This window comes from Labrus mixtus, chromosome 19 (assembly GCF_963584025.1).
Source record: "Labrus mixtus chromosome 19, fLabMix1.1, whole genome shotgun sequence".
NCBI classification, from domain to species: domain Eukaryota; kingdom Metazoa; phylum Chordata; class Actinopteri; order Labriformes; family Labridae; genus Labrus; species Labrus mixtus.
This window is the reverse complement of record NC_083630.1, coordinates 11,007,161-11,295,518: the sequence shown is the minus strand read 5'-3', so window position 1 is coordinate 11,295,518 and position 288,358 is coordinate 11,007,161. Positions and strand designations below refer to the sequence as shown.

Below are 288,358 nucleotides of genomic sequence, written 5' to 3'. Positions count from 1 at the left end.
CTCTGAACTTTAAAACAGCTGGGAAAACCAGCAAGACATTTAGTATCACTCAGTTTTGTAGATACAATTGAAATTCAAAAATCTTACAAAAAATACACAATTGAAACAAGGACTAAACTCGTCATACACTTTTGTACTCGACATTGTTGCATTATTACAGAATGCTTTCCAGTGTCAGTAAGTGATGTCTTCGTTCGGCTAACATTGGTTTAGGACAACAAGCCAAACATTGATAGATGCAATGAAGTTTCTTGAAATTAGGCGTTTTTGTGCACAAGTAGATGGGTTGGTCAAGCTTTTACAAGAACTTACATTTCTTTGTATCAACAGGACTTCATTTGTGTTACTGAGTTTGGTAGCACAGTGAGTTTTATGTTATTTTAAAATCCTTAATAATCTAAGTCAGTGTAGTTCAAAGATCTTTGCTAGCAGTATGTTTTGGGTCTGGGTGTGGACATGTTGGAGCAGCAGACAGATGCTGTTTGGTTTGGGAGTCTGGGCCTGCTCTTTAGAAACCACACTGGGCCACCACAGCCTTTTCTAAAGCTGTGTCAGCACATTTCCAAAGCCAGCAGCCTCATTCACAGACTACACCCTGAAAGAGCTGGCTTTTGTGTGTGTGTGTGTGTGTGTGTGTGTGTGTGTGTGTGTGTGTGTGTGTGTGTGTGTGTGTGTGTGTGTGTGTGAGTGTGTGTGTGTGTGTTTGTGTCCAAGCCAGAGGTGATGGCCCTGAACGGTTACATTTACTGTAAAGAAGCAGCCTAATGGATGCAGTATTTGCCTTAGGGACGTTACAGACTTAAAGCCAAGCTGCAGCAGAGAACCTCACAGCTCTCTGCACCAGCTGTTCACAGGTTCACCACAGCCTAGTTTAAGTAAAGATTTATGCATCACAGATTTAAAATGGGTTGCCCTATCAAACTAGTAATTAGTCAGAACTTTGACTGCATAATGATAATGCACAGAGATTTTTTCCACTCATATTTTTAAGGTTTAAACTCTGGTTTGATTTTGTGCAATTGTGCTGAAATACACTACAGTGACTGCTCAAAGGGTATTGATGATATTCATGCTGCTACATGGCTGAATGGCCGATTATTTGCCATGACCTCTGTGTTGGGACGTTCAAATTACAGATTATAACAAAAGTTTATGTTGCAGTAAATTACATTAGTTTTAAGTCTATTTAGGTTAGCTGTGTTCGTTGGCTTTTGGAACCCCCCTTTCTTCTCTTCATTTTGATGGACAAACTAAGTGTCCAATGAGCTGGATAAGTGCTTCAGCCCATATCAAATTGGCCATCAGTTCTTTAACTACTAAGGTGATGTCAGGTTTGTCTGTGCGGGCTGTTTGCAGTCTCATGGTTGGGCTGTTTTAGAGGCTGTCAGGCAACCCTGGATTCATTTAATGAAATAAAGATTTCCACTGGCTTATGGCCAAACTCTTCCAACGACATCAACGGATTCCCCCTGTGCACACCAGGGTTTGGCTCCAAGCCACAGGCACATAGCTAGGATGACCCAAACTGAAATGCATTTCTGATAGAAAAAAATTGATCAACTGATGACCCCATTTTTCCAACTCTCGACTGGCTATTACAGGGATGAGGTCAGCCAGTAAATAATGTAGGTTAGACTTATCAGTTAGAATGGATTCCACCACAGTATACAAGAGAGGCAGAATCTGATAACTCCATTGAACTAAAAGGACTGTGGAATATACAACATCCACATATTCCCACAGACCACGATGTAATAAGAAGTAATCAAAAATATAATCCAATCTATATATTTTGCTCATGCATAGATAAATTAATTTAAGATCACTTTCAAACCACCATTATTTTAGCGTTGGAACATGTAATTCAAACAGGTTCACAACAAATATCTGACAACTTGAGGTGAAAAGCTAATGAAGTAACTGATTAAAGGAATCAGAAAACAATTCTACAATGAGTGATTTTTAGGATTTTCAAGACACGTACCATGCAGAATGACTTAAGGCCCTGACACACTGAGCAGACGGCCAAGAACTGGTGGCGACGAAGGCCAGCTGTGACGCCGTTTGTCTTGGCCAAAAAGTTTCACTAGAACACACCACAAAGACTACAGCCGACGGCCAACCAACACGTACGTTCTGCGCATGCATGAAAGGAAATAACTCTACATGCCAGCAGGTGGCGGTAGTCTGTAATCGTCATTCCAAAAAGGGGAAACCAGAAGATAAATAAACCTTTGTTGTGATACGAGAAGACAATTTTCTCACCGCTGTCGCTCAACACTCGTAATATAGGAACTTTTAATGGAGAATAATGTCTGATAAAAAGTAGAAAATGGTGCTGGCGTTGTCAGCCCTTGGTCTTTTATTTGTGGAACAAGAAGAGAAGAGGCGCTTCCGCATTTCTTCTTGTGCAGTGGCTCTTCTGTTTCGCTTAGCTGAACAGCCAATCAGAGAGATTCCTACCCCCAACCGTGCCGGCGACGGCTCCTCAGATTCTACATGTAGAGTCTGACAAAAAAAGGCCAACTGGAGCGACTAGGGGGGCGACCTCTCACTGACAGACAGACGGCCGACAGTCTCCTTGGTGTGTCAGGGCCTTTACAGCAAAGATATCAATTACCAAAGTAGTCTATCTTAGAAGAATATAATTTGAGTCAGAAAAAAATACATGTATTAGTGACTCTTAAAATCTTTATTAGAATAAGTAAGATTTTGAAAATGTCAACAACAACCCCTGCTATCAGAAAAAAAAGACTAAAAGTCTCCTAGTGCTAAATCCTAGCTCAAGGACCAGGCTGGTTATATGCAATCACCAAAGAGCTCTGACCAGGACCATAAGGACTCTGACCAGGACCATAAGGACTAATAAGAGAGTGGCCATTTCTGTCACTAAGACCCCCCATGGAAAAAGCTTTTGGCCTTAACCATATGGATACAATGACTGTTGCACCATTGTCGTAGTTACTAAAGGAGCTTGGCTTCAAGCCATCTGGGACTCCCACTGCAGGGACGCATTGGAGGGTAATACTTTAAACCCCCCCATCCTCTATCTCTATCCCTCGAAAAGTAGCCAGTTAATGGAGGTCAAACACTGACAGTTTCAATACAAATACAAATGTATATCCTTTTTAACAATGTCAAGTTTCTAAATTGGTTCTACTTAGCAACAGTTTGAGAACATTCTGTAGCTTTTTAATGGATTGTATTCTGCTGCAAACTCAGACATCTCTGTTAAAAGCCTGACTCAACCACCCTGCAATAAGTTAATCTGATGACAATGGTGATGGTTCCTCAGTAAATTTTGTTGAAATGCAAATTACCCAAAGCATTGTGTTCCCATATCAGACAAACTGTAGGGGGCTTCAATTTGAGTGGTGCTTGTGAAGCAAAGTTGATCTTCTTAACTATGTACATCCTGAATTCAACTGTATAGCTGATGCTCTTTGATATCTATGATATGGTGTTCAACCATTCAACTATGGCATCATATTATCATACTAAGTGTGTTATTTTACATTTTAAAAAATGCCCAATTAAATTAGGTACCAATATAAAACAGCTGATGGAAGCATTCAATCATGTTAACAATATTAAATTTCATCTAACAGTTGTGTTTGGGGTATAGGAATCAATGCCTTCTCAACTGTGTTGTGTAACAATATTATATACTGATGTTGGTTAGGATTAGGAAGTGGAAAAATGCTAATACCATAAAGCTAATTGGTATTAAATATGTTCCTTGACCTTGAAGTCTGGCACAATTTTTCTTTGGATCTTCATTATGCAATGCCTATCAATCTGCAAAAAATAATTAGTGGTGTGACTTCTAAAGGTTTAAAAGCTAAACATTTAGAAAAATAGTAAATGTTTAGTAAAATCGCTAACCGTTTAAAAGTTAGTTGTTTTTTTAAAAAAAACATTTGGTATGGTGCGCATGTCACAGCACAAAGCACAGAGCATCAGCTGTTAAGCGAAGCATCCGTCACGAGCTGCACAGTGCGCAGGTGGTGACTTTCTTCTCCACCCCTCCCTCTCACCGCTGTTGTTCTGAAGAAGTGTAGAGTGCTACAGTGAACTCACAATCCAATTATAGTTATTAATGCAACGTGCAGATAATGTTTTAACTGAACAAAGATTAAAACATCAGAATAGCCTATTGTTTAACATTCAGAATGTAATATAATGTTAACGTCACGAGGTGGTGTCCCTGTGTATACCTGTTGAAGGAAATACTTTTTTAAATACTTTTTTAATAAGCTGGCCGACGCCCAACGTGTACACGTACAAAGCTGATCGCTTGCTCTTACTGACATTGTTCCCTTTTTTTCTAGATCCTTGCTTGTGTTGTACTTACTCTCTGATGTACGTCGCTTTGGATAAAAGCGTCTGCTAAGTGAATTGTAGAATTGTAGAATTGTAGTTGTAGAATTGTACACTTTCAGCAATTTGGTCAGTGTTGCACACCACTAGTCTTAATTTCCTTTTATCATAACTGGGCTTAATATTCCCACTCTGAGTGTGATCTCAGAAAAACTGTCATCGTGCAAACATGAATTATCTAATTAAAGCCAAACAAATACCCTGCACAGACTTTATGCTTCCAGGGAGAAGGCACCTTGAATGAAGCTGTAGAGTATTTCTTATGACATTGCTCCATCTGAAAATCTCTGAAATATAGCCAGTGAATAATTGGACACAAACATGATTGAACAAAACCATGATCACATTCAGCCAATCCTTAACGTTTATTTATGGATATGTAATCTGAGTGGCTCTGGCGCTGGATCAACAAAAAAGTTGTCCTCTCATTTTTAGTTCTGTGTAGGTCTAGGCTGGTTTCCAGGCTGCTATTTAAAACTGGTTTGGCCACACTGATATCTGTCATCATAGCCTTAAAAACATATAGGTCAACCAGTCGTTGAGAATTGCACTAGATTCTGCACCATTATTTACAATTTGAATTTACAGACTTTCATGTTATCATAGTGCTATTCTACAACAGCGCCATAACGAAGCTTTGCCCTCATTACACCTTAAGACATTCATATTGATTTCACAATGGCATAATATTGGTGACCCAGTCTGTAAATGTATCGTTGCAGAAGCGCTAGAGAGCACGGTACTGCCTGAGTGGGAGCTCCACACATACACACGGTCAGACATGCATTGGACACAAACACACAGCGCTGCGTTCCCCCACCGGCTCCGCAGATCCCGGCTCAGCCATGTTACTAGCTCCGAGGGCTGCACAGAGGGGGATCACTTCATCCCCTCATTACCCGCCATGACATTGAGATTGAAGGCTAAAGGTCACAGGGATGTAAATTTTGCACTTTGAAACAACAGTCTTGACTTAAAATGTATTTTAATAGTCATAGTGAAAATAGAACAGTATAACATCTATTTTAAGTTAAGTTTAAAAATGTTAAATATTGGACACCATTTCTGTACTGTGCAAGTTTTTCCCCCAGAGAAATCTGTATTTATCATTCAAAATAAAGTGTATCAAACAGTAGAGAAGTACAACAAGTTTGATCCAGTATAATGCTTTGATGATGAACTTGAACACATGACCTTATGTCGACTGATCTGCTGAGTACAACATTAAAGATCAGGAACATATGCAGATTAAAGTAACCTTTCATGTTGTTCTGTGGCAGCTAATCTCAGTCACAATGTCATGAGAAACCATACACACACGTATACACACAGCTTTTACTGTGTGGCCTTTACTTAGACTTAACACACATAGCTAACATCGCTATTTAACAGGTCACTGTTGGCTGAAAGAATTTTGATTTTCATTCAAAGCAGAACTGAGCTCCTAAAACCTGGGTCACTCACACAGCTACAACCTAGTTACAGTTTTGTCAAAAAGTGGTGTGATTAATCCGAGTAGGCTAAATGCATATTCTAATAACAAAAAGTGGATTTGCTTTGTTACTATGTAAGGCCTATACTATTCTTCTGCTGAGTCTAGCCAGCAGGGTCGAGGGCACTTCCTCAAATAGTTAAGCTTTTAAAAAAAAAATCCTGTGAAACATTAATAGTCTAAAAAGTACATCTCTCCCAAATCCTTCCCTCCCTAGATTGGACTCCAATCAAAGATCAATCCGATAATGTGTATTTTGATCTGGGGATGATTTCTTTTTCTTTCTTTCGTTCTAATGTACTGAATATAAAAGGATACTGGTATGGCTATTCAATGCTTTAAACTGATTACACATTTAAATGCATGTTTTAGTCGATATAAGAGCCGGGGGAAAATGTAATACAGACATGTAAAGACAAACAACATAAGAGCGAGGGAATCACTGAATGCTGTTATAACTGAGCTGGAAGTGCAAAAGGACTTCAGGCATCAATAAGGAAATTTCAAAAACACTCAGAAAGCTGCTTAATGAAAATGTTGAAGAGGGAAAGTTATGCAAATATAAATTGAACAGTGATTTTAACAACATAATAACAGCCTACCTATAAAAACCAGTCTGGCTCTGGCAGAGAAACATTGGAAGTCTGAGCAGTTAATAATTCACTTTTAAAACTGATTTGACAAAATGTAATGAAAGAGGAAACAAAAATACTCATAAATTGTTGAATTAAATAAATTAATATTTAATTAATTAATGGAATAACATGTTTTTCTAGTTGTAAGCTATGTTAATGCAGTCCTCTTAGTTTACCACGCCAACCTTAACAAACTAATCAAGGTTAACTCTAGTCAACTTTATTTCACTTCTACAAATAAACCCCTTCCTCTGAACAAACGTGAAGGTCGACTTACCTTCCCAGTTCCTTGCCGGGGATGATGGTGTAGTGGTCGGTGAAAGGTTCGTTCTTGACGGTGGTTTTAATTTCTGACAACAACCCGCTGACTCCGCGGGTCTGGTTCGGTTCGGCAGCATTGTTGTGCTGGAAGCGGGTCCGGCTTCTCGGGTCCCCGGACCGGGGGCATTCGGGGATCATGGCGACGTTTATTTGGAGCGGTTCGTTGGCAAAAAATAAAAACTTGAACGAAAAAGTAACAGACTGCTTCTAAACAAAACAGCTGACTACACGTTGCGAAACAAATTCAGAAAAAAACATTCGTGTGGCAAAAATGTATCACTGATAGGCCGTATACGATTTAAATGCATCCGCATCGGAATATATTTTGCCAAATAACGCGGTTGACAAGCTCATTTTGATGAAGTCCCTCGGTCGTGCTTGGCTTTTCGGTTGTGAGAGGTCCTCAGTCTGCTCCCCACTGGCAACCCGGACTGGCGCTGTGCTTTCAGTAACCATGGGAGACTGTGTTGATTGACAGGCAGACTGACCAATTGGATTGGAAAGGGAGGAAACACACAGCGTCACTGCCATCTCGTGCATTCAATCGGTAAAAAAAAAAGAAAGATGAAGAGGTTAAAACTTTTCAACTTCCTAATAGGCTACTATAAAATAAATTAAACTCTATTACTGCTAAGTGCTTCTTTGAAGGGGAATAAATTTGTGCCTTTGTCCTTTGCATATTCTGATAATTTCAAAACTTAATGAAGTGTACATTTGCCAACTCTGTTTTTCTTTTTTATTAAAGAACAGTTATTAATTTACAAAGAAAACCTCATGTAGTCATTTAATCATTCCCTTTTATTCATTATGATTGAGCACATATTTTCAATAATTAAATAAAGTAAAAAACGTAAAATGAACAGGGAAAAATGGTTAAATGTAACATGAATCAAGCACCAGAGGCAGTTTGTAACCCTGTATAAACCAGCTCTCTCAGAACGCTCCGGTTTGGTGTGTGTGTCTCTTTAAATGCAATGAGCCCCCCCCCCTGAGTTTTCCCGGTAGACATCACTCTTACATGTAGCGAGAACTTTTACCAGAATCTCACACTTTTCACTGTGTTGTAAGACTTATGCAGACCACAAACAAAGGACTGGATGGGTTTATTTCACATTTTGTGGGTTGGTTTTCATAATATTTTCCTAATTTTCCTAACATGTCCCCTAAAGTGTGAAAAGAAAAGGGTCACAGATCACAATTTCAACCAAACTCTGGAGAAAATGACCAACCCTGCCGGATGCTCAAAAATTATCAATGTCACAAAACTTTCAATATTTCAGTAAAAGAAAAATCATAAATTAGTTTTAATCAATTGTTTGGACAAAAATACTATTTTGTTTTTGTTTTCATTGAAGTTTGAATCCAAGCAGTTTTTTTAGCCTGTCGAATTTCATAATGACATTTCCCCAAAAATTTCACAATGTTACTGTCTTATTAAAGTAGAATCACGATCGCCTAAAAATTCAGCCAATCACATGCCTCTCAGCCACAAGTTCAGTATTACCGATCTCCTGGTTTGCAATAACTACTGGTTTCAAATCGTGTCTTTTTTAGGTCTTACATATCCACACAATGACAACAAAGTAACAAAGTGACCTTTTTATTGATATCCATAAACAGTTGTATTGTGTGATGGAGCGGTAGCACAGCCTGAGTATTTCACAACCTGTTCTCAGACAATTCAGAACTGTACCTTTTAACAGTATTTACACATGTGTGTCATCTGTACACACAGAACAGAAACAAAACATACAACAAAAAAAGCATGCTTCAGTGAGTGTTGCCACATTCAATCCAGTTATTCACATAGTCCCTTTGTTAAATTCCATTTTAAAAATGAGAATAAATAAATTAATAAATTAATTTAAAAAAAACATAAATATAAAACAGCTGCTACAGTTTCCCACCACCGTAACTTTCTGTGGATATTCAATGATTCCTAAGTTCTTCAAAAGAGTATTTCAATATTTTTTAAATAGCTGCTGTCAACCCACTTTAAACATCACTTATATAGAAGTGTTTTTCTCCATTCTTTCTAGGATGAATATCAGCCTTCATAATGGACGATGTATTTATTTAACATATCAACCTAACATAAACAAGACATTCGTACATTTTCTACACATCATCAGGAACAACATACAAAAGTATCGTGTTTTTGTACTCCATTGTTGTAATAAACTGCCCAAAGCACAGATTACTTGGATACATGCAGCTCTGAAATGTCTAACATGGTGAAGATATTTGCGACATGAAAGAAAAAAAAACCTTGCGAACTTTAAATGCTGCAGACTTTTCATGATGAACCGTGCATAGCCACCTTAAAGGTGAATAGACAAAAAGATGTTCTGTTAGCCGGATGGAAATAAAAACAAACACCCTCGTGGAACATTTCCTGCACTGACAGATAGCTAGCTAGCTTAATTGATCATAGAAAAAAGACACGCATATCAAAACGCAAAGGCTCCAAAAGTGAAGGCAAACTCTCTGACTGATGCTTCTCACAACATAAAAAAAAATGCAAACAAACAAAACATTCAGGGAAAGCTCCAGAACCTCCCTTTACCTATGAATACAATATATATAAATAACAGTACAAAAGATTGTAGATAAAAAAGAGAGGGAAGATGCAACATAATCACAGCCTTGTTTTCTTGTGAGCTGAAAAGGCCTCGCCACTGTCAAGGATGAGCGCAGTTCTAATGACCTGACTGCTTTGAGTTTACCCGGAGAGGTCGTTATCTGATTGTAAACAAATTAATTCCTAAATATTTTCACGAAAAAAAAAACGTTTTTTCTGTTGCTTTGGTTACACCCTATTACCCAATTTTTTAGCATATCTGTAGCAAGCACATAATAATAAAGCACCATCAAGGTGAAATTACATAAAAGTTTAGCATTTATTTTTAGAAGTCTTTTAAATTAACAAAGTTTAAAAAAAAAGTTCTGAATGAGTGTACAGAAGTGTAAATTGAGAAAACAGGATCAAAGTCTCTCACATGAGAGACATGGACGAGTCTAAATATCTGCTCCTTATTATATTACTATCATATTATCCCATGGCTCGACAAGGCTGTAGATGATGGATTTTTCTATGAAACCCAAGTTAACATTTTATTACGGGTTCTTTTTTCTTTTACATAGAATGCTATCATTGAAGAAGTATTCGCTCATGCCAAAGTAATGTTATGTTAGACTACTGTTAAAACCAATAACCTGTGGATACAGTTATAACTATGGCAACAAAATGCCTCTGATACTTAGGTGAAATGAATGTGAATAAATGTGTTAAATAATATATCTTATACTCCACTTTTCTGTTGTTGATAGTGTGCGGCATTTTGCTAACAGGAGCTTAGCTCTGCCTTCACAGTCATGGGAGTCTTGAGCTGTCATTGTGTTGCTGTTCGTACAGTTTTGCATGTTAAAACATCTGTGTTTCATCTGACTTAAAACAAAAAATCAGGTAAAACAGAAATCGCTCAGTAAAAAAAATAGCAATCAGTAAGAAAAAGCCTTGATCCACACCTGTATGAATCTTTGACAATGGCTTGAGACTTTAAAAGTATAAATTGAAGAAGTTGCCCTTGAAAATGATGATCTACATTTGCAATGACAAATAATATTACACACAGGCACAGTCCAGTCAATGCATGTGGCCTTAAGAGATAACAGCCTTCTTATCATTTCAGCTTTAAAACATGTAGGACTACAATATCTAGGTTGTATTTATACTTGGCTTTGAAATCAAATAGCTATCTGCCTGAGATGCACAAGTTGGCTTTGTGTGGGGTAAAACCAAAGACTTTCCTTCTGTCAGGCTGATATACAAACCACTTGGCATCACAAACCCACATGCCACACATGAGGCAGTAAGTAACTGAGACACAGTTTCATTACTGGACTCGAGATGTAGACAAGAGGCTGGGAATGCATGAGTGTACACTGCAGTCGCTCATGGTCTGAGACAACATTGTAGACTGTGGAAGAGATTGTAGTACAAGGTCTTAACTATTGCATATATTACACTGGTTCATCCAAGGGCCCCAGGTCATATTTTGAGTTTGTACCAGTATGTTGGGATTGGTTCAAGTGGCTGATCCAATGATCCACTGCCCTTGGACATCTACATGCTACTATGCACCAGTCATGTTGTTTGTAAAGGTTGTTGGACTGTAAAGGTTCAGATGTTGGAGTACCTGCTCCATGCAAAGAACAACACCGTGGAAAAGGAACACAGTCTGAGAGTTCGGTAGAAGACTTCAATTAGACTACAGGCAGCTCTAGTTCAAATTGAAGGACCAACAATTCTGAAAGGGAAGTACCACTCCTGATAGGAGGGTTTATCGAAAGTCCTACTTAGCCAGTTGAAGATACAATGTCCACATGAGTATTCTTTGATTGTAAGTCATCATGTACATCCTGTTTGCATTGTCGACGTGATCACCCTCGGTCTCGACAGACAGAATCCCAGGAGCCCTTGTGTTGGAATTGATGGCTACTTTGAGAGAGGAGACGTGACATCATTGTCCCTGCTTTTGAATATTGTTCAGAGCAAGTAATATTAATGACGATCTGAAGAGTTTTTCCAGTAACATTGCAGTCCATTCAGAGGAGAGTATGAAGTATCTGATCACAGCAGCCGTCCTCACTTTGGACTGAACCGAAGGAGGCCAGGGAATGTGAAGTCAGAACAACGCTCTTCTCTGTGTGATATTTTCTTTCTTCTTTGGGAAAGGCAAAAACCTAGCCTACCTCTGATTGGATAACTATGATATTCTTATCATAACCATAACCAATCTCTTGCCTTAAACCAACCAACCCAACCAACAGGGGCAACAAATATTTGTGAATCAAGGTAGGACAAGAGTAAGCCACGTGTTCTTAGTTTTTTAGTTCTGCATCATGGACCAATCCAATAGTTCTTGAGTTTCAGACTTAAATAGAATATTATCGTTATTGTTGAGTTTACACTTATTTAAGTGGTTTACCGTAGTCTGAATCTTGCTATTTTGCCACTGTACTTTAAAATGTTTAAGAGGTCTTCCAATATTTCTCACATTGCTTCCATTTAGCTGAACCACTCCAGTTTGTCGGGAATATTTTCATTTTTTCCAAGACTTTTGTGATTTTCTTGAGTTTCTGCTCATAACTGAAAAGTTTGTTGAATGTTTCAGCAGAATTCACTTTTTAAAATGATCAACATTACTTAGAAAATGTGTATGGATGGCTTATCTATTATAGACCTATTCCTTTAGGTACCACTTTCCAAGTGGGAATTGTTTGGGCCATTATTGAGGTCTTCAACAGTCCCTCAGGGATCAGATTAGACATATTTAAAGCTATTGATAGCTCTGAGTGGAGCAAACAGACAGGATCTATGACACATAAGCATCTTTACATTGCTTATGGTTTTAGATTAGTTTCAAGTTTTTTACTGATTGACCCAAAGGCCTTGAAAGGTTTGGTATCTGGCACCAAGCTCTATCATATTCCTTTCATTCTTTGTATTCAAGATCCCTGACATGGATCCTTTGGCAGGTTCCTCCTGGCTAGTCACAGCCCAGATAAAATATATATATTGATTCTTGTCAACACTCCAGAATAAAAAAAAACACTCTACATGATTGTTCCTTTGGCATTAGATCTACCAGCCTTTGCATCCTTCTGATGAGCTCGTTTAAAACTGCTTTTTACACACATTTATACATCTATCTTGAGATAGACAAATGAGAATTTGTATGCCTTCATTTGCACACTTTCTCATCTGTGTTTGAATTCACAGAGTTGATGCACAAGTATATATGAAATATTATAATTTTGTTCCATGAAAATCTGTCACATGATAAATACATTTACTGAACAGTTAGATTTGTTCAAGTATACCTTTTACTTTTTGATAATTTCTTTTTTAAATATAATTCTTAATTTTTGTTATTCAATACTTTGAATTTAAATCTAGATTGTGATTTCAAATTCTCATCCCAGGTGTAAGGATTAATTGAAAGGATAATTCTGACAATTTATCTAATATTAAGATTTGATAAAAATTTCTTAGATGCTATGTAATGTTCTTGTATTCAGTGCTATTATGTAACATTATTATGATGTATTATTATTGTTTGTCATTTTAAGGTATTTAAATTTTTGGATTAGACATGATGCTTTCTGCTACATGCAATTATGCAATTTTAAATGAACTTGATTGCATTTAACATTGCCTTATTTAGACAAACATATAATTAAATATTATTTTAAAATGCTGTTGCAGTGTTCCAGATCCCTCTGTCTTTGAGATAACTAAAAACATATCTGTTGTTCCGCAGTGGCCCAGTCATCAAGAACCTCATAGAAAGGTGAGAGACACACAGTACCAGGACAGTGACGTACGTGTATCTACAGGACAAAAATCTAAGTTGAGTACAATCCAGGTATCTTTAGAGAGATGCAGTGTTGATTTAATTGTCCCGTCTTTCTCATTCCAGGCCAAACGTGCTGGTTTCCTCCACTGCAATCAGCAGTTTCTCATACAGCATGGTGTATGAAGGGTATGGAGGCAAGTCCAGGCGGTTAAAACAGGTGTGAGCCCTGAGAGAGAGAGAGAGAGTGAGAGAGAGAGAGAGAGAGAGAGAGAGAGAGAGAGAGGGAGAGAGAGAGAGAGAGAGAGAGAGAGAGGGAGAGAGAGAGAGGGAGAGAGGGAGAGAGAGAGAGAGAGAGAGAGAGATAAAGATAGAGTTAGTCGCTGTTTCCTAAAAAATAAAATGTAGACTTAGATAAAGGTTATGCAGTTCAATAATCAATAATGGGCCTCCATACATGTGTGGTGGTGACTGTGTCGGCAGAAACCCTGTCATCTGTCTGGATTTTGATGTTTTGGTTTGTTTTGGTTGACTCAAGGCGGGGAGCTGGTGTATTTCCCAGCACACAAGTAAGTTTAGGAGTGGATACAAATCAGCGATTGGACGCGATTCAAACTGGCGAATATGAAGGACGTGGACATAGCGGCGGTTAGCTTGTGCTACCATGCGGTATCTTGCAGTGAGTGTAGGTACACACTTCGCCCTCCAGTGAGTGTGTGCTTCTGGTGGAGATTTGCCCAGGAAGAGGGGCCCACTTTGAATGTTGTTTTTAGAAGTTGCAACGAACAATGCTACTGACTCTACCTTTAAGTCACTTTGACAAACGTTTATTGAGGATCAATGACACCAGCACAAAGATGGATCTATTCAAGAAGTTCAAATCTATTCTGTTATTCTATTCTATTCTATTCTGTTCTGGTAATGTGTAATCATTTCTTTGGGCACCATGATTTGGCGATGTTTTTACATTAAGGTTCTTTTTTTCTCTCTCCTGGTTTAGAGTCTTGTACTTTCAGCACTGACCTCGTAGTTTCCTGTACCTGCCTGAGGTACAACAGCAGGGAAGCTTTCTCTATCTTATCAAGTAACTCTCAATCTACTTGTAAAAGTACTGGGTAATGGTAAAAGCATAAATGCCAGTATAGTAGTAGCAGAAGTAGAAAAACTGACCTTTAAATGTTAAGTACACAGCAATATGTGGGTAAAGATTACTTATGTGTGCCCTTAGGAGCCTGTGGTCACATCAGACCTAGACAAGATGTAGCTAAAAATCTGAATTTATTTCAATGAGAATGTGTCAAGTTAGATTATGAAGTTCATTAGTTGACCAAAAGAGCAAAGAGTTTTACTTCATATTCATTATTATTATTAATATATTTTATTAATCCTGCAACGGAAAATTCAGTTTTACACTCTGTTTGGCCTGGAGCGATAAGAGTGCAGGCCAGCGGGGGAATCGGGAGGAGGGAGGGGCAATTGTGCTTTGTCATGGTATGGGGCAATTGGGCCTTGTGTGAGTGTGCACTAAGAGCGATAGAGCGAAACTTCCTTAAATCGTGCCATTGGTTTTAAGTAACAAGCTAACAAAAGCAGGAGAGGTTGAAGAAGGCTTTTTAGGAAACAAACGGTCAGATACCTGGGAAGAGATGTGACTTTGCCCCACTTCTCAATGCAGAAGCGCCGGAGTCCGTTGGATCCACGCAGTGCAGCGAAGCCTTCGTAGGGCACGCTGGATGTCCCTGTGACAAACTGCAGCAGGCGGAGTCGCTGCTCGTTGTTGAAGCGCTCCACAGCAGCCCAGAACCAGCGCATCACTATGTGACCATCATGGTAACCTGGTGTTTGTGACATGTGACATCAGGTCAGCTCAGGTTACAGGGTTATAACAAAACTAGTATTGACTGATTCATTACTTACTGTATTTGATGTAAATGTACATCTCCAGCATTAGTAACATTTTCATTGTAATAAAAACCTAATTTTTAGCATATGTACAGTAGATATACGCCACAGTTTATTCCAAAAACCTATTCCATGGGACACTGCTGATGCTCTTTTTCAGACTCAGATGATCATCTTAAATGTGTCCAAGCATTTAAGTACTGATTTTGTAGACACACACCCCCTCTATACTCTGTGTTGGTCCTCCAGTCACCGAGGTCGATCTCTACTGTACCAGCGATAACCAGCTCCAGCTCCCGGGCATCAAACACTGACACCAGCCGGGAGTCTACCACCTGTGAAGTAACAACACACAAATGTTTCATTAGCCTGTCTGTGTGTATTACGATGTATTCACACCAGCTAGGCCCACCGCTAAACAAACTGCTAAAGTGTTAAACTTTTGATCATGGCTACAGACTTAAAATCTTTATGCTAGCTATTATTCAGAAAGAAATCCCTACAGAGGGGCTTTATGACCTTATTGAACATCGTCCTAAACATGCTGCTAAAGTCAAATTTGATGTGTCATGTTCTGTCTGAATGCTGAAACAGCTTGGTTTACCTCATAGAAGCCTCTGACTAGCGCCTCTGTCTGCTGCACCACTCCTCTCTCCACCCTCCACTTGGCCATTCGCTCAATATAATCCTTTTTGTTCTTTTCTGTAACCTGAAGGTGGGAGCCCCCGGACTTTAGCTCCCGCTCCGTCACCTAGCAATACAGGAATGTATTGGGTCCAGTTCAGAAAAGTATCTTAAAAGCTTTTGAAAAGACATATTTAAGTAAAACAACACTATGTGAATCACGACAACAACACAGATTCAGAAGGTTCACATGTGATTTAAATGATAAATATATGGCTTGTTCTGTTATGCATCAGGCTGAACATAGGCAGACACACGCGCCTACCTGGCCAAAGACCTCCTCGTTGACAGTGAAGGTGAGGTCCAGGATGTCAGTGATGTCGTTGTCCTTCATCCACTGCAGAGACTGGTGGAACTCCTCATCCAGGTACTCCAGATCAGACAGGTCTGTCGCCCTGAAGGACAAAAAGAGCTCACATAGTAATCCTCAAACCCACACATAGTCTGCAAAATCCGGAGGATATTTTCATTTCAGCTAAGATGAAATTTAAATAAATGGACTAAAAAGCCCAGAATAATCGAGAGAATATTGTGAGGGGTTATCTGTCATGCGTGATTTGTTATGGCTTTCCTTCAGCTAAACACTTCGAAAACAAAGGACATGATTATTGATTTTAGGAAGACTCAATCTAGTCCTGTGCCAACCATAGTAAAGGGTGATGGTATTGATATAGTGAACAGCTATAAATATCTGGGCACTGTGCTGGACAACAAACTGTCCTTTGAGCAACATGCTACGACAAAGAAGGTCCAACAGAGGTTGTATTTCTGAAGAAAAATACATTATTTTAACGTATCCTCTGAGATGATGACCCTCTTTTCTAAAAGTTTCATTGAATCGGTTTTAATGTTTTGTATTATTGCCTGGTATGGTAATCTGGCTTAAGCCAATAAAAACAGACTTGGTAGCCTGGTTAAAGTGGCGAGCAAGATTGCAGGGAGGAGTCAAGTCCAGGTGAGCGACCTCTACAGCAGACAGGTGGTCAGAAAGGCGACTTCTCTCCTGCAGAGGCCAGATCACCCTCTCTATGCAGAGTTTAGTCTTCTCCCCTCAGGCAGACGTTACAGACTGCCTGTGGTGAAGACTAAAAGGCATCGGGTCTCATTTGTACCTGCTGCTATCTGTCTGTTGAATAGCAGTTGAATTCTAATTCCTTGCTCATTGCACGCTGCACTTTTATCATTTCTATCTGGATGCTGGAGCACCTCTGCTGGGTTTCATGTTTCATGTTGTATGTACTTATGCACTTGATGTTTGGATGATTTATTAGTGTTGTTTATGTATTTGTATGTCTCCAGCTGCAAACAAATTTCCCTGTGGGGACAATAAAGATACCTTTGACCTTTGACCTTTACAAGCTTTACTCACTCAGTACTTTTGATTGTGCTTTGGATGTTGAATGTGATTTGTGTTTTTTCCCCCATATACTGTGCTGTAATTTGAGTTAACTGTATACACACTGATGCTTTTACACAACTGAAGTGCCTAACTGATAAATCAAGTTATATGAAGTCTGGAGTGTTTTCTTGATTGTTTTAATTTCTGATAGAACAGAAAACATTGTTGAAAGTGGTTGAATGTGTGAGTGTGTACTGACAGCCTCAATAGGGCCTTGTAGAAGGGTCTGGTGAAGAAAGCATCCAGCAGGTACTGATGGATCAGTGCCAGGCCCAGGATACGACCGCTGAAACGGAACCTGGACACACACACACACCCACACACACACACACACACACACACACACACACGTACAGAGATCATAAGAGCCAAGAATAAAAGCAGTGAAACTAAAATAAGACACTGTCACACATGTTCATGAGTGAATGGACTTATCATAAAAAGTTTGGTGCTTATCAAATATGTGATTATCAGTCGCACTATTCCAGTTTTTTTCAACAAATGGATGAACTGTACAGTACACATTGATAATAAACACTTAGCACCAAAGTTTCACATCACATCATATTAAAAAAAAAACACTCAGATCTTAAGGATCACCTCTGGCGCACAGGTTTTCACATCAACACAATCAGTAATTAGATCGTCTTCATGTTGTGTGTTGTGATTGCAAAGCTTACCATTCCAGATGGTTCTCAACAAACGCAGACATAGGGCTGATTTGAACAGTGTACGTATCGTTTGCAGAGTATTCAAAGAGCCCGTAGTACGGATTAAACAACTCCTGAGACAAGAGGAAGAAGAACTCTCTGGACGGACCACTGTAGTCCAATCTAAGAAGATAAAAAGAGAGAGGAGGGATGAGAGGAAAGATGACGTATCTTTCACATTAGGGTCGCTTGCTTTACCCTCACAGTAGAACTAATGTCATAGCCTTCTTCAGTCAATGTTTTAAAACATGTCTCAACTCTTTATAAGTAATTTTTCAGAAAGGTGAAAAACCCCAATATCACCTCATATTGACACACTAAGTTGAGAGCAGATTTATTGATATTATTTTTGGTCAGTATGAGGTGCCAGAAAAGATGTAACACAAAAACAATATTTTGTTGTATTGGTGATTTGGCAAATCATCATCCTCACATTTTCAAGACAGAAATGACCATGATTTGGAGCGATGCTTGTGTCAATCTTACGACTGTAATTTTAGCATTCAATCTCTGTTGGTCTTGCTCCACGTTTGCAGAAAAATAATTGGCAAATCTCTACTAAATGCCACCTTATGTTTGGCTGTGACTGTGTGGAGCCGGTCAGGGATTGTGCAGATTTGTGGGGTGATCAATAAAACAAGCTGCCTGCTGTTTCTGGAAAGCCCTGGTTATGGGAGTAACGGAACCAAAACAATGTGCATTCAGAGGCTGAAATGCTCTGTAGAGATGAGAGCAACTACAGAATTAGATGTTGTGCGGGTCCATTGGTTAGAATTATTACATTACACTTTTTCATTGCATCTATTATTTTTTATATATAGCTACTAGTTAGGGAAGCATTTATAATTATATACCAATTTTGAGAAAAAACTTGTAAGATATGCAAAAAATGGAATGTGAGCTACAAAATAACACTGGTGGTGTGTGTGTGTGTGTGTGTGTGTGTGTGTGTGTGTGTGTGTGTCTTACCCCTCCTCTCCCAGGAAGGTGACATAGAGTTTGTTTCTCTGCAGCTCTTTGCGAGAGTACGCCATCACCTGGTTAAAGGTTCCCTCCAGCAAGTGTTCTCTTCTGATCAGCAGCCTACAGCAGCCAGGATGAGATTTGTTTTACAACATGGAAGTCTAAATTACATTTCGTAGCCTTGTCTGTGAAGCAGAAAGACAAATCTGCAGGAAATTGGCGCGTTCCTAAAAGTAGTTCAGTTAAGTTTAGGGTACAACATTAAAAATCTATCAAAAACAAATGAGAACGATATAACTTTATAAACAGTATATCCCATGACAATTATACCACCATTAAATAATAGATAAAACATAATTCATTAAATTATTGAAGATCAGAATGTGACTATGATTTTTAAGCACTTTTAACTCTGATGGTCACTTTATACTGGTTCGTTCTGAACAAAATCAAACAGCCACTCTTTATACTGGTGTACTGTATATATATATATATATAATATGTGTCTCTGTCTACTAATGTACAGTATATGTTGTTCTTTTGTCATTACTTGTATTAGTTTTTGCTTGTCATTGTGAGTTTAATGTAACTTGTTTTCCTGTTTACCACCAACCTGCCAAGGGACTACTGATGAAACTTAGCCTGTGGCTATAATCTGGCATATTTACATTTTTATGTTCATTAATGTGCACTGTCCCTATTTTGAATAAATAAATGATCTAAGTCACAAAGAGAGAGAACTGGGAGCTGTTTATTTAACCAGAAAGCTTTCACTTGATGGTAGAATAAGCGTAATATCTGTGATTTGTCTTACTTGATCTTGCCTGGTCCCTGTCCGTAACCCTTTGCTTCTAATTTCCTGTAGAAGTTTCTTAGTTTGGCTTCAAAGTCTCTTCGGTAAGGTGCGGGAGCCCTGGCCCTCTGCAAGCCTGCAAATACATGAACAAACATGCAGAATCGGTCAGAATAGAAGGAAACATAAAAACTAAATAGTTCAATACATAATACTGCAAAAAGCCTTCAACTGAAAAAAAAAAAACCAAACAAAAACAAGTTGATTTAAAAAGTCAAGACTGATTTTGAGGGTTTAAAATTGAATTGTAGAGAGTTTCACAGCTCATTGATGAGTTCAGTTGTTGTTATGGAATGATGTTTAATTGCCCCATCCCATTCAATAACAGGGACATTCAATGCAATCATTATTTTGCTGTTAGTAAAACAACATGATTCAACAGAAAGATTTAAAAAATTAATAAATTGAGCTTACAGAGTGGATATGAAGTGGACTCTGAAAGATTTCATACAGTGAGGCTGTATTTCACATCATTTGTTTTCAGTCCAACTTTTCTCAACAAAAACACAACAAATGAACAGCACAATTACAATTCAGGCTTCTCTGCTGTGACCCAGTTTCAATTCATAGAACCTCCAAAAACATGCATACCCAAATACAAGAGCTGGGTATTGTCCACAACCTCACAATTCAATTCGATTTCAATTCTTTGGGTCACGATTCGATTCAATATCGATTCGATATTGATCAATATGCTTCGATATCAATTTAATAAGACATACAGATGACAGGAATACCCAGATAACTCGTCACAGTACTGTGTTCTGATATTTGTTAAATAATTATGTGTGCATTGTTTGTATAGGTTTAGAACAAACTGACTCAGAAATGTATTTTATCGTTGCATTATTCTTTAATAATAATAATAATAATAATTCCTCAAATAATAAAACATTAAAGTACAGTATGATCTAAAGGGCACAATTGTGCCTGACCTGAATTCACAGCACCCACAGTGGAGAGGGGAATCACTACAACGGGAAAAATCAATCTCAGGATTTCCCTGAATCGATATTGAATTGGGAAAATAATAATTGCAATGCATTGATGAATACATTTTTTAACCAGCCCTACCAAATACACACTCTTGCGGCTGGCTTGAGGATTTCTGCGCTCATTAAGATAACACCGCACCCAAACAGGGCACAGCAGGCTCCGTCAAACACTAATGATCATCGTTGTGAGGTTTCTGTGTGTGTGTGTGTGTGTGTGTGTGCGTGTGTGTATGCCTGTTTTGTGTGTGGTGATTGCATGCTATATAAGTGTGCATCTTTACTGTAAACAGGGCTCCAGAGTTTTTCCACCTTACTTTCAAGTAACTTTTTTCCCCATATAGAAATCTCATTACACATCTCATGATTGGACAGTCGGCTGTTTTGGTATTACTTTGTTACTATAAGAACGAGTTGCGATCTTAAGAAAAGCTCACCTCTACATCTTCTTAAAAGAGTGAGGTGGGAAAGACATGCAGGAAAGGAGCTGCTGGTCAGACTTGATCCAGGGCCACCCGCTTGTAGGGCAACAGCCTTGGTACATGGGCCACAACCTAACCACAAGGCCACTGGCACCCCACAACACTGAAATGTTGAACACTTCTTCAATGTTTTTTTTCTATTTTGTCATAAAACTGAAAAACATTGAACTAAATATGTTGTATTTCCACGTATTCTTTTTCTTTTTAGGTAGGGGAGAACACTGCAGGGCTTCCAGTGCTGGGAGAAGAGAGCCTATGTAAGAGATTTCAACAGCTTCTTTGTTTCATATTGGGGGCGTATACTTTTACCACTGTTAAGTGTGAACAACCAGCATTTTAACACTGTAAGTGAGAATCTGCACATTCATAAAGATTACAAGATCATTATCAAGATCAGAAATGTCAATAAGAAGCTCCAATCATGTGTGATTATCAGGCTTGACGACTTACCAGGAGAGTTCTGTGGTGAGGAGACGGGGGAACAGCGGGGAGAGAAGCTGAAGCCCGGGTGGATCGGGTGGGGTGGAACATAGGACATGATTTCCTCTTCATATAAGCTATAGAAGCAGGACACAGAAATGTAAAGAAAGGAAACAGATTTTATTTTTTTTGTCCAAGCAGAAGGAATGTGCATGACTTCAGTTATTTGAGCAGATGCTGGTAAAGGGAATAGAAGATGTTAGTGATACATTTGGTTCTTTACCTTAACAGGATGACAAGGTCTGCATCACACGACAGCTTCTCCACCCCCTGAGTACCTTCTGTCCGGATGTAGTGGATCTTCTCCCTGAACAGTCAACAAAAAAACAGTCCTCATCAGTCTTTCTATGTATGAACATACATTCTCTTTTTATTCATGCTTACTTCTTTGGCTCTGTTGTCCAAAAAAATTCTAGTGACAGGCTGAGAGCTGGAGCTGAGGCGGGTTGTAAGCCTCCTGACAAACAGTTACACCTTGCACACCTGTCAATCAGGTCAGCTACACACCTTATTGTGAATAACACTTATCCTTTAAATAATCTGAACTGATGAGTTATCAAACAAGAACCCTCTGTACAGTGTGTACCTGTGACAATAACTAATCAGAACTATTTGGTTTTTTGAACCAGGCTGTAACCATGTTTATTTCTGCTGTGAAAACAGCATCAGCTTCTGTAGTCAGCCTCAAGCGAACACTCGATCAACTGCAGAATTTTGCCCGTCTGCATCTGCATAATTCTTTTTTTTTAAGATTTATTTTTGGGCTTTTGTGCCTTTATTGGAGAGATAGGAAAGTGGATAGAGTTGGAAAACAGGGAGAGAGAGTGGGGAATGACATGCAGGAAAGGAGCCACAGGCTGGATTTGAACTCCATACACTGGACAGGCGCACTATCCACCGCGCCACCAGCACTTAATTTTTAAACACAGGAGGCTACAGCTTGACCAAAACCTGTATGGACAGTATTGGCTTCTGCATCTGAAGCTATGAGAGAAGCATACCTCAGTGCATGGTTTCTGCTAAGGCTGGGCTGTCGTTCCTGCAACATGTCGAATATGTTCGGCTGTCGAAGGAATGCCACTATCTTGTCATTGTAAGCTTAGGAGAGAAAGACAAGACAGAAGCCATCAGGCATTAACACAGGACTATCAGAAAGAATAATGAAAAGCGGGAAAAGAAAGAAAGAACAGTATTAGCTGACTAAATGAAGGGTGAGATATTATGAGTGCCTACATGGAGCGCTCAGTTGTTGGGGATCGGTGTGATGCTGGCTTCGTATGGCTGCTACCAGGCTGTTTCCAGGCCTGGCCATCAGAGAAGCCCCCCGACTCCTGGACACATCGGAGGCCTGGGAACAACAGGACACACAAAAGACACTGAGGAACAAGAAAAGTATACACTATATGCTGCCCTTATCACCATGTTTACACGCCATGCAGAATATCTAAACAGGAAGTTCAGTGTTTCCATGGATTCAGTGAGTTACAATTGTTCTACAACATGAGCCCCATTGTTATAAAGCCTGTGTAAGTATACTCTCATATAGCCCCACAGTCAGACAACATGACAGTAATGTGAAGGCTACAACATCATTGATATGTTACATAAATGCACACTGGATTTAGTATTTTGATTACATGCACACAGTGTAGAAATGTGTAGTGGAAGTGAATTGCACTGTAAATCATGCACATACCAGCAAAACTGTACAGCTACTACCTTACACCTTTTGTACATTTTGTGTTCTTTCTATTCTATCACATATTCTGTATTGCTTTTGATATCTTGATCTTATTCTGAAAAAGATACCTGTCAGCGGGGGCACTGCCGTTTTATAGCTTCTTAATATTATCAGAATCAGAATCGGGGTTTATTGCCAAGTACATTTATTATTATATTATATTATTTATTGTTCTATTTCTTCACTAATTGTTCTGAACCATAACACCAAGTCAAATTCTATGTATGTGTAAATGTACTGGGAAATGAAAACATGGTTCTGATTCTGATCGGAATTATACTTTGAAGTTGTTTTTTTCTAAGGTTTCTTAGCAAAAGTATTAATGTCTGAAACTGAAATCCTACAAAGTGACACTCCCAGCAGTGTTGATATGTTGAAACATAGAGCGAACACACGTGTTGATAGTTGTTGAACTTTGGCATTATGTCAAATCTGGTGTTTTGTCTTCTTCCATCAAGTCCCATGTGTGCATCTAAAACAACAATGAATACACTTGCTTATTTGTATTGTGTGTGTATCCAAAGACTGAGAAATCCATGTTACTCTGTACCCTACTGTTGTCCAAATACTATTAAAACATATCAATAAGCCACACACTATTGTTTTAAAACTGTCCCACATACACTCTTCTTCTTCCCTCTATACTCTCCAATGGCTCAATGCAGTAAAACACTGAAAATATTCCCCAACAAATTAACCGTTTTCTTGTTTTTCAGTAACATTTGATAAAATCTACAGTTTATTTTTAAGAAATGCTGACTATGTTGGTTAGAATAAATATTTTTTTTAGATGTACTCTATGCTCAGCTGGTGCCACATGAGCATTACGAAGAGAATTTGAACTACATGCAGCTCTTCTGCGTTACTTTGACACTGCAAAATGTGAAGGATCACGAGACGATAGCAGACATAAGTCGTTCTAGAGTTGTCTAGTAAGACATCCATGTGGATGTCAAATGTAGCTATCCCATTACTCTTGAAACAATACAGACACTTGTGTGTACCTCTCCTGCGCTGTAGCTGCGTAATCTCTGCAGATGTTGTCTGTGAGCGAGGTGTCCGGGCAGCCGGCCGTTCTGCAGAGGGATGCGTGGGTCGATGAAGGTTGTGGCTCGACTGTTGTGGTCTACAAAGAAAGACTGGGAGACAGAAAACAGTGGGCTGAACTTTGCAGTACTTGAGTGTAATCCTTATTTCAAATCATCTTCAAGTTTTAAGCTCATGGGTATTTTCTTTTTATAAATAGAAGTTTTGTTCATTCCATTTATTTATAATCTTCCTCTTATTGATCTTCACACAGGTAAGAATATTAAAGCCTTCGTTTCAATCAGTCTGGACCTGAAATGCAATACCAAATACCTAAATTATAATAAACGTAAAGTAAATTAACTGCTGTGTATCAGATCATTTTCATCATTGCTTGAAAGTTCACTGAGTTCTTTCGGGTATTATTATTATGATTGGCACTAAGAGACTCATTTAAGTAGTCGTCAGTAAAGTCCCTTTCTCTTCCAGCTGACCGATGGTCTCTCTCCAAGTTTCTGTCCAATATCAACCTCTGTTGTACCGTCAGTGTACCTTCAACCTGCTGTAGTCAATAACACTCTTATTTAATGACTCAGGGGCTGCCCGTCTCTGGGTATCTGGTCATATTTTAATGTCACATAGAGACGGATTTACTAAGATCACATGTAAAGAGTACTGAATTGCGTTGACTCTAACAAATTGCACATTTAGTTAGTGTGGGCTTTCAGGTGCAAGGCTTCTGGAGGCGGTAGTATTTCAATTAGGGTTTTGTGTGTTTTGCAAAATTGTAGTAAATTAGGCCCATGCTGTTTAAACGATGCATTTGCAAGAGTGTGTGTTTTTGTTAGTTTACTACTCTGGTATGTTTTAAACATGGTATGTAATGAAAAAAACAACTAATGAGGTCCCCACTGGTTCAAACTACACAGTTAAACAGCTGACCATGATAATCAGTCCAGTGTTTGTCCTTGGATCATTTCGCTGGGTTAGCATTTCATAGTATGACGTAGTGCTGACCGTCAGTTCTAACGTCGACCGCCTCGGGTCCATTGGAGGGTCATTCTAAACGCAGTATGTAAGATACCTTGCCCTGGGGGTCAGTCTTGATCTCCCAGCCGCGGGGCAGCTCCAGCTGAGTGTCGGAAAACTTGTTGAGGAAAACCACCAGGTCTCTGTTATGTTGATAACGTTCAAAGTTCCTGGCATCACGCCGCACCTTCAGGATCATGTGTTTCACACAACTGCTGCTGGTGAACATCCGGTAAGCTGCCTGGAAAGACAAAATAATAATATTAATTAATTAATAATAATTAATAATCAGGTTATTAACTGTCACATTTGTGAAAGTTAAATGGACATAGTGTCAGTGGCTTGTGCAGCGTGATATACTGATACAGTGCTTCCAAATCTTATTATAGACTTTTTTTTAAAAAATTGCTCAAGTAACGACCAAGGCCGCCTATAAGGGGGGAGAAAGGGGAACGTTCTCTATGGCCCAGTCACATGGTGGGGGCCCATGGAGGTTAGCAAAAAAAAACAAAACATGGCCCATCCTACTTTCAAGCAACACTGACCAAATGTTATTTTACACCTACATACTCACCATTACCTCTTAAAGCAAAATGCAAACCCCCTCTTCTTAAATTAATATGATTTTTTTGTAATGTTACCAACGTCAGTGAGTCTAGTTAACTTAACAGTCATGCCAGTTATATCACAATTAGTATAGTCATTCCAGAACCAGCACAAAGTTAGATTGCCAGAAAAGAAAGAAGAAGAAAAAGATAGCTGGATAGGGCATTCGACCCAGCCAAGAACATGTTAACAAACTTATTTCAATCAGCTGAAATCCATTAGCTGTTGTTAGCATGGAGGCTAGTGCTAACAGTACTGATCGCATGTGCATACGTTGATTGAAATCATCCATGTCCTGCAAGCGCCCATTCACTGGGTCCCTGCCTTCTCTGCAGGCGGGGCTGGCAATAACTATCAAGTCCTAATTCACCTCTGAATACTTTAGAGTACATGGGAAATGTCCTCGGTGCGTGCTCGTGTGTGAAGTACTTACATAGTTACTGTGCAACACAGTGAAGAACTCTGGGTGTGTGATGAACTTGACGGCAGGTGATTGAAGGAGATTGCTGATTTTTTGATGATTGACAGGAGAGGCGGGGCCTGCAGGCAGAAAACAGGTGGATTTATTGTGTACAATATTTCCTTTAGTTGGGGGGGGTGAGGGAGGGTTTGCCTTTGTTGGATAGGACAGCTAAGGAGAGACAGGAAATGTTGGGAGGAAAGAGTACAGGACGACATGCAGCAAAGGGCGGAGGTCGGATTCAAACCCACAGCTGCCGTGACAAGGACAGTAGCCTCTGTACATAGGGCAAGCAATATAACCGCTAGACTATCGGCACTCTTTCGTACAATATTTCTAAGCTACTTACAGAGGATTATATGTTCGATTAATACATCAAATTTGATAATAAGAGGGTGTAAAAATCACGACTGAAAATGATTTACACAGAATATAACCAGTGAGTGTTAATGCCAATAAAGTAGGTCGGTTGTGTCATTCATGAGAATGATAAACACCAGAATGATCTCATTTGTCCTAAAAAGGAACTAGCTTGTATCTGTGATGAGCCTCAGTTACCTATGCATGATTATGATTACGTCTGGGTTCATCTCTTGTAACTAGCGAGTGCATATTTCTTGATGTGTTTGTCCTTTTTCCTGTTTGACAGAGCAGCCTCTTTTGTGTTAAAAAAAAACCTTGAGTGGTCAAGACTTCCTGTACATAAGGGGCATTCCCACTCAGTCTGCAACGCTGATGAAAGCTGCTTGCTGAAACCCGTCCGTTGGTGATCTGCATGCTGCTGCTCTGCCCAGATTATAAAACGACGGGGGACACTGAGTGTGCTGACTTTCCTGTTTTCTTGTAAGTATTTTTGTGGTTGTGCACCTGAAGATTTGTTACTGTTTAAGAGTGTGCTCCTTTTTCTGCTGTTCCAGGCTCAGTTCTGTACCTGTCTGAGGAGAATCTGTTTCCGTCTCTGTGCTGCTGCTCCGCTCTAACCTCGGACCCCCGCCATCTTCCTCTGTGGCCATTGTCCTCTGGATGTTCTGGTACCTGGGGAAAAAAAAAAAAAAAAAGTTGTCTTCAAATAGGAGTGTGAAGATAGAGACACTAAAACATTATCAGGGTCTGTCTGTCATGAGCTGAACATCTTTGCATTTTGTGCCACACAAATACATTTGGAGGTTTGAGTTTCCTTTTCAGTCACCAGATGTCAGACTAACCTTACTGTAGACTCTGTATCCAGCTCACCACTCTAAGCACTAACACTTTCTCCTTCCTCTCGATCCTTTCTGAACATTGATCCTGAGGACTGTGTATTCTCTGGTTACGATGAAATGGATGACATTTCTATCTTTCTTACCACGAAAGAAAAATCTTTGTTTTAAATCCCAAGAAATGTATACACAACACTTTACTGTTTGTATCATGTGTACCAATTCTATGAATTTTATATTTGATTTTATTGCTACCAACAAATCAAAATGTTACTGTTTTTCTAAGAAAGATGTAACTCTAAAAAACAGAACATTCTAATAAACAGTAAAAAAAAAAAAATTTCATGATATGACGCCATATTTTTCTTGATCCCCGTCCCCTGCTGCCACATGTCAATGTGCTCTTGGGTAAGTTGCCCCCGCTGATTTGTCAGCAGCATGCAAATGTATCAGTTAATGCTGATGGTCACTTTAGCATAGCAGCTTCTGCTGCCAGTGTGTGACTGTGGTGTGACTGTGTATGTGTGACGAGCGATGTAAAAGCGCTTTGAGTAGTTAGAAGACTAGAAAACCATTTTACAAGCTCAAGTCCATTTACCAATTTACAACTGTTTAACTTGAAACCTCTCATACCCTTTCATCTTGTCATGTTATAAAACTTTCTCACTAGAACACAACGCCTTACAACCATTACAAGGCTTCTTCTTATCACATGATAAACTGTAATGTTTATAATACTTAAAAAAACAAACGTTGTAAGACCAAGATCATTTTACGCTACGTTTTAAAGGAGGTGTTAACACATCTGGCTATGTCATGAGGTCGGTGCGTAGGACGTAAAACTATAGTCTTTAAAAGAGAAAATCCTGCACACTAGGGTTAGGGTCACCATTTATAACTCAACTACTTAAGATCTTGGTGGTGGAAAATGTGGTGGAAAAGAGCACACTTTAAACGTTGAGGATGCTGAGCAAGAGTAGTGCGCAGGATTTTCTCTTTTCAGGGCTAACATTAATTAATTAACTCAATTAACCTTTATTTATACTCGAGAGATCATTGAGGGGCAACCCTCATTTACAAATGACTTCGAGTCATAACAGAATTGATAAATAGACGGACAACAAATCATTAAAAGAGAAACACATAAGCAATATGAGTTATAAAGATGACAAACAAGGGTCATGTGAATGTGACCTGATCTCTTTTGATCATATAAAAGTGCCTGAGACAAACCATGCAGGAGAAGATAACTGAAGAGAAATGTTTCTCCTTCATGTAGTTTCAACTGAAGGCTGTTTGACAACATTGATGGATACACGAGTGCGGCCTGAGTATCTCTTTCTCTCTTTGTGAATTTCAGTCTGACCTCCTGTTGAGCTGCTCCATCTGCTGCGTGGATCCCGAGCGGGGGATGCTGTGGTTACACTTGCCGCCCTGGCTCGGTCTCTGCCAGGTTGTGGTCCGGTTGACGTGGTCCACATAAAAAACTCTGCCATGGCTGTCGATTCGAGCTTCCCAGTCTGTGTCAACAGAGAGTTGGTGAGAATTAAAGAAAGAGTGTTTCAATTAAGTACTGCCCAAACTCGCAGTAGATTAGTAAGGTACACACATAACTCAAAAGTGTCACTATTGTGACCACAATTTTCAAACATTTCTGCTCTGAACATCATCCACTCACAGAGATTGAGTTTCTACTTTAGAGAAGTTGGTTCTTTTCCCACTGCTTTGATGCTGTACATCATAAAAACAAAACTCTGAGGAGAACTAATCCCTTCATGCATGGTCGGATGCCTGCCTCAGAGATCACTCCGACTTTCAGATGTTTTCTGACAAGCCGATTGGATATAAGCTTATCTCTCTACTCTGTAGAATAAAAATATAAGAAATGTGAATAAACTGTGAAAATACAGCAACTAATAGCCAGTGAGGGAATGCTTGCTTGTCTTCATATCTGCTGAACAGTGCAAATCAGGGAAAGGGTTCAATTTAGGATCAACTCGAGGCTTGTACAACAGAGCTTTCAAGAAAATCTTTCTGAGATCCCAGGAGGAAGTTTCATTAGAGTACAAAAATATCTCAATCAATCTGTCATCTTGTTGTGTCGAACCTGTTTGGCAAGTTCGACTAACATCTTCAGTAAATTAAATTTAACATGACAATCTACCTGATGAGAGTCAAGTACTCACTTTTGTTTGCAGTAAATTCACTAAAGGGAACTACACTGTTGGGCATAATTCTCTGGGGATTTGTTAAAAGGAGCTTTGATTTCCATGATCATCTGACTGCAGCTGTCAGTCGTGCAACAGGAATAGTTTAAACTAGGTCCTCAAAGGAAGAATGTGCAACATCAACAGCTCGAGACAAGGACGATTTTGTCCGCCGCTTGCGCTAAGTGCTTGATTATGGAGCATTCCAATTGAATAAATGCTTTGAGGGGAGAGCGGTTGGACGTGTGTTCCTGTAGCAGAGCGGAGGCTTCAGAATAGCAGAGGTGACGCCAAACAACAGTTTGTTTTGGTTTCATGCTGGTGCTCAAGGGCGACATCCCCTGGATCAAAAAGTGGCACATTCTTCCTTCTAACAGGTAAACTCTACTCCATCTTTGACTGAACATTGTCATGTAAATTATTGTGGTGGGGAGAATGTTGAAAAGATTGTAGAACTTCCCTAACAAGCACACCGTGTTTCTAACTCTAAATAATGCACAATATTGTCAGCACTTTTTTTCACGGCTGATTTGTTCAAATTAATTTTAAGAAGAAAATAATTTGAGATGCTGAACTCCAATTTTAACCTCATAATTGAATTTTGATAATACTTTTCATACAGCTATCATAATGTATGGTATTTCATATAAAGTGGTTTACACAGTTTGCAAACAGTGATTGAAAAGATTACAAATTGTTACTGTTACACTGTTACCAAAGTATTTCTGCCATCCTGTAGTTCTGCTCTCTGTTGTCAAAAGAGTAGAACTACAGGTATCGGGATATCCCCCCCCCCCCCCCCCCCCCCCCCCACTCACCCCATCATCCCCTCAGCGAAGAAATCATGCTCCTATCTTTGTGAACCCTCTTACCCAATAATTTCATACAGAACCTCTACCAAAAATGGATTCAAGGAAGATACTATGAGGACATATTTACCTACATAATTATGAATGACACGTTTGCAATTTACCACCCAACAGTACTGCTCAATCTGGCAGCTCTAATAGTTACAGAGCTGTCATGATTAAGTGTGAGTAGAAATACAACTACAGCTGTACCCATAGTTTGTGTGAAGTGTTAGACAACTAGTGTCACAGCTTTTCTCCAGTCTGACTAACTGCTAAAGGAGGAGGTAGCAGATGAAGGCTGCCCCCTCAGGAAGGAAAAACCCTCTGTTGGTCGTCACGACTCCTCTGCCTACACAAACACACACACACACATACAGGACAGCGTCTTTTTGCCGATACCCACCATAATTTGTGAAGAAGTTTTCCCACTTTGGTTTTGTAGCCATGCTTCTCATGTTCTCCTCTCTAACAGAGGGAACCCACGCATGCACAGGGAGAACATGCAGACTCCATAAAGCCCGGCCCTACAGGGGATTGGAACTATGAGCCGACAGTGCTAACCACTGCACCCCCGTGCAACTCACCCTCTGACATACAGCCCCATAATAACACTGTTTTTTAATTTCTTTGAATTAACACAACCAAAGAATACAGGGTATAGAATGCAGCTGGGGGCAGCAGTAGCTCAGTCTGTAGGGACTTGGGTTGGAAATTGGAGGGTCGCCAGTTCAAGGCAAGGTGCGGACCAAGTCTGGCCAAGTCTGGCAATTGGTGTGTGAGCTGGAGAGGTGCCAATTCAATTCCTTTCCTTGGGTGTGCCAGTGAATTCCCACCAGCTCAGGAGTGCCCGCTGTGGGTACCCCCCCTCACTCTGACATCTCTCCATTAATGCATGTCCATAGGATCCTGTTTGTGCATGTGTGTATTTCAGCCTATGTGTGTGTAACATGTTCAACAACAGTGTGTAAAATTGAATTTCCCCTCGAGGGATTAATTAGGGATATCTTCTTCTTAGCCATTATATGCATTTAAAATTGTAGTTCAAATAATGGAAATAATAATTTAAATAATTAATGCATCGATTGAGAACACTGAAAATGAATTGACAAGATTGGTACAAGGCTTATATGTATTATTTTCTAAACTGGTATGAAGCTATTGATGTTGGTGGTTATTCACAGGAAAGCAGCAAGGCTGGCTTTGTCTCATTCAAAAAAACTACCAATCAACATCTCAAGAGCCTAATTATTCACTTAATTAACTTTGTGTTTTCGTAGTTAAATTTGAACACCAACATAAAACCTCAAATTTATCATTTGTTGTTCCACAATGAGTTAGGGTCAGGCTCTATATCAGGATGTAAGCTCTGTGTGAACAGGTTTTGGCCTAATGTTATCTTACCAGTTCATCTCTCTGTGATGGCGAGGTGACAAGAAGCTGCACAAACTCTGCCTGACTGTATATTTGCCAAGAAACAAGTCAAGCATGAAGACCTCCTTTAAACTCCAATATTTTCTTGATGCCTTTGTGCATTGATTTAACAAACATATTGGCATATTTCTGAGGATCATAAACTGTTGATGTAAAAAAAAAAGTTTTCACATTTAATGCAATGCATGCATTTTAAGAAAATGCATTAAAAGGACATAGTCCCGATTAAGGGATTCTCAGTTCGATGATGAAGTGGAGTACAGGTCCCCTGGCAGCTGACTTTCCTATTTTGACCTTTCAAATACCAGCGACCCTTCCAACATCCAATACTGAGTGCAGATCCCATTGTAAAGCAAATAAAAAAGTGCAGTACATCAGCCTAAAGAAGTGGACACACACAGGGGGGAAGGATGAGATGATGATGGCAGACACAGAGGAGATGGGAAATGTTAAAAAAGCAGAGATATTCATTGCTGCATGCAACTGAGTGAAACAGACAAAAAGCCACAGAAAACCAAAGGGGCAGGGATGTTACTCCAGAGTAAGACTTGGGTGTGTTGGATCTTACTTGGAGGTAAGGCTGGGTCAGTGGCTGCAGGAAAATGGTTTAGGTCATGGCTGGGTCGCAGGACTGGAAGATGGCCGACAGGAGGGGAGAGGTCTGAGCCTACAGGACATTAGAGAGACAGTTGGATGTGAATGATCTGGGGATATACTCTACCATCTTTGGAATGGACATCTGACATTTGGGATTTTGAAACTCCATCATTTTTACATCACCAATTCCTTGAAATATCCTTGGAATGTCATGTCCATACTTGGATGTATTGCAGAAAATGATTTTTGTCCTGTAGGCAATGCTGATAGTGAGTGCATGATGTGGAATCCCCTTTTGGTGTCAAAGGAAGTTGCCATGGTTCTCTTATTTCTTCTTTACACATGCTCCATATAGATGGAGAACATTATTTCCATCGCTATGCTGATGACACACAGCTGTATATTTCTTCGGACCATTTAACAACTTGTTTTGCTGCCATGAGCTGCTGAATGAAGACACTAATGCTTGAATGAAGTTATGAGAAATCACAGATGTTATTACTGGCTCCATGAACAAAAGGAGAATTAGCTTCCACCAAACATGGCAGTTTCGCCTTAAAGGTTTAATTAGGAGTCACAAGCCAGTGTTTCATGGTAAACACAGACTTAATAGAGAAGATGACTGAAGTAGCTCTTTTTTAACCTATGGATTTTTGCAAAAGATTTGCTCTCCCAATTTCAACAAGATGAATTCCTTAATTTCTAAAAAATTAAGACCACTGAAGTAAATCAACTAACCGCAATAAATTCAGAACTCTGCAGGCTTGTAGGAAGAACAAGAAAGAAAGATTCATCTAATCTGTACTTGGATTGATTCTAAGTTTTGTTAATTGTCCAAAAGGATCTTAAGTGTTGGTACTAGTCTACATAACTTTGTTTTCTGATCGTGTTACACAGCCTCTAAGATGTTGATTTACTTTTTGTGGAAGAAAAGACAAACAAACAAACAAACAACAACAGGTTAGCCATCTTATTCTGTTTCAACAGAATCTTGTGTTCTTAAGGAAGGGACAGGTATTATACGTTTTCTTTTTCCTGCTTTTGTTTGCTCACGGACAGTGTATTAGTACTATGAGAAAATATGTTGTGTGTTATTGTGTTGGAACCATACACTGACATGAGCAAATAAGTCAAATATTAAATGAAATGAAAGATCCTCTGCAGCTGTTTTTCAAATTAGAAAGTAAAACACAAATGAGAATATTTGGAGTGACCCAAAGATAAGTATTAACGATAATCAGTGGTCTCCTGACACAAAGCTTTGACATTTTTCTCTTAAAGCTTCTCCATCTTCTATTAAGACACATATTGTGAGTGCATATAGGACTCTGCCTGCCAGCCACGCTCCAACCTAATCAGCCAACTCAACTCACCTGTGCACGCAGCTGCCGCTCATCTGCAATCATTCCAGTATATAAACCTCTCCTGTTCACTCAGACACTGCCAGAGCCTTCTTCTTCTCAATGCAAGACTTTCTAGCACTCTCACTTGGACTGATTACCTGTTTCCGACCCCGGTTGCCTCTGACCAGCCAGCCTTGTCATATCCTGAAAGTAGCCCCCGCCTTCTGTCCCCAACGATGAGTTCTGTCTCTGCCCTCCTGGTTCCTGTCTGCCGTTCCTCTGGCTTTTCCCTGAATCAGCTCCTACAGCGCGACTGTTTTCCTGTCTGGATCTCTGGATTCTACCTGCTGACCTGCTGGCTCCCCGACAAGCATTACTTTTCTTCCTGAGTCAGCTCAAGGACTCAAAAGCTCTTGCAGATTTTTATTACTGAAATCTGTTACCTGCCAGTTGAACCTTGAAGGTATAAGTAAAGGTTTTAATCAAAGATCTTTTTCTCCCCATGCGCTGCATTTGGGTCCAAACAGAACCCATAACAAATGGCATAAAATGATTATCTGTCAAATACAGTACGTACATCAACTTCAGTTGAGGACCTCAGGGTTGTATATTTGAAAATTCCAGCTGAGAAGTCACACAGGATAAGCCAAATCTGTGATTGAAAGAACATGAGTTACAGAGAGAGTCTTTTTCAGGACTTGACAAGGCTCTGTTTTATACAACCTTATTGTTACTGTAAGTACTGTACATCACCAATCTCGTAACCCTTCTGCATTCATCGTCTATCGCCGCCTGATAGATGTTGATGATAGATGTTAAGCCTCAGGGAACAGATGTTAATTTCTCTGTAATTCTGATGAAGCCCGGGGTAATGTTGAACGACCTCCAGGCAAGACTTCCTTTTCCATGCAGCGGTTACTTCTGCAACATAAGCGCCATGATTTCTTTGTCTATAACATCCCAAGGGAGCACCCGTTCATCTGTTGAGTCTCAGTTCAACAACGAAATACTGATTCCCACAGGCCTTATATCATCACATAAACATTATGTTTAGTATTTGTAGTTAAATATGTTTGTACAAATTACAGACACGGCCAATTCACATGGTATAGTGATCACAGATGACCACTGCTGTGTTACAAATTAATTTAATCCCTCTAACTTGTGAAGTCCAGCATAGACTTCTAAAATCACTCCTGGTTTCTAGCAGAGCTGTCCAGCAAGAACCCACAGAGCCAAACACACAACCTCAGCAAATTAAGCCAAAAATAACACTCACAATGACTCTCTGCAAATATCTTTCTAAAGCCACTACTCTACACTACCCACAGCATTACTCACCCACTTCCTTGTTCCTGCTGCTTTTTGGTCTTCCACCGTGTTAACGTCATGCTAGGGGAAAAGGAAAACCCTTTTCTTGTCTTCCTTGCACCACGTCAAAAATAATTAGCTTTTACAATTTAAAACAAACTCTTTCACTGAGCTCAACTTTTAACATCTCAAAGGAGATATTTATGATCGTGACAATGCATCTTACCTGTGTTACTGTAAATATGTAACGTAATGACTTACGGAGAGTGAGATCCATCATCTCAGAGTAAAAACTTCTGGACTTAATCTTGATTAAAGTCCAAAGGTAGCTTTGAAGTGTGAGTACATTCTGGGAGATAGCATAACAGGGGTTGACATTAAGCTAAATTTGGCCTCCGGGCCACTGGTTTTCAAAGATCACTGGCCCGACTATTGTAGGAACGTTACTTTTGATTCGAAGAATAACAGTCACCAATTTACTCTTGAACCATTCTGATGCAAAAGTAAATTACAACTTTTATTTAATTAATTGAGCTCTAATTGTATCAAATATTGTGTATTTTTCTTATATTTATGTGCTCATGTTTATTCCATGTTGGTCACTGTAAGAGTCTACTTAATCTGATATTAATGAGATTTGAACTGGGCCGAGCGGGCCAGCTGAACGTGCAATCAGCTCAGGACTCAGCCCTGCATAACATTATTTTAAAAACAACAAAAAAAACCTTTAGGTGGAGCATGTTCTGGTGCATTTTGAAAGGACCAGGAGGTGGGAAAGGAAATAAAGTCATTAGAAAAAACAAACCTGGCAGGGAGTCTGGCAGTGTGCTGATTGCATTTCAGAGGATGGAATTTCATTTTGTTTCTTGAATACTCTGTGTGTGTGTGTGTGTGACCTACTTTTCTAAGTCCAACAGTCGTCATGTAAAATGTACAAATAACAATACTAACCTTCTTTGATTGTTGACAGAGCAGAAAGAAAAAGAAAGTGATATTTATTTACTTGTTGTGTACTGTGATTGTGCTGCCCATAATGTTTGTTGTGTGCATGAATTGACCAGGTGGCAAATATGTTTCCCTTGCTGGGGATCAATAAAGTGTTCTAATCTAAGATCCATGGCTGGAGTCCCACTGAGGATGTTACGCGTGTCGTAACTACTAGACCAGTGGTTCCCAAACTTTTTACCTTCAGCCCCATTAACGGTATCTGAAAAAAAAGCTAAAGCCTCTCCAGGACTTTCATGAAAAAAGGTAATAGACTGTTGGCTGTCAGCCAGTTCCCATGGAGAGAGAGAGCCACCCTCTTCCATGCCCATGTATTTAATTACAGGGTGTCGCCAGGAGATGGCGCTTCCCTCACAAGAACACATCAACCTACTAACAGTATACCTTATTTATTATATCAATTTATATTATATATATATATAACAGCTTTAGGTACTAAATGACTGAGATCAGCCTTATATGAATACTGGACCTCCTATAAAAATCTTAAAGCCTAACTGAATGAACTTAGCTGTCATTCTAACTCAGAACTTTATTAATGAATCCTGAATCACATCAGCTGCTGTTCACAAAGTCAAATTCAATATATTCTATGATTTTCTTCATGAAATTAAACTTGTTCATTATTTATATACTCTAGTCTACAGTAACTTGAATCTTAATGTACAAACACTTTACATATTTTGTTCTTTATTTTAGTGAGCAGTGCTTTCAGGTTGTTGTTAAAATAGGTTAAGATAACAGTGAAAGACTTCCTCTTAATGAGCTCACTAAACACTAAGACAAGTTATCGGGTTGTTTTTGGGTCAAACCGTGAATATACCTTTGACTAACGTGCGGATCGGTCGACTCACAGTCAACACAGGCAGCATAATCTCCAGCTCTCGCACATTATGACATTTGTCACAGCGGTGTCCTCAGTGTGATTTCTGTTGTACTTTCTCCGCACTAGGCACTGCTTACTCATGGCGCGTGCACCATCAGCGGTGCAGCGATCATGGAAGAGTGTCTTTTCACCATACTTAATGCATTTGTAGAAATTTGTATTCTGTTTGCGGTTTTCTTTCATGGCGCAGGTCTGTCTTCTGCACGATTCTGCATCTGCAGGCACTTCATCGCGCTGAGGCTGTTTTGGATATTCTGTCAGTCTGAAACTAAATGCGCCCCCTTTTTCTGGCCTGTGCTCATTGTAATTGTCTCTAGTGTTGTTTTATTAAGTTTATTGTCCCTTGTCTTGCAATAAAAGAAAGAAGAAACTAAATGCACCATACTGCATTTACCAAAATGTGCAGATCTAATATTGACAATCTGCGGGCAGACAAAGCCTTGGACCCCCCCTGAGTTCTTTGGCCTAAGGGGTCGCAGACCCCAGGTTGGGAAACAATGTACACGGCAACCAGTACAGCCTTCAAAGTTGTTTAAAAAAATCATATTCAATGTAAATGTTTATATCTGCCTATCCTAATTATTTCAATGTATTTATGGCAACCATGGTGCTGCATTCTTGTCTGCACCTCAGTTACAAAACAAGACATGAACAGGGACTGAAAGTGTCCAGCATCAGAAAGAAGGAATCAAAGCCTCTACTCCGACTTTTACAACGTCTACCCTCTAGTAGGTGCTAGAGAGCTCTGTAAACCAGCTGATGCAACAACAGTGTCTTCCTCACTCATTTTCTTATTAACATATAATGTCAGACAGTATCAGGGTCATCTCTATGTCTCTATCACAGACACAATTATTTAGAAGAGGGGGAAGAAAAGAAAGCAGGGACATCATTTACAAACATAAGGAAGAAATAAACCATGAAGACATTTTCAATAACTTACAACAGAAGTAGCCGGCTTATCAGCATTCAAATTAAACCGCCCTTTTGTTTTGTTGTATTCAGTGCAACAAAAGGTAGGATTTTGTAACATATATCATTTTAAAGACACCCTTAACTTCTCATAATTCGGATCATTTTGAGGATATTTAGGAATCATGTGATATCATCCCTTGTTTTCTTTTATGTTTGCCAACTTTAAGGACATGAGCAAGGATTTTTGTTCTTGCCTGTGAAATGACAGACCTCTAACTCCTTGTTTAGTTGGTCCTGATTCTAAATATGAGTCTGGAATAGTACACCTTGTAATTTTGTAAAAGATAGCTCTCGATTTAGTTATGTACCACCTAAAAATTAAATGTAATGCAACCTACAGACTCACCGGAATTGTTCCTGTCGCTGGGCCCTGCCACCACTGGCTCTCCCTGCTCTCCTCTCCTGGACTCCTTCCACCTCCCCGTCCTCCTTTCTCCTCCCGCTCCACCTGACTCCTGGCCCTCTGGCGCGGGGTTGCTGTCAGGTACAGACTCGAAGGCGCTCTCTTCGTCCTCATCCTCGTCCTGGGATGAGAACACCGTGCTGCCGGAGAGTCTGTTGCTGTCCACTGAGGAGAGGCGGGTGTGGCTGCAGTAGCGGCTCCTCCCCTCGTAGCCTGAGTTGCTGTAACATGACGTGCTGTAACAGGAAGTGCTGTAGCAGGAGGTGCTGTAGCAGGAGGTGTCACAGAACTCACACTCGTTCTCACCCGGAGGTCTGTGGGTGCTACCCCCAACTCTTCTTCCTCCCCCGTTGCTGGAATCTCCCTCCTCACTCTCCAGACAGGAGGGCGAGATCCTCCTGATTGCTGTATGTAGTCCCACTCCCTCACCTTCTAGGAGTTGGTTCAGCTCAGAGAGGCGTTCGATGGAGAGGCTGCGAGGTAGGGAGCGACGGCAGCAGGGGCCGGGACACTCTGGGACCTACAGGAACACACAAATAAAAACTTTTTTTAAAGATATTTTTGGGGCCATTTTCGCCCTTTATTCATAGCTTTCAGTGACGTCACCAGCGTGGAGGGCTGGAGGGAAAAACACGCTCAGGAAAGTAACGGCTACCGTTGAAAACCCTGTAGAACTGCAGCACAGACTTAATTTAACATCTCCTATAAACGACATGTTTACATCACCTGACAACCATAGCAAAACTAAGATATTAAGATGAACTTTGAGTTTGGGCCACACAGAACACTATTTATATCGCTGGAAACGGCAAAGTCCGTGCCGGTGTAACGTTTAAAAGAGTTACCATGTTAACTGGTGACTGTCAGCCGACTGAGTCTGGTTGTCGTACGGTACGTGTCCGAACGAAAGCCTTTTTGTTTGGCTTTAATTAAAACATATCTCATAAGTAATTTTGACATTATGATAATACAAAAACGGAACAAAGAGGCATTTGTTAGGACACTTTCAGTCGCGTTTGTCTGAAAGTCATCAGTTAACATGGTCACTCTTTTCACCGTAACACCAGAACGTCACTTCAGTGATATTGCTGATATTTAGAGGAGAATCCCTCTCCTTACATCGCTGTAGGATGAAAGTCTACAAACATACAGGCAGCTTTATGTATTATTGATCGGTCTGGGTCGATAATGCTGCTGTTTGATCCCCCTTGGGTATTTAAAAAGTATGTCTACTTCCCTTTATAATAAGAAGACTTGTAAATCTTTGCAAGGCCACACGAGAGAGGAAATATGTGAACACTGTTATTTCCGTGACATAACCTATTTGTTTTGCAAAAAACACATTTTACTGCAATCTTGCTACTTTGTCAAAGTCTACAGAATGACGCAGACCAGCTGAGATTGTAATGTAAACGATGCTAAGTTTATATTTGTCATTTCATTAGTGTAGCACAGGTCTGGTGACAGTTATTCTGGTGGATTGTTTAGTTCTGAGTTACCAGCTAATTAATCTAGGCAAAGTTTGTTTGGTGTAAAGTGTAATTAGTTTTGTGGTGTTTGTCGACAGTATTCAGAACAATTGAGGTAAAGTCATTCACTGTATAATCTGTGTCAGAACTTGGGGGGGGGCTTTTTAGTCCAATCTTTCCGAACCCATCTCTGCAATTTGACTGCGACATGAGTCATACCTGAGAAGGAGACAGGGTTGTATCATCATCATCCTCATCCTCCAGTCCCTCCTCGTCTTTGGAGGTTTTAAGGGTGGGTGATGTGGTATTGTCAGTGTTGTTTGTGTTTTCTCCCTCCCCAGTCTCCTCCTCTTCCTGGCTGGGAGCTCTGAGTTGAGCAGAGGGCAGACTGTGGAGGAGGTGGTGAATGCGGATGTAATGGGATCTGGGGGTCTCTGGTTCACCGCAGGCTGATGCAATCACCGTCTCCAGTTCAGACACGGGAAGGGAGCAGGGGCGGTTTTTGCGGCGGGATGGGGCATGGTTGTTGCAGGTTGAGAAAATAGATTGGCAGGTGCAGGGGACGCAGCTACTCTCTCCTCCCCCTGTCACCTCCTGAGGGGCCTCTTTAGCCGGTTCCACAGGGGCCTCCTGGGCTGCCTCTGTCTGGGCCTCGGCAATAGCAGCATCACTGTTTGTTGTTGATGCTTCAGGATTGTCTGAATCTGGCTTTGGCTGTGTTTCCTTACCAACCTCATCGTCTCCTACAGTGACGTCTTCCTCAGCAGGTGGTAAAGACGCTGCTTCCTGCACCTCCTCATTTTCCACCTGCAGGCTCTCTTCCCTTCCGTCCTCTCCCGCCGCTCCACTGCTCTCCTCCTGCTGTTCAGCCAAGAGTCCTTCCTCATGCTCCAACTGGGGCTCTTCCGGCGACGGGGGATCCTCCCTTACTGTGCTCTCCTCCTCCACAGCTCCTTGCTCCACCTCTGGTGTCACCTCAGCCTCCTCCTCATCAGCAGGTACTACCTCCTCAGGAGAGGCGGAGACTTCTTCTATCGATGCTGGTGCCGCCGAGGTTTCAGTTTCAGGAGGGGCATCCAGGGGAAGGTCAGGCATGTCAGGTCCCACACTTAGCGTGTCATCATCATGTGCATCAACAACATGGTTTTCATTTGCTGCATTTTCCACCTCGGGACAGGCTGCCTCAATGACCAGGGAGACCTCCTCATCGTCTAAAAAAAAAAAAACACAGGTAGATGCGAGAAATCAGCCCTTCCTCACTTTATTTAAAAAGTTTTTTTTTAAAACATGGCCTGAAAAAAATATCACTAGCCAGTGCTATTGAATCGCAGACATGGACATTTATACAGCACAGAGACCCATGCATTACATCATGCAAGACGAAACAAAAATCCATATTACACAAACCCTTGATTATAGGACATTAAAGTCTTTCATGTTCTGAAATACATATTTTTGAAAGTAGCCAATCCAAGGGAGGCTAGAAGACAGCCATAGTAGGGGGGTGATGAGAGAAGTTACTCGATATGATGATGATGTCATTGAACAAATTCACATTTAATTTGTTCATTTAAATGTTTAGAATAATTCAAATTTAGAGTAATTACAGCAGCTCATAGTGGTTTTAGATCATTTGACACATTTTAGCGACCAATCAACTTAACACCGAACGTTTTACATTCAATGCATGTTGGAGCTGTTTCCTCCTGCATCAGTCTGTTAACAGAGAATGTAGTCTGCATTGTTGTTCACACCCTTCATTTGTAATCTGAGTAACATTAGGACAGATGATCAAATTAAGTTTGTATTTCTTGTCTTTCAGTATAATGGCACGCTCCTTCACTGATCCATCCATAGGAGCTCTCTCTGTCCCTCCCTCTCTCAGAAATTGTGTTAAAGTCATTAAAAGAAAAAACTAATACATCTAGAGAAATATAAAGTTATGTTGTTCCGTCAGACTGGATGATCAGATGTTTGTGATAACATTGATTACGAGAAAAAAACCTCTCCAAAACCTAACTGCATAACGCTGAGATCTACTGTGAGTTTTATCACTGTGTAGGAAGTTCAAACAAGTTACTGAAAACTGGTGTAAAGATAATAAATTAAACATCTATACATCCCAATGTTTATTACATCTACATATGTGTACACCATCTACACATGTATACTACATCTAAATATGTATACTACATCTACACATGTTTACATCTACACATGTATACTACATCTAAATATGTATACTACATCTACACATGTATACTACATCTACACATGTGTACACCATCTACACATGTGTACACCATCTACACATGTATACTACATCTAAATATGTATACTACATATACACATGTATACTACATCTACACATGTGTACACCATCTACACATGTGTACACCAAATTTGCCAAATATCTGATAAAGTTCCCTCACCCATCTACACATTCCAGTTAAAGTGGTTAACATAAGTTACATGATTTTCAGAGCTAATGGGGACAGGGATGCTGCAGCACACTTAGAACCCCTACCTCTCATGCATATGAGCAGATCACACATCACCTTTGTCATTCCATTTAAGAGTAAGACATTTCTAACACTGCTTCCCTTTGTATTCATCAGTAATAGCAATAAGATATCCTTGAAAGCATGCATAATGGAACCATTTCTACTTGAAAGGATAAGATTTTAACAGTTTCCTCCCATATTTAAAAAAAAATGATTATGGAAAACAATTGGAGGGACTAACTGTCTATTTTCCGTTTGAAACACAGGGGAGAGAAGTTAGCATCAAACTTATGCTGTTGAGAATGTTAATCTGCATGTTAAAATATGTGTAAATGCATTAGCGGTATAGCTTTTGTTCTGTTACAAATGCATAGAGTCCTCTTAATCTCTACTGCATCATCAACACTTGTTATTTTTCTTTTTGAAGTTCCTCACTGTTTAACCACACTTCTTCTTCAGACTATTTCAAAATATTTCACTTATTTCCACAGGGCCAAGGGATGATAGCAGGATTGAGAGTGTATCTGTCAGCTCTACAAATTGCACGAGGCAGCGTGTACCTGGGTGAATAGAAGAGGTCAGCTCAAAGCGGAACTGCAGCTGTCCACAGACATGATCTGTCGGCAACCTGCGACCCAGCGTATAACTCACTACCCGATCCCTTTGGAAAAAAGATGGAGAGAGACAGAGAACGAGAGAAAAGAGTGAGTAGAATCAAAGTGCAGGGAGGAACAGGGAGAAAAAAGGAGATGAAAATGCAAAATTTCGCTAGATTATAGCATCACTTAACAAGCATACTGTATATATTATATTTGTAGTAAATTATATACAGCTTCTCTGTCCAGAAATCCTGTCATATTATAGTTAAAATCAGATGGTCCCATGAGATTTAAAAAGGCAACAACCGCCCACATGCTTATCGACTGTCAGTGTGGGTTTGTGGGAAATCTTCCACAGCTACACTGACTTGAATCATCGAGCACTGAAGTAATATTTGGAGAGAGGACAAACACAGTCCCTCTGCACTCAACCTCCTGTTTGAGTGTGTATGTGTAAGGAAGTAAGTGCTTCACCCAATGGCGTGTTTCTCCAGCAGTCTCTGGACGGGGACAGAGAGCTTCCCCAGGAAGCGTTTGATGATTGGCCGACTCTTGGCAAACTTGTCTTTCACCTCGATCTCCAGGACGTCAGTGGGCAGAGACACAAAGTTAAACCTCTGGAGAAAAAGATGAGCACAAAAGAGAGAGAAATGTAAAGATTAGAGCACAAACATTGTGTATGCACTACAGCTAGAACTTAAGGTCCCCTATAATGCCTTTTCTGGTTTTATATGCTCTTTACTGTGTTTTCCAAGTGTCCTGTGCATGTTTAGGCACATCTATGTGCAAAAATTCAAAGTCCGCGGAAACGCGGCTTCTCCTACCTCCTCCTGTTAGCTGTAGCATTAGCTGCATGTAACGCTCAGTTCTAGCCCCCCTCGATAAAAATGTGTCAGTCCAACGTCATTGTCAGTGTGAGATCACTGATCTAAGCCCATTGGCAGCTCATTTTGAAATTTCCGAGACGCGTGCTGAGCAACTGACCAATAACGACAGAGCGGATCGGCAGACCAATCAGAGCAGACTTGGCCCACGTGGGGTCTAACAGTGGGGGCTCAACAGAGCGTAGCTGACGGACTCAGAGCGGAGAGGGAGCAAGGAGGAGCTGTACATGAAAACAGACACTTTTTGTCGAACTTTAGCTATTGTGAACGTACAAAAGTAGGTACATAGATTAAATATACGAACCTCAAAAAGGGCATAATATGGGCTCTTTAATATCAGTATGCCAGTACTCATTTTATTTTTGAAAGAGGAAAGACAAAGAATTATCAAAACCAGACAAATATACTGTAGCATACATTTGTAGGAGAAGTCAATGCAGCCTGGCATTGACCTTTTAAGGCACAGGACTGATTTCAAGGACAGATAGTTTGATTAGCCAAGTTATTGATGTATTTGTTAATGCTCAGTCTGTAGGGAATCGGGTTGGGAATTGGAGGGTCACCGGTTCAAGTCCCAATGGCTGGTAGCTGGAGAAGTGCCAGATCACTTCCTGAGCACTGCTGAGGCGCCCTTGAGCAAGGCACCGAACCCCCCACTACTCAGGCATTCTGTCACGTGCAGCCCCCTCACTCTGACAACTCTCCATTAGTGCATTTCCATAGGATCCTGTTTTCTGTATTTCATGTTTGTGTAGCATGTCTGAATAACAGTGTAAAAGTCATTTTAACTCACAGGATTGAGAAAGTATGTAAAATAAAAATTAGTAAATTTCATCCCACGGGGGCGCTGGTGGTGCAGTGGTTAGTGTGCGCGCCCCATGCATGGAGACTACGGTCCTCCAAGCGGGCAGACCGGGTTCGAGTCCCACCTGTGGCTCCTTTCCCGCATGTCATTCCCTACTCTCTCTCCCTGATTTCCAACTCTATCCACTGCCCTATCTCTCCTTTGAAGGCACAAAAAATAAATCTTACAAAAAGAAAATTCATCCCACTAGAGTCTGTATTTCAATGCTCAACATACTTATTCAGGCAGGGATTTGTCTCCTTGACACTTTAACACTTTTTTATTTTTAAGTTAAAAATAAAAGATCAAGAGTCTACAGCATTGCTACTTACTATGTAAAGCCTTGCCTTGATACAGCAGTGCTTTGAAATTCTGTAAATGCTAATGTTGGCATGCTAACCAATGATAATGCAAAGATATTGACTGTAAGCAGGTACAGTTTTTACATCTTGGTGTGGTTCTGCTCTGCGGCTGACAAGAACATGAGAGCTCCGTGTTGTTTGACAGTAATTGTCTGACTCGTTTTTATCGTGTTTTGTCCTGTCTGGTTGTTGCTGTCGTTTTAGTTATGTTTTTATTTGCGCTCATTGTGCAAGACAAATCTTTGTGGTAATAAAGCTTTCATTCATTCATTCATTCAAGTTAAGCATACCGGTAGTTAGGCTACATTCATGCCAAATAAAGCCAGCATGAAAAAAGTCACTCAGTTTGTTTTTGAACGAGGTGGCTGGAAACCACTCTGTAATAAAATAAAGCTCTGCAAAAGTGTCTGTGGCCAAATATGATCATGTCTTGACTTGAGCTTATATAGCACTTTTCTAGCCTTCCGACGACTCAAAGCTCTTTTACACCGCAGGACACACCTACACATTCACACACTGATAGTGGTCGCTATGTAATATCATCCATCAGAAGTAACTAATCCCATTCATACACCGCCACTGAAGCAGCGAGAGCAGTTCGGGTTAAGTGTCTTGCCCAAGGGCACATCTAAAGCATTTTTTGCTTTAGTTTGGATGATTTCAAACACCTTCTTCTCCTGTTCTGTGTCCTACTCGATCTCAGTCCGTCACTGAGGTCATTGGCCACGTTTCTGAAATGCTGCTTCAGGGCCTTAAACTTCAAAGGTCCAAATCTTGCAAAGCGGTTTCTTAATATTCCTCCTGGAATATTATTCAGACAGAAACACACAGCACAGCTTAAAGCTCCTTTAGACTTACTTAATTACTTACATTTCACCAGATTTGGCTTAGGAATTCTTGATTCTTAGAAAACTAGTGGTACTTATTATAAGCTATTCGCACCTTAAATCCAATGAAGTCCAACTGTTTTCAAAATAAAATGAACTGGTCGTTCTTATTGATATATATTTAGAGCCCACATTCGTTTGTCTTGCTTTCCTCTAGTCTCCTCACTTGTTTCCTTTACTTGTTCACGCTTGTATTAGTTAACACACATAAAATAATGGGTGCAACATGAGGTTTCTGCTTTCAAAGTGTAAATAAAAAAATGTATCTTTTATGTCTTCCTTCTTAACCTTCTGAATTCCTTCTCTGCCCTGTTTTTTCTTTTGACATGTATTCCATTCATTGAACTACATTTATATGTACATTGACAGTTGCAGGCTACTTGATAAAGCTAATGAAAGCAGGGACTCGTATGCTTGTTTTCAGGAACATATAAGTACCTTGACACTGAAAGGACTGGTATTAAACATCAAAGTGGCTGTTTCTGGTTTTCTGGTTGGGCTGTGAATTATAATTTTCAATCCTACATCTTGAAGACCCTTTGTATAAAAAAGGATACAAGTAAGTATGAAATGGGAGGAAAAGAGAGCAAAAAACTAACTGACATGACAAAAAAAAAATGCACCTGGTTGCCTGAAATAATGAATTTATGGTGTTAGGAATACAGAAAATACAAGTAGGAGGGAGCGAGAGATGCTTGGCTGGGGAAATCAGTGTGAAGGGTGATAAAGGAGCAGGATGAAAAGGAGTCAGAGTGAATAATTTAGAAGATGAGCCAGAAGAGAGCAGACAGAGCAAAAGTGTGTGTTTGTGAGTGGAGCACGCAGGACAAACTCAATAAAGAGGGTACGATGGTGCAGAAGAGAGAGAGAGAGAGTGAGAGGAGGAGGAAGAGGAGGAGGGAGTGTGTGTGGTTGCAGGAGAGGAACACAATATTAATCTGTAGGAGGAGAGAAATGCAGCTGTAGAGGAGGAACGTGCAGACAGACAGGTTAGCTAGAGAGAAGAGGAAGGGTAATAAAGAAAACCTGTATTTATTACTGTTAAGATGTGAGATTTGACATTATCCAAAATGATCCCTAATAAAACTGGACAGTGCCTTTAGCTGGTAATACAGGATTATTCTTGACATTTCTTTTTAGCCTAAGTTTAGATAACCTTGAGACATGACAACATGACCAGAGAACCAAATTTAAAGAAGGAGTTGAAAGCCTTCCCAAAAAGGAAGCAAAAAGGTCCAACTGATCTTGGCAAATTTTGTTGACCAACTTTATCCATAGACTGGACATAATAAAAATTGGACAAAGCCTGAGTGACGTCACCCATCTGTTCCTGCAGGGGGCGCTGGAGTCCCAATCGATGGCAGTCGCCATACTGGAAATGCTGTCTCAGCCTAACTTTCAATCAACCTAACGACAGGCTGAGAGCTGGAGCTGAGGCGGGTTTTAAGCCTCCTGACAAACCGGTTACGGTGCCCGCCTGTCAATCAGGTCAGCTACACGCCTTATTGTGAATAAAGCAGTGTGTGCCGATCGAGACATGAGCTAATCAGACCTATTAAATTTTTTGAACCAGGCTGTACACATGTTAATCTCTGCTGTAAAAACAGTTTTTTTAGAATGGGTGTGTATGCTACTTCCTGTGCTTCTGCAGCCAGCCTCAAGTGGACACTCAATGAACTGCATGATTTTTGCACTTTTACATTGGCTTCATTTCCAACACTGGAGGTTGCTGCTTGTCTTTATCATGTCAATGCTCTGAATGTCTTTCATTCATTCACTTTTGAAATTTGTTCTTGAATTTGTGAGGGACAGTATAAAATAAAGAGGTTTAAAAATATATTTTTTAAATTCTTATTCCTTGTTAAAAACGTGTGTAGATTATCTATCTATGTTGCAACTAGACACTTGAACATTTGGTTGTAGTTTTTGGCTGCCCTCTGCTAGTAGCCGCTCATGTAACTTTGTGTCACTCCCCTCAGGCAGAGAGGAAGAACGCGATACAGAGGGCTGATCATTTCTCTTATCTAACTCTACATCCTCTCATTTTAAAACTCACAGTCTTCACACTACATCAACCCTGACTCAAGTGACATCACTAAAGACCATTTATCAGACTTCACACACCACTCTTCAGACACTGCAGGGTTTTACAACTTTTTTTTTTTTTTTGCATATTCAGTAATATTCACTCGTACAAAAAAGCACAAGAAACAAATGTGATTCTAATGTTTTTTTGTATAAATACATTTAGAGTGATGGGGAAATAACTGCACTAACATCCTTAATATGACTGGGTTCACGTTTAGTAAGAACACTTCTCTCTTGGGGACATCTGAATGTAACACTACTGTGTTGATTTGGACACAGAACATACAAAGAAGAAGATAATGGAATCTCATTCAGCACCACATGCGATCAAAACTGTAAAATTAGACCCAATATTTGTTTGAATGTCACAACATGTGAGGTCTCATTAAAAAGTTATAAAGGGGATTTTTATGGATGGGGATTTTGGTATTTTCATTGATATTAAAACTACTACAGAGACTCTGTAATGAGTGTGAATCAACTCTAAGGAGGGAGGAGGGGGTGGGGGGAGACTGTCTCTTCAATGTTTTGAATTTGGACCGCAGTACCCATTTTAAACGCTAGGTATCAGAGTTACATACTGCTCCTTTAACATTCAGCAGTGCTAGAAGACACAAGCTTTTTTATGAAGATACTTAAAATACCACACAGTGTGACTTCAAATTGACAACAATCAAAGTCCAATCTTCATATCCAAATATTACAATGTGGCCAGCATATTCCAATTGAGGTTGAATTTCACAATGACTAAATTAGTCACTCCCAGACACAAGCCTCAAATCCAATCAAAGGGGACAACAGCTGACCAAGGCTGACGACTTGGACCACCCCCCCCCCCCGCAAATACTGCTTCTCTTTATCCCTTTCTAAATTTAGTTGGTCTGATGAACCATCACCAATCTCCAAATTAAAAAACAAATAATTAAACTTAATAAACTCATCGTCCACATGGAGAGCATTAATCTAGATGAGACATATGTTCATATAATGATAAAAATGTATCTACTATGATTTGGCTTCAATGCAAGTGCTCTTTATTATTATACTTGTTTCCAATTATCTTTTTTTTTTTCAGTCAAAATCACAAGTCATCATCTTTTTTTAAATATATCACCCATGTCTCTTAAATCTGCATCGAGCTGGACTACAGAGCATGCCATAGAGCTGCATTCGGGTGATACAGTACATCACTGCCAAGCAAGCTGAGCTCCAATCAACATGGGAGCTGTTTGGAAAAGGAGAGTGGCTTTGAGTTGATTGGATGCTGCCAAGACAGACACTGCATTACATCCATGTGTGGGGTCTCCCGAGGGACATCAGAGAGGATAGAAGCTGTGCTATACAGCGGTGAGACAGCAAACAGCTCCAAGTTGTATACTGCATATACAGTATGTGCTATTGTGCAAAAATATTAAAATGTAAAAACAGAACAAGTTATTAGAATATTGGTCAATTTTACCTTTAAAAGTAAAAAAAAAAAAAAAAGTTAAGTTGGCTTTTTTTGAGTCAACGGTTGCGTTTAAATCTGGGTCATCTGCAGCAGCACTCCCCTTTATTAGGTTTTGAATGTCTATAAGCCTGAGACTGTGTTCCTTCAAATAAAAGGTTTGTTTTTTCTTCACAAGTTCACTGAATAAGGAGAGTGTCGGTAACTGACTATACTCCAGAAAGAACAGCTCTAATTGGACCTAAAGATGACGCGTGAACACATCTTCAGTGTCAGCTCACAGTAAAAGAAACTCGGCAGAAATGGAGAAAATGTGAATTTCTTCTTTATCCTCTAAGGCTAAATGAAACCTCATGAGCAGTTTTTAAAAGATTATTTTGGGGGGTTTTATGTCTTTGTTTAAAGAGGATAGAACAGTAGATATCATTTGAAATTTGGATGAGAGAGTGAGGGATGTCATGAATATTTTGATATAGCCCCTATACATGGGGAGCACGTCATAACTTTTAGGCTATCTGGCACCTGCATGAGCTTTTTTAATCCCCAGAAAAAACACAGTTTGCAAATACATGGGAACATTTAGCAGGAGTTAATACTGACAAAGAGTACAAAATGCAATGATTGGATTTGGAAGTGATACAAGAGAGCATTCATAAGCTGATAATATCTGTGTTGTGTGTCTGATAGTTTAATAACAGTTTGTTGATCCCCAGGTGCCCAAAAACAAATCAACGCAGCTTTCACTTGCAGGGTAAGCATTTTGGACTTGTGGTGCAAGCGCCCCATGTGTGGAGGCTGAGGTTCTCCAGGCGGGCGGCCTGGTTTCTGACTTTTCCACTGTCCTGTCCCCCCCACCCCATAATGTAGCAGAAACCAAACAAGCAGGGACTGAGACACGACAGGTGTCTAACCTTTAATGCAACCTTCTAGAAACATAGTCATTGTTAACTACAAACTTGAGTGATACATATTCTTCTTAAAAGCCTGGCTGAAAATGAAAAAAAATAACACTTTTAAGCATTAGAAATGTAATTCCTCTATGAAATGATTTTGGAGCAAATGATAATGTAACTTTAAACTAATTTGCTCATGCCATTAATCTGCAGCATCCATAAAATGGTGGACAGTAATGAACACTGCAGAAATGTCTGGTTTCCAAGAATAAGTTGCAAAATGAGAAAATCAATTGGCTGATCTTGTTTTCTACAAAGCAAACACGATTTTCATGGATTACAATCATCATCTCTGTGAACAGCTGAAACCTAAGGAGAACCCAATTACCTCCTGCTTTGGAGGATTGCCATTAGAGATTGAAGTTTTCTAGCAAGATTGAGTCTATTAAAAATCCAACAAATGAAACAAATACCAAACTAAAAAGCTACGTTGATTGTCAAGACCACTGTTTGCTTTCTACCCATGCATAAAAGGATCTCTTTGGTCTTCACCTCTAAAGTTAAACATTCATCTTAAAGTTTTTCATAAGCATCAGGCTTGTTTTTTTTTTTCAATGTTAAAAAGCATTTTATCTGCTTGTCTCAAGCTGAATCCATCAAGATAATTAAGTCTGCAGAGCAAAGTGATATGAACCATTGTGTGTGAGTACTAGAACAGACTTTAACAGTATTAAGTATTAACAGATATAAGATGCGTTTACTGCTGACCTTGAGTTAGACGAGAACAACACCAACCATGATACCTTTATCATGTGGGCGGCAGTAGCTCAGTCTGTAGGGACTTGGGCTGGGAATCAGAGGGTCGCTGGTTCAAGTCCCGGCACGGATCAAGTCCGGAAACTGGTCTGATAGCTGGAGAGGTGCCAGGCCACCTCCTGAGCACTGCCAAGGTGCCCTTGAGCAAGGCACCCAACCCCGCCCCCCCTGCTGTGGGCAGCCCCCTCACTCTGAGACCCCTCCATTAGTGCATGTCCATAGGATCCTGTTCGTGCATGTTTGTGTAGCATGTTAACTAGACAGAGTGTAAAAAACGAATTTCCCCTCACGGGATCAAGAAAGTATAAATTATTATTATTTATGCATCAAAAATTGCAACAGATGAGACCTCAGGGTGCTTTGAACATTCTACTGTGTCTCTGCTTTCATTTTTCTCTTTAAAGCCAGACACAATCATTGTCTACATTCTGGAGACTGTACATGTGCACATTATTCAGACATCCATCTTTCATCAGAACTCATTCCTAATTCCGTTTTTTCCAAAGGGAGACGGAGATGTTCAAGGTGAAACTCTTCTCCACTTGGACAACAACAGCTGGAGACTTATAAGCAGAGCCAAGGACATCGATGACACAGGAAACATTGTGGGCACAGGTAATAGAGTTTCAACTATTTAAATGTCTAAATATAGCTTGGAAATCTATCACCCCACTGCTGCTGCTGTTTTGTTTTTCCTTTTGCACGTTTGTGTGTGTGTGTGTGTGTGTGTGTGTGTGTGTACCTCTGTGCTCCACTGAGGGTTGACTGTGTTGCAGACCACCCCGGAGCGTTTCTCCTGGCCGTGGTGTGGCAGCGAGGGGAAGATGCTGTGCTTTCCCGGCTGGATGGAGAGCTTCAGGTAGGGGTCCGGATTGAAGAACATCCCCTTCTTCAAGCTGACTGCCTGGAGGTCTGCATTAGATGAAGGCAAAGAAGTAGAGGGTCGTTTGTTTTCTGTTGTACTCGCAAACTGACCAAGATTCAGACCAATAGAGAAACAGCTTTTGTCACTCGTTCAACTAAACTAAATTCATCATAAGACGATTTTTTGCTGTATTTTTTGGTTGGACTGGGTATGAAAACAGTAAGAAAATGTTTCTATATCTCTAGGAATTGGAACAAGAGAAAGTCCAATGACAGCGATCTGAAAGTATGTCATGAGTTGATCTTTTCAGAGTTTATTTCATTGTATAGTTTGTTTCCTCTTGGATTAATTGGAGCTGAATTTAAAGGGACAAATCAAATATTTTTGGTAGAAAACCCCATAACTGTACATTGAATGTAATGTAGTACAAACAGAGAAATTGTCTCGCTGTGTACTAGCGTGCAGGCTGAGGTAGGAGTGAAGAACGGGTCCAGTTTTGCGGATGTTCCCACGCTAAGAGCTAACATGCTCAAAGCCAGCTCTAGATACAGTGTCTGGAAAGGAAATAGTAAGCTAACTTTACTGCCAAGCACGGAGGCAAGCTTTTTACGACTCTGTTCTTTTAATTACAGAAAGGTTGATTGGAACAGAGACACGGATTATTTAATCAATGTCTGTGGTTAAAAAGAATTACAGCAGGTCAATAATAACGGATAGGGAATGTTGGTGACGCTTAAAGGACGAAAAGTGTGTTTAAGTTGGTCTGGGCAGTGGGCAAAATACGTATACGTGATATATGTCATGATCAGAAGGGGAAAAAAAGTTGAATTCGTTACGCTGCCAAGAGAGAATTTCAATTGTTTCATATCTATATCGGGGCCTTCAAGACAACATGATGTTTTTTCATACTTTACAGGCATGTACAAAGCAATGTCAAAGACTCCTGGCAGATTTTTGAGGTTGAAGGGAAGGTGTGAAATAAGAGGTGTTAGACAAGATACCCTGTGAGGTGAAAGGGACAGGTGCGTGCTTTTATTCTGAAAACAACAGGAAGTGACTTATAACAATGCTGATTTGACTACTTATGAACATAAGTGGCAGCAGCAGTGACTTCGACTGACACCGTCGATAAAGGCAGCGAAAGTATTTAAGCTTCTGCATAACACTGCGCCGGACCTGGACAGACAGACATCAGTATGATTTTTTTGATCTGAAAGTATGATATAAAAATCACATGTTTTATAACTGCAGAACTTGTCTAAGAATCCTAATTGGGTATTTTGCAGTAGTATGTATAACTGCAAATGAAGGTCAGTGTAAGTTCAGGCAGAAAGACGGTTTCATACTCATACATTTATACCTTCATCCGTTAGTCATCATGAATTCATGTCACTCTCCCTCTGTCTTCCTGCTCAGGTGATCATCTGAGACGCACCACAGCCCTTGAGCTGGTCAACAATCCTCCTGTCATGTTCTTCGATAAGCCAATTGGTTAATAATTACCCGCCTAATTTGAATTGTATTTCTTTTTATGGATCAAAATAAATATCTGTGTTGATTTTTGTTCCCTTCCTGCATCTGCTATTTATCACACAGAGTCACTTTCTGCTATTTATCACACAGAGTCACTTTAATCACAGTCACTTTATCTTGTCATTCTCTGTAAATACTGTCTCAATTCTCAATTCCCCCCTGCTAACTTCATTCATTCATTCATTCATTCATTTTGTACTTGTATATACCCCTTGTTTTTTATTTTTTATTTATTTTTATTTTATTTTATTTTATATTTTATTCTTATTTTTATTTTTATTTTATTTTATTTTATTTTTATTTATTCTGTTTAATGTGTATTTTGTATTTTCGAGCTTCTTGTCTGTGCTGCTGTAACACCCGAATTTCCCCTCTGGGGATCAATAAAGTATTATCCTATCCTATCCTATCCTATCTCTTCCCAGTGGTCTGGACAGCGCATCCTGCTCCCAGGTCGTCTCCCCCATGAAGTCTCTGGCTCAGGGCGGACGGACAATCATCTGCACCGAGCTGATTGGAGGCGTTTACTCTTTAAGTATTTAACAAACCGGATTCTGTCACAACCGCTATCAACCAATCATCCTGCTGCTGTCATATTTAAAAAGAAAATCTGTTCCTCTCTCTGTCGTTGTGAGTTTGTCATCACCCCTCACCTCCATTCCATATGAACAGTGTTCCTGACCAGCTCCTCTTCAGTCCACTTCTCATCACATCCTACATACTTCCACCACCACTGCCACCACCAGTGTCCAGACTCCTTCAGGTGGGTATCCTATCCTGCTGTCGGCCTCACCTCCGCTTCCGAGTACATGAAGACATCACGATGGAGTTTAACCGCCAAAGACATCGCACATTTTCTCTTTTTCCAAACTTGTAAATGAAACAACTGTTTCCTCATTATTTGTTCTCCAAAATCAAAAACCTTTATAACTCATTTAGCTATTGCTATTTGTGCTAACTTCTAATTTGCCAAAATGTAAACAATTACAGGGTATAAAAAGGGTCTGTGTAAATCACTGAGTCCATGGAAACATGGTTTTGTCTGATGGAAGGGTTAGGGTTGATATTGAAAACCCCTGGTTAAGAGTTCATAATTACCCAGCTGGTATTGATTTGAGCACACAACTGCTTTTTGAGAGACAACACTGAAACAACAGACATTGACAGAAAGAGCTGTAGGTCAAGGAAAGGGGTCGGATGAGGACAGAGCATGTGAATGCATTGATTAACGTGTTCTGAGTGCTGTGGAAAAAAAGAAGATGGGATTGGATGGAGGGATACAGACAGATGTTGATTACCTACCTGACAGGGAAAAGTTAATGAGTCTCCTGTTGCCCAGTCCATGGTTGACTTCAGGACTAACCACAGGCTTCAACACCTGAGGACACAAATAGACATGAGTTGGGAAGCAGCCTTAAATGAAAGGAACATGAAAAACTTGCTCAGTTCTTACTCCTCTTCTACACCAGAGTTATCTTTCCTTTGTTGGAAGATGAAACTTTAATGATGCCCACGAGCAAAAATAGGTCAGCGCAGCCATCTATGAATGTTTTTCAAGCATAAAATTAACAATGTGTACAGTACACGGTTTTTTAATATCCTTCCAAAAGACAAAGATGCACATGTATTTTGGTGGAGAAACCAAAGGCAAATCTCGTTTCAACACGTCCTTTTTTGAAGCTCCATTTTCATGCAGCCTGAAAGCGTCCTGGAATCAATACTCTGTCTTCATTATCCTGACATTGATTCTACAGCCAGGAAGAGGAGGATCATGGGGGAAGAGGGGAGAGAGACAGAAAAGCTGATGAGAGAAGGAGGAAGTGGAGAAGAGTGTAAATACAGTACTGCTGTGTTGTCATCCCCACCATACAGTGATAATGTTTTGTGCAATGGCGCTTCAATTCTGAAATCTGTCAAATATTAACAAACAAAATGTAAAAATAATGTAATGGACTATTAAACTTAAAGAGATATTATTTTTGAGTTTCACAATCTCCATCTGAATTTTGTGTCAGTACACCCTTTTTCCATATAACTAAAACAAACCAGTGTTTTTGGAGCCTTTTACATTCTAAAGGTTCGAGCTGAAAACTAATGTCCTAAGGATGGTGTTAAAGGAAATGTCATGGCATTACTAAAAACAAATCAATTAGTTTAAGGCAAATCGAATCAACCAAAAACGTACAGGTACCTGCTTTAAAAGATAACTGGCGTTGGCATAAAAAAAAAGCTCTTAACAATTTTATATCAGATATAATATTTTTTGTTATGTCTACAGACTTTAAGTCAACCATCATGCCCATGTGACTAATTGTGCAAACATTAGCACACTAGCATTCTGTTTTAAGAATATTATTGCGTAAATATGAACACATCACACCCATCCTTCAGACACTACACTGGCTCCCTATTTCATTCAGGATTCAAATACAAAGTCACCCTTCTCACCTACCAGTGCACCCATGGAAATGCCCCCCTCTATCTCAAAGAACTCCTCACCCCACAATCCTCCACACGAAGCCTCCGCTCTGGAAACACCAACCTCCTCCTTCCCCCCGGGACTAAACTCCACACCATGGGTGACCGGGCCTTCTGCTCCTCTGCTCCCATTCTGTGGAACGTTCTCCCCGAGCAGCTGAGGGCTCCACAGACTGCTGGTGCTTTTAAAAGGGCCCTAAAAACCCACCTTTTTAACAACTACAGCTACTCTCTGTAGCTGTAGTATCCAATAAAAGCAAAAATGGCCCAAAAAATATCTTTAAAAAAAGAAAATTAAGACTGACAGAAATCTTCCATTACCAGAAAATTGTAGAGTGTCTTAAGGGTCTAGAAACTACAACTCTAGTCATTTTTGTCCTGTAAACTAGGACTCTATAACTTTATTTATGCCAGGAAGCAAAATCTAACATCAACACTGGGTATTTAGACTTTGGCTGTAGCATCTCTTGGTTGTAGTTTGGAGTGAAGTCTTGACATTTATTAGATGAATTGTGAAATTAGAGATATTCATGGTTCCCTGGTGATGAATACTCTGCCTTGAGGTGAGCTGACATTTCATCTTGCTCCACCATGAGGTGGAAAATTCTAGTGCTTCCATAAATGTTCTAAAAATTACAAGATGGATTGTCATTAAACGTACCTAATAACTTTTGCAATATAATCTTAAATCAGTTTCAAGGAGGTTGTAAAACCTAGACATTCTTTTTTGACCATTGTGAATTGGCAAATGTTAGTACACTTTAATGCTAATTTAAGATGAGGACACTGGCCAATATTATACCACCAAAACAAAACATCAACATGACATTAATGTTATCGTCCTTTTTAGAGACTCACAGAGCTGCAAGCATTGCTGTCCAATCTCAGTCCTACAATACTTTGTCATGGAACAAAATTCTATTAACAGGATGTTTTGACTTGATGGTGTGGGTAGAAGAAACGATTGACCATTATACTATTAACTCAACTATTATAAATACAAACATAAAATCCTTCCAGTAAATGAAAACATTAATACTGCATAATTAGCATGATTTTCCAGATGGAACTGATCCCAGCTGTCATTGAGCGAGAGATGGGGGTACACCCTGGACTGGTCGCCATTTAATCACAGGACAGACATATAGAGACAGACACACATTCACACCAAAGGGAAATGTCACCAGCTAACCTAACGAGCATGCCTTTGGACTGTGGGAAGAAGCCAGTGTACCCGGAGAGAACCCACACGTGCATGGTGAGAACATGCAAACTCTACACGGAGAGGCTCCTTTCTGATAGGGATTAGACCCAGGAACCCCCTTGCTGTGAGGCAACAGTACTAATCACTGCACTCACCATGCAGTGCTAAATATTTCACAGATACTAAAACATTACAGTCATCTTAGACACACTGGTAAATCTACAAACATTCAAAGCAAAAGCAGTATGATGCATGGAGGCGATGTAGGACCAAATTAACAACCAGTTTGACAGGTTCTATAAAAATACTGCCGTATTTCCTTGCAAAATTCCGTATGAGCACTGAATGCTTTATGCAATGACTGAGACAAAAAAATAACTGGCAGTGGAAACACCACGAGAAAGGGATAAAGGAAATGACAGATGTTTGGACCAATTCATTATAATGAGATCCTTATCTGCCTTGCTGAGAAGACTCAGAGAGAAAAGTGCCAGCGCGGGTCTCCTCAATGATCCTAATCTCACAGATAAACTGAATGACTTCCTTATCCATCTGCACCACTCTTTATATAACCGACGTCGCCCAGCAGAAAGCAGAGACAGACCAAATACTCCGGCTCCTTGAAGGGACAGTATGTACAATTCCTTTGCTGCAAGAATCTTAAATGATGCAAGAAGAGGGAGATTTCTATATAAAAGCTTCATGACAAGCCTGAAAGATTCAGGCTACATTCACATAGTGGATCCACATCTGGTAACAGACCACATACACCTAGGCCTCCACCTCGGTGTAAGGGTGTTTACCGTATTTTTAATCGATCCCAGGGCTTCTTAAGACTTAGAGGACTAGTGACCTTAACCACTTGGAGCAGTTGCGTGGCTTTGCGCCCGATTAACGAGAGCAGATGAATCAAAAAGGCACCGTCTTATTGACAAAACACACACAGGAGGTTCTGGACTGCAGAGCAAACAGTGTGTCTGTACTGCTTTAGCCCCAACTCTGTGGCATCATCCTTCCTTATACTGTATATTGGAAAATGTTGTCTCAGCCTAACTTTCAGTCAACCTAACAACAGGCTGAGAGCTGGAGCTGAGGCGGGGTTTAAGCCTCTTGACAAACCGTTACACTGCACCCGCCTGTCAGTCTGGTCAGCTACACGCCTCATTGTGAATAACGCTTATCTTTCATCAAATCAAAACAAATGAGTGGTCAAAAAGTTGGTTAGAAATTGGTCTGATTAGCTCATGTCTCTGTTGGCATACATGTACTTTATTAAAATTCACCTGTATGCCAATAGACATGAGCTCATCAGATCAATTTCGTTTTTTTTGAACATGTTAATTTCTTGGCATGGTGTAACTTCCTGTGCTTCTGCAGCCAGCCTCAACTGGAAACTCCAAGAACTGCATAAAAGCAGCACTGCACTACGATTTTGCATTTCCGCATTGGCGTCATTTTTCAACACTCAAGGTTGCCGCTTGCCAGCAGCTAAGGTAACAGAGCGTCGGACAAAACAGCTAGCAATCAAACATACATACATGAAATTAGACTGATGAATACATTCAAGACATTAAATAACATGTCAAACAGCAAATATTTTCACGATCGACTACAATCATAAATACATCAGGCAGAACATCTACAGCCAGATGTGTCCGCCTGACAGTCATTTAACATCCGCTTCAAAGCATCCAATGAGAGCAGCTTGTTAAATCACCACTTCTTTTTGTATCTCGTTCCAAGTAAAGGGAGCAGCAAACTTAATTGGCTTTTTTTCCTGGTTCAGTTCTGACCTCTGGTGCAGACAGTAAGAAAATAATCCTGAGACAGATTATTATACATTCCTGGGCTCTTCTGATGTAGGTCAGAATAGGCTTGGGCGCTATCAATTTCTTCATACTTTCATAGCGTCTTGCCATTTTACCAGGGTAAACGGATATGACGGTATTTCTAAAAATAAAATAAATAAAGTTTTGTAAAAACAAAACAAAAAAACCCTGCAGTTAAAGTTGTCAAGTACAGACCACTAGCTTGCGAGCTCTCTGCCTGACTCCGCTGGTCAGTCTTTTACTTTAACATAGGACTCTTTCAATCAAAAGAGCACTCCACAAGGTCTATTTATGGAACAATATACCACTGTTTTCTGTAAATGCATGATTATGACCTCATGAGGAAGAAAAGATGTGAAAAAGTCTCCCTCCTCCACTCTGATGTTAGCTTTGCCCGTTTACCTTCCCAATGCTATCAGCTCTGTCTCGACCTCCCTTTTTGTCTCCTTGACAGTGCAGTCATAGTGGCCATGGTAACGGGCGTCCACATAGGACTTGACCCCTGCTGGCACGTGTTGTGTACTACAACCCCTCACCTCAATATATTTTATTTGCGTCAGTTTAACAGAAAAAGTAGCGTTTGTATTTTGAAGGGATTAAAAGTCATACCATTGGGATTTCTAAATACCCTGGTATACCTTAAAGCCGTGATACCACCCAAGCCTAGGTCAGAAGGTTGGAAGGAAGTAGACCTAAAATAGATTTGTGAACAAGAATATGACAGTGTTTAAGTCTATACGTACAGTATGGACAAAGATCCTAGTAGTGACGGGTGAGGGATTTAAAACTTAAATTTATTCATTCAACATCAATGCTCTGTGATACACAGTGTCCACAGTGCACTTGTTTTTTTTTTACATTTACTTCTTTAAAATAATAATTAATTAACATAATAATCTAATTAACTTTAGAGATGTTGATGGATATTGATTTTCAGATTGAAGCAGCATAGGCTAGCTTTTTTTCCTTCTTCGAGACTCTATGCTAAACTAACCACATCTGGACTCCAACAGTTTTCAACAACTAGACTTTAAAGGGGTCATATTATGCTTTTTCTGGTTTTATATGCTCTTTAGTGTGTTTTCCAAGTGTTCTGTGCATGTTTAGGCACATCTACTGTATGTGCAAAAATTCAAGTCTGCGGAAACGCGGCTTCTCCTACGTCCTCCTGTTAGCTGTAGCATTAGCTGCACGCTCGGTTCTAGCCCCCCTCGATAAAAATTTGTCAGTGCTTTTTTCGAACTTTAGCTATTGTGAACGTACAAAAGTAGGTACATAGATTAAATATACAAACCCCAAAAAGGGCATAATATGGGCTCTTTAAATATTCCGAAGTCACTCTTAGATTCAGCTTAAAATTGGAGCCGGACCGATTAATCGGCCTGCCGATAATATCTGCTGATTTTAGCATATCAAGTGAATATCAGTATTGGCTAATTTTATCCCTGTGCCGATATTACTAGATTTATACATCAGTCGAAAAGCATTTCATTTAAGTATCGTTGTATTACACTAGTAGTTCATTTTCACCAGCAGAGTGTGCTTTATGGATTACAACAAACATTATCACTCTCAAGTCTTAAGCGGTGATGCCAGCCATGCACAGTCACTTTCCAGTTGAGTGACCATCTTGTCTTCATTAAATATCTTTTACAGAAGTTTTTGAGAACTGCATTGAAGGGATCAAGGCAATACATTTGTATATCTATCTCTACAGATTGAAGATAGAACCAAGAACGATATATTGGCCAATGTTTCGGTATCAGATTTTTTAAACCCTTAATATCCATTTGAGTATCGGGCCAAAAAATTCCATATCACTCAGGGCCCTACTTAAAATTCAGCAAAATATTCAAGAACTTCTTCAATTAGTCAATTTGTATTTAATTAATAATTTTATATAATCATTAAAACATAACAAAATGAGACCTATACACACTGTAGAGCAAATGAAAGGCTTTACACACCACCAGTATGTCATTAGCGTAACATCAAATTTTACAAGGAAATATCAAGCTGCTGTTAATTATCATGGATTTTTTTTTACTTCAAATGTTTAACTTCACTTTAAGTTTTTTAAGTTACTTATCATTTCTGTTTCACAACCAAATGCTGCAGGAAGATGAGATAAAAGGCAGACAACTAGTGACTTCTCAAAGGAGTACACATTATGAAATAAAAGACATGTACAGAGAGAATATTTATGGTTACCCAGGCTATCCAGCTGAGCCTCGTCCTCCACCCGCTTCTTCTCTCAGGATGACTGGGAGACAGTAATCCCAGCTGGAGACACATGCCGTCCATCACACACATACAAAATCAAATGCTGGATCTTCTCTGTGTGCGACGTCTGAGTTCTGACCTGCTACAGTAACTACAGGCAAAGAAGGCAAATCTTCCCCCGCTACTGTCAAGTCTGTCCATCTCCCCTACACTCTCCTCCCCACCTCTGTCTCCTGTTGTTTATCAGCTTTCCGCAGCTCCACCTGGTAATTTCCTCCTCTTGCCTTCAAAAAACCTGAATGATTTACCTTGACTAGACTCTTTCCTGCTATCTCTACTAGTCCCTCCCTCCCTGACTCCCTTCCCATGGCAGTTATTTTTATGCCTTTGTCCTCAGGAAGCAAGTACAGATCAAGTTCAGGGCCCATCAGCATTTCCAGGGGCCGACAGCAGCAGAATGTGAAGGCAAACAGTGAAATCCAATCGCACAGCTGGACACCCTCGTGATAACAGGTCCTGACTGATAAAGGCTTTAGAAGGGCAACAGCAATTTTGAGATGCTGATGAAAAATGTGTACCACTACTGCTCATCAGAAGGCTCTAATTTCAGATTGTTTTCTTGTGACCACTTTCCAAGTCATTGAGGGAACCCTGATTGAGAGAATGGACTTTTCTCATAATTGTGAAGTTTTTGGACAGACTACTAGGTGCACATATAAGTGTTTGAAAAACCATGGTGAAGTGTATTTTACATAATATGTGACCTTAAAAAATTCTAAAATTTTACGGCAGACAAACACATTTACAGCAACAAAAAAGAAAAAAGGCATCAATAGCTCATTTCTTTATTTGTACACACTATATGGATGGTGATTTTTTTATATAGCTTTTATGTTTTCTTACTTTTATCCCTGAAATTAGTCATGTTAACTTCTCTTTGTTTTTCTTACAATTCAGATTTCAATCTTTTTCCTTTTCTTTTGACGTTTGACAAGTTTGGCATAAAGTGAAGCTGATTACCACTACTATATTATCTCACTTTACTTTTATGTGACATGTAAAGAAACATAACAAAGCAACCAGGATGGCAGTGAGCAAAGCCACGATGGCTTTTGTTCAGTACACCACAGTTGTACATCTTAAGTAGAAGGTTATTAATGTAACCTGTTGGCGGTTCTTAAAACCTGTATAAACCATCGCGTTATTTACCCGCACTGACCCGCTCTTAAGATTATCCAGCAGACACAAACATTGTTTTGACTTGGTCGCTATTTTATTCATTACAACGTTTAAATGTCAACGCTGTGGGCACATATTTCAGTAAGTACTTAGCAACAACACAGACACACATTTCCATATGAAGTTAAAAGAGCTAAAAGGTCAATGAGAAATCCCCTAATGGCAACCTTAATGGATGTCGACAGGTGAGAGCTCATTTACACCTGTGTGATATTTACCTGGCAACTTTCTGATCTTTCTGAACAACAACGAAGATGAAGTGTCAATCTGACATTCACACCTACTGCTGAAGTCATAATCATTTTTGTGTAGGTGAGAAAGGATTCAAGGTTTAAACTTTGCATATCAACTTTCTGTTTCCCTTTGCAATCACAACGATTTCTGTCCCTTTTTAGGAACAACTAAGAGCAATCACTACAAAAGTTTTTTTTTTCAGGAAATATGGGCTTTAATCCTCACATTCAAACAACGATGGTGTCTTTGTTAAAATGAATGATGCTGCAGGCCCCTCAGCCAACACACTGCCGCTAAAGCTGCAGCTTTCTTATACTGTTAAGCTTTGTGTTCATTATTTCTGAATATCTGATGCTGCATCATAAGAGTAAAGGAGATCAGCTTCTCTGAGAGCATGCTCAAAATGTAGAGCTCTTTTCTGCAAAATCTCATTGTGTAACCATTTGCACTGGACAGACAAGCAGGTGCAGTGTAGCCACTACAGGAGTAGCTGTAAGCCAGACGAGCTACAACTGCAAAGCAGATGGTGTGTGTTTAGAGACTCACGGGTGGAGAGCCCTTCTTGATGGTTACACTGGGTGTGGTCGCCCTCAGTGCCCCGCTGATGCCGTGGTAGTACCTGAAGCAGACCTGGGTCTCAGCTGAGGAGGACACACAGATGGAGAGAGAAATTAAGAATTAGTTCCCTTTCACAAACGAAGAATCTCCTGCACCTGCTTTTCAAATTGTGTCTGAAAAAAGCAACAACACCATGACTGTCAGATCATGCAGGATGAGTCTCAAGCAACATTTCTTCTTGTCGACCACTTATCATGTTTATATGAACAACATTTATTTGAGTACAAAAGAACACCATTTTAGAGCCTAAAAGGCGATGAACAGCCTCAGAAAGCTGCAGAATCTCAAGGATTTCTGGTGTAACTGTTACTATCAGGACAGATGTTAGGGTGAAAACTTCCTCACTGAACACTTCAAACAATCCATTTAAAGTTTAGACTATGCTGATTGCTATTCTCTATGAAAATATACCTGCGAAATAAAGACATTTGAAAAAAAGCGAAGTACTGATGTCAGATATCAGCCAATGGGTGTGATGTTAAATTTCTGCAAATGCGTTTTACCTTCATAGCTCTGCAGGTCAATTGTTTTACTACATGCACAGAAATTTAACTCAAATGGAATCTGCATATTATACAACGAGTGAGTCTACAAAAAATATATACAAATAGTGAGGTATGTAGAAAGTAAAGATTTTATGTACACTTACAAAGTTTAGAGTTATACTGTATATGGAATATTTCAGGTCTTTGGTACTACTACTATCTTATAGTAGTTAATATACACACACACACACACACACACACACACACACACACACACACACACACACACACACACACACACACACACACACACACACACACACACACACACACACACACACACACACACACACACACACACAGTGTTTTTAAAATCATTTACTGAACAGAATAAGAGTTTAAACTCTACAATGATGAAAATAAACCAACATATTTTTTACTTTTAATACTATATGATTAATATGGCATTAGCGAATTACTTCCCTTTTTGGTGAAGATTTTACAGAACGCTGAAAGGTGACCGATCATTTTTGGAACGCAGTGGTCTTTCAGAAAAAGGGGAAGTAGAGCACAAAAGAAAAAGGCTTGTGTGACACACAGGGAGATTAAGGTCATACTAAAGCGCTGTGTTTTTTTTCTGCTTGTTTGGCCAGACACACTCAGTTAATTTGACAGGCAGAGGGGGGTACGCAGAAGACACGGCAGGGGGTCGAATGTCCACAAGTGTGTCTGCAGTTTAAATGTCTCAAAGAGGGAGGTGATATGTAGTCACTTTTACTCTTAACAGCTTTGTGATTCGATAACACCCACATTATGTCTACGCAGGTTCTCAGTCATCCAGGTCATGGTAACTTCGAAGCTTGATCCAAAGGTAACTGGACTGGTTGAAGATCTTGAGGACGTTTCACCTCTCCTCCCAAAGGCTTCTTCAGTTCTCAGTCCCCCACATTATGAAAACAGTTCAAGGGTTGGCAGGGAGCAAATACTTAAAAACTGCGGGTTGTTACACATACAAGGATCCTGCAATTGGCCATGCTGGTGACTAAATGAAAAAAGTATCCACAGTGCTGTGAAGCATAACTGCCAGTTGATATTCTGATTTTAACCATGTAAGGTTATGATGATTGTAACTGCCTCCAGGACTATGATCAGTGTGAATAAACCCAGCTGTATGTAAGATTTATGATTAATTGAGGAGAGATGGTCAAGGCAGATGGTGGGACAGAGGTGTAAAACTGACTGTGAAAAATAATTGTGATTTAACTTTATGAGATTCTGTATACATTCCCAAAATACACAACATTTCATTTTAAATTACGGGATTACATACAAAAAAGACAAGCTTTTTCAATACATGATGACTTTGCACAAACTGCACATAAAGAAGGACTTTGTGAGGTGCCGGTAGCCTAGTGGTTAGTGTGCACGCCCCATGTACGGAGGTATTAGCCCTCCAAGTGGGCGGCCCAGGTTCAAATCCGACCTGTGGCACCTTTTTTCTGACTCTATCCACTGTCCTGTCTCTACAATAAAGGCATAAAAATGAACCTTAAAAAAAGAAGAGCTTTGTGTTTCAATTTTAATAGGTCCTATACATATGGCAGTATTTTTTAAAGTGTAAATAAAAAATGTATTAAGATTTAAATGGGAATATATCTCAATGTATTTAAGAGTAATCACTGCATTGTGTTGTTCTTGTTAATGTAAGAAAGGAAACATTGGTTATTTGAGATGTTTCAATATCTTCTGTGTCATTTATATTAGTTTCTATAGTTTCAATAGCAATGGTCACTTTCTGGTCTTGTCCTTTGCTCACTGGATTTTGGTCCTCATTATTTGACTGGTATTCTAAGGCCTATAATAAACTATTTCATCCAGATGCTGGACTTGCCAAACTCACAGGTAACTGAAAGTCTTCCCTCACTTTCTGAAAACTACGCTCGAGTTGCAAGAAGATGTAGAGATTAGGCTGGAGCGAGCATTTTCATTTGAATTATGATATGATTTAGTCAAAGAACGTGCATATTTGAAGTTGAAAACTAATATGCAAATTAGATAAATTAGTAATATTTTTTTTTTTAAATAATAATAATTTCCAAATAAAAATAAATTCTGAAAATTAAAAATCATTTCTGTTAATGCGTTTTAATTTTCAAATTTGCTTTTTCATTTCAATTCTGATCACCATTCGCTTCCATACATCTGATCAATTTCTTGCCCACTTGGACAAAGCTGCTGTGGGGTGAAAACTCACCTTGTTACCCCCACAGACCTCTTCTTAGAGACTTTTAAATGTACATGTCTGAGCTGTGTTTGTTTTTTTTTTTACTTCTTACGTCTGTTCTTGTGTTATTTCTACTATGCACAAAAACTACAAATAAAATATTGAAAAAATAGCACGCATGTTTTTACACTGTTTCATAAGTCTAATTTGGAACAGTTAAACACAACAGCCTCAGTCCTATTAAAGCGTCAAGTTCAGCTGCAATATAGAGGCTGGTGTTACTAAAAGGAAACACCTGGGTAGATTCACACTCATACATTTATTCTGATTCATGAGTCCCTCACCCATAAACACAATTCCCCATGTCCCTAAACGCAGTGATGGTGCACCATTTGTGACTGTCTCCCTGCTCCCAGTCTCTCCCTCTCTCTCCCTCTAATAATGTGCTTCTGTAAGCAACCCCTTTCCTTTGCCAGAGACTGATACATCTCATGCTGATACAGCTACAGGGCTTACAGGCTCCATCCACTTTGTTCTTTAAGAGAGAGTATAAAAGCAACGCAGCAAAGACCACTTGGCTCTAAAACTTGAGACAGAAATGAAATGTAGTGTAATTATTACCAGTTATATCTGACCACGTTGTATAGACTTATGGCTCCTTTCACACCAAACCTGTCTGGTAAAGATGTGTTGAAGAAGATGGTAAAGATGTATTTGTCGGTTTGGTTCGGTTTGATAGATTGGTGTTAGAGCTGTCATATATAACAAATGGACCTTGATTGCTCAGGTTTGATTGCAGAGCAAGAGTTGACCAACCACATGGAGTTGCTATGTGACATTTCTGTCAATGTAAAAGCTAAAACCAGCAGCTCAGACAGCTCAGCAGACAAGTACAGAGTAATATCCACTTCATGACATCAAACATTTGTTTTATGTTTTCATTTAGTTTTCAATCCTTAACGAGTTTCATTTTCAGCGATGAAGTTAATGTCGTAGCAAGTAAAGTACTGTCAGCTTAAGATGATAAAAAAAATAAAAATAAAGAAATTACATTTTTTATTCTTATGTGAAATAATGGAATTTCAAGTACAATTAATTGTGATTAACTATTGAAATTTTGCGATTAATCACAATTAAAATGTTGAACTGTTTGACAGTCCTATTGTGAATATAAAGCAGATTTTTTTCTGTTATACTGATCAAATGCACCAAACGTGTGCTGTTTTTTAAATCACCTTTCAGTTTTCTGGTGTCCTGTGCCAGAATCCAGAGAGAGATCCAATTTTTTTTTAAATTATAACTTTTCCAAAAATGTTTTTCCGATTCCTTGAATGTCCTGGTGTTTTTAGTGACTATCTTCTTGTAACTTTTGTTTGACTTGAAAGGCTTTGTGAAAAGGCTTCCTGTGACTGATAGAGGCTGAATATAAACTGAAAGAAAGCAGAGGTCCAAACATAAACCTCAAAACAGTCGTTATATAAAGAATCAACTGATGCAGCCTGGATTGAGAGGTGCACTTATTACATTTTATAGGCTGTTGCTGGAGCTGTTTTTATTTTGTAAAAAAAATCCCCCAAAAAACAAGAGACAATTTTTGCTACTTACAGTCACTGAAGTTGGAGCTGGAGTCAATTTTCCAAACGATCTGTCCCTTGTGAGATCCATTGATGCCTCGATTCTTATAGTCCAGAAAGTTCTCAGACAAAGCCTCATCTGGGAGAAGAGATAAAGCTGATGAAGTTACATTGCCACTCCAACCCTTACACATTATTATAATGAGGCAACATTATATTCCTTTTCCCATTAACCTTTATATGAGCTTACTGCAATTGATTCTCCATGTTAAAGGTCTCATATTAAACTCCTTTCAACCTTTCAAGTCTCAGAGTCTCAATGTATGTACGAGAAGTTTCGACTCTGATCCTGTATTTCATCATGTCTATAAACCCCTCTATTTCAGCCGTGCTCAGAACAGGCTGTTTCTGTGTATGTAGCTTTAAATGTAAATGAGCTGTGTCTGACCACGCCCCTCTAGAAGGGCTCGGGTGACTTGGCCTTTCTTGCACTGTGCCCTATTGTTTGCGTGTTTGCGGTGAGAAGGTGGAACACCTATCTGTGGGAGTGTCACCCACCTGGGGGAGGGGTTACTGCCTTTTGTGATGTCACAAAGGGAAAATCTCCAAATGGCCTGTTTGAGCACACATTTTCTGAAAAGACGGAGGGAATGGACTTTTCTCATAATGGGGGGGGGGGGGGGGGAGGGGGGGATGTGTGAAGGTAAGTGACAGCACAAGCAGATAGCTGTCAGTCAAACTACAGGCTGAAGTCCGATATTGTGCACTGAGGAGCTTAGGACCAGAGCTCTGCCTCTGTCTGGTTCTGTCTAACAACCTGTACATCCAACACTAGCACACAGACTGAAGACTCGTAAGTGAATGGCACAATGACACTTTCAACACAAAGACGGCTTCAGTCAAGATGTAGAAGATACTAATGCTTTTAATAAAGACACTTCTTTTACATCTGTTAAATAACCATTTTAGCCCAGATTATTTATTTATCAAATACCAGTTTTGTATCTAACAAGGCAGCTAGTTTGGGTTTTATTAGCCTAGATACCAAATTAATTAACTTTAAGATCTCTGTTGCCAACTGAAAACAATAAATCTACCACTAAATTGAAAGCAACAACCTTAACTAAAGCTGTCAGCCTTATTTAGGCTAGGGTCATCACATATTCTTTAATGATGGTGCTGATATGGGCGAATGCACATGACCCATGTACACCTCGTTTCACCTTGTAATAATCACCTCATGTAATATCTCACTTACCAACTTGATACATGCCGATCCAGTCTCCAGCATCCACTTCCTCCTTGATGTCCCATGTGATCACCAGGTCTTCAGACTGGCCGATGGTGTAGTGGGAGGAGCTAATGGTGAGGGTGGAGCGAGCATCAGGGGAGACCAGATCGGTGTCGCTTGTGGACCGTGACAGCCCCAACATGAAGGTTTCCTGGTTCAGGCCATTGACAGCAAAGCTCTCTGGGCCATAGCTGTGACGGGTGGCGTCTTTACAGCGTTGGCGGTTCTGGCTGCTGCGGGTGGGGGAAGCCATGGCCGCCAGGCCCAGGAACCGATTCTGGTACAAGTTCTAAAACGAAATACACACAATGAAGCTTTGAGCTACAAGAAAGGCAACAGATGATGTTCTGGACACAGAAAATCGAAGGATAAAGCAACTGGATAAAGGATGAAGAAATATGTATTTCTATTCCGTTTCATCTTTAAAGGTCACATATTATCCTCCTTTTCAACCAGTTTTAAAAAAGTGACAGTGGGGCACTGGTGGCGCATTGGTTAGTGTGCGCCCCATGTGTGGATGCTATAGTCTTCCAAGCGGGCGGCCCGGTTCGAGTCCTACCTGTGGCTCCTTTCCCGCATGTCATTCCCCAACTCTCTCTCCCTGATTTCCGGCTCTATCCACTGTCCTATCTCTCCAATAAAGGCACAAAAATCCCAGAAATAAATCTTTAAAAAAAGAAAATAAAGTCACAGTGCTCCCTAAAACATGTCTGTGAAGTTTCTTGTTCTAAAGCCACTCTGATCCTGTATTTGATCATGCCTATAAACACCTCCATTTCAGCCCTGCTCAGAACAGGCTGTTTCTGTGTATGTAGCTTTAAATGTAAATAAGATGTGTCTGACCACGCCCCCTCTCTGGAAGGGCTTGGGTGTCTCTGTCTTTCTCGCTCCAGGTCCTATTGTTTACGGTGAGAAGGCAGACTCAGAGGGCAGAACAAACACCTAGCTGTGGGAGTGGGGCTACTGCCCTTTATGAAGGCAAAATCTCCAAACAGCCTGTTGGATTACACATTTTCTGAAAAGTGGAGCAGGCAAAAGAAGGAGAGAATGGACTTTTCTCATCATTGGGGGGTTTGTAGACAGACTAGGGACACTTAGTGTAAGAACAACTTACAATTTGTGTTTTTGTGTACTATGTGACTTTAATTAGATCTCCACTTATCAGTTGTGACTTCTAGGTTTGAAACTATTTTAGATCAGTAGCTTAACTCGACATGTCATTTTGAATTAGTAATGTCCATGTCACTTTATTACACTATCTATTGATCCTGGTCTCATTGTCCACTTCAACAGTATTTTCCTTTTTACAGAGAGAAGCTCAGTTACTCTGCTCACTTGATGCACCAAACATATCAGTTAAAGAAATATACTTTTTGACTATCCCCAAGTTAAAAGGCATTGTGCGACACTTTGGCAGCAGTTTCATGAGTATGGCACATAGAAAGTAAAAGTACAAATAAGGGTAGAAATTGAAATACTACCTCAATAAGGAAACATTTTAGCAGTTTACAGTGTTTGTGCCAAATACTTCCTCTTGTTCATAACTCAGATTATCCACCTCTGCTATACTGCTATTAGTTATTAGTTCAGACAGAGTTATCTTGGCTGTTAGTGAAAGTGGAACTTAGGACGTTAAAATGGAAATGGAGACCAGAAGGTTTCTTTGTAATCTAAGTTTAGTAGTGAGAAACCGTCAACCTGTCTTTTAGACCCAATCCCAAACAAGCTGTTCAAAGAAGTCTTTCCCTTAGTTAGCAGCTCTATATTAGATAAGATCAATATGTCTTTACTGGCAGGCTATGTACCACAGTCATTTAAAGTAGCCGTAATCAAACCTCCACTTATAAAGCCTACTCTAGATTCAGGAACTCTAGCTAACTATAGGCCTATATCTAACCTTCCTTTTATCTCAAATATCCTGGAGAAAGTGGTAGCTAATCAGCTGTGTGACTTTCTCCATGACAACAGTTTATTTGAGGAGTTTCAGTCCGGATTTAGAGTCCACCATAGAACTGAGACTGCATTAGTTAAAGTTACAAATGATCTATTTCTAGCTTCAGACAGGGGACTTTTCGCTGTGCTCGTCTTGTTAGGGACTGCTTTAAGTTGGTTTGAATCCTATTTATCAGATCGATCTCCGTTTGTACATGTTAATGATAAGTCCTCTATGCACACCAAAGTTAGCCATGGAGTGCCACAAGGTTCAGTGCTTGGACCGATTCTCTTTACATTATATATGCTTCCTCTGGGTAATATTATGAGGAAACACTCCATAAATGTTCATCGTTATGCAGATGATACTCAGCTTTATGTATCAATGAAGCCCGATGGCACCAGTCAGTTATGTAAACTAGAAACGTGCCTTAAGGACGTAAGGACCTGGATGACCAGAAATGTTTTGCTACTTAACTCAGACAAGACTGAAGTTATTGTGCTTAGCCCTAAAAACCTCAGAGAGACTTTTTCTAATGATATGACTGTCCTTAATGACATCAGCCTAGCATCTAGCACCACTGTTAGGAATCTAGGAGTTCTATTTGATCAAGATATGTCCTTTAACTCTCACATCAAGCAAATTTCAAGGACAGCCTATTTTCACCTTCGTAATATATCTAAGATCAGGCATATCCCATCGCAAAATGATGCAGAAAAACTAGTTCATGCATTTGTTACGTCCAGGTTGGATTTTAGTAATTCTCTTTTATCAGGGTGCTCTGGTAAGTCTCTAGAAACTCTTCAACTAGTCCAGAACGCTGCAGCTCGTGTACTGACTAGAAATAGGAAAAGGGACCACATTACTCCTGTGTTGGCTTCTCTGCACTGGCTCCCTATAAAATCTAGAATAGAATTTATTCTTTCTTGTCCTTTTCCGGTTTCCCCTTTTTGGAATGACGATTACAGACTACCACCCCCTGCTGGCATGGAGAGTTATTGACTCTCACGCATGCACAGAACGTGGTGGTTGGCCGTCGGCTGCAGTCTTTGCGGTGTGTTCTACTGAAACTTTTTGGCAAAGACTAAAGGCTTCGTGCCACAGGCGCCCTTCGTCGCCACTAGTTCTTTGCCGTCTGCTTGGTGTGTCAGAGCTTTTAGGCTCCTCGGGTTTGTTGATAGACGGCCTGCCTGAACAAACCCCCCCCCCACCTCTGTTCCCTATTTCTCTTCCTGCATCTTATCCCATCTCTCCCTATCCCTTTTTCAAGCCAAGCGCAGTTTTGGCACGAGGGCTGTTTCATCATGAGTTGGGGATCCGGCCTGAAGATTTCTGCCTTTTAAAAGGAATTTTTTTTTTACCAAAGTGCTTTTACCTGCTTTTTGTGTCTCGAGATAAAACTTGTTAGTAGTTGACGTAATACAAATAAAAATTGATTGATAAAGATTTATTGGGAAGGTTGTTCAGTTACGTTTTGAAAGTTGTTGTTTTATTTTAATTAGTTAAATAGTGATGTTCTTAAAGTCGTTCTTGGCTTTTTATGGAGAACGAAGTGGTGGGTAGACCATGGTTTAAGTGAGCCATCTTGGTGTTTTAATAATTACAAAGTTCAAATGATAAATAGTGTGTTCCCCAGATAGAGAAAGTATTCTATGGATGATTTATCTCATGTGGTAAAGAGTGGACAACAAAACAGTCAATTCCATTTCCTCCATTATCTGTTAAGAAATTTAAAGTAAGAAGCTTTGACGAAGAAATTCCAGGCTGCTTTCCTGACATGTTCAGTAGAGATTTAAGCTAAAAGCACAGGCGCTCATGTTTAGTAACACAAGCTGCTCTTTGCTTCTCTTCGGCTGAGAGGCAAAGTGCCAGTAGTGTGAATCTAAATGATTAAACTTACTTACTATGTGCAACCAGCAGTTGAGCAGCATGCTGCTAAATCACTACCACAACATGTTATTTTGCTGAAGGGATAAATGGATCCTTCTTTTATTCCTTAAATGTTTGAAAACTGTGTAAAACACTTTTGTATAAAACTATGCCTACACAATGTTTCACTCTAATCATTAAAAATCAAACATGTATTTTGATATTTTGTACTTGTTTATTAAAGGAAACTTCTAATAGTCTCATTCACCAATATCTTCTCAAGAATTTCCGTACGATTTTTTCTCAAGTTGTTCTTTAAGAAGATTTCTAAGAAGACTGTACGTCAGATTCACCAACTGGTTCTTAAACGATTAATTTTAATCGCAGCTGTATTATTATCTCCTCGTGTTCGGAAATTGAAAGCACATGCCCGTTGTTCCCAATTAGCATAGGTAACCGCATACTAATGCCCATAAAAGGGCGCAGAAACACAGAAACACATGCTGGTAGCAAAAAATAATGTTGCAGAGAGGCCTAACGGAGGGCTAAAGATGGCGCAGGCGGAGCACCGGACTACTAACAGAGAAAAAACTTGATTAGTTCTGTAGTGGAGGTACTACTGCAGGAGGTCAGCAGCGTGCGTAATGGTTGCACAAGAACACAAAACTGGCTACACAACTATATCTTCCAATTAAACGAATAACCAGTCATTTTGTCCAAGCCGGTCAGCAGTCAAATGTCCGTAAGAGTCAAATAAAAATGTTGCTATGCTTCCAACTCAGTCTAAAATATGACACATGCAGTTAGTGTGGTCTTGCAGAGTCGTATCTGATGTAAGATGGAGATTCTAACTAGAGCCTGGTTTGGAGCTGGTTTCACAGAAAGCATCTTGTCAACATGATGGTAATTGTTCACACAGACTGGCAGAAAAATCATCTGGATGATAATACTAACTGTACAAACACAAAAGAGCATGCATGAATCAACACATCTTTTTGGACCATTAGTCACAAAAAGCTATCAAATAAACAAAAGCCGAACATTAAGGCAGTTGATGAGAGTAGCTGTATTCAGTGAAGAGAAGGGAATTTCAACACAAGTAAGAAGACATTTTAGTACATCTACTCCGTGGCTTAGAGCTCTACTTTCTCTAATACACCGTATTACAAAAAGAGGCCAAAACTGTAGAGTCACACAAATGGAGTGAATGCTATAGACTTATGATAGGATGCAACATAAGTCCACTTGATCAGTTTGTAGGTCAAAGTCAAGCAGTTAATATTGAATATTTACCAGTGGTTTCGGCTATCTCTTGCAATGACATTACCTCTGTTGAAGCAGTACATTTGTTCTCTAGGATTTTGATTTCCTTGGTTGTGTGTTTTAAAATCCTTTGAAAAATCCTGCCTCAGGAGTTGCTCCTTGACCTCTCTACTTGATGTTCAATAGCTTAAGGGAACAGTGAGATCAGTAAGTTGGGCACTGTTTGTCAATCCTGGGTTATGAGCGATGTCTAAGGATTTGTCAACATTTAGTTTGATCTCAAGGAAACATAACAGACATGTTTGTTGGCAGCCTGCAATAAGTAGGAATATAACAATTTATTCAACAGAATAAAGCAATATTAAATAAATATTAAATATTATATTCTGTTTTGTATTAGGAGTTTGCATTATCTATATTATGTAATGTGAATATTAAGCATACATGATTTGCCTATATTTTCAGAAATAAAAATAGCATCAAATAATAAATAATTCAAACAGTTGTCAAACTTTTTCAACATTAGATACATTGTACAATGCATCTGCCTCCATTGTTATAGTGTAGTTTGTATTTTCCAGGTTGGATTAAAATTTGCTGGAGACTTCCACTAAACATAAATTGTCTGACCATAGCCTAATGATGATGTATTCAGTCCCTTTTGGAGGACTGTAAAGGATCCTATATAATGGTTTTTCCTACTTCTCTAGGTCAGTCAGTGCTGGGTTTACCATTTTATGAATTATGGCAAATTGGTCTTATTGAGAAAGTGAACTGTGACTAAAATCTGCCTCTAGAAGAATGAGAACAAAATAATCTAAATTTGCTGATTTAATCGTAATAAATGGCTTGGTTCATGATGGTGCATCATGGTGCAGATTCGTCAGAGAAAAAGCAAACACCTTGTAAAACTCTTGTTTTAAATGGGGTTACAATCAACTATGTTTTTATACTTTTATGTTCTCTCCTGAGTTGCAAAAAAAACCAACTCGTGGAAAAGCACAAGCTCGAAAATATTCACCAATTCACGTTGTTGTGGTTGTATGTTTTGAGTTGCCTGTCTGGAAATGTGCATCTCTATGCATCTTTGCATTGCAGCTTTGAAAGAGTACAATGCAAAAACGTTTCTCTCTGAGTGTTATCTCTGTGTTTCTGTTGTTTTTTACTCTTTATTCTAGGCAGGAAACATTAGAACACCACTGTATCATTATTAAATCCAATATAAAGACACCTCAAACTGGTTATATATGATCTGTCATTAGATGTCACAGATGAGATCCCACGGACTCACCAGCAACAAAGATCACTTTGTACAGCTTTGTGTGTAAGAGAAGGAAAATCAAAACAATCTCCCTGTTTTTCAGTACTTGGTCTGTGATCATATTTACTGCAGCTCTGAATGACCTATTAGCACCTACAAACAGAGTCTGTGTGGCTTCACCTACGAATCGTTCAGTGTCTGTTCAGCACAAGTGCTGAGATTTTTTGCGTGGTATATCATCATCACCAGCAAGTCCGAACATCAGAAAGAGTTTTCCATGCTGTGATCTCGGATCAGATCAGAGAATGCTCCAGTTAGAAAGGAGCTTCAGGGCACCACTCAGCCAGCGTTGATGGATTGGTCTAAATGCTGAAGCCCTTTGTGCATGGAGAAAATATACAGTATCTCAAATGCAGAACAATTTTCGCGTGCTTGTTTTTGTCACCAAGTGATGTGAATATTAGTGAAAAAACAATTCGATTCAGCCTTAGGTTATATCAAACTATACATGTTCATTGATTGTGTTTGTGTTCTTTGATACAATACAGGGGGCTTAAATTTGAACATGGACATGATCACATTTACAAATAGACACTGAATAAACATAGATATGATGTACTAGGTTTCACTAGGGGCATACCCTATATTCCTGCAGACAAATGGGGTGTTGGATTGTGGTAGGCAGGAAAATGGAGATGATAGTGGGTAATTGTGATGGCTGGCGGGGGGGGGGGGGGGGGGGGGGGCACTGACCTTGATACTACAGAGCTGCATCAGCATAATGATCAGTCAACCCAAAGCAGACCAAAACCTGAGAAATGGGAGGAGAAGGGTGGCGTGTTACAAACCATAGAAACAAAAAGCAGAATGCAGTGATAGTTCAAAGTATGGCATTTGTATGCAATTATGTTCGAGGCGGGGGGGGGGGGGGGGGAGGGGGGGCAGCAACACAGCATCTTCAAACTTTCATACTTCATCTTTGTCAGATAAAGATATGAAGGAATTCAGGAGGAGAAACACAGAGCGACAGACAAAGACACTGTGGCCTCTACGCTGGAACACGGAGAACAGAGATAAAACAGCGGAGCACAGACATAAGACTCAAATGGTGTTTACATTCAAACATAATCATCCAACACTGAAAACACACACAACATGTCAACGGTTTTCATGTGCATCAACTGATGGTCACATTGTTTGCATTGCTGCAGTGCAGGATGCATGCCTGCAAAGAAAGAACATGTTAGCAGTGCAATGTCCCAACTTTAAACTGTGGTTCAGAAGGATAAGATCCAATCTGACTGTTGACTGACATCATATAACCTGCTCTTAATCGATGTCATGAAACCTGGAATGCCTTAAATTGGATGCTATATGAATATCAACCTATCTGTTAGTTGAGAGAGATTGGCTCGTGTGAGAGTCATATTTGACCATAAGAACAGCACATGCACTCTTATAAGTACTGATTTGCACCTCTATCATAGACGTTCATCATTTAAGTCTAAATTCTTGTAAATAAAATAAACTTGCCTTGCCTTGTAAAGTGACATTACTCTGAACATTACTATCAGAATTCATACACATTTACATCACTCAAAATGTGTCATAATTCTGCCATGACCTTGTAAGTTGTATAATGTTAAATCAGCCTTTGGCATGCTGACATGTTGGATATAATTTGTTTCTGTGATCCCATTCAAGCCATGAGATCTCCACTCCTGCCTGAAACCCAGAATCGACACTCATATCCGTTCAAATGAAGGTTGCCATTTCTCCACAAGAAGCCACAATTACAAATCAGCTTTTTTCTCTTAATCCTCATGCTCGCAAATTTCTTCATCATAGAAAAAATGTTTTCAGTGGCCCCCATGGTTAATTCTGTAGGGTCAACGTGATGTGTAGGACGTTATAATTGCAAATGCATATCCAGGTCAGACCAGAAATGGTCTGTTGTTAATGTGACAAGTTCTCACTGCAATATTATGCTAGTTAAAACAGCAGCAAAACAACAAAATTGGATCCAAGCAAAAACTCAGCATTAGCACTAAGGCGTCTGGGGTGATTATACCCTTACTCTTTCCTAAAAGCAAGATGTTTTTTCTTTGAGTCAAATACACATGACGCTGATTTAAAACTTTACTTACTGTCTATAGAGCTCTTAATGGAAAGGCGCCTCATTATCTCTCTGACCCACCGGCCACAGCCCGATCAGATCCTTGAGATCACCAGGCTCTAGAATGTATATAAAGTTAAATCTAAATCAGTTGTTGGTGCATTTATACACTCAGACTGCTCACTGGGGCTGTTCTTAAAAAAAATACAATACAAGTCAACAATAAAGTCGCACAATCCTCACTTGTAGGCCTCCATACATGTGTGGTGGTGAGTGTGTCTGCAGAGATCCTGTCCTCTGCCAAGATTGAAATGTCTTGGTTTGTTTTGGTCGACTGGGACATCTCTGGTTTGCTGGTTTGTTTCCCTCAGCCAATGACAGGCAATTTTAGGAGGGGATACAATTCAGCAATTGGACGTGATTCAAAACAGACAGTATGATGGACTTGGACGCAGCAGCAAAGCAGAGAAAATGTAATCATAGTGAGACGAAGGCAAGCGGATAAAGCTCTTTCTAAAACTGGCTTTTACCTGTGGACGCAGAGTTGGCCTGCTTTCTGTACGACAGGCAGGTGCCAAACACCGGTGGTTAGCTTGTGCAAGCGTGGGGTAGCTTGTGCAAGCGTGGGGTAGCTTGTGCTAGCGTGGGGTAGCTTGCAGTGTAGGTACAAGCAGTAAAATTACACACTAGGTCCTTGAGTGAGTGTGTTCTCTAATTAAAGATTGTAAAAATCTTAAATATAAGTTTGACTTCTTTCCACCTGGATAATTGTCTGCCAGTGAACTGAACTATATTTTTGCTGGTGTGCTCAAGGAGACTGAGCCTGACATCTGAGATCTGAAAGTCAGCTGCTGAATAGCAATGCCTTCCAAGGACTCACAGGAATATTGTTAAAGAACAGTACTCGTTAGAACGTGAAAGGAATTCAAAGCCATTGTTGGTTCTTCTATAATTCTGTAGCATAGTGGTTAAACATATTTCACTCTGAATACACCTGTCAGGTACCTTAACGCAGACTCCAGTGGTTCTGTGGTAGCTATAACAAAGGAGCTGGAAAATTCCAATGTAGACATGGCCTTGTGTTGGATGTGACACTCATATGCAAACATGTAAAAGCACAGGCACATACAAAAACTGTACGTACTCATGTACACACAAATCCCTACAGAGCTCATTAGTCTCGTCTTACTATATTAGTATGGTGCCTTATCTTGCTAGCTTCATTTACATACTGTATCTAATCTCTAGGGAAATATCCCCACTTGTCCCCCCAACTTGTTCTGCCACTCGCGTAATTAACCACCATTATTGCGATCAGGACAACCTGAATATTAATTCAGCACACATGTAGAGCAGGTAGGGTAAGAAAGGGGGACTTGAATGCCTCGGCTGGAAATGAATTGATCTGGCTTTGTAATGATCTGCAGTCACGCTGCTAGCTTTTACTTCAGTTCAGCATGGGTAACCATAGCTACAAATTAACCATTGTGGTCTTCATGAGTACTTGTATCCAGGGTTTATCTTCTTTCTACTGCAAGTGAAAGCTGATATGCATTTTATGTTGCTGATGTGATTCATGGGAAGCATTGTGCAAATACATATTGTCCTGCCAGGATTCCAGTGTAGCTATGCATGTTTTGCCACCAAAATAATGGGATAGGATTTTGGTACAGTTACAATTAAATATAGATTGATGGAATGATACAAATTTTCTTGATTCTGTAGAATTACATATTTCATAACACACTTAGTTCTTAGTTGTTTCAACATCAACTTTTCTCAAAATGGGTAGAGAAAGCTTGTTTGGGATCTTGGTTCATAATGATGCATAGACTTGATTATTTGGTAATGTAAGAGGGCTAGAAAGGATCTAATGTGAGGATCCTTGAAATGTATAGACAGAGCCATCCTAGTAATATCAGTTATGTCATATTAGGATTTTAAGTCAGGACTCTGTAAGTGGGAACAAAATATCCTGAAGGGAAAAATCGACCCAAAGACAAAGCCTCTCAGTGTTTTCAGGCAATGGTAAACATTTTTGTCGGTTAACATTAAGGAGTATGCTAGTGTTGACAAGTATTCAAGCTGACGGCTTAAATCCTACCTCAAGTTTTCCCTGAAGAGAGACCACCCTTGTTTACTGCGTCACCAAACCTTATACTTAACCTTAGACTCGTTATTCCTTCTGTGTTTCTCAATGCAAAGCTTTACAGAAAGTATTAACGCCATGTCAGTCTTGATTTGTTTACATCCGCTTTTATGAAAGATTGCTTGAGATATATACTGTAGGGGAGTGATGCACCATCATTCCTAAAAGCTTGGTGTGCAGTCATGTTTGAAAAAAAGGGTGACGTTGTTGCCACCGATGTGACTGATCAACCCCATCTTTTTAAAATCTTTAAAAGGATTGTATTACTCTCGTAATCTGAGCTGGGCCTTAGTTGTATTTCAAGGATAATCCTGTTTAACGTTTCCATAATTTCTTAAGGATGCTTACATGAATCATAATATTGCATAGGAATGAGTGAGTTACACTGTGGGCTTCAACATGAGGCAAATATTTAAGCCTACATTTGTTACATTTAAATTGTAAACTGAACAAATAGGCACCTATGTAGCTACAGTGGGGCAAAATACCAATAAGGCTATTGCTGTCCTGACTAGTGACTGAATGACTAGTGCCAAAAACTTTATTTATTATATTATTAATATTATAACTTTGTATTGTATGTTTTAACTTTGAAAAGATACAGTGCTTGAAACAGATTTCCCTGGCATTTGACGCTGCGAGTCTCGTCATGACTCCTCACAGAGAGGAGTCACGAAATAAATCATGGCAACATGAGTGAAAGTTAATTGGCCAAAGAAGACAGCAAGACAACAAAGGGAGACAGCAGGATAAAAGAAGAAGACTGCAGGATAGTGTTACTGTCAGACAGAGAAAATAATTCAAAAGATGAAGCATAGTTGGAGGTGGAAGTTGAGGCATTTTTGCCTTTTTTTTGGACAAGACAGTTTAAGGGATGAGAAGAGAAAGTGGGATAGACATGCATCAAAAGGTCACAGTCAGGAGTTGAACCTGGCAATCAAGCCTTTGTAAATCAGACACCTGCTCAAGCAACTCAAGTAAATCATCCCCAGTTAAGTTAATCTAATATCGTGTTGTGTTAAGAAATTATTGTCTTATAGGGCTAGTTAAAAAAAATCAATTCATGGCCATGTATCGCATATTGTATCATATCATGAGTTACCCTCAGTAACAGTTCCTGTTTTTAGTGAACACACATCTACAGATCCTGCTTTCAATAAACCATCTATGCCTGTCCTGATAATGAAACTGTTCAAATAATGACTTTAACAGTTTGTTATATAACAAACTCATGACTGATAAAAGGAGTGCACAGAGGCCCTACATTTCCTCTATGGAATGTGTGTCACAACTTGCTGTTGTTATTTTTAGAGTGTGTTATTCCCCATTTCCCCATTGCAGTATCATTGACTCAGTATGCCTCCACATTCAACTCTGGGCTATCCTCCTGGGAGGCTCAACTCACCGTTGTAAACCTCTGCTCTACAACTTTTGTTTCTCAGTTGTGATCCCGTGTGACAAAAACAGGGTTGAGAAGAAAATAAAGCAAACCAGCAGTTTATTTCCAGTTGAGTGACCAACTTATAAAACTTTTCCACAAGTGTTTGATAACTGCATTTGATGGATCAACACAATGAATGTGTAAAAATATATTTATTTACTCAGATTGAAGACAGATCTAAGAAAGATATCAGCCAATATATCGGTATCAGATTTTTTCACTCCACAATATTGCTATCGGTATCTGACCCAAAAATCCCATGTTGGTCGGGCCCTAATCCAGATACTGTAGTTTTTGTCACTCTGCAGTAGGGATGCTCAATAAATCGCAATATGAACTTCCGCAATAAACATCCAAAGGTCAGAATTTATCGGAGCACACAAATCATTTAAGGCAAATTTATTTTTGTGCAAAACAAAAATAAACGTTTCTCTAGTGATTTGCGTGCTACTTTCTTTGGATCCTGCCTGAGAGAAGGAGCCAACTGAATTATAATATGAAGGTATTAGGCCCTTTTCTGAGAGCACCGACCTCCATTTGTGGAGCGTCTGAAACGCAAAAGTTTCCCTCTACTTTGTTGGTCTGAATGTGTTGCACTAAACAACAAAATGTAGCTATGTAAACAAGCACTGCTCAGCATGTTTAATAACGGAAAATAGTATGGCTTATCACATTTTTTCCTTCATACTGTACAGTGTGGGCCTTACATGAAAAAGACTTGAAGTTCAAAATAATAAAATTGTGATTGTAGGATTTAAATGTTAATTGGCCATATTTAAGCCCACTCAATGCATTTGTTTGGAATAACTTCTCATATTGCAATATATATTGCAGAAAGAAAAGATATTGCACTGTCTCTTTTTTCAAATATCATTCAGCCATATTTGCAGCCATCTGCAGGTCAAGACAACACTTCAGAGGAAGCCAGCACTCATCACCGCCATGTTTTAATGCAGACCAGTCAAGAGGAGGGAGTTGAAAGCTGGGCCATTTCAGTGTTTACACCAGAGCAGACGTCTGGCCATTAGTTGCAGGAAGAACAACAATCTGATTATATTTTATCTAATACGAATGAAGGAGGTTTGGTTGTGCAGTGGTTTGCAATCACTGTCCCCAAGAAGCAAGAAGGTCCAGGGTCGACTACAGTTTCACAGATAGATAGATAGATACTTTATTGATACAGAGGGAAATTCAAATTCCAAGCTACAGGGCCAAACTTGAAATGTTCACGAAGAAATGGTGAGGAAAAAAAGTGGAAAGAAAGGGCAGAGGGCAACTAAAACCATTGCAACTTGATGTTTGGCCATAAGCCAATTTCATCGCTGTCTTGCCTCTATTTGTTGAGATATACTCCCCTTCCTCAGGGACTGCTGCAAGTGAGGCAAAGTACAACAACATCAGTCAATGGCAGATCCAAGAGCTAGAAAAGACTAAACTCTAGCCGTAACACACAGTCATCATCCTGCCATCTTTGCGTATTTTCTTAACTGTTTGCTGACATTTCACATCATAAAAAAGCCATTTGTATACAGTATAACACCTAATGGTGAGCTCCCACTCATGTAGAAGGTACTATTGCTTGAAAAACAGAAGGAGTAGGTCTCCCAAAACTGTGACTATTTGTCTCATCGTGTCATGCAATGGAAGAAAAAAGACATAATGCTTTGAGCTCTAAAGCAGCACTTGCAGTAGGTACAGCAATGCTTTTATCTAAATGGTATCAAACACAGTGACCGATGCAAACATGCCAATACTTTGCTTGGGTAAGTTTGCTGGAAACACTTTGCACTCTGGTGTACTGCTGATGGGCATGTCTTGATTTTAAAAGCAAGGTATTAAGTCATAAATCAGAGTACGAGACAATGGTATGTTCAGAAGGCCTACTCCAAACTACAATTGTCAGCCTCATGTTAGCCTTAGCGAAACGTTCAGGGTTAAGAGAGTCAACACAAGTATTCGTTTGGGAACCAGGACTGTCTGAAGGAAAGTGGTGGACAGAATAACAAGCCAGTTATCAAATTACACAGGAGCCATTTTCATCTGGTGAGATGATGAGTTGGAAGACTGAGATGCTGCCATAATGATAGTGTTTTTCTCCAGTGTTTCAGGTTGCAAGATAAATATAAGGAATCTTACCTAATGTTTGTGATTATCATTTTACAACTTCATGATTTGAAACTGAAAAGGTACAGGACAAGAGGCCAACATATTTAATGACCCGTTACAAAACAGCCTCATCCAACGTATCATAACTGTGATACTGTTACATGATATATTCAAAATCATGTAAACCCCTAGCTAACAGAAGTATTAGTTTGTAAGAGGTTGAACGATTACATCAGCTGTTGTCTAAGGGTAGCTAGTGGGTTATCAAATGTGTTGTTTTACTTTGAAATATATGGCCCTTTTAGATTTCCTGTTCTTGTGTTTCTACAAACTGCAACCAAAAATATAGAAAGCAGAAAATAATAAGAAAAAAGTCTCTGCATGTCAGGTGTGTACTTCTTTTTAGACCAAATCATCCACACTGATTGGAATACGTCATCATGGCAAATATTAACCCTCTGAGTTCACCTTAATCAAATTTCAATGCAACTGCAAGCCGCTTATATTTCAAGCCTGGCTTTCAAAAAGACCAGCTGTGACTAGTGTAACATGCAATCAAGCAGAAAACCCATAGTTCACCACTTGTGCAATATCCAGCTGGATTTTCACTCTGTGCTCCAGCATGTCTACTGTATAACTCTGCACTGTACTGTAAATCAATACAAACTCTATATAAAGCACCGTAAGATGACTGAAGCCTGCAGCATCCCAGAATTTATGGACCGTCTCTGGAACAGGATTCTGTGATGTCATAACAGCAACCAAGTTATGGAGGATCTCTTCTGCTGCTCAGGTCTGCTATTGCAATGGTGAAACATAAAAGTATTTCATGGAATCACTTCAGAATTTGTGCACTCAAGAGCTTGAAAGTTGAATATTCGAATGCCTGTTTTTTCACCATACTATGAATAATTACTATCCTATTGGAAAAAGGAAAGAAGGACGGATTTTATTTTGAAAAGCTGGAATCAGTTAGAGTTTAGAATATTTGCTTAAAGTCCCAACGAAACATAACTTTGATGAAGTGATGTATTTCCAACTGAAACGGGATAGAACCAATTACAAGAAGGCAGGACATAACATCGGGATGAATTTGATTGGATTGTAAGCGTCAACAAAGCAAAAAATTAGTAAACCCTGTGTACATTTGAAACGTTTAACAGGATGAGAAAATACACTTATTATGATGTAAAACACTCAGATAATGCTTTATTGAAATACATTTGGCAGATAATGAATGAACCTTTAACACAGGAACGCAAGATTTAAAACTGTAAAAATGAATTTTTCATTTCATGGGGACTGTGAGAAATGAATAAAAGTATTTAAAAATACTGCTGAATTAGCTTTATCTGCTCCTCTAACATGATTTTCTCTTGCCTGACATGACAGTGAAACATCAAAAGACAAGTCAAAAGCCGCTGCTTCATTTCATTTTGTGTTGGAGCTTTGATGTTTATCCAAACTGCATGAAGTACCTGTAGGACTTCTGACTGTGCCAAAGCGTTCAGTGTCAAAATGTTGCAAAAAGGACTTAACTAAGACCTACATCAAACTTGCTTGAGTGACAACCATTCATCATCATGGAAAACTTCGGCTCTGGAGCAGCTTCAGGCAATTACCCTTGCAGCAACCGCACTTAAGAATCCATTGTTGTCAAATGGAGATCATAGTCGTGCAGTGCGGTATGTTTTATTTTATCTAACACATCTTTAGGGCCTGTGTCCACAGAGGGGCCTTTTTTGCATGGCGTTTTCAGCATTTAGCACAAGGAACTGTCTAAAACCAACGTAGTGGACATTACCAAGGGAAGCAGATGTTATCGTTCGTAACCTAGCAACAATAATCGCTGATGAGAAGCGGAGGTTCTGCTGTCTGGGTGGACACAGGCCCTTAATGTGGTACAAGTCAGCATTTGGTCATGTCTCAAAGTTGATACTCATTATGAAGAAGAAAAAAATCTGTCTTTTAGTGAACAATCTGGTTACACTTACAAACTCCTCTGGTAAGTGTTGAAGCGCTCTTTTGCTTGGAGAAAGTAGAGGCAATCAAAGTTAGCATAAAGTTCATCTTGTACATTTCCAGTTTGATGAAAAAGATTAGACCCCCTGAAACATTTTAAGCAGCATTACACAATCAATTCATTTTGAATTTGGATAATTGCTCGAGCTGCATCAGTAATAAGGAAAATGTATAGTCCTTCTTTCCAAGAGTGCCTCATTTTGAAGCACAGCTTCTTCGACACTGAACTGTTTTGTCAAGTTTCAATCTACGTGATTAACCCAGAGAAAAGAGTTTGCTCTGCATCCGCCTGATCAGAGGCAGTGAGGGAGAAACACAACAAAGCCATATCTTCTGTATGATAAGCACTCTGAGTCGCTCGAAGGAAAGTCTTCGTCAATGTCAAACAGCTGTACTCAGCTGTATTCATTGTGATTCTCAAAATGCAGAGAGAAAGGCAGCTCCAACAGAACAGCCAAATCTCCAGCACTCAGGACACCAGATCAGAGATTCGTACTCTATTAAACAGATGATGAAGGTAATGTCAAAATCTAACTCCTGTTTTTGTTTATGGGAAATAAATGGAGTCTTGCTTACAGGAGTTACACAGCAGATGACTAAAAGACCCTACCTGACCTGAGGGGCCTCAGCCGACCCCTGAGACCTATTTCACACCAGCAGAAACCCTAATCTGAAACTTTCTCCTGCATAAACCATCCTTAACTTGGTGCAAACAAGGATATACATATTTATGAGTGTGAAAAAAAAAGGAAGGCAAAAATTATTTTCATCCAGGAGTGAAGTGAAGGTTTAGCCTATTTGTTGTTTCTGGAATGTAATCCATGCTCAATAGGCCTAATAAAACAAGCACGAAGAATCACAGTAAATTAAGTAAGATTATAAAAGAAAAAGTTACTTCCGTTTGGGATTTGATAGTCTGTTTACCATTGTTGATATCATGTTTTTTCACCTCCTATACCTTACAACCATCATCATTGGTGATAGGCCAAATCAAAAATCTATAAACAGTGACACAGGATAGCTCTTTGGAGGTAGCCTTAAACTTTTCATACGGCAGCTGTTCTGGTATCAAGCCTCCATCTGGTCTATCATTTGTTTTATTGCAGGGTATTGATTTGCATGACTCCGAAGCACAAAGGGAAACAAAAGGGAAAATGCTCCAGCATTTAAGAGGATTTTGACGATGGGAATCCCCACACAAAGGGAGGGGGAAGCCTGTACTTACATTGGGGACTCACGCATCCCAAATTAAGAGTAACCAGGGCGACACTGCGTGGCACTAAACATCCCCAGCTCCAAGACAACACGACGAACACGGTACAGAAAGTTGAATTATTAAAATTGCATTCCATTACTGGCGAAAAAAATAGACATATTACGTGAAAGATGACTCCAGATTTTCCTCATCTCCTCATCAAGTCTTTGATTCGACACACTTCTAACAGCTATGAATGACTCCATTTAGGCTTCTCGAGTGATGTAATACAAACTTTGAGGGATGATGTGGCTTCCTATTGCAACATCTGAACGACAGAACCGTCTTCGGATGTGGGGTGAACCACCTTTTATTAAGTGCTGCATGCAGACGTGCCCTTTGCTGGAAACGGCAACAAACAATCGTGTTGTAGGCATTGCACAAAATTTGAACCAAATAGGCCAACTCGATGTTCTGAATGTATTTCAATGTATCGTTTGTGGCGAAATGTCACACAGAATGACAGGAGCGCTGGGCCGCTGCTGGAGAGGAGACTGATAGGCTGCTACATCACCTAACGTTACACAGCAACAATGGAAACGACCTACCTGGGATAAAACAACCTGCCGGTGGATCATTCTCCAGCGAGGACTCGAGGAGATACACGCCTGCTACTTTCCACCGAGCTCCATTTTCGACGGTAAAAGGCAGCGGGGACAAAAACAAACAGCGTACCGAGTAAAGGGCCGACGAGGATCTAGTCACATCCTTTCCTCTTTCACTGGACCAATGTAAAGCTAACCAACACCAAGCGAGCATTTCCGTGCAGCGCAATAAATTGTCTTTACAAAACCGTAATATGTAAAGCTTTCTTTGTACAGTTTTGGGGTCATAATTTGTAGCTGAAAATGTTCTTATTCTTACAGAAATGCAACACGAAATTGACTTAATCGGGGCAGCCTTTGTCTCGTCGTCATTTTAGATCTGTAAAGTAGAGTACGCTTTTATTTTGAAGGTGCCACTTCCTGTCGTATCGAGGTAAATCTTTGAGGCTTGACACCGTTGGGTACCAATCAGTCACAGCCAATCAGAAAAGGCTATATTTTCCTCGCGTGCGCTGCTGCCTCCGTCATCAAAAAGACGTGCCCTCCACCACCAACCAGCTCACATGAACGTGTAACGCTACACACAAGCAAGCAAGCAAGCAAGCAAGCAAGCAGTCACGCACGACATTACACTATCATGTCTTGAACCGCTTTCCATCACAGAGCGTCAGCTGATATGAGGTCGATTAGTGCTTCTTTCTGGAGAATCACGTCCCCAACAAATACAAGCTGGAAGAAACACTGGAAAAAAACATTTGTCTCTATTTTAATTAGGTTTTAGGCTGTCAATGTCTACTTTACAATACTAGCCTGTTAGTTTTGAGGTGGTAGGCTAAATATTCTTAGAAAATACTTACTAATAATATGTTAGGATTCTTTGTATTTCATTTGTTTGTTATTTTTTCAAATATAAATATGGCGAATGCTGAGAAAATAGCTACTTAATAGGCCTACCTCAACTTTCTTCTTTATTTTATTTTTTGAACACACTTTCTTTATTGGACTCTATATTTATTAATTTGCTAAAACCAATCAAATATTGGCTTGGCCTCTTTGTACTGATTGAGAGTCTTTTTTTTTTTTGTAAGGGATGCTGTAAGTGTTTGTTACTGCGGGCCTCAGTCAGCTCACTGTTCCTCTGGTGGCATCTGCTGGTCAGGAGCTGTAAATGCCTCCATAATGTATGACATCACTGGTTATTTCTGCCACCGTTACTGCAGAGATCGTCAGTTCAGAGGACGGAGCTTAAACACTAAATCTTCATTGGGAGTCTCCTGGCAATGACAGCATTTGATCATTTACTTTGTCATGCAGCTGTACACTCACAGCATGTAGGATTACTGTAGAAAGGAGTGTTTAAATTATAGGTTTGCGTTTGGCGGGACAGGGAGATTGAGTGGAGGAGGAAGTGGAGAGAAGAAGAAATTTACCACATTAATGTAAATGAGTAACCAACATTTACATCGTCCTGGTCTGGCTGTGCGTGCTGATATCACCCCGTCACTCTGTCATCCCACACACTCACATTATCTCCTATTCCCTTGCATTCCTCTTCCCTCACTCACTGTCTTCTCCCATCCTTCTCCTCCTGCAGGCTTACTCTGTCACCTCCTCCTTCCCCACCTCCTACTCCCACTTCCTGTTCTTAGTGTCATTTTGCTGGTCCCTCCGTCAGCTCCTCTCCATTAGGGTTGATTCATTGAAGTACAAGAAGCAACAGCTACCTATTTATCTCTCTGCTGACTGCGACGTGAGCGGGGAGTAGAGGAGGAGGTGGAGGAGAAGGGAAGACTGCAAGATTGCTTTTTTTCGTGATGTCCTTTACCAACACATTCACACCCACTGCTGTTACCGCTTGATTCAATTTGAATTTGACAGCGATAAAGACAGTCGGATAATTCGGAGGTTTGACTTTTGATATGCTCCAATAAATCATCTGAAGATACACAGCAAGTCTCAACTCCTATCACACAGTTCCTAAAATGAAACAGAGTAAGTCAAAGTCCCATTTCAACATCACAAACAGAGATTTGCAGCCAAAGCTTTGACAAGTTTGACGATTTTTGACCAGCTTCCCAGATCATCTTGGTTTTTCAATCTGAAATACTCCTCTGATTATTTCATTACAGTGTATAGCTAATTAGCATTCATTTATGGGCCTGCCAGAGGAGGCGATTTGTTGTACAGCCAGCAGCTATAAGCAAGCAGGTGTCACACTGGTGATAAAAAAAAACAAAAAAAAAACGGTGCTCTGACTTATTTTATGCTGGCGTAAAGCAAATAGACCTATACGTGAAATATGAATGCTTCTTAAGTGTTTCATATGCGCAGCCAAATAAGTATTTTAATCCAATTTAACCCATGCCGCCGACATCCTGAAGCTTAGATAGGCAATTTATTTAAGATGTGTGTTTTGGTTTGTTTGTTGGAATGCCCTTTACATCCCAGGAGAAGTCCATCAATCTTGTGATCTCAATTCAAAAGCATAAAAATAAGTCAGCTATCCCATGCCTGTTGTAGACTGTGGTTTTAATAGTATAGAATTTCAATATTTCACTGAGACTAAGACAAATAATTGGATGACTAAACTGCATGTCAGCCTGCATGCATCTAAGCTAGAGCCACAACGTAGTGGGGTGAATATGGTGATGTGATATTCTTTTACTGCAACATGTACTGTCTTCCTGAGTACAGTCATGTTTTGCAGGGAGTGGCTTTGACATTTTTTTTAAATTGGATAGTTTGAAAACCTTTGTGTTCGTCCAAAAATGAGCTATCCCAGGCTTATCAGGGCAAAATCAACCCATATCGGAGCTGTCATACTGTCAATAGGAGGGTTACTGTGTTCATGACAGTAAGAGTGTAAACATTATATGCTCACAAGTATACTGGTTATGATCAGTTTATCAGAGTGTCATGAGTATCTTCATTTCTGTCATAGGACAGAAACAAAACTGCAGCATGCAAAAGAATACTAATTATTTATATGTAAGACTGTGCAGAGGAAGTGGACAACCTTCTCTTTCATTCAAAGTAAAGCTGGAGCTTTGAAAGTGCTTTCACTGTGATGTCCAGCAGGGGGTGACCGCACATGGCTGCAGAATCAGTCAGACTTGTCGTTTGCAAAAGCCTACTTTGAAGTGACAAAACTAATCTTTAAGTAATTTTATCTTCATGATCTCTGGTAAAAAATTAAATGCCTGCACACGCTTTGATCATGGAAGAGGTTTAGGCAGTGTTGCCAAGTCTGCTAATTATAAGCGACTTTGGGCTTCTATTTTTGTAAATATTGTCAGTTATGGATTGTGTTTTTTAGGGCATGTTTCTAAAGTGTAGTTGCTCATTTGGGCTTACCTTACTCCCTCTACGAACCCCTCCTTTTTCTCTTCTAGATCTCTCCAATAAAGCAAAACACAATAGTTGGTCCTGCTGCAGGATCCATCCACAACCCCTGGTAACCCTCCGGCCCCTCCAACACACACACAGTTGACAGACAGTGAGTGACAAAAAGATTGTGGGATTTATGGATTACTCAGTTGCTTGCTTGCTGGCAAGTTTGTTTATTTTCAACCTGGGTTCAAAAAGAAAGTACAATGTGTTAATTGTAGTTGAAATTATATGATATTATATAATATATGACATGTATGTGTCTCCATACATGTCACAAACCACAGCAGTGGCTCAAAATGTCCAAATTTTGCAATGACAGCAGGAAACCTCCCTTAGTGGGCACGATAATGGGGATGAACCCTTTTTGGAGGGACCCCCCTGTGAATCTGTGCCTTGGGCCCAAACAGACTCCAGGATCACCACTGGAAGTTACAGTATATTGATGATCAAGTGGCTCTCTTACACAGTGCTGTAAGTAAGGTCGCCTTTATATTTATTTATTTAAAGAGCCATGTCGCTTCTTTTGGGCCGGTTTGCACAGACCTGGTTGCTTGTTTTTCTGGCAACACAGGGTTCAGGCTTTTCAAGTCACAATGATAGAATTGTTGCCTAGATACCACCAGGATTAAATATACTGTATATCTAAATATATACATCATCACAACTGAACCAATTGTCCTACATTATGAAGAAATCATTCTCCCAGCGGAGCAGTGACAGGCAGTTCATTATTTGTCACTGCATTGAAAGAAGCACTTTTCTTTTTTTTCATGTAGAACATTGGTCCTTAACTTTTTCTTTCATTCCTCTCCCTTTAAGGGAGAACATTTCTACACCCCGCTCAACACAAAACAAAATAAAAGGTGAAAGTTTAACTTCATTAAAATACCATCAAGATTGTGAACATTCATTTCACCATGCCGTGAGTGTGCAAACCTGCATAGACCGTAAATATCAATGTATACAAAGCCAGAGTGACGTCACCCGTCAGTTACTGCAGTTATCTTCTATTCATTCATAATCAGATTTTTTTCCCCCAGTTATGGCTGCAACCTTCTCAGTGTTACGGTCTAAGTGAGTGACGTGCTCACACTGGATGATGTCATGGAAAAATTCTGTTTGCTGTCGAGGACACATTTTACTGTGTCATTTTGAGAAATGCAACAATATTTAATATTTAATACGTAATATTCTTGTTTTGTCTGTACCTAAGGATGAAGGTTTCTCACAAATAGCTAAATATCAAAGATACCCAGACTTGACAGTACTGTTGTGTGACACTCCTTATATAGGCATGAAGGTTTTTCTGTGAAGCATGTGTATATAAACCCAAGCACTGATTACTTTGCGCTTTCCTCCAGACTGTATTGACACTCTGAAGCTTTGTTCTTTCTACTCGCTAGAAGAATTAAACTGAACAAAGACATTGACTCATGATCCTTTATTTTGCATTGTTAACAGAAATTTCCAGCACAATGATGATTTTTTTTCAGTGATATTTATGGTGTTGTTCTTGCCTTGGTCTCGCCCTGCCTTGGCCTTGGTCTTGTCTCAGTCTCAGATCACTCTGGTCTTGGGAATGTCTTGGTCTAGGTTAGTGCTGTCTTGACTACAACACTACTGTGTGCCAATCGAGACATGAGCTAAGCACACCGATTTAATTTTTTTGTACCAGGCTGTAAACACGCTAATCTCTGCTGTAAAAACAGGCCTGTTTAAAGGGGGTGTGTATGTGACTTCTGGTGCTTCTGCAGCCGGCCTCAAGTGGACACTTGATGAACTGCAGGATTGTGCTTATTTTTGTCTTCATTTTTTACATCCATTTTTTACATTTCCTAACTTTAAAGGTTGAGATAACACAGCACAAATAATTGAGTCTACCCCGCCTCTGATAAGGTAAATACCTAACCACACTGTGATTTCGAAGCGCCACACAGTTTGAGATCCACTAACATTGAGCAATCATAAGATACATTATCTGTTATTAACAGTTCATTATGCTATCAACAATGATAGCCCCACATTTATATCCCTATGGTGACCACAGCCCCTGCAACTAATGAACACCACCTCCCATAATAAAACACATTCATCCATATTGAGGTATAATCAGATCAATACGTCTCATTAAATGTGAGGAGCTTCCGGCAGGCAGCCAGTGGAGTGTTAAAGCTCCTATCAGTCATTCACTTACCATCCTAAACATGATCTACAAGTTAGTTTGTGATTAAGCGAGATGATTATTTCTTCTCCCACGTTCCCTCAACCTGCCTCACACCCACCTCCTCCAGATGAAGGGTTTCAGAGATTGCCTATCTCCATCCATTTACCGTGATGTGTTATTAATGAAGCGGTTGCTGCTATACTAAACTCTCGCTACAAGTGATGTGTCCGCCTTTTGGTCAAAATTTAATAAAGCGGAAAATGAAAAAATACTACAAACACATCCAGACACTCCTTCCTGCACTGGGAGTAGACCTAGAAAACTGCAGCCAGTGCTATTATAAACATGAGCAGTCGGAAGAGATATTTATGTTGCTAGTGTATATTTGGCAGGGATAACAAGTAGTTTGAAGCATGCAGTCTGAAGTCTTTGAAAAAGTTGTGAAGACATGTTTCATTGCCTTTATTGACAGTTTAATACGGAGGCGTCTTAATTAATAAAATCCTGATTGAGTAGCGTTGAGGTGAAGAGAGCCCCTTGGTGTGAAGTTTGTGGAGGTATTTTGGGTTTAATTACCGCGCTGACATTAATTTGACTGCAGTTAGAGCAGCCCAATCCCAGTCTGTTTACCTTTAAATTGACACTAACGTCTGTAACTTCGGCTTCGGGCTGGTGATGCAGAGCACAGTGGAGAGTAATTAAAATGCATTCTCTGTTCTTTATTAGAAAGTCAGTTCTCCTGAGATTTTGTGGGGACCATCAAGGGGTACCCGGGGATAGTGCTAAACCAGAAAACTGACAAAAGACGCGGGCTTTAAAGTGAAAACTATTGATTTATTTTAGGTGTTGGAGAAGGTTCAAAGCTTTTGCTTTCTTGTATAAAGCTGGCTTACCTTCAGTCTAGGCCAAGATTTGTACATTAATGTAGGTTTATTTGCTTTATAAAATATAAACTGGGAAGATGTTATGTTGAAGTTTAAGTTGGTGTTTAATGTGCATTGTTGTGTTATGAGCATTTAATGTCTTTGAATTAATGGTGTTATACAGGAGGTTTTTAATAAAAGTTTTCACCCTCTGGAGTTGAAAAGTGAAAGAAGCTATTTTTGGCACCCCAGCTTCCAGAAATAAAAGTTTCATTCATTTCCCCCACGGACTCTGTTATGTAACACACAGATGCAGCTCTTCTTTGGCTCGAAGGGGAGTGGAGCTCTCCAGGACTAATCCCAAATACAAAAAGAACAGCAACAAAAAAAAGGAAATACTGTCAAAGAAAAACCCAAATGATTGTTTGACAAAGAGTGAAAGGCTCAAGCCCGTGAACAAATGGTTAATGAATGAACAATTACTTTTTTGAAAAAAGTTGACTTCAACAAGGAAAATTTAATAGATAATGGGTATAGGTGGTGATTTAAACATCTGGAACCAGGCTTACAGTGGAGTCAGATGTTATTCACTAAATGGACATGAGCTTGTGTAGCGTTTTTGTAGTCTTCAGCACTTTTACACCAGGCCACACCTACCTATTCACACACTATGTAAAGTGACCATCAGAAGTAACTAATCCCATTCATACAAATTCATACACCACTGATGAAGCAGCGGGATCAACTCGGGGTTAAGTGTCTTGCCCAAGGACACATCGGACATGTGGTTGCAGGAGCTGGTGATCGAACCCCTGACCTTCAGGTTGAGAGACAACCAACTCTACAAACTGAGCCACAGCCTCCCTGTAGAAAAGCAGCTGCATCAGAATTTGCAAGCAGAATTTGTGATCCCAAATAGGAATTTAAGCTCAACATGACTTAGAATTTTAACTTTGGTCTGTCTCTATTGGCAATGTTCACATTACACCTTGTTGTAAGGAATACACAGATTTACAGATAGGTGACAAAGTGAAGAAAAGGGTGAATAAATGATTGGGAAAATCTTGTGTCTCTTTGTCAATTTATTATATGTGAATTGCATTGAATCGGAAATCAACAAACATTTCACAAACATCTAAATTAACATTGCTGGGGTCCCTTTTCTGGATAGTCTTCTGATAGGATAGTTTTCTATCAGGTATGCTGAAACATAAAAAAAAAACCCTCTGAGCTTAATACTCTACAGATCTGATGTGTAATCGTTACGCCCTGTCCAATGATTGAACCATGCCTTTAAAGATCCCACACTTTGACACGCATTCAAGTTAGGACCTGAGAGAAACAGATGAAGCAAAGAAGACAGACAAAGAGAATGTCATGCTGAGAAACAACTTGTTATCTTGTTGGCGTGGGAGGGATGAAATCATCTGCAATGTCCCATGTGCAGTACTTTACTGCAGCACTAGAGGGCAGTGTGCTCATTCCCTACAGCCAGCTGGTGACGTTTTTTTTTTCTTCCCCTCACTGTTTTTGAAGTATGGAAAAGGCTCACTGTTTGCTCTCTGTAACATCATGTGGTTCTATCTGTCTCCCTCTCTCACACCACTGCACAATCTTTTATTTACATAAGAAGGAGGAGTGTTGATATGTGTGTCTGCGTATGTGTGTGTGCGTGACACTAGGCGCAGTATTGGCTTGCCTTGTCTGTACTGGCCAACGGCGGCATAGCACAGCATCTGCTGCAAAGAACCAAACATCTCCTAGTGCCACCAGCTCAGCCTCTCTCTCTCTCTCTCTCTCTCTCCTTTCTTTGCGCTCTCTTCTGTATTTGTCTTGTTCCTTCTCAAATCCTTCATCGCTGTGAAGGTGACACGATCAAACAGGCGTTCCACTGATAGCAGCCTTTTAACACTCAAACCAGTATCTTTATGGTGGAGCTCTGAATAGCTGACTTTTAATACTGCTGCTACCTTTTGTACTGTTCCTCCTGCTGCTGCTTCTAACACCACTTCTGCTGAAACCACCACAATTTCTTATATCAATTTTAAATTGACTGACTGACTGCCGATAGTTCCACCTAAATGACTACTGCTGTTACTCTAACCCAGCTGCCTCTCACTCTGTTTTAGCAGTTGGACAGTTGGAGATGTGTTTGTAGTTGTGGTAACTCTTACCTCCACTACTTCTGCCACAACTACTGCTGTGACTATAATGATTACAATTTCGAGTGCGTCCTTTGTTGCTGCTGCTCTTTTACTGATAATATGACTGCCAGCATATAGCTACCATACTTTACATTTGTGAAATGCATTTTAACTGCCTAAAGCTAGGGTCAGATTACTTGAATTGTACCTGTAGGTAAAGTTGGTTGCAGGGAGAGTCACATAATACTTATTAAAACACGGACATAACATAAAAAGTGCAAATAGTACATAGGCAAAAATGCAGAAGTGCATAAAGTGCTCTGGTTTCAACCTAAAATCTCTTGGGTTTTTTTGTTTGGATGTTGCAATTTGTTTAAAATTGAAGCTGGAAATGACCATATATGGATCGGAGGATGAAGCTGGAGACTAATTAGGGATCAAGTAATCAGCCAGCTGGTATAATAAGACCTGGTCTTAAGTGTCCCCCTCATTTTATGGTCTAGTTGAGCACTCCCATAATCTACAAGCTTTGAATAAGAAAACAGGCGAATCGACCTTGATTTTAGTAAATTGCTTCAACACCTTGATCTGTGGCTTTTTTAAATTTAGCTACAGCGTAAATATGAATTCAAGGGTAGGTCTTCCAAAGGAAGATATTGTAAGTGTGTTTCTTAAAAAACTCCTTATTCTGTGCTTCTTCTGGTGGTGTTTCTTTGGTGGAGGGATACCTACCAACAATGAAATGTTTGTTTTTATGGGACAAGACAAGAGCAAAGAATTTAATTGCTCTAACAACACCAATGTTTGTGAGGTCATAGTGTTAATTATCTTCTCATTGTTTGATTCTGAACATTCTGTGAGTCAGAGCGATCAGATCATTAATTGACAGGCAGCCCAGCCGAAGACAAGTCAATAGTGCAGTCGGCTCTGGTGCTGAAAGAACATTACTGTTTGAGAGAAATTCTACTGATTTAATTAAGATCTAAGTGTCCTTTTTCTTTTAAGATGGCAAGATGTACAGATACACGCTGTGCTCATGTAAAGATTTTCAATGGGTCGGCCCAGTTTGCAAGAGTTAGTTGCAGCAGGGTTACGTCATGAGGCTGATTTATCAGCAGTTTGGGAAGCAAACTGATGAGCTGCTGATGTAGATGGATAGATAACTGAAGTTAGAATTTCTTTTGAACAGCGCTGAGTAACCTCACATTGACTTGTTGCCTCTTTTGGGCATCAATCTGCTTGAACAATCAGTGGCAGTACGTATTTGACCTTTGCCTTGCTTTTTAAAGAACCGGGAAGTACAAAAAGATTGAGAAAATAAAGACATCATACAAGGACTGGAAACATTAAATTCCTACTAATACACTTAGCATTGCTGCAATCGTTCTTTTCTTACAGGACCGAGTATGCACTGGATGAACATCATGGTGGTAGTGGCAGACAGTATTGAGGTTAGAGAAAAAAAGAGAGAAAAGAATGACATTGACACGTACATATCTCAGGGATCATTGTCATCTTACACTCTACATATGATGGAAATGATCATCAAATATAAATCATGACAGCTGTAGCTTTGACGTGCCAGAAAAAGCCTTCTTTAATTCAATTATCCTGAAATTTGCAAAGTGTCTGTTAACGGTACCACAGCACAAAAAACAGATGGTTTATTTTTGGGCTTTTTATGCCTTAATTTTAGAGATAGGACACAGAGATACGTTTTAGAAATCAAGGAAAGAGATAGTGGGGAATGACATGCAGGAAAGGAGATACAGCTCCGATTCAAACCTGGGCCGCCAGTTTAGAGGACTACAGCCTCTGTACATGGGGTGCACATACCACTACGCTACAGGCGCCCCGAGACAACCTTTTTTAAATGGCAAGTGCTTCTATGACCCCCCCCCCCCGACAGCTGTTCAGCAATACTTTTACACACTAATACACATTTACACGACTCTAAATTTTGCCCTGCTAAAAAAATCCTACTTACATACTTCATTTAACAATGCAATCATTTGCATTTCTGCACTGACATGATGATATCTCTGAAATCCCACCATTTACAAGAATAGAGAAGTTCATTTTCTGCATCTCTCAGATTGATTCGACTCAACTACTCTAAATTAAGCAAAGAACATCTTGAATAGTGGGGATCCAATGTTTGAATTCAATATTGTGTTTTACCTTTATTTTTAGGTTTGAATGTCTGTTGCATCAGTTATCTGCTTAGTTTAATTGGTGAGGCTTTGTGTAATGCTCCTAGTGTTACATTCTGCAAACAAGGAACGTGTACGACGTCTTTGTTTGTTTGAGAAACTGTTGACTGCTCAGTGCAGGCTGCTGTAGAGAAGTCAAGTGTTCTAAAATGTACTTGACAAATATACTTTGCTTATCATTTAAAGTAGCATGAACACCACAGTCATGGAGTGTTCACTTTACTCCAATCGACTTTGACATCATTTATGTTTTATTTGTTCAAACTGGCAGGAATGAAAGGTCTAGTGGCAGAGTCATTAGCAAAAATAAAATGTGGCAATATTCCCCAGTGTTTTAATACATCTACCTGAAATGACTAATTTTGTTTTAATTGACCTGGAATGAGGCCTTTACCTTTACACAGAGAGAAGATGTTCTTCCCACAAGCCGGCAATGATATACCAGAGTCTCTGCAGTAGCTTAGAAAAGAGTGACAAAACACTGATTTGATGTTGTGAGGGGACGTTCGATGGAGTGGATGCAATTTGATTTTGGTACATAACATCAATGCTGAATACAACACCCTGTCCCTGAAAAACTGCTTATCTTCAAATGCAGCTGTGATAATCTGTCTAGAAGTTCTTACTTGATTGACCAAGCAATACAAAACTACTCCCAAGAGTGCAATGGACCAACAGGCCTTTTTTTTCTGACAGATTTAAGCCAAAAACTGTAACTTTTTTTGTGTGTTTTGGCTGTTCGTTGACATGACAACGGTGTTTTGGGAGTCTGAAAACGCTATGTTTGGAAAACAAGTTGAGTCCGCAAACTTTCGAAAACCGCCCAGTCTCTGTCGTCGTGTAAACTAGCAATATGCAGTTCTTCTGAGAATGGAAATTTCTGCAAATGTGCATTACGTTTCCAGTAAATAGCCACGCGTAAGTAGGTGGACAACTACCTGCATTGTAATAAGACAACAGAGTAGAAAGGTGAATCTTCAACATGACAGCACATACACCTGCCTAGAAGATGGTAAAATGCTAGTGTTAGCTAGCGGTCTTTTAGCGAACTTTTAAATGGACAAAACATAGGAAAACAGAGCTTTAGATTATCAAAAACATGGCGAAATTAGAGTTGAAACTTATCACAATTAAGCAGATATAGCCATCTTTACTTTAATATTAATGACAATTTAAATGTAATTTCTCTGAGTCATTAACAGTTACCTTCGGTAATTCCGTCGTTGCTGTTAAGGGATTACCCATAATACCTTGCAACTTCTACTCTGGCGCTGAGCTGCAGTTGCTTATTTCTGACAGCAGGTGTCATTGTTGCCCAATTTAGCTGGATTTAATCAAGACCTTATTAACTATGTTACACACTCACAGTTCAACTTTTGGAACAGCACCATGCTCGTCAATATCACTTCTCCCTCACGGACCGATCAGAATCAATGGACATTACCGAGGAAAGCAGACGGTAACATTCGTTACCTAGCAACAATGAGCGCTGGTGAGAAGCGCTCTGAAAGGGAGGTTGTGAGCACTTCCAGCGCTTTCTGTGGACACATGTCACAAATTCATCTTTATTCTTTGGAGGCAAATATTCATCCTCTGGAAAGGGAACAAAGTGTAGTGAGATTAAACCTTTGCTACTGCTGTTTGCTTTATTAACATTTTCAGTGTATACTTATTTAAACTAGCATGATTTTGAAAGTAGCATTCCCTCAGTGCTCCGTCTGCACCCACCCCCTCCCCTCTGTGCTCCCTCTAAAGCCACGCCCCCTCACTTACATGCACGAGCGCCGTCGCTCCAGAAGCGGATCTCAGCTCATCGCTTGCATTGTGTAGAAACTACGTCATCTCATTTCTCATTCCGCGGTAAGTAAACACTAAACTTAAACACAATACATGGCTACCATGATACCAGAATCTTAAAAAGTGGATCTGGAGGAAATTACCAACCCTGTCTTGAAATGTTTTTATAATTACAGTAGTCTCTTCTTTGGTGGAATAAAACTCACTTATTTGCTGCAGCTGTAACATAATTTCAGAACAAGTTTTATCATTGAAGTGCTCACAGCTCACAACTTCAATAAGGAATGTGTCAATAATTCATCTGTAGCTGACTTGGTGGAGGACTGTTTCCTTTGTAGATGGGCAAACACTGATGTTAGACTTAGAAGATGGAAACAGTTTGAAGAGGGGCGAGAGGTCACCTCTCCTCATCTCACATTACTTGTAACAGCAACATCAGGTTTTATAACTTGTGACAACATTTGACAAATATACTGCAGACCCATACCAATTCTCACCCCTGATATACTTGATCTTTTGTTTTGCTCTGCTTCACCCCAACTCTTGAGTCACCAAAGTGAGGGAGGCACACAGAGAAATTGGTATGGAGCTCTAATACACATGAGCAGCTCTCGGTTTTCCCAGCAGGAGGGAAGGGATAACAACAGTTACCCAACACGATCGTCTAAAGACAGCCAGATCCCAGTGGAACAAGCACCAGTGCACCACTGAAGAAAAACACCATGACGACACAACTAGGGTTCATTTTGTAGAGGATATAAAGTCAAAATATTTAAAGGCAACAAATAAAAATTCCAGACTTTTACCAATTAAAGACACATCACAAAATGTTCACAGACAGCATGAATTCCTCTGTCGAATAAGCAAAATAATTAGGCCTGAATACAAGCCTCCTGATTAACTTGAAAAGTAATTAGTAATGGGAATCCAGGCTCTTTGTTGTGAGCCAGATCATTTGGCTCAGTGAAGCTATAAGAGCTGGCTTTCTTAGCCCTGCTGAACCAAAACAGCTTTTAATTTAATACCACTTTTTACCTTAAAAATTCAGCCAATCTATGCAATGTTTGGATCTTTCATTAGAAGATCATACAGAAGCTTAAGCAAATACTTTTTCAAGTTTCTGGGAGCGCCAGTCTGCTTTACTGAAACAAGAAGGAAAGACCAATGTTCAGGTTACATCTCATTTCATAAAATTAAAATCAGCCACGGGTAAAAAAAAATCTAATACAATTCAAAGATCTGATTTCAATACTGTTGTCTTGTTTACTTGTACCAGTGTAATGAAATAAGATGGATAGTAGAGGGACAGTAGAAAACATAAATGAGGGTATCATGTCACACCAGGCAGTGTGGATGCATATTAATATATTCCTTATGAATGAGAGATGACAATATACTGGCAAATAAGCTAACTATTTCACAGATCAACAGCTAAAAATCCATACTGTAGGCGAGTCATGGTATTGCATACAAATCAATGTTGTCTTGAAGGTTACTCCAAAAGACCCAGAAGCCAAATACACACCCCATATAAAAATCCCTGTTTTGACAGCAGAAATTAACATGTTTACAACCGGGGGGGTATCTTTGTAGTCATGAAGATGAGTGACATTCTCTTGTAGTTCATCAATTTTACTCCTCAGGGATTGGACGTTGGCCAGGATTAAAGATTGTTGAGGAGTTGCTTCCTTAATTGCCGCCGCACTTCCTTTTGCCAACTTCTTTAAGTCCATCAAGGTGCTCCGGTTGTCACAAAATGATTCCCGATTCATGCTGGAAAGCCATGGGGGATTTGTAGAATCCCGAGAGTAACCATTTCACTGAAGATTTAAAAGAAACTCCCACGAGTATTTGATTGTGTGGGAGTGTGACTGACTCCAAGCAAAAAAAAAAAGCAAAGTTCAGAAGTGTCACCAAAAGCAAATGAGATAAAATCTCCATTTCCAATCCAACTCATGTGCTGCACAAGCAACCAATTGGATCTCTGTTGGGCTCCAGATGACATAAAATAACACCTGATAAAAACACTTATAAATACAAGACGAACAGAGGACAAACACATGAGCTGCGGGTCGCCACAGGAGCAGCGCCTTCCACTGAACGACTCAGGGGCTCCTTTGTTCCAGCAGCAGTCAGATATTTTAGTCAACATTTTAGTTGTGGCTCTGACTCATGGCTGTAAACGATGTCTCAAGTGGTTACAGTGTGTTATTTATTTACTTGTTGTGTACAGGGGCGCCGCCAGGACTAAAGTTTTCTAAGGCGTAGAAGACCTGACTGCAAGAAGCTGCGTTGTGGCGGTTTGTCAGGAGGCTTCAGATCCAGCTCTTTGCATGTTATTAGGTCGACTGAAAGTGTGATACTCAGCATTTCTGATACAGCAACCACCATGGATGGCATTCCAAAACCGCCCTTCAGAAATCAATGGGTGACATCACTGAGACTTTGTGCATGTTTATATAAAGTCTACGGGTACCACTCAGTTGAGTTGGGATTTGTAGTTTGATTTTTCATCCACACTCAAATATGGGACATGGCAAAGCAATGCGATTATGAAGTGCAAGTTGGATGTACGTCTCTGTGGACACTTACTAATGGCACACCTGAAAAAGCATATTCTCTACTTTTCATACTCCAGTCATAAAAGTCAGTTAACACAGCTTTGATTTGATGTTAGGAATACGGGAGAAAGTAAAACAACAATGTCAAGTGTGCAGACAAATTCATTCGGTGTTGCCTTCCAAAATGGACATAACTGGATCAAAAAATATTTTTGTATACATTTGGCTGTATTTTTGATATACATGTAAAATAATATATTTTGTTGTGTTTGTCATGCCTGTGATCATTTAGATATGAATGATGCTGTTAAAAGATGCTGCGCTTTCTCCAATAAACAAATGAATTAATTGTGTATAAAATTTTAGTCAAACAAGGGTCTTGTACTTTAGTTCAACATGTATCTTGCATGCAGAACAACTATACACAAGTGCTCAGTGAGTCACAAATGTCTCCTCTGCCACTTATTTTGAGACAAAAAAAACCTTCTTTGTCAGTAAGATTGACTGTATTAGGGCTAACATCAAACCTCCTGTCTCTGCAGTGGGCTTCTGCTGCACCTGGATCCTGTCTAAATTATGTTAAGTTGCTCCAGGCTAATATCACTGCATGCACTTATGAATATTGAGTCGCACATGAGACCCTCATTCAGTCCCCTTGACATTATCCCCACAGGACTGTCCAGAGAGATAATAGGGGCCATACGCTCTAATGTGCTCTCCATTATTAATAGCTCGCTCTTCTGGATGTGTACCAGATCATTTTAAGACATTCAGTGTTCAACTGCTGCTCAGGGAACCTGGCCTGGAACTGGCAGACAAAAAAAACTAGACTAGACTTCATACTGCTCCAGAAATGGATCCTTATGCAGTAGATCTACAAAAGCTAGAACAGATCATTTATTTATGTGTTCTCTATCATTAGACCCAGGAAGAACATTTTTAAATACACTGATCATAATGATTGCATGTATTTGAAAATTAATGCTGGCTTGCACTACTGACCGGCCTAGTACACATTTTTTTGTTTTTCTCTTAAGAGCAAGGTGAGCAGATGCAAAGTCAGAATTAACCTTGGTCAGAATGGAAATATTTAAATGAAGTCCAGGCCAAAAAATACCCCACAACAAACTTATCTTTAAAGTCATGTTTACTTTAGGTTCAGGTTCGGGTTCAGGTTACTTTATTTGTACCCGTAGGTAGATTTGTTTTGCAGCCAGCAAGATAGTGACATCCATTATGACAACACAAACTATAAAACAGATGTCACAAGAAACAACACATTAGAGAGAAGGTAAGCTATTTAATACTAAAACCTAATAAAAAAAAAATATATATATATAAAAATGATAAATGTGTTCAAGGTTCCACCAATCAGGCCATATAAGAGAAAGACATATCAACCAATAACATCTATAAAAATCAATAACCTATTGAATGGGCTAGTGTAAAAAGTATCTTGTTGGGAGTGTCCCATGTGTGTGTGTGGTGTGTGGGGTTGTGTGGGTATTTCTCAGGTTGAATCATCCACCCGGCGCAGCAGTCTGGAGCTGTTTTGAGACCAAGACACTTCATCTGTGCTTCTGAGAGTGTTTTTGTTAGTGATTAACTGTTGAAACGTATACAGGTACTCGTTTAGACGAGGCCGGGTGTTATTATTGTTGTGTACATATTTTGTGACACAACTTTACACTCATCAATCGACCTAATTTCTTCGTTTAGTCACACTACGTTAGACTTAAGTTAGGTTGTGTTGTCTCTTTCTGATTTCCTTATTTATTGATTTGAACAGCACACACCCTTTTAGTTGCCTCACTTTTATATTTTTTTCAAAATGTTACTTCTTTGTTAACAAATAACTTGTTTTTTCCAAGAACAACTGGTTTTATGTTGCTCCCCTTTCTCCCCTCGCTGGGTTGGAAAACGACAAAGCTGTTGAAAAAAGCAAAACATGAAACAGCCAGTCATTTTTTTAAGTCTTCTGTTGTGGTGTTGGACATATAAAGTGTCATTAATCTAAATATTATTGGATTTTTTAAAGTTGGTATATTCTCTTTCCATGTGTGTGTTTTAGTCACATTTTGGCTGCTTTCTCCTGCTGTGTGTGGCCACTAGCAGAGACTTTACATCTGCTTTTACCAGATGTTTCTTTTGAGGCACAGTCTCTGCTGCTGCTGCTGCTGCTCTGGTCATTCTAGACTGATAGATTGGGTGCAGCAAAGATCTGAATACATTTACATTTTTTCATTCCCTGTAATATTCTGCTCCCCTAAACATACTGGATACAACATTCAATTTACAAACACAAATTTAACAGATCGAATATGAAAAAAAAAACATTATCTTATAGCTTTTGGTTTTATTGGCTTTATTGTGCATGCATGTTTTGGATTGTTTAGTCCGTATTTGATCCTATTTGTCTGTATTTGGTCAGGCCGTCAGCATTTGGTTGGGTTTGAATGTTGTTGTGTTGTTGGCTCATACTGTACATCACTTACTGAAAGTATCGGCTCCGTGATGTGATGCATACAATATGTATGACTGTAACTGCACGGCTTCGTTGTTTTGGCATTCCAATTGTTAACATAAATATGTTCCTTTAGCTGAGGAGCTTAGATGCCCGGGGAGAACATTCACGGGTAATAATTCATTTAAAAAAGGCAACACTTTCAAGCCAGTTTAAAGCTGTAACTTTGAACATTACCTGGTACCACGTGTTAATGTTATAATTTGATGTGAACTGTTTATATTTCAGCTGTAAAACACATACAATGATGTAAGTTACCACATGGACTGTCTAAGAACCAGAGGACTAAAGACAAAGCTGCTCTTTTACTCTCATACTGTATGTGTATCTTGTGTTCTAGGACTACTTTCTTGATCTACTGTGATGTCTGTTAGGCAGAAATGGATAGACTTTTGGTCTTCTGCAATTTGGCTGTCTTGTCATGCTATGCTCCCTCTCGGCTTCTATCCTTATCAAACATCCACATACAGCAGGACTCCTGCAGATGCGTGTCGTGTGCCACAGGTTTCTTGCTCACTTTGAGTCGAGGCCCAACTTAGAGCAGCGTTACTATCCTGACAGCCCTGAGGTGTCCCCCGAGCTCCCTGTGCATGCTGGCTCCATTTGTAAGCGTCAGTAGTGCGACTCCCCAAGGCTTTCTTTACGCCTTTCACCAGGTTTGAAAGTATTTAAAAGCAGTGTGCAGAACAGCCCGAGCATCAAGCCCTCATGTTCTATTCCTGACTCGAACAAGCTAGTCGTGAAAGGGACTTTAATTAATCAGAGCTAAATACTGGAACATTTTCCTTCTGACAGAAAAAATGACTGAGGATTATTGTGTTACAGCGCTGAACCCCAGTCTTCGCCCTGTTCCTTAATCCATAAAAGCCCTGCAGATGTCCAACATGCAAAGGGAAGTACGCAAGTAGCCACAGATATATCAACAGTAATCGCACCGAGAGCATGACTACGCCCAAATGCTTTATTTATTTATTTCTCCAGTTAAAAACTAAAGCTTTATCCATCACAATTGGAATTCGAAATGAGTCTTCTCCGGCCATCTGACATTTTATCTCAGACTGGTGAAAAACCTGTCAGTAGTGTTTTGGTGCCATTTTTGGATAATAAATATCATCCACTAAGAAGGACATAAACCGTTTCATAAAAAGGCATATGAAACAAAAATCACGGCAATAACATGCACATATGGGTTTCTAAGCTTTTGTTTGGTTGCATTTTCCATTCGGTTGTGTCAAACTGGGGGAAATGAGGAATAAAAGATCAAAATGTGAATAAATACATTCACGTATTAAATCATCCTCGGCATTTTTTTTTGCTGCTTTCATAATTCAGCTAGTATGCCTGTAAAAAAGACATTCAACTGAAGATAAGTTGGGTTCTAAAGGTCTTGAAAATGTATCCAAAATGTCCTGAACAAACCTTGCAAAGACCTTAATCACAGGAAAAGACAGTGCTCTTTTTGTTTTGTTGAGCATAGACGGTGAGCAGTTAGGTTGAGAGTTACCAGAAGTTGTAAAGTTTGACTAAGGCTAAACCCTGTATTTTCTTTATTGTTTTTTTCAATGTGCAATTGTGAAGTCAGTACAAAAGCTAAACAATAGAAAAACAGATTAGGGGGGCAGCAAAGACAAAAAAAATATAATAATATTAATACAAATAAAATAATGCAGAATACTGAGACATCAACTGATGTAGACTACAACTAGAAAAGACATTACACAATTATACAAATTACATAAAAAAAGATACAAGAATGGAAAGAAACGACAGATAGAGAGAAGGGAGGGAGAGATGGTGCTTTTGTAAGACGGACTTGAGAGGGAGAAGAGAGGATTGAGAAGAGTGTATAGCATGAGTAGAATATGTTGATGTGTGTATTCATGTTGTGGTGCGAGAGGTGAGAGTTTGTGTAATGATTATGCTGTGGGGTAATGGACTGCAGCCGGGGTTTTGGGGTCGAGGGTCAACTGTTGTCGATTTGAAGGTAGGATGGAGGGAGAGGGTGATCCTTGTCATTTTCCTTGGTCGGGTCACGCTGCAGAAGCTCCCAGACCCTGAGGAGGGGACTTGTCACTTGCAGGACCCAGCCTGTTTAAGGTGTGCATTGTCTTGCCCCTGCCTCCTGAGCGTCCTTACTTTTCACCTTAAATCAGTCTGTGGTAAGGAGTGGACCCAATGTACTTGATGGGGGGTGAGTCACTTGGGTAAAATGACAGTGTGTATAGCCATGCATTGTAAGGAATCTTTCAAAGGTAATTACTCAGTGATCAATCATCTATCAGTGGTTGTGTTTTTGGTTATAGAGTTTGGAGGTTATTGATATCTACTTACCAGGAAATCATTGGCTGCTAGTTTTGTTGAATTTGGTAATGTGTTGTATTTGTGTTTTATTTAAGTGTTATGCAGTTGGAAAGGGGGACCGTACTGTATTTAGTACTAATGATAGCCTCCATTTTGCAAAACGAAACGGTAAACTTGCGTTGCAATGTCTAGTGTGTCCCGTCCAGTCCACTCGACCTAAGTAACATTGCCTTGGGCGAGTGTCCTTCTGTGCATCGTGTTGCGCCACAGCAAAACTATTGAAAATATTTGAGCAACTACATGAGCTCATGTAAACTTCACAACCAGCACTGCGCCTCCACAGCAACACACCCGCCAAGTCTCACGTCCATCGGGCGAATGGTTGTCTAGGAACACCCACACAGATTCCTGGATTTATAGATAGATTTAAGCACAAATAATAGAAAAACGACTGAGAGAGAAAATTGGAGAGGGGCTTGAAACACACTGATTAGATAAGAAGCATACTTGTATTACCACTTTGATTAAAGACTGCTCATATATTTCCTGTTGTTATTACAACAGATTAAGGTTCATTCTGATGTGTCAGAGTGAAATACATAGGCCCAGCTGTTATAATTGAACAAGTGAACACAATGAAATAAAGTTCAGTCAGAGATGAGCAGCCAGCAGGTGATTACTGCTATCGTAGTTTGATCTCGCTGCAGATGATTAATGTCTGACTCTCTTTTGTGTATGTCGCTCTTTGTTTAAGCTGCTGCACAAAGACCCCTCTCTCCACTCCGTTTAAGACACATGCTGTTTCCTCAAGTGTTTCATTTGGTCGCACATAAATCTGTGGACTTCAGCTGTCATCACGGACACAACGACACACACTGTTTTATGACACTCTGCCTCTGTCCATTATATTAAACTGTATTTCATGAGCGGCGTAATGTTGCCTGACCACTCGAGGAGTAAAAACCATAAAGAGGAAAACTATTTCTCAAATATGACTGGACAATACTGAATCACCTGGGGCCGTGGTCATAAAGTGTATTCTTTTTTAAGAAGCTTTTTTTCTGGAAGCTACAGCTTCTGACAAGAATTGAGAACTGAATCCAAGAACTACCTTTTCAGAATGTAATAAAACATACAAGTCAGATTTACTTTACAAGCAAGAAAAAAATATTTCCAGTCAGTGAAGAGCAAAGTAAAATTTACATATAAAATGAGGAATATGACAGAAGTTATGCTCAAGAATCAGAATTACAGAAATTTGTATAAGTACTGTAGTGACCAGTTTCAACAGACCCAATATTGTCTAAAAAAAAAGTCACTTGAGGGATGAATGTGGAAGCTATTTTGGACTTGTGATCAGCCCGAAGGAATAAACTGTTTGTGTTGCCATTTGGATATTTCATCCATTTATTGTCACACATTATAGCAATACAAAACAAACAAATCTGTTTCATCAGATAATATGACTCCGACAGGCTGACACAGTTAAAAAATGATTTGCTCTCATTCAATTGCCTGCCCGCTATCACCTGGAGCCTTTAGCACAGCACCAGCTCAGGCTCCACATAGTGTCCAATAGAGGGACCACACACACACACACACACACACACACACACACACACACACAATTATTATTACAAAAAAGAAATTGGCTCCAAAAAGTACTATTTTGTTCATTTATTTTTACAGTAAGAGTACTCATCGGCTTCTCAACTTCTGATCTTAGCCCCAAAATCATTGGTTCATTCAAAGATCTACAAAATCTACAAAAACACCTAAAAATAACAGATGCAATAAAAAAGACTAATTAATTTTCTGAGCTCAAATGCAAAGACTACTTTCCCCACTCTCTCTCTCTCTCCCTGATTTATTTACGTTATCAACTGTCCTATCTCTACAATAAAGGACATTAAAAATGAGCCACACATATTCCATCACCAATTCAGGAGAACCTACAGCCTTTCTAATGCAATGGAAATACTTTGTTTGGCTTAAAATGCTCAAAAGAAATAAGAACCAAATTAACTCTGGGCTGCATATCTGACCTGAAATCAGTCAAACGGCTGCACACTGAGGGAAGAGTTGTGCTGAGGGACAGAGGGCTAAATAAAAGCGTTTTTTAGTTTGAGAGACTATAAGTACAACATCTCTTTTTAAAGAATATTTAGTCAACATTAGCCAAACAGCATGGGAGAGTGGGAGTGTCACCAACCTTGGGGAGGCGTTACTGCCCTTTGTGATGTCCTGAAGGGAAAATCTCCAAACAGCCTGTTTGAGCACACATTTTCTGAAAAGTGGAGCAGGCAAAAGACAGAGATGAAGGACGGTTTCTGATCATTGGGGGGGTTTGTAGACAGACTAGAGACTAGGGGTGTGAACGGTTACACATTTTTTTCCGTGTACACGGTTAACCGTTTATTTTTTTATTAATAAAAAAATAAAAAATTAAATTAAAGTGGACCGCAGTCGCGCTATACAATGGAGGGTGTGGCCGCTTTTCAGAAAGATTCCTCCGCATCACTACCGCCACTCAGAGTTGTCAGACAGATATCTATATATATAAAGTAGGCTATAGAAGTAACACAGAAAACTTGCCATAGAATTTGTAAAAACAAATACCTGTATGTATTTATTTTAGGCCTATAACAAGGCTATGATAAAACAACTACCATGAGGAGTATGAAATCTCTATTTTTTAAAAGGACAAGAGACAAAGGATTTCTCAATACCAGTTTATTATGTGCACTGATAATATCAACAGGTCTAACGGAAACATTTCTCCGTGTCATTACCTACAGAACAACTCAACAGCAGCAAAAACGGCAGCCTTGAAAAAGTTGATTCCACATTTTAAACAAAATAAATAATAACTTAGGTTCACCTTAACAGAGGATAAATATAGGCCTACTACAGGACTGCATATGCCTGAGGTATTTTTAACGAACGTCACCGCACACAAAATATTTTTTTAACAGCGGCAACACAAACAGCAGCCTTGAAAAAGTTGTGTCCACAATTTGAAACATTTTTAAATTTATAATAATAATAATAATAATAATAATAATAATTTACTTTTAAATTAACTACAGGACTGCATTAGACTGAATCGTTTTAAACTAACAACACACACACAAAAAAGTGTTTAGTTGAATGATGCTTCTTCTCTCATTTTCAGCGTGTCTTCTTTTCGTTATCGTTGCATGGTCTGGAAAACAAATAATAAAAGTCTATAAGCTTTTATAAATGGCCAAGAACAACAGTAATTAAACAATGAAGATAATTCCCATAATGGGAATAGCCTGAATAATAGTTATATTAATTACCTGGGCAGATTCTTGTTAGGGAATATCAGCATATTCACGTTGTCGGGAAGAACCCGAGAGCGTTGCTTGGACACCAGTAGGCCTGCAGCGGAGAAAACTCTCTCTGACGGCACCGAAGTAGCCGGAATGCTCAGAAACCTTTTGGCAAGCCTGGACATTACGGGATGTTGCTGTTCACTGGTTTTCCACCATGCAAGGGGGTCTGTGTCCAGGTGACATGCAGGGAGGGAGAGATACCTCTCTAACATCTGACTCGGGGTTCTCCTCTTCCTCATATGACGCATCTAAGAGGAAGGCCATGGCACTGCTTTCCTTTGGTTGTTTTGGAGCTGCAACATCGTCCCCGCTCTCCTCATCCTGTTCTTGCCCTTTCCTTGTCCTTTTCATCTTCAAAAACCGCCTCCATGTGGGTCTTTGCCGCAGCTCGCATGTCAGGCGACAGAAACCTGAGCTTCTTTGTGTCGGGGGTCGAGGACTGCAGCCACAACATCAGGCTTTGATGCAGTCATAGTGTCCCACGGGAGGAACCTTTTGGCCAGTGATTCTCGCACAGTGTTCACAAAAGTCGCGACTTTTTCATTACCACCTGATGGCCGCAAATGTTCATTCATCAGGCCGCACGCCATCGGGTAGACCACTGAAAGTGAGACCGCCTCCTCACCGCAGGTCGCTGTTGTGGCCATCGCCAATGCTTTCAGGGCAGGATCCATCTCCTCCATGAGTCTCCAGTAGTCATCTTTTAACTCGAGGTTGCGCGCATCCGCAGGTTTGGGGACAGAACGGTCTGGCAGCACAGCGCAGACAGCCCACCGTTGCTCTGTCAGCCGCTCAAACATTCCATATATAGAATTCCATCGGGTCTTGCAGCACTGTATAAGTGCATGCTCTTTGACGCACATCTGCTTTTGCTTCACAGCGAGTGCTTGCGTAGCAGTTGTGCTGTGATGAAAATGCGCAACCAGCTTACTGCACGCTCCGATCATGAGCTCTAGGATCTGGACAGCCTTGAACCCGTCATTAATAGCCAGTTGGAGCGTGTGCGCAAAGCAACAGACCGACTCCCAATCACAGGCTTGGTTGGCCTTTACGATATTTGCCGCGTTATCGTGGACGCACGCGCTTACCCGTCCACTGACATTCCGCTCCGCCACAACCGTTTCCAACTCCATCTGTAGATTTTCTGCTGTGTGCCTCTCCTCCATATTTTGTGTGGCCAATACATGGGCCTGCATTTGCCACTCCTGGTCTATATAATGACAGGTTACTGTCATATAAGAAGTCGTGGTCAGGGATGTCCAGCAATCGGTTGTAAGTGCGACATAGATGGTTTGCTCGAGCAGGCGTTTCATTTTGGCCGAGCAATCGTGGTATAGCTTTACAACCCTTGAAGTAACGGTTTTCCAACATATCCAACATTTATCACGTGCATTTGTGAGCACAGTAACGTTGTCAAAGTGGAACATTTATAGCTTTATTCATCTCTAAATAAATAGTATGTGTTATTTTTGATCAGAGATGATTGAATGCGTGTCTCTAAAACATTTTAAAATAATAATAAAAAAACGGTTTTCGTTTACTGATTTTTCCTAAACGGTTATGATTTACTAACCGGTTACATGTGCACAGCCCCACTAGAGACACATATTGGTGTTAGAATAACAAGGTGAAGTATATTTTGCATAAAATGTGACCTTTAAGGGTAATCCCAGAAAAACTACAACAATGGTTTTGTTTTATAATTTCAATAATCTTTCTTTCACAATCACATTGAAAACAAGGGGATATTGCCCTGTACAGTCGCTACATGATGTAGTCAGATTGGCAGGCACCCAGAGAATCAGGCAGGCTTAAAACAAACTACATGGTTAGTCTGACTTTTTTGGACAATAAAATAAAAGATTAACAGTACAATAACCACAAAAAAAACAAAAAAACAAAAAAAAAACATGGTGATGTTTGTTGGTAATCTCTCTTTTATGCAGAATTACATGGCTAGAAGAGGTGATGGTAAATATCAACACATTAAGCCTACAAATGCTGGCATCACCCTTCAGGCTTGGTGAACGCCTCTTTGTAAAGAGTTACAGATTAATGTCTTTAAGGCTCTCTGCTGTTGGCAGCTGAGGTGGGATTGTCTTAGTTTCTACAAACAGATACTTGTGCCAAACTTCAGTGTTGAGTTAGATACTTTTTTTATTTTTAATTCAACCGTCCATACATTTTCATATAGGTTATTCAACTATACTATTAAATGTGATGTATTAAAGGTAAAACCAAAGATGCAACATAACTCTTAAAACATTTTCAGCTTTGAATATTTCCATTAACAAAATCTAATTAGAGAATAGAATCAAAGCATGGATACACATGGAGAAAGCTGGAGTCGGAGTTTGTTCAGGATCGTTATTTCAAAAATGTATGTGTGCAAATAATAAGTTATTATTATTGACACAATAGCTGTACAGGCTAATCCATTAATTTTAATCTATTAGCATTCTTTATTGATATTTGATTTATTGGTTTGATTATTATTTTAAGTAAAAAAAAGTTCTCTACTTCCACTCCTTAAACACACAGTATGTGAATTCTGCCACCAGGGGGCTCTCATTCAAAACAATAACAAAAGATGACGTTGAGGCTTCCAAGGAATCATAGGAGTGGTCCTCTCCGCTTTTCACAAATTCCCGCCATAACATAATATATTCAAACCAACCACTGATTCACCAAATTCCTTTGTAATGTCATATGTAAGCTGGAGCTTAAACTGAAAAAACAAAAGAAAGTGATACAAGTCTTTATATCGCCGACTTACCAGAACCATATCTAATTTCATGGGGGCTAACAGTTCAACTGTGGCTTTCGGCAATGTTCTTTCTCCCTTTGCTAGTGCCCTTCCTTCTGTCCCTCTCTCTCCCTCCTCCCTCCTGGTCCTTAATCAAAGCTGTGCTCCTGCCTCTTCCCCTCCATCAGCACCTCAGATTGTAGAAGACATTTAAATTAGTGAAATAGAAAAACACAGCAGGCAGAGAAAAACACATAAAGAGGCTACCTGACTTTGCACAAACTGAATGAAAGGAACGTTTTCAATTAAGAGCCTTCCATTGTAATTGTTTGATTGTGCTGCGTATGGATTCAGATACATAATTCTGAATGACTGTCCACTGCACAACAACATCAGCATTGTCAACCATCAGCATCACTAACATATCTCTGCCGGATGTTGTGTTGCTCAAACAGCAGTAAGCACACTTCCCAAAGTAATGCATCAAAGACGTGTTTCATGTTTATGTCAACGAAAAATAACAGACAGCATCAGCACTCTGATGGTCTTTGATGGGAGCCATAATATTCTTGCCATGGTCGCCACTTGGCCGGGCTGACCAATTCCTGTGTCCTGATGGAGTCAGGCCTCAGGCTGTTGATGGAGACCAATCTTATCCCAGCTGGACGCCAATTATTGGTCGGGAGCAAGGCTGTCCCTTCAGGCTGTGGATCATGTCTTAGAACCACCCACAGCCAGGTCAATAATTAAAAATTATCATGTGAGCTCACACTTTGTGGGTCATTTTGTGAACTGTACAAATTGTACAATGTACCAATTTAAAGCTCCTGCAGGGAGTTTTTTTTTAGCTGATTACAAATATACTGAAATATATATTATGGCGTCTATATGACCTACAAAAGCAAACAAGACCATTAGCCAAAATTGATTATTTCTATAAAGTAATTTGAATGTCTGTAACAGCTGCCAACTATTAAAAGCATGCATGCCAAACACCCTTTTTTCTACTTTTCATATGTCAAAGAGTCACAGTGAGTGTCATTTCTCACCAAGCAGCAACCTCTGCTGTTTTAAAAAAACGGTGCCAACGCTGACGTGCATAAAACTGCATTTCCTCGCAAATCCACTTGAGGCTGGTTATAAAAGCCATGGAATCCCCTTTAGGTCCCATGTTTGAATGCCCATTTTCACAGCACAAATAAACTTGCTTAAAGCTTGGTAAAAACGAAGGCTTTGGTTTGAATAGCATACTGGTTTATTGGTTAAAACAGTACAGGGGTGTTTTTATTTTAAAAATCATTAATTTTGATAATATTTCAACAAAGCGGTACACATTAATTTGCATAATTGGGGGCATAATTGAAATGCCTGACAAGTTTATAGCATTGTATTGCCGAGAGGTTAAAGGCCCAACTCAGTTCTGCCCCTTGCTAGATTAAAAAACACATGAGACCAATAAAGAGATAAGATGTTCAGCTTTGGTAACAAGTTTCTCAGAGTAGCTTTAAATGTGAAATATACAAACAGTGTTTCAATCACTTGTTATAAGATCTGTAAAATAACCAATGGAGAGACAGACAAACCTCACTGTGTGAAGCTTTGATATCTAGCAGATGTGTGAAATGCCGCTTTTCCCATCATGCTACGTAAGCAAAGTCTTTTTTAACTTTTAAAATCTAGGTCTGGTTTGACTTCAGACAGATCTGCACCGTTCACAACTCTCAGTTTGCAGTTTTGCTCTTTGATAATTCTCATGCAAGTTACACAGTTTCACAAAAAATAACCTCAAAAGTTAGCTATCCTACCCCGAGGCTAACTCTGAACTAAAGCCCTATTTGGTTGGGTTTTACATAACAGGGGGAGGTGGGGAATAAAACAGTCACTATGCTTCTCTAAAACTAAAGTTATTGTTCTGGACAGAGTTTTCAACCATGGGGAGATTAGAGGGTAAGGTCTGTAAAAGATATGAACATTAAGCAGGACAAGGCAACAGAGAAACCAAAAGCCTCTGCTTTTACTCCTCTACTAATACCTCTAACCCTAACACACAGACATGGAAAAGAGATTAATATCATGCAGTGTGATCTCTACATCCATGAACCTGCTTTTAAATTATGAACTCTCGCCAGAACTTCCATAGAGTTATATGGCTTTAATGGTAAAATCTTCATAAAATGGGCCTTGTAAAAACACACCAGAACCTAACTGTTGCTGATTTGACAAAGATCTGCACTTGCTGTCCTTATGACTTCAATTTTTCCTGGCATCATATCAGTTCTCTAATATGCTTATAATACATGCTAGTGTTGTAGAGACACAAACCAAGACAAAGACATTTAGGGATAGAGACCGAGTCGAGACTAAGACCAAGGCAAGACCAAGGCAGGGCGGGATCGAGACCATACATATCTATAAAAAAATCATGAACTTGTGTGCAGGAAGTTCGGTGTTAGGCCGTAACATCGGGAAGGTTGCAGCCGCAACTGGGGGATAAAAATCAAACTTGTTCTTTTAGAAAGAGGCGTTTTCCTTCTAACCACAGTGATGACGTTGAGATATAGCCTCTCAGTGGTGGTCTTGACCGGTCTTAATTCAAAATTCAGAGTCTGCCCGGTCTGAGACAGAGACAAGACCGAGCAAAAATGCTTTCGAGTCTGAGACGAGACTGAGACCTTCAGAAAGTGGTCTCGAGACCAGGCTTGAAGCCAAGACTGATTTCGAGTACCATAACACAAATACATGCTTGTTTTAGCATGTTTCCATCCGTCAAACAGGTCAATTTCTTTTACTTGCTCCTTTTAAATATTAAAATAAAATAGAGGCACAGGAGAGAGACAAAACCACAGATCCACATATAAACAAGGATGTCGCAATATGAATACATCTGAAATAAAATTGCAGTATTATCCTGTTGGATATGAAAAATCAGCATGTCAGCTCTACTGAAAGTCTGAATTCTTCACAGTTTTAGTTTTCTGACAGTTTCCACACAATTTTGCCAGTCAAATCAATGTTGAGTTCTTCCCTCGGGCAAACCTTTTCTGCTGAATGGAACGCAGGTAGAGTTTTTTCAGGGTTGCTGTGTCAGCCTTAATTCACACGGATGTCTTAGAAATAAGTCATACCTGAGACACTCATGCCTTAGACTGCTTTAGGGCTTGTATTAAAATGCTACATTCAAGTCATTGTCAGACTCTGTCTTTTTGAAACTATCAAGTGGGGTTGAGTTCAATGAAATCATCATGTTTTGTGAAATGCTGTTTGGTTTCAGTGTTTCAGTTTCCAGAAATATCGTTGTTTTAAGCTTCAAGGCTGAAGTAAATGTGATATACTGCAGTTATTTTAAAATGTTTTAGCTTTCTACAAAATATACTCATGAGAACTTGTGCATTTTAAGGTTTGCAATGGATTCTGGTAATAACTATGGTCAAAGTCAAGAAAAAGTTGGTAAATGAATAGTTTACAAAGGAATATTATCATATGAATAGAGTGCACAATGTGTATTGCACAGCAGAAAAGTAACGTGCACACGAAATTATAAAATTCACAGATAGAAAAATATATGCACAGATAAAAAGATATATCACACATACAGAGAAATATATATTGCAGAGGTAGAAACATATGCACAGTGAGAGAAATGTCTTGTACTCTTAAAATGTGTTGCGCTATAACTGCACACGGAAAAGTAGGTAAACAGGGGAGGAGAAATGACGCATTACCAAACTAAAAACAGAAAAAAACCACCAAACTGGGAAGGCCGTGAGCAGCTGCAGCTGTGCACGTTGCCATCTTGGATTCAACAAGAAGAATATGTTTTCAAAAGGTATCCTTTGACTTCAGGAATAAGTCATATTAATTCTAGCATGACAGTTCAACCATTCTCTTCATATTTATTTAAAAGTTTCTGCAGCATTAATTAGACTAGTCAGGTCAGGTTGAACAAAGAAGCCATGTAGAGCAGAGATACAAGAGGGTTAAACCAGACCCTGGAAGACTTGAAATGACCCTGATCATCATAGAAATCTCTCGCATTGGGAAGGGTAAAATTTGATAGTTGATATACCACATTGGATCACACATCACCAGATTTTTATATACAACAGCAAAACAGAAAAAAGGCAATTTCTCAATTGATGACAACTTGAAAAACTGTTGTTTTGTTGAAAACACAGCCCAAAACCTGAGTGTGTTTTCTAACAAGTAGCTGGCAACATCAGATTGAATGGAGGGGAACTGACTTCTCTTTTCAGAAGTTAACAGCAAACTGTGGATGCCTGACAAGTACAGACGTAAACAGATGTGATGCTGGTGATGTTTTAATTAGACAGCCTGCTCGTCCATAGAGACAGAGACACAAGAGCAGCCCAAGTGTACACTCAGGTTTGTTTATTCCACCAAGACAGAGATAACATTATTACGAGTAGTCAGGACTCGAGCATCACTTGGCTTGTGTGGAACTACTCCAGTTATCGTGTTATTTATTTTGTGTCGAATCGTGGTTCTTTCATTGCTATTTCATGTATTGACGGTTAGGTAGGGATGTGTTGATACCCTGCTAAATAATTAAAAACCTATACATGCTTTTTTTTAACAAGCAGGGGGCGCTATCTGCTATTGGCTTCATTAGTACAACCTCAGTAGCTGAATAAGAGACCAGTTCAGCATGGCTGCAGCAGGTAATGATTTTGAGGTAGAGAGTAGATCTTGTTTCAAAGCTGGAGAAGAAAATAAGATAAATAGCAAACTTTCTCACAGATGGGCTGCTGTGGGCTCAGTTGGTAGAGACTTCCCAGCTCCTGCAGCAACATGTCCGATGTGTCCTTGGGCAAGAGACTTAATCCCGAATTGCTCCTTCTGCTTCGTCAGTGGCCTATAAATGTGTATGAATGGGATTAGTTACTTCTGATGGTCTCACTACATAACTGCCTCTACCATCAGTGTGTGAACGGGTAGGTGTGACATGCGGTGTAAAAGCGCTTCGAGAAGTCAGAAGACTAGAAAAGCACTATACAAACTCAAGTCCATTTACCATTTACACATGGACTGGGATGCATATCTTAATTAGTTAGCTAGATGCTAACACGTAATGGAAATTGCCATTAGTAGACTATCAGAATTAGCATTGCCATCTTGGTCATTTTTAAACTAAGCTACTAAGCTATTTTAAAAAACAATGTTTTGCAAAATAAAAACTTTTCTTGAGTTAAGAGATGCTAAGTTAGTTTCCGAGTATTCCTACAGTCTGTAACAGCACAATTCTGTCATTGGTCTGAAGTCATTGGCCTGTAGGTTTAATGAATATAGCCCAAATGCTCAGAAAATCAAGGTCAATTATGGCCATGAGACCTGTCACTTATTTACACTAGGGGGCGAATGGAAGAGGGTGTTACAGTGCTTGGGCTATAAAAATAAGCCAATTTAGCGATATCGTTTGTTTTTCATGTAACTATAGGGTTACTCTAGATCAGTGCTATTCAATTACAAATTCAAAAGGGCCAGATTTAAAAACCAGGAAATATAAGAGGGCCAGACATTTTCAAAACTTTGACGAAAAACAACCCAGCAAATTAATGTAGTGAAATACAAAAAAATATTTTTATTTCACATTTGAAAAAAGTTTAGTCACACGTGTGACAAAGGTACATCAAAGGGCATGAACAGAATTAACCCAATGTCATCACTGCACAGAACCATAGAAAGTGGCAATAACCAGTAACACAATATCTCTCTCTGTCTGATGTCATTCTTCCTCCTTCACACACACAGAAAACAATTTTGTTTTGAACATTTGAAATAAATCACTTGGTAACATATCTGGCAGAGGCACATTGAAGTGCATGGACATTATTAAACCATTAAATCAGTGCTATCATCACATAGAACCAAAACAAAAAGGTGACAACAACTATTTCATAACACACACTTCCTCCCTCTCATTTTGCTAATAAGCTTGGTCTGAATGTTTTGAACACCACTACTTCCGCAAACGTCCGTTCTGATCAGTATACTAAAGCAAACTCTTGACAAAGATAGGAATGAAGTAAGATGCCTCACTCGCAAGCTAGTTCCGTATACAGGTATGCTGTTGAATTATTTTCTTCATTAATGCGATTCATGCTGACCAGGTTGGGGCCACTCTTAGGTTGCCTGCAGGCCGCATTTGGCCCACGGGCCGCCAATTGAATAGCCCTGCTCTAGATTCAACTCAAATGTTAGATAATTGAAGAATAGTTTTCTCTTTGTTGTATAAGAAAGGGAGGGAGCTTAGCCCTGCTAGATAGCTCATTTCTACCAGCTTTCCCTGGGGTCTTTTTTTGTAAGATATCATCAGTGTCACTTAATATAAAGAAAAATGATTGTGTTTCTAATATCTATAATGAGAAAGAAGGAAAATATTATTTTGCTCATTTTTAATGTCAGATCATTTAACTGAAGGAATCATATATATTCATGAATTTACTTCAATCTCATTTCTTTTTTAAAATAGAAAATTGTGATAAAACAAGTTTTCATACTGTATTTATCATGAGTGTCTAATTGCATCACTACTACGTATGAGCATTTCAAAGACCCATCATGAGAATACAGAATGTTTTTTATCTGAAGGTAAACATTATTTTCCCTCCTCTTGGATGCATTGAGTGACTTTGAGTTTCCTGTTCTGTTTATATGTTTGTGCATCTATGACCTTCTTTATGTATCCCTTGTAGTCCAGTTCAACATAAAAGGGGTTTAAAGTCAAATGATTTAATAATAAAAGACCAAGCCTTGTGTTTACATCTAAGATGCACAGCATGATGTAGGAAAGACTACCTGACTCCAGCACGTTAACAAAGTCCACCCCTGATGGGAGAATCAGAGTGTTTCCGTTTGGACCAGTGGGCTGGCAGCACCCTGTGGCTGGCTTAGCCCACCGTCCTTGGCATGCTGTTAAACTTCTGACACCCTGCAAGCAGCCAACTCTTGTCTTTGACAGTTTCAGAGTTCAGTTTGCATTGTAGTGATGACTGTCCTCACGACATGGCAGCGACAAATACAAGGTAAATTATCTTATCTGTCCCCACTGGTAGGTTTCCACCTCCCTTCCCCTGCATGAAAAAAAAAAAAAAAAGCTTCACAGCTTTAGTGTAGGAAACAAAAGTCTTTATCCTCCAAACAGAACACCTCAGAGCATGAAGTAACACTGCCAAAGAGTGGTGGAAGGATGGTCGAGCTGAAAAGGGCAGAACTGAATATGAATGAGTCAATGTAGATAAAAATAGTTATGTGTCAAGTCAGGTTCATGTTCAGTTAAATAAATAGTCTGCAGACTGAATGTTGAAGTGAAAGAACTGTCCTCCAAAACCAGCCTCTGATCAGCACCACAGACAGCAGCTGGAACGATACATTTACCCACGCTTTACCCCTTCTTCGATCAATTCAAGGTAAGGTTTAGATAACAGTTCCCAATGTTTCGACAAAAGCATTCCATGAGTCTGGTTCTAGGTCGAGGTTTCGGCCTCTTAAAGGAAGTTTTTTCTTACCACTGTAACTTTGCTAAATGTTGCTTTGTGCTGTGCTCATGATCGATTAATGTTGGGTCTTTGTAAATGAAATACTAAAGAGTAAGGTCTTTTACATACAAGTTTCTTGAGGTAACATTTGTTATTAATTGGCGCAATACAAGTAAAGATTGATCACAATGGTTTAATCATCTCATCAAGTCTGAGACGGGTATGGCTGCAGCTCGAGCACTCTCTTGTCTCATGTGCTGTCGCGTCCAGCTCCTCAGAAATTTACAACGGCAAGTGTGCTGGGTCAAGAAGCAGATTCCGAACGCGCGCATTAATTCAAACATTACCACTGCGCCAAAAGAAGACAAGAGCATGTGTGAGTGCATATACAGCACGCATGAATGGCGAAATTGCTTATTTTTTATTTAGTGTTGAATGTATCAAAGTGGACAAACCATAAAACTCGCTAGCTGGCTTAACTTTGCTGACAAACACATTAAATGCCAATGCAGTTTCAAATGCTAATATCGTGAGTAATAATAACCCCAGAAATTGCTTATTTTTTATTTAGTCTTGAATGTATAGCACCTAGTATTTTGTAAAATATCACATGTGACAATTCAATTGCATGATTTCTGGAGCTTTATTTTGAAAATTAGAAGCTCAGGGGGCGCGAATTCAGGCCACCAGACGTGAGCATCCAGACGAGAGCATCCAGGGCTGCAGACATACACTCTTGTCAAGTCTTGAACCTGATGACATATTTTGATCCTCCTCTCTATTGTGGAGACTCCAGTGTTTGTAGGTTTCAGCTTGTCTTCTTCTTCAGTTATGGCATTAGATTTGAGTTCTAGGTCAAGATAATAATAAAAACAATCTCCTCTCTTTAAACATCAGCTTTAAAGATGTTACCAAAATCTGTTTGGTTCTACATCGTTCTAAGGGCTCACTCATACTAAGCAATCTGTACCGTGCCTACCCATGTCAAGTTCGTTTGACCAGTGTGAGTGCTCCGTGTTTAAGCCATTACACTTCCTAGTCCCTGAGTTCGGGTACACAACGAGGACAGCCTCCATTATCAAGAAATCCTGGAGTGTGTAAAACGGCTCAAAATAAGCCACAAATTCAGTAACTTAGCTGCCACGTTCTCTGTGTTAAGCACGGTTCGGGACAACTTTGCCTAGTGTGAGTGCGCCCTAAATCATCCCGACACAGTGTTAGCATTCACTCAACAACGATTTTGTTCTTTAAAGCAGGACTATTACTGTTTCATGAAACTTGACTGTTCATTTAAAAAGTAGCACTTGGGATGGAGAGGTAAAGGTTTTTGTCCCATCTTTCCAAAGGGCCCTTTAACAATGCACTCATTGGCAAAACATATTCAATTGTGGTGTTGCTTTACAGCTACCAGGTATAAAAATGTGTATGTGTGTGCAGCCTTGAATTTCCTTTTTAAATGAACAGTTATTCATGTCTAAATGAATATATAGTTAACTGCAAGTTAATATGGAGCAGCCAGAAAACCTCATTTTAAAATGATATTTTTTATGTGAAACTGACTCGTGTAAACAATAATAGGGTACAGTCCCCACTCTGACAACATGTGAATTCAAAATGAAATGAATCTACTCAACAGATAAAACTAACCATTAATCTGAAGCTCACTTATTCACTGACCTGTAGCATTCACATGAGCTTTAATGACAGCATCTGCTGCCTGTAAATGAGGCCTTTTGAGAGAATCTTTGAATACTCCCAAGGATGAAGACATGTTTTGAGTGTAAAAGGTATAATTAAAAGGACTCTGTATGTTGTTAAACCTCTAAAATGACTCACCTGGATGGCAAAAAATTGACCATCTGTTGGCTCTGGCAAATGGAAGAATGACCTACTTAGCTGTTACAAGGGTAGTACAGGGTACACAAACTCCTGAGTATTCAGAGCGGCTGCTGAGGAATGAGTAAAAACAGAAGCTAAATGCTAATGAATGGTGAAGTACATTCTGTGCATCCTTGCACAAAGGACCGACAGGTTTTATGATAAGAAAACTTATGCATAGAATTTTTTTTTATTATTAATCTTTAAGGTCATGAGGGTCATTTTGAATCTCGATGGGTTTTTCCTTTTATTAAAAGACTATGTCGTTTGTGAAAGGAGTCTGACCTATATCATGCAGCCCTGCAGTTCTCCTCCAGAGCTTTACAAAGAGTTTTAGTATCTCTTTGGGTGTTTTCACAACTGATCTGTTTAGTTTTGTTAAAGTGACCTTGAGTCCTGTGGCCAACTTAGTGCGGTTCATTTGGGCATGTTTGAAAACCGCTCAATTAACTCTGGACCTTAAAACCGTACCAAGTGCGCTTGAAAAGGTGGGTCTCGATACAGTTATTTGGTCCGCATCAGGATTCCACTTTTTGTCTTTGTTGTTCGTTATTAGTAAAAACATAAACCCATTCACGGGTGGCTGTGGTAGAGTCGTCGTCTCTCAACTAGAAGTTTGTGTTTTTTTACATTGTCATTATTGCATGAAGCTTATTCAATATAGAAATATTCTTGGTAGAATCCAGATATCCATAATTTACACAGAGAACAACAAATCAATATTTTATATTTTTGACCTGCTGCACAAAATGTCCCACCCTGAACCTGTGATGTCAGAACACCTTTGGTCCATCAGGTAGACTTCACTTTTAGAGAGACACAGGTTGGTGTAGGCAGAGTGTAGCTCTATCAACCAATAGGGCTGCAAGTAGTCATTGTGTTAAAATAATTTTAGGGCCCAGAAAATGTCTACAAGAGTTATACGACACTTCACTGTCAGAACTTGTCACATCATGACATCAGTCGTCATGTTTCTGTTTGGTTTGAAGCCGTAGAGACTGTTTTTTTGAAATCTGGAACAGGTGTATCAGAGATGTAACTTATGTACATTTAAAATAAATGCAAATGCTCTAAAATAATATATTTGAGAACTCAATCCAAATGTATTTAGAACATTGTTTTAATTTCAATTTCATAAACAGTTAAAATAATTGGCTTTTTTTTAATTGAGCCAACTTATATAGAAATAATTTGTTTGCTCCAAATACCAAAAGTTATTTGGATGGAGTTAAAATGTGAAGTTGTGTTAAATGAGTGAAAGAAAATGTCGAATTCAATTTGGCACAATTTAAAATAATTGGTTTGCTCCACATAAAAAAAAAAACAGTTTTCGTTGAATTAAAAAATGTAGGTTAAAGGCAGAATATGCGATTTTTCACACTTAAATGTTACAGAAATCAAGTATATCCTCTGAAAATAACTCTGTGAGTCATGACTGTCTACAATGGGTGTAATACCCGAGTCCCACTGTCTGTGAAGTTTTCCGATCTATCCGAGTCCTATCTTTAGTTTGTTTACCTCGTTGGGACGGCAGGCCGGCTCATCCCCTCGCGTATAAAAGTTGTTTAATTGAGGGACTAGAGAAAAGAAGAATAACATACTGTCCTGACTGCTTAACTGAATGTCATGTAAGCGTTTCTACAACATGGTCATTTCGATAAATTTACATGCAGTGTGAAGATACGAGCAGAATGAGATAGCTAGCATTATTAGCAGTATTGGCATTATTAGCAGCATTAGCATTATTAGCAGTATTAGCATTATTAGCAGCATTAGCATTATTAGCAGTATTGGCATTATTAGCAGTATTAGCATTATTAGCAGCATTAGCATTATTAGCAGTATTAGCATTATTAGCAGTATTAGCAGCATTAGCATTATTAGCAGTATTAGCATTATTAGCAGTATTAGCAGCATTAGCATTATTAGCAGTATTAGCAGTATTAGAAGCTGATGACAATGATAAACTGCACACCAATTTCTGGTAATTTCTGATGATGCCAGTGCTCAGCGGAGACCGGAGTCAGGAAATGTGGATGATGTTTTACGGCTTTAAGCTTCATTTGTTGAAAATTGTAAATCTCTTTGTGCAATACAAATGTTTTTTTTTTTTATATGGGCAAAATTAATTAACGCTAACACCATGCGTTACTGTTCATACAACCGTCAACAGCACATGCCAAAAGTTTCAACCATTAAGCAACATAGTCTGCCCTCCATCTCTCCTGCCATGCCTGTGTGCCTCTCTCGAGAAGCACCCACTCTCAAGCACTCAAGCACACACACACACACACACACACACACACACACACACACACACACACACACACACTGAGGCATGCCCAAACTTTTAATTAATCTATTGATGTTCAATATCTAGTTTCAATCTATTTCTGCCGCTCTTTGAAAAGCTTGGAAAAAAGTTGATCTTTTTGATAAGTCTAAAATTTTTTAGCTTTTCTTTTACATTTTGAACCTTAACAAGTTCCTTTCTTCTGACATCAAGTTAATGTTGTAACCTTCTGTGTAACACAAGTTGCTTATTTTGTTTCAAAATAAAAGCAGGTTTGTAACCGAAAAGGAAGGACAATACTGCCCTACAAAGGCAAAAGACCTTAACTCGCCAGAGTGTAGAACTGAGATAAATGACTTGAAAGTCTTTTTGTTGTCCAGCCAAATGAGTTGCAGGCAGAATATTGGAAATGTGGCAATTCTTTGTCTTTTTAATCAGGTTATTAATGTACATAAAAATCTTGAGGTCAAACATGACCTTTGACCCTTATTTGGAAGTTAAGGTACTCTGCCGTTGCATTGCCTGTACAATAATAAGGGATCATGCTAAGGCAAAAGGCATTCCATTTGATAGCTCCCTTGGTTGCTGATCACTATATTAAATCAGTATATGATATATAATGATAACATATACATGAAATCTAGTGATCATGGCACAATTAAGTGCTTGATGACAGATAGTAAAACAAAGGCATAACTCCTTAACTCCACTTCAGTGAAACAGTAACTTCACTTTGATCCGCAGCAAAACAATGACAGAAGACCTTAACTCAGTTTGAGTATTCCTGAATGCTGCAGTTCAAAGGCAAAGACCCTGATGAGTGAAGTTACTGGACTCTGTCTTGGTTTCTCGAGGGCTTTTGGAAGTTAAGGCAAATACAACCTACTATTTTCTCAAAAGAACAACAACACAATTGACTCAAGATATTTGTCCACATGATAAAGCACATCTGTAATGTTCCAAAAATGACAAAAACTAATTTTCGAAAAAATTGAAGTTACTGCCTTTTGCCTTTGTAGGGCAGAATAGCCCTAGCGTAAGAGAGTACAAAAATACAAAGCCTGACAAAAACTTCTTTGAAATGCAAACTGATGGAATTTCAAACGTGATTCAAAATGTGATTACTTGCAATTTACTATTGACTTTCAGTGTTTGAACACGATTAAAACATTTTATTGTATGACAGCCCTTATTTTAACATTATCTCATATTTCTTATTTATTTCACAGTATCATATTTTTATGTCTTATTTTTGCTCTGCGTTGTCTTTTATTGCTCTTTTTGTTACATTTTGTTTTTTAAACTCTTTGAATAGCTTTGTGTAGAAATTATGCTCTATAAATAAAATTGCTTTGCAACACCTAGCTGTTAAACCCTTACTTTAGTGAGAAAAGCTCTGAACCAAACTCGTACTTCATATCCGTATTGCAGTATTTGAGTTTTGTTTCGCAACCTGTACCGATGAATTTTAAGTACAAGCCTGATTTCCCTACAGGGATCATTAGTGTTTCATCTCAGCTTTTCATCTTAACTTGGAAACCTTATATATAAAGTGCTGTTGTATTTGCCAATAATATATGCTTTGATCTGTGTCCAATTGACTTCCTTTGACAGGCAATGATTCTCTTCACAGGATTCCTGAGCTTAACCACTTAGTTGTCAAGGAGAGATGGAAATGTCCATTTAAACAGAAGTTTAACAAGAGGGCTTTATTTAAAAAAAAAATGGTCATTTGCATTGTTTTGTTGCAAGAGCCACTATGATGTCACTATAAAAGATTTATTCTCTTCTGAAGAGAATACAAGTCCAATCAAACTCCAACTGAACCAAGGGTTTAATCCTAACACACAGCTCCGACAACCTTACTGTATCGGCCCTGTCTCCAGTTTGTCCCCCCTCACGCCTTAGCACTCCAATCCAAACACCAGATATGACTCAGCGGATTTGGAGCCCCTCGAGGAAAGGGTCTAATCCAACCCAAAACTGATTTGGTGCTGGTGTGTCCTGCAGTCTTGATGAGATTCCAGCCCCCACTGGAACTAATGCAAGAGGATTCCAGCGTGAGCCGACAGGAGGGAAGATGGAAAAGTTGGTGTAGCTGAGTCTCCTTGTATGTGTGCAGATCATGTGTTTACAATGACAGTGCAAAGTTATAAAGGCAAGTACAAAACTATTCACTGCCATGCATTTAAGTAGAGTTTGTTTTTCTAATAGCCACTCCATATTTGCAATCCGCATGCAAACAGTTTGCAATCAACGGACTGACAAATGTCAAATGACATTTAAACAGCCGAACAAAAAAAATCAGATCCGAGCAAAAAGTCAGAACTTCCCTTAACTTTCTAAAAGCCAAGCTTGACTTTGGTGTGACTGCTGTTTGATAAAAAGGTCACACAAACTGCAACCCCAACCACACAAGCTAACCTTTATGCTGAAGGAATTTTTATACATTCCCTGCATCACAGTTCTCTTAAATGTTGTCTCCGCGGTCTTCGGCCGAACCAGAAGTAGTTCTAGACCCGCCTTGTTAAGGAGCGTCCCAAAGCTCTTATAACTGAAAGGAGGAGAGAGGAGAGAAGGGAGGAGAAAGGGGAGAGAGGAGAGAGGAGGGAGATCTGAGGGGCGATGAGCGAGGATACACGAGAGCTGACTTTACTGAAATCTTTTTACTGACGGGCACGCCCCCTTCTCGAATTTCACTCATTGATTGGACGCTGCAGCTGATCGGACTTCATTGAAACTTATCAACATCAGCGGAGTTTAATAACGTAGAAAAGATTACATCTTTTTGCCAGTAGAAATTGTCCTTTCCTTTTGGTTCTAAGCAGACTGCAGGTTGTTCTTTGTGTGCAGGTGTTTGTTATCAGGTAACATAAAGAGACTAAACACTCGTACTGTTTGTATTTTATTAGAAATAATGCAGTGAATATTTGTGCAGAAAAACAGCTGTTAAAGCCGAATGACAGCTGAAGTTGATCAGCTGATATCATCATCACAATCGAATGCTGTAGAGGAAAAGCCGTCTAATCAGAACCGGGTTTTATTGCCAAGTACATTCATACATTTGACTTGGTGTATTGGTGCTAAACAATTAACAAGGAAATAAAGCAGAACTAGCAACAACTTAAATAATACAGTAAAAGAAGCTCTTACAATATATAAAATTGAATTTAAAAATGTAAAATGTAAAATATAAAATATAAAAATTAAAAAATTAAAAACATAAATGTACAATGGGTGCAATGTAGGAGCTGTGTAGTGGACTATGAGAAAAAACGCTTGGATGCAATTAAGGGAACGGAGACATACCCATTGAGTGGTGAAAAACACAAAGATAGCTGTGAAGTGGCTTAGGACAAAGAAGTGAGAAACCTCATCATGTAAAAATGTCTTGGAGAAAAAACGACTTTGAAGTTTGATGGTTTGATCCAAGCAAGTTCAACATGCTACATCAATACCCATTGCTTTAAGCTACAACCTCCTCTAATTAATAACTTGATGATAGAATTAGATTAGGTGTGGTTAATGGTAGTGGTCATTGGTAGGGTTATACTGTATGTAGCCGATAGCTGTAGTGTCATAATTATGCCATGATTTTGCTCATTAGTATTTATTGGCTAATGCTCGCCGATGCTGCATATTAGACGTTATACTGCTAAGTGTTACACCTCTAGCAATGCTATGAGCAGTCATTTCATGTGTGGATTTCAAAATTGACTGCAACATGCATGTGCACCAGAGAGTACAAAGTGTACAAATGCTTAAATACACAAGTGATGTAATACACATTCCTGCCAAAGGCCTCTTAGAACCTGTAAAGACAAAACTTTAATTTACTTTAAGTTCTCAGAGAGTCAAAATACTTTCCTAAATGGCCAAGAGAATCAGGCTCTTATTTAAAAAGGCTTATAAGACAGTCAAGATTTGTTTTCTCGGTCGTTGAAAGCTAAAAACTGCTGAATGTTAACCTAATGCCTTTATGAAATCAGTTTGGAATACATTGACAGCTTTCATTGGCTTAGCACATTCATTGATTGTTGTTTTTCTACAAAAATAACCTTCTTTCACCATGTTTCCAAGTCTTACCTCGAATGCATCTCAAAACTTCCAGCTGACTTTTCGCATCTGAAGGCTACAGACAGCCTTTTACTGGTAAAAAAAAAAAAAAATCCATCACCAAAGTGTTTTCTGTTTCTTAGATTGAAAATGACTGGTGCAAAATTGGAATTATGTGTAGGCAGCTGATTACTGAAACCAAGAGGCAACCTCAGGGGATGAGAAGTGAAGCCAGTGCGGAAGTGCAAAAAAAGTTCAGGACCTCAAGTGGACACATGAGACTGGCTCCAAAAACACAGGAAGCCCCATTAACAACCAAATTAAAATGTCAATTTTTACAACAAAAATAAATATACTTAAGGCCTGGTACAAAAAACAGATCTGAAGGTCTAAATAGTTAATTTCTTTAGTGATCCACACTATAAGGGGTTGGGAGGAATAGAGGATAAGGATATACAGGACCTGACTGATGTGACTGTAACCAGACACATTGTAGCTGTTTGCTCGAAAGTCTTTAGGCCCCGCCTTTACTTCACCTCTTTGCCCGAAAGTTACATTAGGACAGCCTTTTCAATGTTGTGACCACTTCTATTAGGCTTAAAAATTCCGCTTCAGTAACCAAGGGGTGATGTCACTGAGATTACATCCATGATGTACACAGTCAATGCTGCTTCAGCTAAAATACAGACAGGAGCAATATTTTGACCCTAGTGTGGTGCAAGCTGCCAATGGCCAATATCATGATTGGAACTCATCATCAGAAATTGTGACTCGTCATCAAATCTAATACAGTAAATGTAGTGTACAGCAGCAGGATTTGCAAATTCTAAAAAAAAAACAATATTCAAAGCTATTCAATGTTCTAGATTTGAATCAATGAAACTTTATTTGTATAGCACCAATTCATAACAAATGGTATCTAAAGACACTTTACAAAAAGCCAGTGGATTACCTTACTCATTATATTTTCTTCAAAGACCCAACATCAATCCATCATGAGCACTGAGCAACATTTGGCAAAGTTACAGTGGCAAAGAAAAACTTGCAGAAACCTTGAGCAAAAACACTCATGTTGAACAACCCTCTGCTAAAGCTGTACCTTCTGCATCACAGAGACACAAACCCCTTACAGAATGGATCAAGATGCCTTTAAAAAAAATGGTGCAAACTCAACCATAAACAGTAAGGTAACCCTGGGTTGGGTTTATAGAGGGAGTGCTTGTATTTTGAAATTCTCATCTGCTGGATAATATAATATTAAAGCTTAGAGTTCGAAACAAAATTTGCATAGTAAGGGGGCGTGATTGGGTTGACTGCCAGGTGGATGTTTTGTAAATGTTTGCAAGGAGGGTTCCCTCCACCTCTTCGCTTGTTATAAGACTGATCAAAAGTTAGGTAAAGTAAGCATTTCGGCAAATGCTTGTTTTCTTCAGAAACCAATCTGTGACATTACTGAGACTATGGCCCGATCACGATGTCCACCCTCACACACTCACTGGCTTTGATGCGCGTTTCCATTAAGTCCTTGAGGGATTTCTCGCTGACTTTTATCGAGTTCTTTATGCACTCAATCCGAAATATTGGGCATATCTGCAGATTTAGCGTAAGGGCTCAGGGTTTATGGTGTAGGGAGGAAATCCAGATTCAGCCCAAATTTTAAACAGTTAATTTCACTCCCTCTCTTTTTGTTACAGGTTGTTCATAAGCCACTTGCCCTTTTTTTCTCTGTTCTGGCTGTGAAATGTGTAATATATGAGACTCGGCCACAATCTAAAAACATGCTTTGATCTGAGAATCTGTAATAAGTCAAATGAAGCCACATTTGTTATTCCTACTTGTTAGATGCTGATGTTTTGAATCCAATATAATTCCAACACACTTCCAACACATCTCTGGTATGACAGATTTCTGAGTTGTCTTATTTCATTTCTAATGTTGTTGTCAAACACAAGTAACTATGTGCGGGGAATTCTTAATATTCATATTAACAACTCCTTAAACAGCGCTGCCTTTGACTATTGCCTTGATCTTGTGTTTACCCTGAGCCTGTCACTCAGCTGTTAATATGGAGGATTTTTACCTCTGATCACAAATGCATTCTCTTTGATTTGGTTCCTCCATCCGCCGCCTCCTCTGAGAGCCTTTCAATACGCTTTGGCTGATTTAATGAACAAGTGCCTCTGAATCTTCATGGATTTTCATGTAGCTTCCCGCTACTATTTTAATGAAGTGTGTCTGTCTGGTTTGAATGTTTTTGCACCTCTCAAGCCCACTCATGATGTAACCTGCTCGCCTCAGAGAAGCAATGACATCCACTGTGTCAGATTTGAGTGAAGAGGTGCAGAGTGGAAACTGAAATTTTCTGTCAAAGGTTCAATGTTTTAATCTCTGTGTTCACTCACTTAAAGCATTAAATGCCAGTGCAAAAATGACACCCTGTTACTTCAACATGACTGTTAATCCTTTTAACCTGCTGGGATGAAAGAAAATGAAAAACAATCAACAGCACTTTTACTGTGAAGCTGAATACTCTTCTCTTACTCAAACATGATGTACTTCATTTGAATAAAATCATGTTACTTCTGTATACCTACCCGTGTTCCTGCTACATCTTACCTCCAAGTGTTTTCCTTGTGACTCCTAGTTGTTTCTCTTTTGGACTTTAGATGGACTTTAATCCTTGAAAACAGTATAGTTTTTTCCTTTTTGTTAAAATGAATACTTCTTTCTTCGTTAGACTACATTTTTGGAATTTAAAACATGACACTGTAAATGCTGTGGGGAAAATGTGTTCTCTGCAAGGTCAACCTTGTTTCCGTGTTGATGCCAGAAAAGGGTGAAAAGTTACTTCTGTTTATTCCTTGTTTTTGAAATGAAATGGTCAAAAGAAATAATAACAGAACCACGAGGAAAACCAACATAGGAACACAGGAGAAGTCTAACAATCAACTGAAGGTAACAGGTAAGGGAAACACAAAAAGTTTGTGTCCACTCACTAGTACACACTACTGTACATAGTGAATACGCCATTTTGTAGTGGTTTCCGAATTCTGAGTGAGCATTATCATACCTTGTATAGTCCATTCACAGGATCCCACAATGCATTGTGAAAAGCAGTGTACAACCAATGGTCACTAATTAAGTAATATATACCATCATGCATTGCGGGTCAAAGCTTTTTGCAAGAAGGAAAGTGGCGTTTGACTGGTCTGCTCTCAGATGGACAAGAGGAGAGACCAGCATGAACACAGACACACAAATACATTTCTTATTTGGGGCGTTTTTTCTGAAATCTAGCAGCTGTTTTAATTAAGAGTAATGTTAGTTTGTCTTAATGATGACGACAGACATGAGGCCAGAGTCAAATTAGTGTTGGTGCCAAAATATGGTAGGCCTAGATCATTTATTTAATATTTTATTTATTTATTATTTGTAAATAATAACTCTCAGTATTGTATAAGTTATCAATGAATTTCATGCGATTATTAACTGTAATCATCGATCCTCTGCAGGAGTTAAGTTACACGTTTTGGTTGTGCGACAGTAATGGTGTCAGTGTTGGTGGCCGACGAGTCAGTGAGTAGTGTCTGAAATGGTTTGTGATTACGGACACAACCAAAGGGAGGAAGTAACACCACCAAATAAAACAGGAAATGACAACAAAACAATGACAAGAGTGAATCATGACATCATCTGCATAATGTGATATTTTTCTGCCACAACTCTGCCCCCTTCTCAGGGAGCACATTGAGGAGGCAGAACTTGGTGGCAGACTTGTCAATAAACTGATGAAGGGTGGCATTGCTGCTTTATTGGCTCTTAATCTTCATTTGACAAGGTTCTGGCGCCTTTGTAGCTTTTTGCAGGGCTTGCTTAAGATAACAAATGAGACAAGGAAGAGACAGATTTAAGCCACCATTGACCTCGTTTGGCAGATTTTCTGTCTCAGTAATGAGGCCAAACAGTATAGATTGGATTTCAGCTGGATGAAAAATGCAATCTGAACACATTCAAAGGTTGTCTGGCTGATATGTCTGTATGGATTTGCTTATGTCAGCCTTTCAAGCTCTGTTTTCACCATCAACACTACAATGTGTGACTCAACATTTTTTGAAATGTAAATCCACTTTGGGCAGTTTTCTTTTGAATGGTGGTAGGTGGAAAATCTGTATTTGGTACGGCTGAAAGGCCAGAAAGAGACAAACTGAAAAAGGAAAATCAAAAGACTAGACAGACACTCATAACGTCTTCCATGAAGATATTTGCGGCACATTGTTTCATAGAAGACACCAAACTTCATGCTGCCCCAATGATTTCATGTTAATTGATGTATCTTTATAAACTCTTTGTTCCTCACCAAAACATGTCATGTGCTTCCTAGAAGATAAAGATGTTAAATGCTTTTCATTAGCATAAAAAGTTATATTTTTTTAATCAATTAAAAGCTAAATTGTTTAATTCCATGTTGGTGGACATCCCTCTGTGCTCTGCTTCACAGACATTTGTTGCACATACCTATACTCTATAATCCTGGTCTACACTCCCTCCCGCCTACTATGCTCTGAAAATGAAAGGCGTCTGGTACAACCTTCACAACAGGGTGCTAAGATGCTAACAAGACTTTTCTCCTCTGTAGCCCCCCGGTTGTGGAACAAACTTCCAAACTCCATTCGATCTGCAGAGTGCCTTTGCACCAATTTTTTCGCCATTGTCGGTTCTTATCAGCTTTCTCCATAGAGCCTGTTAGCATAGCTTCCAAGCAATATGGCAGACATTAAGTTTTAATTCTGGGAGTGAGTTCCCACCCACTGATCTGTGATTGGTCTGTAGCTTCAGTGGTTGAAAAAATGAGGAACTATGTAGTTTCACCCTTACTAACCACAACATCTTCCAAAGATGCAAAATAGCGATTTTTGCGTCATCGGATGCTCCTTTTCCGACTTAAAAATACAAAGACTTCCCATCTCAGGGGAAAATGAAGGTGGGATGCACAACCCTTTAATGATGATGATGATGGTTTTGATATTATTGATGATGATGGTAATGATGATGGTTTTGTTCGGTAACAACGATTTTAAGATGGTTTCTATACCGATTAGAGCTCTCAAGAACTGCCGTCAATGTTGTGCAATGCCTGTCAGCACCTGTGTGTCCAGTCGGACTCAAAGCTGATCGTTTGCTCTTATTGACATTGTTTCCTCTTTTCTAAATCTTTACTTGTGTTGTACTTACTCTCTGATGTACGTCACTTTGGATAAAGGTTTCTGCTAAGTGAATTGTAGAATTGTAGAATAATGGAATTACAAATACAACAACTTAAAGGACATCACTTGCAACAATCATAAGAGTCGATGATCAAAATCAACACGGCCATTCTCAAGACACGCCCATTTATGATGTTCCCCTCAAGACACGCCCATTTATAATGTTTCCTCAAGACACTTTACAAAAAGAGCCGATTTAGACAATACTTTTTGTTATTATATTTGTAAAGACCGAAATATTAACAGGGGCAGAAAAGAACATGCCCTTCATGGGCAGAATACCTCGAGCAGAACCAGAGTCTGTTGAACAGCCATCTTCCAAAACTGGATGGGCCAAATAATTGGGATTGAGTGAGATGCAGAAAGAGAGAGATGGATAGAGACAAATAAAACAACAGATTAATAGCTTTACTTTGGTCCCAAGTTTCCAATGGAAAAGTTAACGTGTCCTTCCACAACATCTGTGTGCGTGGGTTCTGTCTGGGCCTTGTTTTTTCCATCTGACAGAGCAAAACGGTTCCTAGTGGAACCATTCCTGAAGTAGAGCACAGCCCAGGGCAACTATTTGCGGGTTTACAAGATCACAGAAAACTAGATCATGCAGGTATACAGAGAACAACAGGTAACTTTGCCTTAAATTGATAAGCTGCTCATTTGTTGCCTGGTGCCAGTGGTTTTGACATAATGCTGATATTGTGATGGGATATAAGAATGAGAGTAAGTACATGGGGTTTTTAATTTGATATTGATCGGAGGATAGACATGTCTACACTAACTTCCTGACTGGGTTGATCTATTCCTGTCAGCTTGACATGTGCTGGAGCTGCCTCTGAAGGAAAAAAGACTCAGCACGTATTTATGGCAGAGCAGGGCTGAGAAGTGCTTCTGGGACGCCTCGGAGACGCCCCATGGCGTGTCCTGGATCTGGTCAAAACACAAGGATTGACTAGAGAGCTTGGTGCAGACGGAACGTGGAGCACACATGCTATTGAATCAAGGCATAGAATATACTGTATATGCACAAATCAACTGCTTGTATGTGCAAAGTTACCTCACAGATGGAAACAATCAATGACCATGATGGATTTCTAGTTGTGATTATTGATGATATCAATGAAGTGGTACTCGCTACCTAAACAAACCCTATATTTGAAATACTGTTTTAATTGGCTACGTGGTATTGTGCATCAACAATATGTTTAATATGGTAAATGTATTGGCAAACATTCTCTCTTTAACACATTCAGCACACACATACTGACCTCTCACACCTACTTCTGAGGAACACATCTTTCTCTTAAGCAGCTAAATGTTCAGATATGTTCAACTGCTCGTCAACAACAATGTCCGTCTGCTGAATACTCAACTCAGCTTTATTTATATAGTACCTTTCATACATAAAAACATGCAGCCCCCAAAAAACTGAACCAACAGTTTGTTACCCATGCCTTTTTAGGACACACTCACTCTAGACACACACACACACACACACACACACACACACACACACACACACACACACACACACACACACACACACACACACACACACACACACACACACACACACACACACACACACACACACACACACACACACACACACACACACACACACACACACACACACACACACACACACACACACACACACACACACACACACACACACACACACACACACACACACACACACCTCATTCCCCCACTAGCTTGCACTGACACTGCTCCAGGACTAAGCAGGCCTTAGCACAGTTACCTCTTGTACATAACGTTGTAATACAACACATGAATGGCTCTATGTAGCCAATTATTAAATGTGCTTAGTTTAGGGGTACTCCAAAATAAAAATAAAAAATGATTTTGGAGTCATTTCAGTCAGATACAGCCTTACAATTCTTGGATTTCTCGATAATGAAGGCTGTCCATGTTGTGTACCCGTGCTTGAACTGTACTGTGCTGAACCACACCTGTTCCAAGCGTGCCAGGGCCAAGGAAGTGTACAGAGCTTGAGCACTGATCGGAGCACTCACACTAGTCAAACAAACTGGACTTTAGGGGTGAAGCGTATTTGGGGCACGGTACGGCTTGTCTAGTGTGAGTGCGTCCTTAGTGCTTAAACACCATGAATACACAAGTGCAGCTCCTTTTAGCTGGCACAGAGACAAACTTTCTTTAATTTGGCTTGTCTGTACTGCATCGGTGCATTCATTAAAAGTGTTTTGTTTCATACAACATTGACTGCAGGCTGTGACCAATAAAATAACATTAATATTAATTTGTTACAGATGTTTCCTGTCGGCCTGCATACAGCCTACACGAATCCTCCAAACTCAGAGGTGAACTGAGGAAATTAGGTTACTTCCAACCATGTAAATGCCTCAGTCAAACAACTTTAAGCTCTTGTTATTCATTTCAATCAGGCCTCAGTGTGTATGCAAAAAAGTGTCAAATTACTTTTCCATGGTGGACCTCATATGGTAATCCATTAAATCATTCTGCAGAATCATCCTCATACTGGTTCCTGGTTGTGTGTCTCTTTACTTTCACTGTCACCACCTTCCTTTTTCAATTTTTGTGGAACAATGGAGTGTATTATTAGAAGGACAAATGGAAATAGAATCCTTGGCTTCACGCAGCAAAGAAAGGTGCTGCTATTTTCTCATATGAGTGATTCTGTTGATTTTCTGACAGAACAGTCCAACTTCAACAAGATCAAACCTGAACTGTCCCTGTGGTGGGACGTATCTGCTTTGATTGACTTATGATATTACTGAGTGAAAGTGACAAGTGGAAGTTAAGAAGAACAGAGAATAAAAAAAGAAGAATACAACTACTTTCTGTCCCTACAGTTCCCTTTGGTACGAGCAGATCATCAGAGGGAAAACAGAAGCAAAATACATGATTTGATTTTAAATGTTGCCAAACAAAATGTAGTTCAAACATACCTGTTTATCATTTTCAGTTATGTTCTCTACTCTAATTGCCAGTACACAATATAATTTGCATGTGAACCAGGTAGTCACTGTTGGTTCAACCAGCTAGACAGTGCCAGATGGCTTTACTTTAGTTCATGCATGACCGGTCCAAGATTAGGCCTTCATAAACTAACTCAAACTAAAGTGATTGGTGGAGCTGTAGTGGTGGCTGATATGTGCCAGGTTGCCAGGCAAGGATCCCTTAAAAAATGTATGAAGTCAAAAATATATCATCAGACAAAACCCTGCAAATGAGTCAGCCGAGCCTTAACCTCAACAGCAGGCCAACACAGCACACACACATGCAGCACACTTGAATTAACGATTAATTAAACAAATATATTGAAAAAGCAGCAAACAAACTGTGCCAAAATACAAACCCAAACATCACTTTGTCAGTAAACAGTCAGATGTAAACATGGTTCATTGATGAGATCTCCCTTTTCACCCAGGCTTTTTGTAACCCAGAGAGAGACAAAGAGAGAGACATGCCCAGAGATACTTCAATTTCTCATCAGAGCTCCAGCGCTGAGGACAGGCAGGCAGCGCCCAGGAAAACCTAACCAAAGTGACTAAAGAAGAGTTGTGAGTGAGATAGTGGACATTTAGTGTGCAACCAAGGACTGTCAGACACTGCCTGAAAAAATATTTTTGCAATTGTAGTGTGCAACCAAGGGCTGTCAGACAAACCAAGTGTTGTCAGAAGAGCATTAATCTTTGTCGCTAATTTACGTTTAAGTTTGGGCCATATCTTAAAGACATCTTGAAGTGGTTTATGTCTCTGTGATGTCGGGGAGTTGTTTACTTTAAGGCATCGGCCACTCTGAATGAAGATTCAAAAAACAGAACAGTGCATAGTTTCTGATTCATTTTTTTTTTTTACAGAATTTGGAAATTATTCTACTGTCCGTTAAAATGGGGTAAAACAAACACAAAGAGAAACATGGAGATACAGTATTACATTTGAGGACAAGTCAGGAAGGTGGAAGGGGTTTTTGCATTGTTGATGTCTTGAGAATCTGTAATGGGCTTAATTATGATATTGGTCATTGACAAATTCCAGAAGAGCCACACTGGGATCAAAGTATTGCTCCTCTATCTGCATTTTGGCTAAATATTACATGTGTAGCTGCATAGATGACCCTATAAATCATGACATAGTCTCTGTGACATCACCCTTTGGTTACTGAAGTGGAATTTTTAACCTTAACAAAGGCAGTCACCATAGTGTCTGAAAGACATGAAATATTCAGACCAAAATCGTTCTTTGTACAAGGCTGTAAATTGATATTCCTGCTGTAAAAATGGGCATTTTAACACGGCTGTTTGTGGGACTTAAGGAGCTTTTGGAGCCAACCTCTAGTGGACACTTGAGGAACTGCACTTCAGTATTGGCCTCATTTTTCAACAATGGAGATTTCTGCTTGTGTTGTATAATAGGTGCTGCTGGTAGTAAATTGAATCTCAAAATAATGTACATGTCCTTGGATTATTCCATGATATTTTTTGTTTCTTAACCAGGTCGAAATGGTCAAGCTCAAAAATGGCAAAAAACTTACTTTTGAAGCCAAATATCTCCCTTGATACAAGCTTTGTATACAGCTTTCATTGTTAGAACAAGATAAGGAGTACATTTGAGATCTGATTTAGTAACAGTTTTCAAAGAATATTTTTCTAACTTGTTTAACAGCTAAGCTTTTAAGAATTTAGAGACAGAACCCAAGGTGAGTTCATTAGGTGTAGAAGTCTTCCAAACAGCTAGAAGGCCAGGCAGTTTGCTAGATAATTATTACCTGATTGGTGAGCACTGCTGACCTTGCTGAAACAGGCCTAGGGTCAAACAATCATGTTGACCAGGTACGATGAAGATTTCTCCAGCCATGAAAATGAAAAAGTAAATTTGGACAAAGGTTTTCCTGGTTTCGTGTTATTCAGGTTTGCAGGGCTGTGTCAGAAGTACTAACCTTTCTTGGTACAGAGGGAGAAATACGAAGCCTCTCTGTGTGGAAACGAAACAATGTAATGGGCTGTCCTATTTGAGCAGATAGAAGCCTTATTTAAAAGGCACCCTGACATTTAATATTCAGACAGAGACCATGACATTTTGTTTGCTTCCAGGCATGTTGATCTGTATTCATGAGAGCATACGTCACATGTCCTATATCTTGAAAGCAGGACGCATGTTCAAGACACACATTCATGCTTGCGTCAAATATTACTTTGCAGCTATTAGCTCCCGTTTCTATGCAGGGATTTGGTTGTCTGCATTGATTTAAGCTCTGATGAGGACACAGTTTGACTTTGACATTATATCACAATTGATTAGAGGTTCTGTGTAAGGAGCTCTTTACCTGAATTGATTCTCTTTGGCAAATTTTGATGAGATTCTGCACAACTGAAGTATTTTTCTGCTAACTACTATTGACAGCTTCATTCCAAAGTAATAGCATCAGACTTGAAACGCTGTATCAGTCAAACCCGAGTTGGTACAGTATGTTCTTTAAGATAAGGTTGCTCATTTCTCTCATTAGTGGTGGATATTTGGGAAAGGTTGTCCTGTCACATATCATTAGCAGCTAAATAAAGACACAGATGAGCTTATTCTCCCTATTTAGAGGTTTTTTAAGTTCACAACCCTGTTAGGCACACAAACAAGTTCTTCTGCACTGAGTTTCACTGAATGTCTCCACATTTACGTATCATGCTTGAGCCCGACATCCAATGGAATTCTGTGTCCAATATATCCAGGGACAACTTTCGGGATTCCAATAGCTGACCCACTTAGACATCTATCCTTTAACTAATCATCTATCCTTAACTGGTGAGTAAGAAACAACCAGGGTTGCCATCCTAGGAGTGAAAAATTCACAGGCTGAGATTCTTAACTCTCTTCTGAGATAAGACACCTCTTTAAGAGGCCTGCATCACCTAAATGCGAATGTTCATGCTCTTAGACACAGGTTGGTACAGACCACCTTTGTAAACATTGCTCTTGATTGTTTTCCTTCGAAGGCTTGTCCAACCACAGATTTAGTTCACTCTGCTGACCTAAAAAAGCAAGCAGGCAGGAGAAGGTAGTTTGTCACAAACCCCATGTCATGGACAAGTTGAACTATACATCCAGTTAAAAATATTAAACTCAAAAGGTAAATGGTAAATGGACTTGAGCTTATATATCACTTTTCTAGTCTTCTGACTACTCAAAGCGCTTTTACACTACATGTCTACACATTCACACACTGATGGTAGAGGTTTCTATGTAGTATCATCCACCAGAAGTAACTAATCCCATTCATACACTCCCACCAAAGCAGAGGGAGCAATTTGGGGTTAAGTGTCTTGCCCAAGGACACATCGGACATGTTGCCCAGCTGTGGCATGATGGGGTTGGATGATGAGGACCAGCAAAGTTGGACATTGATGCCAACCAAACAATCAAATTGATCCAATGACAGTCACAGACTTATGAAACAATTTGAAAATTGGAAGAAGAATATGTGGGACTATTATACATTACTTCTCTTCCCTAAAACAGAAAATATCCTTAAAGCAGCCCAATAGTGCAGGATGAGTTCTGCAGTACTGTAGAAAAAACAACAACATATGGTAAATGGTCAATTGAGCTTGAGCTTGTATAGCGCTTTTCTAGACTACTCAAATCGCTTTTACACCTACCCATTCACACACTGTTGGCAGAGGCTGTTATGTAAAGTGACCATCAGAAGTAACTAATCCCATTCATACTCATTCATATGCCAACAAAGTAGCAGTGAGAGCAACTTGGGGTTAAGTGTGGGGATCAAACCCCTGATCTTCCGGCTGAGAGATGACCGACTCTACCAACTGAGCCACAGCCGCCACAAATATGGGGCGCAAATGACACATTGTAGTGTCTAACCTGCCACTGCTTAGGCATGAATATGCAATGTTGGTGGAAGTGCTTGAGGTGGAAAAACCCTGTATCATTCATGTGTTGGCTGTCAAGATGTTTTAGATAGATAACATCCTGAAAAAGGGCCTGGAAGGTGTGAAGTTTTTTGAACTTTTTTAAATTAGACACGACTGAAGTTTGGCTCATAATAGGGAATTAAATCTGTGGAAGTAAGCCGATGAACCCTTTTTATGTGTATCTTAAGAGCCTTACAAGTTTGTTAAAGTGTAATGCTTAAATCTTGGAGTTTCCCATTAACTCTTTGAAAAAGAGCAGCATCTCAGTCATGTGTATTTTGTTTGAATGTTGGTGAGGATGGATAGGGAGGCTAGAACAGAAACCTGAGGGATCTACAATATATAAAGTCAGTCATCCTCACTGGTGTATGGCCAAGCTTGATTGAGTATGTGAAGTTTGTACCTAAAGGGACATTTCAACACTCACAATAATTTGCTCTGTGTGGAAATGACATGTTTGGAGGGCATATACCCACAGTGCAACCTATTGTTTTTTTCCCCACTGGAAGCACACAAAGCTGCACAAAATACATGTTGCAGTGACTGACTGTGGAGAGTGTGTGTGTCCAGTTCATTTATATTATTTTTATTGTTTGAAACAAGTCTGAAAAAAATTACAGCAAACAATGTTGTCACTAATGTCCTGTAAATGTTCTTGTCTGCTCCCCTATATCACTTTAGTGTTGGGTGTAATTGTAGTCATTATACTACATTTGTATCTAATTGAGAAGAAATCAGCTCATTAAACATTTAATTTTTGTTCAACTGACATGCACACATTATGGTAAATGGATAATTACACACAGTGAGAAGATTAGGGAACTGGCCCCTGCAGAATAAATGGCCCCTTCTCATTTACATGCATACTTACATGTGTACTTTAGGGTGTGGAGACGGAAACTTTTAACACTAGAGACAGAAAAAGTCGAATTAATTTTGCCATGGAGGACTTTTCCTAAAAATCTCCAAATATGATCCTGGTTAATATGGTTTTGTGTATTCCCCATTGTTGCCATTTCTTATGACCAAGTTATTTGTCTGAATATAGAAAATAAAAACACAAAAATACATTATGTGTCAAACTTGTACACTACTCCAGCTCTGTGACCTATGATTGAGTAATTTATCCACCCATTCTGCAGGGCTGGATTACCAACCGTGCAAAACAGTCAGCAACCCTAGATACCAAACGCCTCAGAATGACTGCATGTCAATTAGAGTTTGCAAATGCATCGAAGTTGACTTAGTAACTAGTTGAATTAGTAGCCACAACTTTGCATTGGAAATGTAAAAATCTGTCCTACCTACCTTGTTTGGGTTTTCCATGTCAGACGTTCTTTGTGTGTGTAGGTTCATAATAGTAACAGAATAGTGTTGGCTTGGGCTCTTGGTGTATAATTAAGTCACTGTGGTGAGTACTGGGTGGAAACTTGGAGATGACAAAATATAAATATGGAACAGGAAGCAGTAGATGTATGGGCTTGGGGCCACCAGCCTGAGGCAACCCTAATAGGTTTATTTGGCCATGTGAGTTAACAACACAGCCTTCGTTCTGGCAAACATTTTGACATTTGTCATAGGAGAAAAAGCACATGTGTCAGTCAAAAAAAAAATAATGGCTTGGTTCCATTGAAGTGTCACAGTAAGCAACGTCTGTGTGCCAGCAGCAACAAGGATCCTGGAACAAGCCCACCGAAATAGAACTCAGCTATCACTCAGGTTATAAAAACTACCTGTGTGTTTCCTGTCATGACAATCAAAATGTGTCCTTTGTTTATTTCTGCCAGTTTTGTACCGATTCAACCTTATGCCAAGAATGCAAGCTACGTTGCCAATCATGAAAGAAACTCCACATGTTTTATCCACCTAAATGTTTATTTCATCCTGCAATCAATTAAAAAGCATCAGTTTTCTGAAAGCTTGGCTTACATCATCCTTCACAGCCTAAAAAAAAACATTCAGCTGACTGAAGCGACTACATTTACTGTAGATGTTTCCTCCGTTTCCACTTAGCATTTTTTGTAGTGGCAGCACATGTAATGAATAAAGCCATTGGGATTAGAGGATAGAAATTTTTCTTTCATAAAAGGTTTTCATCCAAATTATGAAGTATACCCAGGTGAATGTATGTATATACCAGAGTTACTTTCACCCGCAGAAAACAAAATCTTAATAACAGGTCGCGAGTTGGGGAACTGACAAAACACTGCACCTCTTACAAAAGGGTACCAAATAAGTGGGCCTTGGGTTTCTTAAAGGTGGCAGAAGAACATAGCCCTCCAAAAAATCCAACGGATTCTATCACAATGAGAGACAAGCATCAATTGGAGCAAAAACAAAAGAGAAGTGGCTGCCAATGAACAGAGGGGTAATAGAAGGAGTCACAAATGGTTGAAAGAAATATGCTTTCAAAACACAAACACAACTGAGATTTTCATTCAAAAGGAAAACACAAAAAAACCAACTGATTGTGTTGACTCTCTGGAGACACACAACCAACTGAGCAGGGAAACCACAACCTCCCAGTCCAGCTATTCGTCATCATCATCCATCAGCTGAGGGAGAATATAACAAGTGTAGTCAAGTGCTCCTAAAGAGCAAGGAAACCTGTGTTCCTTGGGAATTTATCCATAAAAATCAAATCAATTTGAAGAAATATCTGCGCCCATGCCTATTTATCACCTTATCACCTGTAATGTGTTGTGCAGGAGAAATCTTAAAGCATTCAGACTGTCCTTGAAGGCTTTATCTCAAATAATTCACTGCAGTTTTCAGAGTAATGGAACCACATTAAAGATGGCAGCAGGATCCCTGAAGGGGCACTGCCCAGGGCAAGTCAAAGCGGGCATGTTAAACAGCCAGCGGGGTGCGTTCCATTTCTCTTTGCTCTCCCTGTCTTTCCTCTCTCGCAAACACTTGTTTTCCCTGAAATTTCCACTAAAGCCTGCAGAGAGGGTGGTGGAGTAAAAACGATAAGGAGAGATACACAACCAGTACAGTTCAGTGTTGTTTACTGTTAAAGGCATCACAAACTTCAGGTGCCATAGTGAATCTTAGTTGTGCAATTAAGATGTTTGCAAGAAATTCAGAAAATAAATGAATAGTCTGGCATCAATAAAAAGGGACACTGCTCATGCCATTTATAATGGTACAGGAAATTTGCAAATAATTAAGAATTAGTTTCTTTCTTAGTTTTTCTTTGACAGTACAGTTAAGATACTTGTTGTAACTCATCCCAATGAAGTGTAAAGTCTGCCGTTTTTATGCATTTGTTAGATTGTTCCTTCTTCCATATGACATGATTACATTATCAGTTCAATTGTTGCACCCTGTTGATGAATTGAAACCAATCTTTTAAGCCAATACTGATGAGAAATCACTGTCAAAACTGCAGATCCTCCAGTGTCCACTTGAGGCTGGCTGCAGAAGCCCCATACATAATCATGTTTAAATGCCTGCCTTGTTGGCAGGAGAAATAAACATGTCAAAAATCATTTGGTCTGAATAGGTCATGTCACACTCTATACGCAGCACAAAGTTTGGCAGATGTCTTTTCAACATGAGTCTGATTCAGCTCGAGGTTTATGCCCACTAAGAGGCAGTTTTCCTTGTCACTGTTACTTTGCTAAATGTTGCTGAGTGCTGTGCTTATGGTGGATGAATGTTGGGTCTTTGTAAATCAAAATGAGTACATCCTAGACCTGCTCTTTTTGTAAAACATTTTGAGATAGCATTTGTTGTGAATTGGCGCGACACAAATACAAATTTGATTGATTGACAGGGATGATTTTTTTTTTTATCACTCATCTGTTTCGAACCCCAACTCAGTTCTACCTCTTTGTCTCAGTTTGGTTGAGACAGAATTTTCCACATGCAAACCACCATTGTTTGGCTTCAAAACTGCCCTCAGAAACCCGTGGGTGACATCACTGAGACTATGATCGTGGTTTATAGTCCATGATTTTTAGTCAACGTTTCTAGGGAACACAGCCACAAGTGCTTAGTGTGATTCATGAATTATCAGTTACCATGACTATTTTTTTATTCTTGCAGTGTACACATTCATAACAAGACGTTAGTGTAAGTGTTGAGATAACTCAATAGTTTGTACTAATATTTTCCAGTTTACCAAATCTGTCTTAATTGAAATTAAGAATATCAAGGATATACCTAAAAGACATATATTACTGAGATAACATTAAATTAACTTTAGAATTTAGTGGTTACTGCTGTTGCCTCACAGATAGAAGACTTGTATCCTGGTTAGGTCATGAACAAAATTTGTTTGACAAGGAACGTCTTTTTTTTTGTTTTGAATGGTTTACAACCAGTATCTGCATCTCAACTTTTCATCTAAAATTCAGTCGAGGTCAAAATGCTCCAGCAACACTTGCAAGATCAACTTTATTAACAATTTAGGCCGACGCGTTTCGGCTCGGGGCCTTCATCAGGGTCATCTTCTTACTACAAGTGTTGCTGGAGCATTTTGACCTCTTCTGAGCCTTTCACTCTTCATGCACTTTGTTAGTTGGTGAAGCTTGTGCCAGAAAATCCTGTTTTTCATCTAAAATTCAGTCAACTAAAAATGTTAAAGTAGATATTGTACTAACTTCTTGAAGTTCAAACAAATACTTTTTCATTAAGGTGTATAACACATAGGGATTAGATCATTTCAGGCTTGTGCTGGAAATGTCTGTTAACAATGCAAAATAAAGGATCATGAGTCAATGTCTTTGTTCAGTTTAATTCTTCTTGCAAGTAGAAGGAACAAAGCTTCAGAGTGTCAATACAGTCTGGAGGAAAGCTCGAAGTAGTCACAATATGCTTGGGTTTATATACACATGCTTCAAAGAAAGACCTTCATGCCTATTTAAGGAGTGTCACACAACAGTATTGTCAAGGAAACTTCAAGTCTGGGTATCTTTGATATTTCGCTATTGGTGAGAAACCTTCGTCCATGCGGTATAGACAAAAGAAGAATATTACTTATAAATTATTGTTGCATTTGCCACGCGAGCTGTGAGTAAAACGTGTCCTCGACAGTAAACAGAATTTTTCCTTCACAGGCTTAGGATATACACAACCTGTTGGTCTTGGTCTGTTTGCGAATATTTGTGTCCTTATCCGTTTTTATGTGCTGTAGTTACACCAAATTGAAAATGCTATAGGGGGTAGAGATCCGTGAGTAGGGAGTCTTTGTTAAGGAAAAAACCTGATTGTGAAGGAGCTGTGACTCCAGAATTTCTTCCAATCACAGCAGCAGCTCTTTAGCAGAGGAGCTGCTCATGTGAAACAACAGCCGGTAAATTATAGGTGGGAAACAAGTGCAGGGAAGTGAATTGTTAAGGTAGAGCTAATGGATTTTTACTGCAAGAAACTTAACAATCACGTTCCATTGGCACAAAGTAATTATAAAACATTGCAGGGAAAGTAAAAGGTAGCCAGCTTTAAATAACCATTTTCAGACGCTCTTCAGAACTTTTCTGCTTCGGTTACAAATGCTGAAGTTTGCAGATTTCACCGGAGTGGAGACGAGAGGGAGGGGGCTCCCACAATGGCTCATGATGGGAGGTTATAGTGCAGATGGCTTCCCGGCTTTCAAAAGGAGCAGAGCAGAGGGAAGTCCTTAAAAGTCATCCAAGCCAGGAAAGGGACCTGCGCCTGCTGAATCACCAGCACCTCCTCCTCCTCGTCCTCCTCCTCTCCTCCTTCTCTCCTCCCTCTGCTCCCGAGGCGTAAAGCTTTAATATTGATTCAGCTCCCTAACTGCTCTCCCTGTGTGCCCTGTTAGGCAGACTGACGTCTTTCTTCAGTCATTTACAACTATACACTCCAAAAACAGACTTTCAGGACTTTCGTCATTTGGCCGTTATTTTTGCACAGCATCTCTAGAACTCTCAAATTATACTTTTCTACTGCAACTGCAGCCTTTATTTCAAGGTTTGAAGTATAACAAGTAGACAAGGTATGAATATAAAACAAAGGTGACAACCATTGGGAAGCAGAGGGGATGTGATAGAAGCTGTTGCGCTATTGCTCTTTAGCCCCAGGCCTTGCTGTTGGCTCTAAGAGGAAAAATGTGTTTACTCAACCTTTCCCATCTACATATCATCCTCCATTCACTTTGTTTATTTTAAGCACAAATATTAGTCCAGAATACAATCATCTAGAAATGGACTATTCGCCGGAGTGTTTCTGTTGGCCAAAAAAAAATGGAGCTTAAAAGACACAATTTTCTGTTTTAAGTGAGTGCATTATCTAAAATCGGTTGCATTTGGAATTCTCTGCACATATACTCAGTTTTACAACAACTTTCTAATTCATGCTCAACACTTATGTCTGGCCCTTTAGTTGCGTTGTTAAATGCAGAGTTGTAATTGGTAATGGTGTTTTGGCGCACATCACGGCAGTAACTGCTCATATACATGTTTATAAATTCACCTCGCAAGTGTCAAATTAAATCTTTACGGTGTGTTCAAGTGACGCACCGCTCAATTTTTTAGCAATCTAATCAGTAGAAGTGTCAACGCGTAAGAGTCCAGTTATGGGACACTCTCATCTGCATATACTGCCATGGAGAGTGAATTAAAACAGGAAGACTTTTATGAGGACATGAACAAATACAGGGAAATGTCAGATGCTCAGTGTGAAATAATCTGTGCTTGTATTTAAAAAGTGTCCGGAAATCTTCATATTAAACCTCAGCAATCAAAGAGATCGGAAATCAAATAGACGTCTTCCAAAGATTAAGTCTTTTTAGAACCAAATTCTCAGTTGGTGTTTGTACATTTCTGTTCTTGGTGGGATGCAGCGGCATTCGAGAGAGAGGAAAGGATTTTGCACTGAAAAACCTGGAACTTTTGAAGATAACAACTTGATTTGACAGACCCAGAATGAAGCCTCCTATTATCTACAGTAGTGTTGGAATTACCACCAGGGTGGTCTTGGCTTCCCTAGGGAGAACTGTGTTACCAAAAATGCATCCCAGATCCTTTTTTTTAAAAAAAATCATGCTGCATTGACAGATGAATGTCCCTTTCTGTCACTTGAAAAACGTGTGTGCAGCTGCGCCCCGGGAAAAAAAAAATAATAATAAAATCGGCCTGATTTCTATCTTGTGTAAATAAAAAGTCTGGACATGTTGCATTGGAGACTGTCTTGGCTGTGATCCCCAACTTTAGCCCCACCTGTGAGGATCACAGTCAATAGATGGAGCTAGGAGGCTGTGGGAGAAAAATCAAACACTCTTGGATGACCTGAGATGCTTTTGATTGAGCGAGCAGCAGTTGTGTGACATACTGTACACCATACACATCCTCAGAGAGAGAGAGATCACTGCAGAGTACAGCAACCCCAATCCTCTGTTTGCCAAGGAGCTCAGGGAATTAGAGTTGAAATTGTAAGGCTTTTGAAGGCAATACTGATTTTTTATTGTGCTTCCAATAACTGGTATGTTAGTATTCACTTTAAAAAAAAAAAACTTCCACAAGGCAAGAACTCAATATTTGCATCACCGATTATAATGAGAAATATGTGAAATTTAATTAACATACCATGAGAAAATCCATTTGGGTTAAGGTCATCTCATAAACGTCTTCCTCAGCATTTATCAATAATGTAATAAATGTGTGTTGAAAAAAAGCTGTGTCCATGCGTGACACTACAGCATGTCTAATCCTTAAAGAGCAATACAGAAATCAAAACGGGCCAGTAATAATGTAGTGATTTCAGGTTCAAGGACAAACTGCACAGACCTCCTCTTCATGCTGAAATCACTCATTAATCACAGAGGAGGGCTCAAGTTCCACCACCCTCCAACAACCCCCCCTCTACAGTATATGGCTGTAACTGTGAATGCATCATGACAGCAGCAGCCGCAAAATCTCTGACTTCACACTCAGACCTAAGGATGTGTAGATGTGTCCAAACATTAACAAGTGGAAACAGAGACAGAACATTTCTAGAGAATTTCAGGAGGACTGCCCCTGAAATCCTTCTGATCTGGTTGTTATCACATGCACTCCACAGCGGGAGACTATCCGGGGAATGACATAAAGAAAAATATAGAAGTGACAGAACAGGCAACAGGGTGCGCTATAATGAGAATATTTTCCTTTTTTCATCATTGTAGTCCGACAGAATCGCAACATCAACAAAAGAGCAGACATGAACAAGTGAGGAGACACACCTCCACAATATAATGTCAATGCCCATATTCCCCTCCTGTCTGCTTCATGTAGACAGTCATAACACACTTCTACATTACATCCAAAAGGCCACTGGACCTGGTTGAAGATCACAAAGTTGTTAGCCTCACTTCTAAACTGTCAGCAGTATATATTCCTTGCACAGGAAGAGACATTTGTCATACAACATGAATTTTCTGGGCAACAATGGTAAACAAAAGGAGGAGCACATACATTCAAAATTACAAATAAAACTCTCCACAGTGAATATGAAGGTGAAACGCTGTTTTTTTCCTTCAAATGTGTCTTGTGAAGAACATCATGAAACTACATGCCGTATCACTAGGGGTAGCATCTGCCAGCTAATAGCATCTAGTTACTAGACTGTGACATGTAAGTGTGCTTGTGTGGGTGTGTTTGAGCTTCATACATTTAGAGAACCAGTTTGTTTGAAGCAGTTTGAGTTTTATTCTCTCTGAGTGTGGACCTTGGTTGCAGATTTTCTCTTTAAAGAGTAATTAGAGTCACTGTTTCAGCCTTTTATTTGTTAAACACGGGCTTCTAACAAAATGCTTGTTGAGAGCAAGTGAGGGAGTGAGTGTTGGGAACTGGGAAGGAGAGATCAGAATGCTTTCTCTTGGCTGAATCTTTTTGAGTAAAGTGCAACCACATCTAAGGCCAGGTATGCCCTGAGCAAATTGAGGCCGTTTCTAACGCCATATTTTTGAGTTGCACAACTGATTTTGAAGTCAGTAGAACTTCAGTTCAATTGCCAACCAGATCAGATGCTACCAAACTGGTTGAATGGATATTTGGCATTACAGGAATTTTGTTCAGCACTGCATACTCTTCCACAGTGACAGCACAGCTACAAGCAGATTCCAGACTTATGGGCTTTGTTTCTGATTATGCATGCACAAAATGGCAAACAGCGTCTGAAATCACCATAACCACATAGTTCGCTTACCCCTCTGCAAAATGGAAAAACCATATTGTCTGGATGGAGATCCCGATGTAGACCAAGAGTTCACTGGAGGGATTATATATCCTGTCTGGCCAGGGAAGGCATCTGAATCCCCCAGGAGGAGCTGGAAAACGTTGCTGGGGAGAGGGAAGTCTGGTTTGACTTACTTTGCCTCCTGCCACCATGACTTGAACTTGGATAAGCAGAAGACAATTGATGGATGGATGGACATATAGTCTTGTTTTAAGAGGTTTAAGCACACAGGGTGGTTCAGATTACAAGGGCAGCACAATTCTGTTTTCTTTTTGCAAGCAGTGTAGCAACCAGCTTTCTGCTGGCTAGCAAAACAACTTCAACTTCCTGTTCTCTCACAGCAAATTTGGTCAGTAGGAATTTTCACTTATGAATGGAAATTGTTTGACATACAATAGGATAAAACGAGATTAAGATCACCACTCCTGGTTGGTTCAGTGAAAAGGTCACACACTTACACTCAACCATTCACTTTTCTACATAATTAAATAAAGGAAAAGGACCCAATTGCAGAACTCAGGAAAGGTTTTTTGAAACAAATGACCACAAAGCAAAAACAAAGCTTACGTCTTTAGAGTTGAAAAATGTCCAAGTAAAAACAACCACAAAAGGTCAAAAACACAAGGAGCCACGAGGAATCACTGGGAACCCTTGGAAGACATCTGATAATGAACTGACAACAAGAGCAGGAAGGAACACTGTGACTAAATAGACACTGAGGTAATCAGACACAGGTGAAGACAATCAGGGCGATAAAAATGGAGGGGAACCAGCCAACAGGAGGAAGTAAGACAAATCCAGAAACACTGGGGACAAGAACTACAAAACAAAACAGGAAACACTACAGACACACAGAGAACTCAAGAAGGTAACAGTAACAACACACACTAGGACAGTGCTATTCAATTACAAATTCAAAAGGGCCAGACATTTTCAAAACTTTGGCGAAAAAAAACCCAGCAAATTAATGTAGTGAAATACAAACATTTATTTTTATTTCACATTTGAAAAAAGTTTAGTCACATATGTGACAAAGGTACATCAAAGGGCATGAACAGAATTAACCCAATGTCATCACTGCACAGAACCATAGAAAGTGGCAATAACCAGTAACACAATATCTCTCTCTGTCTGATGTCATTCTTCCTCCTTCACACACACAGAAAACAATTTTGTTTTGAACATTTGAAATAAATCACTTGGTAACATATCTGGCAGAGGCACATTGAAGTGCATGGACATTATTAAACCATTAAATCAGTGCTATCATTGCTTAAATCAGTGCTATCATCACATAGAACCAAAACAAAAAGGTGACAACAACTATTTGATAACATTTGTGGTTGTGGGGATGAAACAGTCTGATGGTGGAGGCTAGGCGTCAGGCAGTGGTTGGGACGACACAGTCGGATGGTGGAATCTGAAGAGCCAAGAGCTACTTCACTCATGGGTGCTGCCATCTTCCCACCTCACAGCGTAATTTGTATCTCTGTTTTGCTCTAATAACAACTATAATCTCTTTCTACTGACACATCAGTACATACCTTGGGTTAGGTTCTTTGTTTTTCAGAACCGTGCAACCAGATGTCGCCTGCTGGAGGTCACTTTTTACTTATGTTACATGCACGAGTGGTATCATTTGGTACATTTAATTCAACACCCTTACTACCAGGTTTGGGATTGAGGGTATAAATGGTAACTTGACTTGTATTGCACTATATTCCACTCAAGTGCTTCACACTACATGTCATATTTACCCACTAACATACACACATTCATGGGCTGATGGCAGAGGACACGATGGAAAGTACCCATCAGTATCAACTAATCCCTTTCATACACATTCATATTCCGCCGGCTATACCATCGTGATCCATTTGGGGTTCAGTGATTTTCCCAAGGACTCTCCCGCATTTGCAGGAGGTAAGGGTTTCCGAACCCCCAGCCTACCAATTTGAAGAGACCAATGTATGTGACCCAAAATGCCAAAATATGCTTAAATTTGTCAAACTTCACTGAATGTTTTTTTTTAGCCTGTAGTTAGTTATAGTGTAAAGGAGATAATAGATATGAACTTGGCAAAGTATTGAAGAACTTCTAAGTGCTTTACGGAACAGTCGAGGCACGCCACAAAGACTTCAGAGCTGACACTGGGCATGTTTGAATAAATTGAACGAGATTACATGACTCAGAAGATGCACTTCTGTCCTTGAATCAAAAAGTTGTCTATGCTTCTGTTTGAAGTGTGAAAGCGAGGTGCTGGCTCTGATATGAAAGACGATCTCATTCAAGGTTTTTGTGTGCATGTGAATTAAGCATCTTTGATCACACCTGGTTCGTGTACAGGGCTTGAGTGCTTGGAAGATTGTTCTTGTTACATGATCCTATCTTCTGTAAGATAATTACAATCCTCTTTTTGAGTCCATCTCCAACATCTACCCACTGTTGAAAAATGTTTTCTGGGGTGACTGAATGACAGAATAAAGGGTGGGGTTAGTGCATTGTGCTCTCTGATCAAATTTGTATCTATTTCATGTCAGAGTGATAAATATGGGCAAGGCCAGAGTAGGCAGCCGAGTGAGTTTCAAGTACCAATGGCTCTGCAAATGTGCAGTTTTTATTGTAACTAAAGCACTCATCCAAAGTGTAATCACCATCAAAAATAAAGCTGCAGAAATATTTGCAGAAAGGTTTTTTGGTTGAATGATTTCTTTTTAAGGCATGAGTCTATGAATTCAAACCTGGCTATTTGTCGAATGACCTCTGTGGTTTCAGACCAAAGTAGAATTCCCTTGGACTAGTTCATCATTGGTAAGTTACAGCCTGTTTGATTATTGGCTGCATGTCGTCATTATATCACAGTATATGATCTTAAATAGAGACAAAGATTCGGGTGGACAAAGCGTAAAAAGAAAACAAAATGCTTTATCCAAATAGGTTCACTTTGAGACAAAGCCAAAAAAGAAAACCAAACACTTTTTCCAGATGAGTTCACTGTGAGTCATAAACAAAGTTTACCTGGTAATTACTCAAAAGAAATCCAAACACATGGATGTGAATATAAAGCGTTGTCAATCAGTTTGATTTTGAACTTCCTGCTATGTCCTAGCTAATACTACCAATTGTGAAGGAAGGCTATAAAACTGCAATGAAAACCCTTAAGACAAGACACTTTATAACTTGACTGAGACATGACAAGAATCTTAAGCATAATACTATTGACTTGATCATTGTTTGTATTTTCTTAGGAAGCCTACAAACAGGAAGTGTTAATAGCTAATGAAGCGTCTCAAGTTGCTAAATTTTGAACAAATACAAGCGGAAAAAACTGGGCCCAAATGACAATATCAGTTCTAACCTGTGAGATTTGTCAACTGAATATCATCAATACCAAAAGATTGATCAATTTTGTCATCAGTTTTCTGTCATCTGCAACGCCAGCAGTGCATCAGGACCCACTATGAGCACATAACCCAAAGTAGCTTTTTCTAACCATTTCTTTTTACTATTAGTGTGACATCTCAAACTTTCGAAATGTAATTACCTAAAACAAACAAGGAAAACATTTGGAGGCTGGCATCACACGCTACACCATTCCCAGACGAGACAATCAAGGTCAGTCACTAATGGAGGGGATCTAAAGGGACACCATAATCTTTTGCTGGTTAAACAACAACTGTTTGGACAAGGTTAACATAAGTAAGTTTAAATTTGGCATTTAAATGTTTGTTTTTGTAACCATGTGCATAAAGTCTAAATTTTCTTTTTGAGTTTTCTTTTTGGGCTTTTTCTGCTGTTATTGGAGGGACAGGACAGTGGATAGAGTCGGAAATCAGGGAGAGAGAGAGTTGGGAATGACATGCGGGATAACAGCCACAGGTTGTAATTTGAACCTGGGCCGCCCGCTTGGAGGGCTATAGCCTCCATGCATGGGGCACTCGCACTAACCACTGCCCCACCAGCGCTACTAAAGTCCCAAGGAAAGCCACCATGCAAGCAATATGCCCTGCACTCTTACCAATGTTTGCTGATATATTAAACCCCTTTTATGCAGTTCTTATAAATCATTCTTCTGGTGGAGATCAGTGAGGAAGACAAACTGTCTGTGCACTCAGTCATGTATATGGAGGTGGATTTATCAAATGCTGAAGTTATGGACCAAAGCATGCAAGAGCAGATTCCTAGAAGTAATTATGGCCCTAATGTATCAATGACAGGCTAATGGTAGTCAGCACATAGGCGTAACTGTTTCAGGTGACCTCAGAAATTTAAAGTGATTAAGTGATGCAACTTGCTGATTTATTTCACAGGCAGAGGAAACTATGATGCGTGCAGTCTGCTCAACTGTAACTGCACAGCTGTTTTTGGTGGGATTAAGAACGTATCAATCATTAGGTCACTGATTTAATGAATTAATCATTCTCTTCCTTCAAAGAGAACCTTGTATAGGTCGGACACCTGAAGGCCAGGATCATGATTTTGCAAAAACAGTGATGCAATGTCTAAAGGATGTAAATGCTAATAAATACTGATATTTACTATGCTCTTAATTGTCACATCTCCTCTTGATTGCTGACATTCACAGTTTCTTGCAAGTAAGCAAGACTCTCTAATAGTTGACTTTACTTAGGATAATCACAGCTTTGCAGTTACTGGATTGAAATCAGTCATTTCTCAGGGCTCCCTTTTTTTCTCCAGTGCCTACAGCAAGCCAAAAGTTCCAGTTTTACTTAAAGGATATTCCGATCTTCATGCTCCCAGGAGAATGAGATTCAGTTTTTCTACACAGCATGATTCTCCTGTCACCACATGCCTCAGGCCAAATTGTCATAGAGTGGATGTAACACCATTTCACAACCAGATTGCTGTGGTTAATTCAACACATTTGTGCTGAAGAAGTGACCGCATGGTCTTCTTTCGCTTAAAATGTTAGGACAAATATTAAGATTTGTAGTCCAGCAGTAAAAAAATGTCATAATGGTTGGTCTGTTTGCCCAGCAACTAGAAAAGAAAAACTAAAAATATTAGATAACATTTTTTTTTTATCAGGAAAATGATATGCATCCATAAAAGCACAAACACAAACAGCTGATTGTCAGCTATAATCACCAATAGTGTGAATTTGTACAACTGTATTAGGTGTGTGGTAAGGCCTCTGTACATAAATATAAGTCAGCTAATCACTACTACATTCACAATTACATTCATCTACACAGAACAATCACATGGTTGTAGTAACAACTATAGCATAGCTTACTCACTCCTGGATGTAATATTAACCAAATGTCTAACCACATCGTCACCTTATTGTGTCTCTAAATAAGGTCGTCATTTACAGACACAGTAAGGTATTACCAAGCTTCAACCACCACAGTTTTTTCTAAGCTATATCACCATCGTTCAATTCACTCCAGACACTACAGGGCTGATGGCATGTCAGAAGCACCACGCCACTCTGTTCCTCTTGAAATACTTGGGGAATCTATTTTCAACAAAGCCCGCTGTTAGCAAAGTCAGACACAGAAACACATAGAACATCCAGTCAATTTCAAGTTAAACACAATTGTATTTTCCAAAATTTTATCAAGCAGGCATCAAATGAGCAACAAATCAACCCCAGAAAGGCAAAGTAAACGCTTTTTAAATATTCTCTTGATTTCCATGTGATTTTGTCTGTGATCATGGGAACCCGTGAATCCAGCGGGTGTAGGGCATGTACCGTTCAGGCGGAGAAAAACCAAAAGTCCGGAACATGACGCACTAAAGACCTATGGAATCTTCTGGTTAAAGTAGAATAGAGACATTTATTTTAGAGTCCTTACGAAATGAGTGGTCCTGGAAATTTTGCAACCCAGTGGTGTCTTTAGGCCATTTTCTTGCAACCATTGGTTTTTCGAAGTTTACAATCAAGACCAAGAAACACAGAGGAAATTAATCAATGGTTCAAAATCTTTAATCAATCAAATTATTAAATACAATTCTTTCATAATCTCTTTCATCAACTTTAAATAAATAGATTTAGTTCTCTTGAGAGTCTTGTTTATTCAGAATTGACCCAGGATGTGAATTGTAGTGAACCTGCCTTACCGGGTAGAGAGGGTAGAGATCTGATTAGACTTATTCTACCACAGACCCAACTGACAAGACATGGAGCAATATCAGGGCCTGATTCTCGCATAATTCTGTGAACACCATTGGCTAGCAAGATAACATGGTCTGAGCAGACATGTATGAGCTGTGAAGCTGTAAATACAGAACCTGTTTCAAAGCCTATAACAACCATGTTGGCTGCTAAGGTCCTACTTGCTGTCGCTGTTCTAAAGGTGCTGGATGAGGTAAAGGTCAGGGCTCTACACAAACCAGTCAAGTTTGACACCAAGTTGGAAGAACCTAATCATATATGCTATATTATTGTTTCTTGTAGCTTTCAGATTTCCCTTAGTTGGGAATAAGAGAGTATTTCTTAAACTATGAAAAACAACCTCAGCAAGGTAACACCTTTATTTCCAGTCAAGGAATTTTCTGTCATTGTCTTCGGTTCTTTGAGCATCTGAAAGACCATGTAAAAGATAGAAGTGAACTACCACAACACAGAACAGCAGATGTCTTTCACTGTAACCCCTTGGTACAGCTCAGCAAATGAGGCAAAACTGCTGATTATTGCTTACAACTACTGCCCTCTCGGGGGCATTATGATCCACTAGCTTGTGTGTCCTTTGAAAGGCAAAGCCTTCAATTGTGACATCATCGGAAAGTAGTTGATTAGCCTACTGAAACATGTGAGTTCACTCTGAGTTTTTGTGAAAGACGGGAAGAAAGGTTAACCCATGTTAATACCTCCAAGTAAACACACACACAGTGTGTCATTCAAAAGAATGCACCCAGGTGGCTTCTTGAGGTTAAATATTATTTATGTTTTTGATGCATTAAGAAACATCTCATGACATGTTATAATTATTATTATTAAGTATTTTGGGGGTGGGGTCACCTGATTGAAGATGAGTGCATTGATCTATTAACAGTTACAGAGAGAATTTGAACCAAAGGAGGACAGGGTTGTTTTCCTATTTTGACATACATCTCCCTTTGCGTATAATACATGGACACTTTTTGCTGAAAAATAAAAATAAAACAGCAAAGATGGATGAAAAACGCCAAATATCTTCATAAGGATGTAATTCCAAAGAAGTGGGTGAATGGGATGGTCCTTTAATTACATCAATTGGATGTAACTAATTATAATTCAAGCGCATCCATGTTAAGGTGTCTATCTCATCACATTTTCCATTTCATTTCCACGCACCAAGAAAAGGCCCCAGTGCACATCTTTCTCCTTTCAGCACCCTTCTATCGCCACAGTTGCTGCCATTGGGAGCAATTCAGCTCCTGATTGGAACTCATGCCGCTGTAGACAAAAAGTAGTAAAATAGCTCATTTGGTGAGCCATTATTCGCTTCAACTCCCATTCTAAATGAAACACCTGGCTCAGAATGACTTTATTCAATCTGAACTCTCTTTAACTCTACAGCTGGCAGCATTTCACTTATTACAGTACACATAATGAGCAGAGGCTCAGAGGACACCAAAAGAGCCGGAAATGGTAACTTCATGACTCCAAATACATTTTAAAACTGATATGTTCTCACACAGCAGTCATACAGTAAACATCCCAAATCTCAGAAGATTTTAAAATTACATCACTTGTTTCAATTTAACATGGTGAACAAAATGTGCAAATAATACTGACCTGCAAAAAAAGACGTATAGTTGACATGTAAGTAATGCGACTAATCAGATGCTCAAACTATCTCAACTGACTACTTTGCTCCTCACCCTATCTCTAAGGCGGAGCCCAGCCACCCTCCAGACGAAACTTATTCCGGCCGCTTGTAACAGCCTGTCAGTCTTACAGTCCATTTCACCCTTACTTGTGAACAGGACCCCAAGATACTTAAACTCCTTCACTTGGGATGTTTTGTCTTTACATCTTCAAGCTCCATGTTGCACTTAAGCTACACATAGAGCACAGCAGGCCCGGTGTGATGCGAGCGAGAGAGACAAGTGGAGGAGACACCTGTGCTGCGCATGACACGTGTTACGTTTTGTAACTTGTGCAACTTTGTGTACACATTTTTTACTTAGGCCTACTTTGCTAAAATATAGCATTTCTGATTATCACATACACAGTGATGGGGCAAGGTCGGATCATGTTCGGACTCGGGCAGAGAATAATTAATGTCATAAATGAATATTGCTTTGATGTAGCACGCTATACTTGTGTCGTGTTGCTTTAGCTTAGCTTGCAGAAGTTCTCCAAGAGCTAGCTTTGGTGTAGTTAAGCTTAGTTTTTTGTAGATCAACTAACTTATCTCACTACATTTGAAAAGTAGCTTGCCCAACACTGGAGCTGTTTAAGTTAGAATTGAAACTTTTTACACATAGCAATGAAAATTTCTATGAATCCATGTTATGAACCACCTCTTCTCTCAGGGCTGCGGCATGTTCCAGCATGCACTTGTCAAACAGGACAAGGCTAAACCCTGGACAGGCCCAATCAGTGTATTTTCACCCAATTTGGCTACTTTTTGTTGGGTTAATAATGGCTGTGTGCAGCCTGTGATAAATCCCCTTGTTCAATTCAGCCAACTGAATCAATGAAAAGTTCAAACAATACATGTGCAAGGAAACCATTCATTTTCTGATTTAATCAATCAATCAGTCAATCAATTTTTATTTGTATAGCGTCAACTCATAACAAGTGTTATCTCGAGACACTTTACAAAAAGCAGGTAAAAGACCTTACTTATTGCTAATTATTAATGGGAAATGGTAAATGGACTTGAGCTTTTGCAGCGTTTTTCTAGTCTTATGAGTACTCAAAGCGCTTTGAAACCACATGTCACACCTACCCATTTACACTGATTCACACACTGATGGCTAGGCTTGTGCGGTATCACGGTATTAGGGTATATCAGGGTATTTAGAAATCCCAACGGCTTTACTTTTAATACTGCCGAAAATACAAAAGTATAAAAAGTACAAAGTAACTAATCCCATTCATACGCCGCCGACGAAGCAGCAGGAGCAATTCAGGGTAAAGTGTCTTGCCCATGGACACATCGGCCATGTTGCTGCAGGAGCTGGGGATCAAACCCTCGACCTTCTGATCTACAGACGACTCTACCAACTGAGCCACAGACACCCCCTTCATTTAATCATTATATGGGGGTAGAAAACAATCATTACCACATTCCCAGACCCTTAAAGGATGTTCAGTGATGGATGAAAGACAAAATCTCATGACAGAGTATGAGTGAAAAAGAGAACACCTGACTTTTATTTATCCACTATGATCTTTTGCTTGTGTTCTTCTATTCATGTCATCCGTTCTCTGTTATATTTGATATACTCACCTCTACCCTTGTTTCTGTAACTACACTGCCTGACCTTGTGCGTTTTCCTCCTTTGTGATTGCCTGCCATGCCCTCATTAGTTTCACCGGTCCCTCGTTAGCGTTCCCTTTGTGGCATATGTTGTCTGTGTTCCCACCTCTCTGTGCCAGTGTGTTGTTCCTTTAGTCAAAAGTGTTTCAGCCCAGTCTGAGTGTCTACTCAGATTGTTTTGATCTCTGCTTTGTGTTCCATGACCTTGCCTGCTGTTAGAGTTTTCATTCTCACCTGTTCCCAATCTGAAATGTTTGCAGGTTTTTTCCCCTGTTTTTGAACCCTAGTCTCACCAAACGGTAACCCTTTTCAACATCAAGTCATTATATTCTAACAACCCCACCTATCTGGGATGCATTTTGGTCCTTTTTTCCCTCTGTCACTGTTTCTCTGCCTCCATACTATGTCTCATGACATTGGCTCATGTTGTTAATTCTGTGACATGATGGTGTCTGCTTTACATTGGTGATCCCTTCATTTCTTTTCCCAGTAGTCCATACTTGGCAAATCATCTTTTGAAATTATTCAAGTGGGAGTATTTCATGCCTATCCAAGCCTTGTGAGTGATCAAACTGTGAGTCATTTACATTTGGAAATAGAAGATACAAATGGGATTTTCAAATCTGGGGGCCAACAGTGACTGCAACAGAAGGACTCCTTCCACTTTGAAAGTCTTTTCATGTCAAAGCCATAGAGAAGTGAAGACCTTCTTAGTCCTTCATATACTGTAGGAACGAAAATAAGTCTGCTCCCGTTTAGTGTAACACTGCTTAAAAGTTACCGGTGAGGACTTTGACAACAATTTTGGAAGTTCCTCTCTCAGCAAGCAGCAGCACTAAAGCTTTTTTTCAGCTGACCAACAAACAAAAATGTTGGTCAATATTTTTGCAGCTCTCCTGATTGCCATTGGGCAGAGATATTTTATTAATCATATTTTCATCTTCAAATTGATTGCAGCTTGAATTACATTTTCCATTCACCCGTCTCAACAATCTTCGTGTCTTTTTTTTTCACACAAGAGGGTGGGGAGACTTTAACCAATGCAATAAGAACAGAGTTTGTTCAAAGAGGACCATATCAAACCAAAAACAATTTCACATTTCTGAAAGAAAAAGAGGGAAGAAGGTGTCAACATGATTACTTCAGTAGAGTCTTAGTCAATGGACAAAAAATCAAAAGGATCTGGTTGATGTATTCTAAAAAAGAATGATGCATTATACTGCTTCTGTTGCAGATTTTTTTCTCAGAGAGATTTTAAATTAGTTTGAGAAGGTCCAAGAGACTGGAAAAATGCAAGAAACTTGCTTAAGAGACATGAGTATGGCAAGGATCACAACACACACATGGCAACATGGAAAGATTTGGAGGTCCGTCTTGCAAAGGGTCTAACAATTGATAAATAAGAGATGGCACTTGCTGAGGCAGAGAGAAACAGGTGGCGTGACGTTCCAACAAAATTAGTTGCGATAATTCAGTCATTAGCTGAAAGAAACATGGCTTTAAGGGGTAGCACAGAAACTTTAAACAAACCTGACAATGGACATTTTTTGAAGGAGGTGGAACTTTTGGCAAAGTTTGACCCAGTAATGAAGCAGCATGTTGCTAGGGTGCAAAGTGGAACAGGCAGTCATACACATTATTTAGGCAAAAGAATACAAAACAAACTGATCGACTCCATCAGCCCAAAAATATTAGAAAAAATAGTGGAGTAGATAAAAACATCAAAGTATTTCTCTATTATTTTGGATTGCACCCCTGACCTGAGCCATAAAGAACAACTCTCTGTTATTGTGAGGATTGTGTCCCTTGAAAACATCCAAGAAGTTAAAGAACATTTCATGGGGTTTCTTGTGGCAGAGGAATCAACAGGTGAAAGTTTATCAAAACTTATCCTTGAGAGACTGGAGGAACTAAACATCCCCTTTGAGGACTGCAGAGGACAGTCTTGCGACAACGGTGCCAACATGAAGGGAAAAAACAAAGGTGTTCAGGCCAGGCTGCTTCAAAAAAATTCAAGAGCCTTTTATGTTCCATGTGGTGCCCACACTTTAAATCTTGTAGTAGCTGATGCTGCTAAGAGCTCAACAGATGCCATCGCTTAGTTTGGACATTTAACAAAACTATTCAAACTCTTCGCAGCCTCACCCCATACATGGGATATCCTCATGAGGCATGTCAAAACCACTCTAAAGTCTTGGTCAGAGACTAGGTGGGAAAGTCGGATCAAAAGTTTCGAGGCAGTAAGATACCAGGCTGGTCAAATTAGAGAGGCTCTTCTTGAGGTGAGAGATAGCACATCAGACCCAGTGGTGAAAGTTGAGGCGCAGTCTTTGGCTGAGGAGATTGGCTCATATGGTATGACATTTTCAACTCAATCCAGCATGTAAGCACGCTAATGCAGTCACTCTCCATGCAGCTAGATGTGGCTGTCGACCTGCTCAAGAAAACCAGAGATACTCTTACCAAGTACAGAAGAACTGGATTTTCTGATACCCAGACAGCTGCAAAGGAGATGTGTGAGGAGATGCTGTGGAGGCAGTACTCAAACAAAAGTGGCTGAGAACCACAAAGAGGCACTTTGCCAGTGAATCTCCAGATGAACCTATTAATGATGCACTTTAAAAAAATGGAAACCACATTTTTTGATGTGGTTGTGGACACAGCTCTCTCTTCTCTTTGAGGAGAGATTTCAGAACCTGGGAAAGGTAAATGACCGATTTGGAGTGCTGCTCAATTTCCCCAGAAAGTCCAGAGAGGAGGTGTTTGACCACTGTGAAACCCTGAGCACTGCCCTAACCCATGACAAACAGCCAGATATTGATGGAAAATAACTTGCTGTTGAAATGCAAAATGTTCCACATTTACCATCAAAATAAATGACGAACATGGAACTCTTGACCTTCCTGCATGAGATGCAGCTGACTGAAATCTACTCAAATTTGTGGGTTGCTCTGAGAATCTCTGCCACACTTCCTGTGACAGTTGCTGCTGCTGAAAGGAGCTTCTCAAAACTAAAACTCATAAAAACCTTCATTCTGCCCTCTAAAGACATTATGCAGTCAAAGCACATCCCTTTGTTTATGGCAAAAGATGAAAAATAAAAGAATGTTTGATTCACTGTGTTACAGCAGTCTATTCATTAACAAGTGTTATTCATAACACAATTCTCTCAACTGCATTGTCAATCAATATTTCCAAACTCAAGAGGATGATTTAATTTCAGTGTCAGTCCAGGGTTCTTCAAAGTGTTGTCAATTAAAGGTCAAAGAAATAACAACTCCAATATTTTCCTTCTGAACCGGGTAAACAAAGGGCAGTCATGTCAATCTGTCGGGAACACAACACTGCAGGATTTTGTGTATTTGTTTGGCTGAGATCACTTGGTGTTTTTCAGGATTCGGTATCATGTTGTGTTTTGGTTCAACTCTCCTTTTTCACAATGCATGATATTTCTGGTGCTGCTTGTAATATCTGCCAAAAACCCAACCAGGCTGTGCTTTGAACCACCTGTCACCTGGACAAGTGACCACCTGCTCCCCGGCTGAGCAGCACAGACACAGCTTCATCTCTGTGTTAATGGCAGACGGCAGCCTGTGGGGGCCTGCTGCATCACCCAAGGGCCCGGTGGATGGGAGAAGATGGGTGTAAAAGAGGAGACGGTTAGCACTCCCACATCTGTCAGCTGGGGATGGCAACTCACACCTTATATTTATATGGGTGGAGACAGATGGGGGCGGAAGGGTAGAAGGAGTGAAATAGGATGGCTATATATCATGGATTTGGGTTGTTTAAATGAAAATGTCTTAAAGCAAAATAAAAGGATACCATTTCAATAAATATGCTTTTTGAGTTCTTATTCCTTGACCAATGAAAATAATTACCAGTAACATTAGTTTTTTCAAGCCAGCCTAAAACGTCAGTATTATTAAAAACACATGTTGGACAGTTACTGAAGTACAATTTTACTAGATACTAGAACTTTACTCAGGGACTGGAGTTGGATTTACACCAATCAGTCATAACATTATGACCAGTCCCCCTCTCATCAGGTCAGGAGAGACATGGGCTGAATCTGGATGTCCTCCCTAAACCCTGAGCCCTGAGCCCTTACTGACTTTACTGACGTCATCTGGAAAGTGATTGAGTGCATGAGGCTGCGAGGGCTCCAATGGTTAAATACAAATGGGACAGCACTTTGCAACTTCTCTGTAACCATGACTACATGGTACATTTTTTTACTTTACTCACTCACAGCCATGGCGCTTATAAAAAGTTCTACTCAATAACGGGACTAATATACTCTGTTTCTCTTGTTTTTGTTTATAGACTTGCAAAGGAGTTCTGAATTAGCTGTATTTTCCAAATAAACTTCTGTAAATAGAGCGTGGTTTCACCTTCCTGTTTTTTTACCGTCTCTGCCTTTTTTTCCGTTTTATGGCGTTTGTTTACCTCTCAATTGTTGTGGGCTTTCACGGCACAATGCTATGAACTATGGGTAATTACCTCACGTCAACTCTGCAGTTATGCCCTCTTACGGACAGGGTGCATAAAGGGCTCATAAAGTCAGCGAGAGATCCCTCAAACACTTGACGATTTCACAGTGGGACAGCACTAAGCCCTCACAGACCGGGAACGCGCACCAAAGTCAGTGAGTGTGTGAGGGTGGACATCGAGATTGGGCCATGGACTGTGTAGGCCACTGAAGGTGTGGTAACTGGCACCAAGACATCTGCAGTTGATCTTTTAAGTCCTCTAAGTTGCACTGTGGGGCCTCCATGGATCGGACTTGGTTGTGCAGAATATTAGATTCAATTGAGTTAAAGGGAACTTGGAGGCCAAGTCAGCACCTTGAAATCATCATGTTACTCAATGAGTGTGTTGACCTGGACTTGAGTATCCTGATTTAGCTTACCAGGTAGCACAGTGCTAAACCTCCACCAGCAGAGATCAGTTGGTTGTGTTTGAAAGGACCGCCTCGATGTGAGAATGATCTGTGATTGGTGAGTGTGTATAATGAAGCAATGATTCAATCAGATGGGGCAGTGTGACTTCTGTGTTGTGCATGAACCAACGCAAAGTTTCATTTGAACTTCGTCAGGTAACAGCTGACCAAAAAGATGACTGCAAATGAAGATTAATCTCTGTCTCTGCTCTACTCTATTGTTAATTGAAATACCGCTAATGTATTTATTATATTACATTCTATTCTATATTCATATACAGTGATCAGCCATGATATTATATCCACTGACAGATGAAGTGAATAACATTGACTATCGCCAAACAATGGCACCTGTCAGTGTATAGGATATGTTTGGACGCAAGAGAACATTTTTGTCCTTGAAGTTGCGGAGTTGAAAAATGCAATGGGAAAGGGTAAGAACGTTGGCAATGGTCAAATTGTGATGAGTGAGAGCATCTCCAACTCTGCAGCTCTTATAGGATGTTTTTCTGAAATGGTCAGTAATACCAGCCAAACGTGGTCCAAGGAAGGAACACTAATAAACCTGTGACAGGGTCTTGGGTGGCCAAGGCTCATTGATGTGCACAGGGAGCAGGGTGAACCTGTGTTGTCCAATCCAGCAGATGAGCTCATGAGCCACTTGAGCTCAAGTTGATGAAAAGGTTATCGGATTATTATCACAGATAATACAGTACAAAGGTGTCAAAACATACAGTACATCTGTGTACAGGGCTGCATAGAAAGAGTTCGGTCAGGGTGCATGCTGACTGCACCTACAGTGGGCATGTGAGCATCAGAACTGGAAGACACCATCAAGATCAAGGTTTTGACTTGGCCTCCAAATTCCCCATTCTACGTTCTAGCATCTGTGGGATGTGCTGGATGACCAAGTCTGATAAATGGGGGCCCCACCTTTACATAAAATGTCTTGGTGCCAGACAGTACACCTCCAGGTCAGGGCTGTTTTGGTGCTGATCTGATGAGATGGGGGCCTACACAATCTAAGGGTCATTATGCTACAGCTGATCCGTGTAAGCCAATATATTACAGTTTATTTTAGCTGCCCAAGAAAGGCAGGTTTAATAAACTTCAGACTTGCAAGTTATGACATGTTCTGTACAATGTTCTATTAAGTGCAAGGCTTCATTTTATCTGTCAGTTATCCTCCCATAGAAATCATGCATTGGCAACCACATAGGGCTCTCACAGTGTTTAATAAACAAAACTCTAATAACTTTAATAACTATAAAAACTCTGAGTGGTTGATTATCACACTATGATGTGCAGCACAGGAGATTTGTCATAATATTCTATTTTTATGACTGTTTACATTTGCTTTGATTGAGGGGGTATTTTTAACAAATGACTTAACCTTAACATAATCTAAAGCATGAACCCATCACGAGGGAATGCTCCTTCATGTTTCTCCTTTCATGATTTCTTTTGCTTTTTTAATTCACCTGTTAGAGCCCTAATATAAATCATGCCTAAAATACAAGGATAAACAAGTGATCCTCAACAGCTCTTACAGCTAATTAAGTCGGAAATCTTGTCTTCAAGCATTGGAGCTTTTAGTTCCTCACTTCATGAAAGTAATCCATTTGAAAATAAAAATTCAAACCTGACCAGACTAAAGCAGTGATTTTCTTCACACTGAGGCTATTAACTGATTTGAAACAGCCTTGAGTTCGAAAGAGAAAATTAATTCCGTGTCTCCGGCTCTCTGTCTGTCTTTTTCATCTCTCTCTGTGTTTGTTAGATGTTTTTTTTCCCTTTTTATTTTATATTTCCACCATTTCACATTAAGAAGACCTGCAGGTTAAACTCTGCACACCTCCTCAAGGTTAAAACAAATCAACCTTCTTCTTGTCACGTTGCTTTGGAGGACAGGCCACGTTTTGTAATTAGAGGGTACATGCATGTGGGTGATAAGAACGGATTTATTTCGACTATAACTGCGGATATTTAGCAGAAAGAGAAACTCATTTGAATGATTACTTTATGTAAGTGGAACTGTAGTGCGTACCAGAGAACCGAACTCTGGTCCGCTTAAAAATGGGTGTTCATTTTGCTTTCAAGTGCACCAGAGTTCAGTTCGCCATAGGTGATAACGCATTTCGGACCAAACAAGGGAAGTGAACCAAAATGCAGCTGCAGTGCATTGTAGTTTGAATTCGGCCATCTGTAAACAATGTCAAAAAGGTATGCGTGGCTAACGTTACCATTGCTAACAACGCCAGCCTTCAGTCATCCTTCCAGGTTACACACACGTGCAAATACCTGTGCTAAGTGTGGGTACACATGGTTGATATACCTATTCAACCTGACACAGCCTATATTACTTTGTTTCCTTTTTATAGATGAAACTAAGTGCGCTGTTCTTCGTGAAGCCATTCTTCCACTGTCCTGTTGTTTACTTTCAGGTCATAGTGCAGCATTAGGCTGGAAGGCAGTAGCTACCTACTGGAGCTACATGCTGCATTCAGGAGCTTCTTGGAGTATGGAAACTGTTTTTCCGACTTGTGCTCATGTGTTTTCAGTATACAGTGTCTGAATGTTGTAACAACAACCAACAGCATGGACGCTACGAAGAAGATGTGTGAATTGTGAATTATTAATAAGTATCTTAACATTCACAAAACATCTATTGCCCCCATGTTGATGACAAATATGACATCAAGTAGGCAAGTCGGGCACCTACTGTAATACTTTCCTGAGTTTCCAACTTGTTGTTCTGACTTGAGCAGGCATTCATGCATTTTCAATTTTGGTGCCCCCTGTGGACAAAGTAAGCAAGTAAAGTTTATTTGTATAGCACCCAGTGTATCACAGATACATATCACAAAGGGCTTTACATTTAAGAGTACACAATGAAACAAAATAAAATGGCAAAGAATAATAAAAAGCACAGGGCTGACAGTTTAAGTCCTAACAACAATGAAACAGGTAAGTATAGTGATGTATAAAAAGCAAACGGCACTGAGAAATAAAAAAAGAAGCAGTAACTGAAGTGGTGCAGTTTGTCTGATTAAAAACATTTTCAGCTGCTTCATGAAGGCATTGCAAGAATCCAAAGACTGCAGAGACAAGGGTAGAGTAGGACCTCATGTCTACTTGGTGATTGCCCCACTGGGTCCATTTCTGGAGTGTAAGCGCAGCTGAGAGCAGCCATGAACAGCTGTCTACACATCACAGGAGAACTACAAGATGACACGAGAATACAGAGAAACACACACAAACAACATTTTGCTTTGTCTTCCTGAGGTTGCTTTGTTTGGCGCCTGTTTTCACTTAATGCTGATAAAGTGATGGACAATACGATCGGGAGTCCATATGTACGTAGAGTTTTACTTTGAAATTGTCTAGCTTGATGCGTGCTTGTAACAGGCGCTGTGGAAAATAGACCCGCAACAATAATTGAAACAGAGCAGAACGGAGTTGCCCTGCTGGCACCCACTGGAGACGGACCGCGATGCTTGCTGTGGATAAAAGGAGCAATGACTATAGTGGCAGTTAATGGTACACTACAGCGCCATAAAGCTGGTGGAAACAAGTGACAAAGTTAGTATCTTGGGGTCTTCTTCACAAATAAGGGTGAGGAGTGTCATGAGATTGACAGGCAGGTTGGTGCTGTATCAGTTATGTTACAGCTGTTGAAGAGCGAGCCTGAAGGCAAAGCTTTCGATTTACCTGTCAGTCTACAGAATTTTCCAACCCTCACCTTTGGTCATGAGCTTTGGGTCCTGACCAAAAGAATGAGATCGCAGATACAAGTTGCCAAAATGAGTTTCCTCTGGAGGGCGGATGGGCTCAGCCTTAGAGATAGGGTGAGTAGCTCAAACATCCATTGGGAGTTTGAAGTATAGCCATTACTCCTTTGTATTGAAAGGAGCCAGTTGAGATGGTTGGAGCAGCCGATGAGGACGCCTCCGGGGCTACTCCCTTTGGTGGCACGTTCAAGTGGACGGAGACCCCGGTTAGACCCAGAGCTCGCTGGAGGGATTTTATATCCCACCTGACTTGGGAACGCCTCTAAATTCCCCAGGAGGATTTGGAATACATTGCTGGGGAAATGGGTGTCTGGGTCTACTTGCTTTGCCTGCTGCCACTGCAACCTGGCCCCAGATAAGCGGAGGAAAATCAAGGATTGGATGGTAATTCTCCATTATATTATGGCAAAATGTGGATTCCCTGGTTGTGAGAGATTTCACTTACATGCAGCAGCACAAGTCCCCTTTTTGGAGCACACTGAAAAACGCAAGCCATAAGAGAACCAAATTAATCAATATGCAGGTTTGATAATTTTATGTATTTATACACAAATTAAACTGGATTAAGCAATGCCTTATGACTTATCTTGGCCAACTATTATTCACTGTCTTTGAGAAGATCACCTCAGAGAGGTGTGGCTGTAACAGGGACAATCTCTATCTTTTAAAGACCATGGCCGATGACAGTTCATCATGTCACAAACAGTGCTTTACATTTTACTCTAAATGGCCAACAGGGTTCCCCTTGCACAGCCAACACATTCCCAGGTGCGCACGGCCGCAGGAACACACCATAAAAAATAAATCAAAACTCCTTGGGACATTGCTGGGCGAACCTGAGGGAGCCACAGGCGAAACACGTTGTTAGTTCACAATGAAATTTGAGTTTTTATTTATTTTACACTGCTTTACATTTTGTTAAATTGAATACACACAACAGGTTTGCACTGTAATGAACATTTTGAATGCTGAACAACCTCAATGACATCATTTTAGTGGCAAATCAAGGTTTTAAGTTTGGAACCTGCATGGTCAGCCGTGCAGCCTGGGACATTTTAATCAATCAAAGCAGCCATGTTTAAACACATCTGGAGAAAAAGAAATTCCACAACTTGGTAATACTTTCTGCAATTAGACTGTGATAAGTGTCCTTGTAGTTTTAATGAAGCAGTTAAACATTGATATACAAGTTGACTATTTATCTAAGATGTGATTACATGTTCAAATTAACTGTTTTTTCATGATAATGACAACTCGACAGAGTCCTGCCTTAAAGTCATGACCTCATAGACCTGAGTTAGACACTACCTGTTCTGACTCTACCTTGTTTCTACTGAAATGCTTCATAACCTTGTCTAATCTAATGCTTTTATGCAAATAGGGTTTAAATGAAGTTCAGCCAAACTCAAAGTTCAGCAGTAATATTACAGACCACTGAATAGAGAGGGGAGCTGATGCAATGGATGCTTATCTGATGACACAGAAAAGCTGATCCTCCACAATGTAGAGGCTAAATAGCTCTGCTCTGTAGGACTGGATGGCTGCTCCAAAGGTCACAGCGATGTATGAACTTAAAAAGAGAAGGGCTTGTTACTTTAAAACTCTCTTACGTGACAAAGTATCTTATAAATTATGTATGACTCATAGTTAATGGAATGAAGTCTAAGAAAGTGTTTTAATTGTCAGTAAAAGTTGAAAAAAAAATGAGGAAGAACCAAAGCAGAGAGGTATACAGGTCATATGTTTTTTTTTTAAATATTTTTGAAAGTCAAACAATGAAACTGTGCTGGGCGAACCTGAGGAAGCTGCAGGTGAAATGTGTTGTTCGCTCACAATAAAGTTACAGGAAAGTCATTTTCAGTGTGCCATGGATTATTGATTTATTTTTCATAGGTTGGCTGTGTACAGGTTACCCTGTTTGTCATGTAGCTTAAACAATTGAACTAGTTCTTCATTTAGTTGTTTTTTCCACTGAACCAAGCTAGTGGAGCCTTCAATTACCCCATATCTTCTTGTAGTCATCATTAACTTGCAATTTTTACCCAAATTAAGAATTCAAACTGTGTACAATAAACATGATTCGTTTTTAGAAATTTCACAAGGGTCGATTCTAGGCAGAAAAAAAAGGCAGAGGCGTTTGCTAGGCTGTAAATTATAATGAATACACATCAATAAAATATACATATTTATTACTCTTTACTTAAAGGGCTGTTTTCCAAACCCTGTATAGAGATAGTTTAAGTTGCTTACAGCAGCGGTCTTATTTACATTACAACAAGGGCTTAATTAACATATAGGCGAGAGAGGTGGAGAGAGAGAGAGTCAGAAGGGGAAGGAGATAATGAGAGGGAGATGACATAAGAATGAATGTTTCTCCCGTTTCCTGTTGATTTAAATTATCAGCCTATTGTACCTACGGCCTATGTGATGTATGATTATGGTTTTATTTTTTAAAGAAAGTTTAGAACTAAAAAAGTAACAACTAACCAGCTTTTCAAAGTGACTTCATTCAATCTATAACGGTCCCTGACAAAAATTCAGATTAATTGTGCATTGTGATCAGGCTTTTACTTTAAAAGGCATAACAGAGCCATGACAGATGCATGCCAGGCAGCTGCATATCAGACTTCTGCAACGTTATATGAACTAATCATAAAGGATTGTTGAACAGATGCGGATTATAATGTTTGCATTATTATCTGTTCATTGGTTGAAAAGTTACAGCTGGAAGAGCAGATGGTAAGATGTAATTGTTTTATTGAATCCTCTTTGCTCTTGATACGCCAAACTGTAGCACTGTGCCGGCAGTATACTGTATTATTTTTATCCCCGACTAGCTCTGCTGTTCACTGCAGTGTAATTAGTGGCTCTCAACAGTCAAGCAAGCAGCACTGAGCACAAGTGTCAATGAATATTTAGACTTTAGCTCTAACACACTCATTAGTGCTAAACACAGGCAGCTGATTATACACCTATTTGCTAACACATACATGTTGAACATACATATACGGCTAATTACTGTGTCTCCGGCTTTTATTCGGCGACTAGGTCACAACCGCAGTTGAACCAAGTTCAAAGCATAATGTGATATCCTTATTTCAGCTTGAATTTGAGTTTATTATTATTCTTTAGTTAGCCGGCCCTACATTGCAAATTAGATTAAAGGAAAAAAAGAAAATATCGGATTAATTGCACGACGAAAACGAGGAACTCAAAGAGGAAGTAAAAATATTCATCAGCAGCACCCCCGCTGGTGCCCCTCTTTGGAGTTCTGCCGCCTGAGAAAGATGGGAGATCGACGGGAAAAAAAGCTTCCTATTAAAAAAGAAACTCTACAGTGTGAGTGCAACATCCAGGAAAGCGTTTTCCATCAGCGCCTATATAAGAGGGCTCTTCACAATCTCAGATGCATGTCATCGACATCAAGAGGTGGATCTTGTCAAATGTTTTAAAAATTGAGTTTTCTTCGCATTTGCAAGCGAATGTTAAACCTGGAAAGAGCCAGAGAGTGGAGAATGAGAGGCTGCATGATATAGAATAGACGGAGGGAGGGTGAGGCTGAAAACTGAAGAATGGAGCTTTCTTCAGGTTATATTTGGGGTCTCATGTGACAGCTGAATTTCCTTTGCTTCCTATTCTTCCAGGCATCGTGTATCAGTCTCGGCTGCCAGTGTGAAGATAGAAAAGAGCAGCTGATGAAGAGAGCTACCTCAGACAGCCTCTGCTCGCGCTAGACTGCCTCCAAAACCGATCAAGTGTGTTTGTTACAGCGGATCATGAAAAGAAAGAGACTCCTGCAGGCTGACATCAATACTATTTCTCAACTTTTCATTGTGTTGCAAAAGAGCCAATGTCACCGGGTTCGGTATCTGTTCAACACAACTCAAATCTCCACTTCTTATCTCAAAAGAATCAGCACTATCGACCTCTTTTTATGATACAACTTCTGTTTTTCCCGGAATTGAATCAATTCCTTTATAAACAGCTTAGTTCTTGGGGGGGGAGCTTTACGAGTTTTTCAGCTTATAACACAGATCGATTGGTGCAGTCAGATTAGATGAGGTCTCCGAGGCACGAGCATTACTTCACTCCAGAGAATTTCCGATTAAAAGACGGAGGACCAAAGCAGCACTCTACACCTGTCGACACTAACCCATAATTGGGGTGCATGTACACTGGAAAGCGTATGTGCATGCATGCAACCACAGACACACACAGGCTTCATTCCAAACAAGATGAAGAGGCTGCTATGGGCCACAGGCTGGAGCAGCTCTCACCTCCTGGGTCTGCAGCTTTGCTGGACGGCTGCAGCTCCTGTTTGATGTCTGCATGTTTCTGGAGTCAATACTGCTCTCGTCCTCTGTTGTTTACACTTTCCTTTCTATAATTCACTTTGGGTAAACTATGAGGGTGTGTAGCGCTTCCAATATCAGTACAAACCATCAATAACATATATCTAATGCTCTTTTTGCTTTTGTTTATTCTGGAGAGACATGCATGCTGAAAAGTAGTCCTGACAAGAACCTGAAGTACGAGGCCTTGAGATGATAAAGGTTCAGTTAACCTGAGTTACAGAAACTCCTGCAGCATGTCATTATGCAGACAGTTGGCTCGATTTTTCTTCTACAGACCTACTAAATGCTCACTATAGGAAAAACAGTGGTTGTTGCGGAGAGTGATGTGAGGGATTGTCAATAAACAAATGCAGGTTAATTAATAATATCCTTTTTGTGTGCAAAATAATACCTATAAGTACGTCATCTATAATCACTATTAGGATTTACTCTATCTTCATAAATTGGCCCCTTTAGCCACCAGCATTGCCTCTTAGTGTGCCCTGGAACAGTGTCCCCTTACTATGAGCTATTTATATTCTCTACTTGACGATACTTAAATACATACAGTCTTCTGTGGATCCAGAAAGCCTCTGCTTGGTGAGATGAGCAACTGAAGCATATTTACCCACACCTGTGAGCACATAAACGGACGCTGCGGACACCCCATTCTCATGATTTGTTTTTTTTTCCTTTGTTATTTTGCACATTCTCTTGTTCAGTCATAACGTTTTAATCACATTTATATTCTTGTGCAAAAGAATCTTTGCTGTCGGTTTATTTGTGGTTTAATAAGTAAGGCTCACACAGGCACTCTTGGGGCAGCTTAGGGGTCTTTTGGATGCACATGCTTCTTTCAGTAGACCCAGATGTTTGGTAATATGCAGCCTAAGCTGATGTGCTTGTGTTTCTGTATTTCCGTGTGAGCAATAGTGATGAAACAATGTATAAAGGGAGTCACGCATACATATATTGAGTGTGTGAGATTAATGGACTTCTATTATTGTAAAAAGAAGTCATGTATTTTGAAGTTCAGAAACTACATTAATAGTCTTTGAAGGTTGTGTTTTGCTCGGAAAGAAGAGAGTAGTGTGACCACTTGTAGCTTGCTGTAATATGTACTGTGTGAGAGAGAAAGAGTGTTATTCGCCAAGGTGGGATTCGAACAAGGCTATCCGGTGCCCTGAGAAAAAGCCTTTTAATCAGAATTTTTCTTAAGGTTAATTTATGTCCCAACATAAACACAACAAATGATAAGGCCGTGGAGCTATTGTAATCACAAGCGGCCTAATCTAAGGTGATATCCCAGCATGTTGCATCAAGGTTGAAATGGGGGAAGAGATGGGGTTAAAGGGTACACTGTTGACTTCCACATTGCAATACCGAAGATTTTTGTTGTTAACATGTTTGGGTTCATGCACCACTCAACAGATTTCATGGAAATAAAGATCACACTATGTCAAATGTTGCATCACGTTTTAGGTCAAGTCAGCGGGCCAGAATACCAAAACACTGACACCAGCTGACATACTTAAAGGGGAAGTTTAAAAAAAAAAAAAAACTGAGGTTGTATGAGGCCTAGCGGTTATTTTGCGCGCATGGAAGCTATAATCCTGGTCGCAGTGAACCATGGGTTTGAATCCAATCTCGGCCCTTTGCTGCATGTCGTCCCCCCAACATTTCCTGTTTCTATTCATCTGTCATATCTAATAAAGACAAAATGCCGTTAGAAAGGTTGCCCTGTTGCACTTACTACTGATAAGTACATCATACAAACTGTAGGGCTACCTTTTGCAACTTCATAAAACCTGAACTATCCCTTTAATGGAAATGGTCACACCAGCGTGATGTGGTTTGCTGATGCACTGGCTGCCTCCTCTTTCTACCTTCAATAAGGAGCAGACCTCCTGCCTTCCTCCTGCTGTTTCCACTATGACAACTTTAAAAGTTGCAAACAGCGACCTCCTGCCTGAGTTCCACAACCACAAACAAAAGCTCTCCAGTCTCTCTGCACCCTGTTGAGGGTCTGCGTGTGTTATTAAATGACAATTGTGGTGAAACAGAAAAATTGAATTCCGATTTTATTGACATGGGCAGGTCTTGTTGTACCTCATCAGGTGTTCCCAAGAAAAGGCTGTGTTAAGGAAACACTGAGGCTCTTCTTTTATTCCTAAGATTCTACTAAACTAAGAGTAACTGCTAACACCACCAACTGGTGCATTCTTTCACTTTCTAGGACACAGCATTGCTCTTCAATTGTTGCATATAACAGAGAGAGCAGATTAGTGCACTCTGACTCACTATTGAACCCAGACTTTCATGCCTTTTTCACTCCTCTGTCTCTTCCTGTTCCTTCTTCCCTCCGTCTTCCCCACTCTCCATCCAGCCGGCCGGATCTGTCCTCGTTTCACCTAGTTGACTGGGTATTGCTCATACTCTGCTGTGCCAGAAGAACTTGTTGAATTATGCAAATGGCTACTGAGCGGCAAAGCCCTTTGGAAGCCGCTAGAACAAACATTTGTGCGCATTAGGAGAACAAACTGTGTTGTGTCGAGAAATTGTATTCTTTCCTGGAAAACCTTGCCGAGGTTGTTAACAGCAGTTTGAGTTTGTCTTCATCAAACATAAAAAGGCGGGATTAGTCCCTGATTTGTATTTGTGTTTTGTTTGAATTGCCTTTCTGTCTGAATGGTGACACTTGTCTGAACTTGCAAACACACATTCACTCTCTTCTTTTTTTATTTATTTCTGACACATGCACTCTCATACTAATTCTTCACCGCTTTAGCATCACATGTGTACATCTTGACATCACCATTTTTTGACTTCTCCTAATCCCTGACATGGTATGAGTTCCTAATTGTACAGTGTTTGGGCTCAGGCTAAAATGTGGCAATGTATTCATATATTAGGCGTGGCAGGAACATTAACATTTATGTTACTTAGAGTTGCTCGTAGACTCCAAAGTTTAAATTGGGGATGTCACACTTTTGCAGACTATTCCAGTGTTTGCAAAATGAGTAGTTTAGATGCCTTGTTCACAAGCTCTAAAGGGAGCAGGGATTGGCTCAGAGTGTGATCCAGAAGTAGCAGCTGGTAAAGGAGGCTCCAACATGCCATCTTATCTTCATGCTTGCTGCCCTGCACCTGCAGGGTTTCAGGTAGACGTGTTAATGAACCCTTCTGCAGGTCTTCCGGATACCTTGTACTGGATGTTGCCTGGAAATGACTCTGCTGCTCGCATCATTTCCAGAACACCCTCCATTAATGACATCACTGCTGTCCTTTTGCAGCTTCATTGGCTCCCGGTTAAACACCGCATTGACTTCAACATTCTGCTCCTCACCTTTAAGGCCATCCATAATCTCGCTCCTCTGTACTCCTGCATATCAGCACACCCACCTGCACTCTCAGGTCTTCTTCTATTCAGCTCACTGCACCACCCGCCCGCCAGAGCCTTCAGCCCTGGAACTCCCTCCCACCAGAGATCCGTAATATTGACTCTCTCTCCGTGTTAATGAAGAGAAATGTGTGATGGACACATACACACAATAGAAGGTTGTAGACCGACACACTCACAACACCACATTTTCATTTGCAGTCACACACTGCACAGCAAAACTTGGAGTGTTAATTTGAGTTAATTTCCCGGTGTAAATTATTCTGAGTTAACAGGTGTTAATTTGGGTGTTGTTTGAGCACTTGCAGTGCTGAATAAGCTCAGGGAGGCCTTACAGTACATGAAAGCATGTCAGATGAAGGTAGGTTTCATTGTAAACTTTTTGGAAACAATATACAGTCAAAAGTTTGGGCTCTCTGATGCAGCAGAAGTTGACATTTAAAAAATACGGATACAGCAGCGGACGGGGTTGAGTCATATTTATTTGAAATGTGGTCAGTTATATTTGTTACATGACAATTGTTGTAATGTGTCTTTTAATACTAAAAATGTATTCTGAATATCATAGTATTACTTCAAAATCTTAAAAAAAAAATGGGAACAGCGCCAAAATTTTCAGTTAATCACATGTTCTTTTTTTAAAGATTTTTCTCCTTCAGGTCATTCAACACCATCTTCCCTCACAGACACCATTTCACTTTCTTCAAGTGAAAACGACCTGATGTATCCACCAAAGAAGTCATGAACAGATCTACAACAGAGGTTTCTGTAATAAGTATGTTATTACACTCTTTCCTGCATTGAAGGATCCTTTTTCTCTATGGCTATGTAAGTTTTAAAACATTATTAAGAAAGCATACCACCAGTTCAACAGACTAGAGCTCTAGTGTTTTAGTTTCTGGTTAAATGCACCGCAGTTACCTAAATAAGACGAACATTTAAATATTTAAATATTTGGTTTGATTTCTTTGATATTGGATAGTACCACAACTGCAGAGGTTGAGTGTACGAAGCTGAACTTGTTCATCAAGATAGTAATGAAGATGCGAAATAACAACAATACTTAAAACAACCATCAACCAACTTCCTGTAAGATCATTGTGTGATAAGGGTCTTGTTTTCATAACTTTAACAGGAGTTCTTCTATGATGGGGAAAAAAGGCACTGGATATCTAGCGTGGCGCCTCAAGACCATGTCCAGTAAAGCAGTAAAACGGCCAGCCAAGGAAATCACAGTGCCTCAAGCACAAGGACCAAAGCGCCGAAGATCAGCAGCCACAGTGCAGCAGCAGCTTGACGGTGATGCCTGCAGGGAGGCTATTTCATTTTCTGTTCATTCTCCTGATGAAGCATATGTGTTTGAGAAGATGAAGATGACGTTGCAACATCGCCAGGACCTAGTGCACGACCCGCATAGGACCACAGATGTCTTCAAAACGTTCCCACGTTTTTTAGATGTCAAAGGACTAGTGAGTTGTGCATTTCTTTAATTCAAACTCCATTCTTAAGAACTCCAGTATTTTACTTGGTTGAATGTAAAAATGCACTCATTTATCTTTCTGGTCTTATAAATGTTTTCGTCCCCTGTAAGATTTTTATTGTGATTTACAATGGTTTAAGAAAGTTCCAAATACGATACGTAATTCAATTTTTAAATCACTCCTAATAGACTGGGACAGTGACATGGCTTCTCTGCTTCTCCTTCTACATCTGTTGCCACCCACAGCTGGACCAAAATAAGTCCTTGTGATGCAGTGCATAAAATGGTGTACTTTCACAAGAACATCCCAACGTGACAGTTTTTATATTAGCTAGTTATATTAGCTCAATTAGAAACAACTTGCAAAGGGATCACTCACATCACACAAGGATGAGATGTGATTTTAAACCACTTGAACATGTTAGTGTTTACATGTTACATTTTTCATGTATGTCTGTTTTTCAGTCATGCCGCAGCATCGATCAACACCTGCATGATAGAGAGGGCAAACAACCATACATCCATCCACCGTACATCACTGTCAACAAATAGCTCATCCCCTGCCAAGCCACCAGCTCATTGGGTGCGTCTGATGAACTGTTTAAGTCTCACTACGTGTTCAACCTTTCTTATGATGAGTCCCTGGTCCTCTACTCTTTCATGCAGACGTCAGTCTACAACATTGATGTTACAACAACAGATGAGTCTCCAAAAGTTGCGGGCAAAACTCTTCAATAAACAATGTTGAAGTGTTTCATTTGCCAAGCGACACATGCTCCCTGTCAGTCCTTGATAACTCATTTGAGAATTGATCACAGTTTCTATCCAAGCACCAGGTTTAAGTTAGTTTGTGCACAAGATCGCTGTTTTCAACATTTTCAGGTTTCAGAAAACATTGTCAAAGTGGCAATACAGAAAGTCATTGGGAGTAATTTCAAGCTAATTTTCATGGATTTCAAGATACTTCAGAAGTTGCAAGAACCAGCGCCATGCAGAGCCCAGTGCCTGTGTCTTTTGAGGACAATGAATCAAGTCAGGGGAACAAAGGAAACACAAAAGACATTTGTGCATCAATTATTGCTAAACTCCAAGCAAGTGGCATGACAAATAGTGTTGTATCAACAATTTTTAGTGATTTAGAAGAACTTGCTACTGGACTACACTCCCAAGTTAAGCATGATATACTGTCAGCAGTGCCTACAGACGAACCTGTTAGGTCTTCAATACAGAAATGTCTTGAGAACTTTGAAAACCCATTCCTTAGTTTTAATACTGAAACTAAAAGAATGAAATATTTCAAGGAGAAATGGGGGGTTGTGGAGCCAGTGGGAAAAAAATGAGGAGTTTGATTTGATACGAGGCAAAATAAAAACACAGGTACTTACGATCAAGTTCCAGTGAAAGACACTTTTGTTTACATTCCTCTTTTGGAGACAATCAAGTTTATGTGTCCCAATTCTGATATTTGTAAACTGCAAGGGACACTCAAAGCACTCACTCCTGGTCCCTGAGCTTATGCTGTGAGCTCTCTGTAATAATGAATATGTGACTCTTCTATCAACTTCCCTCTTGCCTCATCTGGATTATTCCAGCCGTAAAGAAATGTTTCCAAATATAAGATACTCCCCGTAGTTTTGTCTCCTACATATTGTGTCTTGTACTCACATCCTCCTCGCTCCGTGTCTGATCGTGTAAAAACGATCTCAAATATAAAACATGCAGTAAAAAGTAACGGAGCAGTGTCGGCCATACAGCGTCCGTCGTCAACAGACTGTTGTCATAGAGACAGGACGGACGTGCAGCGCTTTTCTTCTCAGCGCACAAACGCTTCATGTAGACACTCTGGAGTGCACAGCCAGCGCTTTTCTGCCCGTAAATAACGCTAGGTGGACACAGGGCCTAAAATCGTATTCTGACAAGTTAGAAGAGCGTGAACCACAATGTCCGGTGGAACTTACACAGTTGGTTTCCTATTCTTCTATTACTTTGGGCTATAATTATAAATGACTGGTTCTCCACTCCAGTTCCAGCTCCATCAAGAAAGTAGACTAAGAAATCTGTGTACTTAAGTTGCAGTTGTAAACTTTAATTATAATGTTCTTTATACTGTTCTGATTTTTTATCAGTCAAATAAGAACTGATTATTTTATTAGAGGTCGACTCCCGGAATTTTTTTTTTCTAGTTCTATCAAAAATAAAGTTTCAAGTTGTGTTTTATGATATCTGGCAATGATGAAAAGAGTTAGCAGTATGACATATTTAAAGCTCCTGTTGGCACCCCATGTGGACACAGCGGTACCTCTTATCACTCTTCTGATCTTAAAGGTCACATATACTTATTTTTAACCAGTTTAAAAGGTCAGAGGTCCCCAAAACACATCTGTGAAGTTTCTTCTCCTCGAATTGGGCGGCCTGGGTTCGGATCTGACCTGTGGCTCGTTTCAGGCATGTGCTTCCCCACGCTCTCTCTGTCCCTGATTTCCGACTCTACCCACCATCCTTTCTCTACAAAGGAATAAAAAGCCCAAAAATAAATGTTACAAAAAAGAGAAAAGAAATGACTATATAAAAGAAGTCCCTCTTATCACTGATGGTCTTCTAGCTTTCATCAGTCACATCGAGGCATCAATATTATTTTATTTCAGTGTCAGACCACCTAGAAACTCCTCCTGGTAGATTTAAATTCCTTCAGGACAACAAGACAAAAGCACCTTTTTCTCAATCACCACAGAATGTCCTCTCGGTGGCATCAGTCTGTTTGAACACAGTATCGTGAACATAATTCAACAACATGATAGTATAGAGAGGATTACTTAATTAGATTCAAGAGCTGTAGCTGCATTCATCTGCATACTAATGAAGAGCTGATTTTGATTAAACCATGACTCCATTTGTTATTCTCTTAATGGGATAGGATTCATGTGAATTTCATACTGACGTCATATTATTACAGTTTGTTATTGAAATCATTTTTAATTACTTGGAATGAAAGGGAAAGTGTTTAGAGAGAAATAATTGCTTCTTAATGCAATAAATAGCTCAATTAAAATATTCAGTTATTTGAGATTAAGTGGTTGCTGAAGGGCTACTGTTCGTGTTATTTTTATTTTTTATTTTTTGCATTGTCATTAACTCTTAACAAACGCTACAGCTAATAGGAGCTGGAGGACAACAGTAAATGAAATATTTTTTCTGTTATTGAAGTTATTTGAATTATTCGCCAAACCAAGGAGAACCGTCAGTCCTCTTCAGCATGAGGGTTGTTGAGAAGTAGTCACAAAAAAGTTCCCTAAATAAAAAAAAAAAATGTAATTTATTAATGTAGTAAAAGTAGATAAGGGACAAATCACAGGGTGAAGACCAAAATAAGATATGCTTCATAAGACAGGCATAGGTAGAATTTTTCAGAATGACATTGAATTCACATGCAGGGCCTGATAGCAGAGCAGTTGACATTGAATTTGCAGCCATAATCTTACTGGGGCGGCCTAGTGGTTAGTTAGCACATCCCATGTACAGAGGATTACGTCCTACTGTAGAGAGCGGACGGCTAGGGTTCTAGTCAGACCTTTGGCTCCTTTCCTGCAAGTCATTTGCGACTCTATCCACTGTCTAGTCTCTACAATAAAGGGTATCAAAAATAAAGAATCTTATCTTCCCAGTACAATATTTGATACTGAAACTCCATGTTTAAATTATTATGCAGGCATATACTCTTGAGAAACTCCACATGAGAAAAAAGTCAGAAAAAGGGTGTTACAATCCTTAGGACTATACATATAATATGATATTAATGTTGGGCAAACAAACTGCAGGCACATTTTTTCCCCAAAATATTTGGTGTATTTGAACTTTGACCTGATAATGCAGTTGGATGTCAGAGGGATTAAGGTAAAAGCTGTCAGCATATCCTGTGGATGTAGCGACAGAGTATTAATGAAACATAATTATAAATTGTCAATAAAGAGTGCTTAAGAAATCGGTGAGAGCTATACAGAAGTGGTCCCAAGCTATATTAGAATTGACGATGATGCATTGATTTAATTCAAAGTGTCTGTTTTACAGAAATGTGGTGCATGCTGAAAAAATGCCTAGTATGGGGCACAGATGGCCCAGCTTTTATCGCGCCCAATGTACAGAGGCAATAGTCCTCCAGGCAGGATTCCTGGGTTTAAGTCCAACCTGTGCCTCCTTCCCGCATGTCACTCCCCACTCTCTCTCCTCATTTCCTATTCTATCCTCTGTCCTGTCCAAATAAAGGTTATCAGAGAGGATCATTATATTTTTCACAATTGGGGGAAAAGCTGTATTGATGAGAAAACATTTAACAATCCCTCCACTGGTTCAGTTTTAGTGATGCAATGCATTTAAGGCCACTCAGCCAGGACCACTCTTCCCGTGCATATAAGGAAGCCTAAGGTGGGGAGAGATGCAGCAAAGTCCCAGAACAGAGCTGGCATCAATGACAACATCATGAAATTGAATACGGCAGACACAGCATTAAAGGAGGAGCCGGGGTGGAGGAGGTAGCAGCAAAGAGTAGGCAGGCTAGATAAGGCAGCATGAGTGTGATTAGCCAATTGGATGCTTTGAAGCAGATCAGATGGCCATCAGCTGGGGGGGGGGGGGGGGGGGGGGGGCATGGATATCAGCTGATATCAATGAAACACTGGCATTCTAGCAGAACATGACTCTGTGGCTTGCTAACGCTAACTAACGCTACCCTCAATTTTTCTTGTTTGTTAGACTTTTTACTTAAATGAAAAAATTACATGTTTTTTTTTTTTTTTTTTTTTTTTTTTTTATTAGACCTAATACTGTGAACATCATCTCCCAGAGGGCAACTTAGGGTTCCATGAACTGTATTGGCCAATGATGAATACCTGTAGAAACTTTCATTGAAATCCATACTGTTCATGCCAAGACCTAACAGATTTGTTGACAAACTGACAACACCATCCTCAGTGCTTTACCTTTATGGTTGAAATACAACATCTAACCCACTAGCACGGCTGGAGAGCCTGGAAAAAATTATAGTCATGGGAACAAAGCTCAGCCAACTGGCAGTTCCTTGCCAGGCTTCTTTCTGTCAGAAACATAAAGTACAAAGGTGTAGCAGCAATAAAGTCACGACAAAAGTCTTATTGTGGAGTGACATTTTAACAACAGGAACATCAGTTTAATCTAAAAATCAATGACCAATCATTACCCAAGCATTAGAGATGTCATGCATTGGTTTTAATGCAGAATTTATGTTTCATATTTGAGCATCATGTAAAAAAATATTCCTTACGTTTTGATAGATCGGAAAAGCGTGGTACTGCACAACTATGACGATCCTCATGCAGTCACTGATTTTCTAACAATTAGGTGATTGTGTAGTCCCACAGTCTCAGAGAAAGGCTGCTGTAACCAAACCTCTTAAGATGATATACCACTGGGCCATAAAAAACTTTGGACAGGAAGCCAATACTGTATTGGCCCCATATATCAGTCTAATCCTGGAAGCTGCTGTGACTGTAGGGCTCCACACTGTTGTGCTCCTCCATATTGAGGAGGATCCTGAGGGAGCGAGAGGCTGCTACTACTGACCTGAGTGTGCTACTGATAAACAACCTGCACAACTTAAAGTTGCAGTACATAAATCTCAAACAGATGTGCTATATACATCTTTAAATCAGAGTCTGGTTGGAGAGATGTGAAACACTGGTCAAAAAGCTAAGGGAATGTCTTTTGTTTGTTTGGCAGTTAGGCACAAAATGTAATCAATTGAATCCTTTGCACCTCATCATTTTAATGACTGACTGAAGACAGGTGTGGGTAGATGTTTAGTGTGTCTTGTTGCACCTGTAAGACCACCTACAGTGATATCAAGGTGTACACACAGTACTTGGAACACACACCTATGTCATTGCAGCATGAAGACATATCAAACCTATCTCTGTTTTAATGACATTCTGTTGCATAACATTACATTTACTTACTTACATTACTTACTTACATTTTCCAATTAAAACACATGTTTTCCAGCTTTTAACAGCAGGTTGACATAACCTAAACGGAAAACCAATTATCATAGTTACTACGGATGATGGAGAGCAAACTTATAATAATAATGTATACTTTATTATTAAGCTGAACCTTAGACCACCAAACAGGAGCACTAGACATTGAGAAAATAAATGGACTAAGTATATAGCCTTGAGGGACACCATACTTAATGGGAAGACAGAATAACTGCTATGTTTAATTAAAGTAGACTAGATAAAGTATCACTTTTAAGTACATTTTACATTTTCTAACAGTAGGATGTTTTCCTGTTACCTATTCTGCAGTATCACTCTAGGTTTTTAGAGTTGATTCTGCTAGATTAATATGCATTCTATTCATTCCAAATTTGCAACCTGTCAGCTCAGCCATGCTGTTTTGTAAAGCTACAACACTCTCACAAATTTTTCAAATTAGAGATTTTTCTAGAAGCTCAAGGGCCATACTCCCTCACTAACAATTTGCAGGAAATGTTGAGTTTAATTTGCAGTAGCTTCAAAGGGATTAAAAAAGGCAATGCAAAGAAAGAATAATGCATTGAAATCAGACAAAAATAACATTCACTGTGAAATATTTAGTTGAATGGAGGCCTTTGCAATGTTTTTTTGAATGATCAGTGTAGCCATTATTGTGGGAACACCATCTCCCTGCAACCTCAGATGATCATTAAGGAGGGGACGTTTCATGTTCTTTCTCTATCCTTTCCTATGTGTTAAATAAGATTTCAAAAGTATCAAGCTGATTCCAGGAAGCCTGTTGAATACCAAGCATCTCTCTGGAACCCCTGCTTGTTTGACCTCAAGGCTCCCATCGATCATCAAACGGTCCCTACGGAGCTGCTGACCACAGGCTGACACTGGTGAGTTAGAATAATAAATCCTGATAGACTCAGTCAGAATGGAAGACCTGGAAAAAAGGTTATTTGGGATATTTGGTTGAACTGTAAGGAGATAATATCTGTAGCATTAGGGGTTTTAGAGATGTTGAAGGCTTGTTTGTGTCTGTGAGAGACCTCTTCAGTTCATAAGTAGACAGGGATCCCTCTGAGATATGTGTCAGACTTTAATCTTATCTGCACAGACAGGAGCAGTCTGGTAACTTTATGATACAATGATGAACTTTGAGGCGTTACTGATGGGAGATTTTGCCTGACTTATGGAAGACTGTTACTGCAGAGTTCAGTGTAAAACATCAAGTGAAATCATGTTGAGTTGTACAAACTAACTGTATCTACTCTACAAGTTAAGACAAACAGTCCTTGTGAAACACAACAAGCTAGACCTCGAAAAACTGTTGGACCTAAGTGCTGTCTCATTGTATCTCCAATGAGATGAGACATCACATAATCTAATATTGGTTGTTCACAGGGTTCCAATCCCATGTTGCCTGTAAAGTTGCACAGGAAAAGGGTACTGGTGAGACAGTAAAATGGTCCAGGGAAATGTTGGGCTACATAACCAAACCTCTTTAACTACATCATCATCCCAGGACACTTATTTTAGTGTAGGGCCCGACTGATATGAGTTTTTTCGGACCGATATCGATATTGGGGAGAAAAAAATCGGATACAGATATATTGGCTGATACCTTTCTTAGATCTATGTTGAAGCTGTAGAGATAGATAGACAGATATAGATATACACATGTATTGCACTGATCCCTCACAAATGCATTTATCAAACACTTCTAAAAAAGATATATAATGAAGACAAGATGATCACTCAAGCACATTCTGCTGGTGACATCCAGATAGAGAACTGCTAGTGTAATACAATGAAACTCAAATTAAAGGCTTTTTGGCACATATCTGTAAAAAAAAAAAAAAGAAATAAAAAAGGCAATACCGAAAGTCACTTGATATGCTTATATTGGACGATATTATCAGCTGGGCGATTAATCAGTTGGGCTCTATTTTAATGTATGTTACAGTTATAGTTGATAATAAGTTGAGGCAAAATTTGAGACAGCTTGTCTTGCTCCATGTTTTTTTTTCTCAGGGGGGGTCTCAGCATTTGCAAATCCACCGAGTCAAGACAGTGTTGAAATGAACAATAGGGATATGAAATGAACAAGGGGGTTAGGATATTCCATATTATTTATTTTACTTGTTTGGACATGGCTTAATGCAGTTTTCTACACCAAAAGTGTCACAACCACTGACCGAGAGAATATCTTTTGGGATCAAGTTGAGTTCCACAGAAACTAGTCCCCAAAAAGGTTTTCGTGTTGGTATCAATTTGCTATCAATGTATTTGGGACACCATTTCAACAAAGGGAGGAAAGCAATAAAAAACAGAAAAGCAATATGGCTACACTAAAGCCCCTTTTACACATGAACTCATAAATTCTCACCGCAAATGAGATTTTCAGGAGAACAGTGCATGTGTGAAAGGGGTTGATGTACAACATCAAGGACGTAATCAGCAATCAGCAAACAAGATGCTGCAGAAATCCAAGATGGCGGAAAAAGCGCCAGAGTTCGTCATTTTAATGACAGTTTTTGTTGCCTTTATCTAAATGCTATGTGTGATGAAACATATTCTCGGTCTCAGCGAATGAGTGGAAAAGAACTTACCGGCGAGCAGAAAAGAGTATGAAGAAGCTTCATTATGTATACGAGGAACGCATCATTGTGCACCAGGTGCATGATATACGTCATCGCCACACAAGCTCACTTGAGGTGAACTAAATATTTTCTGCTGCATTCACACATAAACTCATCCAGACTTCACATAGTAAATTAACTCGGGGGCTGGCAGGAGAAAGTCTGAACAAAGTTATTGTGCAAAATTCCAGCATTTGTATTCACACATGCACTAACCCCAAAAATGTGTGAGAACTTTTTTTGGGGAGTTTTGTGCATGTGTTAAAGCACTATATAAATAATCTGGACAGTTATCTGCTCTGCCCTTCAAATCCCCTTTTAACTATTTTATTTACCTACATTAAGTGTGGTTCTTGTTGTATTGACCTTGACTAGGGTGACAGCATCGTCTCCTCAAGATCAATATAAATTCAACAGTTAAAATTTCAGTAATTAAAAAGCATGAATAAGGCTTTCATTTCCCTTACAAATATATAGCAGCATCAGTATCAAAGTGTCACCATCACATGAAAACTGTTGTCACCATCATTCATCCATCACAGGGCTGTCAACTGAAATCATTTACAAAGTCTATTCCCAGGGCTGTTGTCGCCTGACACTGTGCCTCTGCAACACTTGACAACTGCGACATTTTTTCCCCTTCCGTGTTGGATCCAAACACGCTACAGCCCTCGAACTGAAGAGGGCTGAGGGTTGCGATCACCCTTGAACTACAGAGGGCTGCTCTCGTATTCTCTTTGAAAACTAAGTCATGTCTGCGGCCCTTGACTTTGGGAAAAGCAATAGATGAAGAGGCGGAGGAGGAGGTGAAGGCGGAGGAGGTTGTTGTGGTAGTAGGGGTGCTAATTAAAGGCATGGATTATTTATTTGCTTCATGGTGGCATTTTGCTTGTTTGCCAAACAGCTGCTGTGGGATGAGCTCTGCCTTAGCTTGGCTGATTGCCTTACACTGGCTGTATTGTAGACACATATGGTTTACACACACACACATATGTGTCTGCTCTTGATGGATTCACTGCTGCATGGAAAATTATTTCCTTAATACATTTTATTTCTGAGGGACAAAGTGAAAGTGTTATGCTCAAACTCACGCTGTGTTTTAGATGACCTCCAGTGTGAAGGAAGGTGTTGAATTAAAATAGCTTAAGACATAATCTATGTACTCCATATTCTGGGCTTGCAGTGTTTTCAAAGTGACTGCGGTTGTCTTGAATAAAAACCCTTTGTATTTTTCCCTTTCGCTGATTTGTGTGCATTTTTGTGGGAGAGCCAAGTCCACAAATTGTTCCAGGTTCCTCAAGTGACTGATGTAAGAATGACTTATTGTCATGGTAACGCTGACAAATTATAATTGGAGTGTTCAAATGCAAGTCGCATGTAGGTCACTTGCCTTGGGGATCAGATTTGGCACTGTGACATATCCATTTGGTCCAGATGGAATAAAAAAAAGGGATACAACTCCACAAAGCATTTTGCTGCTTGCACTGATTAAACACATCAGATCTGTGTCACATGTAAGGAGACTGAGAACTGGGACACTTTGAGCGACAGCATGGCCGGAACCTTCAAGTCTTCGCCAGCGCTTATTAAAATTCTTGTAGGTGGGTTACCAGCTTGTTAGAACACAAAAGGTTAGGACAGAGCTGTATTCATTATTTTAAAGGAGACATGATGCTTTTACAGAAAGTGGACAATTTGTAGCACATAAAAAAACATCAGAGCATAAAAAGAGACATCAATAATGACACATTATACCTATTATTTATTCCTTTAATACATATATTTTTGTCTGACCACGCCAGAAAAGTTTAGGAAAAAGTCCCAAAAATTGTACTATTTAGAGTCATATTCAAACTCACAATTTCCTTTCCCACCTGTCAGTCAGCATGATTCACTTTAATCAAATTAAATTCATGACTCATAGCCTGACAAAGGAAAGAGGCAAGACTCGTCCACTAGTGCTTAATGGTTGGTAGCAGCAAGTCAAAAGTTTAGCAAATTTTATCGACAAAAATTACGCAATATTTTATAGTTTCCTTGATGTACTTGACTTTTTCTAAACATATGTGGATTTAAACTTGACAAACCTGACTTTGTTTGGTTTTGTTTCAGTAGCAAAATTACTTTTTAACTTTTGATAATATTAAAGCCTAGCTTAAAGAGAAATTAGGATTGTCCCAAACTAAGTATTAACATGGCCGAATATGATTGGTCGGATTAAGCCGATAGTCGACTGGTCATCAAATGTCTGTTTTAATGCTTCCTGGATTCATATTCTCATTTGCACAATAAGCCAGTCCCTCCAGGAAGTTGCAATGTCGCGATCGCAAAAATTAACGCAACTTTAACCAATCCCTGTGAATTCTGGGCGACATTGCAATTTTGTTCAATTACCACAACTTTTTTGCAAATTTGACCAATCAAAATAGTTTCCCCTGCGAGTTTCACCAATCATAGCAGTCCCCCGTGAAAACGGCGAGCCATACGTCACCAAAGTTTGGTGACCATTGACCAAACTCACTTCCTGGTTTACATACAGATGCAGACATGTGCGACACAAACGTTGAACATTTACCTACAAAAAAACTACAGCTAAGAACCATGCAAGGCAATTCCCCGATGTTCTGCAGCTTTGTGGTGGAACACAAATGAAAGTCATCGATCTACCGCAAAACACACCAGGAGAATGACTGAAATGCATGAACAGCATACAAGACAAATCACAGTGACATCAAGTGCTGAAAGAAGCAAGGAGAATTAAATAAATAAGCATGGAGAGAACAAATGTTGTGTGTGTGTGTGTGTGTGTATGTGTGTGTATTAATGAAAATAGTTAGGAATAAAAAGTTGTAAAATGTTTAAAGTGGTTTAAAAGCTTAAGGCAAAATATTCATTTGGATGTGTAATGAAATCAGATGAAGAGTGAGTGTGTGTGAGAGAGAGACGTCACTGAGTGAGGCAAAGGAATATGTAACTTCACAAAGCTAATGGCTCTGCTCAAGTTCAACATATAGTCATCACTCAATCACATCTAAATGTGTGTAAGAAAAGAGTGTAAAGGGTATCTAAACCCCACATTTTCAGTTGTACTGCTCTACCCTGGAATTTAAAAAAATGCCTTTCAAATGTCAATGTATCAACTTCGAGAGGGAGGGGGGCAGGGGGGTAGGACATGCCCACTTCCTCCTTCTGCCGCAACATGACACAATGTTTGCCCCTCTCACACAAATAAACCCCTATGTGCTGCAGGCTGTGTATGGGGACATACATGCAGCTCTAAAGTGAAATGCAGACACCAGATCTCAATAGGTCAGTTTTAACAAAAGAGTAGGCGCATTGAAATGAATAAAAACAAGTCCAGTTTGTGATTTAAAATCAGCAGGAGTATTAAAAGATTGAGCACCCTGTGTTTTCTTGTCTATCTTGAAGAAATTTGGTATACACTGTTGAACATGCATCCCAAGTTCTTTAAGAAGGAGATAAGTCAAACTGGGTACTGATTGTGTCTAAATGCTGTGTTTTGCACTTTAATACACTGTGCTACCTTGAACTGTACTGTATTTTCATTTTTTTAAATCCTGGCTCTCCTGCCTTGACCTTCCCTCAGCCTTGCCTTACCCTGATTTCCCAGACAAAAAGCCCTGAAATACTGTCAGGCATGTTATTTATGCCAGTTGTACTGACTGACACAAGAAAAGCTTTTGTGTAGGAACATTTGTGTACATGATTTAACATATTTAAATTTCTCGACAATTTCACAAACTTCTCTGACACTGGGTTGTAATGTCTGGTTAAGAAGGGGACAATTTTAAGTTAATCAGTAAGCACGTCGGCAAGCAAAAAGTTTGTCAAACGCAGCTAATCTAGTTTAAAAAAAATCCATGACAACTACTATCAGATCCATGACAATAACTCTTAGTGCCTACCCCCCCCCCCCCCCTCAATGTCTGTGTTGCTGTTTATTCAGATTCTTGGTTGTGTCATTTGTCTGATGCGATCTTCGTGTTTTATGTGCTGCAGAACAGGAACCCGCTGTAAGCCAGTTTTAACAGAGTCAGTCCCGTTTAACTGCAACTTTTGTAATATTACTTGAAAATGAAATGAAATGACTAAAATGAACCAATTTACAAAGAGTTTGTATAGTAGAGATGATGTTCTGCTCTGTCTTCGAGAGTTAGGAGTGATAATAATAACTTCACTGTGATGTCGTCTTCACACCGGCCTTATCAGATATTGCCTACAAAAATAACCCACAACACTGTTATCCATCTGCTAGCTCCAAGCAACTTTCAGAAATGATTTAAAGAGTTCACTCTTGATGGCCACCTCTCTATGAAACATTTTCAGTGCCCTTTCAGTCTTTAGAAACAGCAACAGACGTGAAAAACATGCTGCTTTTGCTATTTAGTGTAACCTTTGACTCTGCAACAGCCTCCCACATTTGTGTCATAAAGCCAAAATACTGCTGTTAAAAAACACATCTGAATGTCTGTTCTTTTCTTTCTTTATCTCTTTCTGCTTTACTTACTGTCTTCTATGTCTCACATCTTGCTCTTTGTAGCTGTGAAGGACTTAAAATAAAATCTTAAAGGGAGTGCCGTAAAAAAGTTTGCTTGCGTGTTATGACATTGTATGACCAGAAGCAGCATTGATGGCAGCATGGTATACACTGCCATGGTGATTTCCCCCCTGTTGATATATTTGACTTACAGGGCAGCTAACTCTGTCTGAGATGCTCATCTGAAAAAAAAAATATACGTACATTTTTCCTTCAGTCTTACGGTGTGAAGTGTTCCAACAAGATGATTTGTCACAGAATGGCAAAGACAACAGCCACTTTCCGCTGCAACATTTGAACCACAAATTACTTAAATTGCATCGCTTTGCAGAAATGTATTTGTATGTCAGTAACCGGAAATATGAAGAGAATTTAAATGTTTCCTACAGCCGAAGCACTGACAGAAGTTCAAGTGTTCGTTGAAACAGAAGCACTGACATTTTTTTTGCTACAATTACAGTGAAAGTGCTAAAGTGAGATGAAGTAGTAGCAATGGAGTAGAGTGGGGATTGAAGCCATGAAAAGAGTCGGTCAGTTGTAGTGGCGGCTGAAGTGTAGCAATTGAAAAAAGGAGGTAGTGGCATTTGGAATCGGAGGAGGTGAAGTAGTGCTGGTACAGGTGATGACTAAGCATGAATTTAAGGCCCTTTTTCCACTTGGAGCTATCATGAAGTGTGAGTGATCTAATCACAGGTAGACAGTTCAAACCATAGAGCACCTCGCATTAGAATGTGTCTGGATGTATGTATCTCAAATGAGCACTTACTCTGTTCTTACTGAACACTATTGATGCAAAAACATCTTTTATCATTATTTTTATTGAAAGGTAAACTCCCGCACACTGACTAACTTGCAAACAAACATTTATTGGCAATGTTTCAGTACTAGACCTTCGTCAGGCAAACAGTTTGTTTAAATGGGCAGGACACCTTGAACAGGAAGTGGCTACAAGCCTGCAACCAATCACCATTATGACATCAGCTCTGAAACAAATTCACCAACGAATACACATCAGCTTCCCCATTGAGAGCACACACATTAAAAAAAAAAGAGAGTTGATTCTAAATAACTGATGAATTCCTAATCCTAACCTTTCTGTTAAGCAGGTTTTGGTTGGTTTCTTCGGGAGAGGGTTGACTTTTTGTAACATGACATTTTTGAACTATACAATTGTGATACACACACAAAAAAGGCCTGGTGAGGCTTTTGGAAGAACCAGCATGCAACAGAGCAAGGAACAGCGGGATATCAAACACACGGAGGGATGTCTGAAATGTCTGATAGGCTCTGTGAGGGGGGGAGGGGGGCAAGTGAGGAGGTATCTTGGGTTGTGGGCATACAATTAATAAGCAGCCACAGACTTGACTGTCCCAAAGCCTCACTCTGATCACTAATGACTTGACACTTCTCCTGCTCTTTCTTACATTCTCCTCTTTGTTCATTATCATGTGTGCTTTGCTGTGGCAATTACTCCGTGATTTGTCCAGAGATATGGTAAGACAGACACCGGCTTACAGCGATCAATCTCTCTCGTAGAGTCCTGCTGCAGGATCTGGGCGACATGAAGGGCTCTCTGCAGCTCTGATTAGCGCTCAGTGATTGAAGCCGTGCCTTTGAACGGGATGCTTTTAATTGTCAACTCTTCAGACCCCTGTCTCCTGTGATGTCAGCTTCTGATAAAACACTGGCTCGTTCCTCTCACATCGTTCATCTGGAATACCAGCAAAAAAGAGGAACGTGTCATACTGCTTAACAGTCAACATCCATTTCTCTTCCTCGTTGTCTCATTTCATAACCCTGAATAATACACCAGATCAATCAATCAACTACATTTTATTCATAAGCACCAAAGTAGAAAATTATTCTGTGCCATTTTTATTAAGAGCAGATCCGGACTAGACTTGATGCACTGACTTTAAAAGATGCCTCATCCCTGCTTTGCCCTCATAGAGCACAGATTAGTGTCTCAGACATACTTTGTTAAAGGGATACTTCACCCATTTGCATTAAGCTTTGTATCATTAGAAACCTGGTAGCATTTTTGAATGGTCTTAACGAGTCACTTCAAAAGCATTCTGACTTCCTCAGGGGTGGATGTTGATCTCATCCCAGACCAGTGGACCATCCTCCCTCAAGACAAGACTGTATGAAAGGGGGAAGACAGGTTTTCGCAACACCAATGCCCCGACATCCTCAGCCTGATCGACCGTATTCTCAACCTACCGGCCCCTACTGCAGACTGTGGAAGAGGCTTCAGTCAGAAGCGAGAGAATGACAAGATATCTTGAAGTCCAAAAATTCCCCGTATGAAATAAAGAGTATATTTTCCTAATCTTTAACATTGTCGGTCTTTTAATGCCTTTCACATGCAGTAGCACATTGCCACAGTTAAAGTAATTTCCAACCCTGCATAGTGGTACAATTGGATATGCTCAGCTATTTAGTGGTACCGTAGGAGTGTAGAAGGTCGAGGGACTGAGCATGTAATTAAGAGAAAAACAGTCCATATGTTATTGTTAAAAACATAAGAATGTGCTGTATGTTCAGTATAGGTTACAATTAACACCCAAACTCTCCAAGACCCAAGCCGGAATCCTTCTTGCATGCTGCTTGCTGACAAGTTAAAGTGATACGACACTGATGCGACACTTGTCATGAGCCACCTTTTTTGTGGGTTCAGGGTAGAAGGTGGATCCCCGAATCAAGCCCAATTAAAAGCGATGGGTGGGGCCTGCTGAGAGAGTGAGACCTCTCACTCTCGGCTGGTTGGCCGGCCTTTTTAAAGGCACCCTCCTGAGAAAGCGGCATAAGTTGGTCAAAGTTGACTACTGCCATGTCTGAGTTGAAAACAATTTTTACACAATGTTATACAAATATTCATGGTTAGTGGGGGTCCTGCTTGGTCTGCTTCCTCTTGGATGGAACATTGCATAAAATGCCTGAGGCAGCGTAGGAGAGCCAAGGTCATTTCTCTAATAACCCTGACATGCTGTTGTCTGACATACATTTATCATATCTTCCCCATTTTGTTCCTGAAAGGCTCCATTTGCATTAAATCTAAGCCAGTCAGCACCTTCAGGGCAGGGACAGGCATTTATGTCCCATATAGAGTGAACTGTAGCTGAGGGAAGAGCTCTTCATTAAATTAAAAAAGGATCTGTCCAACAAATTAAAATCCCTCAGCCAGCTGTTTCTTTGAATGTATGTCCGATTGTTTTTTCAAATTACCCAAGATCTTTTTATTTATTTATTTATAATGCAAACAAGTTTCTCTGCCAACATTTTTTTGTCAAGTTTTCAAATATAACTATTACTTCTTAATAATACCATGGATACAAGTTTGACTTTGCCACTTCTATTAAGCACAAGGTGTAATTCACCCTGGTGCAACACATACAGGGCTTGAAGCAGGAAACTTTTGATACTACGAAAAAACATTTCTACCTGACACATGGGCTTTGTGAAACCAAATACTACTCAAACAGTAGAGTAGGCTATATACTGCATACTGCCTTCTAACCTGACTGTTAGCATGCTGTTATCAACGGACTAAACTACGGGTGACGTGACCTTTTTCCAGTCCGAGCTGTTTGATAAGCTAGAATGAACTAGAACGACTGTTAATCCATAAATAGAATGAACAACAATATACACAAGTTCATTACAAATACAGCTAAGTCGTCATCTCAACATCTATTGACATCAGAGTGAGAGCTGCAATGCATTTTGGGGCAGTTTAGTACACCCAGTGTGCTCCCGTATCATAATTAAAAATTCTGACCAATTTGGGAAACATCAGGGCATTTAGGATTTTGGAACATACTAAATTCGGCCACTTTTTTTATTATCTCCGATTTTTCCCCGAAAAGTCGGAGTGGCATGTCAGCTCACACTACGAGTGAATCGTTTACGATGCCCGACCAGACCTTGCTATGTATGTGCTCACACTGTAACAACAAAGGACGACGGTTGGTGAAAGAGAAGGAAGTGGAAGTTGTTGTAGGATAGAGGAAACTTGATACAATAGTAGATATATGGATACAAGTTTCAGAAAAGTGCTGCCCTGATGATCTGTACCGAAAACTTGCCATGACTACGCTCCTCCCTTGTCTCTCGTGATTATATTGTAGTCACAAGCAATTTCTGTCGGACCCTTTTCATGACGTAATCATCGAGATTTTAAATTCTGAATATCAAACATGTTTGAAAAAAAAAACGGGGTGTTGCCGGGCAGATCGGGGACATTAAGATTGGATCTTTATACCACTCACACTACAAGATCATCTGAGCAGATAATGGCTTCCGAGCAGCCTTGAGTTGGGAGCGACCCCGCGATTGTCGGGAAGGAAGAATCAGATCAAATTGGCCTGGTTATCCTGCAGTGTGAGCCAGGCTTTACTCTTCACCTGTAAGTATCTAGTCGTTTCAATCAAAATGAGACTATTGGACAGGATTATTAAATCTTATGGCAGCCACATACACTGTATTATTTCCCATTATCTGAACCTTTGAGTTTTTGATTATGGTCAGAACAAATATAAAAAACACGGTCTTTATCATAGCTGAGGTCTAAATTTACATAATCTTGGATTTTTGTAAGACTCTTCTATAGGTTAAACATGACTTATCACCAACTCATAGGCGAATTAGGGCTCAAGGTGCAAAGTTTGATCAAGGACTCGCTGTAAGAAGCCAACGGTTTGATGATTGCCTTCCTTGTCTCTGAGCCCTATGATCAACTTGGACATTGTAAAACACTCTTGTCCAACTGGGACATCTAGTTTGATCCCTACGCTGAACACCAAACAGGAAGGAGGGGCAGTGTGTGTTATTGCACTTTAGCTGGCTAATTTAACAGGATACAGAACTGTCCGCTAAGCAGGAGCTCAATTATAAAAGGAGGCTTACTTCTGAGATCACAAGGCCTTCCCCTCAGAAAGATTCATCATTTCTTGAACTTGACAGTCATTGTCCATTCAATGATAATTTGTTGCATCTATAGTTACTGAAGTTGCATCAGATATAGAATGAATCATAGAAACCATTCCAACATCTGTGCATTATTTCTGTGGAACAAAAACAATGTGCTGCAAAAAGTACAGCTAATGTGATTTTCTATCCTTCCAGAAAAGGTCTCCATGTTTGACCATGAGATTATTATCAGTCCAAAGGTGCTTTGTTGGTTTATGCCCTTTATGCAATCTGAAATGCCATCTGCATTTTTTCTGTTTTTTTACTGCTGGATAAAGATGAAGATGGGATGAAAGAAAGTTTGGATTAATATTGTCGTGCATTATTTATTTTTCACATTCAGCTGCACATAAATAGACCACAGCAGGAAACACCAGCACTGTTGGCCCACCAATGCGGTTTTCTCCCTGCAACATGAAGACGAACAAAAAACAGCTTTTAAGTACTTCTATATGTATTCTCTTTATTGTTCTTGTCCCAGTTTTCCCTTACAATAGAGGAGAAGCAGTCGAAGGTTTCATTGTGCTATCATAGACAAAATACTCTTTCAAAAGCTTTTAGAATCTGACAAGGAAAAGACTTACTTTAAATGCACAGTCACTGAAAATGTTCTTTTTTCCTCACTTGACTAAAGTATTTGGAACGTCTTGGTCATTATGCCATACAGCATCTAGGACAAACCAAAGAGCTGAACACTGCAGAACCTGAGCTGTAGATCCAAACTCTTGCAATTCCTTATCAGACAAAAAAAACAGATCAATATTTCCAGCACAGAAACCTGACTGACGTTGGGATGTCAGTCACACTCTGCTCAGGATCAATGTTATCTGGAAATGGTGCAACAAACACATACGACTCCTGGGAGAAAGTGGGTTGATGGATGCACAGTTGTCACAGTTTGGAGCCACTTTGACATTTTGATCTGAAAATATTTCTGCTATTTTTTTTCTTTTGGCAAGACACTCAACCCTAATTTGCTCTCACTGTTTTGTTGACGACTTATAAATGTGGGAGAATGGGATTAGCCAATACTAATGGCCACTTTACTTAGCAGCTTTGGCTTTGGTTTGTGAAGGGGTGTGAATGTGTAGGTGTGACATGTCTTGCTGTCACTTTTGTCTTCTGTTCTCATTTGGAGGTACTAATCTATGAATAAAATGTCTGATGTCACATTCAGTGGTCACAGAAATGACAGGTGTGCATGCAGTCTGTGTTTCCCCTTCATGAAAAATATGGACATACAGGAGATGCAGCTGCTGTCACATACACTGGCGTGACGCTCATTTACAAGAGAAGGATTCCCTGAGTATTCCCGCTATCAGCGGCATCAGCCCGTTAATGCTGTAGTCACATGGATGTGCCTCTGATTCTTTACTTTGAGCAGCTACACCTGCAGCATACACGGTGAAGTGAGTCACAGGCAAAATTAACAATGAACTTCTTTCTAGATGGTTGATGACGTTTCTTGGAATCGTATTACTTATACAAGTTTATTAGTGAAGATTATGAAGAAATGTCTCTTCTCCTGCTATCTCTCCACATGTTGTGACTACTTCTGTTTGTGTGTGTGTGTGTGTGTGTGTGTGTGTGTGTGTCAGAGGGTGGGACCCCGAGTGTGATGAAAGCAGGTAGAAAGGGGGTTTAGAAATCAGAAAATTACATAAAGACCCAAATTATAATACAAGTGAAGTATGATTGTTTGATTAAAATCTTAGTTGATCTACACAAAAACTCCTGTTTTGTTAAAAAAAAAAATCAAAGTATGGGGTGCCGGATGGCCAAGTGGTTATGTCACATGCCCCATGTGTACCCATGTGCAGAGGCTATCGTCGTCATCACAGCGGCTCGAGTCAGGCCTCGGCCCATTGCTGCATGTCGTCCCACACTCTCTCCTCCCAGCATTTCCTGTCTCTTGTTGTCTGTCTCATCTAATAGAGGCTAAAAACAATCCTGCATTCAAGCGATCCTTACGTCTCCTGTCATAAACAAGAACTGTAACGGCAAAATGACACCTTCTCTCGACTTGCTCCACCACTAAATGAGCAGCTACTCTTGGTTATTTTTTGTAATGTATTGATGTATTCACTAATTAGTGCTCCAAAGTCTCTCTCTCAGCTGTCAACAGCCAGCAATACAAGGCCAAACTCCTGTCAGTACCTCCTGTAAATCCTCTGTAACGCTTTTAAATCTCCCAGTCAGCATTTCTTTTCAACTGCTTTCCTGCTAAATGAAGCACCTTCCTTGGTGCATATTCTAAAAAAAAATCAGTGAGGAACTTTGTTGTCACAGGTTTGTCACAAGAATGGGAGTTAGTCTCCTTTGGAACCAAAATGCAGAACAAGGTCACAGTTACTCAACTGGAGATGTTTGGATTTAAGTTAAAGTTACAAATTGATATTTTTCAGCTGTAAATGCAGAGGCAATGACTGAAGAACCAGGATATACTATATGCTCTGTAGGCAAATGATTTCATGAGAAACAGGAGAGTGGGCAGGCAGGAAGTCGCAATCAGGAGGTAATTGTTGGTTGAGCAGGTGAGAGAGGATAGCAACGCCCATAGAGAGAGAGAAACAACAGCAAACACAACAGGGGATATAGGAGAAACATGGGGAAAAGTGGCAAATGTGGGTTTTTTCCCCCCATTGTGACTTAGTTTGGGTAAAGATACAAAATTGACTTCCTCTGGAAAAGAAAGGCAACTATGAATGCTATTAAAAAAACAAAGGTTTGGGACAGAATCGGTTGATAGATATTAAGACGATTGCACATATAAGATATCCAAAAGTGCTTTTACTGAAAGTTTCTACGTGATCAGTGCACGCAGCACTCCATCCGGTGGCCGTGGTTTTGCGCAGTCTGTGTCTGAGGAGTGCTGTCATGAGCGGCTGCACTAGCTGGTTCACAGACTCACAGGATAACTACAATATCATGAGGGAACAAAGAGAACAACATGCAAAAAAACAGGTGACTTTGTCTTTCCCAGCTAGATTGGCCGTTCGATATAAAACAGCCATAATTTTCTAAACATGGACACTAATTTTACTTTTCTGTATTTAAATTATACATTTACCTGTTGGAAGTATATATGTTGTGCTATATAAAAATATATATATAAAATTCACCTCTGGGTATATAGAGTCCTAACGCCCCTTGTGAGACAGGAAGCTAATCTTGCAATGATTTAAATAAGCATGTCTGCCTTCTTCTATCGCTACAAAGATTTACCATAATTTATTGGAAACAACAATCAGTTCAGGAAACCCAATTGGGACGTTTCTTGTTATCTTAAAGTAATTGGTTACGTTTTAAATAGACTGCTTGGGAGGTCATGGTTTGAACTTAAATAATACATAAATGTTGACATATGGTATGACATGGGATAAGAACAGTGTCTCCTGTATAAAAGAGAGAGAGAGAGCACTTTGGGGGAAAACCCTGAAGGCTGAGGTGTAGTTTTTCAGAATCTGATATGGGTTTTTTACCAAGTACCTTTACACATGCAAGGAAAATGACTTTGAGCTTTGGTGCATAACAATGAACGCAAAAGATGAATAGAGATGTACAGGGTAAACAGCAGCCCTCTTACGCCCCATAAACGTTCAAGATATATACAATATAATAGCTTTGCTGAACAGTTGTCCAGGTATGTGCATGATTAAGGTTGAGTATAAATATCTAAAGGTATGAAGCCATTTTCCTTATACCCTATTATCATGAACTGCCTCGAGACGGTGTAGCTTCTCTTAAAAGGCTTCTGTGTTAATCAAAACTCGGTGAACTCTTTCTCACCTTAATCAGCTATTCCACTATTTTCACCCCAGTTGCTGATTTGCATCCACTAACCTCTTGCTTTGTTTGGATGTTTGGATCCCCTTGGGTATTTACTGTTATGGGCCATCCAGAGCATTCTCGCTCCTAACCAGGCATTAGTCTGAAATGTAGACAACATCTAAGTTTGACAAATGTTTGATCAATATAGCTTTGAATTCAGAAAACCTCGTCTCTATTGGTTTCAACCACTATTTTCAGGTATTGTGTTTTTATTTGGCAGTTCGTTTAACACAAAATAACTCTATTTTGCTTCAAAACAGGCCTGTCAAATCTCAAATCTGAGGAACAAGATTGTTTAGTGTTGTCAGCTGTCTATATCTGCAAGGATGATTCGATATTTATGGTTAAAGAGCTGCCAACATCTTTTATTTTTTCTGAAAGGCAAACAGCTGTCATGTCAACTCAATGGTGAGATTTCAAAGTGACGGCCCAGAGTTAATTATTTGAACTTCCTCTTCACTCCCTCTTTCCCACCTCTTTCTCTCTGCATCGCCCACTTGTGTCTCTTTCAGCTTCACCTCGTCTATAGATCAACCTTGCCGGAGCCCTCAAGTCTCCAACACATATCACTTTTGACTGGTGAATCAATAACTGAATTACTTTTATGAAACCACACCACTAGAAGTGATGAGGGCTCTGCTGCTGCCTCGAGCCAACCACTTAACATTTTTAATCTTGCAGGAGTTCTGTATGGATCTGCCAGTTGGGAAAGAATTGGAGGGAAATCAGACACCCGGATGTTTTTTAATTAGAGGCAGGAGCCAAACAAGCAATGTCAGCTGGGCCTCTTATCAACATTAGTCAGCAATAGTGAACGTGGGTAGAGGGTGGAGGGCAGAAATGCGTGATTGAACAGGTCCCTTTAACACACAAGAGTAAAACAAATATACAAGCATTACAGATATTTGGCTGATGCTCTTATCCACAGGAGTTTTCAGAAAGTTGATAGACAGAAAGACAGACAGCTTGGGATGAGTTGGCAAGATACAGGCCAACAGCTTGACAGACAGTATAGTGAGTGATTCAGACTGCATGTTCAGGAATTTGACAGCCCAGTAAGGTCTTCATTATTAACAAGTCTGACATGTCTAGACAGAAACTAGGTTAAATTTAGACAGAAACTGAACATGTCAGTTTTCAATTTCATTTCAGCACATATATCTAAAAGTAGCATTTCATTAGCACATGTGATATGGTCATTTGTATTAAGTTGACACACATGAGTGCATTGATAGGCTACTTCATTCACTTGTAGAATCTAATGTGATATAATACTACTCAGTAATATATATATATTTTTTTATGTCCGAGAGGTATTCATTTAACAACGGCTAAATAGGGTAGATAAGGGTGCACTCACACTAGGCAATCCGTAGCATGCTCAGGCAGGCTTCACCCTCAAAGTCCAGTTTGTTTGACCAGTGTGAGTGCTGCGTTCCATGCTCAAGCATGGTACTCTTCCTTTGCCCTGACACGCTTGGAAGATGTGTGCTTCAGAATGATACAGTTAATGCACGAGACGTGGACAGCCTTTCATTATTAAGAAATCCTGGAGCGTTATGACTGTATCTGACTGAAGTCCGCCTGTCTTGTAAACTAAGCATGCTTCATGATCACATAAAGCCATGCATGTGTTTTATTGTGATGTTTTGTACAAGAGGTGCGCCCTAAGACCCATGTTACCAATTAATTTTTCATTTAAAAAGCAGGCTGCATTCTTTGGACCGGTGTGACCAATTTACCAGGAATGCAGTGATTGACAACAATCACCCGTATTCTCTATGTGTTGGCAAAGGGGTATGACAGAAGCCACTTCTTACTAAGAAAAACATCAAAGCCTGCTTAAATTTTGGAAGAACATTCCTCAAGTCCCCCAAAAGCATGAGGGAAAATTTGATCTGGTCTGATGTGACCAAAGTTGAACTCTTTGGCCATCATTCCAAAAGCTATGTTTGGTGCAAAAACAACACTGCACATCACCAAAAGAACACCATACTCACGATGAAGCATGGTGGTGGCAGCATCATGATTCAGGGCTGTTTTTCTTCAGCTGACACTCTAAATTAAAGAATTATTTACAGGTCAAAATACAATCAATTTTGCTACAAAACTTTCAGGTGTCTGCTTGAAGGCTGAAGTTGAATTTCACCTTTCAGTTGTCAGTTTCTTAATTAGTTTAGTTTGTGAAAGACCTCCATTTTTTTGTGAAACATGCTTGCTTACTAGTCTAAACATGTTTTTGTTTGAGACATGCTTAACAGTGAGAAAAAATATCGGCAAAATGTGTGAAGATTGAAATTAATAAGCACTCCATTTCTATCAAATGAGCGACTCAAAACAAGTGTTGACTTTATTTACCAATAGTCCATTATTCTTAAATGACCAGAATAACGGTTTAAACAACATATCTGTACTCATCATCTACCAATTTTATAAAGGTTTATCTTCTTCTTGTGCCAATAATCAGCCCCACAAAGTCATACTGGTTTATTTAGAGGTGAATGGGGCTTGAGTTCACCTTCATTAGCTCTCTGTCTGACTGTCAATGTGTTTTACTGAACCAGTAATGAACCCGCTAGAAGAGGCTTTAGAATGAAGTGGTTACTTCCCTATAAGCACACTGGAAGCTGATAACCTCTGCATGAACCAAACCATCAGCTGGCACTTTTACCAGACACATTAGGCCTCTTCACAGTCAGTGTGGAAATGCTTTTTGAAGGACAGCAGTCATTTTTATACGTGACTATATTTGGTAATATATTTGTGAAATAGCCTGCAAAAGTGATTGGCTTGGATGGCTGGAGATTAATCCCGATTGGCTCGCTGTATTATAGTGTATTATTTGCACTAGGAGGAAAAGGCATGTCTAGAGGACGGGGTGGGGTCTGGCAATATTTATGAGGTAGAAATGCAGTAAAGCTCTGTGCATGTCCAACAGTATTTAAGTTATAGTTATTGGAGGGTCCATGCCAAGCACACAACTTCCCTTAACTACAGCTTTGATTTAACAAAGCCTAATTAATTAAGAAAAATTGTGTGATTAAAAATAGTTTTGTATCAAGTATCTAAAAGAATATTCAAAAAAATATAACAGGACTATTTTACATCCATTTTAGTGAACCAACATCAGGCCAAATTAGGTGATTTTGTTGTTTTTCTGTTATACACCTTTCAGGTATAGGACCCTTTCTGTCCACACAGCCATCTTGATATATAAGAAGCCCCCATCGATACCGGGATCGATATTGATATCGTGGAGAAAATACCGATACGATATATCGGCCGATATCTTTCTCAGATCTATGTTCAAGCTGTAGAAATAGATAGATATAGATTTGTAGACATTTATTGTGTTGATCCCTCAAATGCATTTATCAAACACGTGGAATAATTAAGACAAGATGGTCACTGAACTGGAAAGTAACTGTAACATGTATCACTGCCTGACAATCTGGAGGGTGATCATGCTTGTTGTAATCTACATAACGCACTCTGCTGCTGAAAGCCAGACAGAGAACTGCTAGTGTAATAATATGAATAAACTCAAATGAAATTATATTTGACTAGTGAATAAATTAGTATAATATCAAACACTTGATATGCTTATATCAGCCGATATTATCAGCTGGCCAATTAAACGGTCGGGCTCTACATATAAGATCACTAGACAAGGCTTCTTGCATCCAATGCATGGCATTTATTTTTCTGCCACTCTAAACATGTTAACATGTGTGGAAAAGTGCATTCTTTACGCCTTCTTTCATTGTATCTACGTCTCCTTATAACAGCAACTATCTGTGCGTAAAACTAGGCACCTGGATTAGAACCTTTCTCTCAAAGGTATTAACTACAGACATGATCACAATCCCTCTATTTGTTGTAGGCGTGGTAAATCATGTGTGTACTATATTACATTATCTGCATTTTCTCCTCCCAATATTTGGCACACTAGGGTCGCAATGCCTCATATTGTATGCACATTTGTTTACGGGACATTAACATAACATTTAGTAAATCAGATGCATTGTGTTCTGTATGAGAAAGTTAGCTTATTATACAACAGTCCTACATTTTTATTTATCAGGCCACACTACATGGACTGCCTTCTTGTTAATGTTTTCTTTTGACTCCTAAAACTGTAAGTAGCTGTAATCTTTACATGCTCTGTCTTGGGTAAAGGAACTCTAATTGTTTTTGCTCCCTCATTTTGGTCTGAGCTACTTGTTGTCCTTTAGTTGTTCCTTTTTGGGGTTATGTTGTGCTGCTGTCTTGACCAGGACTCCCTTGTAGTCTCAATGGGAATATTCCTGTTAAAATAAAGGTTAAATAAAAAAAAAGAAATGTATACCGAAAAACAAGGTAGCAGTGACTTCCTGTCAATTTGAGGTCAATATCTCAAAGGGAACTCACTTTTCCACATATTTCCACATCAAAGTCTGCTACAGGTCAAGGGGAGTTCTACTGCTACCTCCAAAAAAACCTTTAGTGGTTCCAGAGGGAGCTGTGTGAAGTCTAAGAGATTGCTTCTAGTGATATCACATGAGTCAGAGTCGGTTTGGGTTGATGACTTCTTCCTTGAAAATGAAAAATAAAATCTGGGCCAGTAAAGCAAGAAAGAAGTGAACGTATCAGACCTCTATAGCCCACTTCTAATCTCTGCTTGAGGATACATGCCAGAGGCTTTATAAGCCTTTATGAGCATAACACTACTCGGTCACATTCCCAGCTGTCATTTTGGGTTACTGTGTGCATCAGGTTTTGAAAAAGAACGAAGGAAGTTATGAACTTGAGAAGATAACCCTGGCTCTATTGTTAAATACGCCCTGGGTGTGCTGTTGCGGTGAAATTAACATATGGCCATTTTGAGATCCGTTTGGAATGTAATGACCAGGATCAGTGTTCATCTCATGTGTAGAGGAAGAGGGGGCAAGTGTTTTTGCTCTTCAGCTCTTCATCTACTTCACAACGGGAGTGTCTGCACGTGTGCAGTTAAGCACTGCAGGGAGGAGAATGGGGTTCAAGTGTGGGCGTCTGCTGACAGCTGAGAGAACAGGCCCTGGGCCTTTCTGTTGGAGGTTACCCCGGAGAGCAGCAGGGGCGAGGGGAAGGGAGAGGGGGAGAATCCTTTTGCTATTCTCTGGAGCCAGCAGCCACATGAAGGGGAGAAAATAATCAGTAATACTTGAAGAGATGTTTATTCTCATGACAGGATGAAATGACTGCTGGCCAATCGGGAGTCTGTTTTAGGGGCTTATAGAGCCAAACATGAAAAGGAACATTTGTCCGGCCTTGTGTTACATTTTGCAATCAAAGACGCTTTTGTAACAGGTTAAAACTTGTAACCTGTTAGGGTTTCACAATGGTTTGTGGTCATATAGCGCAAACAAACTGTGCTGTATACCTATTTTGAAACAAGCCTTTGTCCAGCTAAATAATGATCCAATGATTAACAACACGGTAAAGTATTGCTCTCATAGAACCAAGCTTATCTTGTTTTGTCTTTAAGTTATACAAAGAGACTGTTTAAACATGTGTCACCCATTAGTTCCTGAGGTGGAGTTTTAAAGCCCAACAATAGTGGTCCCCATATTGGAAATGCTGCCTCACGCTAACTTCAGTCAAGCTAGTAACATGCAAAGAGCCAGGGTTGAGGCAGGTCTTTACCCTCTTGGTAAAGAACTACAACGGGCCCACCTATCAGGTAAATCAACCATGAATCTTAACTGTCATGCGTCTATTCAATAGAGAAGAAACCTTTTTTTGTGATTGCTGGGATTTTGTAGCAAGCCACAAGTGGACACTTGAGGAACTGCATTGTTTTTCATCTGCCTTGGCTTCAATTTGAAACGCCAGAGGTTGCCGCTTTGACCAAATGTTTCGCCTTGAGCAACACAGTCATATTTTTTTATTTTTTTATTAAATTCTTGTATCCTTTACTCAAATTTAAGTGCCCACACTAATTACTGAGTTGATAATGGAGTCTTCTGATGGGGTCATCCCGCTGCTGCATTTCAAGATTCAAGATGTATAAAGGCCCTGACACACCAAGCAGACCGCAAAGAACTAGCGGCAAAGAAGGCGCACTATGGCGTCGCCTCACGTCGCCTTTGTTTTGGCCAAAAAGTTGCACTTGAACACACCGCAAAGACTACAGCCAATGTCCAACCACCACGTAGGTTCTGCACATGCGTGAGAGGAAATACCTCTCCATGCCAGCAGGGGGGGCGGTAGTCCGTTGTTATGATACGAGAAGACCATTTTCACACCGCTGTCGCGCACCATTCGTATTACAGGTAGCCTACTATTGGAGAATAATGTCTGATAAAAAGTTGAAAATGGCGCTGGCGTTGTCAGCCCTTGGTCTTTTAGTGGAAAAAGAAAAGAAGAGGAGGAGGGGACGAATAAGGAGAAACCGCACTAATGGGTGAAAGCATACTACAGCGGCAGGCTCAAGGCTCATTAGGCTGAGAGGCTCCTGTTAAAAGGGCGAATAAAAATATAAAAGACACATGATCAAATAACATTAGAACTAGAACACATGCTAAAAAAAAGTATGTGTATTGTAGAGATAATGTGAGCATGAGAAATATATCTAAATTTAGGAATATACACTTTTTGCAAAAAAGAAAACATTTGAATCGAGACATTTATCAGCACTAATAGGTTTGAGCATTGATTGTGTTTTTTGATTCTTTTTTACAGATAACTAAGTAACTGAGTGGCATGATATGCTGTTATCTTCCCTCTTTTAACTTGTTCAACACTTCCCTTGTTGCAAACTGTAAACACTCTAGTGCATGAAAGTCCCTGTTTTTGCCACAGTTTCATGACATTGAAGTCCCTGTGTCTGGCACCAGCAATCACATCACATTCAAAGTCACGTAGATGACACATCTGGCTCATTTTGAGCTTTAGTCAAACAGTAACCGAACCCCTTGACTGTGTCCGTTGGGTATATTGAGCTTCAGCCACGTGATGCAATGTTTGGAGGAGCAGGCTGTTTGCTTTGCCAGGCAGGTGTTGCAAATGAAGTGGCTACTGAGTGGATATTACACTGAGGGAAGATACAACTGTCGACCAAAATGAAAGAGAATCAGACTGTTTGCTTTGCAAGACATGTCTTGTGTTTTGTCATGAAGTGGCTCTTGGAAAAAAATACCTTATTTCCCCACTGATTTATTTTCACAAGACTATGTTATGAATTGGAATAGCCACCCTTCCTAATCACACTTACATCAATAGTATGTCCCAATAGTTTGGCTTTAGTTTATCATCTTATGTCTCATGTTATGTCTCATTTCACCAACATGCAAACAAGCTGTTTAGTAAGAGCCGTCAAAGCAGTATCATCCATCTTATATTGAGTTTAAACAATTATTTGTCGATGGGTAAACTAGAGTTGGTCAGAGCTTTTTACTCAACCACAATAAAGAATAGACATTTTTAATTAAATGGCTGAATATGTTTATAGTATGAAGTAGCTGAAAATTAATGACAGAAAAAAAATGATTTATGTCTTTAAATTCATACCCTTAGAAAAGCATAATAATTATAAACACAGAGGTGCATTGTCTTGAATATTTGTTTCGGCAAAATTAATTTAATGGACAAATGAAAGACAGGAAACTTGAATTGGCTACAAATGTCAATCCAAAGCCCTAATGTCCAGAAAACAAGTTAATCAATTTGTGTTTTTCTTAATGAATGCCATCCATTGTAGATAGACCGGATGCCATGAGATGAATTTATAAAGGGTAAATGGTCAGGAAAATTAACTGAAATATTCGACTGTCGTCTCTTCCTTATTCTCACAGAGATGTAAAGATCTCTTAATATATGAACCTTGAGCAACATTTATATCAAACGCTTCATGTACCACTCAATATGTGTGCTTTATTTTCTCAGTGTACCCTTTCTATTTGCTTTTAGTAATGCAGAATCTTTTTTTGACTCAGCCTATCATTTAAAAATATATTTATAATGCATTTTGTTTTCCCCTTAAAGGAGGAATGTGTGACTTTTTGATCCAGTAGATGTCATCCTTGAGCACCAGCATTAAACCAAAACAAACTGCTGTTTGTGCGACATCTCCGCTGTTCTGAAGCCTCCACTCTCCTCCAGAGACACACCTCCAACCCCCCTCTCCACTCGCGTTCACATGAAGGAGTCATCAATTAGAACACACCATATTTAAGAACCATTAAGTGGAGCTGCAATAACCTGTGGCCTGAATTGTTGTTAGCAGGCTAATGTTAGCACACTTTGGTAAACTCAACGCTTCATATTGCACATAAATTGACAAGGAATGACTGTGACTTAAAGACACTTACGTGACATCCTAAAAAAGGAATGAGTAGGCTGTGTTATTCTTCTTTTCTCTAGTCCTTGACTAAAACAGCCTTGTTAACATGATGTAAACACGGCTCCGACAACAGGACAGCTGACAATACTAAGGCATTAGTGTAACCATACCCACTTCACTCTTTGGACTACTTAGGGGGATGATATTCTAAATATACATTGGCACAACCACTGTATTACACTGCTTATGGGCAGCCATAATACTAATAGCTCTGAATTAAGAAAATTAATACCATTTGGTAAGAGTTGATCAGCATGGTAGAAGATTATAAAAGCATAAAGAGTTCAGCTTGTAAGTACAAGTCTGGGAGCCTCTGGCTGTAAACACTGTGGGTATAAATATAGTGTGGATCTTGTAGAGTTGTAAAACTGAGACTGTATTGGTCCATATTTTACGACACCAGCACACGCTGTGTACTACATTAAGAGATGAATTCCCTGCAGAAAGAAAGATACTGACCCTCCCAAGTCAAGCCTGACTCAATTAGCTGCAGAAGATGAATTACTTCTGTTATGACAGAACATACAACCTACATATCATTTGTGCAGCGCCTGCAAATGTTATATCACTCTTTATGGCTAATTCAGACAGAGTGGAGTATGCCAAATAAATCATGTAGAGTCACAGCCGTTTGCATGAATTATTAAATTTAATTTCTTAAGTCTCATGTTTGGACACAGCGGTATTTGGTATTCATATTATATGAATTCACAATGACCTGACTGCTCACTTCTATCACTCTCTTAGCTGGTGTGCTCCACTTGCTTCTCTTCATAAATAACTTCCCTTTGTAACCCTTCTGATGACCTTGTGCTCTACCTTCACACCTTAGATTATAATGCTCCATATCCTCTGCTTTTTTAATGGCAAATCTCTGCTGTAACCTAGTAGATACAGATACAAAATAGCAATGAAAAAGGAGACAAGTTGCCTTTTAGCTTGTTAAATATGCACAATAAGTCGAAGTCTTCTGATGCCAATGAAATTACCAAATATTTCTCCTTCTACTAATATGTCCTGTTGACCTTCGAGCTCATACAAAATCAGATGTCATTGGGTTTAATAAACACAACAGCCAACAGAAACGAGTGATGAGACAGCAGAATTTCTTAGTGTGAAAAAACAACGTTCCAAAAGGCTTACAAAAAATGTTCTAATTCTAAAACAATTATGGTCTCCTCTCACAAAGAATCAAACACACAAACTACTTCTGAGCAGTGAGATTGCAAACCATTTTAATTTTTGCAATGGATTTCCTGACATTATGTAGCTTGAATAAGACCCATATTGGCATCCTTGACAAAATAGCAGCATGTATTTTGTTGTTTCGTTTTTGATCATGGGCTCAACTGTTTTGGCGTCACCCAATTGGTCATGTTATAAATATACGATACGATACACTTTATTGTCCCCTTGGGGAAATTTGTCTTGGACTCAAAGTGCTGCCAAACATTCAGCTGCTTCCAAATATACTGGTAATTGCTACATCCGAACCCTTGTAATGAGTTCCCCAAGCCTATGTTTTGCTGCTTTATATGGGCCTGATGCATGATGATGGATGAATTATGATGCAGGCTTTAATTTTGCCATTTTATTTTGAAAAACTTGCTGGATGGGACATTTGAATGCAAAAAAAGAATGTATAAAAATGCATATAGATTCTCCCATTCAACATAAAATAGAAAACATCTGTGACATGTATTGGGTGAATTTTAACACAGCTGCATTGTACACGAGCTCTTTCAAAGCCATGTTCGCAATTCTCAGATAGCTGCCAAATATGGTGCAATCCGATAACATTGTACTTCTTGTAACTCAAGGTGTGCTTATTTGATGATATCCAGACTGAAACATATATAGTGCAATGCTTCAATGTAATGAAACGGAAAACACACAGACTTAAACCTATTTCAACGACACGTAACCTTTTGCATTCAACATGAGTAATGGCAGAAAGTAACCCAGGTCAGTGCTGTCCTCCATATATGCATCTACTCATGGTGATTTACTTTCATTGGTAGTGTTCATTGCCAAAGTAACAGAATGGAGGTTGGGGTGATGGATGTATGTCACACTATTGCTTTCAACATTAAAAATCTAGGGTTCACACACTGTCTAATGCTGGAAGCCAGGTTTGACATTTATCAATAACTACTGCCTGTCCCTAAAGGGATCGTGTGGGTTTTTGTAAATTGTCTTGCATTATCTACAATAGATGGCAGTCAGAACGCTCACAGTTGGGCGAGGCCAATTGGGTACCTGCTTGGAAGTTTAGATATGTATTGCTTTGCAAACTGGGCAACAGCAAGAAAAACTTGATGTATTTAAAAAGACCCCCCAAAATAAAATCAAACACATATGTTTTGGAATATTAAAACTGCATTAACTGCCAGACCTACCTGAGTGCACCTGTGCTGATCAGAACTTGGTTCTGAAAGGGCTCTAAGCAGCTCGGACTTAAACTAAAATCTCCTTTCTAAAGATTTCAAAGATTGGTGCATGCTTGAGTTTTTCATGGTTGTTTGAAGAAAAGAGCTGACCTTCATCATATGTCACCTTATTCTGTGGAGTTAAATTGGCCTCAGACTTCAACACTTCAAAACATTACACCCTCACGACTCCAAATTTAATATTTAATTATAATTTTCCTGAAGAGATTTTTTTAAAGCACATAAGGCCAGACAGCAACTTAAACATTAATAAAGAGACTGCCAAAACAGCTACAATCCCTCTCTCTCTCTCCTTCACAGAAGCTATTGTCTTGAACACTGTGGTTAATTTAAGTATCCTCTTGCCCCCGTAGTGAATGGCACATTGTCATTGCTGTCATATTATTACATTTCTGTATAAATTGTATTTATTTTCTTTACCATTAATAGCCAGCCGAAACATAGATCGAGAACTACAACAGTTCACGGTATGCATGGGATTATCGTCAAAGACTGACAAAATGTAGTACCAAAAGAAAACGGCTGTCGTCTCTCAACCGAAAGGTTGAGGGTTCGATCCCCAGCTCCTGCAGCCACATGTCCAATGTGTCCTTGAGCAAGACACTTAACCCTGAATTGCTCCTATTGTTTCGTCGGTGGAGTATGAATGTGTTTGAATGGGATTAGTTACTTCAGATGCACACTTTACATAGCAACCTCTGCCATCAGTGTGTGAATGGGTGTGAATGGGTCGGTGTGACCTGCAGTGTAAAAGTGCTTTAGGTAGTCAGAAGACTAGAAAAGCGCTATACAAGCTCAAGTCCATTTAACATTTTACTTATATTTTATATTAATATATTCTTATTGGTGTTGCAGACTAAAGTGAAGAATGATGCCTTCTTCCAAATGGCCAAATTCATGTGAAAGGCTATGCAATGTTTTTAAGTGGATGTTGCAGCCAGACCACAGGGATTTGATACCATTTAGCCACAGACGCACAAGTATGGTACAACACTGATTGAAGACAATTACACCTGGCTTGTTACAGTCGATCTCAAAAGGTATTAAATGGCAGTGAAGTCTGTCTTTTTGAATTAACGATCAACATCTAGCGTGTGAGAACATGAAAAAGGTGTTTGTCCAGGTTTGGACTAAGCTAATAATTGGGTCCTCTGAAGTCTGTCAAATTTATTTTGTTTTTTTTACATAGTAACTGTATTTTTTTTGTAGTTACTGTGTCTTTTGACAGCAACACATCTTTGCCTTGGTAGAAAAAAAAGGATGTTTCGGCTGCATGCTCAAAATCAATTTATCTGACACCTACAGGCGGCAGCAGTTTCAGGCATAGAAAAATACTGTTTAGAAGTAGTTTATCTCGTTAATAATAATGTCCTTTTTTGCTTTTGAAGGTCTCATAGAGGTGTCAGTGTTTTTTTCAGCTTGTTTCAGAACCAGTGAAAAACTCTCCACAGGAGCTTTAAAGGTTTTGGACCAAAACAAACTACTTCAGCTCACCGCCTCAACTGCCCCCACCCCTTGCTTAGTATTCCTACAGTGGGAAGCTGTCTGCAGGACTGATCTTCATCCTGATACGCTGTCCAAATTAGATTTGTTTCCTTCTTCTTTAATGTATTTAATAACAAAGTCTTCTGTGCTTTGGAAAGTCTGATGGATCTCCTTCAGTTGTACTCTCGCAATGATTATGGCCATTATGCCTCTACTAACAAAGTGGGCGGGGCTTTCTCTTTTTCCCCATGTGGTGGCAGAGCTAAAGGTTGGAGAGGGAGAAGTTCACACACAAAAAAAAAAAACATGTATGAAACATGTTTGAGCTCTACAACAAGCTGAAGGAAGTGATGGTCTTAACATTGTGGAAAACAGAGCTGAGAACAACAAACCCAGAGGGAGTTTGACTTCAGTAATTTTTTTAGGAAGTCATTGCTCAATTATATATTTTGTAATATAAATTATATCATCTATATAAGTGTTAAAAATGTTGCATATTATACCTTTAACTCAAAATTAGTTTGTATAGTTCATTGACTTTCATGTAGCTGCTGGGGCAATGGCAGGTCAAGATAATTTACCTAATGGTAGTTAAGGTAATTGCTGTTTCTCCCCATCACCTGCTGTTTCTCCCCATCACCACCTGTCTTTGCAATGGTAACCAGTGCCTGGGCCCAGCGCTCCAGTGTGTGAGCTGTGCCCAGAGCCCATTTGACTCTCAGAAAAGAAAGGGATTATGGCTCATAATTGACAGAGGGCACCAGGATTTGGTGGGATTTACTGCCATCTGAGCACATCCTTGCTCTGACAGCTAACACTGCCAGACCAGCTCCCCAGTCCACTGGCTGAATGACAACATCATGTCCTCCAGAATGCCTAGGCCTAGTATGAGCAATCGTGGCTCAGTGTTTAACAAAATGCTTTTAATTCTTCTACTGTCTTTGGAAGTTGAATCCTCAAATAAATGGAAGGATTAAGCGATTAAATACACCAGTGAGAATGAAGTCTGTAATTATTCAAAAGCAGAAAGGACCGGGAGGCTGGGAGACATTGACTGGAGAGTTGTAGGTCAAACTGAAAACCGCGGGGCACTTTGAGAAGCTGCTGGGCTGAGCAAGTGGTTGTCTAAGTGAAGAAATTAGTGGCCTTTTGTGCCTGGCAATTACGCACTTCAGCACACCCACACGCACATGAAAGTTTCCCCTGCTTCATCACCCAGAGCCACACAAACACACATGCAGACGAACACGATGAAGTCACAGGTGCAGGCTGAATTGGTGGCACAGGCTGTCATCCAACCACTCTAGGATCCTGAAGGGGCCAAGATAGCAATCGAGAGACAGGAGGGGGGGCTGACAAGCCAGATTGACCTTGTCCGTGCTAACAGGTCGTGTAGAATAAATGACAGAAAGGTGAACATCAGTCTTTAAGGCCACGGCAGATTTAGGAGTGATGATTTCCCCCCTCTCCTCTACATCGACAGAGTGCAGCAAAAGCCTGGCATTCTCTGTTCATTGGCCTACGATCCGTTAGATTCTCATTCAGCAAAGTCAGAGTTTTCTTGGCTGTGCTCTCACCTGCAGGATTGTACATCAGATGCGGCTCATTCATCTTCCTAAGGCATGGACCCAGTGGGAATGAGGTGGATGGACCGCAGGAATACCTTAAAAGGGAGAAATGGATTAGGGGGGAAGATGGAAGATGGAAGAAATGGCAACACTGAACCAAGAGATTGAAAAAGATGAAAGAGATTTGTACTTTTCCAAGGATTGACTTTGGTCCTGTTTCCACTCAACTGTCAAGCGAATTTGATCTTGACTTTTACTGTCTCAAAAAGGAAATGTGAAAACGGTCGTTTCTATCAACTGGTTTGGATCATAGTCCCGTCAGAGTCTCTTTCCGACTTTTGGACATATTGGGTCAGGAAAAAAGGAAGGGCCAGTCCAATCTAGGAAAAAAAAAACTTTGCAGGATCTATTGGAGGTCGTTTCGTACTACAGTTAGGCCATGTGAGTTTTACTTATCATATAATGTATTTGTCTTTTCCCCGCTTAATCTTTCAAAACAGTTATTTAAAGGGTGTCATTTGTTTTATTGTATTGAGAGGAAAGTCCATAAAATCAAAGACATATTGCTTCAGCATAGATACAGTAAATACAGAATAGCATAATGGTTCCATTTAGAGCTAACACACTGTAACACATGTTCCTGTTACTTGTATAACTGACAAAGAGTGGAGATGGTCTTTAATAAAAAGGCCTTGTTAACCGAAGAGCAATAAACCCAGTGAGTTTGTATTACGAAGTTGCAATAAAGTCAGGTGAGAGAGAAGATAGAGATGTATTATCCATCAGCCTGTGGGAGAGCAGGTTGTGGTAATGACGTAAAAATACAAGAGTAATTACAAATGAAGGAAACGACACGGAAATGAATCAATCAAACTGTCCTTGTTTTAAGAGACAGTGGTGTTTGTCGATGTGCTGGCTGTTAGCGAGAGCGGGCCTCCTGCAGGATGCATCCATCAGCTCAGACAGCACCAAACCAGGGATAATGGTAAACAAAGCGTTGCAGAAGAACAGCACAGTGCAGAGTATCAGGTGTAGTGAGCAGCGATATGACACAAATGTACCAATAAAATGTGAGAAGTCAACACGTAAGGCAAAAGATAAACATGAAGCAGGGATTTTATGAAAACAACGGTCGACTAATGTATTGAAATCACAGATTGAGCTACAGCAGAGTGCCTCGTCTTCACTGACTGTCAGTGCAGATTCACTGCAACAGTCCCATTTCAATTTTGAGTCTTAATTTTAAAATGTAAGTGCACTCAAGGGGAAAAAAAAAAGCAGTTATATTGGTTAAATGAGGACTTTAGATGAAAGAGCAGGCAGGTCACAGGCCTTTCAGGGTCCAAGAGATCACCATTCCTCTCACTACCTCCAACAACCTCCAAAGTTCACACTCACCCAAACCCAAACCCACTGCTGATGCTACCCTGAAGGGACGTAAATGCCTCACTTGCATCTACAAAACGGTCTAAATTGTCATCATAGGGTTGCATCCTGTTGTTTCGTCTGAAATGTCTTTGTTGTTCTTTTTACATTACGAGACCCTCCCCCCTTCCCGTCCAACAGGGATAGCCCATTGTGCATAGGGTGCATGTGTAAATAAGCAAGGGGTAGCCGGCCTTAAGATTTCTAGAAAATATAGTGCATTTGTGAAAATGTCTACGGAGTTCACACCAAATGGAACATGTCGTTGGATACAAGAGTATTGACAGACCGGTATAAAAAAGAAAAGTCAGCAGACCCTGACGAGGCAGAAAACATCCATCTGGTTTCTCTGCATTTTTTGCCTTTTTGTTCAGTTTGTCCTTCTTCATCCTCATGGATACTTTAAGTTAAACATGAGCTTATAACAGCTTAACAGTTTGATTTGATTAGGTGGAGGAACATCTTCGGGGTTAGATAAGACCGGGGTTAGATAAGATCCGGCTCTACATCTGGTTCCTGCTCAAACTGGTGGTGATCCATTCTGCTTGAAACAACCAGTTCAACGTACATCATCCCTTATGGTTTAAAACAAATACATCAAGCTTTATTCTAGGTATGCTGTACAGTAGTGCAGCAAGGAGGTTCCTGGTTTGAATCCCCGTCTGACAGGAGCCTCTCTGTGTGGAGTCTGCATGTTCTCCCCGTGCATGTGTGGGTTCTCTCCGGCTACTCATTCTTACTCCCACAGTCCAAAGACATGATCGATAGGTTAACTGGTGACTCTAAATTGTCCGTAGGTGTGAATGTGAGTGTGGCTGGTTGTCTGTCTCTATATGTCAGCCCTGTGATTGGCTGGTGAACAGTCCATGGTGTACCCCCGCGTCTCACCCAATGACAGCTGGGATCAGCTCCAGCCCCCCGCGACCCCGTACGGGAATAAGTGGTATAGATAATGGATGATAGGTTTAGTAAGTTTGAAGATAAAGGTGTTAAGGAGGTGACCTTGACTTGAGAGTTTTTTTTTATAAATTAATGGTATCTTTTTTTACAAGTTGCAAATAAAAAAGGACTCAGACTCGTATAACTACCAAAACAATTAAACTGTGACAAAAATAAATGAACAAAAGGGCATTTTAGCGGTGATTTACTCACTCGGTGGTCCTAAGCAGCTTACTTTTCTCCCGCCTCGGGCTGCCTTCAAACATATTCTCTCATATTTTCACCAAAGTATTTAAAATGCGACACAGAATGGTCAGATCTGTATCACAAAATTGAATATGCGAATGACTCTTTGAGATTGAATACGTTTTGAAAGCAATGAACCGGCAGACAGAACAAAGTGGGCATTTCTTTAGGCAGCAGAAAAACACTGACGCTTTGAAACCACAATTCTCTCTTTTTGTGTTTGTGAGTTGAAACTTTTTTTTTATTTTTATTTCTGCTGAGATTATGCTTACCATCGCGGCTTTCTCATTTACCTCCACAGTGTGCATTGACATATATCTCACACTGTGCTCACTTTGCATTCTCCTTTCTATATGCCATGCCATTAAGCCTACGTTAGATAGCGCCATAAAATGCTCCCCTGCTTTAATCTCTGGGGGGAAAAAAAAGGTGGAATATAAAAAGGCATTTCATGAAGGTACTTACAGTAGCAATCTGTGACTGGCTGTGCCTGATGGTGCCTTTATTAAATTCCAAGTCTATTCACTTCTGCAGTATGGCTTCATCAGCAAGAGTGGGTTGGGTGTGCAGAGGTCAAAATGAAAGTGGAAGGAAAATGTGTATGTTGTGCTTTTGGAAAAGAAACCAACTGTTAGATAAAGAAAAACAAACAACATTGTTTTTTTAGCCTTAGCCACAAAATGGCTCATCCCTTTGGTCTGCATCTCTCTGAGAGGGGTTCTCTGTCTTTGCAAATGTGTTCGAACTGGTTCTCCAACACTTGTCTGACCCAATTTAAATGACGTGTGGAGCAGAGCGAGAGGGGGGCATTTAAATGCAGGAGATGACAACATGTTCGCCCCCGCATGTATAGACTGTGCAGCCTCCTCTCGCTCACTTTCACACCACCGCTCTCTCTCTCTCTCCCTCCCTCTCTTCCTACTCGCACTCGTCTCTTCTTCACACTCTCTTTTTTGTTCACTCTTCTTCCCTCTCTCTTTTTCCTCTGGTTGTTGCATTAGCATAATGCAGCCTTTGCCTGCCAGTGAAGGGGAGCGTATCCGGCCCACACTTCCCTCAGTTGTAGCATCGTGCCAGCCGCGGCTGTATATACTGTCGAGGCTCACAGAGACGCCAGCGAGGCTCACATATGGAACAGCGTTGACAGGATTATAATTAATGGAAAACAGGGGGACCCACACTGCACTTGCAACAAGTTTACTTCGTAAAGCTGCATTTGGAAACAAATCCCACACAGTCCAGTAGTGTTTAGTTAAAGTGCCCGTAACACAAAAAGCCTCATTTGCATCAACTCCAGGAGTGTGTTAGCTAACATGTCATAATACCAAGACAGACAGCGAAGCATGAAAACTCTAAGCACTGACAATCTCTCAGCTTGAAATTAGAAGAGTTTATCTCAGTCTATTGCAGTTCTGAGATACTGAGCATGACATATTTCTAATTTGGGCTTATCTGCTTCAAATATTAAACTACAAATGAAAAATAACCCCAACCGAGCTTACATATCGTACTGATAATTTATGTTTGATGTGAATACAGTTCTGAAGTGTTCATTTCTTGATACTTAAAGTACAACAAAAAGCTTATAACATTATTGATTGCTGTCCCAAGATAAACGATGTAAGGCTGAATTCAGATATTAACTGTGATTTGATGCTGTGCTGTTAGCTTGCCTTCACTTTAATGTCACAGTTTTACAACTTAACGACGACTTGTGCTCTGAACATAAATCATTTATTTAACAAAAGGCTAATTTAACCAAAAGCGTATTTTTTTTCTTTCAAAGCCCAAACACGGGGGAGAAAATAACACAAGAGCTCACAGAAAAGGAGAGACGGGGAAGTTTTGACGACAGACTGACACGGTTGAGCAGAAACACAGCGACTAAATACACAGCGAGTTAATCAAGAAAGGTGTGACCAACAGGACACAGGTGAACACCATGAGGGCAGGGCACACACTATCATAATGGCAGGTTGTAAAAGTAGACATGAAACACTGGGGCATGTACTACAAAATAAATCAGGAAACACCAACAACCAAACGCAGGATAGACAGTAAAAATACACACTAGGAAATCAGGAACACAAGGACAGTACATGACATAAAAAAGAGGAAACAATGAACAATTATTGATAAAAAATTATAGAACAAGTCATGAAATTTAAGAATAATTAAATGTTCGCTATTACCAAGTTAATGGCCAGATGTGAATGAACATCGCTGTGGCTTTATTTATTTACCTTTAATGTTGCGGTAATTTAATTCCTCCCTACAAATCCAATTACTTTCTTCACCCATATAAACATTGTCCCTCAGTGAGTTGCTGCTGTTTGCATAATCCTGTTTAAATTGATCTAACAAAAGAAAAGTAGCTAGCTAGAAACTTTGACCATTTTTTTCTGCAGAAAGCAAAGGCTCTCTTTATGATGTCGTACTTCACAGCCAATGGGTGGTAAAAAAAAAGTTGAGAAAACAGCCTTAGACTGGCTGCAGGATGTGCAGGTATGTGCATAATTGTGTGCAATTTGTTCTAAAATAAAGACTGTAATATTTTTGAGCATATAACTTAAAAATGTTTTCACAACCTTTATGTGTAAGGCTTTTAAAGATGACATTTATGAACATACTGCAGTCGACAATTAGCCTCCTCCACTTTGCATTCTGCTAAGTGTTGAAAACACTAAAGTAAAGTGAAAACTTGAGGAAATTTATGGAGAACATGTTTATGCTTTTGTTTCTACATTCAGAATGATTTTGTATTAATATGAATTCCTGCTCTGGTGATCAGTTGATTATAGGCGTTTACTCTTTTCGTGATAATCCCACCAGATTCTGCCACAACCTTTCTCAACCAATCATACTGCTGCTGTCAAATTTAAAATCTGATCTCTCTCTTCCGCAGTCAGTTTGTCAATTCAGTGCGATCACTGCAACCCTCCTCCTCCATTCCAGCTCAGCAGAGTTCAGATACAGCCTCAGAAACCCACTCCTAATCACATCCTGCATTCTTCTATCACCACCACCACCACCAGTGTCTGGACTCCATGGGGGGGTATCATATCCTGCTGTCAGCCTCACTACCCCTCTGAGTGGATGAAGTCATTAATCGCTAAAGACATTGCAAAATTATCTTTTCTTAAACTGTTAAATAAATAATTATGAACTCTTACTTAAGTCTCTCCTGATTGAAATACACATGCTGTATATCGATATAAACTCATCACACTGCCAAGATGAACAACTCCCTGGAAAAAAAATAATCTTCTTTTAAGATTTATACTTTAAGTCCTGCAATAATTTCATAAACTAGCTTTGACTTGTTTTGTGCTACATATCTTCTCAAGTATGGGCTGCAGCTGTGAGGCTGCCACTCTCATTTCATTTTCAGACTCCAACTTCCACATGTATTTTGTGTTGACTGAGACAACTGCAGAAAAACCTCCCTCACACAGGTAGGATGTGTCAAAAGGATGGAGGGTTGCTCTCTTCATTGCTCCATGTTGTACAGGTGAAGTAGAGGGCGAGATTTGACTCATCGTTTTTTAGTTGTTATTATTATTTATACTCATTATTATTTGATAGGACTCCATGAAAAAACATCACAAGCAAAGTTTACCAATGAAAACAGGAAATTAAAACTTAATGAAAACACATGACAGACTTTGCATGGTTAAATATATGAGGCAGTCATATTACATTTATACATTATGGTTCATTTATGTACATGAAAAAAGTTCAAGCTGAAGTGATTTTTCAGAAATAAATATTTTTTAAATACTGCAAGAAATGATATCACATAAAATAACAGGATACATTGATCCTTCGATGTCGGCTCTTCCTATCATTGTGAAGCAGAATTCACCAAGCGTTGGATTGTTCACCCACTAAATGGGGAACATGAGCTGGGTTTAGACCGTCGTGAGACAGATTAGTTATGCCTTAGCTAACTTGCATGCTTCCTGCTCCCTTTGGATTTGTTTGCTTCGTGGATTGCCTTACTGTGTACCGACCTGGACTGATATTAAACTCTGCCTTTTTCTGAACTCACCCACGTGTGAGTCTACCTTTGAGTCTCTGTTTCATTGGGTACTTCTCATGTCTCTTAAATTGCATCCACGTTTACCTTCACTTGCGTCTTAGTCCCTCCCACAGGAGATGCATGAAGAGATGCAAGGAAACGAAGCAGAGGAGAGAGGAAGGAGGAAATGTGTTTGAAGAGACATTAGGCATCCTTTCCTCTACAGCGTAACATGAAGCGACGCCTGTTTGTGATGATGAGATCAGCTGTTATTGCTCAGCTGTCAGTCGGCTTTACTGTAAAAAATACATATATAAATAATATTTAAAATACACACGAAAAATAAGAGACTTGAGAATTACCCTATCTGGTTCTGATAGCTAACCATTTCTACTTGCAGAATACTAGTATAAAATAAATCATACTTTACAGTGTATATATAAAATGTACAGTACATGCTTCTGTTTGAAGTCTCTATTTAGGCTGTTTGAAGCATCTTTTGAAAATCTCACTTTGTATGAGCATCAAAGGAAGATCAAAAGGAGATATGAATATCTGGACGGCGTGACGTGAGCATCTTTTGAAACCAAAATCAACTAGACATTTTTGCCATCTTTGGACAGATCTCTCTTTTTGATGGATAAAAAAAATCAAGATGTTGGAATATAGTCTGGGCCTTTGCCTTTATTTGTTAGAACAGGTTGAGAGAGACAGCAAATGTGGGGCGAGAAAGAGCCAGAGAAGATGTGCACCAAATAGGGACCAGTGGAACCTTAACTGTAGCCTCTGTACATGAGTTGGTCTACCACCTGAGCTAAAACAGCGCCCCATGAAGATGTATTTAAAGATTCAAAATCTGGAGCAAAAGTCACACCGGTCTGTTTTGGGGAGTTTCCCAGATAGAGAAAAGGTTAAATCTGACTACTTGCTTGACGATTTCTATTGTGTTCAGCAAAGTCCAAAATAAATCAATTAAATCAATAAATTTTTATTTGTATAGCATCAACTCATAACAAGTGTTGTCTCGAGACACTTTACAAAAAGCAGGTAAAAGACCTTACTCTTTGTTTTTAACATTACAAAAGAGCGGGTAAAAAGACCTCATACTGTGCAGTTTCTGTGCAGTTGTGTTGCTCTTTTAGCACCATCTGTTTTTTCTTTGTGGAGTTTGCACTCCTACTAGCTACAGTATGGTAGTTGAGCTCTCAGCCTACAGTATAAGTTGCGAAGTACAGACTCAAAGCTTGCAAGTTGCGCTGCCAAACGCAGCAGAGTCTTTCAATCAAAAGATTGCTCCACATGGTTTAATTATTAGTATACCACCGTTTTCTTTAAAATGCATGATGAGGACCTTGTGAGGAGGAACAGATGATAGAAAGTAGCGCAGCCAGCCTGGTCTGTGTCACAATGTTTCCCAGCACAGCTTCCAATACACAATGAATGGGGATGCATATTCAATCATGCCAGGTCGCATGCAGTGGGTGATGGTTGTGGCTGCACTTGTGTTAATGACGGTGCGTGTCAGCATTTTATGCTGGTATATTGGTTGCACTGGTGTTTAAAATGCAGTGCCCTTTTTAGATGAAAAAATAGGTATTAATTGTGCGTCCTTTACACCAGGTTTTACAGTAAGTATCATACAAAAGAGAAGTTGGTTTGCTTTTTAGTTGTGTTATATGGCACGATAGTAAGGACTTCTAGAATCTCATACATGTATGTGACCCTTATAATCAAGTACACTTAGTTATGTAACCTGACTTTCCAACATGAAATTACTGAGCATTAAGTCTGAGCTTAATAATATTTCTCATGGTGGCTGTGGCTCAGTTGGTAGAGTCGTCGCCTCTCAACTGGAAGGTCGAGGGGTTCAATCCCCAGCTGAACAACAGGTCCGATATGTCACTTAAATTCGGTGGCGGTGTTGAATGGATTAGTGTTGTACTTACTCTCTGATGTACGTCGCTCTGGATAAAAGTGTCTGCTAAGTGAATTGTAGACTTGTAGAATTCTCAACATCAAGACAATGTAAACACTGTGATCATCCTAACAGCAAGATCATACAGTAGGTAGGTGGTCAGGTTGAACAGTCGGCTCCTCCCTGAACCACTCAAGTCCATGCTGTGTGTCCATACTTAGACCCATGCAGTACCCCAAGTACACACATCACTACGTAGTCAGCAACAGCTTCTCCACTGTTTTAGAGGAAACAGTTATAAAGCCTTTTACAATTCTAAAATTAATTTAGCAGAGGCTTTTACCTAAAGTGACGAACATCAGAGACAAAGTACAAGACAAACAAGGATCTAGAGAGGAGGAAACAATGTCAGTAAGTGCTAACGGACAGCTTTAAGTCTGTTCTAACACACGGGTGCTGACAGGAAGTGCAGAGGCAGAGAACTGTTTTAGAATTAAAATTAAAGGTGACAAATGATCCTCCTATTAAAAAGGTTGAAATAAGTCACAGAGCTCCCCAACACATGTCTGTGAAGTTCCTTTTTATAAATCCACTATGATCCTGTATTTGATCATGCCTATAAACCCCTCTATTTCAGCCCTGCTCAGAACAGGCTGTTTCTGTGTCTGTACCTTTAAATGTAAGTGAGCTGTGTCTGACCACTGTTGGGGGCCAGCCAGACAGACAAAGGAATCGGGCCTGTACCCTCATTCTATTTAAGCTTTGGCCTTCTATTGTTATATCTCTTTACATGCTGATCTCCAGCATCAGAGGACACAAGTCAACTACTCTTTGCTTACACGGTTTAACCTCAGGAGCTGAGGCTGCTCCATAGGTGCTACCTCTCTTCACATTCTTCTAGCATCAGAGGGGACATCCGTCTCACCTTTCCTATACTTCCATGGCCTGTTTTAAGAGTTTTGGCGCAGTCAGGGAGAAGTTGTTTGAGCAGTTTCTTTCCATTTCTTTCCTTCAACGTCATTGAATACATCCGGACAGGAGCACTGCAGACAACCCATCGGTACCTGAAGAAGATCTCCTATTGCAACTAGAAAGACAACAGAGCACTGCTCTTGTCGAGGATCGGACCCCATGCTGCCTTTTCCCTTTCACACCTTTTATTTATATAAATACAGGTATTTATTAAATATCAATAATATTAGTATTTAAGTTAGAAGACTGATATTAGTGTTAAAAACCTAATTTTTACATAATATATGATATTTAATGTATCATCATGAGGGCTGGGTCTTTAGCTTTTTCCTAAAGCTGCAAAGGGACTCTGCAGATCGAATGGCTTGTGATGCCAGAGGGACCTTTTCAAAGTTAAAAAGTTGTCCCCAAAAAAAAAAATTGGTATCTTGGTCAGAGTGGCATTTTTTATTCCATATATTCTCGTCAAAACCTGGCACTAACATTACCCACAATGCAAATGTGTATGATTCGTCTGCACTGATTTCTATACCTTTCTTTAAATTGTTCATTGTGAGTCAAAGAATATTAAAGGAGCGCATCTTTAAATCAGCTGAGTGCTCTTTTATGTGTACACACTGTATCATAAGTCTCAGTCATCGTAGCAGATAAGACATGGGTAAAACAGTAAGATCAAAACCAAACAGCAACCTTCTGTCTTGAAAAATTAAGTCAATGCAGAAGTGTAAAATCCAGCAGTTCGTCGAGTTTTTACAGCTCAAATAAACATGTTTGCAGTCTGGTACAAAAACACAAATAGGTCTTCTTAGTTATTGTCATCACTGGCACACACTGTACGGGTCAAAATGTTGCATATTATGCTTTTAATCATTCCTTATAACTTACAAATTTAAACAAATCAGTAAATGGTAAATGGACTTGAGCTTGTATCTCCCTTTTAGTCTTCTCAAAGCGCTTTTACACCCCATGTCACACCTACCCATTCACACCCATTCACACACTGATGGCAGAGGTTACTATGTAGTGAGACCATCAGAAGTAACTAATCCCATTCATACGCATGTATAAGCCACCGACGAAGCAGCAGGAGCAATTCAGGGTCAAGGACACATCGGACATGTTGCTGCAGGAGCTGGGGACTGAACCCCTTGACCTTCCTGTTGAGAGAAGATGACTCTACCAACTGAGCCACGGCCACCCCTAGTACCATGTGCCTTTATTTTAGCATACATAGCATTTGTTGTAATTAACTACATAAGCACAAAGCCTCGAGTGCTGATCTGCATGTTAAAAGGCAGGGAAGTGAAAATGTGCACAAAGTGCTTGGCCACAGTAACAGCACTCAGAGGAAAACACTTACACCTTTAAAGGAGCAGATGGGTTTCTTTGCATCTCTCTGGCTGTTTAATCAATAGAGCATATATTCCAGAGAGAAGGGCATTTTCTGCCTGGCTAAGGTGGAGACGGCCAGAGAATTAACATGTTTAAAAGTCCTGAGAGGGACCTTAGCCGTGAGGTCAGTGTGGCTAACGAGATTATCATGCTTGGCTTGAGTAGCAGCTGAGCGGTAATATTGTTGTGACATCCTGCATAAAAGATCGGACCACAATTTCACACAAGTCAAGGTGACTGTTTCCAGCACGCTCACACAGAAGCTTTAGCGGACACTGTTTGAATACATGAGTCTTTGGTTTATGGCACTGAAATGGTATTGTTTGTTTATTTACTCTGCTAATTATTTGCTAGACTTACAGATACCTAGGCGGTGGAGTTTCGTTATGTAGCACGGAGCCGGAAGGTCCTCGCTCGCTCTCTCCCCCGCTCACTCTACTGTATGTCTCTCGCGTGCATGCAGCAATTGTTTGAATAAATCAAAAGATTAAATAAAAACAGGTCGGAAATGGCCCGCCAAGTGATTATCTATGTGTGGGAAACACTGAACTGATAGAAACACATGAACTACAAAAAAAGGGCTTGTATTCTTTTTTTGATTACCGTTTAATTCTAGTGTTGTCAGGTGTCTATTGATGTCTTGTCAAGTCAATGAAACATCAACATAGAACATTTTAGAAATCGCAAAAACAATTAGCAATCACAGAAAAGATTAAATATAGAAAAATGTAAAAAAAAAAAAAAAAAAAAAAAAGAAAGATCCAAAAGAAATTCACAAATGTGACATTTAAAGAAAAAAAACTTTAAAATACAAAATATCATAATAGCCTCAAATTTCTAATGGTTATGTCATCTGCTTTGCACGCCTTTCAAAGTAATATTGCTCCAAAGTCACAGACTTCAGAGTCTCATCTTCCTGACGGACACAGAGTCACTTACTGGTCTTGCCTTATTGAGATTGATTCAGGTTCACAGTTTGCTCCCTCTGTCTCGGGCACACCCTTAAGGTGCCATGAAAACCTTACCCATGGGTGCTGTGGTGGTATAATCCACCTTCAGTTGTTACGGTTCAGAATACAGTGTTCAGTGACTTTTCAGGAGAAACAGTACATATTTTTAAGACAAATTAACAAAAACAGTGTTGTTGTTGCATGCCATAAAACTCTAATGTAGTTCCTGAAAAAAGGATCAAGTAAACAGATGAGTGCCTGAAGGAGACAACCGTCATAAGCTTTCTGCATCAACTATATTTTATTGAAGTTCAAGCCGTGTGACTTTCCTAAAGTCGAGCTAGAGCTTGGCAGGACTGGAAGGTCAGCTGTTTGGGTGTCACACACAAACAGTAGGTGTGAGTTATTTCAGGCTATCATGTTGGTTTGAATTTTGAGTACGTTTCAATGATGCATTAGAAATGAAATATAATGATCTAAACAATGATCTATAACAGGGGTTCCCAAACTTTGCCATACCAAGGACCATAGTGCATTGGCCTCTGGCAAGGACCCTTGTCATGCAAACTTGGATATATACCGTGTACATTCTGGTTGCCTGTTGGTATTCTTTATTTTTTATAGATTTCTTTTTTTAAGATAATTTGAAGAGGAAGAAACTTTCTGATGTATTCAATTAAAGGATTGGCAGAGGAAAAAAAAACATATTTACTTCGCTATGGAGTTATACATCTCAAAAGACATAAATTAAACTGTTTTAGACGTTTGGGTGTAAAAACGATACTTGTGTATCAAAGTACATTGAACACTATCTGAGGTGATTTGTCTGCATAAACCTTGTTCAACAAAACAAAACTAAAAACCTCAAGATTACAATTTGAAGTGTATCTTCTCCAGGAGTTTCTTCTTGCAAACATCAGAGCAAGTTGTGACCTCAATATTTTTAATGATGGCCTGTCTTGCAGGCAAAAATCTAATTATTATTCTCTAATGTGAAATGTTCATCTGTTCTGTAAATTGTGCACTCTATCATCAGATAAAAAGCAAAAGCATTAGAGTTGTGTAACATGTTCTGTGATCACAGAGGCTTGTAATGAATTCAGGAAGGGAAGTAGGATTCAAAAGCAATGTCAAGCATTTGCCTTAAAGGCACACCAACTGGGAACCAGTGAGCTCCACTAATTGAAGTAAGGCTTTGTGCTGCATGGTGCCCACTGAAAAACAAACTTCTTCCTTTGAAAGTAGTTACAGAAGTTGAGTGAACAGCAGAGAGATTGGCCAAACTTGTCCAAGTCATAAGCTGTTTTGTTAATGCTGCCCTGAGAAGGCCGGGAAGCAGAGACATCATCATCAGCTTTCACTTTTGGATTGAACATTCTGTGAGAGAGACTGAGGGCATGGTCACACTGGCCATCCGTACCGTGCCCAAGCACGCTTCAACGCTAAAGTCCAGTTCGTTTGACCAGTGTGACCGCTCCGTATCGTGCTCAGGCACGGTACACTTCCTTGGCTTTGGCACACTTCGGAGAGGTGTGCTTCGGCACGGTACACTTCATGCACGAGCACAAGCACGCGGGTAAACAACGCTGACAGCCTTCATTAAGGAGAAATCCAGAGTTTCATGTCTGTATCTGACTAAAATGACACAATATAAGACACAAAGTAGCTGTCATGTTATGTGTTGTTCTCCGATGTGTGGCTGCGGACTCGCCTGTGGACTCGGCCGCGCGTCTATTTTATTTTTTTATTCATTTATTGCTGTGTCTGATTAAAATGGCTTAAAATAAGCTGTAAAGTCAGTAAAGTCGCTGTCATGTTCTGTGTTTTTCTCTGATGTGCAGACGCAGACTCGACTGCGCGTCTCTTTTTCTCTCTCTCTCTCTCTCTCTCGTCTGCCTGTTTGTAAACTGTAATGTATTGTATTACGACGCTATGTACAAGAGGTAATCGTGCTTAGGCACGGATAGTCCTGTGTCGTGTGACCGCGGGCAGCGCCGGCCAGCCGGGGAATGGCGCTGCGGGGGGGCAATCGTGCTTGGGTACAGCACGGTACGGATGGCCAGTGTGACCACGCCCTGAAGCTATATCTTTAGCAACATCAGACAGACACAAATAAACTGCAAAGCCAAACTAAAAGAATAATTGTCATTCCTGCACTTGAAAAACCTTTCCCAAAAGCATCAGTGCTAAATGGGCCATAAGATTTCGCAAAATGATATTTGATTCATCTCCAAGCCTTGGAAAACATTTGCTGTTTACCATGTGTTTACTGTGAAGAATTCTTCTTCCTCAATAATCCACAGTCTAGAATCACCAATTAGCCAAGCTAAGCTTGGCAGTGCACTGTGCTTGTGTACAGAATGTACAGTCAGTGCCATGGAGGCGAAACTTTGACAGAAAAAAGACAACATGTTATTTACTCTGTCGACAGACCCAGAATTCTCCCCGTGTACAGAACACACAGAGAGCAGGAGGCTTCGTCTGGCTGACAGCTGGGCTCCAAAACCCTGTTTCTCTCTCCTTTCCAAACATTTCCAGGAGCGAGTGGATCTGCCATTTGGCATGACAGCACAAGGACAGGATATAGTGAAATGTAGCTCTGCGGATTTGGAAAAAATTACCTTCTGTAGGGACTAAGGAGCAGGACTAAAATCTAAAGCCCAAAGCTGCTGCAGTGTTCATCATAATGTACACTATGAGAGCTCCCTCTGAACAAAGTAGTACAGCTGAAACCTGAAGTATGACCTCGGAATACAGGACAAGGAATATGGGATGTTCCAATACCATTTTCCATTTGTGAATTATTATATAGAAACTGATTTTCAGCGGATACTGAGTACCTCTCCAATACCAGCGCGGTTAACAAGTTCAGGTAACACTAATGTTTTATTAAAAATCTTCATGGGTTTGATGTGAGTCCTGTTATTATCGTAGGACGTGGCTCTGTACACCACTGTACAGTACATTTAACTAGCTCTGAAAATGTTTCAGCGCATATAATAAGAACAATAATACTACTAATATCCATTGACTGTAAATATTAATGGACTAAGCCTAAGTGTAGTCACGCATTAGTTTCTAAAGGGGTGTTTTGGAAGCTTATTCATGGCGCTTTTTCATATTGGAAAAGCTGACTATCAAACTTTTGGTCAATCTATAGCATCAGGTGATGAGCTGGAGCTGAGGCAGATCTGAAGTCCCCAGACATAGTGTTAGCAACAAGCTTGCAATCAAGTCGTCACGCACCTAACTATGCCTAACTCAAATCCTTCTTAAAATCAAAACAGGTGTAAAATAAAGATCAGCTGACTGTGGCTTTTCTCGAAACTTGAGTTACGGAAAAATGCAACCACTGGTTAAATCATGCAGGAGGTTCCAGTTAGAATGATTTAAACTCAGTCATTCATTTAAGAATTATTTAACTAAATGACATATGTCTAATAAAAACAGAAGTGTATGAATGTGTCTGTTGCAACCAAAATTCACAAACTAGATATTATGGCTACATTACTAACATGAAGAATAATGACAGAAAGGTGCACTAAACAAAATAATATTAAACAGAGGCTCATCACAAACTAAGAACCATAGCTGCATCAATTCCCAAAGTCTTAATTGGTCCTCATAAGCATCAAAGGGATATGAAATTAACTCTAGAAAGGATAAACCAACACTGATAAACTATTAACTGTACTTACATTTCAATGGATGCACACAATATATGAAATCAAGCACCCTTTTCTTTAAAGGAGACATATTGTGAAAAATCCACTTGTACAGTGTTTTTGAACATATATTTGGGTAACCTCAGTGTCTACTGACCCACAAAATGTGAAATAAACCCATCCAGTCCTTTGTTTGTGGTCTGCACAAGTCTTACAACACAGAGAAAAATGCTCCGTTTCAAATGTGCTCTCCTTGTGATGTCACTGTGGGATTCTAGTAAAAAAAATAGCTAGCAAAGGAGTGATGTCTACCGGGAAAACTCAGGGGGGGCTCATTGCATTTAAAGAGACACACACATCAAAACGGAGCGTTCTGAGAGAGCTGGTTTCAGGGTCACAAACCTCCTCTGGTGCTTGATTCATGTTATATTTTAACCAAAGCACAGCACAGATGTTTCATTTAGACCACAGGGGACTGTTTGAAAAGGTGGAAAAAGGGGATAATATTTCCTCTTTAACTCAAGCACTCTCACAACTTGAACTTTAAAGTCTCTGGTCTCTATCCGTCAAACGCTGTGCTGGTCACTACGGAGCCGGAACCTACCACTGTTAGAGGGGGGATTTTGGAACAGTCCAAGTGGAGATGGCCTTTTTAACAGGTGAATCAAAACAATTACCTCCTGCAGAGTGTGTGTCGATAAAGACATCATCAGAGCAAGATCTTTTTTTGTACCATGCTGTAAACATTTTAATTTCTGCTGTCAAAGCAGATATGTTAACATGTAGTGTGTATGGGACGTCCAGGTCTCTTGAAGCCAGCCTCAAGTGGACACAAGAACTGATTTTTTTTTCTTTTTTTTTTTTTTTTTTGCACGTCCGCACTGGCTTCTTTTTTCAATTCAGAGTTTGCTGCTTGCTAATGCTTGCTAAAGTGATTTATATAAACAAGATACATGGGTGGCAATACAAGATGAGTATAGTTAGAGGATAGTTGTTGTTTTTTTGAAGAGAGACAAAGTTTTATGCCAGATAGGAATAAATATTCCTTAATTTGGTGGCCCTAAAACATATTTAAAAAATTGACTTCTGCAAGTTAAAGGGAGGAGGAAGATCTAAAGCTCGATGGGATGATTTGCTTTGCTTTATTGAAGTCTGAAGTGCTCAGGGACTTCCCCTTCGCTTGATGTCTCGTAATAAAAACACATTCGAGAAATTATGTCACAAATGTTGTCACAAAAGAGCCCATATTATGCCCTTTTTGGGGTTCCTATATTTAATCTATGTACCTACTAAAGTATGTTCACAATAGCTAAACTGCCGCTCCATGCACCAGCTCGCTTCTGACTCTCCCTCTAAGGCTCTGAAGTGCCCACGTTCAGAGTCCCCACATGTGCCAAGTCTGATCTGATTGGTCGGCCTGTTGGCTCTGCCGTAATTGGTCAGTTGTTCAGCACAGTTCTCGGAAATGTCCCGCCTCTTTTACCATAATGGGAATGCAGCCACTGGCTCCGTCCGAGGGGAGCATAAACATTAGCACCTTAGCACTACTGTGCTACCGCAGGCTACGGCATATCGTGGGTGTGCTACAGAAGTTAACGGGCGTGCAACATGACCTGCTGGGCTTGCCACAACGAGCCAATGGGCTTAGATCAGTGATCTCACACTGACATTGACGTCGGACTGACACATTTTTATCGAGGGGGGCTAGAACCGAGCGTTACATGCGGCTAATGCTACAGCTAACAGGAGGACATAGGAGAAGCCACGTTTCCGCGGACTTTGAATTTTTGCAAATAGATGTGCCTAAACATGCACAGGACACTTGGAAAACACACTAAAGAGCATATCAGACCAGAAAAGGCATGATATGGGACCTTTAAGAGTTAGGATCTTCTGAAACAAGATGGCAAACCAACTTTGGTTGAGTTGCCATCCTAACAAAGTGTTCCCGGTGAAGCAGATTTTTATGGAGAGTCGTAGGAAAAGTATTATCCCAAACTATATTATAGGGTATGAAAGATATGGATACATTAGACTATGGCAAATAGTGGAGAGTCAATGTTGACAAGATGACTCACTCTACTTACAATACCAAGAGATTGTTAATTTTTTTGCCAACCCAATCAATGTGCTCTTTCCAGCTGAGATTCTCATCAACAATAATTCCTAGATTCTATAAGGGCCAATTTAATATGAATGTACATTGTACGGGTGATGTTTAACAGCTAATGCAGGTTCATATCGAGTTCTATATCCAAGCTCCATTGATCGAATGTTCAATGACAGTTGCACGATTTCAGAGCTGGTTCCACAAAATGTAGATATTTTATCCAGCGGCTGATACAGAAGAATGGGTTTTCCATTTGTTGTAAAGTTGGTAGTTGAATCCTCGGTTTCTTCGTTCCGGATATCCATGAACAAGACGCTGACTATAAATAATAGCAGCCGTGTGACTGAACAGTCTGTACCTTCTGGAAATCAAAAAATGTCTTTCTAATTGAGTTCTACTGTGCAGACAATGTAATGTTTGAAATGTAGCATAAGAAGGTCGGACTTAGCGCCTGACCTGTGATGTCTAACCTGAACCTTTATAACTGCTTGTGTAAAATAGGGACAATAAACATCTTTACACTTTACATCCTCCTTGAAAGCACGATGATGAGGTTAACCTTGAAAACGTACAACATATCTGATACTCCAGTTCTCTATCGGACAACATGTTGTCTTTTTCTCTCCCTCACGATGTCTTGGAAGGAACAAAGAAGCCAAGGGTTTCCGCTAGAGTTAATTGGTTGTTTCGTGCTTCGTTTTAAATGCTGCCACATAAACATTCCTTTCTTTACATGCTCCATCACGCTTTCTTTTCAGTGCCATGAACAAAGAAGGATGACTCACAGCCCTGGTGATGAAAACCAAAGCGAGTTGGAGCTTCGACGATATGTAACAATCTTTGAGCACAAGAGAAAAAAAAAACATTGGTACAAGGTTTTGAAAGGTTAGAATCTGGAGTTTAAAAGACTTCAAAGTCGTCAGTGAATAGATTGTACTGTCACATAGTGAAGAAACGTCCCTTCGAAAAGCGACTGTACCTTTGAACTCAATGCTTCATAAAAATGGTTCTATGAAATAGTAAAAGACCTGGGTCAGACTTCTCATTGTCTCTGTTTGAAGCTAGGACTGAGACCTATCTCCTGCAAAGTATGACAAATTGCTTCTGCTTCGGCAAGATGAGCAAACAGAGTGCATAGTGGCTCTGTGATTAAATATGGGTGTCTGGTATCCTCTGTCTGAGCAAATATGGACGTGTCCCTATCCATGTCTCTTATTAATATAAGAAACATCACAGATCTGGAAAAGTATAAAGTAAAAAATGAAAAACCCAGCAGCCTGTTCAAAGCACACATCTAGTCCTTTAGAAGTTAATTTATGAAAAGCTTTGCCGGTTTTAGTAAAATGTCAGCTTGTGCAGGCACAGATGGAGGGAAAGAAGCGTGGTTCAAGGCAAATGAAGGCTAACTCACTCAATGCTGTGCAGGTTTCACAAAAGTTTTACCAACCATCATTATGTATATTTGATGGACACAATGCACATTCATCAATGTTCCTATGCTGGGTCTGAATAAACATCAGGAAGAATGAGTCATTTGACCCTCGGAAGAAGAATGAATAATTGTCATGAGCGTAGTATTTAGAGCAGTGATGACAAACAGAATAACAAAGGAATACAATGTTATTTAGTGTTTAGGTCAGTGTGCAATTGGTTTCTAAAGTCCGTTTGAAAGCATAAATTGGCCAGATTTGCAATTTGTTGCCAAACGTGAGATCCCATGATACAATGCTTTTGCACAGGAGGCTTTGAGTAAAATGCCAATAGTTGGCCTTCAAACTGACAACATCATGACATTAGCTCTGTTTATTTTCACTCTGATTGAGGATTCCATCATCTCCCTTTAAATTGATGCTAAACGAAGTGATCTGATTATGACATGTATACATGCATTAAGCATTAAATAAGGACGAACCAGTGGGGGCTGGCGCATTGTTGTCCGGGGCGGGCACTATTTCTCACAACAGGTCACAATGTATATCTTTATATGTTTGTTAGCTTGATGCTAACACATACTGGAGAATGCCACTAACTACCAGGATGATTTAAACTCAGGAAAATATCTATTTCACTTAACCTACTTCACAAACAACACCATCTGCACTCACACTTACAGGTATAAGTTTTCTAAACACTGTGGTGACAAACTTAAAAGAAAACTGCTGACTCATGCTAGTCTGGTCTGCTGCTCTGATTCATCTTCATAATAAATCAATGCACTGATCCAGTGACACTGCATGACTCGCTGTTTATTTTTCAATGTATGGGACGTTCCCACGTGTGGTGTGTAATGAGTTCCTGGATGCATTTTTCCTGTGCCCACCGAAGCTCCTAGGTATAGAGCACTGAGGAAAAGCCACTTTATTTTGCAGGTCTTATTGTACTCATCATGATTAATTAAACTGAATTTCAATTCTAAATTGTGTGAAATGCTCCTTTAAAGGACCGATCATGTTCTAGACATTTCTTTAATTCGATAAAGGAAAGAAATGTTTTTAAAAGTTCCAGAGTCTTTATGCAGCACAAAAATGAATTGTATTAAAACAATATTTCTCCGTTCATTTAACTTCAGTGGACTAACTTTTATATTTGTATTTGCAAAATTCAATCATCCACTTATTTACCATGACAGCAATTATTTTGCAGTATTTGCCTTGGGATGGCACATGTACACAACAACAAAGCAATAGAAAAGATATGAAGCAAAACTTTAAAAGGAAAATTACGTGAAATGAGTCACTTTGTATGTGTTTATGTGTTTCCTGATGAGAGAAAACAAATGAAGCAAAAGGCAGTGAACAGAACTTTTTTGTCAGGATTAATGGGGAAAAGTCTACAAGTGCACCGCTTCTTTGATTCAAGGCAATAAAAAAAAGTTGGAGCTCAACAGGGCATGACACTGTGGCTTTGTTTTAGCTTTCTACTAGCTTTGCCAGTAAAGTCCTGAATAAAAGGGCGGCAGTGCTTTACTTCTGTGAGGGCATAGAAGGGACTTAGATTAGAAAACCCACTGCAACAACAAATATTAAGTCCAGGATGTAGAGCCCTCTCTTGTGGGAAATGACAGATCAGCTCCACCCTGAATGAGATAAGCATAACCAGGAAGCAACTTTCAACGTAGAAAAATGAAGCCGATGCGGAAGTGCAAAAAACTTCAGTTCCTCAAGTGTCCACATGGTACCAGCTCAAAAAGACTTGGTAGTCATATAGACATATTTTTAAATTACCATTTTGAAAGCAGAAATAAACATGTTCACGTCCTGATAGACGACAGATCTTTGCCTTGATAATGTAGAAGAGCTGAAGAGAGACAGGGAATGTTTGGAGGAGAAAGCGGGGGATGACATGCAGCAAAATTAGCCAAGGTCAGACTCAGCTGGCCTTACTCCCAATCCCCACATACTCTGTGCATGCCGCGGTCTGTTAGTGCCAGGGTTTTGCTCCGTCAGACGGCGTGCACCCTGCCCCACTGGATCTGTTACTGGAAAGTGAGCACAGGGGAGCGCACCTGTGAGCAGCTAGCTGTACACACATCACAGGAGAACTACAAGATCCCACGGGAACAAAGAGAACAACGTGCAAACAACATGTTGTTTATCTTTCTGAGGATGATCTGCTGTTCGTTTGGTGCCTGTTTTGATTTAATGTTGATAAAATGATTGAAAATACGACCGCAAGTCTGTATGCTCTGTTTTATTTTGAAATTGACCGGACGCTCTGTGTGTTTCCTTCTCTGACTTCCTGTCCGGGTTGTCATATTCTGTCCAGCTTGAAGCGTGCCTGCAGCGTACTCCATCGAAAATAGGCTAGTATATTTAGAACCGAGCAGAGCGTATTGGCACTGGTGGCACGCTCCGGACGGACTGCGGCACCCGCTGTGGAAACACCATGATTGACTGGAGTGGCAGCAACTATGGAGCAGTGCGTGGTGCAACGGAGCCAGCGCGCACTGAGTATGTGGAAATCGGGGTTATCTCACCAAATTGCATAAGGTCCCTTCCTCACTATCAGCCTATCATCATTCAGCTCCCCTTTTAAATATGATTCTTTCTCTGACTTTAGTTCCTTTGTGCTGACTTTTCCTGAGCCCTGGGTAGCCAGCTTGGACATGGGGCCTCGCACTAACCACAAGGCAACAGACACCCACAACAGAAAACTTTTGAAAGATTCTTCATTGAAAGACTCTGCACTTGAGGACATTTTCAGTCGGTCTAAATGTGTTTGTACAACTGTACCTAATGATGCACAAGAGCTTTGTGGTAATTAGCAGTAAATGGTCATCACTTTTTGTTTCAATGTTCTTCCGTTAACCACGTTTGGCCTCAGGAATTGCCAATCAATAACTTTTTCAAGTCCCTCCCAAGCGTCCTGCTTTTGGAAACAACTTATAACACATCTGCAGAATCAATCAGCAATCTGCTAGTGGTTTCATGGAAACGTTATATAAATGTAATGCTGAACTGCAGACTGAAATATAGCTCTCCAACATCTCTCATACTTTGCTTTAATTGCTTCCATTTATTCTACTAAATAATTAGACCAAAAACTGATTTGGTTATTAACTAACTAATAACTCTTTTCCCTATGCACGAGTGTTTAGGAAATATGTGGAAAAAGTCAAACTCTGTAAAGTGCAGCATAACCGTAAAAAGGGGAGGCTGCAAAAAGTATTGCACACAGACCTAAATGTGTGATGGCTATGTGGGCAGAATAGAGACCGCAACCGACTTGTAACTGTATATTTATACTATGCACACACTGCATGTTATGCAACCGAATACTGGTTACAAAGCACAGTAAAGCTGAGCGGATGCAGGTAGAGCGGAAGTTACATAACCAGCAGGACAAAAAGAGGAACACTTACATTTTCAAATCATCGTTGAAGTCTGCTATTCAACTCAGTGATGCATGGAAAACATTCAGTCTGTTAGACAAAAAGTGTTATATAAAGATGTCCTCATGCCATTAAAATGTCATTTTATTTATCTGTTATACAAAATGTACATAAGTTTTTGCCTGCTGATGGCTTCATTTAAATAATCCCTGCAGCAGTTTGAGGAGAAAATCAGGAAGATCCTCTTTGTGGAGAGAGCAGTGGGACTTAATATATCTCAATTATCTTGACTGTTTCCATGCACAATATGAGTGCCTGTGTGTGTGTGTGTGTGTGTGTGTGTGCTGTTGACACAAATTACTTTCCGCAGCAGACTCCTAATGGACACCCTGCTCTTGGTTCTGAGGATGACTCATAGGGCTCATAGTCAACATTAGATATCAGATACAGTTCCCCATTCCCTCCTTCTGATGTGTCTTATAGCAACATTCTGCTTCCCGCAAAGCTGCAAAGTCTGACCTTCCTTCAGAGCGGAGAGTGAGGGAGGGAAGAGAAAATCTCCTCCAGCGATAGATATTTTAAGTACCAAAATCACTATTGAACTCTAACACTATAGCTTTAATGTGTGGGTTATCTATAGTGCATTACCGGAATGTCTTGCCAATTCAAAGTTTGGATACAATTCTTAATTTAGTCTCAAGATCAAAATTGGCCATTATTCTCAGCAACACTCTCCTCTCTTGAATCTTGTGATTCTTCTGCTTCTTTGTCCATAATGAGTTTGAGGGGATTTGCATCAGAGTTGAGTCTCACTTTTCACCCCTGGACCGAAGTGAACAATTATAGAGTGTGCTGTTAAGGTATAGAGAGAGCGGTAGAGAGAGTGGAAGAGAGAGAGAGGAAGAAGCTTATGTGCCACATCAACAGTGTTTTGATGTCTGTTGAAGCTGCTGCCTGTCAATATGCCAGCTACTATAATCCTTTAAAAAGATTAGGATTAATGGCCCATGGGCCTCACTGAATGCTCCACTTGGAAAGATGGATACTTATGAATGAATATACATTAAATTAATCAGCTACTGTGTGTTCTTTCCTCATATTTCAGAGCAGGGGTCGCTATTCGACTCCAACAAAGGCCAGTTTTTCAGCGCTGTTCTCTGTGCAGCCAGCAGTTACACCACCAACAGGGATGTGTTTTGATCATTTTTCTGAGATTAAATGTTATCTCTTGTTATTAATTTGGGTTTTATCTGATTCATAAAATGTTTGTCATCTTTCTGATTTCTTATCGTTGAAGATTTATTGAATGTTTTTGCCTGTGGAGCAGTTCAGATATTGCCTCTTTCATTATATCATTGGGTGTTCTGTTCAGCCAGTTAGAGTCCTTTGATATGGGCTTTATATTAAAAGGTAATAAAAGAGCATGCACAGCCAAGATAATCTGCTCATACAACAAAGTCTTTCATATTTTTTTTTGTCATACATTTTATCATGATCCCTGATAATTTCATGGTGGCCCTTTTAGAGATGCCTTATTCCTATTGGCTGAAAACCAATGGACTTAACTTTCCGACTAAGTTCAAGTAAAAGTATTTAACTTTTCAACCGTCCACTTTTTTTTCCTTCTTGACCTCATATGACAGTGCACCATGACTTAATGCTAAAAATCTTGTTTCGCTGTATTTTGCTGGAATATTACTGCAAGAATCAGTCATTCGACAGGGTGGAGAGTCCAGTATAATATCATCTCACATCAAACGTAATTCAAATACAATACCACCAGCAGTGCTTGGATTAATAATTTCCCTTTAAGCTCAATATTAAAGCGGGCTTCTTCACACACTTGCCACAGCTGGTGACTGCAAATGGAGTCACAAGTTCACAGCTTCAAAAATGTTTGAAATTCAATGCCCTCTTTTCAAATAAGATGACATCAGCGTTTCAGATATTACCCCATAGCCAGTCCAGTAAGCTTTATACAAAAGGAAAAGTGAAACAAGATATTTCATGCTGGTGGTCCCAGCATCTTATCAAGGTTTTAAGAGCACTTCTAATTTCTTATTAATTTATTACATTGGGGCATTCACTGCACTTGAGAAATGTGATCATTTACCATTTCCTCTGTAACCTTATATCATCATATCATCCACAGACATCTATCTCTTTTCAGGTTTAAGAGTTACACAGGTGGGATTATGAAGAACCACTACTTTATAGGAAAGTACATCCAACGGTTTCCTAATGCTACAATGTGTGGTAAAGGTTTGAGACAGGGTAATAACTGTTGGAAGACTTGATCCAAACAATACTGGATATCGCTCTTGTTTAATGAGCAATGAGCTACTACAAATTGTGCTGTTCACTGCAGTAAAAGAGTGTTGATACTAATATTAATGATTTCTGTTTCCATGCAACAGAGCGACTTCCACCTTCCCAAGGTTCTTCAACACTTTAATTTTTTTTTCTCTGTACTGTCGAACTCAGCCATTTTCTTTTTATTTATTGGAGTACATGCATATGAAATTCTGCTAAATATGGGAACTTTACGCTGTTGTTTTTAATTCAATAGAGTATGACCCTGCTAGTGCTGTTTTGACACAGAGTTTTTTAACCTGGAGCTCATCTATCAATGAAACAAATAGTGGAATAAACACAGTCAATCAATCAATCAATTTTTATTTGTATAGCGTCAACTCATAAGTGTTATCTCGAGACACAGCAAAAGTTACAGTGGTAAGAAAAAAACTGCAGAAATCTTCGGCCGGATCCCCGGCTCATGACGAAACAGCCTTCATAGGCCTAGACTGTGTCGGGCTTGGAAAGGGATAGGGGGAGAGATGAGATAAAATGCAGGAAGAGGGATAGGGAGGCCATAGTCCTCCTTAGGGGCGGCCCGGGTTCAAGTCCGACCTGCAGCTCCTTTCCCTCTTGTCATTCCACACTCTCGATCTCCGGATTTCCTACTCTATCCACTGTCCTGTCTAAATAAAGGCCCCTAAATAAGCCTAAAAAAAAGCAAGGCCACTTATAACAACATATAGGTATGAAGGTTAAAAATGTAAACCCACTTGCAAATTTATGATTCCTTCAAGTTAACCAATTTGTATTGGTCCTTAAAACTTACCACACTGCAAAGGTTACCAAACATAAACCAGGTGCACAAAAGTTTTCTAGCAGAAAGGGGCACAACACCTTTTGGGTCTTTATGAGACAACTAAGGTTTGGTAAAAAGTGTTTCTAATCGTTGACCTTAGATGAAGCTAAACTGCTAGCATCCTGAATTTCATATGTTTTTCAAATAGTGTCAAGGTTGGGTTGGTTGGACAGATTTCCATCAAACCTGATTTAGGTCGGGCCAATGACAGCTGTTCATTAATTTGCTGAGGGTTTGATGTGATGACAAATGGAGGAACCTTGTTCAGGTAGTTTTCCAAACAAATGCGCCTAACGTGAAATTCAAATCTGAATTTGCAAATCATGCAAAGCTACTCTATAGATGTCACATTAAAAGGTAATAATTAGTATAATTTGAGATCTTTAAACTGTCTGGAAGTTGGTTCACATACAATTACTAATTAGTGTTTGTTACTAAATGAAATCTTCCAAACAACTTTCCCTCTCTCTTTTAAATTTGAATTCTCTCAGTTCCTGTCAGAGCGGTTATGACAATATAACCTTGACAGTTGTGTGATTCTGATGAAACACAGTCAGGTTGTAAGCTCCCATGCCAGCAAGATGATCCCAAAACTCAATTTAGCAGACACAACATCCTACTGTGCAGCTGCTTGGACTGCACTGATTGTGGGCTGCAGTAACATGATACTGGAGGGCACTGAGAATGTGTTTGCAACCACCCTCAGATAACCAGCTCCCACCTAGCACAGTACTGTTAGGAGCTGGATTTAATTGTGGTGATGACTCAACTTCTACATACAGGAGAGCGCTGTAGGCTTGAAAGTAAACTGGTGTTATTGTACAGATCATTTCTCTATAAAATGGACTGCACCAGACAGCATTTATCATGTGTGACATCATCTTGTTTTATACAATTTACAAAGTCACGGTGTAATTAGCACACCTGCTGTTCACTTTCGTTAACTTTGAATGCAAAGAGTTATCTAAATACACTTAAGCACACTGTGTTTTGTCTAAACATCCAACAGTTTTTTCCTGTTCGGCAAACTGATTCTTTCTCTTCCAAAAGATGTTTGCATGTATAGACATCTCCTCTAGCGCTGCTGCTTGGAAATCTCTTAAGCCCTGCGTTGCCATGGCAATCCAGCTCCACTGGGCTGGTGAAGGGTATATACATTATATGTGTGTGAGGATCTGTGCAGTTGTGCCAAAGCAAAAGGGAAAAAAAGCATGATTACTGAAATGACTGTGGAGATAATCTGCAAAATGTTGCCAGTTTTGCTAAAGTTCCTGGCACAGTTCATCCTCACTTTGTAGACAGTTGTTTGTGGGTATTTCACAGGTGACTCTTGCAGGTGGATTAATGGAGACCCTTAGACTGCTTGCTGCCCTACAGCAGTGGGGAGGCTGCATTAATCTCTCAGCATTAAAGCCTCTCCAGATGTGGAGGGTAAGATGCAGGTTTGGATTAATGTGAGGAAGAGTGGGAACTTTTGCTTTTGCATTAAACTTCACTGTATGTTTTGATGGCAATTTAGAGAACAAATAACACATCTCCATGATCAAATATGGTCCACTACATTTATAATAACAGGGACTTTGCAGCTAATGGTCAAACCAGCATAACTGCAATCTTCATTAAAGAGGTTTTCAAGCACTTTTCTTCCATACGGTTGTTAGACCTTTACCATTCACCAGAATAACAGCAACATAAGCCAATATATCATCATCTTCAAACTATGCCTTTCAAAATTCCAAACTACTACCTTATACATACGATTGTTTAATTTATTCAAATCAAAGAAAATATATCAAAGACTAAAGCTTATTTCAGCCTTGACCTTGATGGTCAAACTCAGTAATTTCATACAAGGAGTTTCTGTTATGTTCATAAAAAAATAGGTATGTAACAATACCTTGGGATACAACTAAAAATCAATAAGGACAACTTAAATTGATGACAAAAATATAACTTGTGACATCCTTCTTTTAACCAGCAGAGGGCACTATCTGCTTTTGGCCTATTTTGTTCAATTTATTCACATTCCAATCCAGGTGGTGGTGATGCTCGTACATGTTTGCAAACCCCTATTAATCAACAAACCAAGAAGAAGAAGCAGACACAGCAAAACACACAAATAAAAAAAGTAATATGCAGTAGCAAGCAAGCGGAAACCTCCGATGTTGAAAAATGAAGCCAATGTGGAAGTGCAAAATCCTGCAGTTCGTCGAGCGTCAACTTGAGGCCAGAAGACACATTCACCCCACATTAAAAAAGCCAGGTTTTACAGCCTTGTACAATAAAAACAAATAGGTCTGATTAGTTATTGTCCTTATGTGTATACACTGTACGGTATGAACGACACGTGTTATCCATAGTTAGGCATATAACTGACATGATGGCCAGGTGGGTGTGATTAAAACCCGCCTCAGCTCCAGCTCTCAGTCTGTCGTTAGGTTGACTGAAAGTTAGGCTGACAGGATTACAAACATGGTGACTGCTGCCAATGTGCCTCCAGAGCCCCCTGCCATTACAGATTGGTGACATCACTCAGGTTTCGTCCATTAATATTTACAGTCTATGATAGCAAGATTACTAAACCTGGCTAGAAAACCAGCCTGCCTCTTTAAATAAGTTGTGTGGCAAAACTTCAGGGTTGCAATGCTGTCTAACATGTCGAGAATTAATGAATATTATACTGCTTCACTTAGAGATGCCAATCACTGGCGCTAGACAAAAGGAAACAGGTCTCAAACAACTTATCCCCATTGTTTTTCAAGCCTCTGAATGTGAAAGCAGAGTATTTTTTAAGGCTTTGTGAGAGCAAATGCAAAAGTACTGTAAGGACCCCGGCTTCAAGTGTGTATTAAAAGTGCTCAAACCTTGACACGATGTCCAATCACCTATTCACACAAACCAGCCTGTGGTCCTTTACTGGCATACATAGACAGTGACTGAGATTGAAAAATTGCTGCACCCGCTCTTCACTAACAGCGTATGGAAAGACCTCTAGTCAAACTAACACCTACTGTATGTGATAAAACACTTTATCATATGGTTAATAGAACCCAATAATATCGGCCGATGTTAGCATAGCAGTGACTATCGGCATGGGCTAATTTTATCACAGATATGCAACAATATTACTAGATTTAATTACCTGTCAAATGGCATTTCATTTGAGTAGCATTGTATGCAAGCAGTTCTCTTTCACAATCAGAGTGTGCTATATGGATTACAACAAACATTATCACAGCGTATGAAGCTGTGATGAACATGCTCAGTTACTTCCAGTTGAGTGACCATCTTGTCTACGTTACACTGTATGTCTTTTCCGAAAGAAGTAATTAACTGCATTTAAAGGATCAACGCAATAAATGTGTATATCTTAAATATATCTCTACAGATCAATCATAGATCTAAGAAAGGTCTGACCCCCCCAGTAACAATATCGGTACTGGCCCCAAAAATCCCATATCGGTCGGGCCTTAATGGTTAATACAACACATTGCTCTTAAAGGCACATGTTTTACATTTTCAAATAAGGAGATGTTTCAGGAGATGCTCAGCTCTGTGTTGTTTTTTAAATTTCACATTTTTGTCTCCAGTAAATGAGGGGGAATCTAGAAGTTCACATACCAGACTTTTTGCTGCTTTTTTCTTTTGAACCAAACTCATACCGAACCGTGACCCCAAAACCGAGGATCGAAAATGTAAATGTAACTGTAAATGAGGGAAACCTCAGTGTCTTTAGAGTTAAAATAAAGGTTTTGAATTTAATTGAATTCAACATTGACCTCTGGGAATCATTACATCCCTACTACAGACCCTCTCGTTTCACCACCTTAGTTAGAAAGCAAACATTTTCACCAAGGTTCAAACTCCTCTTCTCGGTCTAGATAGCACCTTTTTCAAACAAATTCTCCGTCTCTTTAATGTAGCAACATGCTATAGGGAGCTATAGGCGTACACAGCAGATGAGTGGATATGACCTTAAAAGTGGTTGCTCATTGGAAATGATTCAGCGAGATCGCTCATCCATCCCACAGGCTGCTGTTACGCTGCAGAGGCTTGTTATTATCGCAGAACTGTTATTACAGTGAAGATTGGATATCAGAGGACACATGTACAGTGGTTTGATGTCTGAGCAACACTGCTGCAATAGTCAGACAGACATTTCTCTTCACTTCGAACACAGCTCCAGGCTGTGCTTTTGTATGGATCCAACATCTGATAAAGAAAGTTGCCCTCTTATCTGGCACGTTGACATCAGCATGCAGGAAGCATGAGAAACCTGATTTAGAAACACAATCTTCTCTCTGAACGCATCCAATTTCAGAAATAAGAATGAACAAAATGTATCCATTACACTGATGTACTGTGCTGTAATGAAAACATTAAAGTTGCTCTGAAATGTTTTTTTTTGTTTAACTGTTAGCTAATAAACAGACAAAATGGAAATGCTGGTTCCTGGAGACCTTAAGAAAATGCTTTCATTTCACAAGGTCTTCAAAACAGTCACAGACCAATCTATGCTCAATTAAGTGTTCATCAGGCTGAGCTGAGGACAGGGAACAAGCCACTTTTGATGCTTTATTTCATCATTACACTGTGTGTATATATATATATATATATATATATATATATATACACATACAAGTTAAGTTTGAAATCAAAGAAAATGAAAGTAAGAGAAAAGCCCCTTTAAAGAAACGAGAAATTAGTTAACATTCTTTGACACTGAGTTAAAGCCAATCAACACAACCAGTGAAAATACTTTGCTGTTTGCCTCAGAAAAGAAAACTGAGATTTGTTAAGATTGCTACTTAAATATTTTAGTACAATTTCAAAAGTTCAGCTTCTTGAATGAGAGAGGAGCTAGTTTGATGTAAGGCTGCATGAGCTCAGCATTAAGTCGCTGGATGTGAAAACATGAGATGTGGGTTTCATCCACTAATGAAATAATTCCAAGAGCTGATTGGATCTGCTACAAATGCATCAGTGCCAGTGCTGTCTCAGCAAGGAACAAATCAATAATCACTTATGTGTTCAAAATACAATGTTTAGGCTTTTAACTACGGCAGGAAAATATAATCACATTATCATTGTTTAGGCAGTGTGATTGTAAAGATTTATTTTTAGGGCTATGTATGCCTTTATTCTAGAGACAGGACAGTGGATAGAGTCAGTAACTGTGGAGAGAGAGAGAGAGAGTGGGAAACGTCATGCGGGAAAGGGGGTACATGTCAGATTTGAACCTGGGCCACCCGCTCTCAAGGATTAAGCCTGTGTACATGGGGCGCACAGAGGCAGTGTGTTTCAGGAGTGTTTTTAACCTGTTTTCAAAGATATGTTTTGCTGAATGGAACTGTTGACTATCAACCCAGACATACTGTATCACAAAATATTGTTGTGATACAGTGTGCATGTTAATACATGTTAAATTAACAATGGATACATTTATAATTTAGACTGTCAAGCCATATGTGAGTTGACTTGCATAATGTAAACTCTTAAATTGGCTATATTGAAATAAACATTAAAAAGGAGTTCTAATAGCTGAATTTGGATAGAATGGATCTGATGAAACTTCCAATCATGTTGAATATATTTCTCATTCACTGGTTTAATCTTAGCTAACCAGCTCTGCAGGCAATTAACATATGCAGGATCCTTCCTCACTGAAAGCTTTTGTTTTGTTGTCTCCTCTGGTTCTCCTGACATTATCCTGGTTCACATGTCTGCTGACTCACACACGCTTGCTGCAGATTGTCGAGGTTTCCTCTTTTTTAGCATCTGCATTTCCCATCCATATGAAGACCTTTGGACATATCAAACTTAGATATATTTTTTTCAATAAAATCACATCACTCTAGTTCTATGGAGTCATGCCTACTCTGCTCTTACCAGTGCTCTTGTAGAGATGTGAGGACCAAGGACAAAACAATGTGTTTTGAGCCAAACTGTGCCAGCCTCCTGTAGACTTAACATAAAAGATGATTTTTACAACACAGCTTATTTTGTGTTTGACCAAGCAAACACAGAAAGTAATGCTATTTTCCCCATAAACATTTTACTTGTTGCTTGATTTTCTTATACTAAGACTGATGGCTCCATGGACTGCACCTCAATTGCCCCTCTGCTCTGAAAGGCCCAATTCACAAAGCATGTTGCGCTGATAGTTTTGAGCACATAAAATTGTCCCTTATGTGCCAGGTTGAGCTGTTGGTGGAGCTTCAGACAGCCTGTGAAGGATTCAACACTAGGTAAATATGTTGTAGTAAATACATTGGAATATTTCCAGACTCTATTTACAGATTGTAGGCCATACAAAGGTGGATTTATGCTCCTGATCTCGTCGATGTTTGAACGTGACCAGTGTTGTGTGTTACTAAATAACCTATTACTGTAATGCCACTACTATTTTCGGTAACTAGTAGCAAAGAAGTTGCTTTCCACATTTACTAATGCCACTAGAATTACTGACATTTAAAGCACTCGTTACTCGTTATTTTATGTAAAAGGCAGAGTTACGCTAATGTACCTTGCCTAAATTTTCCCTGCTCCAGTGAAACAACTAGAATATAGCAGTGAGTTGTTGTCTGTGTGCAGGAAGGAAAGCATCTCTCACAAGAACAAAGCACCGAGCTAAACAACAAAATGCTTATATTAAACTAGCTGTCAGAGAGCCCTGCAGACCAAGGAGGAGACGCTCTATATAAACCCCAGCTTGATTAAAAACACAGCATGCTCCATGGTCTGTAAGCCGGGCTACAGACTGATAGACAGGTACGTTGATGTCGACGTGCTTCATATCAACTGTTGAGTCTGTTGCCTTTAAGGAAGAGGTAAAACACTGAAATATTATGAACACTAAATAATGTGAACATTAATATGAGGATTGAAGCAAATAAAGTAATGCTGAAGTATCTTACCTAAGTAACTTTTATAATGCAGTTACTCTGCTAGTTACTTTTTGAAATTAGTAACTAGTAACTGTAACTAGTTACTTATTTTCAGTAACGTTCCTAACACTGATCGTGAAATCCAATATAAACACTGGCCAGCTATCGGCAGATGGTCATTTTCCTACTTTAACTGTGCATGGTTATTAGCTCGGTCATTTGCGATTTTCGTTTTGTTTTGCAATGAGGCTCATTTGCATATAAAGGGGAGAATTAAGCCCCATATTTTTACATAATGGCTCATAAATTCTTGCCACTGCACTGCTGCACAGAGATGCTGTTTGCTCTGTTGCGCAGTTTGAGAGGCATGTAAGCCTTTGCGAATGCTTTGTGAATAAGACAGTCATATGTCTCATTTGCACAGCTTAAGCAGGACCAAAAACCACACAGCCCTTCTGTGAAGCAGGCCCTCAGACTTCATTTTGCAAAAATCAAGGTTGTCCATTTCTGGGTATGAGAATGCTGGTTTGAGCACTTTCACAGTAGCCCTTTACACTAGGTTTCTGCAGCTGCGCTGTTATGAAGCTCCACCATCACTACCCTTTTTTATTTAAAATTGCACCCATAACAGCGTTATAATGGTGTCACAGTGTGTGGTTTCACATTGCATTATGGCATTTTCATATAAACATATAGAGAGTGCAAAGTCAGCATGACCATAATTGAAACAATATTTACATCTAAGGGAAAACACCTGGTTTGATTATTTCAGAAGTTTCCTTTTAACACCATTAGTGTCATTTGCTTCTGCTTAATGGCCACTATTGTGAAAACATAATTTAACTAAAGCTTACAATAATGTCATAAAATCTGTAAGTAAGTTCAGTAAGGAATATACCCCATGAACTCCTGTTTCAAACATGCAGAGAAACCAACAAAGATATAAAACACTGACTCACAGACTGATGTCTGCCAGAATACCAGAGGTGGTTTATTTTTTTCCAACTTTAATGCAGCTTTGTTGTTCTTTAATATACAATACAGTCAAAGCCAACAGAAGGCAGACTGTTGTTTATTTTCTGGTAAGAGAAGACACCCTCAGGGGACTTAAAAAAGTCAATAGAAATAATTTTAGAAGCGATTGTTCTAACCTCACCTACAGTGACATTTCCAAAGAGAATGCATGAGCCTTTCATTTAAACAGTATTAATATTCAACAATTGTGGAGAGCTCATATACAGAAGTGTGTTTTTTTTATAGCTCTGCTTTGGTTGGAACAAAGGATGAAGTTGGTATGTGTTCATCAGACTGTACTTTCTCTTCAATCCTTATTAACTCACTGTATATATAGACATCAACAGCCAAAAGGGGCGGTCTTTTAAAGCTGGAATTCACTGTTTAAACACCATACATAAATGGGAGCGTTCACCTTCACGCCATTCAAAATCCCATCATTACAAAGCTCTCAGGATTTATTCAAAATGAAGACTGACTCCTCTTTAATTTGCTTGAACCTATTGCATTACTTTGCAACAATACCGACTATATAATACAAATGATTGACTTTCAGGTACAGCAAGCATTGGTCATTTACCTCTAATGAGTATGCTTTTATTTAAAATACATGGTAAATAGACTGCACTTATGTAACGCCACTTGAAGCGTTTCACTACATGTCAGCGTCTACCGTGTTCACATTCACATTCACACACTGATGGAAGACACTGCCATGCTCATCAAGCTCTAATCTAATGTGCATTCACACACAGTAACACACTAATGGCACAGCCTTCGGGAGCAATTCAGGGTTAAGTGTCTCGCCCAAGGATAATTTGACCTTGTGACTGGAGAAGCTGAGTATCGAACCATTGAACTTCCATTTTGTTGCACCATCCAATTTACCCCCTAAGCCACAGCCAGTTATATTTGTGACATGGCATTGTTAATCAAAAAGGGATTCCAGGTCTTAAAATTGACTGTCATCAAAGACAGAGGCGCTGTTGCAAGGCAGGTGGCAGCTTGGGCCTCATGCAACTAAGGGGCCCATGGGGGCTAACAAAGATTAAAGCACACTAGTGACTCAAAATGTGCAAAGTTTGCAATGACAGTAGGAAACCACCCTAAGGGGGCCCCAACTGAAAGCACTCATGCTGCCAAAGCGACGCACCATCCAGGAGAGACTGTCAGGACTGACTCTTATTTCAAAGAAGTGCATCTGGAGGACATAGTATTAGCTTAGCACAATATGTAGAAACAATGCTCAAAGACTGTTAAACAGCATTGGTTTCATATTGTGGGTTTTGTTCCCCAAAGGCCCCATGTTCACCTAGTGTTTTTTTTGGGGTTTATTTTTTAGATCGTTTATTACCAGATCAGACACAACAAAGAGGATGTGGATATACAGTATGACATGATCTGTAGGAGGATAAACTACACGGAATATTATACATTTGGAGAAGAGCGCAGATCACATCAACTTTCCTGAAAAGTTGAGCGCTCAGAAAAATGACACTAGTTGCTGCACTTTTTCTCCAGGCGGTTGCCTGCTGCTGCAAACACTGTCAAACACTCTGTCTATTAATTTTTGTTTAGGGCCACAGCTGACATTAGGATCACCACTCTTTGGTGGTGTCAGTTTGCTATTAATCTATTTCCCTTTTTGCAATATTCTTTAATGACCTGGCTGGAAAACAATACCGTTTGAGATTATTGCTTTGGTTATTGGAACTCTCTGAGTCTATTGGTGCTGGTTCAAATTATGTTTGCATATTGACGCTGTAAGAAAGGGTAATCATTCACAATACTAAACTTGATTAACTGGCATTTGCTCACCCGAAGACGACCGGCTCTTGCTCTTTCTCTAGAGTCGATAAGCAGACATATTGTTAGACTCTGAAGTGTTGTAGTTGTTATTTCACATTTGCAAAGTTGGACATAATGACTGCAGAAGTTATTAGAGAAGACTGAGTAATAGATACAAAACCATAATTATTGAGTTTGTGGATCCATACTATTGGTTACTGGTACATGTGCAAAACACTCCCATAGGGGTTCATCAAAATGAAAGAGCACATAATTTACTGCAACAATGTGTCTCATTGCTGTGTTTTAAATAGTATATTGGGAACAATTGAGCTTCAAGGCACAAAGGTCTAATATCTACCAAGCTGTGGATTCACACACAATTAGCTATGGGAATAAAAGCTATTTTAGTGAACTATGAATGAACTATACTAGGCTCTGCTTGGACAATGACATTAATATTTCTGCTCTAAAACATTTTTAGTGCCATTTTTTTAAATATTTAAGCTGAAGCGATCAATTGTTTACAATATGATATGTATATGCACGTGTAGCCTCTTCATGTCCTTAGCATGACACAAAAGAACATTTCTTATATATATATAAGGGCTCTTACAAGCTTCCATAACATTACAGATACATTTACTGAATTCTTTTTGATGTTACACATAAGTAAGATTACCATCAAGTTCCATAAAGCTATCTGGCATTCTTGGGAGGAGAAGAGATGAGGAGGGAAGTTTCTGATGTTACTTGAAATTCTTTAAATTGGCCATTATCCAAAAGCATACAATCTGAAGTGGAGCCCCCTCCTGCTTTATAGGTAAAAACCAACATAGAGAGATCAGGTGCTTTACATTGATCTCCTAGCTGGTAAAGACAGCTGGAGCTCCCCCTGTCAATTAACTCATTTGGACCATGAATATTCATCCCAACACAATTATTCAAACAGTCCTGGGAAGTAATTATATAGGTGTTCCCTTTTGCAGATATAGCAGTAAACACAGCATTTAGAATCTTTCAGAAATTTCAGGAACATTTCACCCTGTTTATTTACAACACAATCCGAACTCCCCATCAGTATCACGAATACAATCTTCAAGCTACCCAATTCTACTGATCAGGTCCCCATAAACATGGACAGCATCAGCTTCTGACAAACTATAATACTGAATCAACAGGTGGTTATACAAACTCTGAAGGTCAGCCCACGCAGATCCTTCAGTGGGAAGAAAATTATAAAACAATCATTTGAAATCAAATCAAACTGTAAAGCTATTGTGCCTTCTACTGCTTTGTCAATTAAATAAAGCTCATGCGACCTGAAGATTTCATTTTTCTCCAAAATTTACCACACCGACGGAGCCTTTTCTGGCGTTATTGTGAGTCTTTCTGTTGTGGCCTAACCAAGTATAACCATCTATGTCTATTGTCTTTAGTCCCGTTAAAAGCATTTCATTAAGGGATAGGATGTCTGGGTTGAAACTCTGTAATGTTAAGAGCCTGAACTCATAGTTCATATCTGTCCATCCATTTATATTCCAGTGTACAAGAGTAAATTATTCAGGACTTACAGGCTGGGAATACACTGTTCAGGTGTCGGTCCTCCATCACCGCCGTTTTCCACACCTGTCAGCTGTCTTCTAACTCTGCTGCTCCCGGTGATGTAAAACTAACGACCTTATTTCATTGCATTTCATCCAATCAAGTTATGAAATTCAGTTCTATGCGATTCTTGGAAGACCGAATATAAACTTTTCTGAATTTCTCTTTTCTATTCAGCCCTTTTTTCTTTCTTAGCACATCCGCCTTGTCCTGTACGGATCCAAATTCCACCTTTATCACTGGGTCGTTCTCATCTCTCTCTCAGCAGCCACCACTCCGTCAGGGACTCTCCCATTGTAGCCCCACGATGAGCAGGTTCTTCACCAGGGCCATGATGTGACACCGGAGATGATCACCAACACATCGGGGTCAAAATGAGTGCTTGCCCTTAGCTCGATCGATCTTGGCTTCCAGTTGTTCAATTCTTATCATGAAAAGGCTCAACTCCCAATATAAATCCATATTAAGAGAACCAAGAGTCACATGGAAACACGAGGAACATGCAGGTAGACGTATCACAGGAGCAGTGAGACGAAATGAAGTGAAACAAGCAACACTAGAGTAGAAGGTTGTCTGTCTGTCTGTCTGTCTGGGTTAGATGCCCTTCCACTCAGGTGAAGCCCATCTGCAATCACAGGTAGGTGGGCGGGGTCTCCCAAGCAACCAGCAGACATGCCACCACCCACCACCAGAGGGAGCCAAAACTCTGAAACACAAAAGAACAACAACAGCACCAAGCAAAAAACCATGGCCAGGGCAGTCACAAGTTCACAAGTAAATCAGGTCGTTAACAAAAACATTAAGATTGAGATGCTTTTGCAAACCATGTCCCTACTAACCCCCAATTTCCACATACTCATGCGCGCCGCTGTCCTTCAGCGCTACAAACTACGCCGTAGTTCGCTGCCACTCTAGTCAATCATTGTGTTTCCATAGTCAGCGCCATGGTTCGTATCTGGATCGTACCACCAGCGCCGCTACACTCTGCTTCGTTTCGACGGAGTACGTTGATTGCATGCGTCAAGCTGGCCACACAGAAAGAACATACAATCTGGTAACTTTCACAATAAAACACTCAGTTTTGATACTAGAACATATTTCCCTGTACTACATCAATAAAACAACATAATACTTATATACCCATTGTAGAAGCACAAATGATTCGAATCCAGTCCATTCTTCATTTGCTCCCTTTGTTGGGAACAATGACTTTATATGTGTTTGTTGTTGTTTTAATACCGGATGTATGACACATACATCGTATATACTTGCGCTGTCACAGGAACTCCTTGGTCTACAGCTGCCCGGTAGTGCTGCTCCATGCTGCACTCTGAGAATGCAGCCCGTGGTTGATGACGGATGAGGCAGCACGGAGCCATACCAGAGTGGAGCTGACACACAAGCATAAGTATCTGGAGGACATTCTGGGTGAAATTAGAACTAAAGTAAGACATTTCCAGATGGTAATTAAGATATTATCATTCTATTGTGCTGTCTGGAGTTAATTTTAAACACAAGAAAAAAAATCTTTCCCTGATGTTAGAATATTGACAAGTAAATAATTTAGAAGTCTTATTTGTGTTGAACAGCAGTCCTGAGCAATTAAGCTCTGGGGAACACGTGTGACCTTGAACAGCAGTATCAACTGAATAAAGAGGATTTCTTATTAACATGCAGACAGAACCTTATAACAAACATTGCACATTTTCTGTCCTGTTTGCTTCTTTTCCCTTTAATATTTATCTGATAATAATGACTCTATAAGAGCTATTTGGATTGAACTCAAGGTTAGATTCAACTGCAGGAACCACGTTACCATAGCAACTTTACTATATCCCATCTGGACTTCTGAAAATCTCACAGTATTTAACCTCAGAATTTATCAGGGATTCTTCTTTTAGAAGTTCAGGGCCGCCGAAGGTAAAAACTAAAGAAGATACATAATTCTGAGCATGCTTTAGTTTAAAAAAACATGAAAGAAACAACATAAGTGTTGCTACAGGGAGTTAGGACAGTATAGCATTGACAGCGTTTAGATAAAAAGGATGAGAGAGTTTGAACTGATGTCGAACCAACACAGGCGTGTGTGAAACAGTGTTCTTCACAGAGACAGCCTAAAGGAAATGTATTCAGTTGGCTGCGGAAAAATCAGTTCGAGGATGAAATAGTGCTGCAGTATCTGGCTGCATGAGCTGATAGGAGTCTTGTTTGGAAGTGAGCAGCGGGTTCACGAATCCCTCCTGCTGAGGGTTTAATAGTCAGAGTGTGGAGAAGACTGGCAGTATCCAGCGCTCTACGACGTGAGGAATCGCAGGCCTTTTCTTCTGCTGTCTGAAAATCTCTTATGAAATGCCTGGCAGCTTTTCAGCTGTTGTTAAATGCCTGTGGCTTGGCAGACTGTTATGTTATCACACCGATCCGATAGAGAAATGGGGAGTTTGGAGACAAAGGAACTTACACAAAGACTGAACCAGTCTGGGTTCACGGGAAAGTTCATCCTCCTGACTGAAGCTTAATAGAGACATATTTTGTTCTAGCTACGCTGAGAGATTGATACAAATGGTTTTGAGGCATTTCCAGTCCACAGCAGCACATGCAATACTCCAATGAATGTAGACATGGTTCATATCTTGCTATGGTATGTATCTCACTATTAAGATATAACATACAGATGTGTGCTTAGCAGTTAAAGGTAGGTACACACTGGGCCGACCATTAGGGGTCAGGGCTTGTCGGGGCTTTCAAAGAGAGTTGGTGGTTATGGTCGGTGTTGTGTGAACAGCATGCGTCGGTGCTGCTTGAGGCTGCTACCAGTCAGGGAAAGAAATCACTGTGATTGACTCAGCCACCGTTTCGATGCATAAGAAGAGACACAGAAGTTACAAAGGAAAACAAACGACTAGTCAAGAGGGCACACACAGAAGTCCCCTCTAATGGAACACCAGTACCATCTCCCTAACTTTGGATGCTTTCTTAAGTCAAGGTAATTACAAACACATTCAGCAGAAACATGATTAAAGTGTGAAAATGTTGCAATTTGTATATCCTCAGTCTGGTTTTCCACTTTCTGTGACACATATCCAACTGGTCACCACTTGCTGATATGGAGTGGTATTGCCAACTAATTGGCAGTACACTGCTATCAGTTTGGGGTAAACAGCATGACTTGTTGACCCAACGGCGGCAGCCAGAACACATGCTACATTGTTGTCGAGTCTGGCTTAGTTTGAATAACAGTAAGATCATTCCTATCAACCAAAATCAGCTAATCAAGGATAATTTTTTCTTCTTTGAAAAAAATTATTCTAACCTCCTGAATTCAGACAATAATGATTGTTGGGGACACATGCAGTGTGGCACAGGAGTTATTTAAAAAGAAAGGTGAGTTTTTATATTCCTCAACAAAGAAAACCAAGTTTAGAAACCAAATAAAAACCAAATGAACCTATAAAAGAGGTCAACTTAATATAACTCTAAATAAACAAAATGAAAAATAAGGTGTGAACTCAAAACACAAAAATGGACGCCAAGTTAACTAAATACAAGGAACCCAGTGACAACAGAGCACATGGTCTGCTCCAAGGAGCTGGCTCCGGCATAAGAGCTTTGTCTGCCCTTGGCCACACATTTGCGGGTTTTGGAGATCTTGGGCATCACTGGATGCTAGATAGATATAACACTGATGGACTGGCGCAAATCCAAACAATTGTGTCTGGGTCATGGAGCGGGAAAAAAAGGGAAAATGGAACACTGTGGGTGGACACTGTATATATTTGCACCAATGAAACTAACAGAATCCAGACTGTGGCGGTAATGCAACATATATAAATGCCAACTGCCATAATAATGCTACAGAAGAAGAAGGCCACGCCTTTTGCCCAGATCAGGAAGTTCCCGCCCCCAACATCCAGGTTACTCAGGAGAAAGAAAATAATAATGTTTTAATACAACAGAAATTAGTGTTTAATCTTACAGTGTATAAGGTGGGTGCACTAAAACAGTGCAAGGCTAATGTATAAATAAACTAATAACAAATCAAAATACTTGTGTAGATTGTTTGTGTGGTTGACTGAACAATAAACATGTGTTGGTGGACAACTAATGAGGTGAGAGTTTGGGTGAGTGTGAGATCACCCCGTGTGGCTTTAGCCATCACAATAATCTGTAGGCATTGTTGCCTGTACACTTTTACTATGGACTGTTGGTTTTTGTGTCCCTTCTTTCACTCTTGTCCAACATGATGATTTCCATGGGAGTTATATTTCATACCTAGGCTTTGTATTTATGTCATTGTGTTGTTTTTATGGATGTATTGCCTGTATGGACCTCTGTTACAAACCAAATTGCCCCTCGGGAACAACAAATCCAAATGATGTCAAATTGCATCTTCATTCAACTGGAAACTTTTGAAGCAAAACTGGTTCTTGTTGGTGAAGGTGTCAGAAGAGCTGTTTTAATGTGGCTTGTATAAAAGAAGACAAAACAGATATATGACAAGACCACCTGGACAAACTGTTTGTACTCAAAACAAGTCCATGTAAGGATTCAGCAACAGGCAGTTTATAGAGAATATAACGATGAAGACTGACAGAATTCTATAAAAAGTATTTTGCAGAGCTTTCAATTTCCAACTCTAATTTAACAAAACCCTGCTCATCAGTACACATGAGATATTTAGAATATGCATTATTTTTACATAATTGCTGAATTAACACCTGTAAGCTCACTAGCTATTAGTCCTGAGTGTCCTGAGTGCCTGTACAGGCATTTAGCTCAATATGCACGGCAAAATACTCATTAAAATAACATCGTATGTGCACAGCAGTTTTGGAACATTCAGGTGTGCAAAGTGGTTAAAAAAGAATAGCAGAGGAGTTCTAGGCAGACACTCTGCAACCTGGACATTCAAACACAGAAAATCAAAAGTACAATCAATCGACAAGTATATTAAAGGTAACACATGACGCAAATTTTGTCCCGAGCCAGTCTACAAACCAATTATGAGAAAAGTCCATCCTCTCCATCGTTTGCCTGCTCCACTTTTCAGAAAATGTGTGCTCAAACAGGCCGTTTCGAGGATTTCCCTTCATGACATCACAAAGGGCAGTAACCCCTCCCCCAGGTGGGAGACACTCCCACAGCTAGGTGTTTGTTCTGCCCTCTGAATCTGCCTTCGCACTGTAAACAATTGGGCATAGGGGTAAGAAAGCTCAAGCCATCTGAACCCTTCCAGAGGGGCGTCATCAAACACAGCCCACGTGCATTTAAAGGTACAGACACAGAAACAGCCTGTTCTGAGCAGGGCTGAAATAGAGGGGTTTATAGACATGATCAAATACAGGATCAGAGTGGATTTAGAACAAGAAACTTCACACACATGTTTTGGGGAGTTCTGTGACTATATTATGATTAATATGATGTTCAATACAGCATTAAGATCATTTCCTTTTTATTTCCATGCTTGATGTGTTTAAAGGGGATGCTACTATTGCATTAAGAGTTACTTAAAATATCAGTTTCCACTACACACCTGTTGCAACTCTGATCGCTGTGACACTTCAATATCCCCGTGTGGGATTAATACAGTTTAAAATATCCTATCTTCACTTACAAATGAGTTTTTGATGAGATTTGAAACATTGACAAAATGAGACTTTCTAACATGAAATGATTCATTGTTCCAGATATGACTGGATTATTGAGAAATGTGCGGCCCGTCCTGGCACCTGTTTCACTGTGTTTTTCCATCGCACCAACCTGTCAATCAGTTGTAATGCCTCACGTTCTATCCAAGCAGCATATTTATAGCAGAAATAAACAAGTTTACAGTCTGGATTGAGCTACTTATTAACAATGCAGTGCAAGTTGTTTTGGTTTCATGCTGGTGCTCAAGGGCGACATCTGCTGGATCAAAAAATTGTATATTCTTCCCTTAGTTTTTTCATTTATTTACATAAAAAGGGGCGTGGCTGACAGGTGGGAGGGTTGTAGCTGTTTACATGAGTCAACTTTTCCATGGTTTGGCTTCAAAAGTCTATTTGAAAACAATGGTAAATGTTAAATGGACTTGAGCTTATAGCGTATACGTATAGCGCTTTTCTAGTCTTCTGACTATTCAAAGAGCTTTTACACTGCATGTCACACACCTTCACACTATGATGGCAAACATTTCTATGTAGTGAGACCATCAGAGGTAACTAATCCCATTCATAAACATTCATACGCCTGAAGCAGCGGGAATTCGGGGTTAAGTGTCTTGCCCAAGGACACATTAGACATGTTGCTGCAGGAGCTGGGGATCCAACCTTCGACCTTCCAGTTGAGACGACGACTCTACCAACTGAGCCACAGACTAAGCCCATGTTTCATACAGTCTATATGGTTTTAACTTATAGCTGCAGTGCAATTCATTGAGTGCTCTGGCTCATGTATGGAAAATAACAAACAGTGTGAAAAAAAGAAAAGTCAGCACACTGTTCAGCTCTCAATGGGTAATATTGATTAACCAGGGCAATGTTTTAATCTTCAAGATCTTGGCCTGAGGATATTCAACGAAACTAATTTACTTTAATTTATTTAATTTCCAATGCAGATTCGTTGATTATGACATATGACATGAGATTAGTGAAGTTTACTGTAAAGGCAAAGTAAGATTGGATGTTTTGGGATGTGCTCCAAGACGCTTCCCTGCCTTTCATGTCTCTGTTCCAGAGCAAGAAACTTTATTTTGTAAATTATCTTGGAAAATCCCAGTACCTGCATCATGGCAACCACTGCATGGTAAAGGTTAGACAACTAAATCACATAGGGAACAGGGATTGATACACAATACAAAAGGGTTGCTACAAAAGGGCACAATTTCCTGCATTGATACTGAATCCTGGCACAGGACATCAATCCTGAGGTCAAAAATATTCCAAAATGAACATAATTCCTGGGGATACTGGGCTGTTAAATTAAAAAGGTACTGCGCTGATGATTGCAGACATTAAAAAGGACACTTTGGTCTTAAGGGCTCAGCGACGTACTCTGGACGTTTGCCTTTGTTATTCAAATCATTTTATAAATCAATTCTAAAACAAATTGGTTGGCAGTGTCATGACGCTACAATGATTATTTTTCCTTCCAGTGAGAGGCTTTGTTAAAAACCGTCAGTTTAGTCTCCCATAGTATTCTTGGCTGAGTATCATTAGTGAGAGAATGTGTTGCGAGTTTGCAGGCATGCAGAAAGGGGCACTCATTTGAGTTTAATGGTGCAAATGTGTGCAGCTCTCCCATTTCTCAGCCAAACTGACTTGGCTTCTTTTCAGTGTGCACTTTTTGACAGACGTTGACAGGTCCCGTTGGGCTCTTTTACAGTGCTGACTGCTGAGAGGAACATGCTGGAAACGAAACAAAAAGGGTTTCCAGCAGCTCCCCATGTTATTTCTATTCTGCCTGTATCCATACCTGGCCAGGGAGCGACGTGCACCCCTATCAAACAGGCTTCTGCTGACTGACTGATCTGTGCTGTCAGAGGGGGATTTATTTCTGCACCACAATGAGGGTACTTTTTACAATCTTAAACTGATATTAATCTTATGTTGCTTAAGAAATCTGCCATTATCTTGTCATCTCAACCAAAATAATGATTTCTCATGCCAATTACAAAAAATATATAATTTTTATAAAACTTTTGGATATTAAATAACAATATACATGAGTTTGCAATCCAAGTAGGATATCTTCCTTGGCTCTACATCCAGACATGTTTCTTCCATTGGGGAAATAGCACTCATATTTTCACCATTTATTTTCATAGGTTCCCTTATTTGAAATTGAAAAGCATCTCTTCCAGGAATCACAAATTCACATTTCTTGAGGCTGAGGTCTCAAACATGTCAATCATGAGCTACTAGTAGTTCACGTCTGGGTTTTCAGTCGCCCGATTTGTAAACGTCGAAATATAGCCAATTACATATATGTAGGAAACAACTTTGGGTCGGTAAGGCTGTACACTAGTGGAGCCAAAGTCAGGAGTTTGGTGCTGTTAACAAGCCAATTCAGTCACAATTATCATGGACATATCAGGTGACCATGCCACACACACTTTTTCCATGGGGATTTTTTTTTTCGACAAACGTGAAGGACAAGTGTGCTCCATTATCACCAGCATTACAGTTGACAAAAGAAGCAACTAGGAGCCTCACCATACTCAAGTCCACAGTAAATTTGCACAGGATATCCCTGGGGGCCGCGCTCTACAAGCTAAAAAGATGAACGGTCTGAAAGCAAGAAAACAATCTCTATTCACTAATCGCCAACGAAAAGGAAACACGGCGATGGAGGTGTGATATAAAGTGGCGCACATTCTAACAAAGCAGACATGTGACGAGATGGTGACGATTATGGACCACGTCCTAGATGATGGCAATACTGTCATCAAAAATCCTTTCATTTCCTAAAATTCATCAACATTTAATTTTCAATTTAGAAAAATTCTTCAAAGATTGTTGATTTATTTTAGGACTTTTTAGTTTTTTATTGACTCAATCAAAAGATGTGTAAGAAGTTATAAAACGTAAAAGTAAAAGTAAAATGTAAGTCAATTCTGTAACCTGTAACAATTTAAAAACACCTCTACCTGTCATGGTTCTTCAAAAAACTAAGAGGAGGACCCATGTGCAGAAAACAAAACTATTTATGTTAAACAAAAAGGCAGAAGGCAACAAAAACTTACTTTTTAACAAAACGAGCCACGAGGGAAAAACTGGTAAGCAAGCACAGGAAGTAGACACTGGTAGACACTGACATCCAACCATCCAACAACTAACAACTAACAAACGACAATGACACAGAAGGGAAGAAACAGAGATACGAAATAGACAGGGTAATCAAACTCAGGTGAGACCAACAAGACACGAGTGAGGACAATGAAGGCAATCAAGACTGTAGGGAAAACACAGGCAGGAAGAAATACAAGACTAGAAAAACTGAGGACAACTACAAAATAAATACATGAAACACTGAAGACTGTAACATCTAAACACCAGGATAACAGATTACAAAATAAACAGGACACACTAAAGATTACACTAGGAATCATTAAGATAACACACAAGGGAAACAAGCAACATTAGAATAGACAGTAGAAATTAAAACATGGAAACCTAAACTCTGAAATACACAAAAATACAAAACTAAATAAGACCAAATCATGACACTACCCACATGAATCATTTGTTCATTGAAATATACACTCCTCACTATCACAAGCCTAATCTGCTTATGCAAACACTGTTTTCAACAACTTCAGTTAAAGCTAAAAAAATGATGTTTGATATGTGCCCCGACAATTGCCCAGTTTGATGACTTGTTGGGTAGGACCGGTGCCGGGATTTCTCGGCCAAACTCGGCTGACACCAACTACAGACGTTCCGCCCCGGCTGCAGAGCGCCTGTGCATCTGTTTCTGCTAAGTGGCACGTCGTGTCGATCCCCAATTACGCACACTACACCATCGGAGCAGCCCCAAAATACACAGAATTTGTCAACATGATGCCGAATTATCTATCATGCTGTACATAAGCTGTTTTTTTTTCGTTTTTTTTTCATTTCTGTCTGCAAGAAGATTACTGCTATTTTATGAAATGTGTGTTTATTTGAATTAATGTTCACATATGTCGGGCCTTTCTTTGCATAGGCTTACTGCCCCCATTAACACTCAAATTAACTCAGCTAAAGTGTCATTCCATTTATGAGCAGGCTTATGAGATACAAATTGTGTAATTTTGAGTAAGTTTATACTGCTATATGCAGATAAATATGTAAACATAAAATTATATACTACCACTATGAATTGATTTTTTGTACTAGTAACTTCTCTTAATTCATGTGTTTCCTATACTGCAGGTACCTTGCCACGGCTGGGGTCTCCAATGTGGCAGACATTGTCCCTGATGTTGCGTCTGCCATCTGGGACAGCCTTGTGGAAGAATTTATGGCTGTGCTCAACACAGAGGAGTAGAGGTCCATATAGCCCTGAAGTTCAAGGAGCGGTAGAACTTTCCTCTCTGCTGTGGAGCAGTGGATGGGAAGCATGTTGTGGTCAGAGCCCCTGCGAATACAGGGTCTCAGTTCTACAATTACAAGGGAACCATTTCTTTGGTTCTCTTGGCTGTTGTAGATGCTGAGTACTGTTTTCGCGTCATCGATGTTGGTGGCTATGGCCAAACATGTGATGGTGGGATTTGGGCGACTTCAGCATTTGGTCAAGCGTAATAGCATAATAAAGAAATGTGATGCCATCTAGTATTGTTGTGTCTATGGTAATTATATGTTAAGCATTTTATATTATAATGTAGACATCTATTAAAATGTGCCTGGTGCAACTGGAATGTTGCCATAGCAGTGTAGTCTGCAAATCCTATGTACTGTTTACTCTACATCATTCAGTTTATAGGTGTGACTACAAGTATGAACACTTGTTTTATTTTAGCTTAAAATGACTGGCTGTCATCCCATTTTTTAAGGTAGAACAAGAAACTTTAATTGAGACAACTTTATCAAATTAAATATTTATTTTGAACTATTTTAAAAACTCTTTATAAAAAAATAAATAAAACTTCAACATTATTAACAAAATAAAATATTTACAACAAAAAAAAAGGGAAACCTAGTTCATTCCCTGAAAAGATTGACACCCCAATTTATTAAATGATTGCTTCCACATTAAGCTCCAAAGTCATGGCTTCAAATATTAATTTATGGATGCGAAATTTAACATATTCCTTCTGCTGGGGTGTCAATCTTCCCAGGGAAGGAACAAGGCTCTTGAGGAATATTTCATCCTCAGTCAGGGGTGGGGGGGAGGTGGGGCAACTTGTTGTTGCTGCTGTTGCCTGAGGGCCTGGAGGAGCAGTGCCTTGATTTTGCTGTCCTGGTCCCTTGAGGAAACTACGCTAAAAAGGAATTTATGTGAAACCACTGCATAACATCAAATGGATTGTACTGATATAATTAGTTCAAAGGTTAATATTACTGAAGCACCCACCACACAGAATTGACCAGTGGGTTGTTGCTCAGTTGGAGCAGGGGTGGCTGTCTCCTGCTTACTGGCGTCTGATGGACCAGCGTCTGATGGACCAGCCTCTGGTTCTGTAAGATAAGATAGATAGATAGATAGATACTTTTTTGATCCCGAGGGAAATTAAAAATATTATATTGTAGCTATTCTTTTCTAGCTGTCTGCTTCAATAAATAAAAAAATCAGCATCTATAGAACAAAAGAACATATTTATCCATCTCTATTGAAAAATCATTCACATGTGGGTTTGATATGACTTATGTGTCTTCACTTGTCATCCCACGTGTGACTGCCGAGGGTCCAGCTGCCTCCTCTCCCACGTCCATCACTGCACCCTGGTCCTCCGTCCCACCATCCCGGTCCTGATCCTCGGCGATCTTGTCCTCCTGTCCCGCAGACCCTTCCACCTTTTTCTGCAAGTGTCCTCTGACTGGGAAATGTAGTTCAAGTTTATTAAAGCCATTTCAACAACAGTTGATAGGCATTTGTCTTGTAATCCCGTTATTTAAACTGATGCTGCCGGTATTTTCTGCTCTCTCTTCGTTTTTAAAGTTATTAACAAGCCTCTCCACTCGAAGCTCACCTGTTGTGATAACCGAAACGAGAATGAAACGGAGGGAGGCAATAATATCAGCGAGGTCTCAAAATGTTTTTGAACAGTCACCTACAAACATTTATTTCCATGCATTAGTATCTATGCATGCTGCTTGAAGTGATGTCAGTCAGCAGCTCTTTCTGATCTTGTTCAGTGTGCAGCAAAAAGATGAGAGTGAGTAACTATGGTGATTGTCTGTCCGTCAATCAACGATGTCCCGCCCCCTCCGTGAATAAAACTCTTAACTCAGTAAAACTTACTTTGACCATGTGTCACAGAATAATCACATTATGGATTATGTTTGAAGTCTATATGTTTTTAAATGAATGCATCACTGTATAAAAAGGTACATGTTGAACCATAACATAGATTTAAAGACACAAAAGAGCACACAATACTTAATCATTAATTTAAAGTGGTGCATAAAAGCCTACAATTGTACATACAAATTCCTCAGAATGCAGGGAAATACATTTCTGATGTTAAAAATGTTCTGGGAAGATGTCCAGCCCCCCCAACAAAGACAATTTTAAATAGACTAAACTTACAAGCACAGTATTTGTGCAATTAAAAACATTATACAGGGAAATAAGTTTGGTTAAACTGGTTGGTAACTTGCAAATTTTTTCTCTAAGATCAGTATGGAAAAAAATTGTGATAAAATTGTGATCGTGATATGATATTTTTTTTACATATCGCCCACCACTAATACATTTTTATGGGATTTACCTCCACATATTCTGTTCCTCCCAAAGCACTGTTTGTCTTTTGCGGGGTGACATGAGACAACAGTTTTATGAAGACCACATACATTTGTTTAGTAATGTTCTTTTCCCAAATTATTTCCTGAAAAACGTCTCTGTATAAGGGGGGTACTTGGCTGAGAAAATTTCTGAAAGGGGGTACACAAGCCCAAAAAGTTTGAGAATCCCTGGTTTAGGACATGCAGTGGAAAAAAATGTTTCGCTTTGCTTAAGCCGCAATTGCCTGTGGCCTGCACACTTTAGTTAGCTCATAGCTTCGCTTTGTATATACATTGACACGTAATGACTGTGATCAAAAAATGCTTAAATGACATTCAAATAAGCAATGAGTATGTTATTCTTCTTTTCTGTACTCCTTGACTAAAGCTGTCACGTCCACATGAACCTGACATAAACACATCTCCAATAACAACAACAACTCAGCCAGTGGGCCTCACGCCTCAAAGTCATGACTCAGAGAGACATTTAGAATATACTTGATATATGCTATATTTAGGTATAAGTGTGTTCCTTAACTATAATTAATGCCAAGTAACATTTTCAGACCTTACTTACAGATCAACTATGTTGGAGGTCATACAATGGGGGAGTTTATGTCCTGATCACTAGAAAGTTTGTGAGTGATGTCCTTTATAAATGATATGGCGCATTAATCACCACCTCTCAGGGTAGTGTCAAAGTTGTAGTCTGCGTGTGGTTATTTGTGCCATTGTTTGTGAATGAGACGCTTTTTTGCATAAAAAAGGAAACAACTTTACCCCAAATGATTGCGCAATGGCTCATTTAAATACCCACTAACTGTTTGCGGTGCAGCGCAGTGTGCTGTGCATGTAACCATTGGATCTGTCTTTTCGGTCTCATTTAAACAGGTTTAGAGTGCACAAAAGCCGCACAACCCTTTGTTTAAATCAGACCCTTCATAAATACCAACACTATTATGCTTTCATTTAAATGCACAGTAAATGTATGTGCTACACATATTAATGTATGTGTGCAATAAGTGTTGATTGCTCCTCCCAGCTAAAATGTCTCATTGCTGTATAAACGTTTGCTGCAAATATTAAATGCTCAATAAAACGTCCATAACCGAACCCATTTAATGACATTCTCAGGCAAGAATTGTAATGTAGAAATAATAGGATGATATGAGGTCATGATCACAACATAACTGCCCTCATCACAACACGATCAGTTGTGAGTAATCTTCATGGAACCATGTCTAAATAAATATGATTAACCCCAACGCATCATCTACTTCTCTCCCTGTGGCTCTGACATCCTTATAGGAGCAATTAAAATGAAGGAATACAACCATTGTATAGCTAAAACTCAAGTGGAAGCTCTTACCTTTTGCATATTAAGATATGTTCTGTGCTCTCTGTGCTTACTGTGATTTATTTACAAATAAATGCAAGACAGTCCTTGAAGCTATAAAAAGAGTACAATAAATAACATTATGCAAATGTATTTGCCCCGACCGTACTTACTTTTTAGTTCAAAATAAATCTAGATATTGTAGCAACAAATAAAACAGACATGAACATGCTACGGCCTTGTGGAGGCTTTCCCCAGCACATTTCATTGCACAAATTGCTTGATAGCTCAAATTGCTGTTTAACGGTCTGCCTTGAACAGTGGGCAACATCACTCTGGGCTTTGATAGAGGGAGAAGATGACATATTTACTTGCCGTTTAATTTGGATTCACACTACCATTTCACAGAGTGCAATTTCAAAATGACAATCTTGTGGCATGAAGGACTGTACTGTGTGAGCAGTAAAAACAACACATGGGCTCAATGTGCCGCCTTCTTTTCCTACTGCTTACCCTCTCCTCCCTTTAGGTTTCCTTAAGTGGAACTCAGTATCCACTGAGGACTTTCATTTGCTCTTGAAAATATAAAGTTTGCACCAAATTTATTTTTGATCTAATAGCCAAGCTGTGCTGGCAGTGACGTGGAGGGTTTAGCAGGCAGGCAGGGCTGAAAACATTTTCAGAAATGTCTGCTTATACCTTAGGACATCCAGGAAAACCAGTCGGCTTATAAGTGAAAGGTTTAAGAGGACAGCATTTTGCTGATGGACGTGCTAGCTAAATGAAATCTCAGTCCTCTGAATAAGGAAAAAGATGGAGGGCTAAGCTAACTGACAGACGGCTCAGGAGTGTCTGTAACCCAAAACACATTACAGAGCCATCAGACTGAGTGACAACCCCCAACCCGTCCCCCTCTCCCGGTCCTTTTACTGGCGCCACGATGAATGGCAACCACTTGTTCTCCCTCTCGAAATGACAACCTCAGAATATCAAACGCCAATTAAATAGGAGACAGGCACGGCTGGAGGAGTGGCATCTAATTCTCATCAACGTGATAGGTGGGGGGGGGGGGGGGGGGGGGGGGGAACTGCAGAGAGAGGGGTCACTTTGAGAGGGCTATCTGGCCATTGTGCCGCACTGAGATATTAAAAGGGAAAGGCAGTGCACAGCTGCTAATAGAAGCCATATCAGAGCCGCTGGGTCCAAATCACAAGTGAAAAGTGTAGCAAATCTGGTGGCACAAACAGGTGAGCAGCAGTGTGCGTTTGTTTGTGGCGGAAAGCTGTTGTTTAGCTGGCTCTGTTGAAGACAGTTACATTTTCAGAGTGAAGACATTATGGATTTGCCTCTGCTCTTCAAAGGAGATTTAGAAATTGGTTTCACATTTACTTGCCTTGATTAATGTTCAGGTGTGGATAAAGTGACAGAACATTTGGGAAAATAAGCTTGTTTGCCATCAAACTGGGTAGGATACAATGGTTGTAGTTCATTTTTGTGAAACAAATAGCCGCTGAGTAAGAGCCTGCAGCTACTTTAAATATATTACTTACATACTTACGTTGTAGCTTATAATCTAGCAAGCTAGTGGGGAAACATCCAAGAGGTATCTGACTTTTGTTAAGTGTTGACTTTGATCAAAAGAGGCGGTAGCTACTGCAAACCAAGTGGCAACCTCCCGTGTTCAAAGATAAAGCCAATGCGTAAGCGCAAAAAAGTGCAGTTCCTTGAATGTCCACCTGAGGCCGGCACCAAAAGCCAAGCAAGCCGCGTGAACAAACAAGTTAAATCCCAATTTTTACATCAAAGCTAAACATGTTAACAGCATGGTACAAGACCAGTTCTGGTTTGGACAGCTCATTCCTTTACCAATACATACTCTACAGGGGGTGCATTCTGTTTAAAGCTAATCTGTTAGGATAATATTAAGGCTTAGAGTTGTGTTTACATTTACATGGTAAGGGGTGTGTCTTATTTAAACGACAGGCAAACTCTCTCTAGCTGTTCACCTGAACTCTTAAGGTCCACCTCAACTCCAACTCTTTGCCTATTAATAGATTTATCAATCAAGGTGAAGAAAGCATTTCCAATATGGACGCAATGGTTCCAATTCAAAACCACTTTTCAGAAACCAATGGGTTATGTCACTGAGAATACATGTGTTTTATACTGTCTATGCTATCACATGCTGCTATCTGTATGTCTATAACTGTAAGAGTAGCTTTACTGAAGGACTAGATGGCTATTGCCCTAAACAATACAATCATTATGACTCAAAAATAATTGTTGAGATACTTCACAGGCTAACTTACTACCTTTCCGTCTCTTTGTAGTTATAAGGGTACATTCAGTTTGTTCAACTCAAAAACTTTAGATCACAGCTCTCCCCAGTCACTACCGGTGTTCCTCGGGGCTCTGCCTGAGCCCATTTCAATGTCCTGTCTATCTGAGATTGTTCACCATCTTCGGCCCACAAACTGCCCCTTAGATAGCCTCCCCTCTCGTCTCCTTAAGAAAATATTTGATACAGTTGGCACTTCAATTCATACATTGATAAACACCTGTCTTGTATCTGGTTGTGTTCCAGCTGCCTTCAAACAAGCTGCCGTGCAACCTCTGCTAAAAAATCCAAATCTTGATCCCTCTGTTCTCTCTAACTTTTCAAAACTCCCTTTCCTGTCCAAAATCCTAGAAAAGGCCGTTCTGACACAGCTCCAAACCTATCTAGCTACACATGACTTGCATGAAAAGTTCCAGTCTGGTTTTAAACCCTGCCATAGCACTGAAACTGCTCTTTTAAGAATTTTTAACGATCTGATTTTAACTGTTGACTCTGGGGATTCTGCCATTTTAGTACTGCTGCTTTTGACACCATAGACCACACAATTCTTTTATCACGTTTAGAAAACTGCGTAGGAATAAAAAACACAGCACTCAAGTGGTTTCAGTCATACCTGTCTGATAGGACCTTCTCTGTCCACCTAGGGAACTATTCAGAGACAGCCCCACTTACGTGTGGTGTCCGTCAAGGGTCCGTGTTAGGCCCAATCCTGTTCTCATTATATATGCTACCACTGGGATCAATTTTAGCAAAATACAATATATCTTTTCACTTTTTTGCTTACGATGTACAGGTCTACATGCCTTTGAAATGCAAGGGTTCACCACAACCCTTACTCGACTACCTTAAAGACATTGAAACCTGGATGACCCTAAACTTCCTCAAACTCAATCCCAATAAGACAGAGGTCATTGTGTTTGGAGAACCTGGTGCTGTAGAAACGTTTGGTCCTCTTGCTGTTAATTTGAAAAAATCTGTAAAGAGTCTTGGTGTGCACTTCGATCATGTTTTTAAATTTGGCAAACAGATATCCACTGTTGTGAGATCTAGTTTTTACCAGCTCAGACTTATAGCCAAAATAAAATCATACCTCCCTGCCAATTATCTAGAAACAGTAATACATGCATTCATAACATCTCGCCTGGACTACTGCAACTCACTATATGTGGACTTGGACCAGTCATCCATCAAACGCCTGCAGCTTGTCCAAAATGCGGCTGCTCGCCTCCTAACAGGCACAAAAAAGAGCGACCACATAACCCCTGTGCTCCGTTCTCTCCACTGGCTTCCTATTCGCTACAAGATTGATTTTAAAATTTTACTTCTGGCTTTTAAATCATTAAATGGCTCAACACTTCACTACATGTTCATGCTCCATCCAGAGCACTAAGGTCCTCCAACCAGCTGCTCCTGGACGTGCCCAAAACAAGGCTCAAAACTAGGGGCGATCGAGCCTTTTCTGTTGCAGCTCCGACACTTTGGAACAGATTACCATTTAAAATAAGATCTGCTGCCACAACTGAGCAGTTAAAGTCACTTTTAAAAACCCATTTCTTTTCCTTGGCTTTCATCTCTAGTTGAGTGTTTTATCCCAGCAGCAGTGTCTATTAGAACTTTTACTATTGTTTTGTGTTTTAATTCGTTTTTAATTTTTGCTTTTACATGTTTTTATGATGTTGTGGATGTCATGTATTTTGCCTGATTTACTGTACAGCACTTTGGTCTGCCTCAGCTGTTATAAATGTGCTATATAAATAAAGTTGACTTTACTTGACTTGGGTCCTCTACTTTTCATCATCTACCTCCTACCTCTCTGTCATATTTTCAGGAAATTTGATATTCACTTTCACTGCTACACGGGTGACACCCAGCTCTATCTGTATTCCGAGACCTACTCCGCCCTCCCATCTTCATCCCTCTCCGACTGTCTCCTTGAAGTTAAATCCTGGTTCTCTTATAACTGTCTCAAACTCAATAGCAACAAAACTGAAGGTTTCCTTGGAAGCTCCAAATCCACTCTGGTCAAGTCTGATATTTTTTCAATAAAAATCAACAACTCCACAGTCCCTCCCTCCCCGTAAGTAAAGAGCCTTGGTGTCATCCTCAACAGCACTCTATCCTGTGAAGCTCACAGCACACATTATTTATTTTATTTATTCTATTTGTGGATGTTGTGATCTCCTGTAAATTGTTTCTTTAATGAATTGTACAGCACTTTGGTCAGCTGATGCTGTTTTAAATGTGCTTTATAAATAAATGTGACTTGACTTGACTTGACATCAATAATATCACTGGTCAGCATATTTCCGTTTCTGCCCGTCTGTCACACCTAACAGCACCACCATCCTTGCTATTACCCTGGTCACCTCCCGTATAGACTATTGCAACTCTCTCCTCTCTGGTCTACCTCTCAAGCTTCTCCATAAACTCCAACTGGTCCAGAACTAAGCTGCCCGGATCATCAGCAGAACCCCCTCCATAGAACACATCACTCCTGTCCTTCAACAACTCCACTGACTCCCTGTCAAATATCGCATTGACTATGAGATTCTCCTTCTCACTTTCAAGGCTTTCCATAACCTCCCACCTCCGTACCTTTCTGATCTTCTCCACACCTACACACCCTCCCGGACCCTCCGTTCTGCCTCCTCCATGCTCCTCACCACACCTCCTGCTTGCCTATCATTAATGGGGTCTCAAGCCTTTAGCTGTGCAGCCCCCATCTACTCTCTCCCAAAAAACATCTGTGACATTTACTATCACCCCACCTTCAAATCACAGCTCAAAACACTCCTTTTTGGATTAGCTTATTCTGTCTGACCACACCCTTCTTACTAAAGAAGTTTTGTTTTCATGTAGTTGATTGTGTTCTTGTTTTTATTTATTGTTTTACTGCTCTGTCTGAATCTGTCTGTAAGGTGACCTGGAGTGACATGATTATTATTATTAGATTACGTTGTGTTTTTTTTTTTTTACATGTATCCTACACTAGCTGTCATGCTCGGAGGCACTCAGTGACTTTGATTAAAGATAAGTTCAACTTAATTTCTTAAATCTTCTTTTAACAATTAATAAACACTTGCTGTTAAATCATTTTAGAGCTTGAGTTTCTTGATCTAAGTTTGAGGCAACCTCAATTGTTGAAATAAATTAATTCAATATAGAGATGAAAAAAACGTCAGTCCCACGAGGGTCCGCTTGATGCTTGCTCCAAAAGACCCTTAAGTCACATACAAACCCCAACCAAAAATTCAAAATTTTACAGCAGAAATTAACTGTTTCCGACTATTCGTTTTGTGAGAGCCTCTGTCGACTGCCAGTCTCATAGTAAAACACAAGGATCATTCCATTCCAGCTAAATTGGGGGTGTTTAATGTCTAATTGTACATGAATGTGTCTGTTTTCTCCAAATAATGAATGGCTCATACTTTAAATCAATCTCCTATATTATGTGCATGGAGATATCACTCAAAAATATTGATTGAAGCCACACATTAATGTTTAGAGAATTTCATTGGCTGCAAGACCAGTCAGTCTTCAGCAGAGTTGCCTGCAATTGGCTGTCAGAACAGGGGGCGGCACCTCCTATAAAAAAGGCTCTCATTGGCTGTTTTAGGCTGAAATGAAGTGTCACAAAAAGGTCAGCCGAATAGCAGAGTTTTTGTAACAAATGGGTGTCATCATTCAGGCTATGTCCACTATTATTTAGGTTTGATATAGGCTTTTTTCATGCAAAAAGTTAATGAAAATAAAATGTGATAATACTTTTATATCCAATACTACTTTGGGATACATTCTCATTGGCTTTTGCTTTATTAACAAGGGGTTTGAAAGATAACAGATTCTTTAAGGAGTTGTAATAATGACCAGTACATTTAGATTGCCATGTTATCAATCGACGTATGATAACCATTGTCCATTGTACCAAGTGCTGAAACATCCATGACGCTGATCAGAATACAGAGTGCTCAATTGAAAGTCAAGCAGACATTTTTTGGAGTTGAGCACATGAACTCATTGAAACATTTATGATGACACATTGCAGAATGGTTGCAGGGCTGTTTGCTGTTAATCATCGACCTGATTATCTGCTGGCCGTAAGGTCTATAGCTCATCTCGTTAAAATTAGAACATAATAGAATATGAATGTGGACGCACACTGAGGCAATTTCCTTTCCTTCCATACAGAGCTGTGAAAGTAGCATGAATCATTAGTGGATTGAAAGCCTAGAGGTGTGAAGCAGCCCAAGGCCAGTGCTGTGGCTTGGACTAATCTTTAGACCAGAGGCTGTACTAAAAGTCCTACAACTGCTACACATTGGCCTTAAGCTATGGAATACCTGCAGTCAGGTGGGGACAAGGTAAGTGCTGCTTGACCTTTGTAAAAACAGAAAACCAACACCTCGGCTTTCTCTGGAAATATCATACTCACACATGGGTATTTTGTTTTAGTTGTTCTCTAAAAAGGATGAATGTACGAGGATGTAATGTGATTCTGTTGTAAGTAAATGCAGCTACTCTACATTTGTATACAGTTTTAGGCTCTTATCTAATCTTTGCTTTCTCCTTGTGAGACATTTTACAAAACAGGAAAATCACTTCTCTGTTGAACTGCTGACAAGTCACAGATGCACAACCTGTGACAAGGGATCATGGGCAGATAATGGTGTTTTTATCCGATAAGCCGCATAATATTCTTTATTTTTCACATTGTCAATTCAGTCTACTGTCAAAAGTAACCCAACAAAGCACTCTCTCAGTCCCTACATTCTGACTTCACCTCTAGTAACTTATAGCATCAAGCAAACAATGGTTTATGCTCCTATAGAAGTCACAAGTTTGTATGATATCAACCTTTCTTTTAAGAAAAACAGTTTATTCGCGATATTGGGTAAAATAATTACATTACCCACGACCATAGAGTGTCACAGCAAAGTCTCTGAATAATGGAGCACGCCATTACCATAGCACTGTTTCCCACACCTCTGCGGCAATGCAAATGGACGGTTTCGCTAGCGTCTTAGTTAGCTAACACAAAATGTACTGATAACCTTGTTATGCTGAAGTGAATGTAATTTATATATTCACACAACACAAACTACAACACTTGAATTAACAGTATAAACACTTCAACAACTACATAAGTCACACTTGAGAATAAGTGGTATCATTTGCAATGGATTGTGGGACGGGTAGTTCCTTGACTCTAGATGAAAATTATGAAAACAGTCTTGTACCATTTCCTTTTCCTCAATTTTTCAATGCTGTTTTGGCGCTGAATCAAATGTACTATTATACAGTCACAAGTATTGGGGTAGCTGGTTATCTTGGTTCCAGGGGTCAATCTCTTGATACAAGGATTTTGTGTAAGTCAATGAAGGATTTGAATTTGGAAAATGTACTTCTGGAACCAGTGACACTGAAAAAGTGAGCAGTCACTGTTGAGCTCTATACTGTAATCATACTTTATTATTTGGTCTTTTCACCTCAAAATCCCTTCTGACTTTTACCATTCTTGGTCCATCGCTCTGACACCTGCATGAAGAAATTGAGGGACACCATTTTGAGAGAACCAGTAGAGCAATAGGTTTCATTGTGAACTTTACAAATAAACTCTTGACGAACACAGTTGTATTAATTATGCCATCAACCATTTCTGAAGATGCTCAAACTTAAGTTTATTCTGTGGCAACTGGGCACAGGTTTAACTCAGGTGCCCCATGTACAGGGCTACAGCACATGTTGCATTGGTTGCAGCCTCCACTCCCAATACTGAAGCTGTTTGGTGCATGTCATACCCCTCTCCACATTTCCTGTCTCTCTACATCTGTCATGTTAGGTAAAGGCCCAATAGAGTCCAAAAAATGAAGAAAAAACATCTGCATCAACACTGCCATTTGGAAGTGACTTCTAATCAAACAAAAGCTCAGCATCCTTTGCTGCCGGTGACTCAGACAATACTACAACATATGGGGGCTGCTGGTGTAGCCACCAAAGGAATCACTTTGCTGCAGAGAAACACATGCATGCACAAGGTGTTACACATCTGTGTAATATCTTCTCTGTCTTTGTGTCAATATCTGTGTGTCACCGAGTGTGTGTCTGAGTCTTCAAGCTGCGAAGCAGAGGCGCACAACTGCTCTGGTCTGAGGAGGGGGGTCAGTCACTTAACATGCTGAGCAGCAGTCAGTTCTCTGAATGTTAAAGTTGAATGAAAAACTGGAAAGTTTTGTTTTTACAACAAAAGCAGTGGCAGCATGACTCATTCCAGGTCATATAACTGACATCACAAGTTGCATGTACTGTAACTATTGTGCATGCACAAAGCATGATGGCAATGGGAAATTATATATTGTTCAGCCCTACTTTACACTTTTGTTTTGTAAATTGTTACTCAAACAGAAGAAAAGACTACTTTTTGGTTACACAGCTTAACCCATATGGGGTATGAAACTGGATCTTTAAGGTAACATTATAGTTATTTAGGATTGTCTGGATGCACTACAATGTTATTATTCTTGCTCATGTATTCAGGGTTTTGAACTAGGGCTTGCATATTTGTCAAGTCTTGGAAATATATAGAGGTTCAGTGTTGACTGCTGTATGTTGCTTTGTTTTTTCATTGGTATATGCTCTCTAATATCATGGGTTGTTGTTTGCTTGACTACTGTAGAGGCAGATGTATAGCATACAGTACTTGGAGAGTACTTACAATACACATTGGTTTGTTTCATATCATATGCATCCCATTGCATGGCATATCATCACATTACTTTTTGAATGCAGTCCGAACCTTTGGGATGTAACTGTTAACCTGAAATTGGCTACCAAATGGCCTCCATTTTTAAAACATTTACTAATTCAAGCAGCATTGTTGTGCTTAGAGACAAGAATCCATTTATACAATATATCCATATGATCCTGATCACAGTTGAGAATAAGAACTGCTCATGGCCTCCTTTACAGATCAGATTGATTAAGGAACATCATGTCAGTGTCACGTGTGAGGCATTAGAAACAAGATCTGGGACACTTGAAGCAGCAGTATTGCCAGATTGAGACTGATTGAGTTGCAACTCTCCAGGCAGAAGTTATTGCCTCGGCAGACTAATTTATGGAATCTTGTTAAATTATCCTCATTGCCACTCAGCTGCGTGATTCAGACAGAGAGATAGCTTGCATAACTGAAGGTCAATTATAGAGAAAGTACTCCACTTAAGCCAGTAATTAGACTTTTGGTCATAATGCTTGACAGGAGATGGCCGTGTTTACTTCCAGCTCTACGGTGACGGCGAAGGATTTCTTTTTGCAAAGTTCTAGATCATTATTTCATTTAATGTTTCTGGAATGCATAAAAATGTCGTCTGTTTTTCATATAAATGTTAACATCCTCATACCTCTGAACTCCTGACTTTCACATCTTAGAATCTGCACACGCTGTTCCACTCACTGCAAGTTTGAAAGACCTTCAGGCAAATAGAGGGAAAGATCATTTTTGCCCTTTCAACAGAATTGTATTGGATTTTCTCAAATGAATTGTATTCACAGACTACAAGCAAGAAAAACTCCTAAATGTGTCCTTTTGACTGACTCTTGTTTATGTTGCTACCTCACTCATGCAGATCGATGCTCTCTCAGCCACACAGATCAGTGAGTGGTTAACCGTATCAGATAAACAGTAATGCAGCTCTGCAAAACATCTGTATCACTTTAATGTTGAGTTTCCACAGGCTTTTATGCAGAATGGCTGCTTCTCCAATGTAGCTCCCGCCGCCGTTAATCACTACAGACCCTGCAACAGTTAAAGCACAGTGCACTTACTGATGTAGATACTGATGCACAAAGTAAAGCAAACGTGTCTCTTTGGGTGGCGGACAAATTTGTCTCACCTTTATACATGGCTTTACCTTCAGCTACCTCTGCCACCAGATGTTTCAATTATCCAAGTGTTTCTCAGGTGGGATTTCCCTTTTTAAACGAGAGCACATAATTGGCTGATAAAGAATCAAAAACAAGCTCCTGAACTAGCGATCAGACCCCTGTCTCAAAAGAGTCTTGGATGCATTTAAAGATATACTGTATAGGTCAAATTTGCCAAAGAGTCACATTGGGAATTAAAACTATAAAAAAGAAACATGGAAAATCTGTTAGCTTCAAGGGAAAATTGCATTTCAAGTGACAAGTAGGGATATGACATTATCTTGGAATACAATTAAAAATCCATATGGACCGAGCGCCGATGGCCAAGTGTCAGGGAGCCCTGGTTCTAATCCGACCTGTTGCGTATTTCCCGCATGTCATTCCCCACACTCTCGCTCCCTGATTTCTGCCTTTATCCACTGCCGTGTCTCTCCAATAAAAGTAACAAAAGCCCCAAAAAATCCTTTAAACAAAAATCAAAACAGACAATTTAAATCAATTTTACAAAAATATATTTCAATACTAATTTTTTACCAGCAGAGGGCACAATATGCATTGTAATATCAATTAAAAACTAAGCTGAAGGGATTTTCTACATTTTTATTATCATAGCGATCATATAAAATGACTTTCATCTAATGTCTTTATACAATAACTTATTGTATCGTTAGTTGAGTATATTGTTAATCTATACAATGCTTCACCTTAAATTTGATTTGATAAATTAAATGAAAACATTAACAATAATTTGTGTTGTGTTGTTTGTTAAGATGTTTTTATCTGATTCTCTCAATTATCATTTTAAATTTCAAATTATTATGGTCGATTGAACATACGTGTCAAAGGATTAGAGGGTGATATTAACTGGAATGTGTGCAGTTTCCTCCTCTGTGTTAATTAAGAAGCCCTGCCTATCTAGTGTTTATTGTCTGCTGATGAAAAGGTCCAGGACAGAAGTTCCATTAAATACTTTGATTCAATTATATCTTAATGAATTCATGACTCATCATTGATCAAGTTTTTTTTTATTTAACAAAAGGTGTGATTTCGCTTCTCTAGTCACCACAGGTCACACCTACACATTCATACCACATTTACACACTGATGGCAGAGGTTGCTATGTTAAGTTTCCATCAAGGGTTACTAATCCCATTCATATACATTCATATTTTGTGACTCCTATAGTTAAGAATAATTCTTAGAGTCGCACCTCCCTGCATAATATTACCATGTCCTTGAAAAGCTCCTTTTGATCACGCGAAAGTGCATCTTGCACAATTGGATCAAAGATGTCCCACCCAGCATTACACTTTGGTACAGGGAGGCTGCCTCACAAACGATTACACACTGTTTTAAAAGGAAAAGATGAGCTGTTTGTAAAGACCTTTTCTAGATTATTTACCTGCAGAACCTTGAAAAAGTGTTCTTAATGGGTAAGCATTTTCCAGAGTTCTCATAACCATGTATGTGGGGTGCATAACATGTTAAGGCTGCTGATGACTGGTTATCCTACACTTTTATTTACATGTGGTGGGCTGGAAGCTATTTTTATTTTTTATTTTTTCTGAATTCATATGATAAATTTGGGTATTGTGTGTTGTATTGAAATTTTCAATAAAGAGTGTTAAAAAAAAAAGGATCGTATATAAATGGATTCAACTGATAGTTATCTGAGATCTGGGGGGGGGGGGGGGGTTGGCTTTCAAGACTTTGACGTGTTTATCCAGTTTCTGACTGAGTGCACGTACACCATGAATGAAGCAGATTATTTTGTAAAGCCATTATCAGGAATGACTCACACCAAATGAACAACTTGAAAAAGCTGCAGATTTTCAGAAAGTTTTGGCGAGCAGAATGACGGCAAATAATTGGACAAGACATGAAACACACAGAAACGAACCCCACTACAGGAAAACCCCGAAGAGCTTCATTACCACCGCAGACAGGAAGAGATGACCAGTCTGTGAAAATAATTGAACCAAGCAAAAGTCAAACTAGTGGACAAGAAAAAAAGAGAGAGAAAGAGAAAAAAAAACGAAATGCAAAATATGATTGCATTAGCTGCAGGGCTGAATATCAATTGCCTTAGACTATAATTTAATAAGTCACTAATTAAGTTACTGTCCAACTTTTTGGAGCCCGCTTTGTCCGACTGACTCACTGGGGAAATTTTCCGAGCTCTCTCCTCCCCACCTCCTGATGACAGCAGCACAAGCAGAGATAAGAGGAGTACGGGAGTTGGACCAGACTGCCTGTCATTTCCGCGAGCTGCATGCTGCAGGGGGAGGCCACATCAGAAGACGGTTTACTCTGTGTTGGGACACATTGAGCCTAATGAGCCACATCCAGATGGGAACAGATCATTAATACTGAGCTGGTGTTGGGAGTCTCTGGGGATTAGAACTGGTGTGAGATACTATATGGTTGCTGATGGGTGCATGATGAAGTACTACATGTCTACAGACTGGGGGTTCATGTGTTTGTGTTTTCTCCCCTAAAAACATGAATCCAGTGAACTGACAGATGTTATGAGAAATCTGTTGCACAGGAGCATACTGGTACTTTACTGATGTGCAACGTTGTGTCCTAGTTCAGTTTAGTTATTTATAAATCTGTGGATTTTAAAGAATCCAAGTGGAGAGGATTGAGGAAGATGATGAGAAATCTTACATCTGCATTCTTTGGGCACTTACAAACAACAATTGGTAATTGCTATGTTTCCAAATTGATTTGAGTTCAGGGATGATTGTAGTCAGTGGTGCCTAAAGAAGTGGGTATCCCGTAAGTTTTTCCCCCCAAAATGCTTTTTTGAAGTGAGCCGACCAGCAGAGTATAAACAGTGACATGTAATATCCCGTCATGCATATTTAGTCAGTGCAGAGAGTGAAAGGTCATGCCTTCACTATCCTCGGAAAAATATTAAAGTATGCTACTTAATATTGTCAATCGGTCATTTGTTTAAATCAGAGGAGATTTAGGTAGGTAAGTAGGTATATCCTATGGAGACGGAAAAATAAGTTGGTTCTCTGTATATCCTGTACTGCACAACACTGGTTGTAAACAGTTGGTTTGAAATTTGGCCCTTTGATATACCCAATTATGACTTCTTCTGCTTGCCTACTATGTGATGGTTTTCTTCTTCATGCTTTGCCTACTATGTGATGGTTTTCTTCTTAATGCTTTGCCTACAAATCAACAAGTTGGACCTGAATTCATGACATCCATCTAACTTTATGCTTCGCGTTTGCTGTTGTCGCCATGGTAATGTTTGTTGTGCTTCCTGCTTCAGTCAGCTTACCTCCCTATTGGCTATTGTTCCGTTCCACGTGACTATTCACAGAGTTCGTGTTCGACTGTCCTGTGTTCTCCCCACACAATAATCTTTGGATCCATCAGATATTTGGGCCTTTGCTGACTTTGGTCGGAAGGGGGGAATCGGGCCGATTATCTTGTACCTGTAGACTATTGGTGTTGCTGTAAATAGTTCAGGCTACCATTCCTCGAGGATGCAGGTTGTTCATTTTTGTCATTATTAATACCATTATCAAGACTCCTTTACAATCAGAGTCTTTATCTATACAACAATTTGTTTACTATTTTTTAACTAAGGGGACTTGATATAAAGTTTGGGTGGGCTTGCCAAGGCTGCTTTGTTTGGAGAAGGACGAGGATAACTTCCCTCCACAACAACAACAACAACAAAAACAGTAGTAGTAGTAGCAGCAGCTGTTGGCATTTTTTGATTGACAGTCGAAGGTACTGCATTTTTATTTAATTTGTTTCACAACACTGAAGTGCTGTTGGCTGGCAATTCAATTAACTTTGACAACTGATTTATGTTTATGCACCAGTGGTTTGATTTCAAAGAAAGCTTCACAAACACACTCAGACATGCACATACACAAAGCGCTGTTCTGCCATGCCGGCTTCAACGTTACACTTCGCCAGCGCTTTACAACCGCCAATGGTGGATCAGTGTGGGAATGACTTTGCCACACCATTCCACCACTGTGTGTTATGCACTCTGAAAGAGGCGTAAAAGGAGAGTAAATATCCTGCCCTCAAATGGCAATCTGTAAGTGCCAATTGACACATTTCTCTGCAGCTAATTGCCTAGTATAACCAAACTGCAGTTACTTTGTACATTTTGCTGCTTTTGCTAAATTGTTGCCCCAGCAGTGCAAAACAGGACCTTCTGGAAGAAATGTTGAACTAAGGGGATTGAAGCATAATGTGACACATTTTAACACCGATTTTATCTAAAAAATATGCCACATATGTTCTGATTTGTTTTTGTGTAAAAAATCTGGCAAGTCAGACATGTTTGCATTTGTTTAGTATAGTTTCAACTAATTATCACAGGGTATTGTAGTGATTGGGGGTGAGTCGTGATTTAGTGCATCTTTCAACAGAATACTGTACACAATCCTAAGAAAAGGACACTTGCTGAAGGAGCGGTTGGCTTATCTTTTATTCATGTATTTACAGCAGCCTGCAGCAGGTGTGTATAATGGAGGAGCGAGCTGCACAGACAGGAGTTTTATGCTTCCACTATTTTCTGTAGTGGCATCTGATGCCCTCTGAGAGCGGACTGTTTCCTGCAGCACACTCCGACTCCTGTGCACAGTGATGTACAATGCTCCCAAAAATCGACTGATTTCTCATTCTGCCTTCAGGCCATTCATCTATTTTCCATACCAGCTTAACTTGTGGAGAGTTGTATCCCTGCATGCATTAGGTGAGAGGTGGGGTACACCACGAACAAGTCACCAGCTTACTACAGGGCTTTGAAAACTTATTTAAAGAAAAACTAAATCAGCGCAAGAGTGATGAAATTCCACACTGATGCAAAGTAAGTGTACCCTGAGTATTCTTCTAGTAAAACTGTCCCTGCAGTTCAACAACAATGTCTTTTTTTGCTGAATTTTCTGCATTCCAGTGATTTAGCAGGAAAACAAACAAAAGGTAATCTAAAGTGTAAACCCTTACCAACAAATATCGGCACAGGGAAACTTCATTGTAAACTGGCATTAACTGCCAGGAATCATGGAAATTCCTGGGCATTTACAGAGCTGATAATCTGGTTTTTCATGCAGTGAATGGATGTCATTGGTAAGGGTGGACATGCACAGATCAGGTGCCAAATACAAATCGGGACTGTTATCTTGATATGCCAAGACCGGAGGAGCCATGTAAAATTACTCCGCTAACACCCTGTCGAGAAGGGAAGACTTATATAACCGCCTAGCCCTAGGATTTTCTGCCTAAAATTCATTTCTAGAAAAATTTGATTGAAGTATAATCCTTGATTCAGGAGCCTAAATTAGCCCCTGGAGGCTCGCACCCCCGGAGAGGGATTAACTGCAACTCTCCTCACTCGGATGCTAGGTGTGTATGAGGTGTGAAGTAAAAGTCAGTAGAAGTGTGCCGTGGTGTGTCTGCTCATGCTTACCTCCCGAGGTTCATGCGGCATCCGTGAGAGGCTCAGGTCTTTGTGGTGTTAATGACTTCCGTCAGAAAATGGTTTCAAAAACTTTCAGAAAATTCATAGAAAAAACTTCAAAAGATATTAAAAATTCAAATACAAATCAGTAAAATAAAAAATGCAAAAAGTTAAATACAAATTCAAAAGTTTAAACCCGAGCGTGTAGACACTTCAGGTTTTAAAAGATCTCAGAGACTAAAGCCCAATTCACACATATGCCGTGCGCGCCGCGGTCCGTCAGCGGCGCGCACTACGTTGTACTTAGCTGCCGCCCGTCTCGTGCCACAGACCGCAGTGCATCCACAGCCCTAGTGGTTTTATTTAATGCAACGCTGTGCTTGTTGACTACTAAAACTGTGCCTTTTACTGTTTGTCCAATTGATTGGAGTAGTTGTACGTTTATTTGGGCATGGATATCGGGAATTTCCACATCTAACTCACCAAGATGTTGTCTAACAGTGGCTAGGCTAACCGCGTTGACGGAGGAATGACCAACGCTAAAAAGAGAGCCAACAGATGCGGTTGCAGCCAGAAATGCTCCAGTGAACCTTTTTGATCTTTTATTGTGTCCCCCCAGTTCTTCTTGGGAGACAGTGAACTTTTGTAGCTGCTCTAGCATGTGAGTCACGTCTGCCTCCGCTTGGCCGACTATGTCCCTGGTCCAGCTGACTCCAGCACAACTGGTGAGGGGCGTCCGGTAACTGGGATTTTCTTTTTGCATGCCTGAAGGGGATTAAACCTGACAAACACTTTCTGTGTGTGCATGCGACAGTTGGTGATCAGTAGTCTGGGATTGGGTGTTTCCCAATTCCAGACTTAGGTTCCAACAGTACAATCTCTGGAAAGGCCTGGGCACATATCACCCAGATGATCAGAGACTGGCTGGTGGACAGAGGTCTGGTAGTCTGCAATTTGAAACGAGAGGAAAGAAGAAAATAACTGAGTGTTTCACTGAACTATTTGGAGTAGTGAAACCTAACTCTACTTTTCTCTAACACTAGACACTTCGTAGCTTTGTGACCTAACTGGGACATTGGAGTACCCTTCAGTCCCATGAGGGTTTTGTGTGGTTTGAATTGATTGCGGTGTATCCATTTGAAGGTAGGCTCTTTCTGCCCTTTGGTGATCTTGATTTGGTAAACCACAGGAGAAGTTTCTCTGTGATAACGTAGGGGCCGGCCCAATGAGCAAGGAACTAGCGGGCACGTTTCCCCGTATTTTGTTTTTTGTTGACCGTTGGTTGGATCAAAATGTAGGATCACACCTTGTCCCCCACTTGGAGTTCATCCTGAGATGCTTTTTGGTGTTTGTAGGCTTTGCGTCCTTCAACACTTTGATCTAGGTTCTTCTGGGCGAAAGCGAAGGTGGCTTGAAGGTGTTTGTTCAAGTCGGTCATGTACTGGTGTGTGGCGTAGGCCATTGCAATGTTGGCCTCACCTGGCTGACAGAGCAAGTGTAGAGGTAGCGTCATCTGCCTCCAGGTCATCAGCTCAAAAGGGAGAGAGTCCAGTTGACCCATGAGGCGTTGCTCTGACAGCCATCAAGACCAGAGGGAGTTTGACGTTCCAATCTTTGTGGTTTGACGACACATATTTTCTTAGTATACTCACCACGGTTCAGTTAGCCCGTTCCACCCGACCAGACGATTGAGGGCAGTAGCTGCCATAGCTGTTGCATAACCTCGGCAGTGAAGCGTGTGCTTCTGTCAGAGTTGACTCTGCTCGGTAGACCGAACCTCAAGAAGATACGCATGAGTGAGTATGTAAAAAAAATCGTGATAAAATCGTGATCTTGCCATAAAAAAAATGTGATATGATATTTTTTCCATATCGCCCACCTCTATGTCAAAGACTAGCTAAAGCTGCTTAATACCGTATTAGTCTCAAACATACTCATTTAAACTTTATGCTGGGGTTTTCTGGAAGAGAATTGTCCCCTGTTATGTTCCTCCCAGAATACAAAATCTGAATGTCAGCAGTCGCAGGCTGGGGAACTCTCAAAACATTGCACTCTTAACGAAAGTGAACCCAATAAGTGGACCTTAAGTTTTTCAAACAGTGTGTCCCTCCAAAACCAACCACTGACTATCAAAATGATAGACAAGCATCAATCGGAACCAAAACAAAAGAGAAGTGGGAGTTAAAGAACAGAGGGGTAATAAAAGGAGTCATAAAATGGCTGAATGAAATTTATTTTTTTAAAACAGAAACACACACACAACTAAGATTTCATTCAAACAGAAAACACAGAAAGCCAATTGATGGTTTTGACTCTCTGGAGACACACAACCAACTGAGCAGGGAAACTTCAACCTCCCTATAAAACCTCCCAGCCCAGCTGATCGTCATCAGCCATCAGCTGAGGGAGACCATCACAGGTGCAGTCAATAGCTTTTGACGAGAAAGGAAACCTGTTACCTAGTTCATTGGGAATCTATCAGTGTTGCCAGGTCCGCTTGTTATAAGCGACTTTGGGCTTGTTTTTCTGTAAAGTCGCTTGCAAATATCGTCAGTCGCGGGTTGCGGGTTTTTGGGCTTGTTTTCTAAAGTGCAGTTGCTTGTTTGGGTTTGCTTTGCTCCCTGTATGAACCCCTACTGATTCTCTCCCAACTCTCCACAATAAAGTGAAAAACGATCGCGATAGTTTGTCCTTTTCCAGGATCCGTCCACAACCCCGTTTACCCTATGCGTTTACCCCGTGGTAGGTTAGGTCACCTGTTGGGCTTCATTTCATTTTTATGAGGAGCCAGGTCGCTTGTTTTGGGCTTGTTTCCATAGAGCTGCTTGCTTGTTTCTCTCGCGAGATCTGGCAACACTGGAATCTATCCATTAATCACCACCATTATGCTGGTTAAAATGTTTATATTATTTAAAGCTCAATCAAGAACAAATCTGAATCCAAGTTCAAAATAAATTGCAATGTCACTTTTTTGTGGAAAAAAAAAAATACAAATTCTAATAAAGTAGCATAACGATATTCAAAATTGAGATAAATAATTGTTTCTAGTAAAAAAAACAGGATTAAATAGGACCCTATAGAGACTCTTCTTGTTTGATATAGAGAACAGTCTGCATTGGTTACTTTTTTTCAAATTATGTATTTACTGAGGGGAACCTATGGATTTAATTGTGTCTTATATTTGTTGGACTTAAAAAAAAAAAAAGACTAACACTGTTTGTTGTTGTTAAGTTAGTTATTCCAATGCCATGTTACTGTCACTGCAGTTTTGAGTCATTTTTCCGACTGTCCAAAATAGAAAATGATTCCTTTAGAATAAAATTATTGATATCTTTCGTAGGTTACTTTAGTTTCTGACCTGCATTGTGAGTAGGCTTTAACCAGCCTCCTCAAACATTGCTTTAGTCAAAGGGCAGGGTTGAAATTGAAAAAAAAAAAAAAAAAAAAAAAAAAAAACTGGTTTACCAATGAAATCTACTTTTTTCTTTACAAAAGAAGCCTTGTTCAATTGTTCAAGAAGAGTTCTCATGAATGTCTGGAAGCTTGACCTGTGGAACTCAAGTCATGGTCGTGAAAATTGAAGTATTTTCTCAAGGATTTAATAGGATTAAAACAGAACCAATTTGAAGGATCTGCTACTTCCTCATTAAGAACTGAACCTGCTGACACAGAGCTGGATCCAATTGCAGTTAAAAGCATTTTAAAGATTCCAGATTATATCATTTTCACCTTAATGTTCAACACTGCAGGTCTGCCAATGGGGATTGCTCTCCAGTTCTGGGAAAAGAGATCCTATGTTATAGGTTGCAATCACTTACGTAGAGGCTTGACGTTGTCTTTGGAAATTTGAAGTTTCATATTGAGGGAACTACTATGATTTGCAGAACAAGTTGTTTAGAGCCCTCTGCAGACTTATCCTGAGATTACTCCAATATACGTTGAACTTCATGAGCTCAAACTTTTCCCACATTTTGTACGGGCATCCAGCAGTGTAACACTATGTCAGATTTAAAGTGGGGAACAGTATAATCAACTTTAATCATTTTCTTTCGTAGCAAGTGAAGTAGATAAAGTTGCTTGTTAATATATAGTGTTCGTTCCATCCCAGGCAGAGTTGACAGAACGGTCCACAAACAAACAGCGTTGCTTCTGTTAGAGTAGCTATTCTACCCTTGATTTGTCATTTATCAAGTATTTGTCCTTCCTCCTTGTTTCATAAAAAAAAAAATCACTGGACTCATTCATGAAAAGTTTTTTTTTTCATGAGTTCCAGTTTAACCGCCAACAAACTTAGAGGACACTTTTGTGCCCTTGAAATGGAACAAATTGACACAAATGTGCAAATCTAGCTTAAAGCAGGTTTTCAAATTGAAGTTTTCATGTTAAAAAGAAAAGAAAAGAAAAACCACAGCAGAATGATCCAACTCTCTGGCTCAAATTTCAGCGATGGCAGTCCTTCCAATCACAGTGGGGATGCAAAACAAATCACATCCATTGGCAGTTGTCCTTGAATCCCAGTTTGGAAACATTGTTGGTGCCCAGTCCTGCGTGTAAACACCATAATCTGTGGAAGCAAACAGTCTGCTGCTTAACATGCGCAGCACCGTTTCCTGATCTGGCAACCACACATGGACAATGTGAATGACCTCTGATCATATAAAACCGGCTGCCTCTGTAAGACAACGCCTTGAGACGACGTGTTATCACCTGGACCCTCGCCATCTAACAAGACCTTTTAATAGAGATTGGTTTATCTATTTATGAGGATTTATTGGAAGGGAAGATATTTCCGTCAGTCTTGATAACAAGCCTTAAGGGAGGTGCAGAGGTGCTACTGTGTGTGTGTGTGTGTGTGTGTGTGTGTGAGTGTGTGTGTGTATAAGTGAGTTTCTGTCACCCCAAGACTTAAATGTATGTGAGGGACTGTTTGCTTGAACGTGAAAAGCATCTTTTAGATGCAGTTTTCAAGGACACACTCACAAAAGGCTTGGCAAGTGGACTCCCAAACACCCATACAAATGAGAGCTGCACTCACACATTTGTTAAACTCTTCATTTGATACCTCCCAGTTCTGCATTTATTTCATAACCCAATATGACCTTAAACCCATAACCCTTTATTGAAATGATACACTTGAAAAAGACCACATTTTGCTGTAGTTCCAAGTTGAAAGGGTCAGTTTACACTGTGGCAATCCAGTCTCATTTGTGTTAATTCTGTTTCAGCCTTTTTTTGTAAAACAAGTTCCTGTTCAGTTTGGCAATTACGCTCAATCCACACCTTGGATAAGTTGATTCACGAGCCAATGGGCTCCCTGGTGGTGAAGTGTCAGTTAGGAATGAGTGTGCTCTATGTGCTGGCTCTTGGGAGCTGGCTTTTTTTTGTATTTTTGTGTTATTAATATTCAACAGACCATCCATTTGTCCATCCATCCATCAATCTGCCCATCCATTCATCCATACATCCACCCCCCCTTTCATCCATCAATCCATCCAAAAAATATTTTTATTCAATTTAATTGGCATTTTAAGATTTGAACAGCTGAAAAAATGTAATCACAGCAAACAACTCCAATAAACTACTTTGTGTATTATTTATGATCTAATTTGTCTAGATTTTCACATCCACATCTCTGAAATTTTGCCTGAAGGCGCAATAACAACTACAAAGAAATACATTCTGTTTTTTAGCTTAATTAATTTGGTCCCTAAAAAAAAAAGACCAAAATAAATTGCCTCTGGGTTCCTGTAATCTGTAATCCATCTTTAATTAATCACCAAAAAACAAATTAAGAAGATTTTTTGGGCCTTTGGACTTGGACAACTTGCTGAAAATAAGTAAAATCTAGCAGCAGATTCTACTACATCTGTAATCTCATAAAACACATGAAGAGCAGTTGTTCCAAGGACTCCTGTTCAAAGTGAAACAGTTCTACTTTTGACTAAAGTGACTATACTACACTAAAGTGTGTCGAAGAATAATAGGCAGGAATTCTTCCACATATTTGGCTTTTGTGTTTCATGGTGCTTACGGCATCGATTGCAACGGAGAGAGAGTAACACAAAAAACATCTCACGCACACACAGCGCATACAGTGTTTCAAAGCAGGGGAATAATGTGTTTTTACGCAGAAAACTGATAATCAGCATTTACACCTCCCAGGCGGAGCTATGCTGAAAATGATCTGTTGGGCAATGTGATGTCTTTTTAATTGCGCCTGAGAGAAAACCGATGAAACCCACGCCCCTATACCAGACAATAAAACAGTCTATTATATTCCTTATCAAAGTGTTTAATACAGTCAGCAGTGTGCAGACCTCCTGAGTTACAGTTGCAGAAGTGAATGTTTTTGTAATCTTTCTTTTAATTCTGCTTTTTGCCTCGACACCTTCTGCATCAGCACACTGCTGCATGCACCCAAGGACAGCAGCAAAACCTCAAATGTTCAAGCTTTTATTACCTTCGGGGCTGAAATGAAAAGCAATTTAATGGATGTATTTCCAAAATCAAAGTCATGTTTTTAAAATGAAAGTAATTTCAAATGTTAGAATAAAAACGAAAAGCTTAAATACCTTCACTGCAGAAAGGGCCACACTATGAATTTGAATTAAAGGTTTAACCAATCAAGTCCCAAGGCAAATTTACTTTTAGCAAACTTAAACTGAAGTTGTTAAATTAAACAAATTTAAAGCAAAGACAATGCATCTGAATTCACTTAAGCAAATGTAAATTGGTATATTTAGTCAGAAATTACCATCGTCCAGCCACTATGCTTATCCCTGTGCAGATCCTGTCAAAGAGGAGATATCTGTGATCATTCTAATTGTTGTCACAAACAGCCTCCTAACAACTGCATGGACTGTCTAAGAGTCCAGGAGGTCTGAGTAGAAAAGCATTATAAGAAAAGTAAGAGTTTGGGTCACAGGTGACAACAAAATTAGAGCTAATTATTAGAGTGTGAGTAGTGATTGCAGGTAGAGCAGAAAACAAGTCATCAAAAGAACCATCGCATTAAAGTATTTCAAAAAAAGATCATTCCAATATTCCAGCAGAAACACTATTTTATTTTGGCGGTACTTGACTAAATCAACATAAAAGAATAGCAGAAAGGGCACATTTTTGGTAAAGCCTCATTTCCACTATGTCGAGATATAGAAGTAACACTTAAACACACTATACGGCAACAGCAGGCTGCCAACTGGGTGTAACTCTCTCTACCAGCAGGAACCTCAATCAGTATTTGTCATCCAAATAGATAAACTAAGAACAAGGCCAGCCGGTTATTATGATAAACATGTTTCATAATCATTACACATCACATTCCCTCACTACTCCACAGTTTTGCAATCAGCTTGTTCTATTCATGTCTGATAAAGTTTGCACATGTGACTGACAGGTTTCGTGTTTATTTCAAACTCCAGCTTCTTTTCCCATACGCTGATTCACATACAGTATAAATAACTTGTTTAGCTGTCACAATGCACTGTAAAGACATGGATGTAGATTCAGTGAGGTCACCCATTTGGTGTTATGAAGCCCAATTATTATTTTTTAACCAGGCTGGAAACCTATTTATTTCTGCTGTAGAAATTGGTGTTTTAAAATGGAATCTTGTAAGGATGCCATGTCTTTGGCAGCCAGTCTCAGGTGGACACTCGAGGAACTGCAGCCTTTTGTACTTCTGCATTGGCTACATTTTTCAACACTGGGTGAGGCTGCATGGCTGTCACCAATGGGCCCCAACACAAAAGTATTGATGCCAGTTGGCTGAAAGACCACCAAGAATGGAAGATTAGTGCCAACTGTCCCAAATAAACCACCAAAAACAGAAAACTGTGGCAACAACACTGATTGATAATCCAGTTGACCGCTGGATTATGGACACATGGACAAACAGCCTGGTGTGCCAGAGCCTGAAATTCAGATCTTGCTGCACTGATGTCATAGTGTACTTTAGTGTGTTAGCAAACCATAACATCACTGTTGGCATGGCAATCCACTGATAAGATATCTACTGTCATGTTCAGATACTTAAATGGAAAACAGTCAATGGACTGCAGTCATGTAGCACTTTTATAGTCTTCAGACAACCCTTTTTAGACTGTATGTCACATTCACCCTTTCACATATTGATAGCAGAGGCTGCTATGGAAAGTGCTAGACTTCGCCAGTACCAATATCAGCAGTAACTCGGGGTTCAGTCTCCCAACTGCCCCAAGGACTAATCCACTCTACCAAATGGCCACAGCCGGCGCATTTAAAAAAACACAACTCCTAATTTTATTGAGGTTCTTAATCGAACACTGGC

General features: G+C 39.7%; 2 protein-coding genes and 1 long non-coding RNA gene across 4 annotated transcripts in view; all 3 read right to left on the bottom strand.

Moving 5' to 3' along the window:
* stk17a (serine/threonine kinase 17a) overlaps window positions 1-7,244 on the bottom strand; it is a 31,092-nt gene extending 23,848 nt beyond the window's left edge. Inside the window, exon 1 of the mRNA XM_061064409.1 lies at window positions 6,785-7,244. Within this exon, the coding sequence (XP_060920392.1) occupies window positions 6,785-6,966 (182 nt within the window). The 5' untranslated portion in view covers window positions 6,967-7,244. The remainder of the gene's footprint in view (window positions 1-6,784) is intronic.
* Window positions 7,245-12,728: 5,484 nt separating this feature from the next.
* LOC132994269 (E3 ubiquitin-protein ligase HECW1) lies at window positions 12,729-69,597 on the bottom strand. Its single transcript, XM_061064510.1, has 28 exons — window positions 69,280-69,597; window positions 68,053-68,160; window positions 63,667-63,761; window positions 55,216-55,291; window positions 52,258-52,427; window positions 43,769-43,911; window positions 43,256-43,356; window positions 40,411-41,402; window positions 38,666-39,242; window positions 32,771-32,863; window positions 29,080-29,233; window positions 27,446-27,549; window positions 26,488-26,594; window positions 25,504-25,689; window positions 24,398-24,532; window positions 22,886-23,000; window positions 22,654-22,750; window positions 21,876-21,959; window positions 21,623-21,729; window positions 19,660-19,774; window positions 18,852-18,965; window positions 17,853-18,005; window positions 17,372-17,470; window positions 16,039-16,168; window positions 15,694-15,840; window positions 15,310-15,424; window positions 14,824-15,022; window positions 12,729-13,416 (listed from the first exon to the last, which is right to left on the bottom strand). Exons 1-28 carry the CDS (start codon window positions 69,563-69,565, stop codon window positions 13,305-13,307), a joined length of 4,914 nt encoding a protein of 1,637 aa, XP_060920493.1. The 5' UTR covers window positions 69,566-69,597; the 3' UTR covers window positions 12,729-13,304.
* Window positions 69,598-150,408: 80,811 nt separating this feature from the next.
* LOC132994366 (uncharacterized) lies at window positions 150,409-251,193 on the bottom strand. Of its 2 annotated transcripts, none has more exons than XR_009676658.1 (3): window positions 250,582-251,193; window positions 213,708-213,793; window positions 150,409-150,590 (listed from the first exon to the last, which is right to left on the bottom strand). It is a non-coding gene; the product is annotated as an uncharacterized LOC132994366 (long non-coding RNA). The 2 variants fall into 2 exon arrangements; XR_009676659.1 differs by lacking the exon at window positions 150,409-150,590 and adding an exon at window positions 180,818-181,109.
* Window positions 251,194-288,358: the final 37,165 nt, after the last annotated feature.

What these genes read in the sequence shown, in the direction of transcription:
- LOC132994269 (XM_061064510.1), bottom strand. Translation starts at nt 69,565, where the DNA reads ATGGCTTCCCCCACCCGCAGCAGCCAGAACCGCCAACGCTGTAAAGAC. An exon ending in ACCCTCAGTGGAGCACAGAG is followed by an intron (nt 43,912 to 52,257) that starts GTACACACACAC and finishes CTTTTTCTCCAG; the next exon opens with AGGTTTAACTTTGTGTCTCT. An exon ending in GACCTTGTCATCCTGTTAAG is followed by an intron (nt 21,730 to 21,875) that starts GTAAAGAACCAA and finishes CTGCTTCTATAG; the next exon opens with CTTATATGAAGAGGAAATCA.